A 288,358-nucleotide genomic window follows, 5' to 3' on the forward strand; every position below is an offset into this window, starting at 1 on the left:
ACAATAGATATCACTTCACACCCAATTAACAAGTTAGGAAATGACAGATACTGGCAAGGATGCAGAGAAAGGGGAACCCTCCTACACTGTTAGTGGGAATGGAATCTGGTGCAGCAATTTTGGAAAACAGTGTAGAGGTTCTTCAAAAAGTTGAAAATGGAGTTACCCCACGATCCAGCTTTTGCACTACTAGATATTTACCCCAAAGATAAAAGTGTGGTTGAAGAGGCACATACACCCCAATGTTTATAGCAGTAATGTCCATAAGAACCAAACTATGGAATGAGCCTAGATGTTCATCAACAGATGAAAGGATAAAGAAGATGTGGTATATATAATATATATACAATGGAATGAATATTTTACAGCCATCAAAACTGAAATCTTGCCATTTGCAACAATGTAGATGGAACTAGAGGGTATTATTTTAAGTGAACAAGTCAATCAGGGAAAGACAATTATCGTAAAATCTCACTGATATGTGGAACTTGAGAATCAAGGCAATGGGGGTAGAGAAGAAAAAATGAAACAGGATGAAAACAGAGAGGGAGACAAACCGTAAACCACTCTTAATCTCAGGAAACAAACTGAGGTTTGCTGGAGTAGAGGGGGTGTGGGAGGGATGGTGACTGGGTGATGGACTTTGGGAACTGTATTTGCGATGGTGAGTGCTGTAAATTATGTAAAACTGATGAATCACAGACCTGTACACCTGAAGTAAATAATACATGTTATGTTAATAAAAATATGCTGTGTAATGAAAAAAAATAATTGAAAGGAATTAAATAAGGAATAAATGAAAAGACACCCCATGTTCATGAATCAAAAGACTTCATATTGTTAAAATGGCAATATGCCCCAAATGATCCAAAGATTCAATATACTCTGTCAGAATTTCAGCTGCCCTTGTTGCAGAAATTGATACTAAAACTGATATGGAAGTTCAAGATCCAAATAGCCAAAACAATCTTGAAGAAGAAATATAAATTTGGAAGACTCACAATTCTAATTTCAAAACCTATTGTAAACTGCAGTAATTAAAAGAGTGTGGTGTTGGCATAAGCATAGACATTTTGATTAATGGAATAAAATCAGGAGTCCAGAAATAAACCTTTACACTTATAGCCAATTGCTTTTGACAAAGGTGCTGGGACAACTTAATGGAGAGAGAATAGTTTTTTTTTCCACAAACTATGTAGGGACAACAGGGTATCTATTTGTAAAGGAATGAATTTGGACTCCTGTGTTACACCATATACAAAATTTAACTCAGTTTGCTTCTTAGACCTAAATGTAAGAGCCACAATTAGGTGAAAAAACAGGCATAAATATATGTGGACTTGGATTGGCAACAGTGTTTTAGATATGATACTAAAAGCACAAGAAACAACAAAATAGATAAATTGAGCTTTATCATTTGTGAGTAGTATACAAAATATATAAAGAATTCTTATGGTTCAACACTACAAAGACATACAATTCAGTTAAAAAATATGAAAAGGGTTTTTTTTTTCCCAAAGGACATACAAAATGTTCAATAAGAACATAAAAAGGTGATCAAAGCCAGTAGTCATTTGTCAATGCAATTCAATACCACAGTAAGATACTACTTAGCATTCATAGATAGCTATAATTTTAAAAAATGGATCATAACAGGTGTTGATGGGATGTGGAGGAATTGGCATTTTCATAAATTGTTGGTGGCAATGTGAAATGATGAGGCTCCTTTGGTAGCAGTTTGATAGTTTAAAAAAAAATGAATATATTGATTCTTATGCCAGAATCCTTATCCCTTGCTTTCTCCATTTCTCAGTCCCTCCATCCTTTCCTCTGTTTCTCTTTTCTTTCTTCTTTCCCTTCTTTTCTCTTAGATTACCTTTAATTGGATTTTAGACTCAATGTGTCTACCTTAAAATAGATTTGAGAAATTTTCTTTCTCTGTAGAGTAGCTTAATAAACATGAAATATTTGTTTTTTTAAAACTGGGATAAAATACAGCCACAAAAACTATCTGAACTGTTAAAAACTATAATAGGCCTTTATATTTATAACATCTTCTATGATTTTTAGCTTAGTAAGATTTTCTAGTTCTTCTTGTCAGTTCCTTTTATCTTTTCTACTTCTTTTCTCTTTCAATAATTTATATTCTTTTTATTAATGCTGTTTCTTTCTTGTTTTGGTATATTATATACTATTTTTACCTTTTTCTCAAAGTATATATATATATATATATATAAGTTATTTTTATTTGACAATAAATACATTTCAGCTGTAATTGTCTGAGTTCTATTTTAGCTGTGTGCCATATGAGTTAATGTGATGTTTCTAATTAATTTTTGTAATAATTTGTAATTTCTGTTTTTCTCTTGGAGTCATGAAAATTTTTTTTAATTTATGAATTTATAATTCTTTAATATATATTTTTATTAGATTATATGAAAAGAAGGAGGCACATGAACTATGTACTTCTTTAAAATTTTACAGTTCTAGGGGCACCTGGGTGGCTCAATGGGTTATGCCTCTTCCTTCAGCTCAGGTCATGATCCCAGGGTCCTGGGATTGAGCCTCACATCAAGCTCTCTGCTTGGCAGGGAGCCTGCCTACCCCTCTCTCTCTCTGCCTGCCTCTCTGCCTACTTATGATCTCTGTAAAATAAATAAATAAAATATTTAAAAATTTTTTACAGTTCTAAAAATATGTTATAAAATTATATATATATTTTTAAAAGATTTTTAAAATTTATTTATTTGACAGACAGAGATCACAGAGAGAGAGAGGGGAGGAAGCAGGCTCCCCACTGAGCAGAGAGCCCGATGTGGGGCTCAATCCCAGGACCCTGGGATCATGATCTGAGTTGAAGGCAGAGGCTTTAACCCACTGAGCCACTCAGATGCCCCCAAATTGTATATTTTTAAATTCTATGAACATAAGAATGTATGTTCTCTATTTCTAATATACTGCTTTATATATGTATATATAGTCAATCAGTTAATTTAATTAATTGACTAACCTGTATTCTTTATATTTTGACGACTCACAATGAAAAAATCTGAAAAAGATATAATAAAGTCTTTTCCTGTAATTATATTTTAACCAAGTTAATCTTTTTATACTGACAGTTCTTTTTTTCATTTAATTGATCTTATTTTTAATTCAGTGATCCATAATTCATTATTTATGCACCATACCCAGTGCTCCACGCAATATGTTCTCTCCTTAATGCCCATCACTGAGCTAACCCAACCCCGCCTCCCTCCAAAATCCTCAGTTTCTCAGAGTACACAGTCTCTCATGGATTATCTCCCCCTCTAATTTCCCCAACTCACTTCTCCTCTCCATCTCCCAATGTCCTCCGTGGCCTTCCTTATGCTCCACAAGTTAGTGAAACCATATGATACTTGACTCTCTCTGCTTGACCTATTTCATTCAGCATAATCTCTTCCAGTCCCATCCATGTTGACACAGAAGTTGGGTACTCGTTCTTTCTGAAGGAGGCATAATACTCCATTGTATATATAGGCCATATCTTCTTTATCCATTCATCTGTTGAAAGGCATTTTGGTTCTTTCCACAGTTTGGTGACTATGGCCATTGCTGCTATGAACAATGGGGTACAGGTGGCCCTTCTTTTCACTACATCTGTATCTTTGGAGTAAATACCCAGCAGTGCAATTGCAGGGTCATAGGGTAGCTTTGTTTTCAATTTCTTAAGGAATCTCCACACTGTTTTCCAAAGTGGCTGCACCAACTTTCATTCCCATCAACAGTGTAAGAGTGTTCCCCTTTCTCTGCATCCTCTCCAATACTTGTTGTTTACTGTCTTGTTAATTTTGGCCATTCTAATTGGGGTAAGGTGGTATCTCAATGTGGTTTTGATTTGAATGTCCCTGATGTTTAATGATGATGAACATTTTTTCAGGTGTTTCTTAGCCATTTTATACTGGGATTTCTTAATTTTAAAAAATTTCATGTTGGGTCCCTGGGTGGCTCAGTTGGTTAAGCGACTGCCTTTGGCTCATGTCATTGTCTCAGAGTGCCCACTCTCTCATTCTATCTCAAATAAATAAATAAAATCTTTAAAAAGGTTTTATGTTGTTTATTGCTTAATGGTCTGTTGGGTTCTGTCTTCTTCTTCTTTTTTAAAAAAAGATTTTATTTATTTGTCAGAGAGAGAAGGAAAGAGAGCAGGGTGAGGGGCAGGCAGAGGGAGAAGCAGGCTCCTCCATGAGCAAGGAGCCTGATGTAGGACTTGATCCCAGGACCCTGGGACCATGACTTGAGCCAAAGGCAGATGCTTAATCGACTGAGCCATCCAGGTGGCCCCTTGTTCTGTCTTCTTGATGTATTGGATCATTTGCCAATGTGTTACAATGTCTCCCCTTTTCTATTTCAATGTCATTGGCATTGAATTTCACTTTAATATTAATTATTTTGTCATTATTATCTAAAAATAAATATCAAATTTATTTTTCATATTTACTCATTTTTAAATTTTCAGTCTTTCATTGTCACTGTTTTGGATGTAGTTTTTGAAAATAACAAAAAGCTGATTAAAAAAGTTTGATTATCTTTTTGTAGGAGAAAGCAACCTTTTTTTTCAGTTTTAATTAATTATTTTATTAATATATAATGTATTATTTGCCCCAGGGGTACAAGTCTGTGAGTCATCAGGCTTACACACTTCACAACACTCACCATATCACATACCCTCCACAATGTCCATAACCCAACCACCCTCTCCATAACTCCCCTTCCCCCAGCAACCCTCAGTTTGTTTTGTGAGATTGAGAGTCTGTTACGGTTTGTCTCTCTCCAGATCCCATCTTGTTTCATTTTTTCCTTCCCTACCCTTCAACCCCACCCCCCCTCATATCAGGGAGATCATATGATATTTGTCTTTCTCTGACTGACTTATTTCACTCAGCATAATACCCTCTAGTTCCATCCACATTGTTGCAAATGGCAAGATTTCATTTCTTTTGATGGCTGCATAGTATTCTGTTGTATATATATATATACCACATTTTCTTTCTCCATTCATCTGTTGATGGACATCTAGGTTCTTTCCATAGTTTAGCTGTTGTGGACACTGCTCCTATAAACATTCAGGTTCACATGCCCCTTCAGATCACTACATTTGCATCTTTAGCGTAAATACCCAGTAGCATGATTGCTTGGTCTTAGGGTAGGTCTGTTTTCAACTTTTTTAAAAAATTAATTTATTTATTTGACAGACAGAGATCACAAGTAGGCAGAGAAGCTGGCAGAGAGAGAGAGAGGGGGAAGCAGGCTCCCTGCTGAGCAGAGAGCCCGATGTGGGGGCTCGATCCCAGGACCCTGGGATCATGACCTGTGCTGAAGGCAGAAGCTTTAACCCACTGAGCCACCCAGACTCCCCTATTTTCAACTTTTTGAGGAAGCTCCATGATGTTTTCTAGAGTGGCTGCACCAGCTTGCATTCCCACCACAGTGTAGGAGGGTTCCCCTTTCTCTGCATTCTCTCCAGCATCTGTTGTTTCCTGACTGTTAATTTTAGCCATTCTGAGTAGTATGAAGGGGTATCTCATTATGGTTTTGATTTGTATTTCTCTGATGCTGATTGATGTGGAGCACTTCTTCATGTGTCTTTTGGCCATTTGTTTGTCTTCTTTGCAGAAATGTCTATTCATGTCCTCTGCCCATGTCTTTTTTTTTTTTTTTTTTTTATTTGACAGAGAGAGATCACAAGTAGACAGAGAGGCAGGCAGAGAGAGAGGAGGAAGCAGGCTCCCTGCTGAGCAGAGAGCCCGATGCGGGCCTCGATCCCAGGACCCTGAGATCATGACCTGAGCCGAAGGCAGCGGCTTAACCCACTGAGCCACCCAGGCGCCCCGTCCTCTGCCCATGTCTTGATTGGATTATTTGTTCTTTGGGTGTTGAGTTTGATTAGTTCTTTATAGATTTTGAATACTAGCTCTTTATTTGAAATTGCATTTGTGAATATCTTCTCCCATTCTGTAAGTTGTCTTTTGGTTTTCTTGACCTGTTTCTTTGCTGTGGAAAAGCTTTTTAGCTTGATGAAGTCCCAATAGTCCATTTTTGCCCTTGCTTCCCTTGCCTTTGGCGATGTTTCTAGGAAGAAGTTGCTGCGGCTGAGGTCAAAGAGGTTGCTGCCTGTGTTCTCCTCGAGGATTTTGATGGATTCCTGTCTCACATTGAAATCTTTCATCCACTTTGAGTCTACTTTTGTGTGTGGTGTAAGGAAATGGTACAGTTCCATTCTTTTGTACGTGACTGTCCAATTTTCCCAATACCATTTGTTGAAGAGACTGTCTTTTTTCCATTGGACATTCTTTCCTGCTCTGTCAAAGATTAGTTGACCCTAGAGTTGAGGGTCTATTTTTGGGCTCTCTATTCTGTTCCATTGATCTGTGTGTCTGTTTTTGTGCCAGTATTATACTGTCTTGATGATTACAACTTTGTAATAGAGCTTGAAGTCTGGAATTGGGATGCCACCAACTTTGGCTTTCTTTTTCAACATTCCTCTGGCTATTTGGGGTCTATTCTGGTTCCATATAAATTTTAGGATTGTTTGTTCCACTGCTTTGAAATAAAATTGATGGTATTTTGGTAGGGATTGCATTAAATGTTTAGATTGCTTTAGGTAGCATAGACATTTTCTTCCAATCCATGAACATGGAATGTTTTTCCATTTCTTTGTGTCTTTCTCAATTTCTTTCATGAGTACTTTATAGTTTTCTGAGCACAGATTCTTTGCCTTTTTGGTTAGATTTTTTTTTTTTTTTACTGGTTTATTGGTTAGGTTTATTTATTTATGGCTTTGGGTGCAGTTGTAAATGGGAGTGCCTCCTTAATTTCTTTCTTCTATCTTGATATTGGTGTATAGAAATGCAACTGATTTCTGTGCATTGATATTATATCCTGACACTTTACTGAATTCCTGTATGAGTTCTAACAGTTTTGGAGTGGGTTATTTTGGGTTTTCCACATAAAGTTTCATATCATCTGCAAAGAGTGAGAGATTGACTTCTTCTTTGCTGATTTGGATGCCTTTTTCTTTTTGTTGTCTGGTTGCTAAGGCTAGGACTTCTAGTACTACGTTGAATAGCAATGGTGATAATGGACATACCTGCCATGTTCCTGACCTTAGCAGAAAAGCTCCCAGTTTTTCCCCATTGAGAATGATATTCACTATGGGTTTTTCATAGACGGCTTTGATGAAATTGAGGTATATACCCTCTATCCCTACACTTTGAAGAGTTTTGATCAAGAAAGGATGCTGTACTTTATCAAACAGAAAGCAACCTTTTTATATTTAATGAAATAGCTAAAATGCTTGCTATATTATTTCTAGCTCATTTTATTTTTGCTGTTATATTTTGTTTGTTTGTTTCTTTTTTTTTTCTTTTTGGTGTGACCAAGGTTTAGTTTACTTCCTTTGCTTCTTACATATTTTAAGTTTTGTGAGTCTCAATTTTCTTGATAATTGGTATTACATTTACTCATTGCCAGATTAAAGGCCAATTATTTTCCATCGACTTGAGGATGATACATGATGAATAAGAGAGTTAATATGTTTGCTGTCATGAATTTAACATTCTCTGGAATCAGATAGAAATTGAGCAACCAACAAATCAGTAATAATTAAATAAACAAGGAAATATTGGATGAGTACTGTGTAGAGAATTCAAATATAAAAATACAATAGCAAGTGACTGACAGTCCTATTAGTGGTGTCATCTGAATTCTTCTTCCATGTTCTGGCTCTTGCCCCTTCATAAGGAAGACAGCAACGTGATCCCCATCTTCTTTGAATTCTCAATGTTTTTTTCTTTGCCTTTCTAGATAGGTTTACATGTGCACACAAATTCATAGACTTGCTTTTTCTTTTTTTCTCATACTAACTCAATGTACACATGGCACTTTCATTGGGGAAAAAGAGAACATGTATGTTTCAGTAAGAGTAAATTTTTTTTCTTTAGCAAAACTGAGTGTTTTTCCATTCTGACATTTTATTAATTTTGTTTCAAGCAAAAGAAATGAGTTCATTAAAAGTGGAAAAAAGACAGTAATAGCATTTTGTAGCAATATATTTATTTAATGTCAAATTAAATTAATAAAATATGTGGAGATTATATTTTAAAACTTTCATCATTTTATTGAGATTTTTTAAGATCTTTCTAAAGGAAATTGGCCAACATACTGATTTATACCATAATTGCAGAAAGCTAATTGATATCATAGTTTTTATGTGACAAAATATTGTTATAACTTAAAATGCATTAAGATCAAAGTAGCACTATTAATTTATTTTAAGTTCAAAATTTGTCCACTTAGCACAACAACATAATATAAGAACCTTGGGCAATTAAGTCCTCTTTAGAAAATTTTAATTTTTTGCAGTGTTTGCAGTAGAGCCTAAAACAGTACTTGCAAAGCCTTACTTAACTTTTAATTTTTCAGACAGTTATAATTAGTAATTCACTTTTTTATGGAAATCTGGTTTTCTTAACCCCTTTTAAAAAAATCACTTGGATGATTTTAAGAATTAAATAACATAAGAATAATTAAAAGCATCTTAAAATTTTTATATGGCTAGTGCTACTTTATACAAAGTTTTGTGTGTCTTGTAGCTCTAAGACAAAATCCAGATTTGGCTTTCTCATTACATTACATGATAGTTGGTTTGATGTTATTTAAAACTGTCTGAGATACTAACCATTTACTGGGGTTTTGATTAGTGACTGGCAAACTTCAAAAGGCCTGGATATTTGGTTTGGATAAGGCTTGATTAGTTTGGATGGCTAATCAGATTTCCCTGCAGATCTCCTAGGGCCTCTTTACATGTCTTCTCTGTCTGAATATTCGAGTTTTCATCCATCTCCCAAGAAAATGAGTTTTATATTTTTAAGGCTGTAATTCCTCACCAAATATTCTTGATTTCTCTCTTTATGAAGATTGAAAAGTAATATGGTCAATTATTTTTCAAGACCTTTATATCCATTATATGTATTTACACAGATACTTTTCTTTTCCTGTTTTCAGAATCATGGACTTTTAGAATTAAAAGGACTTTGACATCACCTAGTCAATCCTGTTAAGAAAATGAGTTCAGTAAGCTCATATAGTCATGCAAGCTTAGCTGCTAAGTAGAGATACAGGTAGTTCAAATTGGATTGTAGTACGGGATAAATCATACACTATACTAAAAATATCTAGCTGTATTAGGTTACACTTCCCTCCCCCCTTACTTTTCTTCCTTCTTTTCACGTGAGTGAGTTAGTAGATAAACATGGACTGGATTCTATTTCATGTATCCTCTTTGGACCACAATTCCTTAAATCCTTTTCCCTATCTCTTCTCTGGTCTAGAAGCATTTGCTTCTTTTTTCTTCTTGGCCTGTTCAATCTTTGCTTTTCCCATCATATGGATTTTTCACCTATACATTATTTTCTGGGGTCAATAGCCAGAATTTCAAGAATGTCATCAATATTATATGCCATGGTCCTTAATGATCTATCACAAAGTGATGAGAATAGTAGACACAAATTATATACTTGTGATTTTTACGTTCAAAGATGTCCCAAGTAGGAATTATGGTATAGAAATCATTGATAAATGCTTTTCCTTTTGGTTAGAGTTCCTGATAGATGTCTAATGAAATGCATATATCCTCTCTTTGGACCATTCTGTCCTCTGATCTTTGTGTAGGAGGGTTTTTCTCTTGTTTTACTTCAAATATTTCTTTCTCAGTGAGGTCTTTCATAATACTTCACCTAAAGAAGTTCCCAGGTTCTCTTTAACTCACCATTTACTTTTATTTCATACTTACCTACAATATAAATACATAAAATTTTCCTTCTAAATTGCTTACCTGTTATTTTTCTCCCTGCCCTGACAACTTAAATAGTTTATATCCATGATATCATGGATCTGTCTGTCTTGTTCATTGCTGAACTTCTAGCACTAGAATTGTGTTCTGTAGAGACAGATGTTCAATAATTATCAAATGATTTCATGTTACTTCCACTGAACCAAATCTAGTAAGGCTGACTAATTTATCCCAAAGCACAGAACTTGTGAGGGGTAGAACTGGCAATCAAATCCACATTTCCTCCATTTCAACATTCATGTTTCTTACCAAGACCTTTGATTACTCTCAGACTACTTTTGGATTCTATCTAAAAATGGAAAAGAAAACAAAAGCCACTCTATTCTTAGGTGTACCAATTCAGAGTCACACACTTTCCAACATTTTAGACAAAATTGTTATCTCTAAGACAGCCATTTATGTTTTCCAGATTCTCAGATTTATTACAGTTCTAACAATTTAATTAGTCATTAATGGGACATTCATTTCTTACCTTAGTTATTAGGAAACTTCAAGGAAATCCTTTGAACTCTTTTCATATTCTGATCTAAGAGTGCAAGCAGTTTTTGGAATCCTCTGTTGTTTATTCATTCAGTAATCTAAAGCCTGTATAATACATTATTAGTAGTTCATTGGTCCAAGAATTTTTGCACCTAGTTGTTTAAAACATACATTATCAGGTCTGACTATGACATTTTAATAATTTGTGAGGTACCCATGCTTCTAGTATTTTAAAAATAACTTCTGATTCAGAACAGATTCATTATTATGACAAGCTAGGAGCTGGAGTTTATTGGTATTGTTTTCAACATCACTAGTACCACCATTCTATTATCCAAAGAATTAAGATTTCAGTCCTTGAAGAAGAATGATGTTGGCATTTCCTTCCCTTTAAGTCATCCATGAATGAGCATCAACCGTTTATCAGGAGAAGGAAGAATTTAGAAGTGTGATGACTTTATCATTAATTGAGAAACCTATTTTACTGAGAAATGGAGAAAGATATATTTTTTAAAGCTTTCTTTTGTTTTGAAGATTTTATTTATTTATTTGACAGAGAGATCACAAGTAGGCAGAGAGACAGGCAGAGAGAGAGGGATCAGGTTCCCTGCGGAACAGAGAGCCCGATGCGGGGCTCAATCCCAGGACCCTGGGATCATGACCTGAACCAAAGGCAAAGGCTTTAACCCACTAAGCCACCTAGAAGCCCTGAGAAAGATATATTTTTAAAGGGATTTTAAGTAAGTACATTTGTTTTACATTTTACCAAGTTCCTTAAAAATAGAAGTTATGTTATAAAAATAATTTTATTTTGAAAGTCAATTTGATAGGTAAAGTAGAGGAGTTAATGCTTAGCTATAGATCTGTATAAAGAAATTAAACATAGCAATTGAAGCAGTTTTGTTTATTTATTTATTTTTAAAAAGATTATTTATTTATTTGAGAGGGAGAGAGAAGGAGAGTGCAAGTAGGGGGCAGAGGGGGAGGGAGAGGCAGAGGGGGAAAGAATCTGAAGTAGACTCTGCACTGAGTACTGGTACTAAAACTAAGGGTCTCATGCTCAATCAACTCAGTCACCCAGGCCCCTCTTAAAGCAGTTTTAAGCTATCTTACTCATAATATTGGGCTGAAACAAACTCAGAAAACATGTAATTCCAGCTATTCAACATTATATAAATGTTTCTAGTGGGGTAGGTAGAAAAAAATTTAAAATAATGTCTAGGAATTAAAAAATGAATTTTTATCTACTTTTCAGAACATTGGTTATATATAAAAGTTACATAGAAAATATTTTTGGATGCCAGGGTGGCTCAGTGGGTTATGCATTTGCCTTCTGCTCAGGTCATGATCCCTGGGATCAAGCCCAGCATCGCACTCAGTGGGGATCCTGCTTCTCCCATTCTCTCTGCCTCCCACTCCTCCGCTTGTGCTCTCTGTGTCAAATAAATAAATAAGATCTTTAAAAAAAAGAAAATATTTTGGTTATGTTATTAGCTCACTGTTTTAACATAACCTCTGGTTATTATAGGTAGACACTGTTAAGGAAGATGTGGGAAGTTTTTAAGCTGAGGGCTATCTACAGGAAGTAAAAGAGCAAGAAATTTCTACTCTAGCAAGACACTCATAATCCTGGAACTATAGAGCATTCTAAAAGGTTAATTGGTAGTGTGATTTTCCTGAAAACATTATTATTTTTTAGATTGATTGACTGACTTAGAGGGTAGGGGGAGGGGCAGAGGGAGAATATCTTCAAGCTGCCTCCCCACTGTGGAGGCTGGATCCTGATGCAGGGTGGGGGTTGAGGGCAAGAGATCTCAGGACCCATGAGATCATGACCTGAGCCAAAACTAGAGTCACATGCTCAACTGACTGAGCCATCTAGGTGCCCCATTAGCTCCAAATATTTTTTAAAAAATTCATATACATTTTAACTTTGTTAGATGAAAATAATGACCTATTGCCAAAAATGTATATAAATGAGAAGTATTTGAAATATACCTTTATGGTTGTGTATTGAAATATTAATATTAAATATTAATTAAAATATTCTGGGCTTATGTGGCTTTCTAAAATAATTTAAAATTCATTAACCTAATCTTACTGTGGAGATTTTTTACTTGAACTTATATTCTCTGATTTTTCAAAACAGATTGGAAAAGTCAATGTTACTACTTAGTGTCTGTAATTATATTTCAACATGGGGAAATTTGTCTCTTTGTGAGGTCAACAGTAATATTTTATGATTATTCCTCATGAAAATGTTATTTGGTTGTATTTTATTTGTTTTGTAGACTAGTAGCTTTTCCAGTGTTAAGATGGTTTTAATTTATTTAAGAACAAGATGACATAGTTTTTCCAGCATAAAAATGAAGAAATGCAAATCCAGCCATCTGGGGCTAGTTTTAATAGCAGTGTGCTCATAGAAGGTATGGAAGGCCCATTACCAACCAAAGGGTAATTCATTAGTTTTCTTGGTTCATCTGTATTTAAATAGTAGTCAAATAAACTTTGCGGATGTATTGAAAAAAAAATGCTGTGGCTTATATTGGTACCACCTCTTTCAAAACCTTCATTGATAATATAGGAGTTTCCAGGTTAATGGAACAAACTCGTTTAAGTTGCCCATCTTGAGAAACTTACCCTCTTTAAGCCAAAAGGCACATCTCTATGCCCATGACTGTCCGAATATCATGGTTTTTGCACTTACATTCTTAATATACAATATACAATGTTAAATGTGTATATATTGAATTATTTATCTATTGTGTCAGTAATATTTTGATATTAACTGTGAGTTTCTTTGAAGTTCTCTTAAATCGTAAAGGTGCTTGGGGGCAACACAGAACATAAGCTAGTTAGTTTTAATAAAAGTTTAAACACTATAAAGATTTGGTTCATTTTACTGATACATGAAGTGATACATAAAGTGTATTATTTACAGCTTTCATTGAATTAAATAAAGTTTTTCAGTGTTACTTGTACTTTTTACAGAACCACAAGACATACCTAAATAAGGTAGAACAATAATGATATTAACATGATTCTCTGAATTTATTTTGCCTTGAGTCTATATACAATATATGGGAAAAGTGAATAATTGAGCTAAAAATAAAAAAATAAGATAAAACTTTGATATTCAGGAAAATTCTGCTATCAGCAGTGATTTTTAAAAGGTAGGAGAAAATCAGAATCACTTATGGAAACTTTCAGTGTTTTTCTCTATACACAAAGAGACTTTACCAGGAACCGTAAATGTGAGTATGGCCTTTGGAGAGAAACAGATGTAGTTTTGATTTTAAACCTTGTGCCTTGTGAAATATAATCTTGACAATTTACTCAAAACCGGATCACAAATATAAATCTAAATGCCATGCCTACAGTGACCTGGCAAAACTGAAACGAGTGAAATTGTCTGGATGGGGATTTGGTGATCGGAGTGTCTGTGCCTCATCCAAACTGGGTATCACTTGTTTCCATGTTCAGTATTATTAGATATTTTGATGTCCCAGAGAAGGTGGATATATAGTTTCTGTGTTCAGTCCTCTTTTTTTTTTTTTTTTTTAAATTGGCAAGCAATTAAAGTATTCTAAATATACTTCTGGCCAAGATTCAGACTGTGGATACCAGATTGTGAGACTACCTTTGTAGTAAGCATATAAACATGTATTTCCTCATAAGAAAGGTTTTTTTTTTTTTAATGAAGATTAATGAGATAATGTCGGAGTACCTGGCATGTTGCAGATCTTTAATAAAGGTTTGTTCCCATTGACATTTCCTACTCAATATTCAACTTCCCTTCCCTTATCAGTAGAAACAGACAATAAAACCTGCATTTACTCTGCAGCTTTTAGTTTTTGTGCTTATCACAAGATTTTGATTTAGCTTTTATATTAATGCATTGTGTTTATTTAAAACTATCAAATAGAAAACATAGTTACCTTATCAACTTTTTAAAAAAGACTATGGACTCTGAAAAACAATCTGAGGGGTTTGAAGTGGTGGGGTGGTGGGAGGTTGGGGTACCAGGTGGTGGGTATTATAGAGGGCACGGCTTGCATGGAGCACTGGGTGTGGTGAAAAAATAATGAATAATGTTTTTCTGAAAATAAATAAATTAAAAAAAAAAAAGATTTTAGTTACTTATTTGAGAAAGAGAGAGAGAGCAAGTGGGGGAGGAGCAGAGGGAGAAGAACAAGCAGACTGTGCTAAGCATGGAGCCCTGCTCCAGGCTCTGTCCCATGACCTGAGATCATGACCCGAGCCAAAACCAAGAGTTGGGTGCTTAACTGACTGAGCCTCCAGGCACCTCCCTTATCAACTTTGAAATATATTTTTACAAGGTGTTTACATAGATGGAAAATATATACCATCTATGGTACCATATATACCATATATACCATCTATGGTACCATATTTACTTAAGTTTACTAGTACCATAGTTACTTAAGCTACTTTAAAGATCCGTTAAGTATTCCCTGGCAGATACATCCAGTCCATGCAGGTGATCAAAATAACCAGAATAGACATTTCTGACTCATATGTTACATCACCTGCAGTCTGCAGAGCTTTATCATAGGCTGTAGGAAGAGTTTCTAAGGTCTGATATATATATATTTTTTCTTATAGGAACTAAATGGAATAATGGAAATTTGAGATTTTATGTGAAATGGATCTGGGTTTGAATGTTTATTCTGTCATAATCTTAGTTGTGAGGCTGGCCGCATAATTTAATTTTTTAAAAAAGTGAGATAATACTTTTTTGGGAAAGGGTTTAGATGAGGGTTAGGTGAGATAATTTTTATTTAAAAGAGCCCAGTATATATCAATTAACCTTATTCTATCATTTCTACCTTTAATATAATATAGTTTTCATTTATTACACACTAATTGATTACTTCTTGGGTTATTTAATCCATGATTGGTAAATATGACATTGTACCAGATCCTGGCTTGTTAAATAGCCAACTTTTAAAGGTAGATGAACATTTGATTCTGGCTACTTCCTCAGGCTTTATTAATTTTTGAGTTACTTACTATTTTTTGAGGTTATTTCACCTATAAAACAATGAAGTTTTCCATGTTTTGTTTTGAATTTTGACTTTTAAATAGACATTAAGTGTTCATTGGATAAATGAATAGAGTATCTTGCTAGAATATAACGCTTAAAAAAATCTTGAGCATGTAAACAAGTAAATCATATAACTCAGTAAATTCAGTTCCATAAAATATATTATTATCTGACTCTTCCACTAGGAGATTCCTTTGCCTTTTCCACTCTCTATCAGTAAATCTAACCTGATTTGTAGCAGACAACCATTCCCTAGAACACCTAAATGATTATAGACATTAAGTATGCAGTAAGAAATGACTTTCATTTGCTATTATAGTTTCAGTCACATGAATGGATATAGGAGAAGTCACACTTAGACTAGTCTTATGTAAGGGTTAACTGAGTGATATGTACATTTTATTATATAACAATATAATAAACTCTACTATATATGTGTTATTTAATAAATAGATGAGAGTTATATAAATGACAACTAATGTTAAAGCCACTGTTAAAGAAATGTATAAATAATATACTCCATAATGTTTATAGTAGTTTTCCTGAATGGTGGGATTCAGATGACTTTTACTTTCTTTATGTTGTGTATATCTTTTGAAAGTTTTATTTTGGGTGAACATTATTTATAAAACTAGATAAACAATAATACTGCTTTCATTAAGATAAATATGATATGAAATGCTTTTAGGAAAATAGGACATTATATATTTTCTATTTTTAACCAAAGTTTAATTCATTGTTACTTAAACTCAGCTATAGTAAAAAGAATTGAAGTAAAACTTAAGAAATTGTCAGAGTAGGATAAATATACTTTTAAGCAATCTTAATTCAAAAAATATGTATCTAAAAGTTAAAATATGTATTATATATTAATTAAGCTATTTTTAGAAAGAAAAAAATAAGATTATGCTATATTCAGGGGAACAACTGGACAGCGATTAGGCTGTAATAGTGAATCACTATGTATGATAAATATAACTATGACTTAACTCTGCTGATCAATTACATGAACTTCTTTTCAAGTGGTCCTCTCTTCTTAAATTTTTCTCATGATTACTACCCATAATATAGTTTTTAGATCTAGTGCCATCCTTTGTTACTTTATTATTTTTGGTTTCTTTCTTGCACATTTATCTTTGCTCACCACTTACCTCTTGGTAATCCTGTCCTTTAACTTTCACCATGTAATAAGTCCTATTCCTTTTCCTTTTAACTCCATCTGTTCTTGTCAGGCTCTCTGTCCTATAGACACATTCAAGTTTATTTTTATTTTAGGTTAGAGTTACACTATTTTTAACCATAGGCTACGTAAGATTTACAAAACAGCAACAAAACAAAAAACCGAGACTGATAACTTTTAAATTAATTATAGAAATTGAAAGAAAACATTTCAGGCCAAAAGATGAGTTAACATTTTAGAAATTACATAGAAATGACTACATTAGTAGTTAATAAATTATTAATAGACACTTAATATTTGTTGAATAGATAAAAGGTTATATAAAAATGATGTTGTAAAAGTGAGAGATATTATCTGCTTTTATATTGTTTCATAATAAATACAATATAACATTTTCATCAGAGGGAATTTAGAATGATATCTCATACATAGGAAGGAATAAGAAGTAGAACAGAATGTTTCTCTTGTCTACCAGGCTTTGGAGTTCCTATGGTTTTCGTCTTTGATAACATTGACCATCTTTCAAAAACAAAAGGCTATAAAGCTTATCTGAGTTGGGGAAGGGTAAAATTGATCAGTTAGAGTGTTCTGGTTCCATAGCTTTAAATGGCCTTATACCACTCTAAAACTGTAAAGTGCTGAAAATATGTTCAACATTTAGTGTATAGTTGTTGAATTTTTCTTATATTGATAGACTAGATGAAAACAGAAGGTCAAGAATGGAAAAGTTGATCAGGACATTCAACTAGAGTTGAGCTTGTGAGTAAGAAAATTGTGAAATAGAGGTAGCTGTCATTTTAGAAGTGGATTCAGATTGAATTAATAGTAAGAGCAAAATCTTAATCATGTCAAATTTAATATTATTTACAAATACACTTTTAAATTCAAATTCTCCTCTAGCTCACATATTCCTTTTTGGTCTTTTCTTAGTTAATTTAATCATTATGCTTCTCTTTGCTGCTTCTTGCAGAATCCAGCTCTGATTTACAGTGCACACTGTGCCCTTTAGAAAGGTTGGATTAATGTATCTTGTATTTTTCTTTTTCCATCTTCTGGAGCTTACTATTTTAAAAGCTTTTACAACTTGAGAATCTGATGATAAATCATCTTGTTTACAAGCAAAGTTTAACAAATGTTGGCTGGTAATAATAACCCATTAGTTATTCATTATAATAAGTAGACTATGTGTATTTATATCACAGATGCTTACTACATGGAGAATGATACAGCCCTGCAATTCTTATGACTGTATTTATTAATGTGTCAAGTAATAAGAATCCCAGGATGGGGAATATATTACTTAATTCCATAAGAAGGTCAAATTGAAACACACAGTTTTGTATGGTCTAAAACATCTGTCATTAATAAAGGCTATAATAATTTTTAACCACTTGTAGTAATCTATTACTTTGAATTAAACAGAGGTTCTAAAAATTAATTAAAATGTCAAAAAGGAGATTTATATTGCCAGAAAAATTATGTTAATCAGTATCTAATGAAAATCTTTCATTCTTAAGTGCCAAAATATTTGAACCTAGAATAAGTGATTTTTAGCTGAGTAGATTATTTTCCAGTAATAAAATGTGTCAAGTAATAAGTTGTGTTTGTTAATATAGCTTTTACTTTTTATAAACCAGAATGAAGTCTATATATAATTGGCATATTTTAAAGACAAGTAATTTTAAAATCTAAAAATAACTCTATAAACTGTAATTTGGAATTTAAATTGGATATTATTTCTTAGAGCCAAGTGGGCTTCATAAATTTTAGAATTTATTAAATAACTTGTTTAAAGTTGGACAGCTCTTTGTTTCTCTTTGGAGGAGAATCCAATCTTAAAGTAATCTATGTGTGGGAAAAAAATGGAGTAGTTGAAACATTATGAAAGCTTTATGAAGGTTTATTTTCCAAGAGGAAGTAAGCAACTATAACCCTGTATATTTAGTTGGCTAGGGAATATTTAAAATAAATTTCCATCCCCATAAAGATGAGTCTTATTAGAAAGTCCAACTTTTTTGACAATTAGCTTTCATCATAAAAATCCTGTCAATTCTGTTTTGCATCTCAATGTTTTGATAATTTTAAGGAAATCCTGTGTTTGAGAATAAAGTAACTAATTTGAACCAAATTTCACATTTTATTACCATAGACTATATATATATATATATATATATATATATATATATATATATAAATGTTGCTTTACTATTTCTTTCTGCTTATTTTGGATATAATTTGGTCTTCTATTATAGTTTCTTCAGGTGGAAGTTTAAATATGGATTTGAGACCTTTATTCTTTTTTTTAAATTTAAGCATTTAATGCTAGAAACTACATTTTAGGTGTTGCTTTAGCTTTATTCCACAAATTTCGATATATTTTGTTTTCTTTTTTACTCAGTGCGAAATATTTTATAATTTCCTTTATGTTTTCTTCATTGGCCTGTGGTTATTTAGAAGTGTTGCTTAACTTACAAACATTTCGAGATTTTCCAGGCATTTTTCTCATACTGATTTCTAGGTTAGTTCCATTGTAATTATAAATCATACTCTGTATGATTTAAACTTTTTAAATTGTTGATGCTTGTTTTATGTTCCACTATATCTTTGTGGAGTTTCCATGAGCATTTGCAAAAACTATATATATCCCCACTTTTAGATGAAGAGTTGTACAAATGTCAGGTCAAGTTGCTTTATAGTATTGTTTCAGCCTTCTATATCTTTACTGATATGCTCTCTTACACTGTAATAGTGATTCAGAGAGAAGTGAAGTCTAACAATAAATTTGCCTATTTCTCCTTTTAATTTCATCAATTTTTGATTTTTATATTTTAGAGCTCTGTCATTTGGTATATATGCATTTAGATTAGTATGTCTTCTTGATACCACTTCTATATAATTATGTATATCTTTTTTTATCTACATGTTTTTTTATTATGTTCAATTAGCCAACATAAAGTTCATCATTAGTTTTTTTATTTTTTTAAATTTATTTTTTTCTTCAGCATAACAGTATTCATTGTTTTTGCACCACACCCAGTGCTCCATGCAATCCGTGCCCTCTATAATACCCACCACCTGGTTCCCCCAACCTCTCACCCCTCGCCCCTTCAAAACCCTCAGATTGTTTTTCAGAGTCCATAGTCTCTCATGGTTCACCTCCCCTTCCAATTTCCCTCAACTCCCTTCTCCTCTCCAGCTCCCCTTGTCCTCCATGTTATTTGGTATGCTCCACAAATAAGTGAAACCATATGATAATTGACTCTCTCTGCTTGACTGATTTCACTCAGCATAATCTCTTCCAGTCCCGTCCATGTTGCTACAAAAGTTGGGTATTCATCCTTTCTGATGGAGGCATAATACTCCATAGTGTATATGGACCACATCTTCCTTATCCATTTGTCCAATGAAGGGCATCTTGGTTCTTTCCACAGTTTGGCGACCGTGGCCATTGCTGCTATAAACATTGGGGTACAGATGGCTCTTCTTTTCACGACATCTGTATCTTTGGGGTAAATACCCAGGAGTGCAATTGCAGGGTCATAGGGAAGCTCTATTTTTCTTGACTGTTTCCTTTGCTGTGCAGAAGCTTTTGATTTTGATGAAGCCCCAAAAGTTCATTTTGGCTTTTGTTTCCTTTGCCTTTGGAGACATATCTTGAAAGAAGTTGCTGCGGCTGATATCAAAGAGATTACTGCCTATGTTCTCCTCTAGGATTCTGATGGATTCTTGTCTTACGTTGAGGTCTTTTATCCATTTTAAGTTTATCTTTGTGTACGGTGTAAGAGAATGGTCGAGTTTCATTCTTCTACATATAGCTGTCCAGTTTTCCCAGCACCATTTATTGAAGAGATTGTCCTTTTTCCACTGTATATTTTTTCCCATTTTGTCGAAGATTATTTGCCCATAGAGTTGAGGGTCCATATCTGGACTCTCTACTCTGTTCCATTGGTCTATGTGTCTGTTTTTATGCCAGTACCATGCTGTCTTGGTGATCACAGCTTTGTAGTAAAGCTTGAAATCAGGTAGTGTGATGCTCCCTGTTTTATTTTTGTTTTTCAACATTTCCTTAGCGATTCGGGGTCTCTTCTGATTCCATACAAATTTTTGGATTATTTGCTCCAGCTGTTTGAAAAATACCAGTGGAATTTTGATCGGAATTGCATTAAAAGTAGAGATTGCTCTAGGCAGTATAGACATTTTAACAATGTTTATTCTTCCGATCCAAGAGCATGGAATGGTCTTCCATCTTTTAGTGTCTTCTTCAATTTCTTTCATGAGTGTCCTGTAGTTCCTCGAATACAGATACTTTACCTCTTTGGTTAGGTTTATTCCCAGGTATCTTATGGTTTTTGATGCTATAGTAAATGGAATCAAGTCTCTAATTTCCCTTTCTGTATTTTCATTGTTAGTGTATAAGAAAGCCACTGTTTCCTGTACATTGACTTGGTATCCTGCCACTTTACTGAATTGCTGTATGAGTTCTAGTAGTTTGGGGGTGGAGTCTTTTGGGTTTTCCATAAAAAGAATCATGTCATCTGCGAAGAGAGAGAGTTTGACTTCTTCATTGCCAATTTGGATACCTTTTATTTCTCTTTGTTGTCTGATGGCTGTTGCTAGGACTTCTAATACTATGTTGAATAAGAGTGGTGAGAGTGGGCATCTTTGTCGTGTTCCTGATCTCAACAGGAAGGCTGCAAGCTTTTTCCCATTGAGGATGATATTTGCTGTGGATCTTTCATAGATAGTTTTGATGAGGTTCAGGAATGTTCCCTCTATCCCTATACTTTGAAGTGTTTTAATCAGGAACAGATGCTGGATTGTGTCAAATGCTTTTTCTGCATCAATTGAGAGGACCATGTGGTTCTTCTCTCTTCTCATATTAATTTGTTCTATCACATTGATTGATTTGCAAATGTTGAACCATCCTTGTAGCCCAGGAATGAATCCCACCTGGTCATGGTGGATAATTTTTTTTTTTTAAGATTTTATTTATTTATTTGACAGAGAGAGATCACAAGTAGGCAGAGAGGCAGGCAGAGAGAGAGAGAGAGGGAAGCAGGCTCCCTGCTGAGCAGAGAGCCCAATGCAGGATTCGATCCCAGGACCCTGAGATCATGACCTGAGCCGAAGGCAGCGGCTTAACCCACTGAGCCACCCAGGTGCCCCAATGGATAATCTTTTTTAATGTGCTGTTGGATCTTGTTTGCTAGGAACTTGTTGAGAATCTTAGCGTCCATAAGTGATATTAGTGAGAATCTTAGCGTTCGTCAGTGATATTGGTCTGAAATTCTCCTTTTTGGTAGGGTCTTTGCCTGGTTTGGGGATCAAGGTAATGCTGGCTTCATTGAATGGGTCTGGAAATTTTCCTTCTGCTTCAATTTTTTGTTATTTCTTCTTTTAAAGTTCTGTAGAATTCCCCAGGGAATCCATCAGGTCCTGGGCTCTTGTTTTTTGGGAGGTTTTTGATCACTTCTTCAATCTCGTTACTAGATATTGGTCTATTCAGGTTGTCAATTTCTTCCTGGTTCAATTTTGGGAGTTTATAGTTTTCCAGGAATGCATCCATTTCATCTAGATTGCTTAGATTATTGGCATATAAGTTGATAATAACTTCTGATGATTGTTTCTACTTCCTTGGTGTTAGTTGTGATCTCTCCCTTTTCATTCATAATTTTATGAATTCGGGCTTTCTCTCTTTTCTTTAGGATTAGTGTGGCCAATGTTTTATCGATTTTATTGATTCTTTCAAAAAACCAGCTTCTAGTTTCATTGATATGTTCTACTGTATCTCTGGTTTCTACCTCATTGATCTCAGCTCTAATCTTGATGATTTCCCTTCTTATGTGTGGAGTTGGTTTGATTTGTTGTTGATTCTCCAGTTCTTTAAGGTGTAGAGACATCTGGTGTGTTCTGGATTTTTCAATTTTTTTGAGGGATGCTTGGATGGCTATGTATTTCCCCCTTAGGACCGCCTTTGCTGTATCTCGTAGGTTTTGGACCAAAGTGTCTTCATTCTCATTGGTTTCCATGAATTGTTTCAGTTCTTCTTTGAACTGTTGGTTCATCCAAGCATTCTTAAGCAGGGTGGTCTTTAGCTTCCAGGTGTTTGAGTTCCTCCCGAACTTTTCCTTGTGATTGAGCTCCAGTTTCAAAACATTGTGATCTGAGAATGTGTAGGGAATAATCTCAGTCTTTTGGTATCGGTTGAGTCCTGATTTGTGGTCTATTCTGGAGAAGGTTCCATGTGCACTTGAGAAGAATGAGTATTCTGTTGTTTTAGGGTGGAATGTTCTGTATATATTTATGAGGTCTCATTATATATTTTTTCGCCCTGATTTTTACTTATTTTGATATGATTTTAATAATTACAAGTTTGTTTTGATCAGTGTTGAATAATACATACTTTTCCTTCCTTTTCCTCCTAACCTATTTGTTGCCGAAGAGGTTTCTTGTAGACAATATACAGTTGGCTATTTTCTTTTCATCCAATTTGATGATGGCTGCCATTTAGTCAAAGTGTTTAGGTTATTTGCATTTAATATAACTATTAGTTTAATAATAGGACTGCTATTTATGTACCATGTTGCTATTTGCTTTCTATTGTCCTATCAATTTATTTCTCTTCTTCTTTTTTTTTTGGACTATTTTATCTCCTTTATTGGCTTATTAACACTACCTTTTCTTCTTCTTTTTTTAAAGTATTCAATCTAGGTAAGGTTTGCCATTTACATCTTAATTTATCATAATTTACCTTCAAATATAGTTTATTCCATTCCTCTATTTTATCTTTTATGTTATTGTCATCATGTATTTTACTTCCACATATACAAAAAATCCCACAGTAAATTATTACTATTTCTGGTTTGGGCAGTCTTATATCTTTTTTTTTTTTTTAGAAAGATTATAGCAGTTTTTTTTTTTTTAAAGATTTTATTTATTTATTTGACAGACAGAGATCACAAGTAGGCAGAGAGGCAGGAAGAGAGAGAGGAGGAAGCAGGCCCCCCGCCAAGCAGAGAGCCCGATGTGGGACTCGATCCCAGGACCCTGAGATCATGACCTGAGCCAAAGGCAGTGGCTTAACCCACTGAGCCACCCAGGCACCCAGTCTTATATCTTTTAAAGTCATCAAAGGTAAGAAAAAAACCTTTATGTTTACCTTCATTTTTACTGTTCGCACCTACTTTTCTTTGTAAAAATTCACATTTTCATCTGATTTCAAACTCTTTCTGAATGAAGGATTTCCTTTAACATTTCTTGTAGTGAAGGTCTGCTGGGAATGACTTTTTTTTCCTAAAAATTTTTATCTTAAACTTAAAAAAGTAGATGTATTTTTACTGAATATGCTGTTTTGAGAAGAATTTTTTCTTTCTTTTTTAAAATTAACATATAATGTATTATTTGCCCCAGGTGTACACATCTTTGAATCGTCAGGCTTACACACTTCACAGTACTCACCATAGCACATACCTCCCCCAATGTCCATAACTCAACCACTCAAGAATTTTTTTTTCTATGAATTATGCTCAAAATGTCATTTCATTGTCTTTTGGTTTGTATCATCTGATGAGAACTCTGCTGTAATTTTTTTCTTTGTTCTTTGTAACTTTGGTTGTCTTCAAATATTTTTTTATACAGCTTTTATTCTTTTTCTGGGACTCACATTTATAGTATTGCATTTGAGTATTGTCCTTTATCTTTTGAATATTCTATTTGATTTCTCTCTTCTTTATTTCGGTTTGGATAATTTCTATTGACATATCTTCAAGTTCACTGTTTTTTTTTTTGTTTGTTTCTGCTTTTTATTTTCATAGCTGTGTCCAGTATGTTGATAAACATGTCAAAGGAATTCTCCGTCTCTGATACTGTTCTTTTAAAATTTACAGCATTTTTATTTTACTCTTATTTTATTGTTTCCATAGCACTATGGAAATTTTCCCATCTGTTTTTATATATAGTTCACCTTTTCTAGAAGATCTGCTAACATATTAATTATACTTATAATGTTGCTGTTTGATAGTGCCACCATATGGACATCTCAGTCTAATTTTATTGATTGGTTTATCTTTTGACTGAGATTTTTCCTTCATTTTTTTGCATGTCTCATAATTTTTGACCAAATGACAGTTTCTTATACTGAAGAATACTAATAAAGACTGGGGTAAAAATTATTTAATCTCAGAAATTAGCACATTTCTTCTGTCAGGTTGTTAGTAGGAGGGTTGAGTCAATATTGTTACTACTTGAACTGGATTTTGGTTTGATTGTTGGTATTTAATCTTCATTGCACCACAGGCTTTGAATTCCTATAGTGGTAGGTTGTTGTTATCTTGCACAAGGAGTGGAGCCTGGAGAGCTGGGGTTTCCTTCAGTGTTCCCCCTCTGCCTGCCTTCAACTTTCAGCAGTCCCTCCATGCCTGCACTATAGAGGGGATATCTGTGTATATTATTCCCCTGTCCCAGAAATAGCTTGCTATTGATTGCTGCTCATGTTAGGAGAGGAGGGTGTTCTATTATCCTAGTCTAGACTTATTTTTAAGTAAGCTCTCTGCTCCTGGGCCTTGGGGTTATAGTTCCCACAGACCTGGCTTTCTTCCTTGTGTCTGCCAAACTCTGCCTTGTATATTTTGAGAATCTCCGGTGGGAGAGTATTTCCTGCTTTTTTATCAGTAGCAGACCTCTGCTTTATATCAGTGTAGGATCTTAGTCCAAGAGACTTATCTGCTTCTCCTTCAGGAATAAAAAAATTTGCCTCTTCTCTTTCTATTCATGCCTCAGGAATAGTGAATGTGGTTATGTCTTGGAGACAGGAGGAGTTCTTATTTATTACTCAGAAGCAGATGGGATTGTGCAGCTACTATACTCCAAGAAACAGGATTTTTACCTGAATCCTAGGAGCAGTGGCACTTTTTGTCTTTATTTCAACAACTTAATATTTTCATCCTTGGATAAGAGAAGCATCGGAGAAAGTTTGTATAGGTTTTTTTTAATGTCTGTTCCTCAGAGATAGCTGATCACCCGTGTATCTGTGTTACTCAGGGAATTTCTCCACAGTTTCCTGCCCTGACCTTAAATTTGCATGGGATAGGCTCGTGGAAAAAAGATTGTGAGGGCAAAATATACTTCTTTCTAGGGATTTAAGTTTTTCCAAACTTATAGAACAGTCAATTCTCAGACTTTAAGGATTTATTAAAATTTAATGTAATTTATTCTTACCCACTTCTATGATAAGTGCTTCATCCTCTTATGCCTTGCCAAAGGTAAGATTTTATATGTACTGTTAATTCAGTGTATTTGCTTGACTGACAGCCTCAGGTCTCCTATAGACTAAAGAAATGTTTGATTTTGTAAATTATTTGACTTTTTCTTGTTGTTAAGATGGTAACAACATTCTCTTAGGTTTTCTGAATCCTAAGCAGACACAAGACCTCCTTCAGTTTACAGCTGTTTTAAAGCCACCAATTAGAACAAATATATTAACTTAGTAGACTTACTCTTAACAGAAAAACAATGCAATATGATTCACTTAATTTGAGATTTAAAGAGTATTAGGCCTGATTTTCAAAGAATTACAATATTGAAACATGACCAATGAAACTATCAAGAAGTTGTACATGAGGCAACTGGATATTGGTGTCTGGAATTGTGAATGCAAATAATGGATAATGTGGTATTTCATAGATTTCTGTGGTTATATTCATCACAAAAATATTAACTTTAATTTATGTTGGTCAGATGAATTTCTTGGAGGAAATAGAATGTAAATTTTGCCTTAAAGTATGTGTAGCTTAAATTAGCAAAGACAGAGGGATGGGCAGTCCAAGTCCAAGTCCAAGTGACAGAAACAGCAAATTCAACAATAAATTCAAAGTCATGAGGAGGAAAAAATGAGTAAAGATTATGGCATATTGGAAAACAATAAAGATAACAGCTTTGTTTTGTTCAGAGGTTGGCAAAGATAGCTATGAGCTTCATCTAAAATGTTGCTGTTTTTATATAGCAGTGAGCTAAGAATGATTTTTACATTTTTAAAAGGTTGCTAACAAAGAAAAACAAGGAGGAGGAAGAGGAGAATTAGGAGGAAGAACAGGAGCAAGAAAAGGGGAGGAGGAAAAGGAGGAGAAGAATAGGAGATAAAGGAAACAGAAAATTACTAGGAGACCAAGCCCAAATACGACTTGTAAAAAGCCTAAATTATTTACTATCTAAACCTTCACAGAAAAATTTTTCCATCCCGTGATCTGTAGTTTTCTTGTTGTTATTCTATGTTAGAGGAATAGAAATTCTCCGCAATTTTTCAAAATGTGTACTAAGATAAATGTAATTGTCATATAAATCTAATTTCTCTTTCATTTGCTTTCAATTGATTTATCAAATTAGACTTCATAATTATACTTTGAATTATGTATTTTTTTGCACAATCTATGATTTTTTTTTCAGTTATGATTCATTAATGTGGACTTATAATTTACTAGATCACACATATTGCCACGTGGGTTTTATGCTGCCATTTCCTTTGTTTATTGTAACCCAGATACAATCATAATTTTGTTTTTCAAATTGCCATAAATCCATGACATAGTTAAGGAAACTGTGATGAGTTTGAGGGTTTGGGGGCTGATCAAGGAATACACAGGACCAAAAATGACAATAATGTTAACAAACTCAGACAAACTCAGACCTTCCTGAGATAGCAGCATGGGGCCACCATCTGGAAAGGGAAGAGGGCAAGTGAGGACGCTGGGGAGTCTCTGGGTTAGAGAACTCAGAAAAACAATAGTAGTTTGTGGTGTTTTATAACCATGAAATTTGTTTTACCTTTGGGTCTCAGATGTTGAGTGCTGTTTCATGGGGGATGCAGAACAGCCTCTAAATTGCTAAAAATATGCTTACTTGGGCTATGTTGAAAACAATTGTCTGGATGCGTAAGAATTTGAGTTTGGGGCTGGTGCACTTGGCTTAATAGTCTTAACCTGCTGTGAAGAAATAAACATAGGGGCTAATACACAGGGATCATCTTTAACATATGTAGCTACCAGTAATAAAATAAAACCCACTAAAGAGACCTCATGGAAGAAATACTCAACCCATCAATGGTGAAACACCAGGTTGACATTTTTTTTTCCATGAAGATAGTTTTGACTTTCTGATTTCTTTTACGCCTTTCCCTCTTTACTATTCTTATTTGACATATTTTGTCAGATGGTGGAGATAGCCACATGAGATAGAAAGAACTGATTATCTAAACCCCTTTTCTTCTCTTTTTGCTTGACAGTGACAACATTTGGTATATCTTCAGAAGATGTATGACTTCAGGAAAACTAAAAAACTAAATCTGATATTCTGATTTTTTTTTTTTTCTTTCAGATTTTAAAATGTAGGTTAGGGGTGCCTGGCTAGCTCAGTCAGAAGAATGTGAGAGGAGTTTTGAGTTTGAGCCCCATATTGAGTATAGCGATTATTTAAAAATAAAAAGTCTTAAAAAATAAATACAAATAAATAAAACATAGCTTAAACCTTAAGAGTGCACTTATATTGATGAACATTGAGCAATATATGGAATTGTTGAATCACTATATCATACACCTAAAACTAATAGAAACTGTATGTTAACCACACTGGAATTAAAGTTAAAAAAATTAAAAAATATATTTTTATTTATTTTTTAAAAGATTTATTTATTTATTTGAGAGACAGTACACAGGAAGGAGGGGCAGATGGGGAGGGAGAAGCAGACCTCCTCACTGAGCAGGAAGCCTGATGCAGGGCTTGATCCCAGTACACTGGGATCATGGCCTGAGCTTGAGCAGAAGGCAGATGCTTAATCAACTAAGCCACACAGGCAGCCCTCAAAATTAAAAAAAAAAAAAAAAAAAAAAAAAAAAATTTAAAAAAGAATCAACCAAAAACAAAAGAAAAAAAGAGAATGTCATTGGCTAAATTTGGGATTTAGTTTAAGCATTTTATACTTGTTTCCCATTTTTCCGGATAATCAGTAACACCATTTAAAATAGCAATGTTTAAATTTAAACACAATTTAAAATGGTGTTTTCATAAATATTGTTTAAAATTTAATTTTTATCTGGTCAGGTCGTCAATCAAAAAAGTGTCATTAACTGGTAAAATATTTGATATCCTACAATGTGCTTTAAACTTTTTCATCTGCATCCTCAAATATGCGAAGGAAATAATTTTTGTCATGGGGAAATTCAGTTTGTTATGTAAATTTGTTCAGGGCTTGGCATGCAGAAGGCAGAAAGGCCAGGTACATATTTTCTGACATCTGTTGCTCTCAGCAAATAGATATCAAACCACAACAGGGAGATATCTGCTTTTTGTTTCAGATATCTTAGAAAACTGTTTATAAGTCCTAAAGTCAAATCTGATATTGTTTGGTCATAGATATAAGGATCAAAAGAAGAATGTAAAAGTCAAAGTAAGAATAAGGGCAAAAGAAACATGAATTCATTTTTATTGGTCTTGTTTTATTAGTGGATTTGACAAAAGAATTTCATAACATGCTTTCTGCCAGTTCATTGCTTGACTCTGGCTTTGATGATTGCTGGCACCTCCATAAGCCCAGTGGACTTTATGGTGAGGAAAACTGACTCCTGTTGTTAAGTAAAATGTCTAGATAAACTCAGTGAGGGTTTTTAAGAGATTTAAACCTTGGATTACAAACACAGCAGAAGTAAGGAAAACACATATTTTGACATTCAGCTTTCAGAGGTGAAGGCCTCACCATTTTACTAGCCATGACCTGTTAACTAACAATCTTGGTCTTGAATATTTGAGACCCTCCAGCTTAGTAAATAACTAATATTTGCTTCTCAACCTTGGAGTCCACAGCAATACTGCAGAATTCCAGGCTTCATCATTTTCAATCAAGACACTAATTTATTTATTTAATTTTTACTTTAATCAAGAAGTATTATTAGCAAATAATGTTGCATAATCCAAAAGAGGATTTCCAAGCAACTTGATTGACTAATGTTACCAACTAAATTGTGTCTCTTCACTGAAATTCATATGTGAAAACCCTAATCCCTAATGTGACCTATTATATGGAATAGGTTTATGGAATATGGAATCTTTAGGAGATAATTAAAGTTAAACCAGTTAGTAAGGATGGAGCCCTAATCTGATAGGACTGTGGCCTGAGAGGAGGAAGATTCTCTCTCTCTTACTGTCTCTCTGACTCTCTGTTTTTCTCCTGCCATGTGAGAACATAGTGAGAAGGCAGCCATCTGAAACCTGGGAGGGAACTCTCACCAGAAACTGAATTCTACTGGACCTCCATCTTGGAATTTCCAGGCTCTAGAGCTGTGAGAGAACAAGCTTCAGCTGTTTAAGTAAGCCATTCAGTCTAGGGTATTTTGTAAGGGCTGCCTTAGCTAAGGAAGATAATTAATTTGCATTATGTAACTGTCTTAATTTTATGCAGGATATATGAGAATTACTACCTCCTTGAAATACTTTAAAAGTCTTTCCCCAAAGGAAAAACAAAAAAAGCAGCAAACAAAATAATAGACTAGAGATGTTGATAATTGATCCTGAAGTCAAATCACCCTTCACTTGCCTTTTATAGTTAAGGATGAGCATAGCATGGCTTTCCTACTTTCAACAGACCAGAACTTCTTAGAAAACATATTCCATTATTCAAAGGTTAAGGCTTTCTTTCAAGTTGTGTGCTGTAGATGTTTAATTAGATAAAGACTCAGTATTATGTTGGTAAGATTATGTTAAGATACAAGCTCATAACTGAACTTTTCTTTATTCTTTCTCTCTGCCTTTCACCCATGTAAATCTTGTTTGCTTCAAATAAAGTTTCTAATTGTTTATCTGATCTTTGTATTTGACTTTATGATAAAAAAAACCCTCAATTTTCTATTTGTATTTTGCCCCCCTCCCCCCCTTTTTTTTAAAGATTTTATTTATTTATTTGACAGAGAGAGATCACAAGTAGGCAGAGAGGCAGGCAGAGAGAGAGGAGGAAGCAGGCTCCCCGCTGAGCAGAGAGCCCGATGCGGGACTCGATCCCAGGACCCTGAGATCATGACCTGAGCCGAAGGCAGCAGCTTAACCCACTGAGCCACCCAGGCACCCCCCCCTTTTTTTTTTGACTGTGAGAAGCCTCACCAAATTACCTGTGAAAAATAGTTATTCTTTGGCCAAAGAATTCATGTGCAGGGAAAAGAATGTTAGAAAATATTGGATTTAATGATATGAATAGAAAATAGCATACTGCTTTTTAGGCATATTGGGCTTTCTTCTAAGTCAATTTGAGTTTGTAATGATATCTGCATATGTTCAAATAATTTTTAGTTTTTAGTTATTAATTATGAAATTAGTGAGGTTATGTTTAAAATATACAACAAAAACTACCAGATGGAACTTATTTGTATAAAAAGTACATATGGAAGCTTCAGGCTGCATCAGAGTCAACTTGGGCGTAAAGATTTGATACTGTTTAATCATTTTATCCTGGATAGTGAAAGGAGGGATATCTCCCGTGTATGTGCTTATCACACAAGATCATGTTCTATGTGCCATAATGGAATGATGGTAGGAGTGGGGAGATCTGTCTCATTGTGTTTGTTTTTGTTTGCTAGGTTAGATTTTATTTAACTTTGACTGAACTTAAATGATTTTGATTACTGACAGGGGGCTAATGGCTAAAAATTCAGGCATTTATAGGAAAACTCCAAATAATGTCTTTCCTTTGTCTCTGAACACTAACCGGGTGGAGAAGTTGTCTTTTGAGAGTAGCACTAGCAGAATGTGGTCTTTCTCATTCCTGGACTCTACCTAGTGAGGCAACATATTAAAATGTTTGAATGTCTGTAATGGGCACACTAGATTTCTTTTTTTTTTTTTTTTAAAGATTTTATTTATTTATTTGTCAGAGAGAGAGGGAGCGAGAGCGAGCACAGGCAGACAGAGAGGCAGCCAGAGGCAGAGGGAGAAGCAGGCTCCCTGCCGAGCAAGGAGCCCGATGTGGGACTCGATCCCAGGACGCTGGGATCATGACCTGAGCCGAAGGCAGCTGCTTAACCAACTGAGCCACCCAGGCGTCCCGGGCACACTAGATTTCTTATGCCTGCATTGTGTACTCCTTTATTGGGTTTTCCCCCTGTGCTGGGTCCTGGGGTTGAATCATGAATCTGTAATTTGGGAAGGGATATGAGAGGGAAGTCCTGGCAAAAAAAGAAAAAAAAAGGATAGGGGAATAAAAGAGATGAAAGAGAGAGTGGTCCTTTTCTTTAGGCCCTCGTGGATTGAGGCGAGAGAAGGATGCAGAGTTGGCAAAGAGTTCATTTGTTGTGTACCTCTCCTGGCTGTTGGCCTCTTACCCTGCAAATCGACACTCAAGGGCAGAATAGGGGTTTGTAGAAGCATCCAGGCAGATATATGGGGTCTCTAAGAAGACTGGGGGGAGCTGTAGTCCCATAGAAGAATCTCTAATAGCCATATCTTAGTCACCCATTCAAGGAGCAGACTCAAGTGGCCTCACCTCTGCAGAAACCAGGTAGGAGTCCAGGGTCCATTCTTGCTACATCAGGACCTACCCCAGACTATTATGGGGATGGTACACATTCCCTCACTCAGTCAGATGACATTGGAAGAGAGGAGGGTGAGGGAACTCTCAAAGACCAAGCATTTCCCTAGGAACACTGAGCCATCCAAAAGAACTATTTAAACCAGAGCCAATATGGAGCCAAACTTTAAATAGAGTATTTGAACTGAAGGAGACTATTCAATGTAGAAGAGATAGATTTTCTTAATCAAGAATTCCAATATTTCTTAGTACCTAGAGGAGTCAGGAAGAGTGTTAGCTCCAAAAATTGAGGTAGTGTATTTGCAGATCTCAGTACAATATGAGTATAATTGTATTTCTGATATACATGATTTGATTTTCATAAAATTATGAATGTACCATGATGGTGGCATAGGTCACTTTTCTGGGTCATGTTTCATTTATATTTGTTAAACACATGGTTGACCTAGCTTAAAACATAAATTGGTCTTTGAAGCTCTCACAAATAGAGTTGTTTGCATTGACTGAATAATTTTTCATCTTTTCTTAACCCTAAATTTTTATGTGCTTGTATAATTGAGGTGATTCTGAAAAATGCCTTCATTTTGTCAGACATTAAGAAACAATATAGTAGAGAGAAGACTGGACAATGAGTCAAAATAAACTCTGATTCAGTTAGGGAGGAATTGTTTTTCTGAATGCCTGAATAAATCACTGTACTTCTTTGAGCCTCAGTGTTTTTATTGGTAAAAAATTCATTCCTTTGTCCCATTTACTCTTAGAAATTTATTATTATAAAAGACAAATTAATTCCCTCTATGGACTTAAAGAAGAAGAGGACTGAAACCTTCTCTTAAAGAACTCCAGTATTGGAAGCCTGGGCAAAAAAGAATGATTTGTTGATGGAAACGAATCATTTCCACGATGGAGACTGAAAACAGAGTGCAAAGAGGTGGGAGAAAAACCAAGAGCATACACTATCATGAAAGCCAAAGGAAAAGCGTTTCAAGGAGTGGCGAACTGTTTCGGCTTTTACTGCTAAAACTTAAGCACAATGAAAACTGAAAAGTAACTGCTGTGTTTAACAGTGTGGTGGACCCTGATGACTAGTCAAAGTGTGATGGGAGGGAGTGGTCGGAATAGGACCCAGACTGTAGAAAGCAAAGAAAGTGATGAGGAAAGGGAAATCATGAATATAAAGCCACACTTCTTAGAAAATTGGCTGTAAAGGGAAATAGGACAGTAGCTAGAGGAGAATTGAGGGAAGGTTTTAAAGGCAAGAGGGATTTGAGGCTGTTTATAACACTGATGGAAAAGTGGGGCAAATGGAGAACACAGTACCTAAGAGACAGTTCCTGGTAAAGCAGCAGAGGATGGGCTCTGGTGCACGGGTTAGAGAGTGACCTTAGAAGAGAAGAAAAGCACCTTCTTTGTATCAATAGTCCAAGAGGGAAAGGTAGGAAAATTATGAGCCTGTATATAGATTCCTTGTGGGGCGTTTGAGTCCCTTTCCAATGGTGTGCATTTTCTTTACTATGTAAGAGACACAATCATTTGCTTACAATGAAATGAGAGATCTGGGATAGGTTATGGGGGAAATGGAAGATTCAGTTAGAGTAGAGGTAATTAAAAATGGTTGTAAATGATTAGCTGAGTAGCAAAAGCAGGCCAGGCTAAAGGGCCAATTAGGGTTATTGGTTCATGCTTTATAGAAAATTCTGTCTTCCTTTTTAGAATACTCAGGTTTTAAAAGTTAAAAGTTTTTTTTCACACTTGTCTTATTCAGGCACCAATAAGCACATTTATATTTAACAATTTATCCCCTAGTTAATAAAATGTAACATTTTACTTATCATGGTAAGCTTCTCCAGACTCATATTTTAAACTATTGAAACTCTATCCTGTTTTACATTTTGTAGTAAAACAATTTAAGTACTAAAAGTGAGCTCTTAACTTTCAGGTGAAGGGATAGTTTCACAACTATCTTTAGGAACTTTAAAGCTAAGTGAGAAATAAAACATCTTGACCCTCCCCCTGACAAATTTGAATATTTTAAGCAACTGAAATTATACAAATCCTTTATTGTTTTCATGTCTCTTATTTTACACAAATGTTTTAGTTCCTTATGAAATTTGCTAAAATTTTTGGAGCTAAACTTAATCCTTGAATTTCTCTTTGTAAAATGAGAAAGTATAATTTTCTATACCTAGATTGGGGTCTAGCTCAATTAGTGGGATAATTTTAGATGTTATTGTGTTTGTTTATGTAGGCCAGGGACTAATGATTTCAGTTTTTCCTATAATAACAGAGGATACTTAAAGACAATTAGGAGGGGAGCTCTCTTAAATATTGTTTTTTTTTCCCACTTATTTCAAATGAAATTTTCTGTTTAACTGTCCAGAAAGTAAGAGTACGTTTCTCTTTTTCTTGCTTGTAATAGATTTTAAAAGACAATTGCTGATGTCTTTTTAGTGGGTTTCTGTTTGGCCTGCTGATCTCTTTCTGCTCTATTTCAATTTCATATTAAAGGAATTAATGTTCACTGGCTTATGTAACCAGTTTATTATAAAATTATCATCATCATTATCATCCTCATATCTTGCTCTTTTTTTTTCTCACATTCTTTTAACCAATTTCTAGTATCTTTAAATCATCATACCTTTAGGCTCCTGTTATACTGTTGCTGGACAAGATTTTTTTTCAGAGTGAACTAAAGTATTCTAATGATTAGGTGGCTCAAATTCAGGTTTGCTTTAAAAACAAAAAGGATTTTTGTCACCTGGTAAAGATCATTTCAGGAGCTGGATCTTAATTTTAATTATTTTTTGAAAACTTTTTTCTTTATTTTAGTCTCTTTTGACTTGATTTTCAAGATACCTCTGGGGGAATTTGACAATAGTGGCTCTTTTAGAGATGTGTCTTGGTTTCTAGCTTGGCTGATTGTGCTTTGATTTGAAGTTTCAAAGTGGTTTTCAAAGAATTTGGGGTTCCCTCAAACCCCAAATATGACTTGCATGTATCTTCTCTTTTTTATTTTTATTTTTTTTAAAGACACTTGTAATATGAGTGAAATAGGATATCTTGGAATGTATGCCCTCAGATAATTTAATAAGAACACATTTTGGTTTTCTTTAATGATACACATTTTCAAAATCTTTCATTTATTTTAGCCCCAATAGTATGCTATTTGCAGTGGGGTCAGAAGATGGATGCTTCTGGGATCAGATAGCTAATTTTCTCTCTCTCTGTCATTCAGTGGTTTTGGACTTCTTTTCACTTTCAAAGTAATTATGCAGGGCTGTTGATGTTGTTTATAATGAATCAGTTTCAGTCATGCACAGAAAATAAGGATGTGTGTGTGTGTGTGTGCGTGTGCGTGTGCTTGTGAGATAGCATTCTCACAATCACCAGTCATGTGTTACCAGGCTTCGATCTCCGGGGCCATAGTCTTCAACATTTGCCCAGTATTAAAGCTCTATCTTATTGTGTGGTCTTCCCTTCCTTTGAAAACTGGAGAAATTAGTTCTTTTATTTCTCTCAAATGATAAAGAAAGATTAAAAGTTATTAATACTATAGCTTCTCTATTGGAAGTGAACTTATTTATATTTATGTTTTTTTAAATCCTCCATCATTTCTAAAATGGCTGAGGATCCATGAATTGAATTTAAAGAAACTTGAAAAAACAGCTTTAATAGCAAGGTATGGAATGTAATTTATTATATTAAATAGAACCCTTACAGTGATAAAAGATTTGAGTGGATTTTTTTCCTTTTTAATCTGATTTGGAAGAGGGTGATAAAAAATTCAACATGCCTGAAGTCATTCAGTGATATTTTTATACTGATTGAGAAATATGATACTAATTACAGAGTTTAGGGCAAAAATCCCACAATGATTGAAGAACATGCCTCAGGGGCGCTTGTGTGGCCCAGTCCGTTGAGTCTGCGACTCCTGGTTTCAGCTGAGGTCATGATCTCAGAGTCGTGGGATGGAGCCTCATGTCAGGCTTTGTGCTTAGTGCAGAGTCTGTTTGTCCCTCTCCCCCAGTGCTCCCTCTCTCTCTCTCTTTCTCAAATAAATAAATATATATATATATATTTTTAAAGAAAGACAAAACTCATCATTATAAATATATTATAAATATATATCATTATAAATATATTATAAATATATATATATATTTTAAAGAAAGACAAAACTCATCATTATACAGATTGAAGATTCAGACAGATTCATCTCATAGGAGCAAAAGACCACTTGATGAAACAGACCTTGTCATTGAGAGACCAACAGTTCATCATAAGAGTAAAAAATTAACAGCTTTTCCATTCTAGAAGTAATACCTCTCTGAAATCAATGTTGAAAATTTATATTAGGTTTGATTTTTATCCTCAAATAAGAATTCACTTAAATGCTACTAAGTGAACTTAATTACTACTTTGTTGTGTTTCATTTATTATTCTCTGTTTCATATCTGTTAGTCTCCTCAGCTGTTGGGTTAAGTCTCTGGTGGCAAGAACCCTGTTGCATTCATCTTTCTATTTCTTAAAATACTTCAGAGAGACTAGATAGTAGTCAGTATGCAAAAAATTGATTTATTTGGGCACCTGTGTGGCTCAGTTGGTTGAGTGTCCCACTTTTGATTTTGCCTCAGGTCATGATCGCAGGGTCCTCGGATCAAGCCTTGTGTCGGGCTCCATGCTCCATGACTCCATGCGGAGTCTGTTAGAGGATTCTCTCTCTCCCTCTGCCGTTCCCCCACTCATGAGTGTGCTCTCTCTCTCTAAAATAAATAAAACTTAAAAAAATTGATTTATTTAATAAGTAAAATGAATTGAGGAGAATGAAGGACCTCCTCTAGTTTCTTGTTTTTCTGTTCTGGAGACAAAATTTTGCCAGTGATTCTGTGTGTACACTCAGAACTTGGAACCCCGTGTTTTGAGCGGAATGAAAATGTAAGCTATCAAGTGGTTAAGTAAAAACTCTGCTTTGATACCATAGAGGACCTCAGGTGAATGCAGGCAGTTTCAATCACGGTAAGGAGATCTAGATTTTCCATCAGTAAGTGTTTCCTTACTTATCAAAATACTCCCCACTGGATACTCTTAATAAATAATCGCTTGAGCTTTATTCTTACTGAAATTGGCTTGACATGCTTGCATTTAGTTTGTTGACTGATAGGGAGGAAATAGAAATGTGTAAGTTATCAGTGTATTGTATTCCTTGTCATAATACAAGCCATTCAAGTATAAAAGGCAAAACTCATTGAAACTTTGCATTGTTTTTTTTCATTTGTGTTTCATTTTCCTGTATGTTCATGTTTCAGCATATCACACCTATTGTTTTTTTTTTTTATACAGACATATAATAAGCATTAAGCATGAGAAAGGTTTAGGTAATGAATGATAATACTGTGAAATTTAAACTTTACAATTAAGAAAAAATGTTTAAAATTAAGGTATGTTTATTTTTTCACACTATAGAGTATCACTGTCAGTACACTCATAAAAATACTTTATGAAAATTCACAGGCTTATTTGATACTTTCTTTCCCTTAAAATATAGAGTGAAGACAAAACTTATCTTTAGAAGAGACCATCAAGGTTTCTTTCCTCAGGAGGGAGTCATTCTTGGGGTGCCTGGGTGGCTCAGTGGGTTAAAGCCTCTGCCTTCGACTCGGGTCATGATCCTGGGGTTCTGGGATAGAGCCCCACATAGGGCTCACCACTCAGTGGGAAGACTGTTTCCCCCTCTCTGTCTCTGCCTGCCTCTCTGGCTACTTGTGATATCTGTTAAATAAAAATCTTTAAAAAAAAAAAAAAAGGAGGGAGTCATTCTTAATTCCCAATTTCCTTTCTCATCCTACTACCCGCACCCTTCCTTAAGATGTATTCCAGTGTTAATGTTTTAAGATCATATTATGACTGTGGGATCATCTCACTTGATAGCAATTTACATATTGCCACTGGTCAGAAAAATTTATAAAGCATAATTATGATGCAACTGTATTTATGATTTCAAAAAAAATCCAGTAAGTTGAGAGAAAATATTTTAGTGGTGGAAAACTGGAAATTAAGAGTGAGTGCTTCAGAGTACAGAAATTACCTTCAAGAAAATAGTCTGAAATAAATTATCCCCACTCCACCTCATATAAAGTCATAAAGGGCCATTAGACTCTTCCCATCAAAGCTAGAGAACTTTTACCCTTACTTTGATAAAGATTTTATAGTAATGAATGAAACATTTTCACTTTTCAGCAGTGTACGTGTCTTCTCTGAATTTTCCACATTTCGTGTATTTATAGAGCAAAAATGAGGACAAGAATAGAGCATTGGAAATGTTTTTTGTATGGCTTATTTAAATTTTAATTACCAAACTTTGAGGTTTTTAACAGAGAAGCTAGAGAATAGCAAAGATTTAGAATATTCATTTTGTTATCAGGAAGTATTAAGGTCATTATATATCAGAATGAAATATTACTCAGTTCTGGAACAATGAAAGAAGGTGATATGGATGAGGACAAGATATTTCACTCAGTGTTTCTGATGCTAAAATTTTCAGAAGAAATGCCATTAGTTAATATCAGAATATTTTCATTGATTCCATATATTATTTCTAGTTGATGGTACATGTAAGGACTGTAAATGAACTGTTCATTATAAATATGGGTCCAGTAAGCAATATATACCTTTGCTATCTTTAAAAAGTCTTGGACCAAAGGAGCCCATTAAGTATTTTGAAAAAGAAGAGATTGAACAGGTGGCCTTCATGGATATTTATAGTCACTATTCTGCTGTCAAAAAAGTAGATGGCATAGGCAATTTCCCCTTAAACTATGCTAGATAGGAACAAGTCTCAAGGTTTTAATGCTTACAAATGGGTATAGTTAAAGAAAACGGCCTCACTTATTCATTTTTTAAAAAACCATTTTTCTTGTTTCAGATATATATAATATATCTATTACATTTGCTAATAATTACTTTATTAAGAAGCAAAATGCAAGACCTATAGACAGCTATTATGCAGTCTCTTTGCCAGTCTACAAAGCAATAAAATACTACTAAGTACCTCATTCAAGTAGTTTAGTGATTATTTTTATTCATATTTTTTATACCTTACATTGCTTTATTCATAATAGAAATATTATCAACTCTTATTTCCCAGTCCTTAAATTAATAAATATTTAATTCATAATTTTTCCAGACAAAAAACCCATCTCTTGCCTTGGAACATTTTTCTATTTTTAAGAATTGACAAGAAGGATTCCATTGCAAATGGTTTCACACATAAAGGATATATATATAAAACATTTTCAGTGTTAATGATCTTACTGTTCTATTTATGTATATATGTTTGTATATTTGTATTTATTTATTTATTTTGGAGTGAGGAGTTATAGATTGATAGGTTGTTTTTCTTTCTTTTAGTACTTTATGATGTTTCTCCACCATTTTCTAGATTGATTGCTTCCAGTGAGAATTATGCTATCATTTCTTACCTTTGTTCTTTTTATGTTAAGTGTATTTTTCTCTGGCTGTTTTTAACATTTTTCTCTTAGTCATTTAAAATAATTTGATGCTCTGATTTAGTGTAATTTTCTGCCATTTTTTGTGTTTGGGTTTTATTATGCTTCTTGGATGTGTATATTAAAAATTTTCATCATTTTTAAGTTTCTACTTTATTTCTTTAAACATTTTTTCTGTCCATGCCCACCCATTCTCTTTCAAACACTTCAATTACATAAAGAATAAAGCACTAAAAATTTCTTTCATAGGTCATTGGTGCTCTGTTTCTTTTTTTCCCCACTCTTATTTTGTATCTGTATGTCATTGTGAATATTTCCTGTTGCTATATCTTCAAGTTTACAGTTTCTTCTAAATTTCTTATTTGTTGTTTACTCTATCCAGTGTATTTTTTTCATTTTAGATATTATAATTTGCATCTTTCAGAAGTTCATCTTGTGGTTTTTAAAAATACCTCCTATTTCTACTTATTAGGCCTTATGAGAGTTTCTTATTTTTTTTTTCCTACTCCAGCTGGTATGAGCAGGGATGATTCCTGGTCCTGTGTGAGTTTCAAGGATTTCCCCACTAATCCTTCCTCATGGTTTTTTTCTTGACTTCGGGTAGTTTCTTAGAGTATATGTGCTGGTCTTACCTTCTTCTGTCAAGATGGCCTCTATACGTTGCTGGAGTTCTCTTTCAGTGCAACTCTCTCCTCTGTGGTGCTCTTTTCTGTGAATTCCAGTTGTTTAAGTTTCCCTCGACTCTCAGGTCCAGGTCGACTCTATGTGGAACCCTTTCTTGTACCACAGGTAGAAATTTCTTTGGACAGTCTGATGGATGTTCAGAAGTTTCACCTTATTTGTTTCTGGTGTCTCAGGAATTACTGACCTTCACTGCTTGAGTCCAATGTCTTTATAACTATTCTTTCACAAAGTCTATCCCTGTGGGGGGATGTTATTCCATTTCATACAAGTGGAAGTCCTATCCTTTTACCTTAAATCTAGCTGAGTTTATTTATTTAAAGTTTATTTGTTGTGTATAGTATTTATTTGGGTCTTTTTTTTTTTTCAGTTCAGTCTGATTATTTGTGCCTTTTGAGTAAGTATAACTGTGCTGTCAAATACTACATTAATTGGCCACATGTGGCTATTCACCATTTGAAATGTTTTTGGTCAGACATCATAGATGCTGACAGTATGAAATACAAACTAGACCTTAATTTCTTAGTACAAAAAAAATTAATGTACTCACTAATAAATTTTTCTGTTGATTTCACATTGAAATATTTTGAAATTTTGAGTTAAGTAAATATGTTATTAAAATTATTTTCACCTGTTTTTACTTTTAGAAATGTGTCTATTAGAAAATTTTAAAGTATATACATGGATTACCTTGTATTTCTATTAGTCAGCACTACTAAGATCTCCAGCTTAGGGAGATTTTAGGCTTTGTCTTTTGTTCTCTTCACCCTGAAGACCTACCAAAATTTAAGTTTATTTAGATCTTAAATAGGTTCTTGTTGAATGGAGGAATAACCAATAGTATGTCCTTCTCTTGCTCATAGTAGCTTCTATAAGAATTCTGTTGTGTCTCTTGCTCCTACTTATTATTCTTTGATTTCAGGACCAAACTATCCCATTTGATAAACCCTCCTTTTCCCCAACCCACTGCTTTGTCAAGTTATTGCCCAGCAAGTTTTAACAGCAAATAATCACTTAAGTGAAAAAATTCTCCTTCTCTACTTTCTTAACAGTTAATATTGTCAAAATAGTTTCACAATAAAGGTAGTTCCACTTACTTTTTATAAAGCGTAAGGGCAGTGTTATGGTGTGATTGATGATGCTTATTTACCAATGGGCATTATCATATATAAATTAGATTTAGTCTTAAAGGATCAATTTAAAAGATATTATACCTTATCAAACTCATTGAAAATACTTTGTCTTGGAAAAGTGAGAACTATAACTTTTCCAAGTTTTAGATAAAACTTAGATAAAAGGAGCACACACGCCTGCGCGCGCGCGCGCGCGCACACACACACACACACACACACACACACACACTCTTCTTTATGTATTTCTGGATTTTGTCCCGATATAAAATACATCAGCTTCATGATTTACAGTTTTACAATGTACTAAGTCAATTCGAGGTCACAGAAGAAACAAGTTTATTGAGTCTGGTGCCAGATAGTGAATAAAATGAATGAAAAACAAGAACAAAGGGTAAAAAAACCCCAAAACTAACTACCAAAGAATAAATGATAGCTTCATATTCTTGAGAAACTTTTCTTTTTTCAATATTTCTAAATAGGTCACATTTTCCTTCATGTAATAAAACTCCTAAACCAAGTTGCCATCTTTTAAACCTGTGATTTTAGGGGCACCTGGGTGGCTCAGTCCTTGGGCGTCTGCCTTCAGCTCAGCTCGTGATCCCAGGATCCTGGGATCCAGTATCCACATGATCCCAGGATCCACATGGAGCCCCGCATGAAGCCCCACATCACATCGGGCTCCCTGCTCAGCAGGAAGCCTGCTTCTCCCTCTCCCACTCTCCCTGCTTGTGTTCCCTCTCTCCCTGTATCTCTCTGTCAAATAACTATGTGTAATCTTTCAAAACAAACAAACAAAACCCTGTGATTTTACTTTTAAAGATCATTTTGCTTCCTCACTTCTATCTTTAGGGAGGGTATGATTTCTACTGGGTGTGGTAATGAAGTGCTATTATTTTTTGAATAACTAGTCATCTCATTACTCACATATGTAAAATATTATCAGATTAGGTAACTACTCTGTTGTGGAGGGGATATGTTCTTATTTTAAGATAAAAATTTCTATTATATTGTAATCAAAAAAAGTCCAACAAGTAAAACTTTCCTTGTGAGAAAGAATTTACATGGGTATTTTAAAGATTGAATATGGCATTAAAGATTGGAGGAGAATTAATCTTCCAAGGAGAGTAGTAGAAGCATATTTCTTTGTAATACGTGAAAAACAGGCAAGGCAGAACATTACAAAATCAGTGTTAGAAGATAATCTGGTATACTCAGGGATACGGAACGTAAAACCTAAGCTACCTATTTCAGCCTTCACCAAGTTTTACTGCTTATTATGCTTGTCGGAAAAAAGAGGAGAAAGAACTGTATCTCTTAAAATATTTTTCGGTATAAATTTTGTCTCTTATGGTGGAGCTAAGGCATATAGAGCCATTTTCTTATTGTATAGGTGTGTGTTTCTGACAATCACAAATGACATATGCTTATACAAGACAACATTTACTGGAGTAGATACATCATTTTAGAATAAATTTATAAATATATATCCAGTGGAGAACCCTACTAGTGAACTCTCCTACTTTATACCCACCATGAACTGCTGTATTCCAGTACTTACATTTCTTTGAGTCCAATTAAGACAGTTGTTCTGTAAACTGATCAGGGGATCTGTTAAGCAGTAATGACAAGATCTTCTATTGCTTCAGAGATGTACGTGGTCAGGACAGAATTAGTAGTTGAACAGTTGCTCAGGTCTTGGCAGTTTCATTTAACCTACAGTGCATTTTGCACATACATTTGTTGATACACTGAGGTATATATTAGAACAATGGTCTCAGAAGAGCTTGTTTGGATGCAACATTTTGGGATATGGGGTTAAGAAGGATTGTTATAACTATATTGTATCAGTTGAAAATGTTAGATAAAGGAAAATATAAACAAGACCTTATGTATCTTTAAGAGATGAAAACTATAATGACGAAAGGAAATGTACTGCAGTGCATTGAACTAGAAAATGCAGAGTAAAAAATTTTGATAGAATTGTATTCAATCTATAGATTCCTTTGGGTAGTATTGTCATATGAACTACGTTAAATCTTCCAATGCATAAAAAAAATGATTATTTGTCTCTCAAACTTTTTATCCTTTCTCCAAATACCTAATCATCAACAGATGATATTTGCCTTTTACTTTGTCTTTTAGGGAATAATTTGTCTTTTAGGAAAAGACAAATTATCAAGTAAGTACCTACTCAACTTCTCTCCCCTCCACTTCTTTTTTTCCCCCCTCTTACACTTCTGTATATATCTTTGATGTCACTCATCAGTTCCTTCTTTTTTATTTTAGAAGAATCTGTGTTTTAGGTTCTTTCCAAAGGCCTCAGAGGCAGTGGAACACAGTGGTTAAGAGAACAGTCTTTGATTCTCAGCTGTCTGGGCTATAATTTTCCCTCCCTGACTTGGACCAATTCAGTATTTCAGTTTTTCCATCTCTAAGCTGGATATGATGAAGACATGTATCTCATAAGGTTCTGAAGCTGATTGTATTAATTAACATTAAAAACGTGAAGGGCACTGCCTGGTAGGCAGCATGAACAATTACTATTACTATGAGTTATCACTTCCTGCCTCATGGGTCTCACTTCACAAATTCCTTCCTCCATCCCGAGTCTTTAGTCACTTTTCCTCCACTGGTCTTCCTTCTTAAACTACCTATGCAATCACAACCTAAGAAAACTTTCCCTCAATTTGTTCTATTATACTTTAACATCTGTTCTTTCACTGCTAAACTTTATCAAATCATTTTCTCATTCTATTCCCCAATTCTACTTCTCCAGCTAGTCTTCATTCTTCAGTCCAGTACCATCTGACCTGTATTCCCGCTGTTATACTACAACTTATCCACCCTGACCTTCTGATTTTCAAACCCAGTGGTAGGTATGTTTCCAGGCATCATCCCATGTAATCAAAACTCCTTACTGTTGATCATTGTGGAACTACTTTAGATGTTCTTTTTCAGTGTCAATGACATTACTCTTTCCTGTTCATTTGAACATTACTCTTCAATCTTTTCTGAATCTCCTATTTTACACACCATATATCATGATAATCTCCAGTATTTGACTATATGAATTTCTCTTATATCCTGTGCTGCCAAAATATATCCTCAAATGCATAATGCATATGTCTCCTTCTCGACATCCTAAGTTAGGCTGTATACATTTTCAATAAATGTCACTCTAACTTCTTTTGTAGTAGCCATATAATTATTGGCCTTTCAGCCTCTACTCCCTTAAATCTGTTGTCGAATCTATTTCTAGATTTTTTCCTTCTAAAATCTCAATCTAATTATTTCTCTATGTGAATGCATAATTCCATCATATATTACAAGGTAAAAAAGCTCAAAAAAGCTCAAGGTAAAAAAGTTCTATGTTAATTGTTTGACAAACATTTACTTGAACCCTAAGACTCAGTGCCAGTTTTATATCTTCTAACATTTATTTAATTCTCCAGGTAATTAGACACTACATATTTGCTTTCATAGAAATGTTTACTCTTATAGTCTTTTACAGACAGTGTAATTTATTCATTTACATGTCCATCTCTTGCCTAAATGATACATCATCCTTTTAGAATCTTTGGAATCTAACATCTCCAGAAAATAACATAAACCTAAGTATATTTGTTGAATAACTACCTTTCCATAAAAGTATATAGTACCTTGGAATGCGGGGGATTTTAATTATATTTGACATTTTATATATATATATATATACACATATATATGTATACATATATATAGATATAAATATATTTTAATTACATTTTCTCCAGTATTAAATAAGTAATATTATGTAACCTAAAAAATAATTTGTGAGATAGTATTTTTTCCATTTTGTTTGGTCTTATAAACCTCAAAACATAAAAGTAAACTATGTGTAGATAACTCATGTGTATACCAAAAACTTTGAGGAAATGGCCTGATTCATAAGATTCAGTGAACTTAACTATCTTCTTAGCATACTCTCTGGCTGTAAATGTAGTGTGTGCATTTAGTTTCATCTATTGTGTAGGTAGTATTGATTCTAGTGACTGACTCACTATTGAAAAATTTTATTTCTAAAATATCTAATACAAGCACATTTACTATTTTAAAAAGACCTAGTAATAGTGTATATGTAATAAAATTTTCATTTAATGATAAAATCTTAAGCTTTGCATATAAAATATTAATATTGAATCAAGATATTTTAACAATAGGGATGCTATTGAATTATATCATCAAAGAAACCTTAGGATTCTTAAAATATAACAAAAAAGTCATTTCATGTTGGTAAGATAGAAGCGAAGACAAAATCAATTCATGACTCCTGGTAAATTCTGAAGAGCTCAGAACTCTGTTAATGCACCCTTAAATTATGAGCCAAAAGCATGTAGAACATTTCTAATATAGGCAAAGAAGGATAGATTTCAGAAGTTTAAGCTCCTAAGACATTATTTTCCATTATTAAGATTCTTCTCTGATTATTTTAATCTATTCCAATGTTGCCTAGGCAGGTATATACTAATGCATTAAATATTACATTGCATTTTAAGTGAAGAGCTGCATGCCCATTGAAAAGCCTCCCTCAGTGACCAAAATGTATATTTCTGAATTATTATCCCAGTAGGGATATTGAAGTTTCTGATAGTATTTTGAATATAATGTAGTGATTCATCAATTCTATATATTATGTTATGCCCAGCACAAGTAAAGCTAATGTCTGTCACCATGAAATGCAATCCTTAAGCTGTACCTATTCTTCCTGTGATTTACTTATTCCATAACTGAAAGCCTGTGTCTCCTACTCCCTTTCACCCATTTTGCCTACTACCCCCCTCCTCTAGCAATCAGCTTGTTCTCTGTATTTATAGGTCTGATTCAGCTTTTTTTTGGTTTATTTATCTGCTTTTTAGATTCCACCTAAAAGTGCAATCATGTGCTATTACCCTCTTTCTGACTTATTTCACTTAGCATAGGTAATACTCTCTAGGTCTAGCCATGCTGTCACAAATAACAAGATCTCATCCATTTTTACAAAAATAATTTTGAGTGCTAAGTACTATTGCATCCTTTTTTAATGAGGAAACTGGGGCTCAGAAAAATTACTTCTCCAAGGTAAATTACTTACTTAGTAAGAGGCTGAACAAGGATTCATACGTAAGTCTCCCTGACTCTGAAAGCTGTGCTTTTTAACGACCATGGTATGGCCAGTAAAGAAGGAGGATAGCTGGCACTGCAGTAACAGAGCAAAGAAAATGTTTACAGGCAGAGGGAATGACCATTTGTGTTGCAAGCTGCTGAGGGACCAAGTTATTTAAGAACAGAAAGGCAGCCATTGGGTTTACCAACATGAAGGTAACTGCTCCCCAAGAGCAGTTCCAGTGATGTGGTGGGAGAAAATCTTGAGTGGATTTAAGAATTCGCAGAGACAACCTTTTGAGGAGTTTCCTCTAAAGGGAAGGACGTGTTTGGGGGTATACTAGAGGTGAGGAAATGAGAAATGAGATGATCAGAGGATTTTTTGTTTCAGATGAGGGAATAACATTTTTATATGCTGATGAAACAATTCAGAGTGTAGAAGACTTGAGGTTGAAGAAAAGAGAAGTGAGAATTGCTGAAGCCGTGTTCTTGTATTGGAGAAGACAGAAGAGATTAGAATCCAAGTGGAGAGGCTGGCCATTGCTGACAGTTCACCCATTTTCACCAGAGGGAAGACAGAGTAGTTGGGAACAGATCCAAGTGTATAGGGGATGTGGTGGTGATGGCTTGTGAATGTTGTCTTCTGCAGTTCTCAGTCATTGACTTATAGTGAGATGTTGGTATATAATGTTACATTGCATTACACAGTATCCAAATTAGGTAGGTGCGTTTCAGGTTTCTTGAACTGAAATTTATTTAATTTAAAATTATAGGCTAGAGTGTGGTATAAATTGAGAATAAAACATTTGAAGATTGTAGCAGATTCAAATTATGGCTTTTAGAAAGCTATTTTTGTTTATTTTTATCATAAAAAATATATATCTATTCATGAAAAGAGCTAATGTTCTCTTTTTAGGTCTTTTTTCTTCAGAAACAAGGAGATGGTAGTCATCACTATCAAACTTACCATTGAAGACTAAAGACAGCAATAAATAAAATATTCTTTAAGTGAGGGTTAAAATAATCATAGGGTGAATGCATAATTTTTAATTATGGTAAAATAAGTGACTTTTTCAGTGAAATGAGTTTGTTGGAAAAAGAATGAAATGCACATTTGCTCATTGAAATTCTGGATTCCAACCATCTGATAACATTTCTTGTCAAACTATTCTAACAGCTCTTATTGCCTTTGAGAATGTTCAAATAAAATCTTAACAAAAATGAAGTAAAAGTTCCCCTTTCTCTATACTTTGTGCCAGAAAAGGAAAAAAGGCTGTATTTTACCTTTCTGTTAGCAGGTACCAAAAGAACTTATAATGTGGGATGTATCCAAGAGGAATATTCTCAAAGTTTACTTAATAAAAAAAGGTAATTTAAAAATAGTCTACATTTAAGCTACATTTAGAATGTTCTGCAAGCTTAAAAGGATGTTTGGAGTTAAGTTTAAAAACAGTGGGATTTAGTGTAATAGGTTTGGCAACAAAATCAGGGTAGTTCATACAACTGGTGAATTGATGCAGACCCAGCTGACTAACACATACCATGTGTTTGCTTTGGCAAAGAATTTGGAAAAATAATTTAGAGAAAAAAATATTTTTTTTAACAGATTTCACTTTTGTTGTTGTTTTGTGGGATAAAAAAAGCTAATCAAACTTGCAAAGGTAGAGTTCACAAAGATCTTCTCATTGGCTGGAACCATATTTGGAAGTCTCATAGAAAAAACGAGATGGAAGAGGATAATTTCACTTATTTCATATCTTTCTCTTAATTACTCACTACTCAGAAATAGATTTATGACTAGTTATTTCTCAGTTGATACCATGTTTATGTATTTATTCTGTCTAAATACAATATTATAACATGCTGCTTATCAACATTTCTAATGTAAATCATAGCATATAGAATCTTCTATTTAAACTTTGATGACCAAGAACCATATTCTCTTTTGCAGTTATGATAAAGTATGCTATCCTAAGACTTTGTTGTTAACTCATAGATTTGCTTTTCTTGTTGTTCAAGCATAAGATTAAATAAAGCTTATTTCTTCTGTGAAGTATTTCATTATTGCTACAAGGTTTCAAAAGAGTTTGTTGGCCATTATTAAAGTCTTGGAATTCTCACTGTTTACTAAAATTCGGACACATTAATGATGTGATGGACCCAAGGCTGGAAGTAGCTCTATTTTATGGGTTTGAAAATTGCTTCATAGGCTATTTTCACCATTATAAGATAGATATGTTGAATATACTCTTAAATTTGTTTCAGGAACAAGACACACTATTTTCTACTATGGAGTAGCTTGACTTTATGGGCTGTGTTGCTAAACCATGAAATTCAGGAGATAATGGGATATTTTCCTTAGTGAAGTATGAAAAATTCTTAAAGCTGGGAGCAATTCAGTACAGCATGTATAAATGTGCAATGTTGTTACATAGGAAAGAGCTGCAGAATGATTAAATAGATAATTGATTTTCAAAAGTAACCAAAAAATTATTTGAAAATATTTCACCTCTATTTTTTGATGACCTTGGACAAGTTATTAACTACTATGAGACTCAGTTGGATTTGTATCTTAAATGGGGATACTGATAACTATTTGATTTCCAAGGCTGTTATAAAAATAAATTGTGTACTATGTATCACATTTGGAACATGATATGTTTCTTTTCCTCCCACTAGGTTATAACATTAAAAGTAAGATTTTGATCCATTTTGAGTGTATTTTTGTGTATGGTGAAAAACAGTGGTCCAGTTTCATTCTTTTGCATGTGGCTGTCCAGGTTTCCAACACTGTTTGTGGAAGAGACAGTCTTTTCCATCGTATATTCATTCTTCCTTTGTTGAAGATTATTTGACCAAATAATGATAGGTTTATTTCTGGATATTCTATTCTATTCCATTTCATTCTATTCTATTGATGTATAGAATATTTTTATGCCATTTTTATGTCATTTTTATGCCAGTACCATACTATTTAAATTACTACCACTTTGTAATGTAACATGAATTCTAGAATTGTGATACCTCTAGTTTGGTTTTCTTTTTCAAGATTACTTTGACTATTCAAGGTCTTTTGTGGCTCTAAAAAATTTTAGGATTGTTTGTTCTAGTTCTCTTAAAAATGTTTTTGATATTTTGATACACATTGCATTAAATCTGCTGATTTCTTTGGTTAGTATAGACATTTTAACAACATTTATTCTTCTAACCCATGAGCATGGAATATCTTCACATTGTCTTAAATTTTTTTCATCAGCATTTTGTAATTTTTGGAGTATAGGTCTTTCATCTTTTTTGTTAAGTTTATTTCTAGTTTTTTTTTTTTTTTGGTGCAGTTGTTAAGGGGATCATTTCCTTAATTTCGCTTTCTGCCGGCTTTACGCAAAAAATACAAAAGCATGAATCCAAAGAGATACATGCCTTCCTATGTTTATTGTGGCATTATTTATAATAGCTAAACAGCCCAGAGTACATCAATAGATGAATGGATAAAGAAAGTGTGTGTGTGTGTGTGTGTGTGTGTGTGTGTAATAATCTTCAGCCATAAAAAGAACAGACCCTCCCATTGCAACAACATGGATGAAGCTTGAAAGTATAACGCTAAGTGAATAAGCTGGTCAGATAAAGAAAAATACCATATGGCCTCACTCATATGTGGCATTTAAGAAACAAAACAAATGAGCAAAGGAAAAGAAAGAAAGAGAGAGACAAACCAAGAAAAGACTCTTAACTGTAGAGAACAAACTGGTGGTTACCAGAGGGGAGGTAATGGGGCAATAGGTGAAATAGCTGAAAATAGCTATTGGCTTCCTAGAAATGAAGTGTTGTGTGTGAGGTGAAAATGGTGACATAGTTACCAGTAATGAAGAGGTTGGTAAGCTTGGATGGAGAGGTTAAGTGCAGTTGTCAGTATATTCTCATAGATGTTGAGAGAATATTCAGGGGAGGAGAACCTACAACTTCCAGACAATGAAAGAAGTGAAGTTTATCTGATCCATACAACTTTCTATATTAGATTTATTATCTTTACTTTATTAATGAGGAAAGAGAAGATTGGAGAGTTAAGCCCATGGCTATATAGCTAGTAGTATATGAAGAAGCTGGAATTCACGCTAGGATAATCTGCTTTTGACCCCCCTTTTATTTGCCTTTCAAAAATGCCTTTTTCTAGAGGTTTCCCACAGTAGTGGAAGGGGAGAACTAGCTTCTTTAAAAATTTATATATGATTATATATATATGCCGTATATTCTCAAGAGGTATTCTCTCAATTAATTTTCAGAACAACACTATAATAATGACATTATCTTTTTCATTTTACATAGAAAGAAACTAAGACCCGGAGATTAAGTAACATTTTAAGGTCACACAGCTATTAATTTAGCAAGTAGTGATTCAAATCCATTTCTGTCCACTTTCAAACTCATGCTTTTGCTGGTACAACATACTGACTGGAAGTACAGGATCAACAAGAATGAGAAGTCAGCACTTTGGTATAAGGAATTGGGGAACGTGTTTGGAATGTATGTTGCATAAGAGAGGGTGGGAGCAGAGATAAGAATCCAAGATTGAGCTTTTGGTGTAGGGGCCAGGGAACTTGACTTACGTTTCATCTTCTCCCAAACTTCTAGACTCCTACTGCATTGCAAAACTGCTTTCTATTCCCTGAATTTCCCATGCTATTCCATGATTCTGTACCTTTGAACATGTATTTTCCTCTATCTAGAATATCTACTCACTCTTCTTTTCCTGGAAAACATCTTTTTAACTTTGAAAATGCAGTTCAAAATTTATTTCTTTTGTCAGTCTTTTCCTAGTCCAACCAATGTTGAATTGGATGTTCTTTTGAGATTCTTTAATCTAGTATACCTCAGAAGCATCTTTCTGTGACTCTGGAAGCACAAAATAGAGCTGCTAAGGACTGATGGTCCTGAAGATTTTCTAATCTTATATCTAACTCTGGATTTGATAATTTTGTAAGATTATTCTTTTTTTAAAAAAGGTTTTATTTATTTATCACAAATAAGCAGAGAGGCAGGGAGAGAGAGAGGACGAGAGAGAGAGGAGGAAGCAGGCTCCCTGCTGAGCAGAAATCCTGATGTAGAACTCAATCCCAAGACCCTGAGATCATGACCTGAGTCAAAGGCAGTGGCTTAACCCACTGAGCCACCCAGGTGCCCCTTGTAAGATTATTCTTAATGTATAAACTCCTTAGATCTCAATATGAAAGAATTAGACAAAAATATACATGGACACACATACTCACACACACATTTGTTTGTTAGCTGAAAATATTTTTAAAACTATTAGGGGATCATTGACATCCCCCTCTCCTTCATGCACACACAGGCACACACACATATGTACATGCACACACACACACAGAGGCATTTATCAATAATAGTGATATGTATCAATGAAACATTGCATAGGATTCCCAGAGATCCCCACCAATGACCTTATACCACATAGTCTGTATTCTGGACATACCTATCTGATGTCCCTCACCAGGCTTTGTAAATAATAATGTACAAATATGGTTTGTTCATAAAAACAACTGGATTTCAGAGGAATTAGCACAATTGTGTGAATTAAGGAGAGATATGATCAAAAGTAGGATGAAGTAGGCCCTTGAGGTGTGTGCACCCTTGTTGAGAAACAATGATTCTGTCACATTGATTTTCAAGTCCAACATCTTATTTTCAATGCATATATAATCAACACCTTCATTATCTTTTCTTAAATAATTACTATTGTATTGTATTGTACTATTGTAATTACTAATGTACTATTGACTATGTTTATAGTCAAACAGAGATTCCAGAAGGCCCTGTGGCATGAATTTGAGTTGTAGGAGAAGAACAATGGGGAGAGAGTCAATTGATTGTGTAGAAGTTGTGAAGAAAGCATAAGGTAGTTAGATGATGCAAGTAAATGTTCCCTTTTGGGTATAAAATTTTGATTCAGCAGTAAAGTTAGATTTACTGATGCAGACAGCAAGGACTACTTTTTTTCTCTGCTTGTACTAAGTCTATAGTGTGTGTGGTAGAGTAAGGCAGTAGATATGTATTGTTTGTTGAAGACAAGATTTTTCCAGTTAAGACCTTCAATGGAAATCATGAATTTTACAAGTAGGTTTATCACTTAGTCAAAAAATATGGTGATACATTCATTAAAGATTATTTTATTTTCTCTTCCATTCACTGAATTCCCATATGTACAGTCAGGGTCAGTTAAATAAAAAGAGAAAAAAGACTTATTAGTGTCAGAGAAGTAAAACATGAAATGCAGGGTTAGCAATTCGTTAGTAAATCTAAAATATTCTGGCAAAAATAAAAGTCTTGTTTGGCTATATTCACTGCCCATATTCTCAGATACTTGTTGGCCCCTTACTTTACTTTGGGCTCTATTGATTAAGGATAAGAGTGAACCAGAGATCTATGGTTTGATTTGATTATTGGAAATAAAAATGTTTGTCTTTGAAATATAACTTGGGTCATATTCTCATAGTTTTGTGGACTGCTGCTAATGCTGAAAATTCAAGACTATTGCTTTTGTAATTCTTGGGCAATGGTCAATGCTTGGCTTGGGCACTGAAGTACTAAAAAGTGGGCTCATTAAATAACAAATACCTCTAAGTTGGATGAACAGAACAGCTTCAAAATGTGTATTTGGTCTGGCATTTCTGCATTATTTGTTAAACCCACAAAATGTAGATTTTTATCTCTAACTTCTGTTCATTCAGTTGTGGGTACTTTAGGAAGTCGTTTTCTTATTCTTCCACAGTGAGAACTGCAAGATCGTTGTTGGTACAACTTGGCCACTGCTTAGCAGAAGCAGCTTGTTTATATTACTTTCTGTATTTTTTTAAAGACCAGTATTTATTATCCTTTAAGAAGTTCTTAACAGCTTTCTTTCTTAGGGAGTTTTTTCTTAAGGAATAAGTCATGGGCTCTGTTAGGTCAATAATTTCTTATCCATGACGCCATAATGGATTTTTCTCCACTCAATAGCCTCTGGAGAAAATTACTCAGTATTTAGAGGGGGAAAATCAGGTTATAAGAAATCTTTGCTGGGAGGGTATATTTCCCAGATTCTTGCCTTAAAAAACCCATTTGGGTACTTTTAAATAATCCTTCATGTAATAAATTGAGGTTCTTTAGTTGAATCTACCTAGTCTTTTAGGAATGGAAGGTACTGAAAATTCTATTTTGGCAGAGTAACGAAATGTTAATGACCTGTCTAGTAGTTGAATTTAAACATACCAGCTAGCAACTATGTTGCCAAAACAAATGAAAATTCATTGCCTGCTTTTGGAACCAATTTAGTTAGGTAACACTTCATTTTTCGGCATCATCAGGGGAATGAGTTATTCCAGTTAAGTGAATTTTCCACATAAATGCCTCAGAGTTATCTCTTGAAAACAGAAATCAGGGAAGGTTGGTTTCTTGCTGTAAACCTTCAGTGACTTCTCACTGTCTAAAGAACAATGCATTGCTTTATAATCTACCATTCCAGGTTCATCTCCATCCAATTCCCCTATCACCAATGATCCACCTCAATTTCCTTGCCATTTTCTAGATCTAGCATGCTCTTTTAACTCTTTGATTCCTAGGTCCCACTCCAAGGGGTCACAACTCCATATCAGTTTATTAGAACTCTTCTCTGTGTTTCTGTAGCCCCAATGCATGTTTTCAACATAGAAACCATAGTGTAAAGTGATTTTAAAATTTGTGTTGGCCTCCCTCACTACAGTGAGAGCTAATTGTGGTCAGGGAACATGCCTCCCTCTACTTTCATTTTTTTAAGCTTCATGTCTTTAGAATTGCATATGGTGCCTGACACATGGTGATATTATACTTGTTTCCTATGGGTGCTGTAACAAATTGCCCAAAACCAGGTGGCTTAAAATGGTAGAAATTTATTTTCTAATACTTTTGGCTCCAGAAACCTGAAATTGAGGTTTTATTAGGGCCATACGCCCTTTAGAGACTCTGGGGATGAATCTGTTCCATGCCTCTTCTAGCTTCTGGGTACCTGCCAACAATCTTTGGTATTCCTTGGTTTGTACCCACATCCTGCAATCTTTGCTATCATCTTTACATTGCTTTCTCCTCTTTCTGTTTACAAACTCTACCTACTTTCCCTAATGGAGATACTTGTGATTGCATTTAGGTCCCACCTTGATAATATGGGATAAATTTCAATTCTCAAGATCCTTAACTGAATCATATATTTTGGCTATAAGGTAACACCCACAGGTTCTAGGCCTCAGACCATGGAAATATCTTTGGGAGCCACTATCAGTCTATTGCAGATACTTAATGTATTTTTAAACTGAATTACCTGTTCAAATACTAAAACTTTCAAAATATTAAAACATATTTGAAGAAAATATTACTAAGGCATATCTCATACTTAATTGCTTCCTTAATTAGAGTATAGTATTCGGACCATAATTTCACATTTTCTTAATATCAGTGTTTTCTGATTTTCAAAATTAAACTATACTTTCAGTCAGATTAATCTTAGGCTCCTAGAGAGCTTAAGAGAGTTCTTTCACTGCTCTCTAAATATGTTTAGAGTGCAGTAGTTATTGAAAAGAGTTATACATACAAATAAGATTCAGTTTCTTTTTCAAAGAAATTACTGATTAGTGTGAAAAATAGATATGGATGCAGAACTAGACCAATAAAATATGCAACTGTTGTGTGGTTGAAGGGCTGACCAAACCTTTCTGTCTTATGTATGAGAAGTTGACATTTGGTTAACTTTCTAATTTTGTCCTACTGGAAACCTGGTAAAAATGACACATCAAATATATTTTTGACATTAGTTATGGCAAAAATGTCTTTTAATTAACAAATTGCATCTAGACTTGGAAGAAGTATGAATGAGCTTTATTAATAAGTGAACTATAAATAGTTGATAGGGATGCTGTAACAGATTGCCAGCCAATGCTAAGGGTCTAGTTGGCATTGGAGATGAGAATTTATGGTAGATCTAAGCGACAGGATCATGTGAGTTTTCTCTAGTCACCAAGGGTGTGTTACAACAAAGATGGGTTTGTAGTATTCTTCCAGGTTAGGGTTTTGTCTGATTAGTCTCAGTGGAATAATTTGGGTGTTAGGGACTTGGGGATGCTGGCTAGAGCAGTTCTAGTGATAAACCTTGGGCTCTTGAGATGAAAAGTGGATGGAAAGGGATTAATAGGTTGGAAGGGAATGGAAGACTCAAGGACCTTTGTCCTCGGTAGAAAAGATGTCAGTAAGGGCATGAGAAAACTGAAAGGAAAGGAAACAGTCGTTAAAGTAGAATTGTTTGAATGAAAGAAAACAAACATGGGACAATTCCTTGGGGTGAAAAGGACTTGCTCTGGGAGGGGGTGATTGATGCAGAGAGAAGGTTGAAAGTAGCTGAAGCAAAAATGTTCAGAAATTATAATGCTACCGTGTAGGATAGATCATCTGTCTGGGTGTTCAAATGACTGAAGATGACAAAAGCACCAGAGGGTGGAGACAATAGCATGAGACAAATAGAAACTCCCCAAAGAATTGGAGAAGTTACCCAGAGGTCAGCAGATGATAGCAGCCAGGGGATGGAGGAGAATCAAGAAACAATGAGTTGTTGCATAAAGTAGAAGATAGTTGGGGGACTGGAGGCAGGGGCACTATGTGAGAGGCCGGTTTGTTTATGACAGTAAAAAAAACAGTATCAGAAGAGGATGATGATGTTTATAGTCAAACAGAGATTCCAGAAGGCCCTGTGGCATGAATTTGAGTTGTAGGAGAAGAACAATGGGGAGAGAGTCAATTGATTGTGTAGAAGTTGTGAAGAAAGCATAAGGTAGTTAGATGATGCAAGTAAAAGAGAAAAAGTCCAAGTTCAGGAAAAAGTAGTAACAAAGAATTAGAGGTAAGATGCATGGCCAGAATTGATAGCCGAAATATACCAATTTTGAAGTTTGTCATTCCAGTTTAGGGCCCTCAGAGGTAACTCACTTGGTTTCAGCAGAGCAGATAAAAAGCATCACAAGGTGGTAAAGAACCCAGCTTCCAGTCACTTCTCACTGCTGTCAAGGGTAAAAGATGTTTCCTTATTGTTAATTGTCACCTTCAGACCTACTGCTTTTAATCTATTTTTAAAACTAGAATTGGATTTTTTTTCCCTAAAATTGGAGAGCTTCTGTTCAGCAACATTCATTTAAAAATAGTTCTTCACTTGTTCTGCTGTTCTACCTATGATTTTAGAATATTGGAAAGCTAGGATATTTTCATACCAAGATTTTAAATATAAAATCTAGTTCCTTTCATAACATGCTATATAACTTTCTTCTATATTGAATATAAGTGTTTTCTTTATTAACTTGGTGGATGAAATTATTTAATAATGTTTTAAAATGTTAAATATTAATGGTTATGGGCTCAAGGTAAAGTACTTAGTTTGTGGGAGGAGGTAGTAAGTCCAACATTCATTAGTTTTATAGCTAAAATCTAGTTAATTTATCCATGTTTTATTAACAATAAAATAGAAAGTTTGAATTTGAAGTTTTTCTTTTTCTTTTTCCCCCTCTACTTTTCTAATCTTTCCAGTGAGGAGAAGTCAAGCCCAGGAATCATCTCTCTGTGACCCAAGCTGTTCTAGTCTAACATTCCAACTCAGAGCCTCACAAGCACTTGTCTCCCCTTGACATGTTTATATTCTTACAATTTGGAAGGGCAGTAATAACTTCTAGGTACAACATTTCCAACATTTTGAGATTTGATGGTTTAGAACACTTGGTTTAGACTTAAGGACATTTTTATACTCACAGAGAAATTCTTTTTCTTATAGATCATTAAAGATATTTTTCTTTGACTTAAGTTAATTTTCCCAGGTAATTTCATTACATTCTTGGCACCATAAATTCATAATTTAAATTGTGTTAAAATGAAATCTGTGGCATATTAATATTTTTAAAGTAGATCTGCTTACTTTTGGCTTGTTTATCTCTTATATTAACTTTCTCACTTCAGTGATATTAAGCATAGATAATAAATATAATATTGAGATTATAAAATACTTTTTAATCTATCAAGATTTTCCAAGAAACAATCTTGAAAGCAAGGATCACATTACTTTAAGGAATTACAGAACTTTTGCCCCAAAATTTATTGAGGAATAATTGACAAATATAATTGTATATGTTTAAAGTATATAATGTGACAATTTGTGTATATATGTGTATATATAATATATACTTATATATAATTAATATATAATATAAAATTTTTATATAATATTTAACAACATAATATACAATACATGTATTATAATAATATTTAGTATTTTTATATATGTATATATATGTATGAATGATTACTAAGACCAAGATAATTAACACACCCATTACCTCACACTGATAACTATTCTTTTTTTCTGGTGAGAATGCTTAAGATCTACTCTCAGCAACTTTGAAATATTTAACATTATTATCTGCATTGTTATGGATGATATGTGATCTATTAACTGTAATGTTATTAACTATAGTCACCATACTGTACATTATACCTGATATTTTATAGGAAGCATTTTTAATTCCTCTAGAAGTTTGGAAACAAAATATATTTAAGTTTTAGATTCCATTCCAAACTATGTTAATGTATTTAAAATAATTTTGGTTCTTAGGCAATAAATCATAACTGAGAAAATGAACTAGGTTTCTCATTTTTACTTTTTTTATAAATGTTTTTCTATGCAAGCATGATTATTATACATGAGGAAGTTAAAGTTCCTTGAATCAAAAATTATCTTTTCTCATTTTCCTTATCAATTTTATGAAGTTAAATGAGAGTTATTCTTCATTCTACACAGAATTTGAAGATAAATGATTATTGCTCTTTCTCTCTCAGACCTAGGAAGTTTATTTTGATCGAAATTTTAAATTAAACTGAGAGAATACAGTGACTCGTAAGTAGATAAAAATAATGTCCCTTAGCTTATTCTTAGAGTTGTTCTCTGTTATTCTTAGATATTTGTTGGAATTTTATAAATATATATATAAATAAATGTGTATATATGTATATTTTATAACTATTACACCTTTCTTTTAATTAGTGATGTTATCAGCATTAACTATAACTTTTATTATGAAAATGACTGCAATAGAATATGGCAGATGATATTACCTTTTTATAAGAAATGAATGTAGGATTTGAATATAAGAGACTCTGAGATTGCTCACCAGAGTGAAAATTATGCAAGAAGGTTATATTCTCCCAAATAACACAGTGCCTTAAAGGAGCATTCCTCAAACCTTGCAAATGTTTAGTTATCTAATGACTGGGGATTTAACATGAGAAAAGTGATAGCTTGAAATTCAAACCAGTTTGGATCTAATTTAACTGAACTCTTTAATAACTTTTTCTTTAAATAACTAAGAGGGAACATTTTCTCTGCAAATGCTAATTCTGATTCTTTGGCTCTGCTATCAAGTAGGCTCTGCTTTTGAGTTGGCTTGACATTTCACTTCTAATTCCTGGGTAAAGATGTCTGCAGTTTAGCTTGTGTAGAAAGGCGCATGTTTGGTTTTTTGTTTTTTTTTTTGTTTTTTTCCCCCTGTTGACATTTCACTTGGTCATTTTCTTTTTGAAAAAGTGACCTCCCAACTTTGCTTTTTATCTCTTCTGTCAATTTCTGCCTCCCTCAGTCTCTTTCCCCTGGAAGTTCTTTTCTCAACAAACACAGCCCTGCCCAGCTAGCAAACTAATTGTAATCTAAGGGAGAAGAGTATTAAAGCTTTTAAGTCCACCAAGTCTGGAATTATTCTAGCTATTATCTGGTGTTGCAAGCTAAACCACACAATATTTGCCCCAGAGGAAGACATTATCTTTATTACTCTGGTCAGGAAACAAATCGCCCCTGCCCTGGAGTGAGATACTAACTTCCTGAGTGCTCAGTAAATTGAATGGGGCTTGTCCTTACAGATGGACTTAATTTATACAACTGATTTTCTGCTTAGATTTTCCTGTCTAGGATGAATTTCTGCCCCAAGCATAGTCTCCTTGTCTGAAGCCATTATATTTTACTTGGTTTTGCTAATCTTTTTCACCAGGATACATATCTTTTCCTTGTTCCACAATTATCTCTGCCTTGTGTCCTTTTGTGATTGAGCTAGGGACACAGACCCCAGACCCTATGGATCTGAATTTGAATCAGATTTAGATATTAATATATGCAAACATGAACAAAGCACAACTTGATCACGCCTCTCTGGGTCAGACTGTCCAGTGGCCCTCACAATCGACTTCATTTAGATGTTTCCTTAGACACTTTTGTGGAGGTGAGGGGTGGCAATTCTCCATGGCATTTTTATATGACTGTGACAGTTTTGGCCCCCAGCTGTCTTTTAAAGGTGTTTGTATATCATGCGGTCTTAGTATCCATACTCCCTATAGAGGTAAAGGGCAGATTTCATTCCTGACCAGGATAGTGCAAGTATTCTCTCTTTCTTGGACAACAAATGACAATGTTAGCTAGCTTCACCCTTTATAGATTGAGAGGTTTCTTAAACGAAGGCCTTATAAAATGTGACCAAACCCACTGTGTGCCCAGCATCTACTGGGCCTTTCTACATGGCCCCCATAAGGTTTAGGAGTTGGGGAGAGCAAATTTAAACATGAAGCTCATGCTCTTTGCTGTGCGATGAGTAATAAAGCCCTTTGTCTCTGACCCAGGAGTCTTGCGTCTTCTGCTAGCTTGTATGAAAGTGTGTGACAGGCTAAAATCTCAGATCCTTCACAGTTCTTACAACCAGTCCACTCTGTTTTCGTGAAACCTAAAGAATGCATATTTTAGAATAACTTGTATCAGAATTCTAATTCACTCACTTACTTGCTTTGTGATCTCATACAAATTAATAGCTTCTGTCTCAGTCTCCTCATTCATAGCTTGGCTAACTAAACAGAGTTAGAGTTTAGTCTAACTCTGCCCGTAACTCCTATAGCCTTTATCACTTCCTTACAGGCTCTTTTTTCAAATATATTCACCCTAGGAGTTAGAGCTCTGACATATGAATTTGGGTGAGCACAAACATTTAGTCCATAATAATTATAATGCTATTTCATATCATTCATATTTCATAGATTTCATAGGATTCCTATTTCATAGGATTGTTTTGTTTTTACAAAAGCCTTTAGTAGAAGCTGATGGCACTATCCCAAGTACATTTGGATAAAGGCATAACCTGCTCATTTCCATAATAGCTACATTTCAATTTGGAAACAATGTAAATATTTATAAGCAAAATGTTTATTAAAGAAATTTTGATATTTTCATATAATAAATTTTATGTAAGTATTAAAACTGTCTTCAAAGCATCCTGAATGAGTGGATAGTCATGAAATAAATTTTAGTGAAAGAGGATACAAACTCCCATGTTCCAATAGTAATAATGAGTCTATCGAGGAAATGCAAGAAGAAAAGATTAACGGCGTCTAACTCTGGGAAGAGTAATTTAAAGTGATTTTATTTTCTTATATTTTAAAAAGTTTCCACTTACAGTGATTACGCATAATGTTTATAATAATTGTTGATGGAAAACTCAGTGGATGTTAAAAATAAACTGGGCAGTTCATGGACTGGATGATCCAAGTGTGTGGAGGAGCAGGTGTTTCCCAGGATTACCCTCTGGCTAACACACATGCCCTAATGCGAACTCTGTGCCTAGCAGATGGGCCCAATGAAGCCCACCTGTCAGCAATCTCAGCCATGGAGCTGTGGGACCAAGCCCCAGGCATGAGCTCCAACGTAGAGAAGGTGGTGATTTCTCATCTGTAGACATACTATTGAGCTGCAGCATTTGCACTTCATTCTGGTTTTGCACCAGTTTAAGCATTGGATTAATTACTCACTTTCAGTCAAGATTTGAGCATCTGGGGGTGCCTGGGTGGCTCAGTGGGTTAAGCTCCTGCCTTCAGCTCGAGTCACGATCTCAAGGTCCTAGGATCAAGCTCCACATCCGGTTCTCTGCTCAGAGGGGAACCTGCTTCCCCCGCTCTCTCTGCCTCCCTCTCTGCCTATTTGTGATCTCTGTCTGTCAAATAAATAAAATCTTTAAAAAAAAATTATTTGAGCATCTGTTTTGATCAGTGGATTTTATAATTTTAAGGGTCACATGGGTTTAAGTTAAATAAGAATTCTACAGCTGTGATCAGTCTATTACCTAAGTGTTTAGCATTTATTTTTAAAACACTCAACTTGTAAAGAGATAATCAAGTAAATTGGAGAGCTAAGACATAGGTGTAAACATATTCTCACTTTTTGATTCTCAGGAATTTTTCCATTTAAATAAATATTCAAGAAGTCATTGCTCAGTAAACAAAACAAACAACTCAGACCACGGTGCAAATCATGACATTAGGGCTTCTAGAGGGTGCAGAAGAAAGGGTTGGAAGGTGCAACTACTCAAAGAATGACTAGTCAGACCATGAAAGAAATCCAGCTACTGGCACAACTCCATGACCTATTTCTTTTTTCTTTTTTTTTTTCCTTTTTCTTTGTTTTTTTTTTTAAATTTTTGTAATTTCAGAATTAATCCTGTGTATTAATTTAGTAATTTAGTGATTCATCAGTGGCATATGACACCCAGTGCTCATTCTATCAAGTGCCCTCCTTAGTGCCCGTTAGCCAGTTACCCCATCTCCATCCACCTCGCCTCCAGCAAACCTCAGTTACTTTCCTATAGTTAAGAGTCTCTTAGGGTATCTCCCTCTCTGTTTTTGTCATTTCTGGCTTTCCTCTATCTTCATAAAACCCACAGCCTGGCCAAACTAGACTTCTTGCTGTTAGGTGAGTAGGTATTCATGCTTCTTTACCTTTGCTCCTGCTGTTAGCTTTGCTTCCACCTGTTAACTCTAGCTTCCATCTCTAATTGCCAAATTCTGTCTAGTGATGTGCTCCTGATTCTCTACCAACTTAATGTAGTTGTTTTTACTTCCTCAAATTATGCCTTGAACACATCCTTCCTAAAGATTCCTAAATTACTATTGGCTTTTTGTGGCAGTAATCACCTTACAAGAAAACATTATTCACATAAATGAACTTTTTTCTCCCTTTCAACTCACAGTCCCTGAAAATCAATCTTTCCTATTCACTTTGTGTCCTTCACTGTGCCTAGCATAGACAGAGCCGATGTTTCTCTTATCTATTGCCTTACAACAGACCACCCTGAACCTAGTATCTTAACACAACAACTATTTCATTTTTTCTCTGGGACTTACCTGGGCACTCATTCTACTCCACGGGATGCTGGCTGGGATGGTAGTCACCTGAGGATTCAAACGGGGTGGAACAGACAATGTGACTCTATCAAAATCTTGGTTGTTCAACCTGGCAATTAGCCGGAAGCTCAGCAAGATTGGTGTACAAGAGTAGTCTGGACTCTTCACAGCCTGGTGGCTGGGTTGCAGGAGGAAGCATGCCAAAAATTAGGTTCTCAGGATCAGGGAGTAAAAACTGTCAATCTTCTTCTTCTTTTAAATTAATTAATTAATTAATTAATTAATTCATTTGAGAGAGGGAGACAAAGAGAGCATGAGCAAGAGAAAGGAGGAGGAGGGACACATGGAGAGGGAGAAAGAAAATTTTAAACAGACTCCTCACTATGCAGGGAGCCCCACACAGGGCTTGATTTCACACCCCTGATACCATGACCTGAGCTGAGATCATGACCTGAGCCGAAATCAAGAGTCAGACACTTAACCAACTGAGCCACCCAGGTGCCCCCAAAGTGTCAGTCTTCTTAAAGGCTAGGCCTGGAATTGTCATAGCACATTTCTGCTACATTCTGTTGGTCAAGGTAGTCAGAGAGCCAGCCTAGATTCAAGGAAAGGGGAGGTAAGTGCCACTTGTCAATGAGGTAAGTGAACAAGCATTTACAGCCATACTGAGTAATCACAGCAGATTAACATCCTCATTTATTCAACCCAAATTATGGATCACCTTTTATATGCATTATTTTAGGCACTGGGGTTATAACCATGAGGGAAAAAAAAAGCAACCGATAAAACTTCTGTGCATTGTGTAGCTTTCATTTTACTGGGAAAAGAAAAGAAATAAAAAGTAAAATATATAGGATATTAGAAGATAACAGGTGTTAACAGCAAGGTGACCTTGGGGGCACCTGGGTGGCTCAGTGGGTTAAGCCTCTGCCTTCGGCTCAGTTCATGATCCCGGGGTCCTGGGATCAAGCCCTGCATCGGGCTCTCTACTTAGCAGGGAGCCTGCTTCCCCCTCTCTCTCTCTCTGCCTGCCTCTCTGCCTACTTGTGATCTCTCACTCTCTCTGTCAAATAAATAAATAAAATCTTAAAATCAAGAAAGAGTTAGGTGACCCTGTTGCAGTATTCCCATTGCCTGCCTGTCCCACTGTGAATTCTAACAGCATCCCTTTTCATTCACAAAAAATGTCTTGGTTTCAACAAAAACTTATTTGGCCATTGTTAACTGGTAGAAGATGAAGCAGAGAAGGGCATAGGGAGTGTAGGGTGTTGGGGGCTATGTATATAAGTAAGATAATCAGTAAAAATATCACTGAGAAAGTGAACCAAGTAAAGATCTAAAAGAAGTAGAAAAGCAAGCTGTATGATTTTATTTATATGCTTCAGTAAAGTTTTGAAATTTAAACATAAACATGAGAAAAATTTTGTTGGTGTTTATTACCATGTATATAGAATTCACAGGCCTCTGCTTCTTCTAAGTAGTATGCTCCACAATTAAATTGATTAATCCAAAATACCCAGTCCTTTTTCTTATTTGTTTCTGTAAGTGGAATTTGCATGTTATATAGCACTCACTTTGGTGTTGGAACAGCTTCTGAGATGAAGCAAATCAATTTGGGCATATTCTTACGTACAAAAACGAAAAACAGAGGAACTACTTCCAAAAGCCACTTAGCATATTACCAATATTACTTTGGAGAACATTGTAAAATATAAAATATTCACCAGAGGGTGCTATAGCCATCTGAAACAAAGTACAGCAGCAGAGATGATCTTCAGGTACTCTCAAGGCTTAGACTTTTGCTTTGGGAAACAGTTTGGAAAATGTTCTTCTTGCTTTGATTTATCCTCCCCTTTCTATTCTCTTCATATTACCTTCACCCACTCCACCAAACTTGAATGATAGCTTATACCAACTAAAATTAAATCAGGTGATAGTCACCATGAATCATGAACACATAGGTAGTTCACAGAAATAATGCTGGTGTATGTAAGCCATGGTAGATATTACTGAAGTATATTTCCTGTCTAAAACTTAGTTTCATGTTTTGTCATGGAAACCACTAACATCTGGTTATTATACAATGCCCTCTGAATGAATAAATGCATGATTATATAAATAATAAGCTTATTTATAATGATATTATGCCTTTTGCCCATGGAATTAAAAGTCTATATTCAGATAGGGGAATAAAAAGATCTTGACACTATAAAGTATGATAAAGTAGAACTAATGAGCTACTTTTCCATATAAACCTGGTTTTACTGTTTGTTAATATAGGTAATAGTAATACCTATTTCAAGAGATGGATTATATAGGTAATTTATGTGAGACCCCCTAACACAGTTCTTGGTACTTCATAAGCTCTTTTTTATTGTTCGTTTTTGGAGATTTGGAGTTGGACTATCTGGGTTCAAATCCTGGCTATATCACTTATTATCTGAGTAACATTGGCTAAGTTATTTAATCACTCTGTGCCTTGGCTTTCTCATATTTAAAATGGAGATAACCATAACACTTACCTCACAGGTTTGTTGAACCAGTGAATTTAAATGAACCAATACACATAGAGCAGTGCCTTTCTCAGCAAACACTCCCTGATTGTTATTACCAAAGCGCTGTACATTTGATGAATTATAGCATCTTCTAGCTTTCCAAGATTTTCCTGTGTTCCGTTTTTTTTTAAATTAATTAATTTATTTGAGAGAGAGAGAGAGAGAGTGCAAATGAGCGCAACCGGGGGAATAGCAGAGGGAGAGAATCTCAGACTTCCTGCTGAGCACAGACCTGGGGCTCCACATGGGGCCAGGGTTGGGGTGGTAAGAGAGGCAGCTCCGAAGGCAGGGGTGGGTCTGGCTCTTCAGGGGCTCCGTCTCATGACCCTGGATCACGACCTGATCCAAAGTCAAGAATCAATCACTTACGGGACTGAGGTGTCATTTCTGTGCTTTTAAAAAATACTCAGCCATGTTCTGTGATGTTGACTTTTCTTTGCTGGGGTCTAAATTGTTCTTTCTTTGCTTTCCCACTGTTGGGCTTCCTTTCCAACCAAAAGATATGCTATCCACCACTTAAAATACAGGCAAAATGTTTCCCAAGTGTCCTTGGACAGCTTCTGAATGGTACTAAACCACGTGGGTACTAAAATATCTTCCCTTCAGTATTTACTGCTATTTTTCTTAATTATCAAATAACTATTTCTATTAGAGAATGATTCGGAAAACTCACTGATGGGCAACAGAGTAGAAAAAAAAGGGCAACCATTATTTTGAAAGTATAGATGTTGCTGTGCAACTTGCTTACTATGGGACCTTGGATCACATGCTGTTTTTAAAGCCTGGGCTCCTTCCCAAGCCTCATGGCCACTGCAGGCACCAGTTTACTGCCTTTAGCAAATTCTTTTTATTTATTTATTTATTTGACAGAGAGAAATCACAAGTAGACGGAAAGGCAGGCAGAGAGAGAGAGAGGGAGGCAGGCTCCCTGCTGAGCAGAGAGCCCGATGTGGGACTCGATCCCAGGACCCTGAGATCATGACCTGAGCTGAAGGCAGCGGCTTAACCCACTGAGCCACCCAGGCGCCCATGCCTTTAGCAAATTCTTATATGAATTTCTTTATATCTATCCAAGCATGCATCCATAGGTAAAACCAGCATCTGTTTACCCTTCTCTCATAAAGACTTCGCTTGTAAATCTAAGTGAGGTCTAAGAGGGCCAAAAAAGAGTTTACTTTGGCAAATGTAATTTTAAAATTGAATATTGGGAATTCCTTAAAGTTCCTGGGTGATTTCCTCATGTTATTTGTCTCTCTCCTACTTTCCTTCCTCCTCTCTCTTCTCAACTCCATTTCTCCCAGGAGAGAACAAAAATAAATCCCCCCACTTTCTCTGGTCTCATCAAACATATTGATTTTTCTATGTCACATTACTTTTTTTATTTAAGTTTATGTTATGGGTATTTTCTCATATAATCAAAAACTTTGTGGACAACGTTTTTTAATTATACATATTCTATTATATTGGAATACATAATTTTCTTAATCAACAATTCTCTGAACACTGAAATGTTTCTTGTTTTTTACTAGTACAAATTTGATCTGAAGTTAACAGTTCTTTTGAATACATTTTTGTGTATATCTCAGAGTATCTTAAGAATACTTAGTCTAGTGGCTACTCAAAAGCTTGATAAAAATGAATTTTTTTATTGAGGAAATGGTCTTTATTTAGTCATATAAAATACAATTATTAAAAACTTGGAAAAATTTTACACTTGGAGCATTTAACTTTTTTCCTTCCCTTTTATTTCAAAATTGGTTTCCACTTATGTTGGTATTTCCAGAAAAATTGGCTCAGGTTATATCTCACCTATGGAAGTTTGCATTACCTGTGATGCCTATAAACCAGCAGGTATTATTAGCAAATACAGAACATTGTATTTGTACTGTTTCCTTACCCTCTGTGTTATTATCATCCTTCCTCCTTTGAAGTTATACAGGTTGAAACCCACACATTGAAAAAATGCCCACAACCCATTTGGTTCCCCTCTCAAGCATTCCCCATCCATCAACTCTATCTCCAGTCAGAAGAAAGCCGTTCTCAGTATTCTCTACCAAGAGCTGCAGCAGCAGTGGACTTCCTGGACAGGATGCTTCTCTTTCCTTTTCCACAGGAGCAGTAAAGAACAGCATCTATATCCAGGGGGAGTAGTGGCTTATCATGGTGTGCCTGGAGCAGGCTGTTAGTGGAGGACACATGGGTCTCCTACCTACTCACACTGCTTTCCTGTTAGTGCTCAGGGGGATGGAAGATGGTGGCAAAATTCTATTTGAAGTGACTGCAAAGTTACTTATGCTCGTGTGTAAGAGTTAACAAATTTAAACAATTTTGCACTTTCTTTGAGGAATGATTTCTCCTGGTTGGTGACAGCTTGATGCCCGGACGATGATTCCTGTCAACTGTCACAGCGTAGGGTAAAAATGGTACTGAAATGGCAGGAGGTAAATTATACTAGTAGTGAAGGTGTGCTTCTATTGGCAAGTCACTTATTTGGCTTCTATTGCCCTTGCTTTCCACTCTGTACACTACATTCAAGGGAAAAAATAAGGAGGCAGAAAATAATTCTAATTTGCAATTCAAATGTAGTACACATAAGGGCTAATATGAATAAATGTTTTTTGCATTCTCCTTTGGGAACACAGAAAGAAAAAGTCATTCTTCCTGTACTCCATTTTGTCTATGTGGTACATAAAATGTTTAAAGGAACAAAATATACAAATCCCTGGAGATCTCCTACATTAAAATAATTGTGTTCACCTAAATGGGCATGTGAGAAGAATAACATGATTTTTTTCAGACCTTCACAGTGTTCGTGTAGATGGATAGTGTTAAATTTAATAGGCAACACTGTTAACTTCTCAACATCTCCCCTGAGGGTCTCTTCTGTGTTGCCTTCTATCAGAATCAATATGTTGCTAGACAAAGAACCATGGTTCATTTCGTGTATACTGGTCACTCTTTACACTGGCAATGGAGGCTTTGGCTAGAAAGTTATTAAATTCAGAGATTGATGATGGTTGAAAGTGGGAGTCCAAGTTTTACAAATGCTTTGTAGGTCTCAGTTCTAATGACTAAGGAGGGAATTATTCCTTCGACCCCTGCTGCTAGATGACACAGCATCTAGAAGAGACTCCTACTTAAAACAAACAAAAACCATTTTGATCTGTGTTCTAGGGATTGATTCAAACAGTTTGGGAATGGGCAGACTTTTTGTTTGAATCAAATCCAATAATTTTGTTTAGATTTGGAAAAGCCCTCCGAATTTCTCTTTTAATACTTAGTGGGCATGTTAGAAACACTAGTAGCGTTTATTAAAGGGAGCCTTTCACATTAGCTGGAATGTGGCTATTGTCGGAAGCTAACATTCAGCTAACCACAGGGGCTTTCTGGTACAGATCCGTGGTTGCCTGCCTCACCTAGCAGTGGCTGGCATTGTAACTGCTAAACGCTAATGATCAGAATTGTATCTCCAACACTTGTCTGAAAGCTTCCTGTGAGCTATCTTACTTATAAGAGTAGAAATAAAGGTAATGGAATTTTAGAGCAATGAGTAGCCACTCTGTGCCAAGCAATGCTCATTGCTTTACATGTATAAGCTTACTTAATCTTCACGATATTCCACAGAGTAACTCATCATATTATTCTCATTTTTTGAATAGAAGAAGAAACAGATTTAGACAGATTTAACAATTTATCCCAACTTACTAACACAAGGCAGAATGAGAATTCCATTTCAGGTCTCTGATTCCAAAGACTGTGCTTTTTAACCCTGTGTTCTATCACTTAAATTTACCTAAATTGATTTTACGATGAACTATAGTAATTGAAAGATTGAAATTCCTAAAACTTCATATTAATTATAGATTTAAATGTTTGCTGCTATGTGAATTTTCAAAACCTCTAAAACCTTTGGCTGTTTTCCATGTGTTACAATAGCCCAAATCTGAGAAGAGGGAAATAGCACAAGGCCAGTGCTATACACAGACTGGATAAACGTTGCTGGCATCTAGCGATAGGCTTGAGAGAAAACAGTATTAATAATTTTTGTTTCATAATGAGTTGAATTCATAAATATTTAAGATTTTATTTATTTATTTGACAGAGAGCACAAGCAGGGGGAGCAGCAGTCAGAGGGAGAGGGAGAAACAGGCTCCCTACAGAGCAGGGAGCAGGGAGCCTGATGTCAATGTCGGGCTTGATCCTAGGATCCTGGGATCGTGACCTGAGCCGAAGTTAGACACTTAACTGACTGAGCCACCCAGGCACCCTCAGTTAAATTATATTTTTAATAAACTAAAAGTGACCAAAATATCTTTCCTAATACTCGTATTACCATAATGCCTTTTGAGGACAGAAGATGTAAGAAGGATTTGGTTTTGGCACTGAGGCCAGTTTAACCAAGTCATTCTGAATATTCAGCCTATAAATTTGAAAGTATAAATTGAAAAGTGTCTGGTGTATTGTGAAACTGTAGTGTAGAGGTACATCTAGACTTTTTTTGCATTTGTTTTTTTTGTACCTAACTAATGAAGGAAGAGAGACTTATTCTTACGAGCTTCTGAGGGTGTCACTGAATTTCGCATTTGGATATTTAGCAAAGATGTCGGGAAAAGGTTGTCTAAAAGAAATGGTGGATTCTTACTGGATTGCATTATAACATTGCCTATCTTTTGGCATTGGTGGCTCTGTAAAGTTTAGAACCCTCCATTGCTTGGGTACAGATATTTTATTACTGAGGTTAGCAAACAAACTTTCAGAAATTTAAATTTAAGAGAGAGTCAGTTCCTAGGATGTGGAAGAGGAAAATCTTTATTACCCTCTTCTTTTTCCATCTACATATTTGTTCTCTTTAGAGATTGCCATGTATATTATTTTACAAGGAACAGACCACACCTAATGTCTTCTATCAATTAAAGTCAACAAATTAATCAGGAGCATGACTTTGTGCCAGACATTGAATTAGGTACAATGTCCTTGTTGGCTCCTGTCTCCATACACTCTGTCCCCAGAATTAATAATCCTTCTCTATAGTTTCAGCCCCACTTCGGGTTTATGTCTTGAAACAGGGAGGAATTAAGAGTTTGGTTTTCTTTGTTTTGTCTGCAACTAATACTTTTGTGCATGTATCTGCCCTACCCTCAGTGCCAGGTTTCCAAGTGCCAGGCTTCCTTCCCACAAGTTCCCTGTTTTCTTTGTGGGAAGCCCATTACTTATGCCCCCACCCCCATCAGTGTGATATCATGTACAAATCATCCAAACATGCGCAGGTCCCATAGAAAGTGTCTCATATTCCTCCGCTCCTCCTGCCCTGGCCTTAACTTTTGGGTATTGGCTGTATCTTTTGGGCTTGCAGTCTATAATAATGTCTATATTCTTTACCGAGTCTTTAGCCAGCAGCACAGAATACTTGGACTCCTAAGGTTTGTTGTCCAAAGTCTAAATTACACATCCCCTATGCCTTTACTATTTCACTACGCATTTGTAAAGATTAGTATTTTTTAAAAAAATCCAGAGAAAATGGTATAATTTGTTTTCAGTTAGATTGTAAATGTTTTTTTGGTAGGCTTCATTTTTTTTAGTTATTTTTTTTGCCACCTCTTGATGAAAGTTAAATGGAACACTGACTGTAAGCTATGTATTTATGTGTAATCATGATAAAATCCTTTGGTTTTGGTTATAATTATTTTATAGCACTCTTCCTCAACATGAGGTAAAATGAGGACTTTCATTTCTAATTAGGACTTTGGAAAAACTCTGTGCAAGAACCTAGGAATTATTTTGAATCTTAGACTCCTGCTTTCTAATCATCTTTCTCTTAATCATACTGTTGCTTCTGTGTTATTTTCTTATTGCTTTGAATTTTATGGAAAACAAAAATCACTTATGTGAAAGTATAACTGTTTGAAGGAAAGTTTGTCCAAAAATTTTTGGGTGGCATTGATAGCTTATATCTTTGGGATACAAAGGAAAGGACCTCTGCTTTTACTGGGCATGCTGGTGACAAGGCAGCTAACTACTTGAGGGTGACAGATTATCTTGCGGGTATGGAGATCTAAAAATTAATTTAAAAAATTTAAATAACACTATAGACATGTAGGAAAGGAAAAACTGGTTTCCTACTGTTAGAGGACTTATAAATCATGGAAGAATCAGGTATTTAGTATTCTCATGTGTAAAAATTTATTTTTTAAAAAAATCTACCATGTTTTTACACAAAAATTCATTTTATAAAAATTTAAGGAGAAATTTTATTCAACTATTTATTTATGTGACACAGAGATGATCTGATTTGGCATCTTCCTTTTTAAAACAAAAACAAAAACAAAAACAAACAAAAACAGGACTCAAGAGAAGTATTTCCAGGTGATATAAGAAGAAAAAAGTCCTGGGAGAAGATATGAATTTGAACTCAAGGTAAATTAATTTTGGCAAATTATATACCCCTCTAGCTTCAGGATTTCAGTTTCCTCATCTGCAAAACTAGAAAGACTGGGCCAGAGATTATTCTAGTTTATTTTTCTATATTTCTATGTAGATGTTTGAACTCATAATACACTTCTGCAAATGATGGATGATGAATGACATACATTTAGGTTAATATATAAATGTATTGGTCTAACACACTTGTAAAAATTGAGAATTGTTCATGTTTTAAATTGTGAGCTTTTTCTTAAATCACTAATTTGCCTGCTCCATTCTCACTGTCTTCAATGTTAGAAAACCAACAAGCATCCATAAACATAGAGGGAAGAAGACATGTTTTTTGTAATTGTTTCTCCTTTTCAGTAAGGAAAAGCAAAATTGTTCCTAGTATCTTCAGGGTATGCAATAAGAAATAGTTAAATATTCTCTGAAGAGAACTTTGAAGTTGGAAAGCACGATGCAATGCAGAATTTTATTATTATTCTTTGGCTGTCAACAATGCTTTTCCCAAGTGTTTCGCTGGACTTAAAAAAAAAAAAAAATTCATTGCACTTCTGTTGTCCAGTTCCCTCTCAGGAAACCCATTATTTTTAGCTGGCTAACAGCTTTTTGTCCTTTAGGATAAAATTGTTTAGCTCAACAAAGTATCAGCCAAAAAAACTGTGAAATAGAGAAATATTTCCAAGTGTGTGACTTGTCACTATCTTATCCACTACTTCTTCACAAATTTTAGAAAAAAAAAAGGATTTCATTATTGATATAATAACAGTATATGAAAAATATAAACAAAATAGAGATCAATGAAGGTAAAACACAATATCACCATAAATTTTATAGTCTCAAAAAAAAAAACCCATTAGCTTTAGATAAGTATTATTTCAGACTGGGGCGCTGGGGGTGGTTCAGTGGGTTAAGCTTCTGCCTTCAGCTCAGGTCATGATCTCAGGGTCCTGGGATCAAGCCTTGCATCGGTTTCTCTGCTCAGTGGGGAGCCTGCTTCCTCTTCTCTCTCTGCTTGCTGCTCTGCCTGCTTGTGATCTCTCTTTCTGTGTCAAATAAATAAATAAAATCTTTAAAAAATATTATTTCAGACAATTTGCTGTACTTCAGTTCCCATAGAGAGATGTATACTCATCAACACAAATATACACAGTGATAATTTTTATTAAATGAGGTTTTATAATAATTCTAGTTTAGTACTATTAACTAAAAATTAAATGGATTTTGTAGTTTGGAAAATAATTTTTACTACAGAAGTTCATAAAAATGCCACTAAAGTTAAGAAAAAAATTATAAAAACATCAATATATCAAAAGTTCTAAGTTTAATTTTATGTAGTATTATATGACTTATTTTTGTGAAAATAAGAAAGTGAGTCCTTATATTGCTTCCAACTTCCTTACTTGACCTTCAGTGTTTTTATTATTTATATGATTCCTTTTACTTTGTCAAATATTAGAGTAGCATTCTGTTTTCATAACATAAATGTCACTGATGTTTAGTTTTATTTTTCCTGCATGTAGGTGGATTCAGTAGCCTTCAGGCAGCACTTTTTTTTTTTTTTCCTGTTTTTTAACACTGTTTCTATTGAGACCTTTCTTTTGGTTTATTTTCTGGCTGATTGGACTTTTTGGTTCTCTGGGAAGTCTCATCCTTTTTATGTTTCAGAACTTGATAACGTTTCAGTCCGCCATTTTTGTTCTTTCATTACTTTAGGAAATTTTTATGTTATGTCTTTGGACATAATCTCTGTGCCATTTGTTGCATGTGGCACACCACATATACTTATTTCTTTGACTGAATCCTCTTTTCTTTCTACATGTACCACATTTTCTCTACTTGACTAAATTGTTAGTTTATGTCCTTTTTAGGCACTTAGTAATCTCATGCTTTTTGGTATGTCGTGGCTTGATGTTTGTAATTTATTTATTGGTTTGCAAATGGTATTTGAGATCTCTGTTTCTTTTGCTCTGGAGTTTCTCTTTCTCTCTTTCTCTCTCTCTCTCTCATTTTTTTTCATTTGGTTGTTTATCTTAGCTTTAAGCTTTTATGTTATTAAATTTTTTAAGTTCTTTTATAGAATGTGTTTGTAGGAATGATAATCTTTTCATTAGGTTTGTTTGATTATTTATTTTTCCCAAAATAAATTTTTTATCTGGCTGTTGCGTGCCATAATCTCCCTGAATTTTTTTTTCCTCTTTTTTCTTTTGGTGTAGTGTATGTGTATATGTGGTTACTTTCACTTTTTAAGGGTTCTTTTTGAGGTCTCTGTCTGTAGTGAGCATGATTTTATTTATTTGTTTTTATTGATTTTTAGTTATTTATTTATTTATTTTTAAAGATTTTTTAAATTTATTTGACAGAGAGAGATCACAAGTAGGCAGAGAGGCAGGCAGAGAGAGAGAGAGGAGGAGTTGCTACGGGTGATTTTCAAAGCTCCCCTCACCCCCTTGTGCATTCCAGCATTCCATCACTCTTTGGCAGATGATGAGTCCGCAGCCTGACTTCAGTTTCCCATCTCCACCTTGAAGTCTCCATTTTTTTACATTTCAACCATCGTTAGAGTTCTGAACACTCTGAGAAAAGCAATGACACTTGGCCTGTTTCTAGAGACAAAAGCTGACTGTAGACCTTTACACTAACCTCCAAAGCCCTGACTATTTTTTTTGCCTTTACCTGCCTGATACAACTTTTGTTCTCTTGGAACTGCTGGTTTTTGTTGTTATTGTTGTTGTTTTTCTGTTTGTTTGAATTATCAAATCTGGTGTTCTAGTTTGGAAACAGTTACATCAAATATCAGATTAGTATACCCATTGGCTTTTCATAAATATATAGCTGATTAATTTGGTTAATATTGTAACAAATTTCAATAATCTAGGACTTTATGGAGTCAAACCATTAAATATTTATGTATCTGTTGCACAAGAAAGTTGTTTCTGTGGTTGGAATGGGTGTTACTTTATTAAGTTCAGAATTCAAATTGAGATATAATTTGCTATTTTAGATTGCTATCCTTACTTATGTGGTAATTACCTATTTTAGTATTTAAGAATTAAGATTTTTTTTTTAAGGATCAGTTTAAGACAATGACAATGTTATCCTTTTCTTAGATGATATCTGGTTTTTATGATCTAGCAAGTTTGGAAGAGAGGATTTTTAGATTAAAATATGTTCTACTGCATTTAATAGAATGAGTGATTCACAGTATTATTGTTTAACTGGTGAGTTCTGGTTTGGGCTGAATCTGAATTTAAGAGTATGAAGTTCTGTCCTCATACTTATATTGCAGATGAAAACAAGAGTTGTAATAGGAATATAATTTGTACTTTTTGTTTGTTTACCTGAAGCGAAGAATTTCCAGGGCTTAGAGATACTCCAAAACTGTATATCCAAAAAAATATATTCCAAAGGTATATACAATTTTGGGTCTAATTTGCAGTATTTTAGAGAAACTGAGACTTATGATATAATAAAATAACAGCTTTGGGGAGGAGTATATATACATGTGTAATTTCCCCGTTTGTGTATGTTACAGATTTTGAGGAGACAAATAGCATGTAAGATGCCTTTATTTCATGATTTATTTACTCTTTAGAGGGTACATAACTCTCCTCCTTATTTCTGCTGTCACAGAACCTATCCATAAGGAACCTGACAAGACTGACACCGCATTCCCACCCACTTCTATCTGCCTTATGCTACATGGTGCCTCTTCCATTTTTCTCTTTATAATTAAAATCACTCACTCTCTGCCACCTTTCTAAATGACCCCATTTCTCTCCTTGCTCACGTTATGTTTAAGAACTCATTTTCTCTTTTGATTACCATAATACTATTTTCCCCCATCATCAGTATTTTTAAAAATTTTTCAATTTACATATAATGTATTACTAGTCCCAGGGGTACAGGTCTGTGAATCACCAGGTTTACACTTCACAGCATTAACCATAGCACATACCTTCCCCAATGTCCATAATCCCACCCCCCTCTCCCTACCCATCATCAGTATTTTTACACAGCAGTAGAATTCTTCCAAGTTCAGGTCTAAAAATGTCAAAAGTCACTATTTGCCCAGTTTACATATATCCTATATCGTATGCCATCTTAATATATAATTACTGACTTTTTATTTTCTTCCATGATATCTTTGAAAGCTTAAACAAATAAAAATGTTCCTCCTTTCAGCTCTATTGGGTCTGGATAAGATGTGTCCAAATATTTATAGTTAGAAACCTTGCAGTGAAACCACAGCTTCTTTTTCTTAATCTTTCCCAATACCTAGTAGTGATATTTCAACAGTGAAGTCATTCACTGTGTTCTCTCTTTAACTTTTATGTTTCTTAACACTCTTATGCAACAAAACGGGAAAGAAAATAGCAGCAGTTATGTTGTGAGAGAAATAAAAATACCTATGGATGAAGGAATTGAAGTAGTGTTTATATTTTCTATTCTTATTTTATTTTGTTTTAAAGATTTTATTTATTTATTTGACAGAGAGAAATCACAAGTAGATGGAGAGGCAGGCAGGGAGAGAGAGAGTGGGAAGCAGGCTCCCCGCTGAGCAGAGAGCCCGATGTGGGACTCGATCCCAGGACCTTGAGATCATGACCTGAGCCGAAGGCAGCGGCTTAACCCACTGAGCCACCCAGGTGCCCAATATTTTCTATTCTTATTTTAAAGGTAAACACAGTATTAGCACAATTTTAAATATCCAAATAAACAAAGTCAGTTCTTTTCTAAGTTTAGTTGAAGCCCTTCCTGATGCAGGATTGTTACAGTGACCACCTTATACACTGGATTATATGTTGAAGTTAACATTTATATTTGACTTTGACATCTCATCGATATTAACATGTTGATACTATTAGTAACAAGAATCGTTTTAGGGTTCTGAAATTCTTTATATCAAATCAAAGACTACTGGTCTCTCCTGAGGAGAAGGGATACAGTAGGAAAGAAATAGTCAATTTTCTCTTGAAATTCTAAGTGTGGAGCTGCTTAATAGAACATAGTATATCTAGCAGTAAAATAAATGGATAGCCAAGAATTTACTGATTATTTTCTACAAAGAATTCAAGAAAGGATGGTCAGGAGATTGAAAGCAGTTGCCTTAATTAAAAGGCTTGATCCCTGGCCTTCAAACAGTTTCACAGTGGGATTCCATTGACTGAAAGAGAGGCCGGATGCCAGATCCTCAAGAGGAAGGACGCTGTAGCACCATGACGATGTACTGAGTAATATGTCCTCAGTTGTTTAGTAAGGTAACTATAGAACATGGAAAGAGGAATGCCCAAACATTTTGAAAGCTCATAGGTATAGGGTCCAGGTTGCCATCACCATGCCCTGTTAGATTGGGGACATAATAAGAGTTTAGGCCTGGCTCCAAAGTGGTCATTTGCCCAGTTTCTGATTGTATAATTTGAATAGACATGCTTTATATTTGGCACATTCCCCAGTCTTTGGTCTTTGGGATAAGAACTATTATAGTAGGAAAGATTAAATAGAATTATCTAACTCTACCTGCCAGCCCCTGACCAAATAATAAGTCGCAATATTGTTTCTGAGGAGGAATGATAGTGATTAACACCAACCTTACACACATAAAAAAATCCAAGATGGTGGTTGCCATTGTATTTCTATTTACTAGTCTGGCCCCTGCAAAAACCCGATGGATCCTGGAAGATGATAGCAAATTGCCACAAACTCAACCAAGAAGTAGCCAGGTTTAGCTTCTGTGTTGGATAGGATCTTGTTGCTAGAAAAGATTAACACAAACTTGGACGCATTGTTTAAGATTATTAATCTGGGAAAGTGTTCTTTCCATTCTGATCAGAAAAGAGGATTAGAAATAGTTTGTATTCACATGGAACAGATTATAGAATATTTTTACATTTTGCCCAAGGATATATAAACTCTCATACTGTCTGCTAACCACACTTAGCCTACATAGCACTTCTCATTGCCCATTATCAGCCCCTTTATTCTCAAAATTTTAGCACCTCAACTTCTGTTACTTATTAGCACTGTGACCTTCTGTATGATAGACATATAACTTCTCTAGGCTTCATTTCTTAGTTTATAAATGGGAATAATAATTATGCCCCAGTATTAGTATGAGGAATAAATGGGATACATTTTGTATTAAAAGTTAGGTGAAGATAGATAAGAGGAATAGATTCTGAATTTGTGAAATATAATCAGGGTTTGTCTTAGCTTGGGCTGCTATACCAAAATGCCATACATTAAGTGACTTATCAACAATAGAGATTTATTTTTCATAGTTCTGGAGGCTAGAAGTTCAAGATCATGGTGCCAGCATGGTTGGGTTTTGGTGAGGGCCCTCTTTTGGATTGCAGATTGCTAACTTCTTGTATCCTCACATGGATAAAGAACATACTAGCTCTCTTCTTCTTCTTGGGGCACTAATTCCATTCATGACGGTTCTACCCTCATGATCAAATTATCTCCCAAAGGCCCACCTTCAACTACCATCCCATTGGGATTAGGGCTTCAACATATGAATTTTGGAGGCCACAAATATTCAGTTCACAGCAGGATCTAACCAGAAAAACAAATACACTTCAAGTAGCCTACAGCAGAGGAAATGTAATGCAGAGAGTTGGTTATGTAGGTGATGGTAGAGATGAGAACCAAGCAAAGAACATTGGACATCCAGAAACTGGCAGCAGCAAAAGTGCCTAGGCTTGAAAGACAAAGGAATTACTATTAGGCTTGAAAGACAAAGGAATGAAACAAATTGATGTTATTAGAGCCCAGGGTTGGGTTGACTTGATGGAAACTAGAACTATGGTGGACTTGTATGATCAGAGCTGAAGTCAAAGAGGAAATGGAGCCTTTTTTAAAAGAGCTGACAAAAAGAAACAGTGGAGAGAGAAATACTAGGCTTATTCTATTTTTCCTACTCTCCAATATTTTGCCTTTCATTGGCCAGAAGTCAGTTGAAATTAAGCCAAGGAAACACCACTTGCAGTCATTCCAGAGCACAGGAAGTATTTGAAGCCAACAGTATTTTCATTTGTAGGAGATTATGACATCAGGCCATATCATTGTGGGCAGGAGTAGGGTTTTCCATAGTTGGGTAACTACTTCCGCTACCAGCTCTTCTGGAATTAAGTTAATCCTGATTTTGGAAGTGAAGAACTAAAAAAGCAAACTAATAGAATACTAATCAGTGCTCAGGAACAAACGCTTGACACTTGCAGAAACATGGATGGAATCTCAATGTAGTATGCTGAGTGAAAGCTGCTAGGCACGAAGAATATACACTGTTTGATTTCATTTATATAAAATTCTAGACAAGACAAAGCAATAGTGATAGAAAGTGGATTAGTGGGGTCCCTGGGTGGCTCAGTGGGTTAAAGCCTCTGCTTTCGGCTCAGATCATGATCTCAGGGTCCTGGGATCGAGCCCCACATCGGGCTCTCTGCTCAGCAGGGAGCCCGCTTCTGCCTCTCTGCCTAGTTGTGATCTCTGTCAAATAAATAAAATCTTAAAAAAAAATAAGTGGATTAGTGATTTCCAGTGGCTGGGGTTTTGGGGAAGAGGATTACTGCAAATGGGTACAAAGAAAATTTTTTAGGGTGATGAAATTATTCTATATCACAATTGTGGTGGTTGCATAACTGCATATATATATGATAACTTAATAGCACATTTAAACTTGATGAATTATACTTAATGTAAATTACAACTCAGTAATATTTACCAAATCAAATCAAATAGTTATGCACAAATGTTCATATATGTTTTTAAGTGGAGGCTGATTGATTATTCAAGCATGAACACTCCTCCAAATTTACTATCATTTTCAGGTTTTACAAATTCAGCAGATGGATTACTATTGTATAGGAGACTAATTCTCTAACTCATCATTTGATGTTAGGGAAATCAAAGCCCAATTTCTCTAAAATTACATTTAAAACTTTGATTCTAACAATAGACACTTATTTGAATGATTGAGCAGATTTTCCACTTTTCATTCAGCTTTTTATTATGAAAGCACAGAGTATATGGTTCACATGAGGCACATGTTTAACATTGACATTAGGTGCTTAAATGATTAATTTTCTATAATATCTAAACAATAAGGGAAGTTAGATGGAAAATGACTCTATCAAGAACTGTGGATTCCACATGAAAGGCTGGTTTGGGGAAATTATTTCCAGAATCAAGAAACTATATAACTCCATGACCTTCCTGGGAGGGAGGGGGACTTGAAGTACTCTTGCCTAAAATAGCAAAATTGGATTTCTAAATTATGGAAAATGACAAACACATTGAAAATCTGGAAGAAACTTCTTGGGAGATTAAAACAAACATCACAAAGTGCAGTTCATAGAAGAGAGCTGATTAAGCTTAATATCATTATGAAAAAGATGGGTGGTACAATTTGAAAACCTAATAATGTCATGGACTGACTGGAATTTTGGAAACATGACTTAATGGAATTTTGGCAATACTGATGGAGGAGTTGATTGTAATATAATGTCATATGGAATTTACTTTCAAATACCAATACTGTAGATAAAATCCATAATGCTGGACAAAAAACTCTGTGACTAGAGAAAATCATTGTAGGGAGAGACTTGAACTCCTGATGTGGGAAAGGCTCTCTTGTCAGAGGGAAAAATCCTTGTCTGTTTGGAGCTAAGCCTGGAGATGCAGTCTCAGAGGGGGAGCTGCCTGAAATACCAAACAGGGCATAGTTATTGCTTCCTGTCTAATTGTCAGGAACACAAGATCTCCTTATCTCTTTGGACATATTGAAGGCACACAAAGACTGCTGGGGAGGAGGCCTGTTGACATCACACAGACTCTAATTTTGCCTCTGAAATAAATTCAAAGGAACTTTTCTGTTTCTTAGAACTGAAGCATTGGTACGAAGATGTGTGCTAACCTTACTTTCACTATTTAGTATTGTTATAATCTTTCAGGAATCTTCATGCTCTTCATAACTTATCTCAGTCTTAATGGATAGAATTAGCAATTTGTATCATAGAGTTTTAGCTATTTAAAATATATAACTAAATGCATTAATGAATATGAAGGATGAGCTTTATGCATTAATAATGCTCAATAGTATATTTTTAATTGCACCTGAGTATCTAGCATTATGAAAATATTTTCCAGTGTCATTTTTTTTAAAGATTTTATTTATTTATTTGACAGAGAGAGATCACAAGTAGGCAGAGAGGCAGGCAGAGAGAGAGGAGGAAGCAGGGTCCCTGCGGAGCAGAGAGCCCGATGTGGAGCTCAATCCCAGGATGCTGGGATCATGACCTGAGCCGAAGGCAGAGGCTTTAACCTACTGAGCCACCCAGGCACCCCTTTCCAGTGTCATTTTGGGTCTTAAAGCTGTACTCACTCAGGAGCGTTGGACTTTGCTAATGGAGTTTATAGAACTTTGTTATAACATTGGGGTAGTAATACAATGGAGAGGTAAAATGTCATTTCTCAAGCTGTAATACAGAAACTTAATAGGTATGAAATTTTATCATCCAGAAATATGTCTTTGTTTAATCAGACTATAACTTTAATTTCAGTGCCACGATAATAGAATTTTAAATCAGTAAGTTATTCATCACTCATAGTAGGTCGCATTTATTAGGGAAGACATAGGAAACCTTGCTCACTGTATTCTTATTTCAAAGACATCTGTCATTAGATTGTGATTTTAAGTGCATTATGTTTTATGTCATCATATTCTATATAGCTCTGGGTTTTTTTTTTTTTTTTGAACACAAATATTATACAGCAGGCTGTCAGACTAAAAGACAGAATGAAACTTGGGAGGTATTGGGGGAAAACCTATGCTGGGAAGTTGAACAGATATACAGACTGCATTTCAATCCCTCAAGGCTCTTCAGATGTCAGTTGGCTTATGTTTCTGGCCACTAGCTGTCAGATCACATTGAGCTATCTCACTTTTATATTCCCAGGGATTGATTTTATTAATGAAGAATGTGCCAGAAGGCAGGGTTATCTGCAATGAAAGGCGACTTCTTCAGGCCTTGTGAGCTGAAAGATGACTGGATGACCATTTCTCTCAAATGGAAGAAATTAAAGCTCGGGGCTGTGGTGTGAAGGTTCTTAACAGCAAGCTGAAAAAACAGCTGGACACACTTCAGAACTTGCTGGCAAGTGTTTACAATCAACTGGAACCTTTTCAGGGTACATTAGGAAGAGGAGGAGGAGGCCTGGACCACTGCTGTGAGAACGTAGTCCACAGAGTTCTCATCTTACAGCAAGTAAATGCCAAACATTCTCCTGCCTATAAGGAGAATGATGTTGGGTTGAGTAAATGCTTAGAGTCAAAGCTATGTATTACAGAAATAACAAATAGGAGATATGAGAGATATGACTAGGAAGTAATATCATATTCTGGTCTGGCTTGTGAACTTTATGTTCAAACCTCTTACTGTTTTGTGTGCTTAAGGAAGTCAGACTTTAAATCCACCTATTCTATTAGAATTTCATTTCCAAGTTATCACTCAAAAACAAGGCTCATGCACAGTCAAAATGGGAATCATGGCTTACTTAAATAGAGACCTAGAATAAACTATGTTGCCTGAAATTTTGTTCTGTTTAAATTAATTAGCCAGACTAGTCTGGCTAATACATGCAATAATAATGTCCTCCCCACCCCTCAAATAATGTACACACACACATACACACACACAGTAACTACGTGAGGCGATGGGTATGTTAATTAATTTGATGATGGTAATCCCATTTCAAGGTTCCCTGATGTGAAGGACTAAGTCTAATTTGATTTCTTCCTAATCATTTCTCAGAGTTTGTTCCTGAATATTTACTGCAGAGTCTCTTTTGACATACCTAACTGGCCATCTTGGGCTTGGAACAGGAAACCCTATGGGATACCATGGGGTCCACTTCACTTACTTCCTTTCTGTTCCTCATAGTGGTAGTTTAGACTTTCCCCACCTTTCTCTTCTATCCTCTTTTTTCCCCCATTCTATTTTCCTCTTGTTCAAAACAATACTGAAGAAGATTAGCAAGTCTACTTCCTAAACTAAAGTCCAAGTGATGTGGAGAACAAAGGCAAAAGAAATGTAGATAAATTCAATTTCCTTATAATCTGCAGCCCTTTGGTAAATATTTGAGATAGGCCCATGATGACATTCCTTCAGTAACTCCCAACTGTTTCAATGCTTTGCTAGAGGGAAAAAACCTTCTTAGTTTGACAATAGCTAGGCCTACAGGATCCTCTTAGTCTTCTTTAACAAACGAAAATCCTTTTGGAAACTTTCTTTGTCTTTACCTTCCCCAATGCCAAAATATATAATCAATTGCTCCTCACAATCCCAGTGCAGCTCTTTCTGTCCAGGGGTCTGTCCCTGTGCTTTGATAAAAACATCTTTTTGCACTGAGAGCATCTCAAAAATTCTTTTTTGACTGTTGGCTCAGGACCGTACTTCAAAGCACCTCACAAGTAGGAATGAAATACCAGTTTCTTCCTTCCTTCTTTCCATTCCTTTCTTCCTTCCTCCCTCTCCCTTGCTTTTCTTTCTTCTTTCTCTTTCTCTGGTCTTTTTTCAGGGTCCTCTCTGAGTAATTGTCTTGACTCCCACCATTTCCCCAAATTGGCACTGGGGAAGGGAGGGAACCACAATAATCCTTTCCTACAACTCCAACAATTCTCTTCCCCTTCTCTCTCCATCTCTGCCCATGTAGGTAAAGGGAGGGTCTTGTGGTATTTGCTAAGGAGAGTAGTGGGTCAGCCGCCACTTAATAACCCCATGCAGGAAGGATCCCAATTATTTGAAGTTCTCTTTAGATTGGTTAGGATAGGATATCTCTTTGTACCTTAGATTTGGATCTTAGCCACCAATTCCAAGGCAACAAAGACATCCCATTCATCATGTTGCTGCACTTAATAGTCCAGTCACTTTTAAAGTATAGCTTTATATACATAAAGCACTATAAGTATACCTATGAGTGGCTATGCTTATGATCATTTGTACTTCCATGTTGTTAGTGAAAAAATGATTGTAAACTTTGAGAAATTATCCAGGGATGTGTTGTCTGCCCTCCCTCCCTTCCTTCCTTCCTTCTTTTTCTTTTTTCATGGCTCTGACTTCTTTCTCCATCAGCCCACAATCTCCTCCACATCTAACACTAATGGTGATTAACCACATTCTCCATGAAACTTACTTTGATTATTTTGAGGACCCAGATGTAATACCTTCCAAACTCTCTTTAAATTTTTCTCATATGCCCACTCTTTAATGAAAAATGGATATCCCTTCTTCCTGACTGTCATGGTTTACCATTCTAGGCTAATCCCTGCAAACCTAAATTGCAACAGCACCCTCCAGTTTGACTCCAATACACATTGCATGTATTAGCTAGACTAGTCTGTCCAATTTAATTTAAACAGAACTTTCTCAAGAGTTTTTACCTACTTCATTGTCATCTTTCAATATTTACCTCATAGACAAACTGCAACAACACTTTCAAGGCTTCAGTGGTGCTGTCTTGGAGTCAGATGCACTATTATTGCACCACAAGTCTTCAATGGTGCTGACTTACCCTACCTATCCACACTTATTTTTTCAGCCTTCTTCAATGCACAATCTTTACTTGAGGCATACCTATGTCTCAGTGCCTCAGAAACATATACCTCGTCCTATTTCTGTGGTTTAGCAAATACTTCCTCTCTCTTCAATCACAGAAAGACAATTATCATATGATCTCCCTGATATGAGGAAGCTGAGAAGCAATGTGGGGGATTTGGGGTGTAGGAAAGGAATACATGAAACAAGATGGGATCGGAAGGGACACAAACCATAAGAGACTCTTACTTTCACAAAACAAACTGAGAGTTGCCAGGGAGAGGCAGGTAGGGAGAGGGGGGTGGGGTTATGGACATTGGGGAAGGTATGTGCTATCTTGAGTGCTGTGAAGTGTGTAAACCTGGCGATTCACAGACCTGTACCCCTGGGGCTAATAATATATTATATTTTAATAAAAAAAATTTTTAAAAAGTCTCCTAACTTCACTTGCCTGCCCAAATAATGAGTTTTAAATATTACCTTCTTCCATGAAATATTTCTGGAATGCACCAGCTCATATATAGCCTTTCTCAATTTCTATATATAGTAGGTAACTTTATTTTGTGTAGTTTTTCATTCAAAAGCTTCCTGCTGAGTTTAAAACCCAAAACCTTGGGTTTACATGTTTTGACTCAATAATACATTAATACTTATTAAGGTTGGTGACCATATCTTAGATTTCTTCATATGCCCTAAAAGAGCTAGCATAGTATTTGATGGGTAGATGACATTTAAAAAATACGGTTTATCAGTAAATATATAATGCAGCAGAATGAGCTCTGGGCCAATCAGAATAGTGCTGTGGTTTTAGGAAATATTGCTTAACTTAATTCTCAGTCCTTTTGTCTGTAAAATACAAAATTAATGTCCTTTCCATCCACATTAAAAGATTGTTGGGCGTTACAAGTAGGAACAATCTGAAATCTGAAAATAATGCTTTATCTAATATTTTAGATATAATTAGAAAGTCCATTTACTCTTTAAGTTCTATATAAAGAAAACCACAGGAGTTGGATCAAAAGGAGATTTTTGATTTTCCACACTCAGAAGGAAAAGTTCCTTACACATTTTTCAATGGAAAATTTTTTTCAGATTTGTTTGGGGAAATAAATTTATTTCATCTGTTTAGTAGGTAAGGGTGTTGAGGCACAGAAAAATTTTGTATCTGATATAAGACCAATGGCAGAACTAGAAATATAATATAAATCTTCCAGTTTTTGGAGTCTAAATATCTCCATAAGTATTCTATATCATTGTAAAATTAAGAAAACAATTAAAATTTGAAGAAAAGTTAGTCTTGAAATGTGGGGTTTTATACTTTATGAAGTCTAAAATCTGTGATTTTTCTGCATATAAAAATAATGTGCTCTAGAGGTTTCCTCCCCATGATTGGAAGACAAAGAGGAAGTTGATGGATAGTAAAAAAGGAATGCAGGACATTCTACCATGATATTTCTCTATGGATTCTCTTTTACATGGAATTGTTCAAGAATGTTTCAAAGTCTACATTTAGGGAGATCAAATCCCATTGTATCTTCCAGGTTTATGACTTTATGAAAATTAACCGAAACATTTGGAGGGAATTATGTATACTTTCTTCTCCTGTGACTAATAATTCAACTTACAATGTAGAGAGAAGTGCACACCCAGAAGTGTAACTACATAAATTAGATCAATTAGAATTTTTATTTGCTCAACATTCCTCCTTGTTCTGTTGAGGCTTGTCATGCAATTCTCTGCGGAGAAACAAAAAAGTGCCAGCATATCCACATAGCATCATAGCAAAAGGGAAAAGAATGCACTTTATTTCACAACCTCTCCATCATGTAAAGCAACACTGTTACCAAGGTAAGGAAATGCTGACTCAGGTATCCCCATTCTAGAATTTTAATAGCAGCATCATAGTTCTTCCTACACCCTTGCAAGAGAAAATTACCTTTATTTGGCATAAATAATTTAAGTACATCTTATTGCTAAATTAGTATTCACTTCTAGATTCTTCAAGATATTTACCATAAACACTTTGCTCCTTCCAGATTAAATAATATATTACTTTAGGGACTAATTCTGTGGCTTTTACTGAGGCAATACAGTTCCAGAAGTCAATTCTAGGCTTTAAATTTGCTCCAATCTCATCATTTTTCCAAATTTTAGTGGTATTTTCAGACCAAGTTAATAAAGAAAATTTGTTGGAAGGTCCCTAGAGGTAATTTTCTTCTTAAATGAAATTTGGAATTTAGTTTGTTAACTATAATTTCTGGATTAGTTTCCTAAATATGTTTTTCTCAACACATTTTTAGGCAGAATTTTTAAAATTTATTTTAATTTTTTTACAATAGCTGATTTTTTATATTGAGGAAAGAAATTGATGGACCACTTTCTGAATAAATTACTTACTTATTTTTGCTGTAATCTGAGTCCTTTGAAAAAATGCAGATTATACCCATTAGAAAGTTAGTTAAAACCACTTTCTATTTTGAAAAAAAATGCTTTATCAAAACTTTAGGTGTATAGATAATCTTTGAATTTTGTGTTTTAATTTTTCCCATCTATATCTATAAAATTTCCATGTCCTATAGCTTATTGCTTTAACTTTTATTGCTTTTATCCCCATCATGTCTGACTTCAAATCTCATCATTTCTTTCATTTTGAACACCGTTTGTTGAAGATTATCTTTTTCCCATTGTGTATTCATTCTTCCTCTGTTGAAGATTGATTGACCATATAACTTTGAGTTTATTTCAGAGTTTTCTGTTTATTCTACTAATCTATGTGTCTATTTTTATGCCAGTGCCATACTGTTTTAATTACTACCATTCTATAATATAACTTAAAATCTGGAATTGTGATACCTCCAATTTTGTTTTTTCTTTTTCAAGATTGCTTTGGTTATTCGTGGTCTTTATGGTTCCATAACATTTAAGGATTGTTTGTTCTAGTTCTGTGGAAAATTGTTGTTGGTATTTTGATAGGTATTGCATTAAATCTGTAGATTGCTCTGGGTAGTACAGACATGTTAACAATATTTGTTGATTCAACTCATGGATGTGGAATGTCTTTCCTTTCTTTGGGTTGGCTTGAATTTCTTTCATCAGTATTTTATAGTGTTCAGAGTTCAGGTCTTTCACCTGAATGGTTACGTTTTTTCCTAGATATTTTGTTGTCTTTGGTGCAATTGTAAATAAGATCGTTTTCTTAATTTCACTTTCTTTTTGGTGTAGTCTTTTGGGTTTCCTATATGTAGTGTCATGTCATCTGCAAATATGAGACTTTTACTTCTTTCTTACCTAGATGCCTTTTATTTCTTTATATTGTCTAATTGCTGTGGCTAGGACTTCCAGGACTATGTTGAATAAAAGTGGTGAGAGTGGACATCCTTCTTATTCCTGACCTTACAGGAAAAGCTCTCAGTTTTTCCCCATTGAGGATGATGTTAGCTGTGGATTTGTCATAGATTCTCTTTATTATCTTGGGGTATGTTCCCTAACCTGCTTTGTTGAGGGTTTTCATCACGAATTAATGATTTATTTTAGCAAATAATTTTTCTGCATCCATTAAAGTGATCACATGGTTTTTATCCTTCCTCTTATTGATGTAATATATCACATTGATTGTTTTGTAAATATTGAACCATCCTTGCATCCCAGGAATAAATTCCACTTGAGCATGTGTTGGTTTTTCTTTTTCTTTTTGTTTTTTAATATGTTGTTGGATTTTGTTTGCTCATATTTTGATGAGGGTTTTGGATCTATATTGATGCAAAATATTGATTAGTTCTCTTTTTTGGTGATGTCTTTATCTGGCTTTGCTATCAGGGCAATACTGGTTTCATAGAATGAATTTGGAAATTTTCCTTTCCCTTGTATTTTTTGGAATTGTTTGAGAATAGGTGTTAACTCTTCTTCTTTTTTTTTTTTTAAATTTTTTGAAAGATTTTTTCATATATTTATTTGAAAGAGAAAAAGACACAGTGAGAGAGGGAATGCAAGCAGAGGTAAGGGGAGAGGGAGAAGCAGGCTTCCCGCCAAGCAGGGAGCCTGATGTAGGGCTCTATCCCAGGACCCTGGAATCATGACCTGAGCAGAAGGCAGCTGCTTAACTGACTGAGCCACCCAGGTGCCCCCATATTAACTCTTCTTTAAATGTTTGATAGTATTTACCTGTGTAGCCATCTAGTCCTGAACTTTGTTTTTTGGGAGTTTTTTGTTTTTGTTTTTGTTTTTTAAATTAGATTCAATTTCATTGCTGGTAATTAGTTTGTTCAAATTTCCTATTTCTTTTCTAGGAATTTATCTATTTCACTATGTTGTCCAAGTTGTTGGCATATAGGTTTTCACAATATCCTGTTACAATTGTTTGTATTTCTGTGGTGTTGGTTGTTATTTTTCTTCATTCATTAGCGCTTGTATTTATTTGATTCCTTTCTCATTCTATCTCTCTTTTTTAAAATGAGTCATGCTAGAGGTTTATCAGTTTTGTTGGTCTTTTAAAAAAAATAGCTCTTGATTTCATAGATCTGTTCTATTGTTTATTTTGGTTTCTATATTACTTATTTGAGCTCTAATCTTTATTATTTCCTTCCTTTTGCTGGTTTTAGGTTTTGTTTGTTCTTCTTTCTCTAGCTCCTTTAGGTGTAAGGTTATGCTGTTTATTTGAGAATTTTCTTGCTTCTTGGGATAGGCCTGTATTGCTATAGATGCAAGACTCGTCTATATGATGCCTACAAAATACTCTTCTCAGACTGGATGACACTTACAGACTGAAAGCGAGGTATAGAGAAACATTTGTCATGCAAATGGGTGTCAAATGAAAGGTGGGATGACTATACTTATATTGGAGAAAAATACACTTTAAAACAAAGAGTGTAACAAGAGATAAAAAAGGAAGCTATATAACAATAAAGGAAACAATCTAACAGGAGGATATAACAATTGTAAATATTTATGATGAACTCAACATGGCAACAGCCAAATACATAAAATAGTTAATAACAAACATAAAGGATATTTCCTATAGTAAAACAGTAATAGTAAGGGACTCCAACACCTACTTGTATCAGCAGATAGATCATCCAAACAGAAAATCAGCAAGGAAGCAGTGGCTATGAATGATACACTAGACCAGACGAATTTAACAAACATATTCAGAACTTCTATCCTAACACAGATGAATACGCATTCTTTTCAGGAGTATTCTTCTCCAGAATAGATTACATATTGGTCTACAAAACAAATCTCAACAAATTCAAAAGAATCAAAATCATACCATGCATCTTTCCTGACCACAACATTATGAAATTGGAAAGCAGACCAAATACATGGAGGTTAAATAACATGCTATGTAGTAATGAATGGCTCAACCAAGAAATCAAAGAAGAAATTAAATATTTTCTATTTTTTAATTTACCGTATTTTCTACAATTTCTACAATGAACCACATATTTTTTGTCGTAAATGTCATTATTCATATATATATGTGTATATATATGAAATATATCTGTTTTGTGTATTTCTGAAGTTAGTCACCATTATTGAACTCTTATTAGTTCTTTTTTTAAAGATATTTGTTTATTTAGATTTTATTTATTTATTTGACAGAGGGAGACACAGCAATAGAGGGAACACAAGCAGGGGGAATGGGAGAGGAAGAAGCAGGCTTCCCACTGAGTAGGGAGCCTGAAACAGGGCTTGATCCCAGGAGTCTTCACCTTCTGAATCATGTTATTACAAGGAAGCAGCTGGCTTTCTATTCTCTTTTCCCTTTTTGCTGACTGCGATTGGGCAGTGTGGTCTGCTGCCTCAGGTCCATGACAGAAGCCACTTCTGAGGATGTAGCGACAACTAAACCACCGTGTCCTCTGTGTCCAAAGCTGCACATTTCACATCTTAATCTGTACTTCCCTTTCCCTTGCATCTTCTCTTCTCTGGAGCTCCCCATTGTTATGACATGACTTGACTTATCACACATAATCCATCCAGCAAATCTGTCCTCATATTTTCATAATACATAGCCAACCCAGTCAGTTTTTAACATCTCTCTTTCTAGACTGAACTTATCTGATATCCTCCTAACTGTTCTCCTATTTTTTTTTCTTATGGTTTTAATATGTTTCCCACAGACCAGAGTGCCTTTTTAAAAATGGAAAATAAATTACATCACTTCTGCTTAAAAATCTCCAGTTAGCATCCTTTAACAGTTAAAATAAAATCCTGGCACAAAAGTTCCTGAGAGATCTGGCCTCTGTCTTCTTCTCTGGCTGCAGAGCAAATCATTTTCTTTCTACCCCATTCCTGTTTATCAATACTGGCTTTCCTACTGCCACCAGGAAACCCCATCCTCATTTTCACTCTGGGGATTTTGCATTTGTTGTTTGCCTGCAGAGTTATTCTTTCAGATACTCTCTTAACAACCTCTCTAAGAAGTTTTTTCTCACTTGCCTTCTAAAACAACTGCTTCTTTATTTGACACTTTCTCCTCATCCTGTTACACTTTTGATCATAGCACTTAGTATTACTTGAAACTATAGTATATGTTCTTTTAATTAATATTTAGTACCATTCTCTTTCACTAAAATATAAGTTAAATGATGGCATGGATGTTGTATTGCTCATCTTGTATCTCCAGAACTTAAACAGTGCCTGACACATAATATATGCTAAAAAAATATTTGTTTAATAAATCAATATTAATATTACATGAAATTGCCAATTTTATATTTTATCTCTTGGCATAATTAGTTTATTAATAGATTTGTTATTATCCACTTATTCCTTGACTAAACCCTTCTTGATCATGCTTCAATTAGTTTGGTGTTTGATAATTTTTTCTAGTATTTTTATTGAAAAGATGAGACTAATCTATAGATTTTTGTGTTATTCCTAAAAACTTTTTAAAATGAATTGCAACCTTTCACCTTTTCTTATGCCTCAGCATTCTATAGAAGGAATATTATTTCTTCCTTATAAATATGAAAAAAATCATCCATGAAATTGTTAAAACAAGATTAGTTACTTAGTTACTTGAATAATTGTTTTATGGCTTTTAAAAATCTTTTCATTATTAAGAGAGCAGACAGGTAGTTGATTTCTTATTTTCAATAACATTTCATTTTTTTCCTAGAAAAATATGAATTCCATTGGAAGTTTCAAGTTTAATAGCAAAGACATATAATTTTATGATGGTTTTAATATATATCTTCTGTAGTCTTACTCCCTTCTTATTCCCAGTTGTGTATGTATGTGTTTGATAGTTTAATCAAAAGTTAATTCTGCCTGGAAAAACCAGTTTTTCTCATATTACCTCTCTTTTTCTTGACTGGATACCTCCTTTTTGACTCAGTTTAAATAGAACTTCCTGCAGGAGGTCACTCTGATTGTCTCAGTTCAATGAGATTTCAACTGCATTCCACTGTGCTTATCTTTATTGTTAACTTTAGTTAACTATAAACACTTATTGAAAAAAAAACCAAACAAGAAACAAGATAAAACATAGTATCTACATATATATGTGGTTTGGAAGAGGCCTGTGTGGGATTTCTGGGGAGAAGGCAAATTTTTATTTCTTAATTTGGTGATGTTAAATGAATTTTTTATTTATTTATTTATTTATTTATTTATTTATTTATTTGACAGGCACAGATCACAAGTAGGCAGAGAGGCAGGCAGAGAGAGAGGGGGAAGCAGGGACTCCCCTGAGCAGAGAGCCTGATACGGGGCTTGATCCCAGGACCCTGGGATCACAATCTGAGCTGAAGGTGGAGGCTTTAACCAACTGAGTCACCCAGGCACTCCTAAATGGATTTTTGCTTAGAGATAATTTGTTGAAGTGTAAATTATTTTTACACAAACTAATTATTGTGATGCTATATTTCACAGTTAAATTATATTTAAAGCTCAATATACCATTCTTATTTTTCTCATTTTTTTGGTGAGAACTTTACCACAGACCACTGTCTAAAGACAACCATTTAGGCACTATTGCTGCATTAATTTAGAGTTACCAAAATATCTTAAGTAAGAAAGTGAGAGTAAAATTTAAGAAGAGTGAATCTGGAAGTGGGAAACTTCTAGTTATGGAGCTATTTCAATAGTTCCCTTGAGATTTTGCTTCTGGAAAAGATGGAATTATTGGGGCCATAATTAGTTTCATGGCGATTCAACCAAATCACAGGCACAATATACAAAATCATGTTTTTTTAAGTCATTGTATAACAGGTGATACATAACAGTGATTCCTGAGAGATGGGAGACAAATGAGGTGAGAGCTAGAATGTCACAAATGAACTCCTTGACAGCTAGTCCAAGCCCTGTGTAGGCAAGAAGAACTCAGGCAGAGCACTGCAGACTCCTTAAGTTGCCAAGATGGAGCTGACCATTTGGGGACACCAAGATAGGTAGAGTTTACAGGACAAAGCACTGGAGAGAAAGTAGCTACATGGAGAGAAAACTTCAGAGTTACGCAGAAAGTCACCTTTTAGTATTCAGACAAGAACTTACCAGCTTGTGCATCTAAGGAAACTGTCTGAACAATCCATAAGGATTAGAGAGAACAGTGTCTAATGTTCATACAGAACCCTGAATAGTTCCTGTGCCTGCTGGCCCCACTAGAAATCTTACCATATATGAGGCTCTGGGTAGGGCATCCAAGAGTTTTGATTTATTAGTGGAAATAATTAGCCACAAACTAAAAGCTGCTCTAGTCCTTTCTAACAAAGCTTAAAAGCAAGGCACAATAGGATCTGTTTCTAAATAACTTGTATCTCAGAAAAAAAAAATTCAAGAATATTTATCATAACACAAAAATTTTTGGCACTCAATAAGGTAAAATTTGTAATATCTAGCACCCAACTGAAAATTAACAGATGTTCAAAGAAGCTGAAAAATGTGACCCATAACTAGAAAAAAGAATCAATTAAAATACACCTAAAATCTAAGCAGACATTAGAATCAGCAGACAAGGATATCAAAAGGTATACCTGTATTCTGTATGTTCAAAATGTTATGTAGAAATGTAAAAGGTTTAAAGAGATTCAAATAAATCTCCCCCAAATGAAAATTACAGTGTCTTAGATAAGAACACACTGGATGAACTGTTCATAACAGCAATGTCCACAATAGCCAAACTGTGGAAGGAGATGAGATGTCCTTGAACAGATGAATGGATAAAGAAGATGTGGTTCATATACACAATAGAATATTACTTAGCCATCAGAAAGGATGAATATCCACTATATCCACTATTTGCATCAACATCAATGGAATTGGAGGAGATTATGCTAAGATCAAAGCAGAGAAAATCAAGCAGAGAAAGACAATTATTACATGATTTCACTCACATGTGGAACATAAGGATTAGCACAGAGGAACACAGGAGAAGGGAAGGAAAACTGAATGGGAAGAAATCAGAAAGGGAGACAAACCATGAGAGACTCTGGATTCCAGAAACCAAACTGAGGGTGAGAGAAGGGGGTGTGGGGTCAGGGTTGGGTAACCGGGTGATGGGTATTAAGGAGGGCTCGTGTGGTGATGAGCACTAAGTATTATACACAACTAACGAATCATTGAACACTACATCAAAAACTAATGATGTACTGTATGATGGCTAATCAAACAAAATAATAAAATAAATAATAAATAAATAAGTAAATAAATATAAAATAAAAACAAAAAAGAATACACTGGGTAGGATTAATAGCAAATTAGATTTTGAAGAAATAAAAATTAAGAAAAGAATGAATTTGAATATATAATAGTAAAAAAGATCTGGAAAGAAAAAGGAAAGACATTCAGAATATCAGTGATTATTAGGACAACTTCAAGAGACCCACTATATACGTAATGGAGACCCCAAAGGAGAGAAAAGAGAGGAGAAACAAACAACAATTTTTTTAAGTCATGTCTGAAAATTTTCCAAATTTTAAGAAAAACTATAAATCCACAGTTCCAAAAAGCTCAACAAACCCCAAGTACAGGAAATATGAATAAATGTAAGCAATACATACAACAATTAAAGTGCTAAACATCTGTGATATAGAGAAAAATCTTAAAAGAATCTGAAGAAAAAAGATACATTACATAGAGAGGAAAAAAGTCAAATATGTAAGGACATTTTTCTTCAAAAAGAATGTAAGAAGACAATAGAACATCTTCAAAGTACTAAGAGAGAGAGAGAGAGAGAGAAAAAAAAACCTCTAAAACTAGAATACTGTACCAAATGAACTATCTTTCAAAAAAGGTGACTTTTTTTTATATGTATAAGATCTGAGAGAATTTAATATCAGTGGACTCACACTAAGAACATATCTTTAGAAGTTCTTCATGTAGAAGGAAAATTATAACTCTCCATTTATTTAAGTACTCTTTAATTTCTTAATCAGTTTAATTCTTTAATTTCTAGTCCATATCTTTCACATATTTATACGTAATTATTCATGTGCCTGGTGCTGTTATAAATGACATTTGTTTTAAACACTTTAATTTCTAATTTTTTGATGAAATATAATTAATTTGTGTATATTGCTCTTATATCCCACAATCTTGCAGTAACCTATGGGTATGGGGAATTACATTAGCTAATTTTCAAATTGGACTAGAGCTTTTATTTTATTATTTTTTAAAGATTTATTTATTTATTTTAGAGAGGGAGAGAGTTCAGGAGGAGCAGCAAAGGGAAAGAGAATCTCAAACAGACCCCCTGCTGAGCACAGAGGCCCATGAGGAGCTAGATCCCACAGTCCTGAAATCATGATCTGAGCCAAAACAAAGAGGCAGACACTTAACAGACTGTGACTCCCAGGTTCTCAATGGTTTTGGAAGTCATTGCACCACAATGATAATGGGCCAAGTAGGCCAGACCACAAAGTCTGATGTAAGGATGTCAGTCTGAGCTGAGGTTGCTCTAATTTAATTTTTTTATAAAATCGAGAAATAAACCACTTGAAAGATAGGCCAGATTTCAAGGACAACGACAGCCCAAGGAAGTACACTTCCCACAAACTTACTTGCATAAAAAAGCATACTCAGAGTTCAGTGGTCCCAGCAGCCAGGGTAGATAGAGAATCCATAATCATGGGGTGATTCCTGTCTTTTATTATTTTTTATCTTGGGGGTTGTCTGAGAGGGTACTATTTCAATTCACTTCATGTCATCTGGTCCTGATGTCTACATCTGGGTTATTTTAATTGCTTCAGTACGGTACATATCTTAATTTATTCTGTGGTTCACGTTGTGCTGCACCACTGAGCCTACCATTCAAGGTCTAGCTATGATTTACCATAATAAGCGGATACTCAGTACGTGCAGAGAAGTTCTGGTAATCATGCAAAGTTAAATAACATATCAGAAACATACATTTTCTTCAGGGATAAAAGAAGTACTTAAGTAATCACAAAAAATGTTATATGCAATGAAAATGATAAAAGTGAAAGGAGAAAATGTTGGAAAAACTGGGTCTTTTTTCCTAGTGATTGTTTTTAAATATTGAGAGGATTGCTGCATAGGATAAAGAGTACATTAGTTTTGTAATATTCGAATGGCAAAACTAAGAGTAATGGGCAGAAATATTAAGAAAGGAAGATTTAAATAGCCAGTGTGAGGAAGAACTTTAGAACAATTAGAGCTGTACAAAAGTAGAATAACCCGTTTTTTAAATTTAAAAAAATTTTTTATTAATATATAATGTATTACTAGCCCCAAGCATACATGTCTGTGAATCGCCAGGTTTACACACTTCATAGCACATACCTTCCCCAATGCCCATAACCTCACTAGTCCCCAACCCCGGCAACCCTCAGTTTGTTTTGTGAGATTAAGAGTCTCTTATGGTTTGTCTCCCTCTGGATCCCATCTTGTTTCATTTGTAGGATAACCTATTTTTTAAGGTAATGAACTCCCTCTTATTGATAGTATCAGGCAGAGTTAGAAAGGACATATATCAGGGATACTTTCAGTAAAATTTCTGAACTGGTGGGAGTTTGTGAAAAAGTGATTTCTAAGGTTCCCCACCCCCAAAAGAGCCTATTGAAGTAGGTCACCAAAAATATTTTTAGAAGGGAGAAAACACTACCTTGGAGACAGAAAACTTTAAATCTCTGTCAGACTAAAGAGGCACAAGGACTTTGTGTCCAAACGAGCATTTTGAGAAATCTCAGTCCTGTCAATGAAGTAAAATTTCCGTAGAACCTTATTTAATTAGAGTATTAGGATCAGGTTATTTTGTTTCTCTGAGAATAATGGAGATGTACTCCCTTTTCTTGTCCTTTCGTAGTATTCCAGAATGTTTGTCCAAAGAATAGCTGTTTACAAAAATTAGCATATTGCTTTTTTGTCCCTTGTAAATTAGCATCCCTAAGTGGCTAAAAGATTTTTCCAGGCTTCCAAGGGCCTCTATAGCATTCATCGGAGTAACTCAAGCTGAATACATTTTTTTGCTTACACAAATTTGTTGCTAAGCAGAAAATTTGGTACATCTAATTATGTAATGCCACTTATCCTTCTCCCTAGGAAACGCCCCAATTTTCACCACGTTAGAGAGCCCCAAACTCAGCCAAAGCATGCTTTGTGCTTCTTCCTGGATACTGGGCAACAGGGTAGTCTATGGGATGAAAGGAAAAAAAAAAAAAATGAAAGGATTCATTACCTCTGTTATGAGAACACTGAACTTAAATAAAAGTCCCCTAAAAATAAGCAGTTTCTGTCAATCATGAAGTATTTAATGGCATCAGTTTTAAATGTCTTTATTTTAAAGAACATGTAATATATTTTCTGCTAATTAAGGATGCTGATAAAACTTATATTAAAGAATTCAGAATACTTAGAAATGGATCTCAAAAAAGATTCTTAAACTGCCACTCTATCAACTTTGCTACAAATGTATGTCCTTCATATTCTCTGGCAGTCTTAATAGAATATGTATTTATGATCTGCTTTGCCATCCTATTTGATCTTGCGTCTACAAAGGATGCCTCCAGGTAGAGGTACTTCACCCATGAGAACCACAAGTCATTGCTTAGCTCACCCCTGCCTTCTTTCGGCATAATAATGATAGCATTATATACATCCTTCAACTCTTTCTGTTGGTGCTCTCCTCTTACTCAGGAGTCTAATTCTTAACCAGCTAGTTGGATTAGAATAATCTTTTGTCTTTCTTATCCATCATAACAGCAGATTCTCATTCTCTTACAATAAGACAGCATGGTCTTATTGTAGAAGGATCTATGTAAGTTTCTTGGAGACACCCTGAGCTCCCTGCTTTGTATTTCTCAGCTTGAACCATGTATTTAATATCTTCTTTCATTAAAGATTATTTTAATATTGTCATTTGTCTGTACTTTTCACAGTGATACATGTGAAATATAGTTTTCACATTTTACGAATGTTATTAAGAATTTTTGAAGAATGTTATTAAGATTAGTATCAAATTAATTTGTATGTCCATGAACTCAAGTTTGTCAACAAGTTGTTATCTGTGGTTATTGCCTTATTACATTCATAAATTTGAACAAAAACATTAGGCTGGTTAACTTAGTAAGTAATATATATTTATGTGTGTTGGGGGTTGTAGGGGATTGGTATTTTATGCCTAATCTAGCAGTTATTACTTTGCCATCAATTCCAGTATCAGAGAACATTAATTAAGTGTGACATCCAAGGGGAGCAAATCCTGGATTTTCCCAATATATAGTCATACAAACTAGATAGGAATCTGTATGCTATAATAAAGAGACTGAAAAGAATTTATGATCTCGTTTAAGAAAAGTTAAGAAAAATCCTTTAGTTATTTCTGAATTCAGAGGATAAAATTAGTACCACCAAAAAGTTGATGTCAGAGTTGTGTTTTCTCTCATTTGGCATGTCCAAAGACCTTTATTGGTTCCAGGATGGATGGAAGTATACAAGACAATTCCTCTATGAGACAAGTCAATTTATACTGGAATGAATGTTGGAAAAGGTTAATTTGCATGCAAAATGTATAAACTTTATGGAAGTAAACTTACTCTTCTTGTCATTCCTGATGTTCTTTGGGTGCTGAACTTGAAACTTGACTGAGTTTGAACTTGACAATCAAATGGTTGAACTTTGATTTGTCAAATTCTTCTCCATCAAAGTGGATCTCTTCAGGTTTAGACTTCACTTTGAAGAATCCATCTTCAATAGGGAAGCTGGTGAGATCAATAAAGTGTCTTCCAATGATGAAATTATTATTTGACTCTTTACAGCAATATTCTTGTCCAAGTAAAATAAGAAATATCAGGGAGAATCAGCTCTTTTTTGATTCAAGCTCTTTTTAAAGAAAGGACACTTCTTTTATCTATAGAGAAAAAAGAACAATTTTATATAAATCATAAATAACAAGGAGACACGATTGAATATTTAAAATAGAATGAATGATACAAAATTTTAAATTGTGAAGCATTAGTATATTCTTTTTTATGGTCTATTTTCAAGCCTACCAGTGTTTAATGCCATACAATTAAATAATTTTTCAGGCTTTCACTTCTTTATCCACATTTGGATTAATGAGGATAATCCAAATCAGTATTTACGTTTGGATACTGATCTAGTTCTTTGTTTTCTAGTTCTGAATTTTCCTATATACAGATCCAATGTCTTAGTAATAAGTAGTAAAATGTTTAGTGGGAACTCAATTGAAGGTCATTTTGTCTTGTTCCATTATAGCAGAACCACAAAATACCACACTTGGTGAGATTTGACTTTCCATATAATTTTCTACCCAATGATATAATTTCTTTATAATTTCCTTCTTTTCTGAGCCAGTTTCCTTATTAGCAAAATGTCTCTTTGGCAGTAATATATTTGTCCTTTTAAAAATGTGGGAAAAAACTTTACCCACATTTTAATTATCAGCGGATTTAGTACATAATGAATGGCAAATGGCTGATGAATTTGCAGTTTTGGTTTTGTTTGACTCACCTACTATTTGTCCAACTAAGAGACCTTAGCAGATGTGGGGAAATGTACTAGGTGTTGAAGGATATGCAGAAAGAGAAAGGAAAAAATATCAAAAGCAAGGACAATAGGTGATAATCACTTAAATTCTTCATGGTGTTGATTTAGCACATCCTGAAAGCTGGGCACTTCAATATTTCCCCTTTCTTTGTGGAAATTATGAGGAGAGAAAAAATATAATATGCCAAAAGTATGTAAAAAAATGGGATGAAAACAAAGTATTGAAACAAACTCATTTCATTTTCTATATGAAACAACAAAGGAAGAGGAGTCTTCCCATTTTGTCCAAATGTCATTTTCTGTTATTTCCTTTTGGGTGTTTTTTTCAAGGAAATCTAGATTTTTTTTGCTTTGGATTTCTTTGTGGCTATGACTATTATAGTTAAAATTTTTGATACTTACTAGGAATTATCAATGGCAACAAGATTTGAGTGCCAGAAATTATAGGTAGTAAACATGAACTGATATGAGAAAAGTTACGAAAAATATGTTTCACAGAAATGTAAATTATTGCACCTTAAGTATTTAATAATAATGTTAAATATATTTTGTCATTTATTTGAACCTTATTTTACTTGTCATTTACTTGAACCTTATTTTTTTAAGTTAAAGCTTTATAATTAAATGAATTTCTAAGATCTTCAGTCTTTCTTGAATTTTACTATATATTAAAATTACCCTTTTTAAGATGCAACTTTATTTACTCCTTAGCTGATGCAATGCTTAAACCTGAATTTTATTCACCAAGGTAGAAGTGAGGAGAAAATAATTTTTCCTCATGTTTAACTGGTTTTTGTCCTGTCTTTAAGTATGCATACTACATTTCCAGCATTTAATAATTGCTACATATTTTGATAACTATTTTTTACAGAAATCTGATTTATTTCTTCTCAAAGAAGATTGTGTTTTTTAAATATTATGAACATTTGAAACCTTGAGATAAGATTACACATGAATAGAAATAATAATAAAATACAGAGAAGCAATGACACAGTAATATAGAAAAAATTACATTAAAAAAGAAAAAAATGCATTTAGTTTTGGATTATGTTCTATGCTTAGAGTTAACAACATCATAATTGATATTCTATGAACTAAAGTAATTTCAACAAAATAATGGGTGAGACAGAGAAGGTTTGTCTCAAGATGTATTAGGAAACAGCTTAATTTTCAATTCAGTATCTTATTATCTATAATTTTATGAGGAATACTCAAATTGGTTGCCTTTGTCACCTTAATTAATATAAAACATTGGCTATTTGCCCATCTTATCTCATCGTATTGTGTTTCTCTGGGACTGCAGAAATAAATGAATAAGTGAGACATTATAATTTTTAAGACATATAGTTTAGCAACTAAACAGCTGTCTAAATGTAGACAAGTAAATATAGTTGAGGATAATGATTCAATAAGAACCATTACAAAGAAAAGAGGTAATAACCTAGCAGGAAAAATTTGGAATATATAGTGAAGAGACCTGGATTTACCCATGGATTTACAACTAAGATCTTTTTTCAATTTGCCTCTCTGACTCTTAGTTTTCCTACCTACAAAATCAAGCTTAGATTTCTATTACTTCAAGTGTTATTAAAAAGAGGCAGTACATAAGCTATAGTGCAACAGCCATAATAGGAAGATTACCTTTCCATAGATAGCTTACTGGCTTGTTGAATGAATCAAATCTAACAGTATAGATCTTTATGAACTGTAAAGCACTAAACAAATGTTGAGTGACAAACTATAGGTTTGGTCTGTAACCTCTGGTAAAGAGAATCATGACTCTAAAGCTTGTTATACTGTGAAGAGGGTATGGTGAAAGAATGGGACCTGTTCAAATCAGACAGGATTGGTTATAATAGGATACCTGTAGGGTTAGTCCTTGATTTATACCAGTGTAGTCATGTACCTTAAATATTGCAAAGTGCTTGCATAAACATGATTTAATTTAATTTGCTCAGTCTTTGCAAGGTGGATATGTTATAACCCTAAAAAAAGGTGAAGAGACTGAGAGACCTAGTGGTTAAATGGCTTAGTCAAGGTTACAAAGCTAAGAAATGTCAGGGCTAGCATTAGAACCTTAGACTTGATCTTCTAAGGTAGTGTGGTTTTTGCCACATTGTCAGTAATGGTTTGGATTTTAGATGATAAATTAATGAATATGGAAAAAACTTTAAAATGCCTAGACCAAATATGTCTTTTTTGAATATATCATTTCCTGCCAAGAGAGCTCTGAAGCGAGGAAACTCCTCCCACAGTGGGAATTAGAGGAAGAAACCACTTGAATCACATCTTAAACATTCAGCCCAGTGAAAGCGACCTTCAAGAGCTAACAAGTAACCACAGTTTTGAGAGTCCATGCAAGTAAGCCAATATATCATGGTATTTATTAAATGTCCCATTAAAACAACATTAAGATCTAGCTCTTTGCTGAAATGATTCCAAAGTTGCCAAACTTAAAGATGATAAATAAGGTAACAAATAGCAAAATACCCAGAACATCTAGGAAGAACAAAAAAAGGGGTGGACCATCTTTTCCCTGAGAAACTGTGCTTTATTTATACTGTTAAATCCTATTAGGGAAATATTATGAAGAAAATCTTTAGATAATGACAAATTTCAAGTTTTCTATTTTACGAAATGTTTAATGCCATAAAATCATGGTTTAACAGAATAATTTGGATGCCTCTGGAGAGTGTTGTATGTGCGTTGACTTGCATATTAAAATGCTTGTTTTCAAGGGGCACCTGTATTTGAGGGGAGCCTGAGTAACTAAGTCGGTTAAGTGATTTTTGGTCTAGGCTCAGATCATGATCTCAGGGTCATGAGATCGAGCCCTGAATCAGGCTCTGCACAGAACATGGAACATGCTTAAGATTCTCTCTCTCTGCCCCCCCCCACTGCTAGAGATCTCACTCTTTCAAAAATAAATAAAATAAATTAAAACACTTGTATTTGAAAAGTTTAGATTTATTTTATACATTTTATCCTTTCCCTTTTCCATGCTCTGTGCCATGTTTTAGTAACTATTAAGTACATCAGTGTATCACATTGAAAATTTGTATTTGATGTTTATATAAAATTATAAACTAATAAATAATAATAATAATAAATTATAAACTAATTTCAGTTAAATAAGTTCGTGAAATAAATGATGGCAGCTAGAAGATGAGCCATGTCTATAGACTCTGTTTCATATGCTAGCATTTGGAAGACAGTATAATCTTAATAAATATTAGTTGAATGATTAAAAAACAAATGGGGATTATCTCTGAATCATAGCTTTCTCTTATATAGAAGGAAGGTAAAAAATATCTATGATAGTGTTGTTTTTAATGAGGAAATTTATGCATAATTCCTGTAGTAGTACCTGGAATATAACAGCTGCTTAAAAATGGTAGGGGTTATATGAATATCAGTTACTTCTTATACTTCCTGCTTTTTTTCTTTTAGATTCATTTTAGATGGAAATCTTTCTAGAGTGTTATGCACACTTTTCTTAAAGTGAAAGTATCTAAAGTAATTTTGATGTTATGGTAATAACATTTACTGAGTTTTACAGTTTTATAAGACTCATATTATTATTATTCTGTTTTTAAATATGGGGAAACAAAAGCTCAAATAGGAAAAACAGGATCTGCAAAGCCATGTGGTGATTAAATGGAGGAATGGGGGTTTGAACTTGAGCATTTGGACCCCCTAATTCCCATACTTAGTCCTGATGCCATAATGCCACGGTTATGTATTTTAAGTCTCAAATTGCTTGTTTGTCCTACACTGAATATTCTAATTACATGCATACGATTGTGCATTTACAAGTTCAGGCTGCTGTTCTTGACTATTTTTCAGTCTTACTATTTTACTGCTGTCTCCTTAAGTCATTTCCCCCTTCATAGTCCAGGAGAGTGCTTTCATTTCACTACACTTATATTCTGTGGTTGAGAAATCATATAACCACATTTTTTAAGAATTTTAGTAAAACAAAGGTAAATATACCTGAGGAATTCTTCTCTCATCAAAGGTATAATATTTAGGTCCTGAGGTTTTGAGACAAACTTAGTAATCCAACAAATACTTATTAAATGTTGGATATGAGGTGACTTATAAAAATGGGAAACCTAAAAAAAAATTTTTTAAAAAAATGGGAAACTTTACTTCATAGACCTTACAATCAAGTCATAGAATATATTATTATATGTTATAATATTATAATATTATAAGCACATAAAAAACTTCAAAATGGGTTGTGTTTAAATCAGGGAATAATATATTTTTGAGTGGAAGAAGAGATAATATAAAATTTATGAGCACATTTGAAACAGAGTCAGTTTCAGTAAATATTCTTTAGGTTGAATTGAATAGAGGAGCCAACATTGTTTTCCAAGATCTTAAATGTCTTAATGAATATAAAGATCAGATAATAAAGGATAGCACATACATGGACAAAAATTAAATATTAGGAAAGCTTATGTTCTGAATAAATGTCTTCTGAATAATGTTTTAACTCAATTCTTGAGTTGGGAATATAGAGGTAAAATGAATTGTTTCTGTCTGTACCTCCCACCTTACTTAACACCTACCCCATTTCATGCTCTGCTGAAATTGACTAGTAGCTATTTCTTTAGTATTTACTAGTTTGGCAGATTGTGTTTTCCAAAGATGGCTGCAACAGTATTTCCCATCACATATGCTCTTCAGCAAGGCAACAATGGAACACATTTCTGGGCAGCAGAAGGCAGATGGATGTGAAGGGCTGATTAAACAAACAAAAGAAAATATGGTCCAGCACACTCTGTGTCAGGGCTATAAGGGAGGAAGAAGCTAATATTCTAGTGAAAAACTTGGGGGGTGAGGAGTGGAGTTGAAATCAGAACCATTAAGGTTACTTTCCTTCTGGTCCTTCCTCTTCCACCTGTCCATGCCTATAATGCTAATGACAATAAGTTGGGATTTACTCACATGCAAAAATCACAGCAAAAGTCTTTCTCTAGAGCAACTGAACAAATTTTCTGAGGAGCCACTGAGATTGCCTGAGGTAGATTTTGGTGTCTATTTTAAAACCCTCTTTATGTAGATATTAGGGAACCCAAACCTCCAGGCAGACTTCTCATCTGTCCTCTCCAATTTCAAGTGTGCTCTTTGACAGGCTCTGCCTAGTGACTGAAAGCTCTTTCTTCCTTCCTTTTCAAAAATAGATGTATAAGTTCAGCAGCAGAGGAAGCCACCCAGCTACTTTGAATCATCAGCGTAGTCACTCATTATTAAAAATAAAGAGACATGTAGTGATCATTAGGCATGTGAGTAAAACCAGCAGCATGTAAGAGAAAGGTTATAATTAACAAAACAAAACCCAGAGGAAGCAGAAATAATTTGGGGAACAGAAGAGAATATTAAAATTTATATTAATTTTTATTTTTAGAGAAATCCAAAAGATACTCATATAACCAGAAGAAGAATAAAAAAGAATGATTAGAGAAAACAAAAAGAGCCTGTGGAAATTTAAAGAACAGAAAGATTGCCAAAATATGGTACAATGAAGAGCATGAAGACAAAATTGGTGAAGTCTTCCAATATATAAGAAATCAAAGAGGACAAAAAAAAAAAAAGAGAGAGAAATAGAGGATTACTGAACATCTCACTAATAGGAGTCCCAAAAGAGAACAAAAAATGTAAAAGGGAGCAAATAATCTAAAAATAATATAATGAAATTTCCCAGAGCTGAAGAAACAAAATCTCTTGTGACTAAAAATGCTAACCTTAGCCTGGCCAGGATACATTAAAATCACATCATCATGAACTTTCCACACAAAAAGAATAAATACAAAATTCTGAAATTTACCAGATAGATGATGAGGATAGAAAGAATAGAAGGAGAAAATAGAGGTCCAAAAAAGGAAAATGACGAACTCTGCTTTGAGTCAGTGAGAGTGGTGGAGGGATGCTTCTGAAGTTCTGAGAAGAAAAGATTTTGAGTTTCTGATTCTATACTCAGCCAAAATTGTCAACTCAGTGTGAAACCTAAAGAAGATTGAGAAGGCCTACTGTCTATGCACTTCTTGAAAAATTGTTTAAGGTGTTATTTTAGTAAATTGTGGGAGAAAAACATGAAAGTAGAAGATCTAAGATCCAAGAGAATTGAACTTAGAAACCAGGGAAAGGGTAGTGTTTGCATATAAGCTAGGAAGCCAATCTAGTTTGGGCTGGAGAAGGGGACTGGTGGAGTCAGGGACAGTCTGTCTCCAGGAAAAATAAAATGAAATTAAAAGAGTTTCCATGCAATGTATTACCAGATTAAAATGATAGAAAACTCCAGAATATTGTGAAGACAGATTATTCTTTCACCAAGTGGGAAAAGAGCTAAAACTTTGGGAGAAAAAAAATTGTATGAGTCTGTCATGGTTAAAATACAAAATAAACTAGAATGTGCAGAGTATTAGAAAAGAAAATACACTTGATTTTGGTGCTAACAACAGATATCTTTGAATGGCACAGGGGTTAGGGTACTGGACCTATAAAGAAGTAGTATAATTCTAGTATGCTATTTGGTTTTGAAATTTAAATAACTTTACAGATATAGCAAAAGAGCAACACATTGAGGTGTTCAACAATTAGAATAAGCTACTAGACAAACATAGAATAAGCTACTAGACAAACATATTTCTCTCATCTTTACACCACCTATGTATAAGTGACACATGACATATTACATGACAGAAGTACAATATATATTTATCAAACTGACTCTGAACAATGTCATTATTTCCAAAATGAAAAAGAATCAAATTTATCAAAAAAGGCATTTTTGTTTAAATAAGGTTTTATATAGAGAAAATCTTAGAGTGATCTTAAAACATAAATAAAATCACTCCAAATATAAAACATTTCAATGATATCTGTTTACACTTAGAATAAATTCTAAAACTTCTACACAAGATTCTGTATGACTAACCCTTTTTTCAACTCTAAAGTAGAGGTTTCATACCCCATTCTCAATACTTTTCCTACCTGAAGGCGGTTCCTTACCATTATCATTCATCCCCACCACCCTTCAACATTATTCTCCATTTCAGCTCAATGTTTGTTACATCATTCATTTTACTCATTATAGGTACCACAATTTTGCTTTTATAAGCTGGTTTGGTTTTCTGTTACTGCTAGAACATAGGTTCAAGAAGCAAGAATGATCTCTGTCTTTTTCATTGTTGTGTTCTTGCTCTTGGTTTATTCTGGCTTTCATATACTTGTTGATTTGCTGAATAAATGGCCTAGTCCTTCCAGGTCCCTGTGTGACTTTGGAAGGTAGAATGATATATTTGAATAGAAGAACTGAATGGAATTCCCTCAGTTATTGATCATTTAGTCTTTCAATCAGGTTAGGAACCCAAAATAGATGATCACATTTGAAGCTAAGCGCTAAACATAGTACAAGTTTTAGTACATAAGGAACTACATTCTCAGTGACATCTTAATGAATATCTTACCCATGTCTAAAATAACAACTTTGGTAAAGATCATAGATTTTGAAAGGACCTTGTTGTCTTCTGAAAAAACTTTCCAAATTTGGGCTGTCTTGTATGTATAGGCATAATATTTCAGCTCGGACAAGCTTGGGCCCGTGAAAAAGTTTCTTGGTTGTGACAGAGCATTGAATAAGCAAGGTTTTCTCATACTTGAAAAGCCAAAACAGGTTATTAAGAATGATTTATAAAATCATTAAGGAAAGGTTGTGGGGTTCTTATAGCTGGACTCATTTTAATGAATATGAAAATCATCAGGAGGCCACTCTGACAGTATATTTCTCCTTTTATTATATCCGAAATTACTGAGAAAAAGAGTTTTAAAGAGGATAACAGCAATGATATCATTAAGTATGATACATAAATGAATAATTAATAAAACAATAAAAACTGTTATTGAGTGTATAAGGGATGCCAGGAACTATGCTGAGCCATCAACATACATGACTTCATTTAATTTTCCTAAAGAACCTTTGATCTCATCCCCATTATACAGATGATACCCATGTTCAGGGACATTAAATAAGTTAACCAAAGTTACCAATTTAGTAAGTAACAGAGCCAAGCTTCAAAATCACGACAGTGGAAAATCAAGGCAATTCAAATGAAGAAAGGGATAATCTTTTCCTAAAATATTTATTGTCTGGTCAAAATAATCGGAATTCACAAAGATTACAGTGTTTTTCATGGTTTCAAGAGTAAAGTAGCAAATTGTATACTAAATACATTAAAAAACAAACTGACATAGAATTCAACAGATTTGATAATGAATTTTATGATGTAAGATCCAAGAGTTTTAATAAATCCCTTTCCCTAATAGAACAAAGTTTTTTTTAAAAAATCAAACTTGTAAAACATGTCTTTGCTGAACTGGAGTGTCATTATTAGAATAGGACTTCATGACATTAAATGCCTTGGTAAAACCTATAAAGAGGTAACATTTGTATATGATGTACTAAAATTCAAAGACTAATAAGGCAACCACATTTTTAGTGATCAAATATTATTTTTAATGTTTACCTCATAGTAAAATCAAAAGAGTGTTTTAAGTTTCATTGTTACTTTTACAATTCAATGTAATTTGGATCATTCTGCAGTGAGTAAAGTCAGGTTCTCAAGACTCCAGTTATTTCTGGCTGTATAGTATATATATGGAAATAACCTACAATTTTTAGCTACTTTTTCCCATGTTCCTTAGTGATGCTTTTAGGTGTCTAAAATGGCCATTTAGTATAACAGATCTCTGAACAATTAGTTATTTCAATTTTTCAATAAATAAAAGATAAGTTTTTGATGTTATAAAATCTAGCTTCATGATAATATGCTATGTATGGGAAAGATTTGAGGGGCACATAAACATATTTTTAACAAGAATTTCCTAAAAAAGATATACCTCCCACCACACACACACCTCTGTCTCAACTATTAATCACACAACCTGGAAATCAGATTATCATTCTCAATGTCAAAACTTTCTCAAATAATATCAACTATGATTTGAAATAATGTCAGCCATGCCTACATAGGGTTTTCCGAAATAAAAAAATAAACATATTAAAAATGCTAAGAGCTCAGCATTGATGGGGGTCAACTTTTCCTTTGGTATTCAGTTAATTGTCATATTGAGATAGATAGTATAGTATAACAGATCTCTGAACAACTATCTAAAAATATTTGGACTAAAAAAATGTAATGAATTATCACTACATTTCTGCAATGAAATTAGTTTAGTAAATAACTTTCCTCTATGACTGCTAAGAGCTTGGCATTGATGCGGTCAACTTTCCCTTTGGTATTCAGTTAATTGTCATATTTGAGATAGAAACTGGATGGTTTTAGATGCATTGGGTTCCTTATATAGGAGTAAAGACTAAAAGGGGAAATGAGGGGCACCTGGGTGGCTCAGTGGGTTAAGCCTCTGCCTTCGGCTCAGGTCATGATCCCGCGTCCTGGGATCAAGCCCCACATCGGGCTCTCTGCTCAGCAGGGTGCCTTCTTCCCTCTCTTTCTCTCTGCCTGCCTTTCTGCCTACTTGTGATTTCTGTCTGTCAAGTAAATAAATAAAATCTTAAAATATATATATATATAAAAGGAGCGATGACAGTTAATTGCAAATGATATAAATCTGAAGGAGGAAGAGCTGATTTGTAATATGCTGCTCAAGGCTACAGAATGAGTGCTATCAGGTTAATATTAAAGAGAAAAGAAGGTTTGGCTCAATATAAGAAGAGGTGTGATCTATTAATCTGAGTTGACCAGCAGTAGATTGTTATGCATTGACAGAATTTAAGTTTCATCCTATGTGTTTAAGAAGAGACTAGTTGGTAATTTCTCAAAAGTGTTCTGAGAGAAATTTCTTAACTGCAGAGATTTGATTGTGTGAGATGATTGTTAATAATCCTACTGTTGTCCCAGAAAGGACCAGAACATCGTACAAGGAAGATTTAAATAGTGTGGGCACACAGTTGTCTTCCAGTCAAGAGGAGAGATCGCACTTATTTTCCAGGGGAATTGTTCCTGATAGGGAGCAACTCGATCAGATTTATATAGATCACAAAAAAAGTTAAAACGTGACTTTGAACGCATTCCATTTATTTATTCACTTATTCACCACTTCATCAATATAACAGTATTTTTAGAGTGTCCATTATGTGAAAACACTGTGATGACAGTAAGCTTGGAAGGAGTCGAGATGTAGCTTGTGTACTCATGGTATCTAGAAGGAGGCCACAGCGATAAGTCAATAGAAACAAGAACAATAATGTGTTGAGGTAGGTGGATGAGAAGGCCGGGTGATTTGGGAGGGATTTGATAAGAAAGAAATGTCACAAAAACATTAGCCAATTTATTCTTTCCTCTCTCTCCCTTCCTCCTTCTCTCTCTCTCTCTCTCTCTTCTCTTTTTTTTTTTCCCCCTTTGCCTGTCACCGCCCCCCCCATTCTAACCTATGTCCAGTTGGGACAATAATAGTTTTCATTAGTCTTTTCTTATATACCAGCAGTAATGAGCTATTTTCCATAAACCCCATCAGAGGGTAGGTTGGCCCTTCATTTAAGCATCGCCCCTCTTTTCCATATTATTAAAGACATTTGTAGTAATATACCCTCAAGAGAGAATGTGGGTAAAGTTCATTGCTCTCTTACTCAAAAAAACCCACCATAGTAGAGCTTTACATAGAATACTCAATATTTATTGACTATATTAATTAATGAATAAAGGATACCAAATATTTAGTATTTATGTTATGTAATATTTTGTGCTCTAATGTATAGTGTCCCATTTAATGTCCTAAATAACTGAATTATTATTCTTTATATTTAATCTTTGTATAAAGTAATTTTACTATTTAAAATAGAGTTTTGGGGGTGCCTGGTGGCTTAGTCAGTTAAGCATCTGCCTTTGGCCCAGGTCATGATCCCAGAATCCTGGGATCAAGCCCCATGTTGGGCTCCCTGCTCTCTGGGGAGTCTGCTTCTCCCTCTGCCCTTCACCCTGATCATGCTCTCTCTCTCTTTTGCTCTCTCTCTCAAATGAATAAATAAAAATCTTAAAGAAACAAAAAACAAAAAACATAGAATCCCAGGCTTAGCCAAGACCCACAGAGTCAGAATCTGCATTAAAAAATAAAATAAAATGAAATAAAATTTGACCAAAATAAAGTAAATGTGTGCAGTCTTAAATTGGGAATAATTCAGTTCAAGACTTAACTTTGGTCTCAAAGGACTTTGGAACAGGTCAGAAAGTATTAAATATATTTTATAATGTAGCAAAGTGGGGCTTAGGCAGAATTGTACCCCATAACAAACAGCTTAACTGTTTGTAATCTAATTCTTTTAGCCTCAAAATCACTTATTTTTCCATAATAAAATGCCTTAATGTCTATCGTTTTGTTGAGAGCTTTGTTAATTGGGATATCTGAAGAAGGAGACATAAAGGATAAATATATTCTCTCTTTTCCTAAGAATAACAGAAACCTCACTGGTTTCCGAGTATGAAACAAAGCTGGTAGTCTTCAATTTTCAGTCAATCTTTAGTAGCTCAGACATTCTGTAATCTTGTCAGAAACAAAATTAAAAAAAAAAATTTGCAAAGGAAAGTTGAAGGTTATACTGAGTTTTAATAAAATTCTTTTTAAAAATACATATTGCTTAGCTTTTCTGGGCTTAGTTTCCTTATTTGTAAAGAGAAGACAATTGGATTATACGGTATCTAAATTCCTGCCAAGAGCAGGATTATTTCTCTATTATGAAGAAAGTTCTTATATATCCACCCCCCGCAAGCTATTAGTAGCTTGTTTTCTTCTTTCTTTTCATCACTCTTATTATAGACAACTTTCCAGCATGGTACATTGATATGTGATGGCTAATTGAGGTGGCTTCCAAAATACTTATAAGATTATACATCTTCTTATCTAATGGCAGTCAGTTTGTTAGCTGTTTTTAGAAATTTGGGGGGAGGAGATTTTAAAACCAAGAGTCATCATTTATTCTACAGTGTGCTTTATATTGATGTGTCATTTTTAGGTGTTCATACTTATCTCTTTCTGAAGTGGCAAGAAATTATATTCTCTTATTTGTATCTCTGAAACATATCACCTCACAGTGAAAGACATGTTGGTGATATCTTGTTGACAGGAAGAATGGTCTATGTCAGCAGTAACAACCATGTTCTTCTTCCCTGACCCCACTATTTATCTTCTGGGTGCCACCTCTCATACCCTCATACTTTCTGCAGGCTTGCTGTGGAAATTTAAAAATGACCATTGTGTCAATTTTCTCATGTGGTGAGGATATCCAGACTGCTACACTTGTCAAGTATAGAAAATGGCACTTGCAAAAGCCCAGAAGTCACCTCTGTTCTGATTTAGTAGTGGCCAATGACACGGACTAAAACACGTGAGAACTGCTGCTTGTCCTGGGAGATATGCATTTTCTAAAGAAAGAAAACTATTTTGGAACTTCTGGATATGACATCCTTTCTTGTTCACACTCAGTAAACACATTAGCTGGGTTCGTCTGATTGTCAATTAGCAGTGCCTCTGCCAGGAAAACTGGCATCAACGCTGTTTTTAGCATTGAAAGATCCTGTGGGAGAAATGAGGAATTTAGCACATTGTAGTTATTATGATTTCTGAGCATGTGATAGTAGTATTCTCAGAATCATTATAATTAATTTTTTAATCAGAAAAAGTGATTTTTGCTCTTGGATTTCAAGAGGAGGTTCTTTGAAAAAACAGTAAAATAATAAAAGCTTAGATTGAATCTACTTTCTGAGGCAAATCACATCTCACATTACTGGGCACTAGGACTGAGGAACTCACAGGGCAAATGAGGCCAAGGTCAGCAGGCTTTAGACATCATGGGCCAAGTGCCATTTTGTAAGAAATTATTCTCTCCCTCAGTTACAATCCATGCCTCCGGCCCTGACTTGCTCTCTCACCAAGAAATAGTGTTTATTCCCAACAGAAGGGAGGCCATAAAAGAGATTATGAATGACAGTGAAAATCATCATAGTACTGAAATAAAGCAGAGAGTTAGACTAAATATGGACTTGTAGCTTCCCCATTATATTAAATTGAGCCACACAAAGTTGCCATTTTTTTTTAGTTGAAAAGGTTAAATGGTAGCAATTTCATATGGATTAAACTTACATTTTTTTTCTGACTATAATACAGGAAGGAGGATTTAGAGAATTCCATTATTCAGGCTGTTGGATTCTTTTTCATGCAAGCATAACTTCCTCAAGCTAAATGATCATATCTATAACATTTTTAATATAGGGTAATCTAAAATAAAATTTTAGGTGAAACAGGATGAAAAATCTATTAAAAAATATCTCTTTTACTTAAACCCAGTTAATTATTGGGGCAAAATCATGTTATTACTAGCATTTAGAGCCAGGATGGAAGGGTTCAAAGAATTCAGCTCTGATGCACATTACTTTCACCTTGAGCAGGTTACTTACTCCATCTGTGACTCAGTTGCCTTACCTTTAAAACAGGAATGATAATAGTATTCATCTCATAAAAATGCTGGGAGGATTAAATGAGTTAATCCACACAATACATTTTGAATTACACTCAACCAATCAACCAATGTTAGCTATTATAAATACAGTTACTTATAATGATTAATACCAAATGACACTGTGAAAGAAATGAATTAGATATGCAGATCTGTGGTTTGTTTGTTGTTTTTTTTTTTTTTTAAAGTAGATTTTCTGTCTAGAGTAACAGAGCCCAGTACTATATTTTAGGACAGACCAGTAGTGTTGAGTAAGCTCATGTGCTTGTTGGATGATAACATTGTCAAAGATGCTGAAACATTTCACATGATGAACTTTAGAAGAGCCAAGAACTTTAACAAGCTCTAAAGATAGATCATCAGCCTGTGTAGAATTGATCTCTTGCTGGCTTACAGATCAAAAGTGTAATGGCCCTACAGTGAGCCTTTTGAGGATAAGTAAGATTGCATGAGGACAATGTTACTGACTTTGTTGGAAATGATGTTCTAACTTCTATCAAATCTTTGGTGTCTGAAATTTTGTCACACTGATTCCTGTCACCAGGAACAAGAGGCCTACTCTCATGTAAAGAACCTTGTGGAGGCTCAAGACATACATAATAACCAAGTTTTCATTTGAACAGGGTGAGAGAGAAGTTTTCAATATCCCACTAAGGATGAGATACCTGAACTAGGAGCATTCATGGTTGAATGACTGCTGAAAATACAGGGAGGCAGAAGCTGAAAGCTGGGCAGATATAAAGTGATATCTCATTGTAACTTTAAATTGCATTTCTATGATGATTATTGATGTTGAGTATGTTTTCATGTGTCTGTTTTTCATCTGTATGTTTGCTTTGAAAAATGTCTTTTCAGGCCCTCTGCTCATTTTTAAATGGATTACTTATTTTATTGTTATTGAGCTGTAGAAGTATTTTTTATATATATTTTCAATATTAACTCCTTTCAGATATATCATTTGCAAGTATCTTCGTTTATTCAGTAGATTTTCTTGATGGTTTCCTTCATTGTGCAAAAGATTTTTATTTTGGTGTAGTCCCAGTAGTTTAATTTTGCTTAAATACAGAGAACAAACTGGTGGTTACCAGAAGGGAGAGAGGTATGGGAGTGGGTGAAATAGGTGAAGGAGATTAAAGGAGTATACATTTCTTGATGAGCACTGAGAAATGTATGGAATTGTTAAATATTGTACACCTGAAGCTAATCTAAGACTGTCTGTTAATTATACTTGAATAAAATCATAAATTAAAAAAAATGCTAGGTAGAGTTATCAGAGCAGTGGGCCTCTACCATTTCCTTCTTCCACTGAACACCATGGAGGTCATGAACAAATGGCCAGGACTGCTAGAAAAATGAGTCCTCTTCATATGATGTTCAGCAGCAGATTTGAAGGGAAAGGTCCCTGGGAATTGTTTCACTCTGATTATGTTTTTAGGGAGAGTGGATGGTTTTACAAACCCTTGTAACCCCCCTGCTCTCTCTCACGGTCTCAAATTTGTTTGTTCTGACACTTCCACAACCCTGATTAACTATCCAATTACTCCTAGGTAAGTTAAAGTAATTGAACATTACTGGTAAAGAAATACACAAATTAGGTAACTGGTTTCACTTTAAATTCACAGTATCTTTCAGGTGGGCATTCAATTCTACCTTACGGATCTACAAATTTTCCCTTTCTTATAGGATTTGTAGAATCTGTTGTGATGAATCCCTTTCATCCTTGATTCTGGTAATTTATGTTCTTCCACCTTTTTTGTTGATCAGTCAAGCTAGGGACTTATTAATTCTGTTGACCTTTACAAAGAACTATCTTTCGGCCTTATTAAATTTCCCAGCTTTTGTTTTTTTGTTTTTTGTTTGTTTTTTCTTATCTATATTATTGCCTTATGTTAACCTATTTGGGGTTTACCTTGTTCTTTCTTTTTTTTTTTTTCCTGACTTCTTTTTTTTTTTTTCCAATTTATTTATTTTCAGAAAAACAGTGTTCATTATTTTTTCACCACACCCAGTGCTCCATGCAATCCGTGCCCTCTATAATACCTACCACCTGGTACCCCAACCTCCCAACCTCCCACCACTTCCAACCCCTCAGATTGTTTTTCAGAGTCCATAGTCTCTCGTGGTTCACCTCCCCTTCCAATTTACCCCAACTCCCTTCTCCTCTCTAACACCCCTTGTCCTCCATGCTATTTGTTATGCTCCACAAATAAGTGAAAGCATATGATAATTGACTCTCTCTGCTTGGCTTATTTCACTCAGCATAATCTCTTCCAGTCCGGTCCATGTTGCTACAAAAGTTGGGTATTCATCCTTTCTGATGGAGGCATAATACTCCATAGTGTATATGGACCACATCTTCTGTATCCATTCGTCCGTTGAAGGGCATCTTGTTTCTTTCCATAGTTTGGCGACTGTGGCCATTGCTGCTATAAACATTGGGGTACAGATGGCCCTTCTTTTCACGACATCTGTATCTTTGGGGTAAATACCCAGGAGTGCAATTGCAGGGTCATAGGGAAGCTCTGTTTTTAATTTCTTGAGGAATCTCCACACTGTTCTCCAAAGAGGCTGCACCAACTTGCATTCCCACCAACAGTGTAAGAGGGTTCCCCTTTCTCCACATCCTCTCCAACACATGTTGTTTCCTGTTCTGTTAATTTTGGCCATTCTAACTGGTGTAAGGTGATATCTCAATGTGCTTTTAATTTGAATCTCCCTCAGGGCTAATGATGATGAACATTTTTTCATGTGTCTGATAGCCATTTGTATGTCTTGATTGGAGAAGTGTCTGTTCATATCTTCTGCCCATTTTTTGATATGTTTGCCTGTTTCGTGTGTGTTGAGTTTGAGGAGTTCATTATAGATCCTGGATATCAACCTTTTGTCTGTACTGTCATTTGCAAATATCTTCTCCCATTCCGTTGGTTGCCTCTTTGTTTTTTTGACTGTTTCCTTTGCTGTGCAGAAGCTTTTGATTTTGATGAAGTCCCAAAAGTTTATTTCCGCTTTTGTTTCCTTTGCCTTTGGAGACATATCTTGAAAGAAGTTGCTGTGGCTGATATCAAAGAGATTACTGCCTATGTTCTCCTCTAGGATTCTGATGGATTCCTGTCTCACATTGAGGTCTTTTATCCATTTTGAGTTTATCTTTGTGTACGGTATAAGAGAATGGTCGAGTTTCATTCTTCTACATATAACTGCCCAGTTTTCCCAGCACCATTTATTGAAGAGACTGTCTTTTTTCCACTGTATAATTTTTCCTGTTTTGTCGAAGATTAATTAACCATAGAGTTGAGGGTCCATATCTGGGCTCTCTACTCTGTTCCACTGGTCTATGTGTCTGTTTTTATGCCAGTACCATGCTGTCTTGGTGATCACAGCTTTGTAATAAAGCTTGAAATCAGGTAACGTGATGCCGCCAGCTTTATTTTTGTTTTTCAACATTTCCTTAGCTATTCGGGGTCTCTTCTGATTCCATACAAATTTTAGGATTATTTGCTCCAGCTCTTTGAAGAATGCTGGTGGAATTTTGATCGGAATGGCATTAAAAGTATAGATTGCTCTAGGCAGTATAGACATTTTAACAATGTTTATTCTTCTGATCCAAGAGCATGGTATGGTCTTCCATCTATTTGTGTCTTCTTCAATTTCTTTCATGAGTGTTCTGTAGTTCCTTGAGTACAGATCCTTTACCTCTTTGGTTAGGTTTATTCCCAGGTATCTTATGGTTCTTGGTGCTATAGTAAATGGAATCAATTCTCCAATTTCCCTTTCTGTATTTTCATTGTTAGTGTATAAGAAAGCCACTGATTTCTGCACATTGACTTTGTATCCTGCCACATTGCTGAATTGCTGTATGAGTTCTAGTAGTTTGGGGATGGAGTCTTTTGGGTTTTCCATATAAAGAATCATGTCATCTGTGAAGAGAGAGTTTGACTTCTTCATTACAAATTTGGATACATTTTATTTCTCTTTGTTGTCTGATGGCTGTTGCTAGGACTTCTAATAGTATGTTGAACAAGAGTGGTGAAAGTGGGCATCCTTGTCGTGTTCCTGATCTCAACGGGAAGGCTGCAAGCTTTCTCCCATTGAGGATGATATTTGCTGTGGGTCTTTCATAGATTTGATGAGGTTCAGGAATGTTCCCTCTATCCCTATACTTTGAAGCATTTTAATCAGGAACGGATGCTGGATTTTGTCAAATGCTTTTTTTGCATCAATTGAGAGGACCATGTAGTTCTTCTCTCTTCTCATATTAATTTGTTGTATCATATTGATTGATTTGCGAATGTTGAACCATCCTTGTAGCCCAGGGATGAATCCTACCTGATCATGGTGGATAATCTTTTTAATGTGCTGTTGGATCCTGTTGGCTAGGATCTTGTTGAGAATCTTAGCATCCATATTCATCAGTGATATTGGTCTAAAATTCTCCTTTTTGGTAGGATTTTTGCCTGGTTTGGGGATCAGGGTAATGCTGGCTTCATAGAAAGAGTCTGGAAGTTTTCCTTCTGCTTCAATTTTTTGAAACAGCTTCAGGAGAATAGGTGTTATTTCTTCTTTGAAGGTTTGGTAGAATTCCCCAGGGAATCCGTCAGATCCTGGGCTCTTGTTTTTTGGGAGGTTTTTGATCACTGCTTCAATCTCGTTATTAGATATCGGTCTATTCAGGTTGTTGATTTCTTCCTGGTTCAATTTTGGTAGTTTATATTTTTCCAGGAATGCATCCATTTCATCTAGGTTGCTTAGCTTATTGGCATATAACTGTTGATAATAACTTCTGATGATTGTTTCTACTTCCTTGGTATTAGTTGTGATCTCTCCCTTTTCATTCATAATTTTATGAATTTGGGCTTTCTCTCTTTTCTTTTGGATTAGTGTGGCCAATGGTTTATCGATCTTATTGATTCTTTCAAAAAACCAGCTTCTAGTTTCATTGATACGTTCTACTGTATCTCTGGTTTCTACCTCATTGATCTCAGCTCTAATCTTGATGATTTCCTTTCTTATGTGTGGAGTTGGTTTGATTTGTTGTTGATTCTCCAGTTCTTTAAGGTGTAGAGACAGCTGGTGTGTTCTAGATTTTTCAATTTTTTTGAGGGAGGCTTGGATGGCTATGTATTTTCCCCTTAGGACCGCCTTTTCTGTATCCCATAGGTTTTGGACCGAAGTGTTTTCATTCTCATTGGTTTCCATGAATTGTTTCAGTTCTTCTTTGATCTCCTTTTTCCTGACTTCTTAAGGAATCTCAGATTATTGTTTTTTAGAGAGTCTTAAACCTTTTGGTCTTGAGACTAATTTGCATTTTTTAAAAACTATGGAAATCCCCAAAGAGTTTTTGTGAATTATAACTATTAATGTTATATATCATATAAAAGTTAAAGCAAATGTTTTATGTAAAATGGCAATAATAAACTTATTACATGTTAACAAGGTAACATTTATGAAAAATAACTTTTGAATCAAAAATATTAATGAGAAGTGGCATTGTCTTAAATTTCTACAAAACTCTTACATACAGTGTCTAGCTTTATAGAAGACAACTGGATTCTCATTCCTGTTTTTGTACTCAATCTATTGAAATATACTGTTTTTGTTGGAATTTATGAAGAAAATTCAGCCTCACACAAATGTATAGTTGGAAAAAAAAGGATTTATTTTAAAAGCTTCTTCAGATAAATGTGGTCATTTTCCTTTAATACTACCCCAAAACTCAACAAGTGGAGTTTTCCAAAAGCTAGTTGTGTAGATTCTGAAGCCATGTCTATTAACTTTTCATATTCTCTCATATTAAAATCTACTGACCTACCTTGAATTTGAATGGATATTTAGATCTTTTGCATATGTGTGTGTGTGTCTCTGTGTGTGTGTGTGTACATATATAGTATATACATGTATATAGTGGTAACATCATGATTTGGTAATCAGAAGACTCAATTCATGGAGTTATACAAATCTTCCAAAGATTAATACATTTCATTATATAATGTAAAAAACCCACTTATTAATATTATCAGTGATTTCAGATAAGTCTTTCAGCATCTGCTATTTGAAATTCATGAAATTCACTGTGGCACACAACTGGTTTCCCAACATTCTCAATTTTATATGAAAGCTTAAGTTTTTTATTACTGGTAATACATAGTGTCACTTGTTTTCCTTAAAATGACAAGCTCATTTCATTTATATTTGACAACATGCCTTCCAAATACCCAAGTTTGATTAACCATCCCTTGTCTGTCAGTCATTATTTCAAATATGAATAGTCCCATGAAAAATGGCTAGGTCTTCTTACAACTCAAACAACTGCACAGGTGTTTTTCCTCTAGACTACCCTTATACTTTGGTATGTAGCTGAACTGCCTTATCTGTCTCACAGAACAGTGAAAAGCTGTGTGTACCTGGGTTTAGATTTAATAAAATTAATATTTCTACTGCTTTATTGATAATATTCTTAAATGACACTGGTTTTTTTTTTTTTCTCCTTGGTGTTAGTGATGATGCAGAATATGATGGCCACTACTGGCATTTGGTCATGGTAAGACACCAGCAATTTTCCCCACTCTTTCCTTTGGACCATTGGTACAAATGTCAACAAACTGAAAAAGACAAATAATATCATAGCATTATTATGGAAGTAGTTTTCTTAAAGTGTCTTGGATGATCCCAGGTTTCCATGGACCATACTTTGACAATCTCTGGCCTACAGCAATAAGAATATTGAATATTCACATACAATAATTCTTTTTCTACTAAAAATTAACTCTTTAATAAATAGCATATTGTTTTATTTGTTAGATATTACTTTGGGGGACACAATATGAGCAAGTAACAAATATCTAGAGATGATTTAAGAAGCTTTTCTTATAAACCTTAAAGGCTAATCTCTGTGTAAACTAACTTTTTGTCTATTGTTATTTACATATGTACTTTTGGACAATAGATCCCTGAAGGTAAGCTCCTTATTAGTTATTTTACACTTATTATAATGACAGTCACTGCCCTACATTATGCTATTAATGTATACCTGCACTCTGCTAAGTATTTTATATTCACTAGTTCATTTGACCCTCACAATAATGTTATGATGTGGGAATTGTTCTCTCTCTCAGATAGATGAATGCTTGGTAACTCCTCAGCAAAAATATGCTGAATGCATGAACTCACTTGTCTAAGTTTCCTCTCTCCTACATTCACCTCCCTACCACCACTCAATAAACAGAGCCAAGACTCAAATCTGGCTCTCTATGAAACCTACTCTTGTTACTTATGGAATTCTCTTAGGTATCCTGATTGAACAAATGTTCTATATTTACATCCTCAACTTAGCTAATTAGTTCTGGAATTTAATTCTTATTTCATTTTGGTTAGGTTTGTGTGTGTGTATGTGTGTTGTTGTGAAGTTTTGTTGTTATTGTTTGTTTTTTGTTTGTCTGTTTTTGAGGTAAAGAAGCTATCTGAGTAGTTGTCATTTGAAAAAATCCTTTCTTCTGTAAGGGTCCCAAACCAAGGTAAGCCAATGTATACATGACATAACCCCAGATAGAAAGAAACTTCCTTTAGTAACTATATCGGCTCACCTTCCAGCTTATTTCTCTAATCATCCCAACTGATTATGTGGCTTAGTAAATATGTTTAATAAAAATGATTAAGGATTTTTAAATTTTTATTTTTATAACTAGAAGTTCATTGCAAAAATATTTATTCATCTTTCCCCTTTTTCCCCCTTTTATTAGCTTATCGATACTTTGTGCTGGGCATTTTGAAACTTTCCCAGATTCTGTCAACACCACTGAAGGATGTTTGGAAAATGTTTTTGTCAGAGGCCTAAACATACTTGCTAGTGTTGGGGGGAAATGCCATTAAAATTTTTTTTTAAGATTTTATTTATATATTTGACAGAGAGAGTGCGAGAGAACACAAGTAGGCAGAGAGGCAGGCAGAGAGAGAGAGGAGGAAGCAGGCTCCCTGCTGAACAGAGAGCCCAATGTGGGGCTGGATCCCAGGACTCTGAGATCATGACCTATGCCGAAGGCAGAGGTTTAATTAACCCACTGAGTCACCCATGTGCCCCTAAAACTGTTTTGACAAAACCCCTGGGTGGCTCAGTGGGTTAAAGCCTCTGCCTTTGACTCAGGTCATGATCTCAGAGTCCTGGGATGGAGCCCACATCAGGCTCCCTGTTCAGTAGGGAGCATGCTTGCTCTCATCCCCCACCCCACCTGCCTCACTGCCTAATTGTGATCTCTGTCTGTTAAATAAATAAATAAAATCTTTGAAAAAATAGAAAAAAAATGTTTTGACTTTTGGAGTGCTTAAGGTTCATAGGGAGAAATTACTCAAAACATGTTGATAAAAATAAGGTTTTATCTTAAAAACCTGAAGACCCTTTAGTAATATATACATATTTTCCTCTTCTCCTTTTCCATATGGGGGAAAAAAAAACCCACACTGTAATAAGTACTTTATCTTTTCTTCTTTCTTCTGATCAAAGTCCAAGACAGTTACAAAAAAATATTCCTCCCCAAATAAAAGAGCACAATTCTCAAAGAAGAGAGCATAAAGCTTGAAATCCTTATATCTCTCAGTAGACTGAAATTTATTTGAGATATAATATGATAATGTGATTGAAAATTCAAACCACTAAAACTAGTGATACTCCAACATTCCTGAATACCTAACTTTGGCATTTGGTTGGTTTCTATTTCAATTTAAAAAATATATACTAGTTCAACTTCCTTGATCGAGGCTTCACAGAGACTTAAGGTTTAAGTGTTTTTTCCAGCACATCTTTAATATGATATTTAACAAGCTAAAAATATAGTGCATTGTTGGGAAATAAACTAGGAAGAAGTCACATAAAAGTTGTTTGAAGTCTGAAAAATGTGGTACTTTTGAGCCCATCAGAGAAAAAGTGACATTTTTTTTACTGCCCCATGAAAGCTTCTGGTAGCTTAAGTCTGTTTCTTGTTATTTTGACCCCATTATTTTTTAAGGTATTTTCCTTTACTTTTCTTTCCCTTTCTGAAATGGATTACTACAGACATTACCTGTCTTAAAACAGTTTTACAGTCTTCATGCAGTGGGGGTATTAAAGGCTGACAAAATTCTGAAGTTTATGGCATGGCTTATTCCAAATATTCTTCACCGAGAAGGCATTAAAATCCTTAGCACTTTGAATATAAAGAATTGTATTTCCTTCCTTGTGATTGATCACATTCCTATTTGCCATTGAAGAGGTATATTGTTTTCATGTGTCAGCCCAAAAAAAAAAAAAAAAAAAATCCCTGATGTATATAAGATTTATCTTACAGTTGTCATCCTTTTGGAAAATTTAAAGCTTATAAGTAAAAGCAATGTGAACATAAATCAAACCCAAGCATTTTAAACAGGTTTGCTTCTTCAGCATTATTAGTTTTTTAAAGGAAAATTGGCTTAATGATGAATTAAAACAACTCTAATTTACAGATTTTCAATCTATTTGTCAAAGTTGCTCATGCTGATCCTACACTCCCTATTGGTCACTATTTAATTTCTTCTAAGTTCATCAGTGGGCCTTTGTGGGAGAGGCTCTATTTTTATAATTTATAATATGTTTTTATTTTCTACAGGAACTGTTTTCTCAAAAGATTTCCATGTTTGACACATATACTTTCCTAGAGTTTTATAATTGTGTTAAGATTTTTTCCTTTATGTGCTTCAGTATATATATTTTTTAATCAGAAGGTTAAAATACATGGCCAGAATTTAAAAGTCTATAACCTTTAATTGGCCCTACACAAGTCAACTTTTCTCTACTGTGTAAATAAAGTAAACACCCTCATTCTGCATTTCACTTTGATATTAGGCATAAGGAGTCAGTATGGCTAGTGTAGTGTGAAAGCAAGTATGTTCAAAATAAATGAAAAAAATTCTTAGTTAGCCTGGAGAATATTTGTTTATCAACATTCATCAAGATATGCAATGCAACTCAACTTAAATATAACCCAAGTTATTTTAGTAGCATCTTTTTGTCTGAACTTAAACAGCCATCAGGGCACAGATAGTCCTCTGATCTCCAGTTAGTGAATCAGAATCATTAAGATACAGAGCTTTCACTTGCCTTAGAAAATGCATCAAAGATTCATTCCACCATACAGGAAGACCGCTGGACTTTTACCAAAAATATAATATGTATCTCTGTTCTAAACAGGAATTAAATTAATCCAAAATGGAAGAAATATTTTAATTTTACGTTTTAAAGTTACATGAGGACTAAGGAAATAAATGGGAAAAGAAGAGTTCTTCTTTATTCTGATTTCTGTACCTTACTTACTATTGCCAGTAAAACTACACCAAAAACATACTTACTTGGAATCTGGGACTATATAAATGAAATTAGTTTTGTATTAGTTAGAGATCAGACTAATCTGATATAACAAATATGTAAATAATATAGTGGCTCAGACACAAGGGAGATTTAGCTCATACTCACTTAATCATTCAAAGCTAGGTGGAAGAAATAACAGGTAGTTGGTTCTGCCCCAGTGGATCATCCAGGAACCCAGTTTTGTTTTGTTTTGTTTTTTATCTTGCTCTGTCACTTTCTATCATGTTGGCCTTATTCACGTGGTAGAAGCTGGCTCATGTCTCAGTGTGTTCTAGACAGAATGTGTTGTCTAAGAGAACAAACACTTGGAGGTGAGAATAGGAATAAAGACTGGGCCAATATGATATAGGAGTATATGGATATAAAGGGGTGTATGAATAGGAAGAGAAAGGGAAGTGAGAGATTATGAACCACTGTAGAAAAAGGTTTTAGAGCAGAATTCTAAAAATAGGGTGATCTCATTAAATAATGGACAAAGAAGACACTTTGGCACTTATCTTGAAGATTGAGTCAGAATGTAATAGTATGGAAGGTGAGATGTCTAGAAAGGAAGATAGTGATATTTTAATGGTAGCTTTGTACACCATGAATCACTAACTCAGTATTAATGATGTGCAGTGACATAAGGATGAATAGCTACTTTCTAATCACCAGAGTGCCATGTGGAATTCCACTGAGAAGAAAAGAGCAGTGTGGACATGGATATAGTTACATTGCTTATTGTGGAATTTCTGAGGGGCATGTTATTTTCTAGGGATCTAGAAGAAGAAAGAGCTGGGAAAGGAGGTACTCAGGCCCTCACAATTAATAAGAATGAGTAGACAATGATCCTATAGAGCAGAGATTACCAAACTTTTTTTCTGTGAAGGGCCAGATAATGAATATTTTAGGATTTGTGTGCCACACAGTTTCTGTCACAACCACTTAGTTCTGCCAGTCAGAGCAAAAGTAGCCATGGGCAAAACAGAAAGAAATGAGCATAGTTGTGTTCCAATAAAACTTTATTTACAAATAAAAAGTGGAGGGCTGGATTAGACCCCCAGGCAATACTTTATTGGCTTCTGTTATAAAGCAATAAAATGGGAGTAATTAGGTAAATTAGGCAAAGTTCTTTTGAATTGTAAGTTTGTAAAAGGTTATAAATGTTATACTCTATTAGATACAAACTAAAGAGATGGAAATAATGTAGGAATAGAATGAACAATAATATTTACCAGGCAAAGAAGATATGATGCCCTTAGAAGGTGCAGATATTTTGGAGTAAAAGATCATAAATGTTATTTTCATTATATATAAATATTACTTCCTCTCCAAATATTTTAATTCTCAAACAGTACTGATAAACCACTGTAGGTTGTATCCAAAAAACTACAAAATATTAAAAGTGTATTTAAAATAACTTTAAAAGACATGAACAAATGAACAGCTATTGAATATTTCTTTCCTTTTTAAAAAGATTTTATTTATTCATTTGACACAGAGAGAGAGAGAAAGACAGATCGCAAGCAGGGGGAGAGACAGGGGAGAGAGAAGAGACTCCCCACCAAGCAGGGAGCCAGACTGGGGACTTGATCCCAGGACCCTGGGATCATGACCTGAGCCAAAGGTAGACACTTAACCATATAAGCCACCTAGGTGCCCCTGAAAACTTCATTCTAAGAGTTTCTTGTCTTCTTCCTTCCTTCCTTCCTTCTTTTCTTTCTTTCTATAATTAATTTAATCTGTCACTCCAGAAAGAACTCATCTGGCATAGAAAAACTTAATCTAAGTCTCATACCAGACTTTGAAAATACCTTCATTAATATAAAAAGTTTATCAAGAAAAGGTATAGAATTTGAAGTAGAATAACAACTGAAAATTATTATTCCTTTCAAAGGATTTTAAACACTAAATATTATCATTCTTTAAACAACATTATAGAGCTTGTAGAGTATAAAATAAATGCTATTTTAAAATACTGCATTAGGGGCGCCTGGGTGGCTCAGTCGTTAAGTGTCTGCCTTAGGCTCAGGTCATGATCCCAGGGTCCTGGGATCCAGCCCTGCATCTGGTTCCCTGCTGGAGGAGGGGAGCCTGCTTCTCCCTCTCCCACTCCCCCTGCTTGTGTTCTCTCTCTCACTATGTCTCTCTCTGTCAAATAAATAAATAAAATCTTAAAAAAAAATAAAATATTACATTAGAAAAATGTTACTCTTTTGGGCTTGAGGCCCAAATAATATTTTATCGTATAAGATGTAACACCACCTCTTTTACTTTCAGGTAATGAAGGTCGCCAGAAATAATGCCTTCATTATTTTGGAAATTGATGGTCAAGTGAATAGTAGCAGTTATCTCAATCAACTCTTCACTTTAGGCTGAAAAGGGTAAAGAGTTCTCCATTTGTAAAAGAATTTGCTTCCTTGAAGTTCCTGCTGGGTGTGTTAACAATTTGGATTCTGCAGCTCCTGGGCAGTACAGCACTTCAGATCAAATTTGCTTCTTCTAACTAGTGGCTTCATGGTAAGCCTCTCTCTATCTAGTGTTATTATATCTAATCAATTAAGAGCCAGTTTGGAGATCTTCAAAAAGCTAAATGGCATTCTGTGATGATGCCCTATACTCGAGGCACTTTATAGTTTACAAATGTTTTAATTGAAATGATTGATTTTCAGGTTTCTGACCACCCATTAAGGTAGACAAGGCAAAGATTGTGGTTCTTACTTTTAAAACGAGAAAATAGACTCTAAGAGGTGAAGCAAACTGCAGTCCACAACTATTAAGAAAGAGCTGAAACAAGGACAAAATCTCCAAGTTTTCTGAGACTGCTTAGTCAGTCCACTTCTGTTTTTTTTTTTAATTTACTTTTTATTTTCAGCATAACGGTATTCATTATTTTTGCACCACACCCAGTGCTCCATGCAATCCGTGCCCTCTATAATACCCACCACCTGGTACCCCGACCCCAACCCCCGCCCCTTCAAACCCCTCAGGTTGTTTTTCAGAGTCCATAGTCTCTCATGGTTCACCTCCCCTTCCAATTTCCCTCAACTCCCTTCTCCTCTCCAGCTCCCCTTGTCCTCCATGTTATTGCTCCACAAATAAGTGAAACCATATGATAATTGACTCTCTCTGCTTGACTTATTTCACTCAGCATAATCTCTTCCAGTCCGGTCCATGTTGCTACAAAAGTTGGGTATTCGTCCTTTCTGATGGAGGCATAATACTCCATAGTGTATATGGACCACATCTTCCTTATCCATTCGTACATTGAAGGGCATCTTGGTTCTTTCCACAGTTTGATGTCAGCTCTAATCTTGATTATTTCCCTTCTTATGTGTGGAGTTGGTTTGATTTGTTGTTGATTCTCCAGTTCTTTAAGGTGTAGAGACAGCTGCTGTGTTCTGGATTTTTTCAATTTTTTTGAGAGAGGCTTGGATGGCTATGTATTTCCCCCTTAGGACGGCTTTTTCTGTATCCCATAGGTTTTGAACCGAAGTGTCTTCGACTGTGGCCATTGCTGCTATAAACATTGGGGTACAGATGGCCCTTCTTTTCACTATATCTGTATCTTTGGGGTATATACCCACTAGTGCAATGGCAGGGTCATAGGGAAGTTCTATTTTTAATTTCTTGAGGAAAATCCACCCTGTTCTCCAAAGAGGCTGCACCAACTTGCATTCCCACCAACAGTGTAAGAGGGTTCCCCTTTCTCCACATCCCCTCCAACACATGTTGTTTCCTGTCTTGCTAATTTTGTCCATTCTAACTGGTGTAAGGTGATATCTCAATGTAGTTTTTTTTTTTTAAAGCCTGTCAACATTTGCACTCTAATATTTCCAAAGCCCATGTCCTCTTTTTACTTCCCACCAAGAACACTGAGATGAACTTTATGTAGTTACCAGGGAAAGGATATCACAACTAAACACATCAAAAAGCAAGACAACAACTACGCAAAGGCTACCATTACAAACACCTATTAGCTAAGAAACCAAATTGGCCCTCTAACTCTGCATGTTAACTATGTGTCTTTGGACAAATCAGACAATCCATTGGCACACAGCTCCCTTATCATGTGAAATGATTGAGTAAGATCCTTCCTACACATATATAACTCTGAACTATTAGTAAAGGAATCCACATTCTTAAAAAAAATCTTGCTATGTTGCTCTCTCTCAAAATTGCTGGAATGAACTTCAGACTGCAGTATTATAGCTGCCAATTTTTTTTTTTAACAGTTTGGACTGCGTAGCACTAACTTAAATTCACCTGTGGGAATAGAGTTGGAGGCAATACCCCATCTCAGCTTGCTCTGTTTGCATTTTCAAAACCACTAAGGGAAGTGAGGCTGAAACTGGTTTTGGAAAAATATAGAAACTCTATATCAAACTTGACAAGAAAGATAACTATATGCCATATTAATGAGTTTTGATCATATTAGTAATTTCCTATTGCATTGTTTTGAGATTCAGTTATGTTGGCACAAAATAAAAAACAATATGGTTACAATTTAATCTATTAAGATTCTCCAACATGGGACACAGGTGCATGCTATTTGAATGTATTTAACTAATACACTTTAAAATTTACATACTTGACAAATTACAGGCTTGATTAGACTGACATCAATAGGAGTGTCTGGCTAATCTGCATTTGTGAATCTCTCCTGAGAGCCATCTTGCCTCTCTTCTCTTCATTTATTACCAGGCCCTCATTGTAGCTTGATGAATTTCCAAAGATAAAATCGTCATTCTCACAATCGACAACATCAATCCATGCCTTTTATTTCTTCTCTCCTCTTCTCCTATTTTCAGAACTTTAAAAAGATGATTATAAAGGACACATATTTCTCAAGAGTATCCAGCACTGTTGCCCACAAACATATCTTTGGACCCAGCAGACAGGCTTGTGGTCAGTGCCTTTTTTGCCTTCCCTTTATAAGGTAAGGTCATCCAGTTCAATTTAGAGGCTACATGCTGAACTGCTATTTCTCTAATTCCAGAAAGTAGCTTGCCATCCAAACACATAATTAAAGAGGGCAAAAGCATGTGTTCCAGAATGGTGATGCAATGTTTCAGGGAAGAGTCTGTTGGTAAAATCAGTAGCACATCCACCTAGCCACTACCATATTTGTCTAACAGAGGCTATTTTTCTTACTTTGTGAACATTTAAGGTCAAGTCTATTAATTGTTTCTATAAATATAGTTTGAGTCCAAGATTTGTCCATATCGAAATTAATCATACATACTCTAATGAAAACAAAATGTGTCAGTTTCCATGGTGTAAAGAACTTGCCAACGACCTTTATCAGTTTATTAAATCTCTCTTTGCTTTAGAATTCTGGACTGTAACCTGTAAAATAGAATGCACAACTCCTACTTTCTTTATAGGGAATCATAATTTTAAATTTTTTTAAAAATCTTAAGCCTCTTAGGAAAAGTTCTCTACAAATGTATGGTATCTTCCCACTAAATCATTGTAGCTTGTCAATTCTAGCAGTTAACTTTTTTCTGTTTAAATAGATCTTTAGAAACTTAGGTTTCTAAAATGCTTCATTTAAAAAAAAGTGTTGACGATTTCCACCTCTAATCACTTTTCTTCTTAAAGTATATCTGTTGAAATTATAAAAGAACAATAGAGATCATTAATAAGAAATGTGCAAGAAAATTTTGTCTTCTTTGTAGTTTAATAGGGAGTGTATTTTAATTCCTTAGCATAATTTTATTTATTGTGAAAACCAAAAACAACTTTTTACCAAGGAACTTTTAAAACCAATTACTGATGCACACATGAAATGCTGTCTTTCCTTTGCCCCCACATACAAATGCTATGTCTCTTTCCTGGAAAGTATAGCATAAAGAGAGAAAATAGAAATATAGGAAAAAAATGGAAATGGAAATATTTAATGCACTTCATAATTACAGGGTTACATTAGTTTTACTAGTAAACTCTTTTTCAGTTCTGACCCTAAAGGAAAGCAAACTCAGGACCAGATGAGTAATAATTAAGGTCCAATTGGAAACTTCTGTGTTTGTTCCTTTTTTTTTTTTTTTTAAGAAAGTTTGAAATATTTTTCTTAACTGGTAGAGACCTGAGAGAAGACAGGAATGTGATGTACTGATTTCTCATACCATCTGTAGTTATACACACCCTCACCCTTCGAGAATATAACTCTGAGAAGCACAGTTTGAATCATACCACCTCCTTCTGTGTCTGTAGTGATTCAAGAAATTAAAGTCATTTTTAAACAAATCTTGGGAGAATTAAGACCATCTAAGCTTATTTTTCTAGAATTTTCTAACAAAAACAAAGATGAACTCCAGACAGACTAATCTTTTCTGAAAAGGATAGAACTTGTCATCTGCTGACAGAAGCTGAAGGACAGGGTTTCACACCCTTTCTCTGAGCCTGTATAGAGAAATTATGGTTGGGAATTAATAACATTCACGTGATTCTGTTCAAGTTTCTTTGGAAACTGTAAAAATGGATATTGGGCATTTCTGCATGAAAATCACCTTTGACATGTCACTGATATGAAAGAGATGACTATAAAGGAAAAAAGGACCCTGGGGGTAGGGTGGAGAGGGAGGAAGGAATTGCATGGCTGCTGTACCATTTCAGAGAAACCAGTTTCCCCAGAGAGTATTTTAACTTTCTAATTTATTTTGCCTTTGGAAATATAGCCTCAGCAAGCTTTTCTTCTTCTCCTTTCTCCTCTTTCTCCCCTCTGGAATGAAATGGAATAGAATGAAATTTTCATTTTTCTGCAGCTGCATTTCTGAATGCAGCAATTTGAAATTTTATTTTTTTTGAAGATTTTATTTATTTATTTTTAAAGAGAGAGAGAGAGAGAGAGAGATTACAAGTAGGCAGAGAGGCAGGCAGAGAGAGAGGGAGGCAGGCTCCCTGCTGAGCAGAGAACCCGATGTGGGGCTCAATCCCAGGACCCTGGACATCATGACCTGAGTCGAAGGCAGAGGCTTTAACCTGAAATGCCCAAATTCCGAGACCTCCCCAAAATGACCACCAGAGTCCAGAGTCAAAGCCAAACAGCAAAGATCGTTTATTAGGAGTTCGAACCTGGACCTCCACGCACTCGTTACCGGTGATGCTAAGAGGTCCCGTGCTCGGGATCACAACACCTTTTATACACTATTTTTGGGGAGGCAGGGACTTAGCATACATCACAGTATCTTGTAACAAATCACTACGTACCACGGGAAAATCATAAAGCAACTCTATAATATGACTAGCCCGCTACAGAGCGGGAAAAGGCTGGGAACAGATTATTGGTTAGGTCAAAGGGCTGTCGTTCTTCAAACTGCTTGGTTGGCGCCGCTAGGGTATGTGTCACCTCAGGATTGGCCGGGGTCTCCCTGTCAAGACGCAGGGCGCCAGATGGTTATTTTCTCTTGCACCCAGAGCTGGGTGGGGAGGTCCGGGAGCGGCCATTCTGTCAGGTTCAATTCTGGGCGGGGGATGTGTGGCTACAGAGTGTCTATAGAAAGTATGCTGGTATTTTTCCATCTCCTCATGGGTTAGCAAGTGAAGGTACAGAAGCAGAAATAGCGGTAATGGTCATGATTTTATTCCCTAAGCTTCTCAAACCCACTGAGCCACCCAGGTGCCTCTGAAATTTTATTTTATGTTGAATTTACTCAACTTATTACATAGGTTTTATATTTTTTAAAGATTTTATTTATTTATTTGAGAGAGAGAGAGAGAGCATGAGCAAGGGTGGGGCGGATAGAAAGAGGGAGAAGCAGACCCCTGCTGAAGAAGGAACCTTATGCAAAGACTAATCCCAGCATCCTGGGATCATGACCTGAGCCAAATGCAGTTGCTTGACCAACTAAGCCACCCAGGCACCCTACAGTAAGTCTTATTTACCTCTATTTTCATTTCGATAAGTGTGGAGTAAACCATATTAAGATTCAAAGACAGGTATTATAATGCAAGTTATCAACATTTAACTATCTTCAAAAAAGAGAACTTCCTAAAAGCATTCCTTTCATGGCCCTTATCTGGCATGTTTCTTTTTGTCAGGAACAAAGATATGACAGAGATGAAAGACCCCCAGCTTTACACAGAAATATATATCAACTAGGAAGAACTCTTTAAGTGGAAACATTCTTACAACAGCTTCTTCTATTTCCATTTTTTTTTTTTTTTGGTCTAATAAATTCTCAGACACCTTAAAAATGGAATGGAAGAAAGGAAATATTCTTTGTAGGATGGCTACATTCAACAAACAGATTGAGAAAATCTAATCAACCCAGCTTCTTTTTAAAAATCTGCAAGTTTGTGTCATCTAGACCAAAGATTCAGATGGCTAAGAAATACTCCATTATTATTAATATATTTGGCATCATATTGAAATAAAATTGGGACATAACTTATTATTCAGACAATTGGGTAGAAAGGTAAAATTGAAAGATCCTTTAGGTTTCTTTCATATTCCCAGAGAAATTTCTATACCACTGAGGACAAGCCATGTCTATATTCCAATTCTTATCCAAACAGAAAATACATCTTTTATTTCTTTCAGACATATGGGTGGTTTTGTGTCATATAGAGTAAAACATGCATATTATTTGTATCTTATTTGCAGGGAATACTTATAAATTCGTATTTGCTTTGTCTTTCTTATAATTATAAAAATTCAGCACATAGAGAAGAAGAATGTAAAAATCACTTATAAGCCCCCTTTTTCCACTATTCAGAGATAGTCACATGCTATTGCTCTGGAGTGGTGGGAGATTCCACTGATATGGGGATTGTATTAAATGTCCATGGGAGGATTGGAGATCAGGCTTTGAATCTTCCTAGGAAACAAGATATTTGAATAAAAATCTACTAAAGCATAGATTATATACATCAAACTAAAAAAAATATCTGCACAGCAAAGGAAACAATGAACAAAATAAAAAGGCAAACCATAGAATGGGAGAAAATATTTGCAAATGACATATCTAATAAGGGATTAATATCCAAATATATAAGGGACTCATTCAACTCAGTAGTAAAAAACCAAATGACCTGATTAAAAAGTGGGCAAAAGACTTGAATAGATATTTTTTCCAAAGAAGACATAGTGAAAAGGTGCTCAACAAAGCAAATCATGAGGGAAATGCAAATCAAAGCCACCATGAAATATCACCTCAAGTGTGTTAGGATGGCTGTTATCAAAAAGTCAAAAAACAGCAGGTGTTGGCAAAGATATGAAGAAAAGGGAATTTTTTTATGCTGTTGATGGGAATGTAAATGAGTACAGTCATTACAGAAAATAGCATAGAGCTTCTTCAAGAAAGTAAAACTATCATATGATCCAGTAAGTCCATTTCTGGGTATATATGGAAAGGAAATAAAATCATTATCTCAGAGTTCATTGAAGCATTATTCATCTTAGCCAAGATTCAGAAACAACCTAAATGTTGATGGATGAGTGGTTAAAGATAATGGTCAGTGTGTGTGTGCGTGTGTGTGTGTGTGTGTAATGAAATATCATTCAGCCTTTAAAAATATATATCATGTCTGGGTGGCTCAGTGGGTTAAGCCACTGCCTTCGGCTCAGGTCATGATCTCAGGGTCCTGGGATCGAGTCCCACATCGGGCTCTCTGCTCAGCAGGGAGCCTGCTTCCCTCTCTCTCTCTCTGCCTGCCTCTCCATCTACTTGTGATTTCTCTCTGTCAAATAAATAAATAAAATCTTTAAAAATATATATATATATATATCATGTCATTTACAAGAACATGGACGAACTTGGAGGAAATACATCAAGTGAAAAAAGCTAGACAAGAAAGACATATACCATAAGATTTCACTTACATCTAGAATCTAAAAAAAGCCAAACTCAACCAGAGTAGAATTCTAGTTACAGGGGTTGGGGGTGGGCCAATTGGAGAGATGTTGGTCAGAGAGTACATACTTTTAATATAAAATGAGTAAGTTCTGCAGACCTAACAGACAGCATGTTAGCTATAATTAATAGTAGTATGTTGTACACTTGAAATTTGCTAAGAGAGTTCCTATCATGGGGGTGGGGTAGAGGGAAGCTTAACTGTGTGAGGAGATGGGTATATGACTATGTTAATTACATTGATTGTGGTAATCATTTTGCAATGTATACACATACCAGAACTTTATGTTGTTCACCTTAAATGTATATAACTTATGTCAATCATGCCTCAATAAAACTGAGGAGAAAAGCCTAGTTTCTCCAAAGGTTTTATGTAACAGATAAAATTCAAAAATAAAATTCAAAAATAAAATTAAAAATAAAATGTAACAGATAAAATCCGAAAAAATTTCATAGGAGACTTGTATGTTTCTGTCTGGGCTCAGGAGCCTTCCCTGAGGAAAATAAAAATCCTGGACTATTTTACTCATGAATTTGAGGTTTGAGATCCCCCAAAAGAGAAATCAACTAAAAAACATATTCGTTTGGGCCATTTGGCAGAAGCAAATATCCCATTCATTTTGGAAGGACTCTGCCATTGTAGAGCTGCTTAGCTCTACTGTTTTCAGTAACTTTTGATATTAGGAAAATGAGGAACAAGATAATATAAAAATATACATTTAGAGTGACTAAATATCAGAATATAAGGATCAAAATATAAAGAGTGAACAATAGCAAGCATGAAGAATAGACTCATTTGACAAAGAGTAAAATAGCAATTCTAGAAATGTTTCCTTTGTTTCCCAGAGATGTCTTAATATTAGAGACCCTCAAGGCTTAGCCCTCAGTTCTCTTCTGTATTCCCTCATGCTCTTTTTAAGAAATTATTATTATAGTTTACATGCAATGTTATATTAGTTTCAGGTGTACAACAGAGTGATTCAACAATTCTATACATTAAAAAGTATTTATCACAATAAGTGTCTGTCACCATATAATGTTATTAAAGTATTATTGGCTATATTCCCTATGCTGTACTTTTTATCTCCATGACTTATTTGTTTTATAACTGGAATTTTATATCTTTCTAGCCCCTTTACCAATTTTGCTCATCCTCCATTTGCCATCCTCTGGTAACCACCAGTCTGTTCTCTCTATTTATGACTTTCTGGTTTTGTTTGCTCATTTGAATTTTTTAAAATTCTACATATGAATGAAATCATATGGTAATTGTCTTTCTCCAACTTATCTCACTTAGTACATAACCCTCTAGGTACATCCATGTTGTCGTAAATGACAAAACTACATTCTTTTTTTATGGCCGAGTAATATCCTATTGTACATGTTATATACCATATCTTTATTCATTTGTATATTGATACACACTTAGGTTGCTTCTATATCTTGACTACTGTAAGTAATGTTGAAGTAAACATAGGGTCCATGTATCTTTTCAAATTAGAGTTTTCATTTTCTTTAGCGAAATACCTAGTGGTGGAATTACTAGCTCATATGGTATTTCTATTTTTTATTTTTTGAGGAAACTCCATATATTTTCCCAGTTTACATTCTCACCAACAGAGCACAAGTGTTCCCTTTTCTCCACATCCTCTCCAACATATGTTGTTTCATGTCTTTTTGATACTAGCCACCCTGACAGATGTGAGGTGATATCTCACTATAGTTTTGATTTGCATTTCCCTGATGATGAGTGATGCTGAACACCTTTCCATTTGTTTTGTTTTTCATCTGCATGTCTTTGGAAAAATGTCTGTTCAGGTCCTCTGCCCATATTTAATCAGATTATTTAGTTTTTTTGTTTGTTTGTTTGCTTTGTGTTGTGTTGTTTGGTGTTGAGTTGTGTAAGTTCTTTATATACTTTGGATATTGACTCCTTATTATATATGTGGCTTGAAAATATCTTCTCCCATTCAGTAGATTGACTTTTTGCTTGTTGATGATTTCCTTTGCTTTGGAAACTTTTTTTATTTTGGTGTATTTTCAATTTGTTTTTGTTTCTTTTTATTTTTTTATTTTTCCCAGTTTTATTGAAAAAATAGTTGATATGTATAACTGTATAAGTTAAAAGAGTACAGCATGATTGTTTGATTTACATATATTGTGAAATGAATATCATAATAGGTTTAGCTAACATCCATCCTCTCATGTAGTTACAATAAAAAGAAAAGAAATAAAAAAAAAATTATTTTTCTCCTGGTAATGAGAACCCTTAAGATTGTCTTAACAACTTTCCTATACATTATACAGCACTGTTAGCTATAGTCACCATGTTGACCATTACATTCCTAGTACTTAGTTATTTTTTTTTAAATTTTATTTATTTTATTTATTTATTTATTTATTTTAAATAATTTTTTATTTTTTATAAACATATATTTTTATCCCCAGGGGTAGAGGTCTGTGAATCGCCAGGTTTACACACTTTACAGCACTCACCAAAGCACATACCCTCCCCAATGTCCATAACCCCACCCCCCTTCTGCCAACCCCCCTCTCCCCAGAAACCCTCAGTTTGTTTTGTGAGATTAAGAGTCACTTATGGTTTGTCTCCCTCCCAATCCCATCTTTTTTTTTTTTTCAATTTATTTATTTTCAGAAAAACAGTATTCATTATTTTTTCACCACACCCAGAGCTCCATGCAAGCCGTGCCCTCTATAATACCCACCACCTGGTACCCCAACCTCCCACCCCCCTGCCACTTCAAACCCCTCAGATTGTTTTTCAGAGTCCATAGTCTCTCGTGGTTCACCTCCCCTTCCAATTTACCCCAACTCCCTTCTCCTCTCTAACACCCCTTGGAAGAGATTATGCTGAGTGAAATAAGTCAAGCAGAGAGAGTCAATTATCATATGGTTTCACTTATTTGTGGAGCATAACAAATAGCATGGAGGACAAGGGGTGTTTTTGTTTCTCTTGCCTGAGGAGACATATCTAGGAAAATTTTGTTAAGCTCAATGTCCAAGAGTTTACTGCCTGTGTTTTGTGTTAGGAGTTTTACTGTTTCAGATCTGAAATCTCATGGTCTTAATGACCTCTCTAACCTAAACCTCAGATTCCTTCAACACCTGAATTTAAATAATTAATAGAAATCTCAAATTTAATATGTCCACATCTGAACCAGATCTTATTCCTTTCTGTTGTACTCTCAAACGTCCCCATTTCAGTTAATGGTTCTACCCTTCCTCTTTTTGTCACATCCATGTCATCTATTAGTGTTAAATCCTATTGGCTCTACTCTCAGGATGGATCTAAAATTGCTCCACTTCTCACCACCTTTATTGCTCTCATTATATTCTGGGCCCTTATCATCATACCTCTCCTAGATTACTGGTCTCCTGGCTTGCATCCTTGAGCCATATTCAACATAGTGGCCAGAAGTAAACCAGATCTTGTCAATTTGGTGAGAATCTTACATGCCTGTCCATCTCCCTCAGAGTAAAATCTAAAATTCTTAAAAGTTCCCAGAAGGTTTGGCTAGTTCTGCACCCTGACCCCTTCCCCATGGCCCATTACTTTCTCCTCTCATCTGTATTTCCTTACTCACTCTGCTTGTAGCCATACTGGTCTCTTCTCTGTTGTTCAGAACTCTGGGTCTTTGGATTAGCTGTTTCTTTTATATGGAATCTCCTCCCCCGCAGGTATCCTCACAGCTTCTCTCTCACCTTTTTCAGACCTTAACTGACATATCAAACTCTCTGAGAGCCACCCTGTTTAAAATTGCTTCCCCTCCCCAACACTCAGTAGCCCTTGCTCTTTCTTTTTCTTCAGAAGTTAGTACTTCTACTATAATTTTCTGAGGTGTTTCTGGTCTCTCCAAACAGAATACAAGCTTCATGTAGGTGTGGCTTCACATGTTTTGTTCACTGCTAATAGGATTAAAAAAAAAGAAAAAAATTAACAAGCTTGTCCACTGGTATTAATGATATGGTTCTCTAGGACTCTTGAAAAGAAAACACAGTATTTTATTTATTTTTTTATAGTTTATTTCTTTGAGTGAGAGAGAGCATGAAGGGGAGACAGTCAGAGAGAGAAGCAGATTCCATGCTGAGCTGGGAGCCTGATGTGGAGTAGATTCTGGGACTCTAGGATCATGACCTGAGCCAAAGGCAGTTGCCTGACCAACTCAGCTACCCAGGCTCTGGAAAAGGCAGTATTTTAAATAAAGTTTCGTATGCAGAGTTACACTGTGAAAAAATATTTTCAAATATAGGCTCAGGTCATGATCTCGGGGTCCTGGGATCGAGGCCCGCATCGGGCTCTCTGCTCAGCAGGGAGCCTGCTTCCTCCTCTCTCTCTGCCTGCCTCTCTGCCTGCTTGTGATCTCTCTCTGTCAAATAAATAAATAAAACCTTTAAAAAAATATATATATATATATACTGTTTTCTAAGATAAAGGATGATGAAAAAAGTTTGACTATTTTAATAAATATTTTAAACTAGAGTCTGGAGCAGAGGAGTTTATTGATAAAGCTGGAAATATGGCAATAGTTGTCACTCTGAGGTAGAAGATGGCAAATTTGTTCTTTATTGTGGAAAAATTGTCTTTTTACATATTCAAAACAAAATGTCTTGTAAGCAATTAGATTTTAGAGATGCAGTTTGGTCTTAGATTAAAAAACTTTTCTCTTTTGGTTATTCTCAGATTAGCTATAAAAAATTCTGAAGTTTAATGGTAGCAATTAATTTTTTTTAATTCTATGCATCTTATAAAAACCTTTGGACACTAGTGACTTGAGGAAAAATGAGTCTCTCCCAATTTCTTCAAAACTAAGTTTTAAACACTTTCAGTTTGGCTTTTCTCTTGTCTGTTGTGAAATATTTTCTATCACAGGACAAAGTAATAAAAATCTGGTAGATTTTTAGTAGGAGTAATATTTATTCTTAATTGTAAAAGAGGAAAAGTTAAAGAAAAAATGAAATTTCTTTTGAGGGAGATTTTAAGTTGGAAATTTAAAATGCAAAGACTTTATCATTCTTCTGTTGATCTTTTTTATTTCAAAATATGGTCTTTGATTTTGTGCCAAAAGATTTCTACTTTTGCTTTACCAAGAAGCTGCGTGATGGATGATGACACTGTCTATACTCTGGCTAGTAATCCATCTTGACATTGTCCTGGTGAATTTTATATAAATAATTTTACAAAGGTTTACTTTGTTTCTTACCACCTCCCATGGGAACTTGGTTTTGGCAGCCCTCTATTAGTGATTATAATATTTAGCTTGAGTTGAGTCAGCACACAGGCTGGGATGTATTCTATTTAAAAATTCATTTGTGAGGCATTAGCAGAAAGTTTATGAGAGTATTGTAATACTGTTTAATGGAAGGTAGGAGTTCCTTTAGCTGTGTGAGTAAATAAAATTTGATTAGATTTCAAAAAGTGGTTTAAGATTTACCATTTTCTTCTGTATTTGAGAAATCAACCAATATTTTACTGTTAAAAAAAAAAAGAACTCAACTGTTAACGTTTAAAAATAATTTTAAATATATTCTTATGAGTTAAACCTATATAAGGCAGAAATTTTTCCTGAAACAAGTCAAAGTTCTTCCTGCATTCTTTATTTCTTGGCTCATCTCCATGCTTCTGTCTTCTAAATATCAGTGGCTCAAGACTCAGTCCAGTGGTCTCTTCTCTTACCTAGTCTCAAGACATAAAATGGTATTAATGTGCTGATGACACCAACATTTTTATCTCCTATCCAGATCTCTCTTCTGAACCCAGAAACATATGTCTAGTGACCTATATACATTTGCTCCTTACGCTATCTCATAGGTCTATTAAACTCAGTATATCCAGAACTTAGTTCCTAATATTCAACACTCCTCATCCCTAATTCAGCTCCTCCTATAGCCTTCCAATTCATTATATCCAGATACCCCTGTTTTCCTTTTCTCAGAGTAATTATTAATAGCATCCTCTTTAACTTTCAAAATACCTTCTTCATGTCTCCAAGGGATGTCTATACTGCCTTTCTTTCTTCCAAATCTCACCTGTAGTTTATCAGCAAATCCCATGGGCCTCACTGTAAAAAATATGCAGAATTAAACCACTCTTCACATATCCGTTGTTACCATACTGATTCAAGACAGCATCATCTGTTATCTGGGTGATTGTAATAGCCTCCTAACTGACCTTGTCAGCATCTGGAGTTCCCTCTTAAAATATGTGTCAGATGATATTACTACTTTGCTCTAGAACCTCAGCTAAGTGGACTAACTTCTTATTACCATTTGTCAGACTTCCTGATGTCACCGTTTTACATCCTGCTTGGATTTAGGAGATGTAATCCTCTGTCTCAATTAAGTTCCCTATTGTTATTACCTCTTATCTGTTTAGAACAACTAAACTTCTATCTTGCCCATTTGCCAAAACAAAACCTATTAATTAATTCCTGGTCACCAACACTATCATATTGGACTTTGGTTCCTTACATTGTATCTGTAGCTTTGTCTACCTCTTCCTTTGCTCTTGCTTGCCCCAGCCATGTTAAGTAGGTCTTGAACAGCCCTGATAGTTCCCAGTATGTTCCATCTTATGTTAAGTAACTGGGCCAGATCCATCTTGTTGCTTAATTAAGAACATCAACACATTAAAGTAAAGGAAGAAGCCAAATTCATTAGAAGGGTGAATTAGTTTGATTACCAGTAGTAGGAATGTTAATGATATTTTTCTCAAATGTATCTATTGCTAAATTACTTGTCCTTTGAAGAAAATATTTATACTTAAATTTAGAATTTGCATTAAAATTTTACTATTCCAAACACCAAGATTCCCTTTTAGGTAAATATTTCTTGAGATGGTTGAATTTCCAGACTTTAAAGAAATTTAAGAAGTTAACTTGAGAAGAAATACACAAATATTTCATTAGAATAGTCCAAGAGACATATAGTCCTTTAAAGATGATAAAAAGTATATTAACACCTGAAATTTATTCAAGCCCCTTACTCAGTAAAACTTTTATGATGGCTTTTGCAAGAGTTGATATCACATGCCTTTCTTCTTAACCATGTCCAATTCTTGTTCTAATACTTAAAATGAAACAAGAAGTGGAAAAATTTTGATATGCCTTTGTTTCTAAACAATTACTAGAAAGCAATTGCCTCAGTCACTGACATTTTTGTTTTATATCTTGCTGAATATCTTCAAATAAATTGCATATTAAAATCTACTTGATAGATTATTTACACGTAAGGTTTAAATATGAGTTCATGGAGAGATCTGACTAAACTTAGATTTCTTCAAAATCACAGTGCCAAAACACTTTTTTACTCTCCTTTGGTAAGTACTGAAGTGAATATTTTGTACTATCATATGAATTAACATGCATGGAAATACAAAATTACACTAAATGACTTTAAATTTAGCTGAAATAATAATCATTCTCTTAATCTTTTGTTAAAATGAGCAATTTGTAAAGGTTTAAAAGTTTATTTAAAAGATATTTGCAAATGAAACTACAAAGGGCTGATATCCAATTTCTAAAGAGCTCCTCAAACTCAACACACACAAAACAGATAATCATGTCAAAAAATGGGCAGAAGATGTAAACAGACAGTTCTCCAACGAATACATACAAATGACTAACAGACACATGAAAAAATGTTCATCATGATTAGCAATCAGGGAGATTCAAATTAAAGCCACATTGAGATACCACTTTATGCCAGTTAGAATGGACAAAATTAACAAGACAGTAGACAACATGAGTTGGAGAAGATGTGGAGAAAGGGCAACCCTCTTACATTGTTGGTGGGAATGCAAGCTGGTGCAGCCACTCTGGAAAACAGTATGGAGATTCCTCAAAATGTTAAAAATAGAGCATCCCTATGACCCTGCAATTGTGCTACTAGGTATATAGCCCAAAGATACAGATGTATGGAAAAGAAGGGCCATCTGTACCCCCGTTTCATAGCAGCAATGGCCACAGTCACCAAACTGGAAAGAACCAAGATGCCCTTCAATGGATGAATGTATAAAGAAGATATGGTCCATATATACAATGGAGTATTATGCCTCCATCAGAAATGATGAATACCCAACTTGTGTATCAACATGGACAAGACTGAAGGAGATTATGCTGAGTGAAATAAGTCAAGCAGAGAGAGTCAATTATCATATGGTTTCACTTACTAATGGAGCATGAGGACATTAGGAGAAGGAAAGGAAAAGTGAATTGGGGGAAATTGGAGGGGAGATGAAACATGAGAGACTATGGACTCTGAGAAACAAACAGGGTTTTGAATGGGAGGGGGTGAGGGGGTAGGTGAGCCTCATGGTGGATACTAAGGAAGACATGTATTTCATGGAGCACTGGGTGTGGTGTATAAACAATGAATCTTGGAACACTGAAAAAATAAAAGAAAATTTAAAAATACATATATACAATAAAAAAAAGTGTATCTAGAAAATCTCACAATGCAATGACAGGTCATCATCATCATTCTTGCATTATTTCAAACTGAAATTTAAACTCTCTATGCTTCTGTTTAAGTATAGAATCCTCCCTTGGAAACATTGAGTCACTACTCAAGATCTTTTGTTTTTAACCCAAGTAGTTTAGTGCAATTCAGCTTTCTCTTTTTCATTTATTTTTCAGTTTTAAAATTCTATTTTTAGTTTACTTTTGGGTAAAAAATTGATATTTCCCACATCACTTCTTGTCACAAACACTTCTTTGTGGACTAGATTTTTAAAAATATGTATATAATACATATATATTATAGATAATAAAATAATATATATAATATATAACATATAAAATACATATTTATAGATATGTATTATATTTTATATTTAATATATAATAAAATAATATATATAATATATAACATATAAAATACATATTTATAGATATGTATTATATTTTATATTTAATATATATTTTGTATTAAATATATACTTAATATAGTAAATGTGTATGTGCACCATTATGTGATCCCTTTTAAACTCTGAAATTAAGTCATTTTGATTTTGGTTATTACCCTATTAGATTTTAGTTTTAATTTGTTTGCATATAAACTCCTAAAGTCTTTCCCACACAAAGCCTATGGACCCTGAACAGTCTACATGTTACCCCTAAAAATGTTATGCTTGTGTTTTAATATTTGAACATTTTGAATTTTCATATGTATATTAGGCACATTCTGGATCATCAGGATCATCTGGTCTGATTAAAACCAGGCACTGCCAAATTTCAGTACTTATTTTATTGATAAAAGAGATCTATAACAATGCAAACCTAATCTGTAGTTATGTGTTTGTATACAACAAAGTAGTATTAGATATTTTAAGTCAATGTTTAAGGTCCATGAAAAATCACATAATCAATGAAGTACACAATTGTATGTGTTTTGAAAAGGACAGTGTTCCTAAAGTTCATAGTTAATATTTGAAAATATTCAGTTGAATAAATAAATGAAGACAAGAATGAATGACACTTCCTTAAATGCTTTTAATAAATTAATGAAAAAATAATTTTAAATTGTTTCTGGTCCAGTTTCTTTAAGGATGAATTTATACTTTATTTTATTTAATTGTTTCTCTCTGTAGTTCATTAAGTTTACTTCAATCTTCAAATATTTTTAACTTAACTGTTGGTTTTGAGATAATTATAGTTGCATATACAGTTATAAGAAATTATACAAAGAGATCCCATGGGGGCGCCTAGTGGCTCAGTCAGTTAAGCTTGATTTTGGTTCAGGTCATAACCTCAGGGTCCTGGGATGGAGCCCCATGTCAGGCTTCCTGCTCAGTGGAGAGTCTGCTTTTCCTTCTCCCTTCCCCCTGCTCTCTCTTTCTCCATTTCTCTCTCTCTCTTACATACATCAGTAAATCTTAAAATTAAAGAGAGATCCCATGTACTCTTTGCTGTTTTTTCCAGTAGTAACATACTACAAAACTGTAGTACTATTTCATAACCAAGATATTGATACTAATACAGTCAAGATACAAAACGTGGCATCAAAAAGATTCCTTATGTTGCCCTTTTATAGCCACACTCACTTCTCTCTTTGTTCCTTAATCCCTGTACCCACTAATCCCTCTCCAAATCTACAATTTTGTCATCTTATGACTGTCACATTTTTGAAATTGGCTTTTGCTATTCATTAAGTTCTCTGAATATTCATCTAGGTTCTTGTGTTTATGAAAAGTTCTTTTTCTGCAAATCAAAACTGCAATGAGATATCACTTACACCTTTTGGAATGGCTAAAATCCAAAACAAAAGAAACAGTATGTGTTGGTGAGGATGTGGATAAAAAGGAACACTCATGCACTGTTGGTAGGAATGCAAACTGGTGTAGGCACTGTGGAAAATGGTATAAAGTTTCCTCAAAGAATTAAAAATAGAACTACCATATGATCCAGTAATTCCACTACTAGACATTTACCCAAAGAATATGAAAGCACTAATTCAAAAAATATATGCACTCCTATGGTTATTGCAGCATTATTACAGTAGCCAAATTATGGAAGTAGCTCAAATGTTTATCAATATATCAATGGGTAAAGAAGATGTGGTATATATGTATAATGGAATGTTACTCAACCATTTAAAAAAAAGAATGAAGTCTTGTCATTTGCAACAACATGGATGGATTTAGAAAGTATAATGCTATGTGAAATAAATCAGAGAAATACCATATTATTTCACTCATACATGAAATTTAAGAAACAAAACAGAAAAAAATACATAAAACAAAAAAACAGCCTCTTAACTGTAGAGAACAAACTGTTACCAGAGGTGATGGGTGAAATAGGTGAAGGGTATTAAGGAGTACACCTATTTTGATGAGCACTGAGTAATGTATGTAAATGCTGAATCAGTATATTGTACACATGAAACTAATATAACACTCTATGTTAATTCTTCTGGCATTTTAAAGAAAGTTCTTTTTATAGCTGAGTAGTAGTCTATGTTTCATGTACCATAACTCCTTTAACCATTAATCTTTAACCATTAACCCTTAATTTAACCAAACCATATTTGGACAATTTCTAGTTGTTGGTTATTACATATTAAGCTTCTAGGAACATTCTAGGAACATGAGCTTGAGTTTTCACTTTTCTAAGATAAGTAACAGGAGTACAATTGCTAAGTTGACTGGTAGTTGCATATTTAGTTCTTAAAACCTTTTCAAAAAAACCTTTCAAGCTTCTTTTCAGAGTAGTTGTACTGTTTTACATTTCTAACAGCAATGTACAGTAATTCAGTTTCTCTACATATTTGTCAACATTTGGTATTACCACTATTTTAAAATTTTGGCCATTTTGATAAGCGTGTAGTGATATCTCTTTTTGGTTTTAATTTGCATTTCCCTAATGGGTAATGATACTGAACATCTTTTAATGTATTTATTCACTAAGTATACTTTTTTAGTGAAATGTTTGTTTAATTTTTTTGGTCCAGTTTCTATTTTGATTATATTTTATCCACTGGATTTTGAAGGTTCTTTGTGTATTACAGATACTAGTCTTGTTAGATATGTGGTTTGCAAATATTTTGTCCCACTCTATAGCTAGCTTTTTATAATATTAACAGGGTATTTCACAGATCAAATATCTTTGAATTTGATGAAGGCCAATTTATCACTTTTTGCTTTTTGGAATTAGTGTGACACTTAGGTAGAGGATTTTGGTTTTGTTTCTGCTTGTTTGGCACCATTTATTGAAAAAGTTATCCTTGGGGCACCTGGGTGGCTCAGTGGGTTAAGCCTCTGCCTTTGGCTCAGGTCATGATCTGAGGGTCCTGGGATCAAGCCCCGCATAGGGCTCTCTGCTCAGCGGGGAGCCTGCTCCCCCCCCGCCTCCCCCCCCTTCTACCTCTCTGCCTACTTGTGATCTCTGTCTGTCAAATAAAAAAATAAAATCTTTAAAAAAGAAAGAAAGAAAAAGTTATCCTTTTATTGATGGGTGAAATGGATGACGGTGATCAATCAAAAGATAGAAACTTCTTTGATTTTATTTCATCATTGGTTTTAGTTTTCAGCATATACATCCTGTATTTTTTGTTACATTTATACTTAAGCATTTAAATTTTTGAATGATTATTAGTGGTATTGCATTTAAAATTTTAGTGTCCGTATGTTTATTACTACTATGTAGAAATTTCTACTATGTGGAAATACAATTGATTTTTGTGTGTTTATCTTGTATCTCGAAATCTTATACAACTCATTTGTTAGTTCTAGAAGGTGTTTTGTGTGTTCTTGGAATTTTCTGTTTAAACAGTGATATCATCAGCCTATGTGGTCTATTTTATTTCTTTCTTTCCAAGTTGTCTTATTTTTATTTCCTTTTCTGTGTTATTGAATAGCTAGAACTTCCAGCACTATGTAGAATAAAAACCATGAGAGCAGATATATTTTATTAAATTTAATCTATTTTTCTTTTTAGTTTACTGAGTTCACCTCAAACTTTGAATTGTTTTTAATCTACAAGAGTTCTGAGCAGTGATCTCTATTACATTTGTGTTAACATGCATACAAGGCTGCCCACTTTTAAAGTGAACAAACATGTCTTCTGTTCCTATCTTTGAGTTCCTAAAGATAATATTAAGCATTATTAGAACAATATGACTTGAGAATCACCAATTGTAAATATCTTTGCATTGGCATAGACAATACTAAATCTTCTGTTGATACATCTGTAATTAAATAGTCAAATAAGAAAATTCCATTGGAACTACAAGCAATTGTTTGTACCTCAACTACTTTATAAGAGGCAGGAGAAGAGACTAGGAAGAAATGTGATAGTACAAAGCAGAGAATAACCACAGGGCAAAGGTCTTGCTAGTATGACAGGAATTATTTTTAGGTTCCCTGGAGTCTAGAAACATAATATAAAACAGACTGAGGCCCAGAGATTATTCATATTTGGGTTTATCAGTAACTAGTATATGACCTGGGCATGTATCTTTGGCTCCTGAAGTCTTTATTGATGTCTTTAATTTTAATTTAAGTATAAAAATATCTACCTTAAGGAGTTAAGAATTAGATCAGAGAAGGTATACTATTTATATGGTATAACAAACAGTCTGGCGTGTGGTGGATATTCAATAATGGTTTTATTTTCCTTTTTCTCCATTGTTTTGCTTACCCAAAGTGTTCCACAAAACCTATTCTCATACTAAGGAACAGAGAAGACAGCATTTTATAAAAAGTGAAAAGAGGACAATAATACTACATGATGCTTCTATAACTAATGATCATTTGTTCAGTGGAAAGTACAAACACTAACAGCTACTGATGTGGATATGTTTGTTTGAGACATTGTATTGTATTTTAAAGTATATATACCTAACATCTGCAGAGGCTGGTATGTCTCACAGAGTGTGGAAACAATCTAACATGGAGGTTGAAGAACCATGGGACAAGAGAAGGACCTACTGGTGACTAAATGAGCAAAAACAGGAGACAACAAGAACAACAAGGCATATTTCCTGGTTACTTCTATCAAAGGTTTACACTAATGAAGAAAAGTTGGTACTTTAGAACTGTAGAAATTATGCCTAATTAAATCTGTAGGTGCCTATTCTTTGTGAGGGTGTAGCCTTATCATTTATGGATCTTGCTAAATTGCAGTTACTGATAAAGGAGATATGCTTTGTTTATTTTATTTTTATTTTGAGAACTTTATTAGTTGTTATTTCTGTGAAAAGGACCTTTTGGGTGTGCCACTGATTATACAATGGTGTAAGAGTTGGGTTTATTAAAAACTATGCCATACAAGAAAAGACTCAGAATTATTGCAAATGTCAAAGAAGATTATAGCTGAAGTTTACCCTTGAGTAGTAACAGTTTGTCATAAAAAATTTTTTCATATTTGATGGCTGAAGTTACTGCTCCAAAAACAAGGCTGAAAGAGTACATTTTTCGGAGTGGTTTAAAAACTGATCCTTGATGCTTACCTCTTTTAAATTTAATAAAATATTTTTGAACATTCCTGTTAAAGAACTGCATGGCAAATCAAGATGCTCCACCTGGCTGTTGCCCTTTTAGCTGGCAAGAGCTGATGAACTGTGTAATTAGATAAGCATTCCCACCAACACCAGTGATGCAGTAATGTTTTTCATCTTTTCCATTATCGTACACTTAACTATGAAGCACACACTCATTGGTATTCTAAGCACTTTTGATTGATACACAGTGTCAGTAAAATTTACAGATTATGCATTCCAAAAAAATAAGATGGAATTAATGTCTTAGGAAAAGTTTTTAGCATAACTCCTCTTGCCAGCATTTTTTTTTTTTTAGTGTTAGTGTGTCTAAGTGTACAGAAGCAAGTAAATAAGGATAAATGTAATCCAAATTAAATTGCTGAGAATATTATTTTCCATTTCATTTGCTTTGGTTTATGAGTAGTAGTTCTTGATGTATACTTTGAAGTATGTCCTAATTTTTATTAGAGATGTCAAAATAATGTTCAAACTGCTGCATTGCATGTTGTTGTATATTCCTTTGGACAAACTGTTTTCTTCCCCTCAGAAACATATGTACATTTAAACCAAATGTAAATCCATACAAACAATAAAAGAAGTATAAAATGAATTTTGAAGGTGGGATATTAAAGCACCTCTTGGTATTTCATAAATTTTACATTGTTTATGAAGAAATAATCTAATATTTTTCATAATCTATTTTACCTTTACTTACAAATTTTATGTACCTCTATAAATTATAGGTTATTCAAACAACTGAGAAAGTGTATCTAAAATCTAGTTGACTGAGAGCTTTGACAGCTATGTAAAATTCATCCTACTGTTATTTAAATCACAATGTGGATATACCATTAGAGAAAATAAGTATTATTTAGAATGGTTATATATTATTAAAAATAAAAAAAAATCAGTATTTTAAAGTCTGGGTTTAAATAAGTACCACAACACTTTGTTTTACAAAATAATTACATTTAGGTTTTAGACCATTCTTTAATTTATGATTTATAAAAGGCAAATCTACTATTTTAGAGATTAGGTGACTTTTTAAAATAAATATTTAGACTCTCCAAAAGTCTAACTGCATTTTAGCAGTTAGGAAAGGAATCAGATTTTTAACTAACAGATGAATCTATTTATAATCAAGTCCTGAATACTTTCTTGTTCAGGTCACATTCTGAGTAAACGCAGACAGAATTGCTTCATGGAAATTTAGTGTGAAGTATGGGTGTGTGTCTGATTCAGAGACACATAACTTGGCTTCTGAAGAAAAAGAATATCCACATGGAATTATGATACAAACATTCCTAGTGATACAGTCAGTGAGCAGAGATTATTAGGGGACATGTGATTATGCCAATCAAAGGTGATTTTTCTCTTTGGGTATATAGCCGGTTATTTACATGACTCCTAAGAAATCTGGATGAAAAGAGAATTTTCTTGGTTTTATTTGATGTTTTGATTTTGATTCATTTTGATCATGCTGAGTGCATTTTTCATCACATCTTGAGAAATCTTTTTGTGTTATCTATCATATGGCTTCTGATTTTTGAATCTATAAATTGAATTATTCAAATTTTTCCTTTATAAAAGCCCAAAGAGAAGGGCCATTAAAGCATTGGTTAATTAAGAAGCCACAAAGACTTCCATTTACAAAGAATTATTCAGGTACGAAATGAGACTAAACTCAAGTTTAAGTGTTCCGATAAACCTCAGGGCGTTCATAGAACTTCTCCAGTGATTGTTGTGACGGAGGGGGATTTGGGTTAAGAGGTGGAGACACAGTGGGCATTCATGATATGGATCCTCTGCTTCATTTGAAACAATTCCACCTTTATCCCTTACCTATTAGTTTTTCATGTAAGCTTTCATTTAAAATTTAACTACTACTGACCAAACTCAAATTTGCATGCTTTTTAAGAGACATTATCTAGAATTTAATTCAGTGCAACTCATTAACAAATCTATCAATTTTTTTGTGTCTTCTATGTGTTTAGCATTTTTTGTGTATATTTTAAATTATTCAAAGAAATAGAATCATACAGTATCTTCTATGGTTTAATTTTGAATTGAAATATGATTAACATGTAATATGACATTAATTTCAGGTGTACAACACAACTTAATATTTGTATATATTTAGAAAAGCTTATCACAGTAAGTCTAGTTAACATTGTTCACCATATTAATTTTTTTCTTGTGATGAGAACATTTAAGAACCACTCACTTAGCAACTCTCAAATGTATAATATAGCATTATTAACTATATACACCATACTATACATTTCATCCCCATGACATTTATTTTATAGCTGGAAGTTTGTACGTTTTGCACCTCATGCATCTGGCCCACTCCCTACTCCATGCTTCTGATAACCACCAGTCTGTTCTTTGTATCTATGAGCTTCATAGTTTGTTTGTTTTCAGGTTTTACATGTGCTTTACATACTTTTCAAAATACCATATGAAATCATATGATAGTTGTCTTTCTCTGTCTGACTTATTTCACTTCATATAATGCCTTCAAAGTCCATCCATGTCACAAATGACAAATTTTCTTCTTTCTGTGGCTGAATATTCCATTGTATTTACATACCACGTTGTCTTTATCCATTCAAGTATTATAGACACTTGCTTTTTCCATGTCTTGGTTATTGTTAAAAATGCTGCATAGAAAATGAGAGTGCATATATCTTTTTGAGTTAGTGTTTTTGTCTTCCTTTGGATTTGGATAAATATCTAGAAGTGAAATTGCTGAATCATATGACAGCTCTATTTTAATTTTTTAAGGAATCTCCATAACTGTTTTCCATACTGGCTGCACCAGTTTACAGCCCTTACCTTGCATGGCAGGAGAGCACAAAGTTTTCCTTGTCTTTACTTCTTTGCCAACACTAGTTATTTCTTTCTTTTTTTCCCCCCTTGTCTTTTGATAATAACTATTCTAACAGCTGTGAAGTGATATTTCGTAACGGTTTTGATTTACGTTCTGCGGTGATTAGTGATGTCGAGCAACTTTTTGTGTACCTGTTTGCCATTTGTATATCTTCTTTGGAAAAATACCTATTCGAATCCTCTGCCCATCTCTTAACGGAATTGCTTATTTTTTTGTTTTTTAGTTTTTGTTAAAAATAAAAACTCACAAATTACATAAGTTCTTTGAATATTATGGATATTAACCCCTTATTGTATATATGATTTGCAAATATTTTCTCCTACTCAGAATGTTGCATTTTCATTTTGTTGATGTTTGCTGTGCAGAAGCCTTTTAGTTTGATGTAGTCTCACTTGTTTACTTTTGCTTTTATTTCATTTGATTTTGGAGTCAGATCCAAAAAATCATCACCAACAATGATGTCAAGAAACTCACTTCCTGATTTATGCTATGAGTTTTATGATTCTAGGTCCTATGTTCAAGTCTTTAATCCATTTGAGTTAGTTTTTGTGTATGATGTAAGATCTGCTTTCTTTCTTATTTCTTTCTTTTCGTTTTGCATAGGCTGTCCAGTTTTCCCAGCACCATTTATAAAGAGATTGTTTTAACCTCCCTTGTATATTCTTGGCTTTTTTGTCATAAATTAATTGATCATATATGCATGGCTTTATTTCAGGGTTCTGTTCTGTTCCATTCATCTACATGTCTGTTTTTATGCAATAAAATAATGTTTTAATTTTTAAATTAATTAATTTAATTTTAATTACTATAGCTTTGTAATATAGCTTGAAGTCAGGAAGCATGATGCCTCCAGCTTTGTTCTTTCTCAAGATTGCTTTGGCTGTTTGTGGTCTTTAATAATTTTTCTTTAAAAGAAATGAAACAAGGAAAAAAGATAATTGTAGAGTTGTCCAATGAATTCTCCTCAAATAGAGAAAAACCTTTGTTTAGAAATGAACTCAAATGGGCACATATGTTAAATAATATAAAGCTGTGGTTCATTTGCCTCTTATATGGTATGGGACAAATAAATAGCTAAACTACCCTAAGAAATAAACCGGGATTTAGAATTAGATGGGTAGGTAGATTGGGGGATAAGGGAAGTACCCTAGGTTATAATCCAGCAAAAGGAAAAAATATAATCCAGCAAACAAATCTAAAAGAGAAAAATATGGAAGAAATAAGGAGCTGTGCTAAGCAGAAGGATCAGTAGAATGTGTCAAGTTAAAATGAGTAAAGGTGGTTTCTTCCTTTCTGCTGTAGACTCTAGTGGCTGATGTTGAGATGGGCAAGTTCACAGAACCTGGGAGGTGGTGCTGGTCCTGGCCAGACACTGCTCCAGATGCAAAGTGGTCATTGTGAAGAACATTGATGATGGCATTTCAGATCATCCTTACAGCTATGCTGTGGTGGCTGGAATTGACCACTATCCCTGCAAAGTGACAGCTGCCATGGGCAAGAAGAAAATTGCCAACAGGTCAAAGATCAAGTTTTTTGTGAAAATTTTTAACTATAATCACCTCATGCCCACAAGGTACTCTGTGAATATCCTTTTGGACAAAACTGTCATCAACAAGGATGTCTTTAGAGACCTTGCTCTTAAATCCAAGGCCTGACAAGAAAAGTTCAAGTTCAAGGAGAGTACAAGACTGGCAAGAGCAAGTGGTTCTTCCAGAAGCTGTGGTGTTAGCTCTCCTTTGTTTCAGTCATTAAAAAATACCGAAAATATAAAAATTAAAAAAAATAAAATGAATAATGGTACATAATAAAAAAGTTACTGTGTAAATTTAAAGAGAAAATTAATATATAAGATCACAGGGAGGGTGGTAGGAAACAATTTTGAAGAAGTAAGTTCTCCTTTTGGAAAAAAAACAAAATCTTAGATTGGATTTAAAAATATTCAACAAAGGGGACTCCTGCATGGCTCAGGTGGTTAAGCTTCTGACTCTTGATTTCAGCTCAAGTATTGATCTCAGGGTTGTGAGTTCATGCCCCATATTGGGAGAACATTAAAAAAAAAAATCCAATAAAGACACCCTAAAGAGACTAAACAATAAATAAAAAACAAAACTAGAAAATACTGCATACTACACTTACGGCGCTTGATGTAATATACTGCATATATGTAAATATATACATAAGTAGTAAACATACTTTTTTTTCCAAAGACACATAGAATAGTCTTTGAGAGTATTAGACTAAAAAGATAATTTAAGAAGTTTTAAAGAGGAAAAGTAAGATTTTATACAGATCACGTCCTCTGACAACAATGCAATAAAAAATGATATATAAAAGTAGGGAAGTTTTTCTAGATATGGCCTCTAAGGTAAGGGAAATCTGTGTCTGCTGACTGAGTCTTAGGAAACTGGACTACCTTCTAACACCATACACAGAAATAAACTCAAAATGGATTAAACACCTATACATGAGACCTGAAACCATAAAAACCCTAGAAGACAACACAGGCAGGATTTCTCTGACATCAGCTATAGCAGTATTGTTCTAGATATGGCTCCTAAGCCAAAGGAAATGAAAGCAAAAATAAACTATTGGGACTACCTCAAAATAAAATGCTTTTGCACATCAAAGGAAATCATCAACAAAACAAAACCAAAAAAACGACTAAATGGGAGAAGATATTTGCAAACAATACATCCAATAAGGGGTTAATATAAAAATATGTTAAAAACTTATACAACACCAAAAAACCCATAAGAATTCATAGACATTTGCCAAAGACATCCAGATGGCCAGCAGACACATGAAAAGATGCTCAACATCACTCATCATCAGGGAAATGCAAATCAAAACCACAGTGATAAATCATCTTACACCAGTTAGAAACACTAAATTCAAAATGACAAGAACTAACAAGTGTTGACAAGGATGTGGAGAAAAGGGAACCCTCTTTCACTGTTGGTGGGAATGAAAATTGTTATAGACACTGTGGAAAACAATATGGAGTTTCCTCAAAAAGTTAAAAAACAGAAATACATTAATAATTCCACTACTGGGTATTTTCATTAAAGAAGATGTAATATGTATACATACCTACCTAACAGAGTATTATGCAGCCATAAACAGGATGAGATTCTGACATTTGAGAACACCATGGAGGGTAGAGAGTATTATGCTAAGCAAAATAAGTGAGACTGAGAAAGACAAATACCATATGATTCCACTCATAAGTGGAATCTAAAAAAATGAATAAACAAAAAGCAGAATCAAACCTATAAATACAGAGAACAAACTGGTGGTTGCCATTGGGGAGAGAAGTAGGGTCTTGAGCAAAACAAGTAAAGGAGGGAGGGAGAAAGAAGTCTTCAGTTATGGAATGAGTAAGTCATGGGAATAAAAGGTACAGCATAAGCAATACAGTGAATGATACTGAGGTGGCAGATGGTAGCTACCTTTGTGGTGAACATAGCATAATGTATAAACCTGTCAAATCACCAAGCTGGTCACTGAAACTAATGTAACATTTCATGTCAACTATACTCATAGAAAAATAAAAGTTCAAACCTGCTATAAGCAATTTAAAAATAAAAAGAAACTATTTACAAACTTTAAAAATAAGTAAAAATGAATGTGCCAAAATTATTCTCAATTGAAATGTTATAACTCTAACTGCTCAAAGGTAAAGAATTTAATTGACTAGAAAAATAACAATTAAATATATATAATAGTAAATTGAAAGTAAAATGGTCATTAATAAATAAGTAAATATTCATTATAACTTAGAAAATCTGGGAAATTACTTTTGCTCAATAACCAGTATGTGCTTTCAAAAGGACGAATGAAATAGAAAAAAGGAATCACTTTTGTATGCCTATTTAATCAAAGAAAGGAGACTATGGAAATTAACATAAATGGGAATATCATAGTAATAGGAGGAATATTAAAAGTATCATCTGACTCCTTGCTTTCCCTAATAAAAAGCTAGATGGACAGAAAATAAATGTAACAAACACACAATTTAATAAAAAGGTGCCAAATTCTTGTAAATTAAAAGAAAAATTAAAACTGGTTTCTTTTTCTCAGCGTCTTCAGATAGTGAATGATTCCAAAATTAGGAAATGGGCTTCTGTTCAAAGATCAAATTCAAAGCACCAAACAGAAAACATTTTGTAAAGACAACGAGATTTGAGATACCATCTCACAGATCCTTCCAAATAAGTACAAGTTCCTGTAAGTGTCTTAAGGAAACACCTTGCACACCCTCGCTGGTAAACATTAGGGCTTCTGAGCGTGTTAGAGATGTTCTTCCTGCAAGCTCACAGAGATCTCTGAAAGAGATTATTTCGAAGAGACTGTGAGATTGTGAGTGGATTATAATGGAGTCCATTACAAATGCACGCAAAAAAAATTGTGAAGTGTTTTTTTTTGTTTTTAAGAATTATGCCAGCTTAGACTGAAAGAACAGGGAGAGTACAAAAGGGGAAAGCTTTGGGTTCCTTAACTTCCATGGGCAGGAAATGGACCTAAAACCCTAAAACCCAAAATCTTATTCTACTGCATATATGGGCTAAATTTAAAATTAAAATTAAAAAATTTAATTTAATTTAATTTAATTTAAAATTAAATTTAAATTTAAATTTAGAAAAGAAAGGGTAAATACAAAAGCCTTGATGGCAAAGCCAAGAGCCACAGTAAATACCTCCCAGACAGTGGACTGAGCTCCAGTCAGGGAACTGGCAATATGTGCAGGCTCAATTTCAGAATTGCTGTGGATCATTGATTCCTGTGAGTCTCAGGCTTCTATCCTTCTGATGGGAAATGTGACCAATGATTATCCTATGCCTATCTAACCATTACACGTTGGATATGAGGGTAGGGTAGATAATTCTTCTCTTTATTTCAAAAATCCTTATTTGAGTGGAAGTGTATTCAAGGAGTTGTATAAGGAAGTGTATTCAAGGAGGAATTGTATCTGATATCCTTCATACTTCAGCTTGATTTACTTTGACAAGACCCCGGATTTTGAGCTTGTTGTAATGAGATGAGGTTTCTGGGTCTTGGGAAAAGGGATGAGTATTTTTCCATGTGGGAGAGATGTAGACTGTTGCTAGAGAGTGTACTGTGGCAAGTTGTAGTTTCTCCAAATGGACAGATTTTGTATTATATGTCATGTATTGTATTATATTATAATGCACTACATTGTGATGAGATGTGATATTACATTATATTGTGCTATACTGTGATGTGATGTTATATCCTAATACACAAGACCTTCTCATGGAGTGATATTGATATTCTTCTCATCAATATTGAGGAGGAAGCATCTATATTATTATCCCTTTAATCTGGGTAGGTCTGTGACTATGGTTGAAATGACACTTTGCAGGGACGCCTGGGTGGGTCAGTTGGTTGATGACTGCCTTCGGCTCAGGGCGTGATCCTGGAGTCCCGGGATCGAGTCCCACATCAGGCTCCCAGCTCCATGGGGAGCCTGCTTCGCTCTCTGACCTTCTCCTCGCTCACGCTCTCTCTCTCTGTCTCTCTCTCTCAAATAAATAAATAAAATCTTAAAAAAAAAAAAAGAAAGGACACTTTGCAACTTCCATGGTTATGTCATAAAGTCTGATAAGGCTTCTTCATAGTTCCTGTTGAAATACTTATTCTTGTATTACCATGCTGTGAGCAAGCCCAGACCACAGGGAGAGAAAGGAGAAAGAATGCCCTAATGATTTGAAAAATGAATTATTTTTGTGAAGAAAGTTTAGAAAGTAGACCAAGCATAGAATATTTAGGGGACAATGTCATAAAGAGAGAATATATAGTACATGATATTTCAAATGTATGTGAATGCTTTATTATAAGAGTCGTATAGGATTTTAGTATCAGGAATAGGAATAAATAGGAATAGGGTCAATAAATATACTTGAAATCAATTATTCAATGGTAATTCAAATTACACAGCCCAAGATCAGAGGCTTACAGTTTTCTTCCAGGGTAGGTAATAGAATAATTTTCCTCTCCCTCTAAACTGAGCCTCTATTTTGAGCCTCCTCAGCACCTTTTTTCCCAGTTTATATCATTTATTTTTTCCTTAGCGCTGACACAACCTCCCAATAAGCACACAAATAAACAAAGGTTGATGGAAGGATGAATGAACCTCTCTAGAATATTGACAGGTGCTCTCCTAGGTGCTAGGATAATACCCTTGAATAGCCAATGATTATTCTCCATGAGAAACTGTATTTCAGTTGGCTATGTCAAAATATCCTACTCTTTTCCTTGAATCTCTTTTGAGTATTTTGTCTTTTTCTGGACTGATTCTTTTTATCTCTTTCAACACTTTTCTTAACATTATTTCAACAATTCATGACAACACAGTTTTATTACAAACAAAACAAAACAAAACAAAACCCCCCAAAACCCCACAACCCTCATAAGAGGGACAGGCAAAGATTTCTTCTAAATCAATTTTGTAAATTTATGCACAGATTATTCACTTCCCTACACAAATATACTTAACTGTTGGATGATAAATACTTTATGTACATAAATGAAATCTCTTTTTAAAAATATCTATTTCAATAAATAAATCTTGGGAAAAATAGGGGGGGAGGACTGCTCCCTGCATGGCTGTCAGTTAAGTGACAGACTGGTGATTTGGTTCAGGTTATGATCTCATGGGTCCTGGGGTCAAGCCCCACCTCAGGCTTCATGCTCAGCAGGGAGTCTGCTTGGCATTCTCTCTCTCCCTCTCTCCCATCTTCCACATGCACACACATTCTCTCTCTTTCTCAGTCTAAAATAAACAAATAAATAAATAAATTCATATTAAAAATAAAGTATTTCATTTTATAGCTAAAAATAAGTAAATGAATGACATAATCATTAAGGCTTATTAAAAATAATCCTTTATGACATAGCATAAGAAGTGAAAATGTCACCACAAAAAACTTCGATTATGAGATTTTAGCCTTATGCTAATTAAGCTCTGCATATTAGTGAAATACTTTTATTTTAATCCATACCATGTTAAAAGTGTCAAGAAGTGGAAAATCTAAATATAAGGGAAATGCTTTATTTTTATGGCTTTTGAAGCTTTCTTTGAAGCAATTCTAGAATATAATAATTTATCTTCATATGAAGCATGATTTAGAAAGTTATGGAAGTGAAAACTTTTTTCAAAATAACAAGATAAATGGGCTCTGTATAACTATAATATGGACATAATCTCCTGAGTGGGTGGGCTTGAAGCATGTACTTTCCTCATGGCAAAATACCATGGCTTTGTTTTTTGCAGAAAACACAAAATAAAAAATTTTCAATAAAATGTTTTAAAATGTATTTTCGTGTTGCAGAATGACAAAACAGATTAATACTTTCACTAGAATAGAGTAATAGCCTGTGTGATTAATTTAATCACAGAGTCAGTACAGTCTAGTGGCTAAGGCCCAGGTGCTGGAGCCAGCCTTCTTGGATTCTAGTTCTGATTCTGTCAGGTATCAGCTGAGGATTTGGGACAGTTATTAAACCTCTCTATACATGAGATAACCACCTGGCTTACACTAGAAGGTAGTCATGAAGATTACGTGAGTTAATACATGTAAAACCCTTAAAACAGTATGTAACATACTGGAAGTGCTATTAAGAATAGAATTTGTTTTTGCTTATGCTTATTATAATACATTGAAACAAAATATAAGTACCATTCATTTGGCACATAGAAATCTCATTTATATATATCCTCCAGAAAGATGTTAAGAGTTTTGTATATAAGGGTTTTTCTTTTTAAATTTGTAATGCTTTTCCCCAGCCATAGCTACAGCTATCCCTGTCTTTGTCTCTCTCTCTCTCTCTCTATCTCTTTCTGTCTCTGTCTTTGTCTCTGTATTTCTTTCTCTCTGTCTCTATCAACAGGAAGATGTGCTATAATATCCATTTCATCTTTTAATTTATTATGATGCTTTATAGTCTAACATCTCGATATTAGTAGATGACCTTTAACTTGGTCTACAATATTTTTGGAAATGTTTTTTTAATTTGTTTTTTTACTACTTTATAATACTTTTGACATACTGATATTTTACAACTATGAGTTTCCTCTCCCTACAGCCCCTAACAACAATGAACTTGCTTTCTGTCTTCATAATTTCGACTATTTTAGGTAACTCATATAAGTGGAATCATACAGTATTCATCTTTTTATAACCAGTTTATTTCAATTTCCTTTCTTTCTAAGGCTAAAGAATATTCCCTTGTGTGTATATATCACATTTTGCTTACCCATTCTGTCAATGGACACTTGGCATTGCTTCTATGTTTTAGTTATTGTGAATAATGCCGCTATGAACACAGGATTACAAATATCTCTTTAAGATTCTGCTTGTAGTTCTTTTGGATATATATACTCAGAAGTAGAATTGCTGGATCATATGGTTATTCTGTTTTTAATTTTTTGAAGAACCACCATACTCTTTTCCACAGTGGCTGTATCATTTTACATTCCCACAACAGTGCACCAGATACTTGAAAATATACTGCTCAAAGATCATTTCTCATTGTTCCTTGAAACCTTACTCCCACAAACCTGTTCTTTCTCCTGTTTTGTATATTGTCCTTGACACACAAATAAGAAGTCTAAGAACTGGGGCACCTGGGTGGCTCAGTGGGTTAAAGCCTCTGGTTTCAGCTCAGGTCATGATCCCAGGATCCTGGGATTGAGCTCCACATCGGGTTCTCCACTCAGTTGGGGAGACTGCTTCCCCCTGCCCCCGCCTGCCTACTTGTGATCTCTGTCTGTCAAATAAATAAATAAAATCTTAAAAAAATAATAAATCTAAGGACCACATATATAACTTCTTAACTTTTCATCATACTCGCCAAAACTTCCTCCATTTCTCCATTTCCATTTCTTCTCCTGCCTTGGTTCAGGACCTCATTATCTCTCATTTGAATTTCTTCAGTGGACTCCTTACAGGTCTCCTACCTTTAGTTTCTTCTTTATTTAATCCCTCTATGGTAGAGTAAGCAACAGGATATATCAACTTAATGCCCTCCCTTTCTAATACTACAATATAATTTCCCAATTATAACATCTATAACATCATGTTCTTAGAGCACCTAGAATGGAAGCAGCAACTCCGTGATGAACTGAGTCTCTATTACCTGGCTCATGTTGTATAAGAATTCAGTACAAGATTGTGTCAGCCATGAAATGGTGGATAAAAAGCATTCATATTCGTTATTTCAATCTTGAAGACAATTTATGATGACTAAAATTTTTTCAGTGCAAAAGAATGTGAAGGAAAATGATATTTAAAAATCAGTCCCATGGATATGATTGGAATACATTTCAGATAATTTGGGGGAGCGAGGGGTATTTGTAACCTGGAATGTTCACAATGGTTCCCTTCCTGTCTGCATGCTAGGGGAAACCCTGCTAAGCTTTTAAAGTGGTCTTTCCAATATGCACATTTAATAATGCTACTCATTTGCTTTGAAATCTTTCAATGGCTTCCCACTGTCCATAGGACAAGATTACAACTGCTTATGCCAACAAGGAAAGCTCTTCAGGACCAGGTCCCCACTTCTCACTACACTCCCATTTTTTTCATTTTACTGTGTTCAGTGAGCGCTAAGTCCTTTACACCTTTTTGCAAATCTTTGAATGAGTCACATACGTATATTTAACTCTGCTCTGCTCTGCCTTATCACTTGTAGTAGTTTTTCTTGATTACTTGTCTTTTAATCTTACCCAGAGAGTCCCTTCTTCTACAAGTACCTCCTGAGTGTCCCACAGGCTGGGATTTGTGTCGTAGAAGAGCACAGTCAGTTTGGGGATTGAATACCATTTCAACTATTAACACAGGATGTTAGCTCTCTGATCTCTTAAAGTTGTATGTAATTGTCCAATTCAGGTCACTGGAACCCTGGGCAAAGACATGCTTTTGGCAAATAATAGGTCCTTTTGTGAAGAATGTGTGAATCAAGAGGTTCCGTGTAAAGTTGGAGATTTTGGGGTATTCTTTTAGCATTTATTTCATTCTCCCCCTCAAGGTTTTGAAAATTTGTGAAAAATCCTATAGACTCCCAAGAAAGGTATTGACATCATAGGTATTGACATCAAAGGTATTGACAAATCCTCTTTGCTTATATGGAAACAATCTCCTCCTGACCTCTTTATGTACTGAAACCTAATAAGGCTACATCAAATCTGAGGCTGCTCTTTGTAAACAGGCTGATGATAACCCATTTGGCTGCGCAGTACAAGCTAAAGTGTTTTTATGGCTCACAGTGAGAATGTTTTAACTGAGTTTTTATGCAGCACAAACTATATAATAGGTACTATCAGGTTATCAGGTGGTTGCTGCTACATTCATGTTCTTGTTGTTATTATCATTATTATTGTTATTTTAGTACACGCCATGGATGAGTTGGTGTTTTTTTTTTAAAGATTTTTATTTATTTATTTGACAGAGACCACAAATAGGCAGAGAGGCAGGCAGAGAGAGAGAGGAAAGCAGGCTCCCCGCTGAGCAGAGAGCCCAATGCGGGGCTCGATCCTAGGACCCTGGGATCATGACCCGAGCTGAAGGCAGAGGCTTTAACCCACTGAGCCACCCAGGTGCCCCCATGGATGCGTTCTATATATGAACTGTAATTCTTTACTCCTGGACATTTAAAAAAATAATGCTTAGTGTGATGGAGTTTGGACTCTACTTCAGGCTGCAGAGAGTCAAAATTAGTTCTGCCACTTACTACCTTTTGACTTTACACAAATCGGTTGTATTTTCCAAGAATCCTTTTCCCTATAAAGTAGAGATCATAATAGGATGGTTGGGAAGATTAAATAGTATGGTTTGTATTAAATATTTAGTGCATATTATAGAAAAATCAGAAATTAATATCGTTATTGTTTTATTATTAAATATAAAGTCATTTCCCTCCACTTAGCTTACCTTTACATAATTAATGAACAACATCAAAAGTGAGAATTCAGTGACAGGGTTATCTCCATTTTTCTTACAATCCAGACATCACCATCAAAATAAAGGTTATTTTGATTATTATTGTTATTTTTTATATATACTTTGTTTATTTGACAGAGAGAGAGTACATGAGCGCAAGCCTCCTTCCTGTCTTCTGATTCTGCTTTCATGCCCTTGTTTCCAACCACCTCTGGGACCTACACATCATTCACCTGCACTTTTGCCTCCATGGTATAGATTATCTCAGGCATAGTCCTCACTAGATCTGTGAATGTACTAACATCTCTCACATTTCTTCACTTTGCCTTCTGCTTAATTACCTTCATCATTCTCTTCCATTTTGATTTAAATACCTTGGTAAAGTAGTACATAAACTCTTGTCTCCGCTTTTTTACTTCTTATTTATTCCTCATGCCATTAGAAATGTAATATCTTTTCTCATCTTCTTACTGAAATTGTTCTCGCAGAGGTCAGTAAGATATCCTACATATAATAATTAGTTAACTCATTATAATATAGTTAGTAGGCTCATTCATCTCAGTGGACAGTTGTGAACTACTTGAGTCCAGGAACTATGTCTTTTCTTAGTTTTACAGCTCGGACACCTAGAACAGTATTTGGTAAGTGATAAACACTTAATAAATATTTATTGAATTAAATATTCAAACTTCTTGGTAAAAAGTTTCTAACACTCTGGAAAGTAAAACAAAACTGAAATGATCTTTTTAAAATCCTCAATAGGTCCTGTGGAGTAAGGACCATTATTTCCATTAGTTAGGAAGTGAAGAAACTTATTAAGAATAAATTAATATTTCTTGAGTGCATTTTTGCAGGTATTACATTAGGGGATTAACATGCACTGTTTCATTTATCCTCTGAACAATCCTAGGTATTCGGAATTATGATATTCATTTTTACCATTAGAAACTCAAGACATAGTCTAATGTGCTTAAGATTGTACAAGTTGTGAGCAGCCACAGTAAGATTCAAGTCCACATTTGACTGATTCTAAAGTCAGTGTTCTTTTTACTCCTTTTTAAATCATGTTTAATATCATATGTCAGCAGCCTTCCAACTTGGGAATGAGTACGCCTAAGGTCTCCAAAGACTTTCCAAGGAATTCACGGCATAGAGAGTTTTACGTACTCATTTTCTTGTTGAAGTGTTATATGGGTTCTACTTTCTACCTTTCACATCTACCATTCTTCCACTTTAAAAAGAAAGAAATCCTAATCCCTAATGTTGCCATGGAAGATTGTCCCAGAGAGCTAAAGAAGAAAAACAAAAAAGGCAACTTTATGGTGACCAAAAAATAGTTCAAAATATCAGTGTCTGGGAAGTGTTCTTTACCAGGGTACCATCTGGATCTCAGTTAAATATATTTCATGGAAGAGAATTTAAAAGTTTCAAATTTAAGGTGACTGGGTGGCTCAGTGGGTTAAAGCCCTGCCTTCGGTTCAGGTCATGATCTCAGGGTCCTGGGATCGAGCCCCACATTGGGCTCTCTGTCAGCGGAGAGCCAGCTTCCTCCTCTCTCTCTCTGCCTGCCTTTCTGCCTACTTGTGATCTCCGTCTGTCAAATAAATAAAATCTTTTTTTTTTTAAGATTTTTAAAATTTATTTGACAGATGGAGATCACAAGTAGGCAGAGAGAGAGGAGGAAGCAGGCTCCCCACTGAGCAGAGAGCCCGATGCAGGGCTCGATCCCAGGACTGATTCCAGCACCCTCGGATCATGACCTGAGCCGAAGGCAGAGGCTTTAACCCACGGAGCCACTCAGGCGCCCCAAATAAATAAAATCTTTAAAAAAGTTTCAAATTTAATTCTGATGAACCAGTGTTGAATCTATAAGTAAAAGAAAAACTAGTTAAATTAATAACTTACATAAGTTAAAATTTGTAACATAGAATAATATTCTATATTTTCTTTAATATTTTTTCCACTTATAGGCAAAATTGTTTCTTTACCATTTTTTTCTTAACAGGGCGAAATTCTGTCACTATCACTCCTCACCACTTTTTTTGTTTGTTCATATTACATTTTGATTGATTTAATACAGTGTGTGCACCTTGTAAGGCTCAGTAATAGTGACTAACACCTTTGGTAAGCCACACTCTGAGGTGGTTGAATACTTTCTCTTCTTTTTGCTATTTTCACAAAGTCTTTACCCATTCTTCCACCAAGTATTATCTATGCATAAGTGCATCAACCAGTTGGGAAAAAGCTCCATCCACATTATTAAACAATGTATTCCTCAAAATATAGTTTTATTGTAATAAGAATCAGCATTTGGATTACATTTATGTTGTTTTGGTCAATTATATACAAAAACTGTTTGAAGAAACTGTTTTTATGCTTAGACCCTACAGTGACAGAAAGTTAAATAGAAAGCATTCAAATAGACATAGATATTTGATGTAGCTAAGTACATTAGGGTCATATTAAGGATAACAATTTATCAAAATAGGACATAATTATGTAGGGAAAATAGAATGGAAATATAAATTCAAAGAGGAAAGGAAAGAAGTCTAACTGAAAACAATTTGCTCACATATTTTATTTATTTATTTATTTTAGAGAAAGGGAGAGAGAGACAGTATATGAATGAGCTGGGGGGAGGGGCAAAGGGAGCTGGAGAGGCAGAAGATCTCAAGCTGACTCCACACTGAGCAGAGCCCAACACCGAACTCCATCTCACAACCCTCAGATCACGACTAGAGCCAACACCAAGGCACTTAACCCCCTGAACCACCCAGACACTCCTGCTCATGGTTTTTAAAAAATGTATAAAGATGAGTATTAAAACACTACAATATATGTTACATTAGATAAATTAAAGTGACGGTGTTTTATTTTCAAATCTCTAATTTAAACTGCATCAGAAATCACCACATTTATGACCACTTAAACTTTGGAAACTTTGTTCACTTATAAATGTTCCCGGAGGTAGAAGCATTTTCAGAATTCCTTTAGGAGCAATGCGAGCCAACATTTTGAAGACGGCTTTGTAAAAGTAGTAGGATGTGGTAGGAAGTGCCCTAAATATAAACAGAAAACTTCGATGTCCCTGGCAGTTTCTACCTTCCTGGGACTCACTCATCCTGTGAATTTGGGCAACTTAACTTTTCTGGGTCTCCCTTTCCTCACCTATAAAGTGGGTATGATCACATCCACCATACAGGAGGCTGGAAGAAGAAGGGAGTGTATGTAATGCAGTCAACACAGTCTTGGCTCTCAGAAACCTTGCAATAAAAAGATGATAGCTAGTATTTTTTGTTGATATTATTGCTATTGTTGTGTTTTAATGACCAGGCATTAATGGCCCTGATATCAGTTTGCTGTGGATTTGCCAGCACTTAGGAAGGGTGGACCTGTGTCAGCTCTCATATCTAAATTTCCTTCACTTAGGGAGGGCACAAATGTTCACATTTTGCTTTAATGTGAATCTGTTTCTTGTTTAAAAATTTTCTGGCCTTTCCTGTAACTGCTTCTGCAGTGCTCTTCCTTCCCTTCCCCAAATATTGGCCCCAGGCCCACTCAAAGATTTCTCTCTTCACTTTTGTCCAAAACTGCTGGTCTCAGCATGAACTCCTCTACCTTGTTGACTTCCTTCACCCCGCCCCATGCCCTGTCCGCTGCCCACCAACACAATTTAGCCTTCTTCCAACTCTCCCCCTGGGGCCATTAGAGCCCCCATTCCATCTTAAGCAAACTCTTAACTCTTCTAGAGAAACTCTATGCAAAATTATTTTGAGACTAGATGTTATGCATAACATCATTTTAATTAGTTAACGTGTTAAAATTATCAAAAGGAAATGCTGATAGGCCGAGTTTAAGTTGTTTCCCAACAAAAATGCATGTGAAACAGCAGGAAACCAGAAGAGAGTATTGTGCATTGAAGTAACTTTCTCGGCAACTTTAGTTGTGAATTACATGTTACACTCAGTCATGTGGTAAAGAATATATCCAGAAATATGCTAAGAAGTTGGTTAAGAGGGAATCTTGAATTTCTAAGATGAAGGAAATTATAGAAAATATAGCAATACCCTTCTTTTGCAGCTTTATTCATAACCTATTTGAAAATAAATGTATGCTACTTTTTAAGTCCACAAAGACAGTTGCAAAATATTATTAGAGAAATAGAGGAGATAGCAAAATCAGAAACATGAGATAAGAATTCTTTCTTCAAAGCAAACATAAATTTAAACATCTTCTATATGGCAGATTTACAGTCTTTCTTTCCTCTCCAGCCCTTAACCACTTATATTAATATTTAATATATAGAAATGGGGTCTCTTGGATGGCTCAATCGGCTAAGCATCTGGGTCTTTGTTTTGGCTCAGGTTATGAACTCTGGGTTGTGAGATTGAGCCGTGTATCAGGAACTGTGCTCAGTGTGGAGTCTGCTTGAGATTCTCTCTCTCCCTCTTCCTCTGCCCTCCCCTTGAGTCACATGCGCATGGGTTCTCTCTCAAATAAATAAATTTTTCAAAAAATATTTAATATAAAAAAATAAATACACACACCATAATGTAAGTATAAAGCATAATAATAATGATAATGATAAAAATACACTGAATCTACCACCTAACTTTAAATTATAGAGTATTGTTAATTCTGTATTAGGTCCCAGTACTCCACACAAGCTTTCCTACATTTTCCACCTTATTTCTTGGCACTCTCCATTTGTTTGAGACACAAATGATTTGTGTAGTTTCATCCAAATGCTTCTACTCATCCTATTTTTTTAATCCCTTCTCTTTCTTGTTCTTTATCTGTTTAAGTTGATCCCATTCTCAAGGGCCACATCAAATCCTAGCTCTTCCACTACAATATCCCATCCCACACTTACTCAGAGCAGTAGCCCTTCCCTTTAGCAAATGTAAAACTTACGTCTGTACCATTTACCTGCTACTCTCCTTCCTAAAATAGTAGCTTATCTTAGCTAATTGTTGGATGATTTTTGTTCTTCGTTCAGTAACTCATGGCGAACCACAAGGTCTGACATGGGTCTAACCAGTGAGGTAAGAGCTGAGCCGCACTCCTTACAGGCATCATCTCAAACATTCCTCCCAGTCATCTGTGTGCTAACACTGGTGTTATCCACAGCTTCCCACTGAGGACACTGTGGCCTGGAGATGCTAAGCAACTTGCTTAAGGTCACATTCTGACTGGCTTCAGAGCCCAAGCACTGCTAATCTGCTGTCCTGTTGCCAAACTCTTCATTGCCGCGGTGACCCCACTGGCTAAGTAGAGAGTCACATGCTTAGTACACATAGGTGACCCTTGGTCTGTAGATAATTCCTAAGCCTCCTAGGTACAATCTGTTCTTGGTCAGAGTTCTCTTGAATCTTTTTTTTTTCTTTTCTTCTTTATAGGCAGTACTTTTCTTCCCATTTTGCTAGTTCCAATCTTTTGCTGAATGACTGTTTTAAAACTCTCACATTTTCTTTGATCCCTGTGGTCCAAATGGCTGCATTTTATAGACTCAGGCATTTAATGTCTGTTAAGGAAAAGGGGAATAATCTCCAAATCCCTATTGCCTTTCTCAAATTATTTACAGATTTCAGTTACTAACTGAACAGAGGCCTTCATTCAAATATGAATAAAGGGAGCAATATGGCATTTACTCAACATTTCATTTTTTTCTTCTTGGTTCTTTTTGCTTCCCAGCTGTTCAGTGTCCTTTCTCTTATATCCAGACCATGCCCGCCTTATCAATCTTGGCAGAGAAGGGATGTCTGTCCCAAGAGGAAAACTGAGCTCTCTCTTGTCATTTGTTTTAAATATGCCTATCCTAGGCTTTGTTTCCTGGAATATTGGCCCTTCCATACTGAATTGATGGTGTTAGAGGGTTCAGGCATTTTCTTTTTGAGATGCATCTGTATATTAAAACATGTTACATTTATAACTTAATTCTAATTATAAGAATAATGTTAACTAAAGAAAGTTCGGAAAATTGGGCAAGTATAATTTCCTTACATCTTATCTTTCTGCTTATTTTATTTTTATAAAATTGAGATCCAAATTGTATATATAGTGTTAAACTTAATATTTGCTACTTAATATTTTTATTAAACATGTTAAAAGAATATAAAAGGAAGAGACCTATAGGAAAATATTAATAAGCTTGGTCGTGTAAAATTAAAATTCTTCAAATAGTAAAAATGTTATATAAAAACAAACACCAGAAAACATCTGAAATCTATGATAGATAAAAGACCTGTAAACCAAATAGATAAAGAGCTCCCACAAAAAAAGATGAATGACCTAATTAAAAACCATCAGAGAACATAAGCAATCAATTCATAATCAAACAACACTCTAACAACATTACATATTTTCGATCTTTTAAATCACTGTGTATCAGGCTTTTAAAAAGATGCATTATTATTTCATTTATAATTCTCTAATAATTAGTATTAATTCACTTTTAATATAACCTTTACAATAAGGGTTGTAGTAATGACTGGAATTCCAGAGTAAATTCAGAGAAACTATGTTTTGGTGATAATTTTCAGTTATACCGTGTGAGTAGTTTATGCTGTCTCCTAGTCTGCAAGTTTCTTGATGTCAGGGACCATTTCTTTTGTCTTCAGCATCTGGTTCAGAGCATGGGGATAATATATGTCTCATGCATATTTTTGAAAGAAAACCTAATGTCATCAAGGCTTTTAGAATCTCTCTTTTTATTGGAATTATGTCAATTAAAATGTGCATTTGGTAAAATTATTATGTAATGGTATCACCACGGAAATAGTTGTTGTTTTGCTCTTTGCTCAAGGGAATTTAGTATCTCAGCTCCAGCTTATGAGATAGGAGTGGGATTAGCAATATGTGGGACTAAAGCACAGTCAACATGATGCTGTGTAAATTTATCAGATTAAATTTTTTGGCAGGTCATTATAAAGACCTGTAGAAGGAGATTTGGCAAGAAGACAATTATGAAATAAGGCAGAGTAAGAAAAGAATGGTGGAAAGAGGGAGAAAGACCAGAACTTAATTTAAAAGTGGGGGGAAATTTAGCAAACTAAGCAAAAGGAAAGAACTGAAGCTGGGAGAGTGTGACTAACGAGTCGTACGGTTTTGGCATCTATTAGGTTTTATGGACTCATTCAGCACATTCATGTCTCTTTGGACCCAGATCCTGAGGTCACAGCTGTTCTTGGAAGCCATGTGGGGGGGAGCTGGGAGAGTACTCAAATATGACAGTGTTGGCTGACATGTTGTTACCTCTGTGTCAAAGGTCATGGCTAGTGCTGAGGTGCTACCATTTTGCTGCTACAGCTTCCTGGGAAATTTGTGATGAGGTTTTTAAGATGATTTGGACAACAAAGCACAACTCCTCACTCCATTAAGCGTGGGTTGCACACAGCGACGTCTTTTCAAAACAATATAAGGAGAGAGGGGAAGAGTAACTTTACAGTGGATAAACTTGACAGACTATCTCAGCTATATAATTAAGGTGAACATCAAAGGTGGAAAGTCATGTTGATAGTAATACCCTTGATACAGTATGGTAAAAATTGCACTTTACCTCTGTGTTCTTCATCCTAACCTTGATCTAACCATGGGAAAAAAACACCTCAGTTGAAGGATTCTCTAAAAATACCTGATTAGTACCTCCTCAAAATGGTCAAAGTCATCAAAAACAAGGAAACAGGTGGTGGGATCTCCCATGGTTAGGGCCTGGCAGTCTTGCTGCTGAACAGAGGGCTACCAGGGCACTGTTAAAAATCAAATTTTGAAAAATAAATAAAAATGAAATTTAAATAAAAAAATCAAACTTGGAGTCATTCCTATAAATAGGAAATTCCTAGCAATTTCAGAGTTGTGTTTGCCTTTTTTTGATAACTAATATGATCTGATCTTTTTATTTGTCCATAGAAGATGTCTCTAAATATCACAAGTGTTGTCAGTAACACTTTTATTTTCTAGCAAAATTGTATTTTCTGGTGCTGTATGATTCTGGAAGACAATACAAATTTTAAGCTGGCAATTTTTTCTTTATAAATAAAACACAAGTAGAAGTCTAGTTTTCTTAGTGTATGTTTTCTGTTAGTAAATATTAAATCCAATGTAGTCAAGTTTTTTTAAAGAAAAAAACTTCTCAAACATGTTCTTCCTCTGACTGTGCCTCTGGGTATACTAAAGGCACTCCCCAATGAAAACTTGCAGTTTTCTTTTCATGCTGCAATGTTATGTGGAGGAGCCATTAATTAGGCTATGTTGATTTAGTTACATGCACTGGCCGCAGTGTAATTTATCACTACAAGCCTGTGCTGTGGTCCCCTTTCCTGTTGTTTCCTGGATGTTTCCTTTCCTGTGTCAGCATGGTGATTGATTTTTTTTTTTTTTTACTTTCTCTAGTGTAAAAGTAGTAGACACATGTTTTCATTGTCTGTGCTTTGGTATTTTATGAACCATATTGAGAATGAATGTAAAACTAACATTTGAAGAAAACATTGTTTTGTTAAAAATGTTAAGAAATCAGAATAACAATTTGTGATATAAACTATTAATATATGTCATCATTGTCCTTGAAATTAAAGTCATCAATTAGAAAGCCAAATCACCATTTCTTTACTTGTACTGTTATTTGTGTGTTTAACATAGAAGAAATATGAGATACAGATTTATCCCAAAGCACATATACTTGTAGTTAATAATCTTTATCTTCTGGGATTTCTATTTTAAGATGAAAATTCTGGAACTCATTTTAAATTTGGTAAGATATGTTATTGGAACTAAAAATAAAATCAATGTGATCTGATCAAAACATGTAATGATAATGTATTTAAATAAAATAATGGGACAAAAGCAGTTAGAAAAACTCCTCCATATGGTCTTGTCACAGAAGAATAGTAAAAAGTTTCAAAAGTACATAGTGGTGGTATTTTTTAGACAATAGAAAGAACAGAAATGAAGCTAACAAAATATAGAAATGATTTGCCCATCATATTAAATAATCAGTGTATTGATATGTCATTAAAGAATAGGCTTCCAAGATCTCTAGGACTGGGAAGAAACCCCAAGGTCAATCACTGTGTCAGCTCATGCAGGGCTTTAAGATATGGTCATCCAGTTTTTGCTTGAATTCTTCCAGTGATAAAGTTGGTTACTTGCTTAGAGCAGTTCTTTCATCTTGAACAACATGATGGATGGAAATCCATTATGCCAAATAAAAAAATCTATCTTCTTGCAATTTCCATCAGTTTTTCCTGATTCTGCCTCAAGTGACTAAATCTCACAGCCACAACACAGTGAGGATCTCATGGACCAATGCACAAATTCTTGGGTGTTTGTTTCTCTTTTCTCTCTTTCCTGAAGCATAGCTTTGATTACATCATTCTCCAGTACAAACATTTCCAATGGCTGCCACACTGCCAACAGAATAAAGTCCAACTTCTTTGATTTCTCCAAGTGATAGTGACCAATATTTATCCCAAACATCTGCATTATCTTTTATTGCTATCTTCACTGAGGCATTTATCTCTTTTTCCCTTGTATGTTAGTTATTTATATATATGTCAGCTTCCTCCTACTCCACTGTGACATCCTTAAGAGTAGGATCTCTGTTTGATATAATTTTGTATTCCTGCAATCTCAATCTTACATGACACATTGTAGCTCTTCAGTAATAAAAGAATAAATCATGTCCTCAAAAAATGGACATACTCCAGATGGTTTTGATAGAACACAATAGAACTATCCCTTCTCTTGTCCTTGACACTCAACTTCTATTAATGTAGCCTAAAGTTTCCTCTACTATTTTAACAGCTAAGTCATGCTACAAGTTCATTCTGACCTTGCAGTCAACTCCGAATGCCAAATCCTCTCACAAGAATTGCTGCTAATCCTGTAAATATGAGGTTAATTTCTTTTTCCAGAAATGTAGAACTTCATGTTTTTAGCTCTTAAATTTCATCTTGTTTTTTCTGGCTGATGCTGTCAGCCTGTTAAGAATATTTTGAGCCCTAATTCCGACATCACTCCTATTAACTCTCTCGTCTAGTCTTAAATTATCTAAAACATTGATAATCATGCCTTCTCTTTCTTCATCCAACTGTTAACCAAATGTTGAACACTTGCCTGTCCAGGGTGGAAGCATGGGCATGCTAGCAGACAGAGATATCCTTCCAGATGGCAGCTTTCCAGTAATCAGTCCTTGTTTGGTAGAGTCAGTCAATCAGATAGGACCACATTTAATTACTATCACCAGGTTTAGGAATTTTTCACTCTTTCACCAAATATCAGAAGAGAGTTTATTAAATGTCTTACAGAAGTCACAGTGCACTCCATAATATATTATGGAGTTTTCTGAATCCTATTTATTAAAGTTCTTGAAAGTAATATATTTATTAAACACCTGTTAAGTTTGAAGCTCTCTCCTAGACATGGAACAAAACTTAACCTTTTCTAATACTATCAGTACAAGACATTATTATTCTGATTTCAAAGATGAGAAACAAAGTCTCAGAATGGTAAAATACTTACAAAAGACTTCACGACTGGCAAGTGTCAGGACCAGGCTTCTAACCTAGGATCTAGCTCATGCAATATCAAGTCTATCCTTAGTTCTTCTCTTTGCTTTAGCTTTTACATCCAGTTCATTAGCAGCAAATCATGCCAGTCCCATCTCCAATATCTATTTCCCAAATTCAATCTTTCCTTTTGTCTCCATAATATTCTGGTCCTGGGGACCAGATCCTATAGTAGTAGTATCTCTTCCCTGATCCTATAGTAGTAGTATCCTATCTGATCTTTCTGTTTGCACCATTGCTCCTTAGAGTCAATTATTTACAGAACAACCAGAAAGGTCTTTTAATCCTAAGTGAGATTATGCCATGTTCCCCCTTAAATACTGTCCAATAGCCTCTCATTGCACTAACAAAAATTTTAAATGCAAGCTATGGCCTATAAGCCCTTAAAAGATTAGGAGTCTGTTTATCCCTCAGTTGTTCACTACATGGTTTTCCATTTCTCATATTGTGGCTACAGTGGGTTTTCTTGACATCCCCTATGTATCACCAAGCTTACTTCTTCTTCCTAGGAAGTTCTTCTAGCTTATCTGTATACATCTAGTTCTATCTTAGATCAAAGGCTCAGTTCAAATATTCTCTCTTCAGAGAGGAGTTCTTTCCCTCCCACCTAACTTATTTGTCTTTTCCTAGTTCTTTGCTATTTTATTTACTTCTCATGTATTTAGTTAAAATTATTATAATTTATTGATTTTTTTTTATAGAAAACATTTTCCCCTCTTAAATGGAAGCTCCATGAGGGCAGAGACTTCTACTGTATTATTCAGTATTATATCCACCAAATCAAGCTGATAGGAGACTTGGGAAATACTGGTTGAATCATACATCAAAAAGGCTTAAGTGTATGTAAATATACATAAATCTTAAACATAATTTTATAGCAAATTATTTGTTAAGCCTCTACACATTACTCAATATAATATTGCATCTAGGAATTTATGTTGATAAAATAATTTTATTTTCTTTGGAAGAATTTTAGGGGAAAATTTGAACACTTTCTCTCAAATAGGTATTTCATTATTCAAAATCAAGCATAACTATGTTTTCTTCCCAACATTTGCTTAGGGTATTGTCTTTTTTTGGTGGGGGTAAGGGGGGAATGTCCTACCCCTTTTGGCAAAACTACATAAATATCCCAAGATCCAATTCTGTTGTCACCTTCTCTATGGAGATTTTTCTGATTCTCCTCCACAAATATATGTAAGTGATGATTATTTGTTCCATCTCTAATGCTTCCAGAGTCCTTTCTTATATCTCTATTATAGTACTTAATTTTCATTTTCACAGGTTTTGTAATCTAATGTGAGATGACAAATACACAGATTATATTACTCATGGACTCTTCAGGGCCTCTAACAGTCTCTGGAACAAAGATTTTCAAGATTCCTTCCTTCTTTTCTTCCTTCTTTCATTCCTTCCTTTCTTCATTCCTTTTTCCTTCCTTCTTTCTTCATATATTTATCCAACAAATAATTATCAATTGTCTACTATTTACTAGGTACTATTTTGAGTGATCAAAACATAGCTGTGATTAAGACAAACCCCCCTACATTCTAGTGAAGGAAAGACTACAAATGTTAAAAACCAATGTCAGCGTGCCTGGGTGGCTCAGTGGGTTAAGCCGCTGCCTTCGGCTCAGGTCATGATCTCAGGGTCCTGGGATCGAGTCCCATATCGGGCTCTCTGCTCAGCGGGGAGCCTGTTTCCTCCTCTCTCTCTGCCTGCCTCTCTGCCTACTTGTGATCTCTCTCTGTCAAATAAATAAATAAATAAATCTAAAAAAAAAAAAAACCAATGTCAGCTAGTGATAAGTGTTGAGCACAAATGAATAAATAAAATGGGCTAAAGGAGGGGGGCAAAAATGACTGGGACAGAGGTTTCCAGCTTTAGGGTCAAGGAAACCTCTCTGGGCAGGTGCCCTTTGAGCTTAAACCTCAAGGGCAAGAAGAAACCAATTATATCAACTTCCTGGAGAAAAGTCTTTCAGCCAGAGGACCAACAAGTGAAAAATCCTAATGGGAGAATAAACTTGATTTGTTTTAGGGATAAAAGGAAAAATGAAGGGTTTCTTTTCTTTCTTTCTTTCTTTCTTTTTTTTTTTTTTTAAAGTAGGCTCCACAGCCAATGTGGGGTTTGAACTCATAACCCTGAGATCAAGAGTCACATGCTCTATCAACTGAGCCAGCTCGGCACTGCTGAAGGGATTCTTTTGATATCAGTCAATATAGATTTCTGAGCAAAAAATATTTATAAGATAAAGTCATTTCACAGTTACAAAGAGTCATTCATCAAGAGGAAATCAACAATTCTAAATGTGTGGGCACCTAATAGGAAACATTCAAAATAAAGTTAAAAAAATAATACTACAACTAAAAGGAGAAAAAGGTAAATCCATAGTTGCAGTGTGGAATTCTAATTCCTCCTTCTTACTAACAGATGAACACATAGAAAATCAGCAAGGTTAGAGAACATGTGAAAAACACTATTAATTTTGCCTACTTGATATAATCCACTCAACAACAGCAGAATATACTTTATTTTTTTCAATGCAGTTGGGGCATTTACCAAGGTAAACCATAATCTGGACCATAAAACAGGTCTCAATAGACTCTAAAGGATTCAAGTCATATAAACAGCATTTGCTGACCACCACTGACTTAAATAAAAAAATCAATAACAAGTATATATGGTAAATTCCTTAATATTTGTAAATTAAACAACATATTTCTAAATAATCCATAAGTCAAGGCATATATCACAAAGGAAATCTGAAAACATTCTGAATTAAATGAAAAATTCTAAAAATATTGTGAGTTGTATCTAAGTGTTTGGGAAAGAATTTTATAGCTTTAAACTTTATATTTGAGATTAAGGATGACTAAAATCAATGACCTTAGCTTCTTCCTAAAGAAACTAGAAAAATGAGAAAATTCAACCCAAATTAAACAGAAAGGAGGAGATAGAAAGATAATAGCAGAGATCAATGAAATAAAAATTAAGGGACAGTAAAACATTAAAAATTAATGAGACAAAATGTGGTTTTTTGAGATGATCAATGAAATTGATACATCTCAGGCCAAACTAATCAGAAAAGAGAGAGAGAGAGAAAGAAGATAATGAAATACCAATATCAGGAATCAGAGATTGAACATAATTTCAGATTTACAGACATTAAGAGGTTAGTAAGGCAATATTATTGCAAAGTTTATGACCACAGATGTGACAAATTAGATGAAATAGGAAATTTCCATAAAAGTCAGCTACCAAAGCTGACTCAAATGTACTCTTTGGTTCTGGCTCTATTTTCTCTTATTGTAGAAGGACATCCATCACAGGGTGATGAGGCTGAGTATTTGTGTTTCTCTCTTCTCCCTTCCCTAAAGTGAAATGCAGCTTTCTTTGTATATCTATACCAAAAGAAAAGAAAAGAAAGAATTCCTAGAAAAAAATTTCTGCTTAAATATTCTCAGGTCAGGTACCTAACTTTTGGCAATTACAGTGGCCATTCCTCAGCTGCATGTTCACTCTTTTGGCCAGCAGGCTATATATAGTGACTGGCAGGCTCTCAGAGGCACAAGGAGTAGGGGAGTGCATCCCCCCACCCATCCCACCCTCCCTACAAAAGGACTGGTGTTATCGAAGAAAAGGGGTGAGCCATATTTGGTTGGCCAAACTGACAAGCCAACATATGGAGTAGTAAAAATGGTGGAGAACTAGCTGGCTAGGAATACATCAGGTAACAGGAGATCAGCTAGATAGCTTATCAAACCATTCCAAACACCTACAAATCCAATAGATCGAAGAGAAGATCTAGAAGCAGAATTCTAGAAATTCTAGAAACAGAAAATCGACCACTTTCTGAAAGGTAAGACCAGCGGAGAAGTGAATCCAATGTGACGGGAAGATAGACTGGGGGGGAGGAGGGGACAGCTCCCAGCAAGCGGCAGAACAGTGGAGCACAAAATCAGAACTTTTAAAAGTCTGCTCCACTTAGACTCCAGAGGCTAAACAGGGGTGAAACCCATGGGGGACAGCATGGTCTCAGGTCCCGCGGGGTCACAGAAGGATTGGGGGGGGGTCTGAGTGTCACAGAGCTCACAGGTAGAGCAGGGAAGCCAGCCATAGAGATGGAGCTGAGGAGTGAGGTATCAACTCAGGGTTACTTAAATTGTGATCCGTGGCTCAGGCCACTGCTCTATGAGCAGGGAGAACAAGATCGGGGGAGAACCCCCGTGGAAGAACACAGGGATCTGCAGGGTTTGGAGACTCCAGGCAGGGCTATGTGCCAGAGACAGAAATGCTTGGTCACAGGCTGGGTGAGCTTGGAGGGCAACCAGAGGTCAGGGAGACGGGAGTGATTGAGTGCTTTTCTCCAAGAGTGCACTGAGGAGTGGGGCCCTGAGCTCTTGGCTCCTCCAGCCCAGAGATTGGGAGGCCTCCATTTTCATTCCCATCCTCCAGAACTCTACAGAAAGCATTCTGGGAACAAAAGCTCCTGAAAGTGAACCCGAGCGGATTACTTAGCTTGGCCCCTGGTAAGCGTGGTGCAATTCCGCTTTGGGCAAAGATACTTGAGAATCACTACAACAGGCCCCTCCCCAAGCAGATCAGCAAGAAATCCAGCCACGACCAAGTTCACTTACCAAGGAGAACAGCAGAATTCCAGAGGAGGAGAAAGCATAGCATGGAATTCATGGCTTTCTCCCCATGGTTCTTTAGTCTTACAGAGTTAATTAATTTTTTTAATTTTATTTTTTCTTCTGCTATTTTTTTTAAACTTTTACCCTGCACTCTTTTAACTTTTTAAACTAGTTTATCTTAACAATACCTTTAAAAAAAAATCTTTTTTGAAACTTCATTATTATAGTCATATTTTATCCTTCATTCTATCTAAGTTTATTTTTTGTATACATTTAGGGTTTTTTCCTCTAAAAAAATTTGGGATACAACTTCTTCTAAAAATCAAAATATACCCTAAATCTAGCACAGGGCTTTGTTCTAATCTCCAGCCTGAGAAAATTCTCTCCACTTTCTTTTTCTTTATTCTCCCAACCAACTTATCTTATCGATTCCTTTTTTAGAAATTAAAAAAAAATTTTTTTCATCCTTAAATACATATTCTGTCCCTTCATCGTGTTTACTCTTATATATGTTTTTCATTCTTTAAAATTTTGGGAGGTAGTTTCTTCTAAGAGACCAAAAAACTTCCAAAATTAAGTGGGTGACCCTGTTCTATATGCCAGTCTAATATATATATATATTTTTTTTTCTTTTTCTTTTTTGTATTTTTTCTTTTTTTTTTAAACTTTTTTTCCTGAACTTCTTTTTACTCCCTTTTTCCCCCCACAACTTGGGGTCTCTTATGATTTGGTTAAAGCACATTTTCTTGGGGTATTTGCCACAATTTTAATATTTTATTCGCTCCTTCATATATTCTTATCTGGATAAAATGACAAGGTAGAAAAACTCACCCCCCAAAAAAGAACAAGAGACAGTATCAAAGTCTAGGGACCTAATCAATACACACATTGGTAATATGTCAGATCTAGAGTTCAGAATGATGATTCTCAAGGTGAAAGCCAGGCTTGAAAAAGGCATGGAAGATATTAGAGAAACCCTGTCTGGAGAAATAAAAGCCCTTTCTAGAGAAATAAAGGAACTAAAATCTAACCAAGTTGAAATTAAAAAAAGCTCTTAATGAGGTACAATAAAAAATGGAGGTTCTTACTGCTAGGATAAATGAGGCAGAAGAGACAATTAATGATATAGAAGACCAAATGACAAAGAATAAAGAAGCTGAGCAAAAGAGAGACAAACAACTACTGGACCACGAGGGGAGAATTCAAGAGATAAGTGATACCATAAGATGAAACAACATTAGAATAATTGAGATTCCAGAAAAAAAAGAAAGAGAGAGAGGAGCAGAAGGTATTTTGGAGAGAATTATTGTAGAGTATTTCCCTAATATGGCAAAGGGAACAAGCATCAAAATCCAGAAGGTGCAGAGAACCCTCCTCAAAATCAACAAGAATAGGCCCACACCCCGTCACCTAATAATAAAATCTACAAGTCTTAGCAACAAAGAGAAAATCCTGAAAGCAGCCTGGGACAAGAACTGTGTAATATACAATGGTAAAAATATTAGATTGGCAGCAGACTTATCCACAGAGACCTGGCAGGCCAGAAAGAACTGGGCATGATATATTCAGAGCACTAAATGAGAAAAACATGCAGCCAAGAATACTATATCCAGCTAGGCTATCATTGAAAATAGAAGAAGAGATAAAAAGCTTCCAGGACAAACATAAACTAAAAGAATTTGTAAACACCAAACCATCTCTACAGGAAATATTGAAAGGGGTCCTCTAAGCAAAGAGAGAGCCTAAAAGTAGTAGACCAGAAAGGAACAGAGATAATATATAGTAATAGTCACCTTACAGGCAATACAATGGCACTAAATTCATATCTCTCAATAGTTACCCTGAATATTAATGGGCTAAATGCCCCAATCAAAAGACGCAGGGTATTAGAATGGACAAAAGGACAAAATCCATCAATATGCTGCCTATAAGAAACTCATTTTAGACCCAAAGACACAGATTTAAAGTGAGGGGGTGGAATACAATTTACCCTGATAATGAAGATCAAAAGAAAGCTGGGGTGGCAATCCCTATATCAGATCAATTAGATTAGCATGGTAAGATACAAAGAAATGGAAAAATGTTCCATGCTCATGGATTGGAAGAGCAAATATTGTGAAAATGTCTATGCTACCTAAAGCAATCTACACATTTAATGCAATCCCTATCAAAATCCCATCGATTTTTTTCAAAGAAATGGAACAAATAATCCTAAAATTTATATGGAACCAGAAGAAACTTCAAATAGCCAGAGGAATATTGAAAAAGAAAACCAAAGTTGGTGGCATCCCAATTCCAGACTTCAAGCTCTATTACAAAGCTGTCATCATCAAGACAGTATGGTACTGGCACAAAAACAGACACATAGATCAATGGAACAAAGTAGAAAGCCCGGAAATAGACCCTCAACTCTATGGTCAACTAATGTTTGACAAAGCAGGAAAGAATATCCAATGGAATAACAACAGTCTCTTTTAACAAATGGTGTTGAGAAAGTTGGAGAGCCACACACAGAAAAATGAAACTGGACCATTTCCTTATACCACACACAAAAATAGACTCAAAATGGATGAAGGACCTCCATGTGAGAAAGGAATCCATCAAAATCCTTGAGGAGAACACAGGCAGCAACCTCTTCGACCTCAGCTGCAACAACTTCTTCCTAGGAACATCGCCAAAGGCAAGGGAAGTAAGGGCAAAAATGAACTATTGGGACTTCGTCAAGATCAAAAGTTTTCGCACAGCAAAGGAAACAGTTAACAAAATCAAAAGACAACTGACAGAATGGGAGAAGATATTTGCAAATGACATATCAGATAAAGGGCTACTATCCAAAATCTATAAACAACTTATCAAGCTCAACACCCAAAGAACAAATAATCCAATCAAGAAATGGGCAGAGGACATGAACAGACATTTCTGCAAAGAAGACATCCAGATGGCCAACAGACACATGAAAAAGTGCTCCACATCACTCAGCATCAGGGAAATACAAATCAAAATCACAATGAGATACCACTTCACGCCAGTCAGAATGGCTAAAATTAACTAGTCGAGAAATGACAGATGCTGGGGAGGATGCGGAGAAAGGGGAACCCTCCTACACTGTTGGTGGGAATGAAAGCTGATGCAACAACTCTGGAAAACAACATGGAGGTTCCTCAAAAAGTTGAAAATAGAACTACCCTATGACCCAGCAATTGCGCTACTGGGTATTTACCCTAAAGATACAAACGTAGTGATCCAAAGGGACACGTGCACCCGAATGTTTATAGCAGCAATGTCCACAATAGCCAAAATATGGCAAGAACCTAAATGTCCATCAACAGATGAATAGATAAAGAAGATGTGGTACATATATACAATGGAATACTATGCAGCCATCAAAAGAAATGAAATCTTGCCATTTACGACGACGTGGATGGAAATAGAGGGTATTATGCTTAGCCAAATAAGTCAGTTGGAGAAAGACAAGTATCATATGATCTCCCTGATATGAGGAAGTGGAGATGCAATGTGGGGGGCTTCGAGGGTAGGAGAAGAATAAATGAAACAAGATGGGATCTGGAGGGAGACAAACCATAAGAGACTCTTAATCTCACAAAACAAACTGAGGGTTGCAGGGAGGAGGGGGATAAGGAGAGGGAGGTGGGGTTATGGACGCTGGAGAAGGTATGTGCTATGGTAAGTGCTGTGAAGTGTGTAAACCTGTCGATTCACAGACCTGTACCCCTGGGGCTAATAATACATTTTATGTTAATAATAATAATTTAAAAAAATATGGTCCAAGATCTATAATTAAGGAACTTCTGTGGGAAAGTATAGAAGACTAAAAACATCAAGTTTGAACTGTATCAGTTTGAAATTGAGTGGTTTATTCAGGAGTCAGAAAAAAAAGCATCTTGTTTCTCTAGGGAATAGAACTGAAAAAAGAAGCTTACTTCCCTTATCCATTACTGAAGTAGGTGAGGGTGAACCATAATAAAATAAATCTCTGTTTTATTTATCATAGTATATGACTAGGGATACAAACACACAAGCAAGCAAATTTACATGAACCTCAAAATAGATAAATGGCTATTAAGACATAATGATTTTACTGTATATAAGTAGAATAATGATTATAATACCACCGCCCTTAATCATTTGCACCATCTGCTAATGCCTGGATTAGTTGCCATTGGTTTTTAGTCCTTGATTCATTGTTACTTTCCCTAAATACTATTACTATCTTATTTTGACTTTTTAAATTTCATTTATTTATTTGGGAGAGAGAGAGAGAGAGCAAGCACTAGTGGTGAGGTGGAGGACAGAGGGAGAAGCAGACTTCCCTGTGAGCAGGGAGCCTGATGCGGGACTCAGTCCCAGAACCCAGGGATCATGACCTGAGCCAAAGGCAGATGCTTAACTAACTGAGCCACCAAAGTGTCCCACAATTACTATTTTAATTCTTGGTCATTTTAACAAATATGACAATAATCCCATCAGCACTTCACCTTGTGGATCTGAGCCAGGATTTGATGCATGTGAACTGCAGCGTCCACAAAATGTGTTTCCTCAACGTCACTTTAGAAAAACTCTCCTGCATCCACATAGGGGATAAATTGCTCTGCTAACAACCCAATGAAAGCAATGTTGCGGTATCTGTGAGATGGCTTTCTGTGTTTCTGAGGTCTCAAAAGTTGTGCTTCTTTAAAGATGTTGAGGAATTTCCAATGTAATCTATAGTCCACAAGTCTTAACATAGGGAAAAAAATACACATGCATTTATGTGGCATGAAGACTTTATAAGAAATTTTCATAACAATCTATTTCAGAAGTGATGACATGGAGGCAGGTGACTGTCTAGAAGAGCTCTTCTCTTTTTTTTTTTTTTTTTAATTTGACAGAGAGAGATCACAAGTAGACAGAGAGGCAGGCAGAGAGAGAGGTAGAGGGAAGCAGGCTCCCTGCTGAGCAAAGAGCCCGATGTGGGACTCGATCCCAGGACCCTGAGATCATGACCTGAGCCGAAGGCAGCGGCTTAACCCACTGAGCCACCCAGGCGCCCCTCAATTTCAGCACTATTGACATTTGGTGCCAGATGATTTTTTGTTTGAGGGAGCTTTCCAGTGCACTGCAGGCTGTTTAGAGATTCCCTGGCCTGTGTCCACTACTGGAACCCTGTCTTCCATCTGTGACAAGCAAAAATGTGTTGGCCATTGCTAAATATCTTCTGGGGGGTTAAATTGCCCTCAGTTGAGAGCCACTGGCCCAGAAGCTGATACAGCAATAACTAAAACGATCTTTATTTATTAGTAGGAAAAGTGTCTTAGAAAAATTATTTCCTGGGGCACCTTGGTGGCTCAGTGGGTTAAAGCCTCTGCCTTCAGCTCAGGTCATGATCCCAGGGTCCTAGGATCGAGCCCCACATCGGGATCTCTGCTCAGCAGGGAGCCTGCTTCTCTCTCTCTCTTTCTCTCTCTCTCTCTCTCTCTCTCTCTCTGCCTACTCTGATCTCTGTCAAATAAATGAATAAAATCTTAAACAAAAATTCCCTTAAAATGAAAGAAACTTGATGTACGTAAACATATGGATACAGAGACTGAGTATTTCTTAGCAACATTCCAGTGAGATAGGCCTCTGAAAATAATGGCATGGTTCTATGACCCGAAGGCCAATGCTCAATAACTTTGCTGAAGTCCTGGTTCCAAAAACGTGTGTGTTGACTAAACAACAGAATGGCATCTTTAAACAAATTATTTAAAGCTTTGTACACTCAACCCAATGACAAGTTAGATTCTCCCCAAGAATTAAAAACGTATTTCCTGTCTGCAGTGAAGTGTAAAATGAAGAATCACCAGAGAAAATGTAATGGCCGAACCATTTAGCCCAGCCCAAATAAACACTTTTATTTCCTCTCCTTTTCTAAAACAAACAGAACTCAACCAAAAGTTTATCTTTTCTTTATTTGGAATTCTGTTGTGCTGCTCACATCACACAGAAAAAGTGACATGTTAGTGAACAAGCCTCAGTAGATCAACATAAGGCATTTATTACAAATGAATTCCAAATAATTAGTGGAGGAGATCATGAAATGTTCAGAGGGAAAAAAGGGACTGAATTTCAAACAGGAGGGGGTCTGAGCTATTAATGGGTAATCTGCACGACTTTTGTTAATCCCCTGGGGCTCCTGTTACAGGTGGTTCATATTTCTAAGCAGTGAAGTATGTGAGATGAATGGAAAATTTCTCCTTAACATTTTCCACTACCCAACCTTCGCATGAAAAGCCCTCTACCAGATCAGGCAGCTGGTTTATTATAACTTCTTATTCAGAAACATATCACTATTCAGTACTCCTACCCTTTGCTCCTCACCAGAGATTTTCCTTTCTACATTTTCCTGGTATAGAATTTCTTTTCGAGAAAGTCTGCAGTTAACTTATAATATAGATGAGAAGTATTATTTAGTTTTAAAAAGACTGGAGCACTTGAGTCAATGTTCATATTTATTAGGTCTGAGAAGGGAAAGGCATGTTTTAGAAAAGTTTCATATATTGTACATATGAAATGGCTCTAACCTCTACCAATAGTTGCAGGAGAGATGAATTAGAAAAATATAGATTACTTTTCTTATATATATCATTTGAGTTTAAAAAGTACTGAAAAAGTATGTCGTGAAATGAGTCCTTAATTTTATCCAAAAGAAATGTAAAAAACTTATTTAGATGAGATAAATGTGCGAATACACAGAGAACCAAAAACTAAAATGCACCCAAACAAGTGGGGCATTGCCTGCCCCTGAACTAAGAAAAGAAAACATTACACTGACACTTTTACTTTTTATATTTAAATTATTCTTGTATTTATTCCTGTGAGCCCGTCATAGTCTCTGATTCTAGTGAAGTTGTTCTTCTTTCATTAAAATGCCAGGTTTCTCTCTGCATGCCTTCTTACTTTTTCTTTCCAGAGGCATTCCACTTACCCTCTGCAACTTGTCATATACAACTCTTCTGATATTAATTAATCAAAAGCTATTTCTGTCAGTTTCTAAATATATTTAGATCTACAGCTTTGCTCAGTTCTCTGCAGATTTTAATGAGGTACAGCCCTGGCCTTAGGCCTGGAACCATTAGAAGGGACCTCAAGGAGGTGGGATGCAAATAGAATTTTAAAGATATGTGGGTTATTTTATAGGAGAGGAAGACTGTAAAAGGCATTGATGTGTCTGTTTCTTAGGTTGTTTGTCCTCTCCTCTCCCACGTGTATTGGTGACATCAATATTGAACCTCTTAAGCTTTTCATTAAAAACTTGGAAAGTGCAGGGGCACCAGGGTGGCTCTGTTGTTTAAGCGTCCTACCTACCCCAGATTTAGGCTCAGGTCATGATCTCAGGGTTGTGAAATTGAGCCCCATTTCAGGCTCCATGCTCAGCACAGAGCCCTTTCCATTTGCTCCTCCCCTGTTCCCTTTCTCTTTCTTTCTTTTTCAAGTGAATAATGGAATTTAAAAAAAATCCTTGGAAAATGGGGTCAGGACTTTCTAAGTGCTGTTCATATATGACTGTTATAGCAATTTGTTTGTGAACTATTATCCCCACTGCCGGTTTCTTTCCTTCAAATGGTTCATTCACCATTGCTACTGAAATTCTTTTGCTGATATGCAGATTATATTACATCACTCCTCTACCTTACAGATTTTATTGGCTCTCCTTTGCCTATAGCACAAAGTCGAAATGCCTTATCATGGCATATAATTAAGCTTGTTCATGATTTTACCTCCACTCTCTTTATAGCCACATTTTCTGCATCTCCCCCTGCTCTTTCTCTGCACTCAAGGACCCAGCTACTTGCAGGACCTCAAATACATCCTGAAATGGTATACCTTAGATATATTGCAGGTTTGTTTCCAGACCCCTTCAATAACGTGAGTACCACAAGAAAGCTAGTCCAATAAATTTGTTGGTTTTTCATGCACATAAAAGTTATGGTTATACTATATTGTAGTCTATTAAGTTTGTAATAGCATTATGTCTTTTAAAAAGTACATACTTTAATAAAAAACATGTTATTGCTAAAGAATTCTATCATATGAGCTCTCAGTGAGTTATAATCACTGATCACAGATCACTGTAACAAATGTAATAACAATAAAAAAGTTTGAACTATTGCAAGAATGTATAATAATTTTGTGTTGCTTGAACTATTGTGAGAATTACCTAAATGTGACACAGAGACATGAAATGAGCAATGGTGTTGGAAAAATGATGCCAGTGGGTTTGCTTGATGCAAACTTTGAATTCGTAAGAAACACAATGTCCACAAAGTGCAGTGAAGTGAAGCACAACAAAATACAACAAGATACATTTCCTGTATCTTTATAAAATTAGCTTTCTAAGCACTACATGCAGATCAGTCATTTTAATCCCCAAGCAACTCTTTGAAGTCAATACTGTTATTTCCATTTTGTAGAAATGAGAAAACCGAGGCACAGAGTACTGAGTACTTAATTGATGGCCACTCAATATGTGTCAAGCTAGAGTCAGGATTTGAACCCAGCCATTCCAGTCGCAAAGTTAGTGTTTTTTCCTCTTCTTTCCACCCACATTTGCCTGACACAGTTCAATTCATTCTCCAAGGTCTAGCTTTTAGTTTCATTGCTTTCTTGAATTGTATTTGACCCCTCTACCCCAGAGTGATTATTATCCTCTGGGCCACCACTGTTCTTTAAATATTCTTCAAAAATACAGTTATAAGGCTATAATACATATGCTATAATTAATTATTTACATGATTCCTCTTAATTCAGATAGGGTTATAAATCTTATGGTTTTTTTTTTAACTCAGTGTGAAACACTGTGTTTTATTTGTGAATAAATGAATGAATAAGTAGTTAAATGAACATCTTTTTTGAAGTTTGTTTACTTAAGCAATCTCTACATCCAACTTGGGGCTCAAACTCATGACTTTGAGATTAAGAGCTGCATGCTCTCTCAACTGAGATCGCCAGGAACCCAGAACATCTTTTAATTTAATCAATGGTAGGTACATAGCCCTTTGCTGAATTCAGTATCGTTATAAATATTTTAGGATAACTGGGTGATAGAATGAGAGGCAATTTCTTTCTTTCTTTCTCTCTTTCCCTTTCTTTCTTCTTTCTCTTTCCCTTTCTCTCTCTCTCTCTCTCTCTCTCTTTTTTTTTTTAAGATTTTATCTATTTATTTGACAGACAGAGATCACAAGTAGGCAGAGAGGCAGGCAGAGAGAGAAAGAAAAGGAAGCAGACTCCCTGCTAAGCAGAGATCCCGATGTGGGGCTTGATCCCAGGACCCTGAGACCATGACCTGAGACGAAGGCAGAGACTTTAACCCACTGAGCCACCCAGGTGCCCCTCTTTCTTTTCCCTTCCTTCCTTCCTCCCTTTCTTCCTCTCTTTCTTTGTTTCTCTTATCTGCATGCAATCACACTTTTTCTGAATAGAAAGAAAACATGGATTATTTAGATTAATTTTTAAAATCTGGATGAGCTAAGACAACAACAATAAAACCTTGCATGTATAAAAACAATATCCTGAATTAAGAAAGATGTTCTGTTTCCACTTTAAAAAATGACATACCTTCATCAAGATATGTAAGATATTAAAATACACAGTAAAAATACCAAATATCTCACTTTATTTTAGTATATATGAAGTGTTAGGGAAGAGTTATGCCTTTATTTTCTACATTAGGCCACATAGTTTAGAGTGGACTAAAGTTCAGCTGCATTTCTCAGGTAGAGGCGATGTGGTGGACTTGACCCGGAAAGGTGCTGGCTTGAGTTATAATGGAGCTTCCACAGTGGTTCCCCATTTCATCTTGCCCACTAGGGGTGATTTTAGGATAAGCAGTTTCTGGTTTAGAATGTATAGCTTCATAGATCAAAGGCAACCCCTTTGAGCTGCGTCCAGAAACACCCTGGTAGCCAGTGCGAGCTGTGGTGCATGGATGTTAATACAATCCATCTGGCTGAGACCCTTAAGCGAACAAGCTGCTGCTGCATTTTATTTTATAGTACCAGAAACGATCCCGGGGCTTTCACGGCAGCCTCTGCTCTATCACACTCCTGTAATAGGCTGGAAAACACAAAAATTATGGGGAGACATTCTGCATAAAAAGGGAAGTTGTAAATCAGTTAAAAAAAAAAAGAGAGACAGTCTGGGTTTTTGTTATTGTATTGATTTGCAGGTATCACAGGATTTAACTTTTAGCAGAGTGATGCATGCTGGGTATGTGTTAATGCACCAAGAATGGTTCATAGTCCAAGGAGGAAACTGCTTTTTTTTTTTTCTTGAGGTTCATTTTTGACATTTGGTATATTAAAGGCAAACAATATGTTCCAGAGGTAGTTGATATTCACCAGAGACATTTAGTTGCACAGTTTAAATATTATGGCATTTCTAAGCTAATACAAAATAAATTATCACTCTTTTAGTAGATTCTGCCAGCACACTGTGTGGGTGCTCAGAAATCAATTAAAAATAAAATGCAACCTATTTTAGGAATTTAGTGCCTCACTGCACAATACATTGTTTTCATGAGAACAGAAGTGTCAAGTTTTTCTAAGTTAAAGCACGGTGTTTTTAAATGGGAAAGGCAGTATGTAAGTAAATACTTTCAAAATACGTTCTTTATTTTTTGTAGAATTTTGTCAAGTAAAAGTTCCTAGAAGGATATTTGTTTCTTGTTCAGGTGGGATCATGTTTACTGAATAGGAGCTTTTCTCTCATTCTGTTGCTACTGTCTAGAATGTTACTCCTTTTCTTTTTATCCTATTAAATTTCTGTTTATTCTTTCAAACTTGTCTCACCTAAAGGTACCCTCTTTCTGAAATATTCCTTATTTTCCAAGGCCTACATAACCATTTCCTCCATTGACTTCATATTCATAGATGTGGAAACTCTTAACATTCTGAGATAGTTGTATAGATGTATACCTGTTCTTCTAAAGTACGAACAACTTGAAAGTAGAACCTGTCTTCAGTACCTGTCTGGGTCAGAGTAGAAGCTCACTTGATAACTTGTAGTTGTATTTATCCATACAGAACAAATGTGCCGACCTGCTCTAATTATCTATGTTTATATACAAATTCTTACTATTTTTCAGAACTGAATAATCTGGAGGAAGAAGGAGCATTTGTATCATGGGCAGTATGGTTCCACTGTGGTGTTGAGTGGATAAACTTGACCCTAGCACTATGTTGTGCCATTTTTAAACCACGTAAATTTCATAGATACATATATGGTTCATATAGAGTACATATGGGAGACCTACATTTTCATTTCTTCTCTGCCTCTCCTTAGAGCTGTGTATTATAAACCAGCTCCCTGAAGGTAGAAGGACGTTTTCTGTTTCAAACAACGCACGAGGACGTTTCCTCCAAGGAAGAGAGTTATATTGTCAGCTGGAAAAAAACAAGAAAGCCAGTAAAGTAACAAATAGTGCACATTCTTCCTAGACAGAAGCTGTAGAAAAACAGGAGATTAAAAGGAGGCAGGACTTGGTCCTACCCTTAGATGGCTTTTGGTTTCCTTTCCAGACACAAGCCAAGGGTCTTACCTAGAAAGAAATTCCTGTTCTGGTGGTGGTCATGCTGGCGGCGGTGGTGATCTTTTGATCTTTGGCTGCAGACTGCCTTCGGACCAGTTGCCTAAGCTGTTCTTTTCCAGGGGTATTTTAGTCCCTGCTCACTCTTCCCTTTGTCATGCAAACGGCACAAGGGTTTCTGGCTCAGAGTCATGCAGTGAAAACGCAGGCAGAAAATCTCATTAGGTTCATATCACCTTCCCTTTTAAACAGTAAAATGATTATATAGGCTTAAAGATAGGACGAGATTGTTGGGAGGGGGCTATCCAGGGATTTTATTCATCCTATCCTGGATTTCACATGAGTGAAACGTAAAGGGAATAGTGAAGTCAGAACGACTCTAAATCTAAGGCTTTTATTTATCAAATGTGAAAGAGACAAAATGTTCTGTTTAAAGACAAGTGGCTCTGGCTGATAGGTAATCCAAATATCCAATCTAAAGTATGAAAAAAGTCGCCCTTCTGGTTCATTGCAGCTGTCTTGATGTGGTACCGTCTCACCCCTCTGTTCCCGACCTTGCCACCAATGCACTCCATTGACTGTGACAGCCCTAGGATCTGAGGCAGGTGGAAGAGGGAACTCATCTTTCTGGGCCATCGTATCGTATAGTTAATTATATGAAATGTTGCTGTGACAGCCTGTAACACATCTATTTGGGGGGTTAGATTTGTTCTTAAATATTTGAACATTTTTATTTAGAGAACAGAGTTTTATGAATGGAAATAGTTAACAACAGCATCTAGGTCTCTGTATCTGTACCTAGAGGAACGAGAACGAGCTCTTTTGACTGTCACTGATAAAACACTCTGTGTCTCTTCTGTGGGAACTTGCAAACACCCTGTCCAGGGTCAGACGCATAGCTCAGAAAGAGTTCTCATACCTGGTCCTCCTTCAGGGAGGAGCTGACGTGACACAGTGGACTGGATGAGTGATAGGATCTGTCCCTCAATAATGTCCTGTGCTGCTGGGCCCTAAAGAATTTATTCTGAACTAGGATTTAAGCTATTCAATTTAGACTTGGTCTAGAAAAAGAAGGAGGAAGATGATGATAGTGAGGTGGAGAAGAAGAGAGGAGGAAGGGGGAAGGGAGAAAGAGAGGAGCAAAAGGAGGAGGATTCTAAAAATTGGTGCTATGCAACAAGACCAAGTTCAGGACTTCTCAAGGTGAACCCCCATCCTCTGTGTCCTGACGACTGTTGAGGTAAGCATCTTAGAGTTATGTTCTATTAGAAGGCAAGCACAGGTTCAACCTTGGGGTATGGAGTGCCTCCAAAATCCTTTGCCATTACCCCCTCATTACCTGATTAAGGCAAGTCCATTCATCTTCTTGAACCTCAGTTTTATTTTAAACCCACAAAGTAGGATAACTACAGAATTGTTGCGATGATCAAGTGCTGTATTATTTATAACAAAGGTTCACAACCCAAAAAGCATTGATTACATGTAATTATAATAATAACATATTAGGAAGAATTCACATTGATGACTTTAATGCATTTGGTTCAAGTACTTTGAGGATATGTCTCAACACCTCAGAAAAATGCAATGACATAATATTGCCTTTCTGTGATGTGCAAACTAAGGGACTTGGAGGCATTGTTCAAAAGAAAAAATAATTTTGCTTTGCCGTGAGATTGGATCCCCAGGACAGAAATATAAAGGAACTTCTCCCAAATTGCAACTGATAGGCACTGGAAAGAGAAATTAATCCCATTATAGATTTATAGCCCCATAACAACAATATTAGGACTGAAGTACCAAAAGTTTTGAAGGTTAAAATGTCTATGTTCTGAAATGCTTAATGATATTTCCTGCATAAACTGGAAAGGATATCAGTTCAGAGGAAAATAACAAAATATACAAAAAGGAATATGTGAAATATTTCTTGCAGGTGCAAGATTCATGATGTTTCCTGTTGTTCATTCAAATATTTCTTATGGAGAAATACTCAGAGAACAATAGATGACAGTGAAGAAAAATCAATGACAATGAGATTCCCAGTCACGGCTGCTTCACTTTAGTCTGGATTGGGAGGGACTTGAGTCTTTATTATTTAAAATTTAAGGATTAAGAAAATAGTATAGGAAATTTTTGAAAGGTGAAACTGGCACTTCTTTCTTGCAGGACTTCTTGAACAAGCTCAAGACCCAGCGACATTCATGCAGTCCGAAAGTGTTACACTTTTTTTATGCAAATGGCTCGAAAGTATTGTCAATACTCTCATTTCCTATTGATGATACTTTTCCAAAGATATCTTAAGAGCATCTGCTAAACTCTTTTCTTGAGAATTTTCTCTTGCCCTGAAAAAAATCGGTGTGGCCCACTGAAAGCTCCAGCAGTCACCCCATCATTGGTCAGGAGGTCAGGGAGCAGTAGGAACTTGAAGCGCTCTTCTGTCAGTGTGGACGCAGAATGAGGCAAGCTAGTCTCACCTGTCTTTGTAGCTTTCCTTGGTCTTTCCAGGAAAGGTTTTGGTTGATAGTTAATCCAAATATCCAAACTAAAATATGAAAAAAAAAATCCCCTGGCTGGTGCTGCAATAGCTCTGCCCGCTCTGCTCCCTACCTTGCTGCCAACACACTTCATCCACTCTTATACTCTGGGGATCTTAGGGCATTAAGGATGCAGGTGGAAGAGAGAGCTCATCTTTCTGGGCTATCTTCTCCCACACCTTCCAGAACTAATAACCATGTTACTCTGGCTGTCTATCCATCCTACTCTTCCTATTTTTATCTACCCTGGGAACTGGACTTGCCCTGTCCTCCCCACCAAGTGTTACCCAGATCACCTTCCACCCTTATGTGCTCCCCAGCTCAGTAAACAGAAAAGCACTCATTGCTTTTTGGCAATTACCGAAAAAAAAAAAATCGGATAATTTTTTTTTACAGTTGAACAAAGGAAATGTTTGGCAAATTCTCCTTAATATGTAGGAATAAATCTTGCTCAGAAGAATAGCAGGCAGTGTGAGAGTTAAGAGATATTGAGTCCTTGATGTGACACTTTTGGGTGCCCATGAAGGCAGAAAGGACTGCCAGAGCAGGGGACTGGAGGTTTGGCCATGCATGTTGGCTTTTGGATTGTGCGTGTTCTGGCCTGTGCCACCTAGGAGCTCTCTCGTGTGGGAAACACTAAATATGGGGAAGGAAAAAAATCAAATTTAACTTCCTAATTTGTAATACTAGCTCATATATGATGTGAGAAATAGTGGCTGATACAAAGACGTCCCACACAGAGGTGTCATGCTCAGAAAACAACCCTCCAGAGGATGGGCTATAATGGTCAAAGGTGGTCCCAGACTAGCAGGAGGAGCATCACCTGGGAAGGTGAGAAACGCAAGTTCGTGGGCCTTGACTCAGACCTCTTGTATTGGAAACTCTGGGGATGGGGCCCAGCAATCTGTGTTTTGACAAGACTTCCGGGTTAGTTTGGTACAGGCTAAAGTATGAGAACCAGTGATGGAGAGGGAAGTACCTGCACTTTGCATAGGAAGATATGATGAAACTCACAGCTGCACTACAATTTATACCCTAAGTTGTTTTAGAAACATTTTAGGTAGCTATCCTCATTTTGAATTACTTTAAGTCACAATCTGAATCTCTTTATTTAGCTCTACAGTAGACTCATGGTATCAGTTGCAGAGTTGTGAGGAAATGTCAGGTAATATACATGAAGAGACTAACACTGAAAAGAAATATGACAATATCAGATAAATATTTCCTCCCCAGTTTCTCTCTTTTCTTCCTTTCTTTCCCTGCTTCTTTCTTCCACTTCTCTCTTTTCCTTCCTTTCTCCATTCTTTCATTCCATATTCCCGTTTTCCCTTTCTTCCTTCCTTCTGTGCTTTTGCTATACATGTGTGCTGCCTGTAGTTCCTTGGTTTTAAATTAAACCTAAATGCTCCAAGTATTGAATTAATTTATACTCCATTAATTATTGTATTTATGAAAAAAATAAGAAAAATTATTTGGTCTTCCAAATATGTTTATTCACTATAACCCTTACTAAAGAATTTTTTTTATGAGTCTGAGTGTGAGTCAGCACTATTTGGGTTAAACTACACTATTATCTTTTAAACAAAACATGGTTTTTAAACGATGTGAAAAATTTCTTGGGAAAAATAAATTTCCAATTTGGGGAAAAAACGTTGGATGTTCTAATTCCAAACACTGCTGAGTTTATATCACTGTTGATATGAAATAGTTGGTGCTTCATCAATTTCAGGTTACAGATAATAATAAAGGAATATCCATGAACTGCTTTTTTTGATTTATGAAATAGATAATGCCATTTGATATTATAAAATCTAATGTTATGTCTGACCTGAAAGGAATAGACAGAACACCAATAATAAATGAATCCCAGAAATAATTTATATATATATGTGTGTGTGTTTGTGTATATATATATATGATATATATATATCATATATATGTATATGAAACAGAATTAGTGTCTCATTTCACAAGTCTGTCTTTTCTTTGAAAGACACTGTAATATAATGGAAAGAATATGTGGTTTGGAATTTAATAGGCTTGCACTTGAATAGCAGCCATACCTGTGGGCAACTAGCTTGTGGGCAAATTACTTTACTTTAATGATCATCAGTTTTTTCATTAATAATAAGATAAGTAATATGAATCTATGAAACTATAGTAAAAATTAAATTAAAAATCTGGAAATTATTGCAGCAGCCCCATATTAATTTATGGGTTCGTTTTATAGTGATGAAAGTCATTCATCCTCCAGATATATTTAAGAGCAGAGGAGTCACACATATGAAATACTATATGAAATAATATAAAGTATTAATAAATACTACAGAGTAGTTTTGATTCCTAGTTAATGACAGATGGTGATAGAAAAATGAAAATGCTGATGAGAAAATTGGGATTTGGGGTCTAGAACAAGCCAAGAAATTTACCTCTGATTAAAAAAATTGTTTAGTAGAGTAGAGACATAACATGTGCATTTCATGAATGAAGCAGTAATGACCCATTGGAATATTGCTTGCTCAGTTAGGTTACATTTTAAATTATTGAATATATAGAAAAGAAAGTATTCAGTTTCAAAAATATATAAAGCAATAAAATCAGTACTAAGTAAGGCCATTAAGTTATATTGATGTTGAATGCTTCATTGAACTAAGTTAAGGAGCTGTATCCAGTCATGTGAAAGGGATTTTCATTTTTAATTGTTAATGAGCAGCTCTACCATGACAAAGCAAGGCTGCTCCTCGTTTAATTGGCTCATGTCTTGCTTGAGAAATCAAAGTACAACAAGTTTCTAATCCTGTTCCTTATCCCTAGCTTACCATTAAATTCTCAGCCCTTACCTCTTCTTCCTGAGTTTCCTGCCTCTTTACTCCTCTTGTACTATCTTCACACTTGAATTTCTCTATATTCCTTAGGTACTCCTCTAAGAAACCCTTTTCTATTATCATCTCACCCCCTTAAATTGGGCAGACTATCTCTGATCTTTGGATCCCCATGGATTTCATAAATGCTACTTTGTTTGGTAACTACTTAAGCCTGTGGCCCTGTGAGCCCTCTAGAGAATCTTTCTTTGGCATTATCACCTGCAGTTTCTAGAACAGAGCCTAGCACGGTACCTGCTACATGTAAATGTGCAGAGTTAAATTGTTCTAGCAAAGTTGGGAGGTGTTGTGGGCAACATGACATAGCTTGGGATAATTTCTAGAGCAAGAGCCAGAGTCAGCTCGCATGTTTGACTGAGTAAGCCATTTTGGCTATAAAGATAAAGCCACACATGCAAACAATTTGCTTCATCACAGAACTGTTTCATTTGTTCCATGTATATTTATGCAAAACCTACGCACTTCCTCCCCTATTCTATTTTTTTTTTTAAATTAGGGCCAAGTATACACTGGCCTGGGAAATACAGCTTTCATGTGATTTTGTTTTTTTCTGGAATGGACACACTGACACAAAACAATACAATATAAAAAGTCAATTGATAAGATGTAAACCTGAAATGTAGCATTTTTAAAATGCTGGAATAGAACAATACCACTTTTAATGTGCACACTTATCATTATTTTAGTTTTTTGTTTTAATTTCTATACTCATGAGACAGTTCTATAATGAAATACTCACTATATTAATCTAATATTTTTCATGGAGTACACATAGATGTTACTTCATTAGAAGCAAAGATTAAAAAGTTTGATGAACAACGGTCTTCTTCACAGAACAAATGTTGATTTGAATTGATTCCAATTTATTACTTGAAAAACTAACTTTTAATTGTTTTTAACCATGAAAGTCTAAATAAAATTTTTATCTAATGGCTATAAATTCCTCAAAAACATCGTAAGAGAAATTCTCAAATTTGATGCAAGTACGTAGTTGAGTAAGTGATATTACTTAACTACTCATGAATGCAACTGAAGAATAAAGAAAAAAAAATCTTTTGAGCTATTGTTTTCATTTTCCTTGGGTAAATACTCAGGGAGAGGATTATTGGATCATATGGTATTTCTATTTTTTTTTTTAAGATTTTATTTATTTATTTGACAGAGAGAAATCACAAGTAGATGGAGAGGCAGGCAGAGAGAGAGAGGGAAGCAGGCTCCCTGCTGAGCAGAAAGCCCGATGCGGGACTTGATCCCAGGACCCTGAGATCATGACCTGAGCCGAAGGCAGCGACTTAACCCACTGAGCCACCCAGGCGCCCCTGGTATTTCTATTTTTAATTTTTTGAGGAACCTCTACAATGTTTTCCACAGTAGCTGTACTGATTTACATTCCCACCAACAGTGCACAAGGGTTCATTTCTCTCTACATCCTCACCAACACTTGTTATATCTTGTCTTTTTTATTTTAGCCATTCTGACAGGCATGAGGTCATATCCCATTGTGGTTTTAATTTGCATTTCCCTGGTGATGAGTGACATTGAGCATCTTTTCATATGTCTGTTGGCCATCTGTATGTCTTCTTTGGAAAATTGTCTACTCAGGTCCTTTGCTCATTTAAAAAAAAATTTTGGTGTTTCTTTTTTTTTTGCTGTTGAGTTATGTAAGTTATTTATATATTTTGGTACTAACTCCTTACCAGATATATCATTTATCATCATATATCAGCAAAGATATTTGTGCATGTATCTTCTCCCTTTCCATAGGTTTTCTGTTTTGTTGATGGTTTCCTTTGATATGCAAAACTTTTCATTTTCAGATAGTCCCAATTATTTATTTTTACTTTCATTTTCCTTGGCTTAGGAGCCATATCTAGGACAATATTTCTATAGCTAATGTCAGAGAAATCACTGCCTGTGTTGTCTTCTAGGATTTTTATGGTTTCAGGTCTCATGTTTAGTTAGGTGTTTTATCTATTTTGAGTTTATTTCTGTGTATGGTGTTAGAAAGTAGTCCAGTTTCCTAAGTGTCCAACAGCAGACAAATGGAGAAGGAAAATGCAGTGTAGGTATGTATGTGTATATATATATATACATATATGTATATATATATATATATATATATTTCACAGTTATAAAGAAAGATGAGATCATGCCATTTGAGACAACATGGATGGATTTAGAGGATATTATGCCAAGTAAAATAAGTGAGATGAAAAAGTTAAACACAATATGATTCCTTTCATAAATGGAATATTAAAAAATGAATAAACAAAGAGCAGAATTAGAACTATAAATACAGAGAACAAATTGATGGTGTGAGGCAGTGGATAAATTGGGTGAAGGGGAGTGAAGCCTCCACGTATGGAAGGAGTAAGTCATGGGAATAAAAATCAGAGAATAAGTAATACAATCAATAATATTGTAACAAGGTAATGGAAGAGATAGTAGCTATATTTGTGGTGAACATAACATAATGTATAAACTTGTCAAAAAATTTGATTTCTTATATCCAGTTAACTTTTCAAAAGTAATGAGACAAATTAAAGTAGACACATATTAAACATGATTCTTGCGCTATGGTCCTCCCTCCCTCAATGTATTTCATTTGCTCTATTAACTCTGGACAGCCGTGGTGCACCAGGGAGTTCTGTCATGGGTCTCTCGGTTTAGAGGAAGATAAATGGACAGAGTTGTCCAAAAGACAAAAGAGCCAAAAGAAAAAAAGTAATACAGATCGTACTGTTTTTATATATATAACCTAGACTACAGAATTTGTTTTGTTTTTGTTTTGCTTTTCTTCAAAATTATCAGGAAATACTGAGGTGATCTTTAAATGTATTTCACCATGTTGGCAAAGAAAAACCTAGATTCATGGCAGATAAAGATGTGATAAAAATTAGCTGATCCTTCATACAATCTCAAAAAAAATTACAAAGATGAATAAAAATTATTTTTATTTATGAATTGAATTTAATAAATAAAATTACAAAAACGGCCTCTTAAAATATCATTTTCCTTTTTTTTAAGTTTTTCTTTTATTTTTCCATTCTTTCTTATCCTACATATCAAAGCATTATGATAATTAACTCCAGGAAGATATTGTGGGGTTTTAGATGAGATGCTCTTTTAAAACGGTCTAACATAGAGAAAATTATCTGAACAGTAAAGGGGAGAGTTGTGACCTGATTTTATGTTACTAAAATATGGTTTGTTCCTGAGAGATTTACAAGAGCAAAGAAGAGATCAAAGATTCCTTCTGAATATTTGAGGTTCAGTAAACACCAAATTATTACTTTCCAAACAAATTTCTATTTTTTAAAAAGCCCTTAAGATTAGAAAGTGAAATTTAATCTGTGTTTGAATTATTGTCATTTGTGTCAGCAAAAAATTATTTTCCAAAGCTAGTTTATGTTCTTGAAGCCATTTGGGTTACAGTATGGGGAAAGGAAAGAAGGAAGAAAGGAGAGAAAACATTGAAATTTTTAAAATAATGTTTAATCTCAGCTTAACAAATGAATTCAGCACTATGCTTAATGTAATTCCTTTATTAAATAAATGCAAATACATTAACTACATTTTGCACAAAGAATATATTTATTAACTGGTGAAAAATTTTAAAATACATACTCCCTTTCTGTAAACTAATTATAAAATGCTAAATATTTAGAATATAAAAGAATCAGCTTTTATGTGTTTCTTAACTACTTTGGAATCAGTGATAAAGACATATTGACTTGGGATAATAAACTTTAATATTTGGTTATTTGGGCTATATTGATGACTCTTATTTTCATTCCTCATTTTTATTTACCAGGTGAAGAGCAATGTCTATGCATTTAACAACATCAGAGATATGATAGTGACCTATCAACATACATAGTTATGTTTTTATACTACTGAAAAATCAAGAACATTATTTTCAAGATCTAATTTTTAAAAAAACCTACTGAAACTAAATAGGACACAGCAGTTAAAAACACTCAGACTTCTCAATTAATCAGTACTTCAGTTAAAGTAAGACTTTTGGATATCTTGATGTGTCATGCACTGTTTTATAACTGTTCTTGTCATATAATGTCAGCCACAAATATTCTACCTTTCTGTTTTAATATGCATCTGGAGTAGAATTTTTGCTTAATAAGAGAAGATTTCTTTTCCTTTATTGACAAGAAGACTGGATAGTTCTTTTGAAATAGCTGTTCTTCAAGTTGCCATTGCCATTTTGGATTTATAGTACCCAAAGTAAACACATATGATCATTCCTATGTGATCGTCATATTTTTGCATTTCATTTCTCAAAGTGTTACCAGGACTGCTATCTAATTTGACTCACTTTGTAGGTACAAATCTTAGAATTATTTATTTTCAAGGAGTTAACCGTAGAGCTGGGATTAGAACTATGGCATATCTCGGCTCCAGGTGTGGCCCTCAGACCACATTATCTTCCGTGTAAATTAAGGAATATGAAAGAATTTCATGAAAGGTCAGACTGAAACTAATGAAAGCAAGGAAATGCCAATTGCATCAGTGAGTAATGTAGTGAATGTGTCGTAGAACACATACTGTTTCCAGAAGACACTTTGCACATGATACGCTGCAGCTTTCATCTCATTATAATGCTTTTGATTAATACTTAAATATTCAGAATTTATAGAGATATTTCAAGGTACCAGGTTAGGGTGAGTGGCATATGAATTATAATGATATTATATTTTGCTAATGAAATATTTATGTGCAGAATCAGTGGGGAGCCTTTAAACAAAAGTGATGCTTGGGGCCCATTCTTTTATTAATTGAATGAGAATCTCTTGCTAAAAAGATTCTAAGGTGATTCTGGGAATTTGAAAGGATTGTGAATACCTGACTTGCCGCAGTCGCTTGTTAAGACTATTGAGCAATATTTGTTATTTATATTCAAAGCACTGATTGTAGTGTCCAGCTCATGGTAGTTGCTCAGGAAGAGTTCTGTATTGAATTTTATTTTATGTTTGTTGAGAATACCTGTATTATCTCAATGAATACTGTAACCAAGTTTCTGGAATACAAGACAAAATTACTATACAAATAGGTAGAACTCAATTTGAGTATTGACCCTTAGAGCACTGCCTGCACGTTAATCATGGCAGTATACCCATATCCAATGCTAGAGGGGCCAAACAGTTGGAATTATAGACTTGACCTTTGGCTTTTAAAAACTTGTTATCAATTGGGAAGACACAACAGTGCATTTTGATTAGAGTGAACTTGAATTAAGTAAGGATTTGTAGTAATGAAGATAACTATTCACGTTGTTTTCACTAGGTTTTATTTTTTTTAAGATTTTATTTATTTGAGAGAGAGGGAGCAAGCAGGGGGAGGGGTATAGGGAAAGGAAGAAACAGAGAATCTCAAGCAGACACCCCGCTGCGCATGGGACCTGACACGGGGCTTGATCTCACAACCCTGTCATGACCTAGACGAAATCAAGAACTCAACTTATTGAGCCACCCAAGTGCCCCTGTTTTTCACTAGTTATTTTTTTTAACCCTTTAATTTTAAAATTTATTTTTAATTGTGTTAGTAATATATTTCCATTACCAGTCAAATAATACCAAAAAGTAATTGTATAATTTTCCCTAGGTCCAATCTAGTTTCCTCCCCAGATGCATACCCTTCTTACTTCTAGACCCTCTTCACTGCACTTATACATATATGTATGTAATTTTCATTTTGTTTAATTTTTATATAAGTTACAGAATATCTGGTATATTGTGAAACTTGCTTTTTGCATTGTGCCATTGACAGTACAGGTGGAGCTACACTATTCTTTTTAACTTTGACGTAGTATTCCATATATGCATAAGCTATAGCTTATTTAATCAGTGTCTTATTGATGAACATTTGTGCTGTTACCATATTGTAATACTGTAGGAAAAGATAGCAACAAGGCTGGTCAAAGTGTTAACATATTTTGCATGTAAAAATAGGAACATGGAAAAAGTTAAATGAAAACATAAAATTAGGTTTAACAATTTTTTCTTAAAATAACATAAATCAACTCTTCTAATAAAGTTTTATGAGTCCCTTATTTTAACTGGCACCAAGCAAATAAAAACAGAACTTTTATAAAAGTTCTGGGTCAGGGTGGAGTGACTAATGGGACTTGAGTTCAGTAGAGGCTTTCCGTGAGGAGCTTGCAAAAGTATCCCATGTGCTATTTGACTTTGAGGGGAGCTAAAGATGAGCCCTTTCAATTTACTCTGATGTGAAGAAAAATCTTCTCTAAGTGACCTCATCTTTATTTTTGCCATTAACTCACTTTAAGGATTAAGTTTGGATTATAAACCATGTAAACGGGGAAAAATAGATACAAACTACATAATGAAAGAGAGTTACGAAAATAAGTTTCAAGAGAATTTTCCAAGACACAAAGTCATACTCAATGTTTTCTTTCAAAGAACAATAGATGCATTATTTGTTATTTTCTTTGTTTCAAATACTTGTGTGCCAGGAATTTGCAGTAGTGCCTTGAGCTACAAACCAGCATCTTTTGAACTTCCTGACATTTCGAATGATTCATTTTTTCTCCCTTTCTTCCTCCCCCTGCTTCACAACCTCCCTTTTTCGTTGCCCTTCTTTTGTTACCATCATAGAAAACATGAGCACTGTCAGTTCACAATTTATAACGTGTTCATCTGGTTTTAATCTTCTTGGTATCCTTCTTTGGATGTATATCTGACCCTCTCCCATTCCACACGATTTTGCTGAGATGGCAATCAGAGGACCCCCTCCCCCTTCCTTCCCATCCTTCATCCTACGCTACAGTGGTTGATGTGTTCTTCAGACTAGAATAATCATATTTTTACCATGGAAATTTGTATCCTTGGGAGAGATGAAGTAGAAAAATGATTGGATCAGAGTCTTCCCATTGCAGCACTCTAAAGAGATGGTCCCTGAGATCTTGAAATTAGATCCAAAGATTCAGGTTCCTACGTTTCCCAAAGTTTGTTCATCTGTCCCTATGCCTCTCTTATTCCTCAGTATCTTTCTAATAAATCTTGATCTTTACTTAATAGAACCATTTCAGTTGTTTATAAAGAACACTTGATGATGCATGATGCTTACCTTTTATAGACCAGGGACTGAAAGAAGATTCTCTTTTGTTTCTCCACGCCCACAAAAACTTTTAGCGTAAGAACTCCTCATCTCAAAGCAGGAGAAGATGACTGGACTTACCAGTTAGGACTAAGGAGAGGAGTTACAATGCAACCATGTTGAAAATAGAAAAATATATAAAATAGTTATTATCCACACCAAGGTTTCTTGCTTCTGCCCTAGACCACCTAAACCTTTTCCTCTTTCATTGTATTTCTAACCCCCACCACACACACATTGTTTCCCAGCAAAAACTATTTAGTGTGTACTGCATGTTCTTGTTCTTCCAGTTGTCACATTGACTCTCTTTCCATCTATCAAATTTACATCATCTTTGGGTACTACATTCCAGTAAAAGTTCTTCCTAACACAACAGGCCATGTAATTGTCCCATTTATTTGTACTAACCTGATAGCATCTTGGTTAACACAGAAGACCATAGGCAAGTAAAAATTTAGGAGGAAGATGCAAGTGTAAAATCAAATAAGATAAGAACATATGGAAAGCTAGAGAAATAGAAATTTACTATTTTTGAGACCCCATTATACTGTTGTCTTGTTTATATGCTATGAACTTTTAGTTCCATCTGAGAGCCTTGCAGGGCTCTTTTGGCCCCAGTCATTAATTTCTTGGCTGTGGATGGATGGAGTGTCATTCTAAGCCCTATATTCTTCACCCTCAAAGAAGAACAAAAATAAGATGTCAAATGTCAGCAGCTGGAGACTATTTACAGGGCATCTGCTGAAGACTGCCTTTACGTGAACCCCAACTATTCTCCAGCTCATATCAGGGCCCGTGAGAGTATATCAAAGAATACTTACTCTGCCTTCAAAGAAAATATGTTTTCTGTTCTTCCCTTAATGAAAGAGAGCTGGGGAGAGAACAGTGTTCCAGTTATCCAACTTTCAGGATGAAGAATATATTGTTTGCTAAGAAATTACTTTCCAGTTTTTAATTCAGTTCAACATCATGTAATATGTCCCCTCATTTTCTTTTGCTTTCCTCATCTCTGGTTAAAGGAGAGTAATCCTAAGCTTCCATTGGCATTGGTGTAAATTCTGAAAGCAAAGCATGAGGAGTGCTCATCCTTCTGGGGTCTATCAGGAGAATTAAATACTCATTTGTGAACTCAGATGCTGAAGAAGCTGTTCCAATTGAGGCTGGCTCGTGTTTGTTCTTATTGTGCTGCCATAGCTATCGGGGGCTAGGTGTTTGACTCTGCAACTCTGGGTTTCTCTGGGCCCAGATCTACCTGATCTGGGATCTACCTGATCCCACCCTGTCTTCTATCTTAGCTTCCAACAAATTTGATCTTGTTTGCCTGTCTCTTTTGTGATGCATGATGACTTACATATGTTCAAGTAGAATAATTATCAATATAAAGCCACCTGGTTTCTCTAAGAATACTGGGAGGAATGCCTCATTCCCTGCTCCCCACCCCCATGAAAGTACAGGGCATAGCCTTTTCTGTTTTAATTTCATTTAGCCATAGTTCTGCTATTGTGACAAAACTTATGGGGTATTGTGTACCGGGTTAGATGGTACACCTATTTCAAACAACCAGTACTAAGGATATAAAGAAAAGTAATTACAAATTAAAAAAAAAACTCTCAAAAGAACAGAAATCGTCCAAGGAAAGGAAAATGATATGTAAAATATTAATTCAGCAAGCAGATGCATCCAAAACCTCTTTCAGGAAAGTGAAAAACAGCAAACATCTGGGAGACTTCAGCTGTTGAAGTAAAATTACAATCATTGGTTACAGAGACTTTTCTAGTCCCTTGCTTGTAAACAGCCAAATAAGTCCATGGAACAACATATAAATGGGAGAATTTGTTAAATCCCAAACTAAATATCCCTTGTCGGGATAAAAGGCTAACTTTTGGCCAGAGAGTCAGGAAAATACTGAAAAAAAAAAAAAACCTCTAAGTTTCCAAAATTTGAACTTCAGAATACAACTCATAAATCAACCCTCACCACCTCACTGATCTTTTCCTACAACCCTCCCATGTGGGCCCTGCCTGCTGTTGTATGAATACACCAGTGCTTCCCATTTGATGCTTTTTCTCCTGGTATGCTCTTTCTCCAAGTATAAACGTGACTTTCTCCCTGACTTCCTTCAGATGTCAGCTAAAATACCACTTCTTGCCTTCACCTGAAGTATTTTTCTTTATAACACTTAAAATTTCCCAATTTATATGTGTGTTTATCTTCCCTTTCTAGAATGATGGCCCCTTGAGGTTAAGAGCTCTGTTTTGTTCCTTGTTAAATTCCCAGAACTTGAGAGTGTGTCTGGCCACATAGAAAACACACAGTAAAGTTTTTGAGAGATAGAGTGAATAGCCTAAAAGAAAGGAAAAAAAAAAAAGAAGAAAGAAAAGAGAAAAAAAAGAAAAGAAAAGTGGTTTACACCTAACCTTTCCCCGCTACGTAACAGCAGGAAAAAAAAAAAAGTACGGAATGAGCAGTGGAAGTAAAGATGCACCATCCAAATTTCCCTTTCATCCTTGAGCCTGTCCAGGATACCCACAGCTGCAGACAGCTCCCCTTGCCAAGGTCATGCCCTTTTGTGCGTGACGCACAGATGATGGCTGATTGAGACGGATGTATCAAGTCATGGCTGTTTCAATAGGACGCAGGAAAGCGGATGAGACATTTCAGTTCCAAAGCTAACCTGACGCTTTGGCTGGGGGTGCCGTCCCACATCACAGCTACATTTCTCCCTTGGTCAATTCTATGTCTCCCTTCCACCCCCATAGGTATTGATTCCAAAGATACTCTCTGAAAAACATCTCAAACACAAAATCTACCTCCTGGAAAACCCACAATGCAACAAGATGGGAAGATGGGAAATATCTCCTCTTTACATGTTACTGTCTTATTTCACAAAACTTCATTTTTACCCCAAAATAAATTCCTTCATTTGGCAGGTATTTGTGGAGAAACTAGCATGTCTTTGCACTGTTCTGTGATGATACTGCAAATAAAATGTATACTAGTTTCGTGAGTTCCAGGAACATTGTGTTCTAGTGGGAAGAATAGAAAATAGTAAATAAGTAAACAAAGGAAAAGATAATTTGCAATGTTGATAAGAGATGTGAGGAAAGTAAGGTAGATACTGAGGGGAGAGTGGTAAGTGAGGAATTGCTTTTACCTGGGTAGTAAGGAGGGGTCTCTGGGGCAAGGATTTAAGCTGAGATTGGATGGTGAGAAGAATCAGGTATGCCCAAGCCTTGGGGAGGATCGTTCCACACATGTTCATCACGTGCGGACTATATGCCAAGCACTAGTATAGATAAAGGGGTTACAAAGTCTGATGTGGTGCAGCCCCTGCCTCTGAGAAGGTCATTTTCTACTTCATCATCATAAATAGATATCATGGTTTCAGGAAAGGAAATCTAGATATTTATTGCCCTCTTGATCTGACTAATTATTAAGTAATTATTAACTGATAACAGCTTTATTGAGCTTTGATACTCCAAGTCTTCTTCTAAACAGTTTTCACTTGCAGAAGCCCTAGTAGCCTGGTTTATTATTATCATTATTATTATTATTATTATATTATTATTTATTTAAAACCAAGGTAAAAAATTTCCCCAATTTACAGCTCGCAGGCAGGAGAGGCAGAAATAAAACCTCAATAATCTGACGTCATATCTAACATTCTTGATCTTTTATATTATATTGAAATTGTCCCATACTGTGTTGGTAGATATTACTTACTATACAAAGTTCAAAACATGTGTATGTTAAAAAAAAAAGGGGGACATTTTCATTTTGTACCAACAAATATTTTTCTATGCAATATTCAGTTCAACTGTTTTGCAAAATGGAAAGCAGTATAGTCATTATTAAAATAATTTATAACTCAATGACACCATTTTTTTGCACATTATTTCTATTAATAATTTCAGAAATTTGAAATCATCATGACCAGTTATGAGGGGACAATAAAGATTTTCCTAGATTTTCTTCCAACATTAAAACTTGAGGATGAAAAAATTTACCAGTATTTGCCAAGATAAAACCAAAGGACAAGAAAATGTAAGAGGAACCATTTTAAAATTTAAAGGTAGATTACACAACAAATAATGAAATAGATGTTCAAATATTCACTTAAGCCATAGAGAAGTGAAATGTTTTCATGGCCTTGGTTCATGGTTCTCCAGTGTCCAAGTGACTGGTATAATTTTCCATTGGATGAGATACTGCATCATTTGCAATTTAAAGAGCGTTTTTTAGATTTTCATCCTCATTTATCACTGATTAGACACCAAAGTTTCAGTCTCATTAGCAGACATTTACTTGCTTCCCAATGCCTGCCTGAAATCTGTTGCCAGAGGAAAGATACATCAAGCTATGACAGTCTGCATCTGATGTAGGGGTCATAAAAACAGCAAATTTGGTGCTTATTATATGCCCAAAGCATTTCTGTTTATTTTACAACAACTTATAAAGTACATATTATTTTAGAGATGACGACACTGGAGCTTGGAGAGATGAAGTACATTGCCTCGGGTAACACAGCTATTAAATTACAGAAGATTCAAACCCACGCTGCTCTAAATCCCATATCTTCCACTCATAAGCACTAACTTAAATTGAGGTAAAAATTAAGTGCATGTGTGAATACTCATTAGTATTTTTTATATTTTTCAACATTATTTCTACCTTTTGGCTTAATGGACAAATCTTCTGTCAAAAATAAATCCAGTAGGGTTTGTCCAGTTAATAATCCATCAGAGTTCTGGCAATTTTTCTCTATATCACTACTCAAGTGGTATTTTAAATTCTAAGAACTGAACCATTCTTTCTGTATGTGGGCTTTTAGTTGTATGTTTCATGATTTAATTAGAAATTGGCCTGTTTATGCACTTCTATTTTAATTTTATGCATTTTTGGTACATGTCTCTTAATTGTGAATGTGGCCTTGAGATACAATTCTGCAAGACAAAATATTTTAGCTACCTTATTTTAAAACAACTTTATTGAGATATAATTCACATATCATACAAACCCTTGGCTTTTAGTATATAATTTACTGGTTTTTAAGGTATACAATTCACTGGGTCTTAGTATCTCCCAGAGTCATGCATCTATCACCACAATCAACTTTAGAACATTTTCTTTACCCCAAAAAGTAATCTGTACTCCTTAACAGTCATTCCCTAATCTTCCCTCAAGGCAACCATGAATCTGCTTTTTGTTTGTATATATTTGCTTATGCTGGACATTTCACATAAATGGTATTATACAATATGTGTTTTTTGGTGACTGACTTCTTTCACTTAGCCCAGTGCTTTCAAGTTTCTTCAATGTTGTAGTGTATATCAGTACTTTGTTTTCTTCTATTGCCAGATAATATTCTGTTCTACATATATACCACATTTTATTTATCCATTCATTAGGCAATGGGCTTTTGGGTTGTGTTTACTTTTTGGTTCTTAGAAATAACGCTTCTGTGAACATTTGTGTACAAGTTTTTGTGTATCTATTTGGTTTCATTTGCCTTAGTTATATACCTAGGAGTGGAATTTCTAGATCAAATAGTAACTCGATGTGTGACTTTTTAGGTAACTACCAGACTGTTTTCCAAAGTGGACGCAACGTTTTACTTTCCCACCAGCAGTATATGAGGTTTTTAATTTCTACACACTCTTTTCAATACCTGTTATTACCTGTCTTTTTTAATGATATCTGTCTTCTGGGTGTGAAGTCATATCTCATTGTGGTTTTGATTTTTATTTCTTATTTTTAAACATAACATCCTAAAATGGTAAATGCACTTATTAAAAGAAGTTCAAAATACTGCCAAAGGATATGTGGCCACTAAATACTGTAAACTAAAGAAAAAATTGCACAGTGGAAAATGTAGCAATATTTTCAAACCTACCTCATAAAAAATTAGAATGGAAAATATTAGAGTAGAAAATTTGACATACACTCAATCCCAAAGAAACAAATCCCACAGAGTAAACTGGGGGTGATAATGATGGTGATTTTCTGAAGGACCAATATACTAATCATTCATTAGTTTGTATGAGACACTTGGCCGGAAAGATTACAAGGGACACTGTCAACTAAATATGGTAATACTCCCAGGGAAACTTTAGATAATCTATTTCTGAAGATCTTGGTCAATGTATGAATTTATATTACTCTAGTAAATCAGCAATATCACTTGATTATCCGTTTATTCCTACTATGTCTTCCCACTCTGTGTGAAAGAGTGTATGTGTAATAAATGTAAGATAGATCAATTGCAAAGCTGAGAACTGGATAGAGCAGATGATCTCTTTGCCAGGGAGCATCTGAAGTGAAAGACAAGGAACAATCATAAAGTAATGAGCTCTGAGGATTGGTAAGGTGTCTGCTAAGTAGCATGGAAACCAACCATAGACCTTTCTTTCTTTCCTAAAACCCTAGAGGTTTTTAGTAGGATGCTCATATATCTTGATTTTCTCAAACAGTCCTTCTGTAGGCCTATTATCCTGGTGTTACCATTAATATCTTTCCTTTTCATTCTCAAAATGTTCAAAAGAAAGATACTAAGTTATATTATCACCCTGCTTATAAAAGACTTCCTATTGTGATGGGAGATACATGAAGGATACACAGCCTCTGGGCACAGAAAATGTAAAGAATTAGGCAAATCTTCAAACAGGGCCCTATTTTACATGGGAAAACTAAAGAACTAAGGAGAGAAAAACTTCAGCTAATGCCCTGCTCTGAACGGTGTCAGATTCTCCCTAAATGGGCTTCCCTTATGTGTCTCTGACTCATTATTCCAGGTGTGCTTGGAAACACAGGTGTTACCACCTGAAGGATAGCAAGGAAGTGATACATGGGAGCACAACCATCCTGACTGGGTCACTGAATTTTATATATTGAAACTTATTTCCTATTCTACTTGCCAAAATTGGAAGAGGTTGTTAATATCTACCTGTCTTTATCAAGATCTGCTCAAAACTATGGCTGGACCTGGATATGTGGATAGTTCAGTGGATTGAGCTCTAAAGAACTAGAATGGTTAAAATAGTAGCTGACTTTGTTCTTTCTTCCTCGGGACACTTTAGAAAAGTGCTTAATAAAAGGGGGGGAGTGGGCGGCACATTGATTTTGCTTTGCCTATATCAGTTGGGATTAGAACTAATGAATCCACAGCCCTGGCTTTTGATTACATTTATTGGCAAGTTCCTGGTTGTAATTTTGTAGGGAGGGGGATTTTATTTTATTTTGTTTTTTATTGTGTTACATGCAGTACATATTGATTTTTGAAGTAGTGTTCCATGATTCATTGTGCATAATAGCCAAAGCTAGAGGAGAACAGAGGCAGTAACCTCTTTGACATCAGCCACAGCAACTTCTTTCAAGACACATCTCCAAAGGCAAGGGAAACAAAAGCAAAAATGAACTTTTGGGAATTCATCAAGATAAAGAGCTTCTGCACAGCAAAGTAAATAGTCAACAAAACAGAGGCAACCCATGGAATGGGAGAAGGTATTTGTAAATAACACCACAGATAAAGAGTTGATATCCATGATCTATAAAGAACTTCTCAAACTCAACATCCAAAAAACAATAATCAAGTCAAAAAATGGGCAGAAGACATGAATAGTTACATCTCCAAAGAAGACATACAAATGGCTAATAGACACTTGATTGTAATTTTTAATAATTTCAATATTTCTTCAATATTTCTCAAGTGGAGAATTTATGCTTTAGAGCTTTGCTGTTTGTTGCTTAGATAATTGGCTAGATCCTATTATATGTCACAGATTTGGTCACTTGGTATACAAGCAGGAAATAATTGTTGTACATATCTTATCTTCACTTTGAATTACCTTCATGAATTACATTTGCTAACTTGAGTCATGACCTTGAATGATTACAGAGAATTTGCCTAGGAAAGAAGTTATCCCATAAGGAAAAACAAGCATATTAAGAATTCCAATCTCTCAGAATTTTCACCTGTGTGAAGTTAAAGAGAATCCTCATATATTTGACTTTAGATTTAGTAAAAATCACCTTTTAGGAGTAGTATGAAATAGGAAAAAAAAGTGACTTCTTTCCCTCAGTCAATGTGATTTTAAAACCATGAGTGATTGTGACCTGCATGAAATGGGCAGTTTGTATTACTACTCTCTCTGGAAAGACATAGGCATACTCTTTGATGAGATTTTTCACTAAAGGGCAGATTTTCCAAATACATACTAAAATTTCACTTGTTATTAAAAACAAAAGCCGGAGCATTAATGGTGAAAAAACTCTTCTGCCTATTTTTTAGGGAGCTGTTGTCTGAATGCGAAAATGGTCTTCTACCACTCTGGTGTCGTATCCTAGAGAATGGCAAATACTCTGCTTCTAGGAAAAATTGTATATTGCATTCTAAATTTTAAAATACATTGAAAACCCATTTGTGCTTAAAAATAAAACAGCAAGCTAAGAGGTGGAATGTCTTACCTTCTCAGAGTGAATATTTTGCACTGGTTGTTACTATTTTCTATAAATGTATACATGAGTCAATCTCTCTCTTCTTTTTCCCTTTTACTCTTCCTTTCTCTCTCTCTCCCCTTCAATTTAGAACTGATCAAATCCAAAGTCAATTTGTTAACCACCAAACTTAAATGGATCGGCTTATAAGTAGCTCACAGATATTGGTTAATCACATAGTAAATGTCTCAGTTTGGGATTCCTGAGGATTGGAGAAGTTCATAACACAGACAAATCAGGACGAAGCAGGAGCATGTTCATATAGTGGATTATTCTGATTTCATCTGTCACTTGAAAATGAACATCATCTAAATGGGTCTAAAACTTCTGGCAGTATGTGGTTAAAAAAAAAAAAGCCACAGAACATAAATGCAACCACATAGATGGCAAATAGAGTATTAAACTCAATTCTGAGGTGACTAGAAAAATGAAGCAGAAAGAGTCATGCTTTCCAAGTCTTCTCATCAAATAATGGAAAGAGAAGGGGTCATCAAATAAGATCTTGGAAACAGAAGATGCTGAGTGTGAACTATTCTGAAATCCTATCCAAACCCCAATATACATGTACAGAGAGCAAGTATCTGTGTGTTCTGTTGAATGGTCATGTGGTTTTGGAATTTGCTCCAGTTGCTGCAATCAGCATTTCTGAGATCTGTCCTGACTCTGTGCCAACAGGGCATCTTTGTGAAGACTCACACCATGTCCTCAGCATGGGTCTCTGTCTTTGGTCCCAAAATAACTTCCAGTGCCATGCACATCCATCAGTGCAACACAAGACTTATGAAAGCACTTTTCTCTGGTGTTTTTGTTATGCTATTACAACTGACATCTTAGTTCTGGTGGGTTCTGGTTCCTTAGAAAACTCCAGTTTGACTCATGGAAAAGTGTTTGGAGTATGACTAGCAGAGAAAAAAAGATGTGTTCTGAAACCCTGTATGCTTGCATGGTCTCAAAGTCAGAACTGGGTTTTCATTTCTTCTAGTTTTTTTCATGTTTAGAAGGTGGGAGGTATCAGGATAAAATCTGACTATGATGATTGGAAATATTTTCTAAAATGATTAATGTTGCTCCTGGTAACATTAAGGTTCTTAAATTGGTACGTATTTTCTAATATCCTCATACATTTTTATACATTTTATGAACATAAAAACAGTAACAATGAAACACTTGGGTCTATTGTAATAATCAAAATAATCAGCCTGTCAACTTACCACCTTAAATAAGAAGGTAGAATATTCTTCCATCATATTCCATTCCATAAATACTTAAATACCTGGCTTGAGTAAGACACACTGCACTAAAATGCCACAAAGAATACAATTCTGAGTCCATTTGAAAGTAATATTTAGATGTGGTCTAATAGTTGTAGGTATAACTTATTTTTAGGGCACAAGTACAAATCAAGCATGGCTTAATTCTTAATAATGAAAACATGGGCTCAGGTCATTGGACTGGCTCTACTTCATCCTAATTGTTGTAAATTTAAAGATTACACATAATATGGCTATCCTTATTTTAGTTCTTAGACCAAAAGTTTGTATTAATGGGAAACATCTTAAAGCAATTGGGTTGATTTTGTGTATCATACATCTGTGGGGACAAATCAAGCTTCTGTAACAATCAGCCCTCTGTTGTTAAAGAGAGAGGAACAAAGTAATCATGACTTACTATTTCCTCATTCATTTTTTAAAACTTAAACCTGCACGTGAACATTTCCTTATCCTAAAACTTTGCATCAGCAGTTTCTCAATTTGCCTTGCTGTGTGGATTTCATACTTCTGTCATTAATCATATTTGTCAGATTTTTTTCCCCAGTGAATGGACAACTTTGTAGATTGATTTACATCCTCAAAGTGTTAAATTTCCTTCTGTTCCCAGGGTTCTGTTCACAGTGGTGCTTACTGAAAAATACAATGTCAAAATTTTGGGCAAATTGATTGATCTTTTTGGATCTCAGTCTTTTCATCTGTAAAACAAAAACAAAAACAAAAATAAGATCACAATAGACAATATATACATTTCTTGTAGCTTTAAATAAGTATGATATAACATGTGACTCTTGTAAACATACATAATAACAAACATGAATATTTACATTATTAAACGAGGTAGTCAATTATAGAATTTAGTCAGTAGATGGCACTGTTTATTGTGTATCAGCATTAAGAAAGCAATCACAGAATGCCAATTACCTCACCTGATCAGGATAGAGGTAAGAATGAGGCTCTGTTCTTATAGAAGAGAATACATAGATTCCTTAGAGAATAGAATGACCTTGAGAAGGAATCCAGCCCATCATCCTTGCTCATGAGATCTTTAAAAAGAAAATTCTATTTCAGATATTTTTCTGAGTGGTGGATATTTTTAACACACTCCATCTATTCCTTTCAAATTTGAAACATTCAAGAACTCTCCTATCCAAATAGGATATTTTCTTTCATGTCCCTGTATTCAGTCCTGAGTAGAATTAGGAACAATTCTTCCCATTCTCTCTCTGTAAAATCCCTCTAGGTCCATAAAGAGTACTATTACTTTATGCATGTACTTTTTTCTTTCTTGGGGTCTTCAATCTGAGAAACACATCAAATTTATGGGAAATGACTATTCACATTCTAATACATGAATTATAATATTAGAGGACTATTTCACATTCTAATATGTGATATATTAGCTCACATGTATAATCTAGAATTTATATAGTATTTAGTTATTAAATAATTGAAATATGTAAATATTTATTGTACATACATAATATATACCATTTCCATTAGCCAGAACCAAATCAAATCTTTTAGAGAAATTAATAGAGCAAAACAAACAGAATATGATTCATAACTATTAGAAATAGAATGTTGCTGTCAACTACCATCTCTTTTCACTTTTCTCTCATTTTGATATGTATTTTCCATGAATTTAAAATTTCTAAATAAAAATAAATTAGAAATTAAAGTGCTAAAAAGTAAAGTCTATCAAATAAATACTTAGTGTAGTTTTATTGTAAGTTTAGAGCGTTAACTATCTTGGACTATCTTATGGTAGTCTTAAGGGATCTTATAGATCCCATTCCTTTTTTTTTTTTAATATTTCAAGGAAATGTTAGTGCACTTAAACTTTTACAAATCTGTTTCTCTCTACTGTATTTTAGGTCTCTTAAAATCAGGGAATATTTTATTTGTCTATGAATTCCAAGAGCCTTACACAGTACTTGCTTAATAAAGATAGATGGTAGGTGCTTAATAAATATTGGTTGAATGAATATTTTCACCCAAGTAAATTCAATTTTTCAGGAGAATTATTAAATGTATTCAAAATATAGCTTCAATAACTCTCATGTCAACATTTGGTAAGCCTTTGGTAGACTTTGGTAAGTCTACTTTTCATACTATTTCAAGACTTTTCAGAAGCTTTCCTTGTGTTGTTAATAAAACATAAAAATAAGTATAAAGAAAGCTACTTGAAAAAAAAAGAAAAAAAAGAAAGCTACTTGAAAAATAATCCTATTTAGAAATATAATTAGGTTAAATAATAATTTTTTTCTCACCTCTGATTGTTATGAATATATTCATTCTATCATATTATTCTGTACAAATGCTTTTTTCAGAGAAATCATTATAAGCCTTTCTCTTGTCCCCTTATAAGCTTATATACTGTTTTTAAGTTATTTGGAAAACATTGAAGGTTTGATTCTTTTCTTTGATTCATTTTATTTGGGGATTTTATATTATTTGTACTTTTTTACTGTTTTGAAAGTATTTCTTAAACTGTAATTAATGGTTATTAATTATAGCACAGTATTGCACTGTAATTTTATTCCATGCAGTCCTTGGAGTTATGCACAAAGGAGTCTCAGTCAGAAAATTAACATATTTGATTAATAAAACGTTTACTACTTGAAGAAATCACTTGGTATCCTGTGATATCATTTAGGATCCTATGAATATACTAAAATAAATAGACTTGGCCTTTTTGAGAAAATATACAGATAGCTATAAAAGCATGAAAAGGTGTTAAAAATCATTAACATTAGGAAAATGCAATTTAAGATTTTGATGAAATATAACCTACATCTATTAATACAGTTAAAATACAAAATAGTGACAATAACAAATGCAGGCTGGGATACAGAGAAACTGGGTCTCCCACACATCACTGGTGAGAATATTCAGCTAATCTGGAAAACAGCTTAGTTTTCTTAAAAACTAAACATACACTTATCATACAACCCAGCACTGACAGTTCGGGACTGTTTATTCTAATAAAAAGGAATGAATTATTTATAATGTAATAATTTGGATGAATCTCAAGGGCACCAAGATGAGGGAAAGGGGGGTGGGAAACAAACTCAGTCTCTAAGCATCACATACTCTATGATTCCATTTATATAACATTCTTGAGATGACAAAATTATAGAGGTGGAACACAAATTAGTGGTTGTCAGAGATTATGGACGGTGGCAGGAGGGTGCAATAAAAGGGTAGCAAAAGGAAAGAGGTCTTTGTGGTGATGGCATACTTCTGCATCTTGATTATGGTGGTCATTACACAAATCCACACATGTGATTAAATGCCATAGAACTGCACACACATCGTACTCATGTCAATTTTTCTGGTTTTCATATTATACTGTAGTTATTTAAGTTATAACCATTGGGGAAACTGAGTGAAGGATACATGGTACTTCTCTCTACTATCTTTGCAACTTCTTATGACTCTATAATTTTTTTAAATAAAAAGCTTTAAAAACTCATTTGCCATCTTGTCTTAAATTTCAGAGAGGAGAGTATAATATTTTCCTTTATTCAATATAATCTTTAATCATCTTATACCTTATAGTTGTTCTCTTCTCATGGATTTGTTTCAAACTTGTTAGATTAAGCTGTCTCCACATCCTCTTCTGCTTTTTTTTTTTTTTTTTTTTTTAGGTTTTATGTATTTACTTGACACAGAGAGAGAGAGCAAGCCTACGAGTGTTCGAAGTGGGGGAGAGGGACAGAGGAAGAGTGAGAAACTCCCTGTTGAGCAGGGAACCCAACATGGGGCTTGATCCTGGGACTCTGGGATCATGACTTGAGCTGAAGGCCGATGCTTGACAAACTGAGGCACCCAGGTCCCCTCTCTTCACTTTTTAAATAGTGGTAAAGATTAAGGGTAGACAGAAGAAGGTTTGCAATATTTCTACTCAATAGCAAGGATGATCAATATACAGAGTAAGTCAAAGTTAGTTGGAAAAGAAACATAGTCATGTAGGAGGTGCTTATTTTTAAGATAAAAATTTTAAATGTTTTTTCTACTATTAGCTGAAGAAGTGATGAATGTTCTTTTTTTTTTTTTTTAATATAGATCATTGCTTTTGGCAATTGTAATGAAGACACTACCAAACCAGAATTTCCTTTCCATTTTATCTTATATATTTAAATGCAAACAGTAAAAGAAACTATTAGGAATAACTCTCCCATTTATTCCCCAGTCAAATGATGTACTAGGGAATGAAATGTTTTGCATTTTCATTTGGTGCACAGATGTGTCTGGAAAGAACCTGACTTGAAAATCAGAATGTCTAGCCATAAGTTATTTTCTGTCTTTTAGTGTGACACAGAGGGTATGAATTTTAACTACTGAGGCTATGGCTGTAGGATCCTTGAAAGTACTACTATGAAGGACTTTTGAAATTTATCTATCACTCATAGATACATAGCTTAGATTATAAGTTTGGAAAACACTACTAATTATATGTCATAAAATCTGTAATTATTTGTGATTATTCCTTACTATCATCCCCTGGCTTGTCAAAGTTGTCATTGAAATTGTGCACAAAAATCAAAATAACATGAATACCTCCAGTCCAAATTCTAATACTAATACCTGATTTATTAAACATTTATGTCCATGAGCATTTTGCCTATGAGTATTTTTATATTTCTCTGTAAATATGTATAAAATAACTTCATGAGCCAAGATGTATAAAACTATATCTTATAAGGCTTTTGCAAAACCTGTTGATACCCTTTTCTGTATATTGAAGTAACTCTGTATATTTTCCAGTTTTATCTTCTAATTACCAATATATAATTCTATAAGTATGTACATTTTTCAAAAAATATTCCTTCTTCCAACTTCAGGTGTGTTATTGTATTTTGCATGGGACCAAAGGTATATTTAATTTGTACATGTCTAGACCTTAGTCTTTATTTCCATTATATTCTGTGTTTTTCAGTAAGCTCCATGAGGACAAAGCTCAGGACATAGCCCTGAGTATGAAGTGGCCTGCATGGTGGGTACTCAATATGAATTTTATAGTTATAATTCTGCACTTAAGATTTGAATTTGTTTCAATGCTTGTAAAGGATTGAATTTATTTTCATTAAACTCTTTTTGGGGTGTCTGGCTGGTTCAGTTGGTGGAGCATGGGACTCTTGATCTTAAGGTTGTGAGTTTGAGCCCCATGTTGGGAGTAGGGTTTACTGAAAAAAAATTCTTTTAGAAGTGTTAGCCCCATACATGAAAGGAGAAGTGTGATAGTGTCCAAGAATACTCTACTGGTGAGCAAGATGACCTAAGAAGCACAACCAAGAGACTAGCGTGGCTCAGCCTTCCTCAGTGTGGTTCAGCCTTCCTCACTGTAACTCCCAGATACCAGCTCTGTACAATTCAACAATCTGTGTTCCAACTTCACTCACCCTTGTAGGTTAGGAAATAACTGCATTGGCACTATGGCTATAGAAAAGAGGAGACATGTTCCTCAATTTTTCAGCTCATGTCCCCTTTCAATAGATATGAAAAATCTCATCCCCCTTTTTGAAGTTAATTGAAATAGCCGAATAAACTAAGTATAATCATACACACACACACTTTCTCTCTATAGTCATTAAACTACTGAACATGATATTTCAGACTTGTCTTTCCCTACTGCTCTTTGATTCTCATATACATACATTGATACAAAGACTCTTAGCTCACATCTCCATAAAACCAACCTTCACTGTCATCAGAGACTGTAAGTACGTTTTGGGTTGGGGTGTTGGTTTGAAGTCCAGTTGCTTTGGTGTTTTCCAGAATTTCTTAAAATGCCAATGGTAAATATACATTCAAGTACCGTTATTTGGCAATTGCTCCAGGGCTCCAAAAAAGAGAAGAATGTGTCAAGGAACTTTGATTTGTGAGTATGAAAGTAAAACCTGTTTGGTTCTTGAGTCCCATCAGTCAAAAAGAGATCCAACTGGTTTTGCAAGTAGTCCACTGTCTCATTGCCATCTCCTAGGCTATATACTAATACCCACAGGGTTTACCAACACCATGGACCAAAGAATTTAATAAAATACTCCTTTATTAGCTTGTTGGGAGAAACTTCTCCAGAGTGCTCCTCTCTCCCTCCCACAGCCTAACTTCCTACCACCAGCACTCCAGGATTACTTTTGATTTTTCTGACTTGTCTTACCCTGTCTGCAGTGTAGAGCTTAATTTTGTTCTGTTCACCTATGAATGATTTGGCAGTTCCCAGCATGACCTCTAGTGAAGTAAGTCAGAAGCCATCCCATCCCTAAATCCCATCTAGGTGCCTACCATAGCAACTACTGAACCCCTTTCTCTTGTTCAACCAGGGAAAAAAAAACACAGTCATTTCCAAACAGTCACTTAACTGAATTCTCTGCAGAGTTGCTTAGTCCTTTTAGCTTATTCTTATAAATTTTTAGTATCTAAAGCCATTTTACACTAGCCTGAAAATAAAGTTGGTCACAGTGTCAGAAATTAACTAGTGTTATTTTTAGTACTTACACTACAACAAAATATTAGCACATTTGAGATTGGATTATAGTGGAATAAGCACAGGAAGTTATTGAAATTCTTTACAAATTGGAAGATATACAATCTTAAGCACATACACAAACACATATATAAATATAAACATGCATACACCCTTCATTAGGACAGTCAGATCATGCATGATGCATAAGTTTGTGTTTAAAATTCTAGTTGAAACTCATTATGAAACTGAGTTACTGGGGTCTGAATATAGTGGCTACATGGCAAATTTCAATTACTTAGGTTAAAAAAACACCAGATGATTTACAAGATTTTTCAAAAGAAATAAGTATATTCATAAAAAGAAATCTTGATTAGAGAAAGGTAAATTACAGTAAGTAGGCATAAACTTATCTGAAGATTTGGTTACTGTGCAGTTGTGAAAATGATTTATTTCAGGATGACCCCTGAAGTGGGAGGAAAGAAAGAAAATGCTGGGTGACATGCTTGAACTGCAGGGAACATCTATATAGCACCACTCCTGTTTTGTTCTTTTTGTAGACTCTGGTTAATTGTTGATGTCTTTGGTCAGTTTGACGAATTTTGGTCTCAATGAATTCTGTCTGTTCTAAATAAAAGTTTCTCAATTAATTAATTAATTAATTAATTTTCTACATTTTTAAAAGTTGTGTTATTTTAGTCACTATACAGTAGGTCAAATAGAGAAACAAATAGCAATGTTTCAGTACTCTGCTTACTTTTGTTCAGTCTAGTATTTTTCCCCCAATTCTTGATTTATTTATTTACTTTTTTTGCTTTTTAAAATTTTATTTTATTTTTATTTATTTTATTTTTTAAAATTTAAAAAAAATTTTCATAAACATATAATGTATTTTTATCTCCAGGGGTACCGGTCTGTGAATCATCAGATTTACACACTTCACAGCACTCACCATAGCACTTACCCTCCCCAATGTCCATACCCCCACCCCCCTCTCCCCCCCCTCCCCCCAGGAACCCTCAGTTTGTTTTGTGAGATTAAGAGTCATTTATGGTTTGTCTCCCTCCCAATCCCATCTTGTTTCATTCATTCTTCTCCTACCCCCTTAACCTCCCATGTTGCATCTCCACTTCCTCATATCAGAGAGATCATATGATAGTTGTCTTTCTCCGATTGACTTATTTCGCTAAGCATGATACCCTCTAGTTCCATCCACGTCGTCGTAAATGGCAAGATTTCATTTCTTTTGATGGTTGCATAGTAATCCATTGGGTATATATACCACATCTTCTTTATCCATTCATCTGCTGATGGACATCTAGGTTCTTTCCATAGTTTGGCTATTGTAGACATTGCTGCTATAAACATTTGGGTGTACGTGCCCCTTTGGATCACTACGTTTGTATCTTTAGGGTAAAGACCCAGGAGTGTAATTGCTGGGTCATAGGGTAGTTCTATTTTCAACTTTTTGAGTAACCTCCATGATGTTTTCCAGAGTGGTTGCATCAGCTTGCATTCCCACCAACAGTGTAGGAGGCTTCCTTTTTCTCCGCATCCTCACCAGCATCTGTCATTTCCCGACTAGTTAAGTTTAGCCATTCTGACTGGCGTGAGGTGGTATCTCATTGTGATTTTGATTTGTATTTCCCTGATGCTGAGTGATGCGGAACACTTTTTCATGTGTCTGTTAGCCATCTGGATGTCTTCTTTGCAGAAATGTCTGTTCATGTCCTCTGCCCATTTCTTGATTGGATTATTTGTTCTTTGGGTGTTGAGTTTGCTAAGTTCTTTATAGATTTTGGACACTAGTCCTTTATCTGATATGTCATTTGCAAATATCCTCTCCCAATCTGTCAGTTGTCTTTTGGTTTTGTTAACTGTTTCCTTTGTTGTTAAAAAGCTTTTGATCTTGATGAAATCCCAATAGTTCATTTTTGTCCTTGCTTCCCCTGCCTTTGGCGATTTTCCTAGGAAGATGTTTCTGTGGCTGAGGTCGAAGAGGTTGCTGCCTGTGTTCTCCAGTCTAGTATTCTTTACCCTAAGCATGTCATCCTCATTTTTCTCCTCAAACTCAAGGAATAAATGTGTTATTATAGGCATGAATGAGTGCTCCACTTCTGTTATCATTTGATGGCCTCTCCATTCTCATAAATTCGTAAAGATTTTATCTTAAATGATATTTCAATGATGTAGACTACCAATGTCAGATCAAAGAAAACATGATAGACATTACCAGCACCTGTCAAATAAAGATTTAGTATAAAAGGCTAAAAAACTCAAATCCATGATATGTCAATGAAAGATAATTTAAAAGTCAAGGGAACTGAAAGTGGAATACTTCTTTAGGAGCTGTTTGTTTGCAATACACCATTTGTGTAAAAATCATGGAAGTATAAAGTCTTCAGTGGCCATTTTGATCTTTTTTACATTAAACCTCTTATTTTAACATGTATCTTGATTGTATTAATATATGTAATTTTCTGAGCATTTGTATAACATGGTTTTCTCAAGAATACAATGATATATCCAACATATTCCAAAGTAAGTCATATGATAGGTCTTAATAACACTTAGTAAATTTAAGAGGATTGAAATCATCTCAAGAATCTTTTCCACCCACAATGGTACACAACTGGAAATAAATTACATGAAGAAAACTGGAAAATTCAGAAATATGGAGGGATTAAACAACATTCTACTGAATAATCAATGGGTCAAATAAGAAATCAAAAGAGAAATTAAAAAATACCTTGAGACAAATGAAAATGGAAATGTAACATATCAAAATTTATGGATGAAGAAAAGACAATTTTTTTTTAAAGATTTTATTTGTTTATTTGAAAAAGAGAGGGTACAAGCATCAGGAGAGGCAGGGAGAGGGAGAAGCAGACTGCCTGCTGAGCTGGGAGCCTGACACGGGGCTCAACCCCAGGACCTGGAGATCATGACCTGAGCTAAAGGCAGATGCCCAACCAGCTGAACCACCCAGGCACCCCATAGAAAAGATAATTCTAAGAGGAAAGTTCATAGTGATAAATGCCTACCTCAAAAAACAAGAAAAGTCTTAAATAATCTAACTTTACAAATCAAGAGACTAGAAGAATAAGAACAAATGAAGCTCAAAGTTAGTAGAAGGAAGGAAATAATAAAAACTAGAGCAGAAATAAATGAAATAGATACAAAAAAGATAATTGAAAAGATCAATGAAACTCAGAACTGTTTCTTTGAAAAGAGAAGGAAAACTGATAAACCTTTAGCTAGGCTAAGAAAGAAAGAGAGAGGATTCACACAAATAAAATGAGTAGAGGAGATGTTATAAATGATACAACAGAAATACAAAGGATTATAAAAGACTACTATAAACAATTATAGGCCAATAAATTGAACAACCTAGAAAAAATGAATTATAGAAACATACAGCCTACCAAGCCTGAATCATAATGAAATTAAAAATCTGAACAAATTATTAGCGAGGAGATTGAATCAGTAATCAAAAATCTTTCAACAAACAAAAATCCAGGACCAGATAGCTTTATTAGTGAACTCCACCAAACATTCAAACAAAAATTAATACCAATCCTTCTCAAATTTTTCTGAAAGTAGAAGAGAAGGGAACTCTTCCATACACATTTTATGGGGCCAACATTACCCTGATACCAAAACCAGACAAGGATGTCACACAAAAAAAGAAAAATTACAGGCCAAACCTTAATAAACATTGATGTAAAAATTCTAAACAAAATAGCAGAAAACTAAATTTAACATAACATTAAAAAGATCATACTGATGCAGAAATGGTTCAATGTCTACAAATCAGTCAATATAATATATTACATTAACAAAATGAAGGATCAAAATTACGTGATCATCTCAATAGATGCAGAAAAAGTATTTGACAAAATTCAACATCCATGTATGTAACAACTCACAATTAAATGGATATGATGTACCTCAACATAATAAATGTCATATACAACAAGCCCAAAGCTAACATTATAGTTAATGATGAAGAGTTGAAAGCTTTTTCTCTAAGATCATAAACAAGAAAATGATGTTCACTTTTCCTACTTTTTTTACAACATAGTATTGGAAGTTCTAGCCAATGCAGTTAGTCAAGAAAAAGAATTAAAATGCATTCAGATTGCAAAAGAAGGAATAGTAGTATCACTATTTACAGATGACATGATATTATTTTAAAAACCCTATAACTCCATCAAAAAGCTGTTGGAACTAATAAATTCAGTAAAGTTGCAGGATATAAAATCAATGCACAAAAATTTATAGCATTTATAATAACATTTCTGTAACATTTCTATAACATTCCTATAACATTTCTGTAACATTTCTAAAACAAACCACCAGGAGAAGAAACTAAGAGAACAATTTCATGTACAATTGCTTTAAGAAGAATAAAGTACCTGTAAATAAGGTTAACTAGTAAAGTGAAAAACCTGTATACTGAAAGTTACAAGGCATATACTGAAAGACAATGATAAATACTCAAATAAAGGGAAAGATATTCCATGGACATGGATTAGAAGAATTAATATTATTAAAATGCCCATGCCACCCTAAGCAATCTACAGATTTAATGCAAATCTTATCAGAATTCCAATGTTATTTTTCACATAAATAGAACAAATAATCCTAAAATTTGTATGAGACCACAGAAGATCCTTAATAGCCAAAACAATCTTCAGAGAGGGGGCGCCTGGGTGGCTCAGTGGGTTAAGCCGCTGCCTTCGGCTCAGATCATGATCTCGGGGTCCTGGGATCGAGTCCCACATCGGGATCTCTGCTCAGCAGGGACCCTGCTTCCTCCTCTCTCTCTCTTTGCCTGCCTCTCTGCCTATTTGTGATCTCTCTCTGTCAAATAAATAAATAAAATCTTAAAAAAAAAAAAAATCTTCAGAGAAAAGAGCAAAGCAGGAGGCATCATGCTCCCTGATTTCAAAGTATATTACAACCCATAATAATTTTAAGGAGCCCAATATTGGCATAAAAACAGGCACATAGATCAATGGGACAGAAGAGAAAGCCCAGGCATAAATTAATGTATCTACAGTCAAATAATTTATGACAACAGAGGCAAGAATGTACAATGGTGAAAGGACAGTCTCCTCAAAAATGATGTTGGGGAAATTGGAAAGCCGTATGCAAAAATATGAAACTGGACTATCATCTATTTCAAAAAATAGTTCAAAATGTATTAAAAATGTGAATGTAAGTCCTGAAACCATAAGAGTCCCAGAAGAAAATATAGGTAGTAAGCTCTTTTGACAATGACAAATGACAATGCCAAATGACAAAAATTTGGCAATGATATTTTTGATCTGATGCCAAAAACAAAAGCTAGTAAAAGTAAAAATAAACAAGTGGGCCTACATCAAACTAAGACTTCTGAGCAGCAAAGGGAACCATCAACAAAATAAAAAGGCAACCTAATGAATGAGAAAAAATAACTGCAAATCATTTATTTGATAAGAGATTAATATCTACAAATATAAAAAGAACTAATACAACTCAATAGCCAAAAAACAAACAATAATCTGATTTAAAAATAGATATAAAATCTAAATAAACAGTGTTCCTAAGAAGATCTACCGATGACCAGTAGGCACATGAAAAGATGCTCAACATTAGTAATCATCAGGGTAATTCTATTGAAACCACAATGGAATATCACAACACACCTGTTAGAATGGCTATCATCAAAAGACAAGAAATGGCAAGTATTGGTGAGAATATGGAGAAAAGGGAACCCTTGTGCCCTGTTGGTGGGAATGTAAATTGGTGCAACATTATGGAAAAAAGTATGACACTCTCTCAAGATATGAAAAATAAGACACCATATTATCCAGCAATTCTACTTCTTGAGTAATTATTCAAAGATAACAAAAACAGTAACTTAAAAAAAATAAAAGCACCCATGTTCAATGAAGTATTATTTGCAATAGCCAAGATATAGAAACAATGTCAGCGGATGAATGGATAAAGAAGATGTTGTGTGTATTCATACAATTGAATATTATTTAGCCATTAAAAGAATGAAATCTTGACATTTGTGACAATATGGATGGACCTCAAGGGCATTATGCTACGTGAAATAAGTCTGATGAAGACAATACTGTATGGTATCTCCTATATGTGGAGTCTAAAAACACCGACAACAAAACACAAAAGAAACCTACCAAACTTACAGATACATAAAACAGATTGGTGGTTGCAAAAGGTAGGATGAAGGTTGGAAGAAATGGGTGAGTTATTATATTTTTTTTAGTTTAAATAAATTGCATAAAATCTTAAAATAAAAAATCTTGGAAAATCTATATAATTTTCTAAGGGTTTGTGTAAAATAGTCTTTCAAGAATTCAATGAGGTTGCTTTTCAAAAAGCTCTTAAACTCTGAAATATAAGAAGAGTATTTAGCTTTGCAACCCAGAGACCACCTAGATACAGTGTGATGAGTATACATATGATAATCTCTATGTTAAATCTGAAATATGCTTTTCCCAGCCATATTAAGTCTGTCGGAAAAAAATTTCAAGTGATCTGGAAGTTTAAAGTGAAACATATGCTCTGATATTATGCTATTTCTCTTAGGAGTAAGTCATGCCATGTTGCAAGAAGGTAGGTTTTCATACTACATTTCTAATTATACTCCTGAAAAGTTATTCCATACGTATTATGCAAGAATCTAACCTCAAAAGAAAAAAATTTCTAACTTAAGAAAGCTGGATAACATTTACATGTTTATGCATTTCACAACACTCCATACCTTCTTATTTCCTCCTTCCTCTAATTTAGAGCATGTGCTTTCTTTATCCATTTTTGGCTTAAAATTTTATGACTTAATAATAATTTGATAAATTTACTTAGAAGAAGAAATTTATCTAATGACTCATGTCTAATGGATGCTTACAAACTAAAAGTGTGCATTTTATACTTTCTAAGTGTTTCCAAAATTACTTAGTCTTGTCCCAGCTGATGCTGTAAGCTCTGAAATAAAGCAGAAGGCAGAAGTTCTGTGGTTTGTGACCCTTTCCAAAATATGTCAGCTTATAGTCATTGCATGTGAATAACTAACTACACATCATCATCATTTTTTCTTGTAATAAAATTCTGAATGAGCCCAAACACAGAATTGAGTCCATTTCTCGATAATACGAGAAAAATAAGAATTTTTAGAGAATTAAGTTTTATATATTTTTTTCCCTTCCTCCTTCTCTCCCTGTCTCTCCTTGCCCTAGCCCCCTCCTCTAGTCCTCTCTTCTCCCTCTTCCTCTCCCTCTCTCCTTCTCTCTCTCCTTCTTTCCTGATTCAGCTGTGCTAGGACCAAGGCCTGGAGCGGGGGACTAGCCATGTGTATAATTTCTGATTGTGAATCTCAGTGCTCCAAAGATTCTTGCTTTCAAGTCAGTTGGAAATGCCTCTTCCTATTGTAGGAATTTGGGGTTTACAGATTTGATTTCAGAGCTCATCAATTTTAAGATACCTATATATTTTTAATATTAACAAATCTAAAATTAGGATGTATGTTACAGTGATGCTACTTCGCATTTTGTCATAGTTTAATTTGTAGGGTTTTTTTTCCCCAAGCCTTACAACTGATGGCATCCTAATTTTGTGAGATATTGCAGTTAAGATAGACCAGTTAATCTGACTTACTAATCCATTTACATTTATGTTTCTAGTTATCTTCTTTTATAGTCTTCTCTGTATCTTCCCTTGGTCTCAGCCCATTGTACCTCACCTCAGGACCACAGTTTTCCTGCCTATAAATTAAAAGAGAAGCATCAAGTGGTTTTCAAGGTCCCTCCCATCTTGAATGTGTTCTGATTTACTTCTTACTGCCTAGCTGATTATCTTTGCCTTTCCTGAAGAGGAAATCACTCAAGGGTACAGTGGATCCCTCCACTTCCTTAACTGGATAAAAACAAAGGTAAGGATACAAATTGTAATGGGGGTTTGTGGGAATAATTAAAGAGAAAGCTCTCACTCAAGTGAAAGAAAGCTTAGGTCAGGATGCAAAATAAAACTGCCTAAAGTTAGGTCAGATAATTGTGAAGTCTTTACATGATCCAGAATTCTGGGAACATCAGTGGGACTTGGTGAAGGAAGTGAAAGTTGTTTCATTCATTTTTTTTTTTTTAATCAGTGGAGGAAATGTCAAATAACTGATAGTCTTGGGGCACCTGGATGACTCATTCGGTTAAAAGTCTACCTTTGGGATTGAGCTCCGTGTTGGACTCCCTTCTTAACAGGGAGTCTGCTTCTTCCACTCCCTCTGTTCCTCTTCCTAGTTCATGTTCTCTCTCTTTCAAGTCATTAAACAAAAACCAAACAAACAAACAAACAAAACAATACAAAACAAACCTGCTAGTATTTTTGTGTTCCTTAGACTCTTTGAGAATAAGACCTGAGGGCCACCATCAAGCACTGAGGATGAAGAGGGCAAGGACTAGCATGAATGTAGTTCTACACGATGTTCAGATAACAGTGCTCTTTGTAGGGACTGTTGCCAATTTGTAGTATTCAACCCAGAGACCTTAATTACCCTTCTTACTTCATGAATCCTCATATCAAGCAATCAAAAGTTTTATTAATTCTAATTAATAAAAATAAACCAAAGCTTCCTGGTTTTCTCTATCACCAAGGTCACTATCTTTATTCAGACTGCATCATCTCTCACCTGGATTATTGCAACAATCTTCCACAGAGTCTCCACCTATCTAGTGTTGCCTATTCTTGTTCATTGCAATGAGGCAATTGTATCTGGAAGCTTTTGAAGTATAAAACATATCTGAAGCACTTCCTGCTATGAAATACAAAGCCACCCATGTACAGTGTGTTGAGCAAAATTATATGTAAATTTCTAATGTTCTTTTGGTTCTGTAAAGTTCAATGATTCACTAATTTTATTAGAAAAGAACAGTTTTTTTTTCTTTTCAACAGTGCTCCCAACCTTTTTCATATTATGACACATTATAATTCATAATATTTATGTGACTTACAGGGATAAATTGGGATGGAAGTGTTTAGAAAGTCTACATTGATCCTGGTTTTTTAAAAAATTACATTTTATTTAGGTCATGTAATTAAAATAGATGATAAAAAATACAAAGTTATGAAAGAAACTAAACACTTGTGTATGAATTTCAAGTAATACATTTTCAATTATTTTTCTACTAAGAAAGCTGTATTTGTAAATGTGGCTATAACTTCTATTTTAGAATGTATGTTTGAAGTACCTTCACCAAATTTCTAATCAAGATATTTTAATGATCACCTCTCTGAAATCTTGTGTCACCAATCTATGAAAAACTTTGTTCTCACAAAAAGTAGCAAATGGCAGAAGCGTATTAATCACTCTTTTTATATTTGATGGAAACTTTTTTTTTAACCATTAACCAGAATTTGACTAACTTGAATGGTCCTTAACCAGTAGTCCTTTGACTACTTAAATGGTCCTTTAAAAAATGCAATTCTTCCTAAATCTAACAGCTCTCTTTCTCTTTTTGTTCTTTCATTGACCAGTATCATCTCAACATTTTGACGGTAATGCAAAGAGATTTCAAAATTTTAAAATAGTGATGAAAGTTTTCTTCAAGTATAAATGATATTACTTTAGCAGAAGGTACTAGTCAGTGTTCTTCAGAGAAACAGAAACAATAAGGAGGAGGGAAGGAGGAATGAAAGGATGGAGAGAGAGAAAGAGAGAATTTTAAGAAACTGGTTCATATAACTGGAGATTTGGTGAGTCTAAAGTTAATCCTAAAAAAATAAATTGTCAATCACCTCCTAAGAGCTTCTTACCAAGGTAAGAATGGGTGGAGACATTTCCCTAGATTGCTGTAAAAACATAATGGTAGCATTTGTATTCACAGTGCCAGAAAAGGGAAATCTTCTTTCTCTTGTCTACTTTCTTGTATTTATCTCTAAAACTATGTGTGTGGGAGAAGGAAATATTAGTGGATCCCTTCTTGAAAGGCTGACATGAGTATTTAAGCCCCTTTCCGCACGAACTGCCATTCAGAATCCCCCACCTTCTATCTGCTGCTGAAAAACTTATCAGCAGCACTAAGTGACTCTTTTCTCCTCTCTGACCATTTCCTTTATTGGTATGCTTAGATTTTTTTTTTTTTTCCAGTCACAAGGGCTGAGCTTTTTGAGTGTAAGTCCTATCATATTTTGCTCAAATCTGGTTGTGGTTACAGTGGTTCTTATTCCTGTTGCTGAAATTCCATTTCTGATAACTCAGATTAGGCTTCTGGAAATGGCTCATTCTGACCATGCTAGTTGTCATTTCATATTTCAGTCTGTGAGATTTAACAATATGTTCTATTCAAAACCAACAATCAAAATGAAGTTAAAAGTATTTCCCTTCTTAAGGTGTTTTTGGGATATTCTGGGAACTGTTGAGAAATGAAACATGAAATATAGGACAAAGCCCCTTCTCTCAAAGCCTCTTCTCTCAAAGCCCCTTCTCTCAAAGAGCTTTATTCTAGAGCACATAGCGATAATGCAAGTGTATGCCTAAAGACGTATATCTGTACATTCATTAAATATGTTTTACTTACCAGATGCAGGGCATTATCGTAGAGGCTGTGAACAACAAAAACCTGTGTTACATATGTTTCCTGCTATCTAAGCCTGAGAACTGAATTCTCACTTAAGAAAATGGTACATACTCTGAGTCTTAAATTATAAGCTCAGTGCCAATCAGCAATGATTATGAGGGGAAAATCACATATGGAGAAACACAAAATAAGAAAGAACACAGCAGAAGAAAGAAACTTTTAATCATGTAGCTTTGTTATAACAGTAAAAATTAAAATTAGAGAAAAGTCTACAAACATAAGTTGATGAATACTACAAAATATATTGAGTTTGTATTTGGGAGAATGTTTAAATGTTTGGTTTTTTGAATTTTTTAAAAAATATTTTGTTTATTTATTTGTCAGAGAGAGAGAGAGCACAAGGGGTGGGCAGCAGGCAGAGGGAGAAGCAGGCTCCCACTGAGCAAGGAGCCTGATGCAAGACTGAATCCCTGTATCCTGAGATCATGATCTGAGCTGAAGGCAGATGCTTAAATGACTGAGCTACTCAGGCATCCCCAAAATGTTTTTTTAAAAAAACTGGCATAATCAAAGAAATGCTCCAAGCACATTTATAGAAAGATTAATGTAGCACAAGTGACAACCATATATTGAAAGCATAGATTTGGAATGAGATGTTCTTCAGTTTATGTTGCATTGCCCAAGTTTGAATGCTTAGTCTTTAATTAGTAAGATGATGTTGAGAATTTAAAGGAGTACACGATTGTAATGGATATTCAATTGTGAAGGTAGATCCTCTAAGACCTATTGACTTTTAAAGGTGAGAATAAAGAAAGTCTTCTCTGATATTTTGAGAATGATCAAAATAAATTACCAACACCATAAAAAGTTGAAGGACTTGCACAGAAGTTGGAGGTAGTGGTATGGGGACAAGAGCAGGGAAAGGAAGGATTGAGGTTAACAACTGCTCATCTAGTAGACAGGCATCATGGAAGGATAAAGAAGAGTGGGATAAAGGAAAAAACCCGTTCATTGTCATACCCTCTAAGCAAAAGGAATGAAGAGAGTTGGTGGTAGAACTATTTTGTCCAATACCAAATGGGAGGCAAGGGGAGGGGAACACTGAAATCAGAGAAAAGGTTGAATTGTAATGATATTTGAGTTTCATGATATAAAGTAGGGGACAGAAACTATCAAGAAACTAAGAACAAGTTTGTGAAATATTCAGGGTAATGTCTTTTCCTTTATAACCCTTTAGCACTATAGAAAACATATAGTTTTCCCTGTACTTTATTCCTTTCATCTCCTTCCTTGTGGTCTTTTTTGTGTCTAATTTTCTTCCATTCTTGTTTCTGTGAAAAAGTTGACCCTAGGTACACTGGTTCTTCTATTAAATATTCAGAGAACATCATTTACAAAACTGATACTAAATACACCAGTAAATGTTTTTCCTTCCTAATGGTTTTGAGCATTTTCTCAGTGTCAGATCCTATTGCTTTGTGTATACTACCTAACTAATGTAATTTCAAGGTGAATTTATTGAGTTATTATTAGATTGGTATTTTCATTTGTCAGTGAGGCACACAAAGGTACAGATAGATTAACTAACTTTTCTGATAGAAACTCTTCAAATATAAATTAAAGGCAATCTTTTATACCTGGATTATATGTCTTTTGTGTGTGTGATTTAAATGGGTAAGTAGTATAGCTGCAGACCCAGGATCTTAATGGCCATTTAATGCTTGTTTCTATTTGTTTACAACAAACCCAGTGAATGCTTTTCATGTACACCCCATACAGGAAAGATATGATGGACTGCTTTATACAGTCCATCATATATTTATATTTACATAATATATTTATGATTATTTATATACATTATATTATTTATATGTATATATTTATTATTAAATAATATGTTTATTATAACATTTATATATTTATATTTATACAGGGAATGAACATCTTCAAAAGTGAATAAAAATTTTAAAAAGTAAATGAAATTAACATACAAAAGCAGTAATCTGGAAAAACAAAAATTATTTTAATCAGCATGAGGAAAATCAAGTTCAAGAAAACTGCTAATTCTTATATTGTGAGTTTTTGGTGTCTATTAGTGTAGTAATTGAATTGTTGGGTTTTATGTGAGACACTCCTTAAAAGGTATTATACTCAGTTTCTCTTTTTATGTGTTTATTTCATGGGCTTGGTCGTCTCACATTTTTTAATGTGGGTATATTTTATATTGATATTTTAAATACTACTGAAGTTTTTCTTCTTCAATTTTTACCACTTATTAGGTTCTAGATTTTTATACCTTCTCTTTATTGTTTCTATTGCAAAATTATTTAGAAAACTGGCTAAATAAAAATAATGCCGTAATTAGGGTGGAGTGAATCTATTGTTTTTATAAAAATCTTTCCAAGTTGTTCTCTTCATTTTTGTTTTAATATTCAGCCACAAAAACTAAATAAACAAAACCCCTCTAGGGATGCTAGGAATGTAAAACATGCTCATACAAACACACACACACACACACACAGTTCATCTCCTTATGAGACACGTTTAGAATATTAGACAGGTGAAGAAAGGTCTTAAAGACAACTATATATTTTCTCATGCATGTCTTAGAAAATCAGACAAGACATCTTTTAGGTTGTTTTTAAGATGCTCAAGTGTTCCATCAGGCTAATCATAGATGTCATCAGTCATCCAGATATTTGATCAATTGTCCAGATGCTTGTCAATTTTATGTGACATTACCGAATGACTGAAATTGACTTGAGTTGTTATTTTAATGCATGGCAGGGTGAGACTGAGGGAAGTATTAAATGGAGCCCATACACATGGCCTTAATGGAGAAATAAAAACTGGTATTTCTATGTTCCCATTAAATCCTGTGGTCATGCCTATTCACTTTGGTAAATCGAACTCAATAAAATTTGTTAGAGAGGTTCTGCCACAAGAATCTGAAGACCTAGTCTGAAGGGATATCTTTGAGTGTTTATTTAGCTGTTTAAAATTTGAAAAGAAAATCTAAATTAATAATTACATTTTGTATTTTCCTTACGGTGGATCAAGTTCAAATCTGAAAGTATCACTTGAGTTTCCTTAAAATAAATTGCTTTCAAAACAAAATTAATTGTATTTCTTAGACTACCAAATGTTACCTAATGGTGCATAGAATTGTAGTGGAGAGAAAGGACAAGTTTTAGAAATAAACACATCTGGTTTTGAATTCCAGCTCTGCTATTATAGATCTTGATCTTGAATAAGTTACTTAATTTCCCTAATCTTCAATTTACTCCTCTGTAAATGTCAGTGTTATTATAAAGATTAGCTATAATGAATATAAAATGCTTGGCACTATTACTTGAAGCTATTATGATTCTCTTAATTTCTCAGAATACGTACATCTCTTTAAGATGGGATGTGTCATGTCTATGTGGGTTTAACCTTATGCAGTGCTTGTGATTCTTCCTCAATCTTAAATGTGCAGCTATTGGAGTCTAATAGGCACTCATTCATTCAACAAATGTTCTTCTGATACCTACCATGTTGCTAGTCCTATCTTGGCATGGGAATATAGAAAGGAGCAAATAGATATAGTCCCCATACAATTAGGGTTTGAAACTAATTGATAAGAAGGAATAAACAAGTAAATAATTATATTTTTAAAAATACATTATTTTGAAGAGTGCTACCAAAAAACGTATAGGTACTGCAAGAAAGTAGAACTGATTTATATTAGATTATCCAACAAGTGTCTGAGTAAGTGCTATTTAGCCTAATTTCTGAAGGATAAGGATGGTTAATAGGTAAATTATAGAGAAAATGGCAATTCCAGGCAGAGAACACTAATGTGTAAAAGTCATGTGTTAGGAAAGAACTTTCTGCATTGAGAAACTGAAACGAAATTGGTGGGGTTGGAAAGTTGGGGCAAGTGGTGGCAGGATCAGAGGGGAGGCTGGGGTAATGGAAGAGAAAGGCCATCAGAGGAGATACAGAGTAACTCTTGAACTTAATCTTGAAAGGACTGAAATGAACAAATGCTTTATTTAGCCTTTCCTCCCACCTTTTTCACTTTTTACACACTTAATGCTCAAAACTAAGAAAGACTTCTCAGGGCACTGGAACACGTAAAGAAATCCTGAAAGCAGAAGAATGCAAAATGTGCAAGAGAAATTCTGTCCCTGGATGCAAGAAATCGCAAACCTGTTTCATCATCTCAGTAATAGACACTGGGGGGCGGGGATGGGGGGTTGGCCACAGGGCCATGGGCAACCAACAAGTTGGCTAGCTGGAGTACCACAGAGGGGAATATATAAAGCAAACACTATAGTCCTACAGAGTAAAATGGGCAAATTCATAATCACAGTGAGAGCCTGCACATCCCTCTCTCAGAAACCAAGAAACCACCCACTAATAAGGAGGGGTATGGAGGAGTTACGTAATGCCCTTAACCAGCCTGACTGAGTAACTATACAAAGAGGGCTGTACCATGTACATGAAACTACATATCATTTTCAAGCACACAGACTACAGCCACAAAAATTTATCATTCTCTAGACCACAATGAAAATGTCAGCAAATTCCATAAAGGTGATATTATACAGGCTGCATTTACTTATTCATCAACAACTTTTAAGAAATTCCACTACTCAAAAAATCTCCATGTATAAGGAAATTAAACACATACATGTGTACACACATACACACACAAATAATTATTAGGTTAAAGTGAAAGTCAGTATGGAACTTGTAAGCTATTCAGAACCAAATAAACATATGAAAAGTGTTATATAACAAAACTAGGGGAATATGAAGCAAAACTGAGAAGAAACTGTATGAATGTAAGTATATCTATTTAAAAAGATAATTAAAGGGGAACATGGATGGCTCATTACCTGCCTTCAAATCAGGCGATGATCTCAGGGTCCTGGGATAGATAGGCTTCCTGCTCAGTGGGGAGTCTGCTTCCCCTCTTCTTCTGTTCCTCTCCCTCACTGTGTTCACTTTCTGTTTCTCTCTAATAAATAAATAAAATCTTTAGGAAGAGAGAAAGAGAGAATTAAAAATAAATAATCTATGCTTTTAAGAAAAGAATCCACAGAAACAAAACAAAATGAACATAAAATAGGAAAAGGGGATTAATGTAAATGAAAGCATAAACTAACTAACTAGAAAACAGAAAATGAAAAATTGATGAATAAAAACAAGAAAAATACCCCCATATTCACAGACCTGTACCCCGGGGCTAATAATACATTATATGTTTATAAAAATTAAAAAACATATTTTGAAAAAATTAATATGATACGTTAGTAAATATGACCAAGATAAAAAGGCAACAAATAAATTGTCAGACATGCAAAGAGAAACAAGGATAATACAGACTTTGAAAAATTATAAGAAAAAAATTTAACCTCAGAACAGTAAATTTGTAAATCTAGATTAAATAATTAACTGTAAAAAATAAAATTTGAATGTATGTGCTTTTGTGGTCTATTATAGTTCAAAAAAGCTTATAATTAATAATAATTAAAAATATATTCTCAGGAGAATAAAGAAAAGGGGGAAAAGGAGAGCTGAAACGTTTCAGGTGAATAAAATCATTTGCATGTATACACAAGCACTAGTGTGCACGCACGCACATGCAGAGGATTTCCTTTAGGGTATGTTTTGGAAGTATAGTATTTTTGCCATGCAAGTTTTCAGGGAGAGATGGCAGGAATTAGAATCCCTGCCAAGGAAGAGGCAAGAGAAGCAGTAGTTGTTGATAGAAGGGAGTGCTTGAAACAGAAAAATAAGTAATTTAATATTATTTATTAATCATATTTGTCATCACTGAAACCTCTGAATTCTAAGTAGACATATTTTGTATTTTCTGTTCAGGCCAAGTCTCAGAATATAGGCTATGAGAATATTTAATTGGAAGACCTCTGAGTCCAAAGAAAATAAGAGTGACTTTCAATCGCTCCCTCCTACCTCAGGAAGTGCTCCAAATTTAAAAAAAAAAAAAAAAAATCTAATAATAATTTATACAATTTTTGATTCTATACACCCTTTCTTAAAATATTTATTTTCTGGCCCAGATCACTCTCACAACTAATATCAATGTCTTAGAAAAATGTGTAGAATCTAACAAATCATATGAACTATCACTTAGGAAGAAGAGCTAGAAAAGGACAAGAAACCATCTGATTTCTTTTCCCAGCTCTTAAATAAATGCCTTCTTGTGATATGTGAATTTTATCTATTTGTTATTTAAACTTTTTAAAGGACAAATTAAAAGGGATTTAAATCATCAGGGCTATCATCTGGGCTGGGAATGTACAATGGCCCTTTCCATATAAGTGGGTTAAGTTCTCTCAGTGTGTTGGTGTCCTGGTAATGATTATGGGGTATGATTTTTCCCTTTAAATCTTTATTTTTAAATATTGTGTCCTTTTTATGAAGGATTATTTTAAAAATACAAGACATAAATAAAATAGAAGTAAGTATGATGAAAATTCTTATAGGAAACATACAATTTAGGGTGGATTACTCCACTCAGGCTGTCATAACAAAATACCACCATAGATTGGGTGGCTTAAACAATAGGAATTTATTTTCTCACGGTTCCGGAGGCTGCAAGGCCTGGATTGAGGTGTCAGCAGGGCTAGTTTCATCTGAGATCTCTCTCCTTGGCTTGTGTCTCAAATCTGTATCTCTCATGGACTTTCCTCTGTACCCATCTGTGTCTAAATATTCTCTTCTTACAAGGACATCTGTCATACTAGATTAGGGCCCACTCTAATGACCTCAGATTAAGTTAATTACTTCTTTAAAGACTCTATCTCTAAATAGAATTACACTCTCAGACACTCCGGGTTAGGATTTCCATATGAATATTTGGTTGGGGGGAGTACCTATTTAGCCCACAGCAGGGGTCTTCTGAACTATAAATTTAAATGAGGGAAATAAGAAAAAATATGACATAAAAGTAGCTGATAAGACCACTGTATGGGGCAATGAAAGAAAAAATTATTTGAGAAGTATTTGAAATGCTCACAAACTTGTCCAAATATTAGACAAGCAGTTGAAATTAATACTATCCCCCCTACCATAAATCCATAGTACTTTTTGTTGTTTCCTGTAGTTTGTTGTACTAACTGAGTTAATTGCATTGAAGAGCTTTTAGAAAATGTCTTGCACACAGTAAGGACTTGGGAAGTATTAGTGTTTCATGCCATCATTGTTAGCTAGAACTCATCTGTCTGCCTAAAATGAAATGAGGTATTCAAGTACCTGTATTCCCAACAATCATGTGTTCCTAAAAGGTAGAGATTCACTGCCTTTTTTTTTCTTTTTTTTTTTTGTTAAAATACACTGCAGCCACAAAATGCTTGACACATAGAATGTGGTAAACCAATGTTAAGCTTCACAGGAAAAGTAAAAACAAAAATTCACATTTCTTATTTTTTGTCCTTAAAAGCCTGGACTATATAAATGCTTTAATACATGATGGATGACATACAAATAATATTTACTTAAATATGGAAACAAATTTTTTTAAACAGAAGAAAAACCGTTTACTAAGGCATGTTAGAGGCTCATAAGAAAAATAAGAAGGAGCTAATTTTAAACCACTAAAGAATTCCAATTTGGTAGTGTTAGTAAAATGCTTTGAAGATGCAGAGTGGTGCATGTGCTTTTTTTTTTTTAAACTTGGCAAAAAGAAAAAGGAAATTGGCTGCATTAAACCAGATGGAGTGTGAAAAACACAAAGAAAAAAAAAGAAAACTAAATCATTAAAAATACAGTTTTTTGGAAATAATTGATATTTTTGTTGTCATCTGGAATATCAAAAGCTTCAAGTTTAATAAAAAAATAACTTTCAAAATATGCAATTTGTAAATGCATTTTTATTTTGAAGATGTTTAATTGGAAAGATACTAATAGTTTTATCATTATACTTTCTCCTAGAAAATAAAAATGACGTGTCTCCAATCACGGGCTACATAGAAAAACCCGAAGTGAAGTCGAGTGCTGTGTGCTTCATACCTGTGTGAGAGACTTGGGTTTTGGTGTGGGCTGCAAGCAGTGCAGGTGGCTTCTTCATCACATGTTGTTTCTATGGTGTGTGTTTTGTTTTCCTACTTCATAGAACTCTACAGCAAAACACCTACCTTTATTGGTAAAATTCAATAGTCTTATTTGTACTGCCCTCCATCACTTTACATTTATATTGCAGTTTTTTTAATTCAAAGTGTGTATTTTGGAAGAAGACTGGCATGGTTTGAAGAACTCTGAATTAAAACATGGCATTAATGTTTTGCTCATCTAGGCATGAGATGCGGGACAATGGGCAAGTTATTTAATTTCTCTAATTGTCTCTTTCCTTGAAAGATGAAGGAAATATCTATTCTTGCTATCCATTGTAGTTGTATTGCGGGTTATCTGTGAAAATGTATATAAAAATACTTCTTAAATGAAAATGTGACTTATTTTTATTTGTTTAGCAGGACTCCCAGTTGACTTTCCTCAGATATCAGCGCCCACATGTTAGGTCATACCAGTGGCAAGAGATACCAGTCCTCTACCTGTATTGATCAGAGAAATTTTAGCAAAGAAATTCTATTCTTCTTAAGTTTGGTTGCATGATAGAAGGGTATATGATAAGATATAAACAAAATTCAAAGTTGGAAAAGCACTAAAGAATATTTAATTAGGCTTTCATAAGACTTTGTCAATAAGGGAACTGAAGTTCAGAGAGAGTTAATAGTTTCCTTAAGAACAGTCTGCTCTGGGGTGCCTGGGTGGCTCAGTGGGTTAAGCCAATGCCTTCGGCTCAGGTCATGATCTCAGGGTCCTGGGATCGAGTCCCACATTGGGCTCTCTGCTCGGCAGGGAGCCTGCTTCCCTCTCTCTCTCTCTCTCTGCCTGCTTGTGATCTCTCTCTGTCAAATAAATAAATAAAACCTTAAAAAAAAAAAAAAAAAGAACAGTCTGCTCTCATACTTAATTTAGGGCTTACTATGTCTCATACATAATGCTATTGGAAAAAATCGCTGGGTTATGTTTCCCTGGAACCCAGAGCCTTGTTTCAGTCTTTTAGATCAGGGGTCAGCAAACTATAGCATGAACCAGATCTGAGCTGTCACCTGCTTTTGTAAATAAAGTTTTATTAGAACATAGCCACACCTGTTTGTTTAGGTATTGTCTATGGCTGCTCTCACACTTCAGGAGCAGAGTTGAGTAGCTCCACCAGAGACCATATGGTCCACAAAACCTAAAATATTTACTCCGTGGCCCTTTAAAGAAAAAATTTTGTCAGATTCTGTTTTAGGATAACATGATTACTTTTTATAAAAGTTCTTTTAGAATATCTTAAAAAATGATACATATTTGTTGGGAGAATCTTCAAATATTTTAGGAGTGTATAAAGTGAGATGTAAAAGAAAATTCTCCTTCATTTTATATTCTTTTTCTCTCACCTCTGGAGCCTAGCACAACTGCCTGGCACAGAGTAAGTAGTCACCAATAAATGTTTGCCAAGGGAAGGAAGGAAGGAAGGAGGGAGATTAGAAGGGAGAGGCAGGAATAGGAAGGTTAGGTGACAGAAGGTCAAATTGATTGAATTCAAGGTCAATTCAGTCATGACAAGGAAAAAAAAAAAAGATTTTTTTTCAGACTTTCACCTGGTTCCAAAACCTGATAATTCATTTCTACACAGTGTGAGTATTCTGAACAAGAGATTTAATCCTCAAACACTATTTTTTCTGTCATTCTAATTATGGAGACACGCTAGAGAAGAAGCAGATTTGGTGAGGTGTGTGGTTTTGGGCTACTACCTATACTTAAGAAAATAAATCTCATAAATTCTAATTTGCTTTGGCAAAAGAGAGATTTTATTTCCTGCTTTGTAGAGCAAGGAGTTAAGAACCTCATGATTTGCATGTAAAGTGAGGCTTCTGAGACAAAGAACAAAAATTCACATTAAGTAATAGATTTCCCCATAATAAACAAGAGAACGCAATGGACACTTCTGGAATACTCTCCACCCTTATTTTAGTGGATTATAGACCAGGGGTTGCCTTGGCAGGCACTTAACCACACTCTTTTACTGAGAGATTGTTCTCAGGTCACTAAACACAAATTACACATGCTTCTGTCATGCTATTTTAAAAGCAGGTTATTATAAAACAGTGCTGACCTATGAATTCTCAAGTGAAGTGTGTCATGAGAAAGTAACCCTAGGAAATTTACCTATTTTCTTCTTATATTCCATTTCTTCTCCTCACTTTTGCCTGGTGAGGTAATCTAATACAGAACCTTCAGTTTATTGTTTTAAACAGAGTTCATCTAGTTCGTTTTGGTTCCTGGGTGGTGAATTGCTCAAAGACCTCCCATGGGTAGCCAACATTGCATTGTAATCTCATTACACAACAGTGAAGGTCTGTGGAATGAGTCTCCCCCCCACCCCGCCCCCCTCGCTGCAGTTTGTTTCTACCACATAACAATGTGATACAGAATGAAGCTGGTGCAAGTCTTTGTATGTAATATTAGCTTGGAACTGCTTTTTGGCTGTCATCATTGACTATGTCACCACTTTGTCACCTGCCTCCTAGATTTTGTCAACTTTAGCTGGGTGTCTCAGATCACTTTCATCCCTGTGGAATGTGCCTGCTGTGTTGGCGTGAGCACCAGTCCACTCAGACCCCCACACAAGGCTATCACAGTTGATGGGGTTGTTTTACTTGAATTCTCTGGATTTGTGAGATTAATCGAAAGCCCTCCAATGGGATGGAGGAATGAGGAAGACTCCACTACGTCAGAGAAGGAAGCACTCGCTCTAGCTATTTGATTGTGAGACTGATTGGATGAAATAAAATGTCTGGTGACCCCTTTACTCACAGCCTTTTCTCTCCCCAGTATGGTGACTGAGCTTCCCTCATCCTGGTTTTTTGTTTTTGTTTTTTTTTCTTTTATTCAAAAAAGAAAAAAAGTTATCAAACCCCAGACCTCCAGTTCCCAGCATCTGTTTACACTTCATAGAATGACTGAGTATGTGTGAAAAGAAAATGGCAGAAACCAGGAGGATAAGTAAGGAAAGGCCCCATTCCTAAACTCTTTTGAGGATATTAGATTTCTTCTCTCCTTCGTTTCCCTCTTCCCCAGTTTCCCCCAACAACTTTAGTCTTTGTGTGCAGAAGGTTGCCATTTGGTGCTCAAGTATTAACTTTAATACTTAAGTGTTTCAGCTGTTAGTTCTTTAACAGCCTGGTATTCTCTCTGCACTTTTAATGCATAATAGGCACAGTGTAAACAATAAGATTTGTTTTCATCTACACTCATAGTCACAGATTTTTGTATTTGTTTTAAAGTAATAACACTCAAAAATGGAGACTTTCAAAACATTTTATTCATTTAGTTAAAACCATTGGATCGCACCACAAAATGTGGCTGAATAAAGAAATACGGAGAGGCGATACGGGGAAGAAAGGACTAAGAGTCCTGATGGAGGATTGACAGAATAAAAACGATCATTTTAATATCTTATACATTTTCCTTCACTATTTGAAAGAAAATCTCAATAAGCAAGCCAGCCTGTAAGATCATTCCTGCAGGCTTCTTGCTCTGTTCCTGTTTAGCTACATTAAAACCTGTCTGTAAGACCCCCACTGGGAGAGGGAAAACATTCCCTTTGCTGGCAGGTGGTCTTCTTGCAAGCACTTTTCAATTGAAAACATATGTTCTTGGGTGTGAGGAGGTTTCTGGTAAGTAGGGGGGAGCTCATGCCAGGGAATGATTGAATTATATAGGCAAATTCAAGGTAAACATTCTTAGTCTTCCCTTTCTTCCAAAATAAAGGTGGATGCTTTTGATATCAGAGAGTAGAAGCTCTCTGTTGTATTCACCTTCACCTCTGTATTGAAAGTCTTCCTAAACTGTCCTACAACGTAACTCACTTAAATCCTCATTCCTTTTAGTCTTAAATTAAGAACTCCCCACCCCCACCCCCCCCACACTTCTCCTCCCTTTTCCAGGTCTTTGTCACCAAAACCAGTTAGGCTACCCGTAACATTGGATTGGTACTCTTTGGGCTAAGAACCCTTCTTCGAATTTGAGAAACAAGATAGAGGATCACAGGGGAAGGGAGGGAAAAATGAAGATGAAACCAGAGAGGGAGACAAACTATAAGAGACTTTTAATCTCAGGAAAACAAACAAACAAACAAACAAAGAGTTGTTAGAAGGGAGGGTGGAAGGAGGACTGAGGTGGTTAGGTGATGGACATTGGGTAATGGAGGGTATGTGCTATGGTGAGAAAAAAAATAATTAATTTAAAAAATGATAAGAAAAAGAACCCTTCCTAAGACCTCAGATTTCTTCACAGTTCATTGAAGAGCAGAGAGTTGGAAAAAAAAAAAAAGAAAAAAACTTTTTGATCAAGAACCATAAGAAGATCCTTTTTCTATTTTCAAAGAGAGGCAAAAAGTCTTTTGGCAAAGATATATTTAAGATGATAAATTTGATTCAGGAAGAACAATATGCAAATGACCATTAGATAAGGAGTCAAGGGGAAAAGTTCAAGAAAATCATAATGAAATATATCTTAATACAACATCTTATACTAACTTCAAACTTTTATTACATGTTCTCCCTTGTCTAGACACATTGTTTTCTTTATTTAGGTTTTTTTCAAGATTTTTATTTATTATGTAAGAGAGAGAGAGTGTGAGCAGGGGTGGAGGGAACACGCAGTGGAGAAGGGAGAGCGACAAGCAGACTCACCCAGGGCCCAACAAGAGGCTTGATACCAGGACCTTGATGTCATGACATGAGCCAAACCAAGAGTCCAAAGCTCAACTGACTGAGCCAACCAAGCACCCCGGACACTTTTTGATAAAAACTCATTATAGCTAAAACCCTGACAACATTCTGTTCAACTGCCTAGCATGAAGAAAAAGTGAGTTTGCTTCATGAAAATTAGAATTTAATTGAATTTTATAGAGTACACACTCATAAAATCGTTTTCTGCAATATCCTAAACTCTAAATATAATTGAGGACTGAACAGAGGTAGTGAATAACTACATAATGTGGAGAAATGTTTTTTAATGCAATCTGAAAGCACTATTAATTGTACCATATCTCACAGTGAAGACAGAAGGTCAGATTGGTACTATTGTAAGCAATTGGCTATTTAGTTAAGATTTGCTACCTAAATATACAAGTGATTCCCCAATGCCAATGCTCTATATGATATTTCTATTGCTTGAAAGTTCAGAGATTTCATTATCTAAGAAAAAGTAATATCATGCTTTTGTTCTTCCCCGATAAGTGATATTTGAATATTTACTACAGAAAGTGAATCTAAACATGCTAAAGGGGCAAGTCACTTTGCTTAACTTGGAAAATATTGAAGGTGAAGCATATCCTTCTCATTTTCTTTTTAACAGAAATCTCTTCTGTCGTACTTAAAAAACTAATGGATTATGCATGAACTAGTTTACTATATATAGTATTATGTGTGCACATTATCATTCCTAGGAGCTGCTTGAGTAACCCGGTAAAAGGGGTCAAGAAAATATTGGACTGTTCTTCAGTTATCACAGACTAGTTAGAAACTGAAAAACAAGCTAATTTTGATTTAAAAAAAAACATAATAATACTTTGTTTTTATAGTGCTTCTCAGACATGACTTCATTATTTAACAGAACATTCTTCTGAGTGTAGGTAGCAAGAGTTCCCTACAGTTTATAGAGGCATAAACTTGGGCATAAAAAGATTAATTGATTTCTCTGCTGGGCAGAGAAAATCTATGCTGAAGGGAAAGAGAGACTAAGTTTCTACAAAGGACTCCAGAGCCTGCTATTTCTCCAGTAAATAGAAATCACATCATCATTAACCTTTGTAACTAGTTCTTAGAGTCTTTGCCACAACACCAGTATTAACCACCTTCATGCCCTTGATTAAAAAGGTTTCCAGGTTTTGTTTATTGTTTCAGGCTGACACAGTACACTCACATACCATATAGTCATGGGTTGAATGAGTTTCTTACATGGCAATAGAGAAAAGATGAAAATCAGTAATGACATTCAAATCTTAATTCAAGAGTGCACAAAGGGTACAGCTAAGAAGTGTCATTACTTAGTCCCAGCAAGTACTACTTAACATCAGAAAAATCACATAATTAGAGGAACTTTAGAAGCTCACAATTTCAAGAAAAAAATCCAAACATAATTCTAAAATACTTTTACTAAAATCTCTTAGAAACTGTTTAACTTATGTAGTTTTCCCAGTCTGAATGTACTTTCTCCAATCTCACCAATCTCTGCTCAGCTCATTCACTCACTCATTCATTCATCCAATAAATATTTTTCCAGGGCCTGTATTTTGCCTGGATATTTTGCTTGATATTGGAAATCTGGAGGTAAATAATAAAAGCCCAATCTTTAGTCCCAAGGACTTTATAAACCATAATCACAAGCATTAATTCTTACAGTGACTAAACAGATATCATGATGAAGCAAACAATTTCTATCAGGGAGAAAAACAAAAAGTATAGATAATAGAAAACATGGGCCCCTGTGCAGAAGAATCTATGAATTTTTCAAGAGGAGCTCAAGTTTTTGGGTTTTATTGTTGTTTTGCTTTAATTGTGAAATAATTTATAATTAAAGCAAAGTTTTTGTTAAATGAATATCTACACTGCCATGTTCTCTCACAGACACCATAGTACTTAAGAGCAGAGTTTCTGGCCTAAAACACTTATTTTCCAATTCTGGGATTTGTAATCTTGCATAAATTATTTTACTTCTTTGTGCTTTAGTTTCCTCAACTATAAACCAAGATGCAAGTAACACCTACCTCATCCAGTTTTGTGAGCATTGATTGAATTAATTTGTGTATCAGGCTTAGAGCAGAGCCTGGTCCATAGTAATCACTCAGTTAACGTTTTCTATTATTAGAGTTTGTGGGAAAGATTTGTTAAACAACTACAGGAAAGTGTTATAAGTACTTGGATAGAGGAGTTGCAGAGGGACGTGGAAATGCAAAGCAGGAATATCTGACTTCACATGAAGAGTAGGATATTTATTTGGTAGAAGGTTGTAATATGGAAGTCAGGGTTAACATCCCTGCGGAAATTATAGTGGAAAAACAAGAGAATTCAGCCTGGAATATTGCAGATTCTAAAAGCAATTCAGTCTAATACTCCAGATTGCAAGGGAGAGAATAGGGAGAGTTAAGGCCTGGACCATAAGCAGGTGCCAGGTTACAGATGGCCTTTTACATGTAAAGAGGTTTGAGCTTTATGTTGAGAATAATGAGCAATCACTGAAGAGGAAGAGCAACACAATTCATTCATACTTTTCTAAGTTCAGTTTTGCTGAAACTTGGAAAACATGGGTTGAGAAGGACATGGGTGATCATTTAGGTTTTGGTGAGAATCCAGGTAAAAAATAACATTGCCATTCATCCAGATGGCCAACAGACACATGAAAAATTGCTCCATATCACTCGGCATCAGGGAAATACGAATCAAAACGACAATGTGATATCACCTCACACCAGTCAGAATGGCTAAAATTAACAAGTCAGGAAACGACAGATGCTGGCGAGGATGTGGAGAAAGGGGAACACTCCGACACTGTTGGTGGGAATACAAGCTGGTGCAACCACTCTGGAAAACAGCATGGAGGTTCCTCAAAAAGTTGAAAATAGAACTACCCTATGACCCAGCAATTGCACTACTGGGTATTTACCCTAAAGATACAAATGTAGTGATCTGAAGGAGCACGTGCACCCAAATGTTTATAGCAGCAATGTCTACAATAGCCAAACTATGAAAAGAACCTAGATGTCCATCAGCAGATGAATGGATAAAGAAGATGTGGTATATATACACAATGGAATACTATGCAGCCTTCAAAAGAAATGAAATCTTGCCATTTGTGATGACATGGATGGAACTAGAGGGTATCATGCTTAGCGAAATAAGTCAATCTGAGAAAGACAACTATCATATGATCTCCCTGATATGAAGAAGTGGAGATGCAACATGGGGGGTTAAGGGGGTAGGAGAAGAATAAATGAAACAAGATGGGATTGGGAGAGAGACAAACCATAAGTGACTCTTAATCTCACAAAACAAACTGAGGGTTGCTGTGGGGAGAGGGTTTGGGAGAGGGTGGTGGGGTTATGGACATTGGGGAGGGTATGTGCTATGGTGAGTGCTGTGAAGTGTGTAAACCTGGCGATTCACAGACCTGTACCCTTGGGGATAAAAATATATTATATGTCTATAAAAATTTTTTAAAAAAATAAAAAAATAACATAGTCATTAATTAGAGCAGTGTTAGTGGTGACGGAAAGGAGTCGGTGGATATACAAATGTGTACTGGGTAAAACTTATGTTTGGTTGCTTTCTGGGACTGATGGAAAGAAGAGTTAAAGAAGCAGAATTTGAAGTTTTGTTTTATTTCAGTTAGTGATGCTATCGCCATTTATTGAGATTAGGATTGGCACAAGGTCGCAAATTTGGTCTGGGGGAGATAAAGTGTCAGCTTTTGACATGATGGGTGTGAGGTGCATGAGAGAGAGAAACATGGACAGTTGGAAGTGTGGCTCCAGAATTCAACTTCAGTGTATATCTTTTATGAAATCTATTATCACTTCAGTGGGAAGCCATGTCTAGAAATTTGAGCAGTGATCTTGATTTATCTCATAGTGTCTTGATTTATAGTTTAATAACAACAAAAATTACTCAGTTTTTCAGTGGCTTATAGTTTGAGAGCTCAAATTTATAAATTTAGGAGCAAAGATCTTTTTGGGATTTGTAAGGTATTTTCCTTAATTCTGCTCCAGGCAGATATTATTCATTTACATGTACCCAACACACTTCTTAGAATTCAGCATTTCTAGGGTGCCTAGGTAGCTCAATTGGTTAAGGGATCAACTCTAGGTTTCTGCTCAGGCCATGATCTCACAGGCACGAGACTGAACTCCACATTGGACTCCACAGCTCAGTGGGGAATCTTGAGATTCTCTCCTTCTCCGTCTTCCCTTGCCCCTCCACTCACTTGTTCATTCTCTCTCTCAAAAATTAAATAACTTTAAAAAAAGAATGCAGCATTTTCTTTGTATTATGAAATACAACTTCTGTTTTTATAAACAGCTGGTGTTTAACTGGGAAGATGATTCCTGTGTTTTTTTTTTTTTTTTGATTCCTGTGCTTTTAAGTCCAGAGTTCTCATGAGTGTTCTAGGTTTTTCAGATATGAATTTATAACCCACCATTCATTCATTCAACAGGCATTACTCTAGGTGCTGGAGATTCAGCAGTGAACAAAACAAATAAACATCTTTTTTTTTTTTTTTTACCCCCTTGGAGAGATTATAATCAGTGGAGAAGACAGTAAAGAAAAGATAATAAAATATATTGGATGATTATGTATGGTATATTAGATGGTTATGAGTTATTTAGAGAAAAATTAAAGCTGAGAAGATGGAAAGGAGGGGCACCTGGCTGGCTCAGTGGGTTAAAGCCTCTGCCTTCGGCTCAGGTCATGATCCCAGGGTTCTGGGATCAAACCCTGCATCGGGCTCTCTGCTCAGCAGGGAGCCTGCTTCCTCCTCTCTCTCTGCCTGCTTCTCTGCCTACTTGTGATCTCTGGCTGTCAAATAAATAAATAAAATCTTTAAAAAAAAAAGATGGAGGGGCGCCTGGGTGGCTCGGTGGGTTGGGCCGCTGCCTTCAGCTTGGGTCGTGATCTCGGGGTCCTGGGATCGAGTCCCGCATCGGGCTCTCTGCTCAGCGGGGAGCCTGCTTCCCTCTCGCTCTCTCTCTGCCTGCCTCTCCATCTACTTGTGATCTCTCTCTGTCAAATAAATAAATAAATAAATAAATAAAATCTTAAAAAAAAAAGAAAGATGGAAAGGAAATAACTGAAGAGGCGTGTTTTCAATTATCTGTGAGGTAATCAGAGGAAGTTTCACTAGTAAGGTGACATTTGAGAATGAGGGAGATGAGGGTAAAAACCAAGCCACTATTTGGGGAAATAATGGGTCGGCAGAGGATACAGAAAGTGCAGAAGTCCTGTGCAGTCATAGTCTCCATTGCAAGGAGGCCAAAGTGAGTGGAATAGAGTAAGCAAGAGCGAAAGCTGTAGTAGATGAATCTGGAAAGGGAAGGAGGTAGAGGTTCCAGATTATTTGAGCCTTTTGGCCATGACAGGAAGGAACTCATGGAGAATTGCAGGCACAGAAGTAAAATGTTCTGATTTATATTTTTAAATGATCACTCTGGTTATATTAAAAATAGGTGGTCAAGGGTTGAAATGGAAGCAGGGGAAATTGCAACAATGCAGGATAAAATTAATGTGGGATATGCTATGATGGTTAATTCTAGCAGGTCTGGAATTGGCCTGAGCTGTATTGTTAAAGTAAGAGATGTATCTGGATGGCACTAAGCTCTAGTCAAAGCATGAAATATAGCTGCCCCTTGAACAACATGGGTTTGAACTATGTGGGTTCATTTATGCATTAGTCCACTTACACATGGATCTTATTCAGTATAAATACAGTGCTGTAAAAATATTTTCTCTTCCTTACAATTTTCTTAATAACCTTTTCTTTTCTCTAGCTTAATTTATTGTAAGAATATAGTATAGAATTCATATAACATGCAAAATATATGTTAGTCAACTGTTTTTTTTTGTTGTTGTTGTTGTTGTTTGTTTGTTTTCTGGTCAACAGTAGGTTTTTTTGTAGTTAAGTTTTGGAGAAGTCAAAAGTTATACATAGATTTTTGATGGCCCAGGGGGTGGTATCCCTAACTTTCATATCATCCAAGAGTCAACTGTATATTGAATAATAGTGTTGTTTTGTAACCATGAGTTTAAGTCAAGTTTCAGGATGTTTTTTAAAAGTTTGTTTGCATTATTTATTTTGCTCATTGACAACAGTGAATTTGATGACTATATTTGGGTATTGGTGAGACACCCCCCCCCCCAGAGGGCTCCGGCACCTAGCAAAACATATGCCTGCATGAGCAACAAGATATAAAAAGTAATGGTCAAGGGGGTGCCTGGGTGGTTCAGTGGGTTAGGCCTCTGCCTTCGGCTCAGGTCATGATCTCAGAGTCCTGGGATCGAGTCCCACATCGAGTCCTGCATCAAGCCCTGCATCGGGCTCTGTGTTCAACAGGGAGTTTGCTTTCCTTCCTCTCTCTCTCTGCCTGCCTCTTTGCCTACTTGTGATCTCTGTCAAGTAAATAAATAAAATCTTTAAAAAAAATGTAATAGTCAAAAATCCATTTTGGGTTTCTCCTGGTTTCACTGTGTTCCCTGCCATGCACACATCTGTGGTCCCTGATCTTTGAGAGAAGACAACAGAACCCTGCAGAGGGAGAGAGCAATTGGATTCTGGGCTCAACCTTTCTAGACCCTTGTTATGAGACAGCTAGAATTCTTTGATTAGAATGCCTCCTTATGCTAATGATTTTGCTTTATCACATTCTTTTCCAACAATTTACCTTAGAAGTATAAGTACCCATTTTGTGTTCTGAGAATCTTCTTTAACAGCTGAACCCTGACTCCCACCATTAGTGTAGGAACTTAGGCAAGGGTGGTAGATTGGAGGTGAAGAGTCAGTCAGTTGGACCCGGGGAATAATATTTAAAAGAAGAATTGACATAATTTACTGATGGATTGCATGTGGCATGCGAGAATTAGAGTAGACTCAAAGATTGCTCCCAATATTCTCATTGTAGGCAAATAGGAATGATGACTGAGGAGCCAAATTAGTGTTCATTTAATAGAAAAAAGAAGATGAAAACTAATTGAAGACAATGAACATAGCAACTCTTGTGGGAAAACAGATACATACAAACCAGAGAAAAGCAGTCTTTGTTGAAAAAAGAACAGAATTACAAATATTTAAAAGAGCTAGGGATATAGGCATAAAAGGGAAATTATTTTGTTTTAAAATGTTTTGAAAGCTTCTTCAGAGAAATTCTTCTTTTCCTCTACACTAACGAATTAAATTTTATCTAACACAAAGATCATGGGAGTAAACATCAATGCAGCATTTGATTCTATCATAGGACTTGTCTTATAAATCACACCATTTTATCTCTAAGATATTTTCATTCCACAATGATATTTCACTTAACTTTAACTTAACTAATACAAAAATAAAATAAAATCAGAATTTGGAATATACAGAAAATGTAGAATATTAATTCAGTTTGCCATTTGGAATATTATATTGAAGCAAAATATTATTTATTATTTCCTGTGATTCTGGGCCCAATATTAATCTTAGAATTATGTGGATTTTATTTAAGTCCAAGAAAAAAAATCATTATTTATAAGCTAAAATTAATTAAACCTGCCATTAATGTTGCTATTGGCCTTTAATATTTATTTTGCTCTGTATTTACATTGCATCTAGAAGTCTTTTGAAGAAAATCTGGGATGATTTTTACTTGGAGTGAGAAACTTTGGAAACACCCTTAACATCTATATAGTAGGTGCTAAATATTAAGTGGATGAGTACATACATGAAAAAATATATACACAAATGAAGAGTCACATGAATGGTTTATGAATGAATATATGAATTTGTAGTGGCACGTATATGCAAAAAATGTTTTCTATTCTGTATCAGAGAGGAAGTCATGAATCTTTTGTTATTCTCTTCATTTGTTGATAGTAACCACACTGAGGCCTACTTGTAGAGTAAGGGTGGTGGATGAGAGCATCACTGTTGACCATTCGAGAATAAACTGGGGTCTGGAATACAAGGACAGAGTGAGGGGGCAAGACACACAGCTAATCCAAGTGATTTTGGTCATTAAGAGCTGTGGGATTGGGTGGCATCCTATGCCCTGAAATGGAGATTGAAGCTGGAGTTAGAGCAAAAAGAAGCTACTCAAGAGAAAATGTATAATTCCTGGGGTAGAACTGACTCATCAGAGAAAAAGGTGGAGGTTATTTCTTTCCTCTTCTGTGTCATGAACTCATGACCTCCCTCCCTTTCCTGATGCACACACACACACACACACACACACACACGTGCACACATCTCCCAAGGCATCTGTGAATTGAAGGATTTATATGAGCTCTCACAAAGGATGTGACTGTTTTCATGGGCGGTTTCAGACAAGCAGTTTCTCCACCCACTCATCTCCCAAGGTTGTTCCTTAACCAGGTAGCTAACTGAGGCGTGGGATTGAGCCAAATACTATACAGTCATTTTAGAAAGGTTAACCTCAGAATGGCTTAATAAAGAAAAAGCAAATGACTCCAAATTCCTGTGTCCTTCTTGTATGCATAGAGATAATAGATAGACGATAGATGATAAGTAGATGGATAGATAGATAGATGATAGATAGGACAAACTATTATAGACAAGGCTTCCAATACTATTTTTATTTTCAAGCTATTTTAAAATGTCTTTTTAAAGTATTTTTATTTTTTTTCAGTGTTCCAAAATTCATTGTTTATGCACCACACCCAGTGCTCCATGCTATACTTGCCCACCTTAATACCCACCACCAGGCTTACCCAACCCTCCACTCTTCTCCCCTCCAAAACCCTCGGTTTTTTTCTCAGAATCCACAGTTTCTCATTGTTTGTCTCCCCCTCCAATTTCCCCCAACTCACTTCTCCTCTCCATCTCCCAATGTCCTCCATGTTATTCCTTATGCTCCACAAGTAAGTAAAACCATATGATAATTGACTTCTTTGCTTGACTTATTTCACTCAGCATAATCTCCTCTAGTCCCGTCCATGTTGAAACAAAAGTTGGGTATTCATCTTTTCTGATGGAGGCATACTACTCCATTATATATATGGACCACATCTTCTTTACCCAAAATGTCTTTCTACTTTCTCTTTTCCTAGCTTAGGAAATATGTGCCAAATCTCACAGGATTTTTTTTTTTAAGATAAAATGTATATAGTAGTGCAGTTTGGTAGAAATTAATCAAAGAAACTAGTGTGTCTAAAGCCAAATTGCCATACTATGGAGCAACAGTTCAATGAATGGGGATTTCCATTCAAATAGTTGCAAAATATTCTTTGATACTTCAGACTGTATACTGCGGATGGTAGGGTCATCCCTTCTTTTCTTTTCTTTTTTTAAGATTTTATTTATTTATTTGACAGAGATCACAAGTAGACAGAGGGGCAGGTGGGGGGGTGGGGGGTGGGGAGGGTGGGGAAGCAGCCTCCCTGCAAGCAGCGAGCCGAATGGGGGGCTTCAATCCCAGGACCTTGAGATCATGATCTGAGTGGAAGACAGAGGCTTAACCCACTGAGCCACCCAGGCGTCCCTTGTCCCTTCTTTTCTAATGAAAAGAAAATTAAATTTAAAAAGAAGACAGTTTGTTGTTTGTCTTTAGACAATAGACACTAGACACCAGGAAAGTAATAAAATAAATGCAAAGAGGAAAGATGTGGGTCAGAATTTCCCAAGATTTTCCCACATATCTCTCAGTCCAACCAGATGCTCTGAGCAGTGTGTTCCATGGCAGAACACATTTCTGCAGTGCCCCATGTGCTATCCTCTCTAGGGGATGCACAATACTTATTAAAATATTAAAGACACCAAAATCCTGATGTAAAGAAATCTATTTAGCTTCCCTTAACCCAGCGTTTCTAAAATTTATGAGTCCATGAAGACTTCTTAAATATGACACACATCAAGATCCTGCAGAGCTAGTGATATGGAATATACTTGGTGCCTGCCTGTATAATGCAAACATACTCAAGTGTACAGAAAGCCAGACCCCTGGGAAATGGAATCACTTAGAGGTAATCAAAGCCTTTGTAGAAAAACATAACATTTTGATGCTCAGAGCATGGAAAAAAGAAATTATACAGACTGGGAACCATGCATCACACCACTTAGGGATAGTGGCGTTTAGAAAGAATTAAGAAGAAGCCAAGAAACGAAGAACAAAAGCCTAATAATTAAATCCACTAGACTGTATTTTTAATTAATTCCTCTGCTGGTACTAGACAAAACTTTTCTAAGATGAATAATATTAAGAGCACAGTATTTTTTACTAAACCAATGCCTTCTAAACTCTGAGATCCATTTGCTTTTGGAAAACCTCTGTTCCCAAGGGTTCTGATGGGTTGTGGAGGATTTCAAATGCTCATAAAAGGACTCTTGGGCTTCTTGGACATCAAATACTCTTACAAAACAGTAATTTGTCAAATTAAGTGCCAATGAAACAGATGGATTACATTTTCCTCACAATGTGTACAAATTAAGAAATTAAAGAGAAAAAGTACTTGGTAAAACCAGCTTTGTATTTTTCTGGACCTAAAGCATTTAGAAAAATAGTTTGAGATATTTGGCTAATGCCCAGTGCCACCAGGCCTGCCTGGCTCCAGAAACCAGTCTCATTGACTGAAATACTCTATTAAGCAAACATATGGGTGAATGGTTTGTCACTGACTTCTCTGAAAAAGTGAAACATGAAATGAAATATTCCTGGAAGAATACAATACACATGCTTCATACTTTTGGAGAGGTAGTCTGAGATCCATCCCTAGGAGGATTCAGACTTAATGTAAGCTGAGGGAATTGAGTTTTTAAAAAGATTTGTTGTATTATTATGAGATAACTGAGAAAGGAAGAGAGAAATACCTAAAGAAGACAGGTAAACTAGAAAAATTGGGAGTATAACTTTTGTAAATAGCTAGAATTTCTGCCATTTTGAATATGGTTTTTGCGATGTTTTCAGAATGGCATGTAAATTTGTAAGACATATTTATGTTTATGCTTTTAAATAATTTTTATAATTTTAAAATTAATAAACTTTATTTTTAAATAATTTTAGGTTTATAGCAAAATTGAGTGGAAAATAGAAAGTTCTTATATACTTTGTGTCTCCACGACACACACACTACCCCCCACTATCAACATCCCACATCAGATTTACAATCAATGAACCTTTGATGACACATCATTATCAACCAAATCCATAGTTTACATTAGGGTTCAGTTTCTATGTGTTTTTAGTAAGGAAAAATATTGACATTACGAATAATTCACTTGTCAAATAACCAATAGTGCTGCTTAAAATATATTATTAGTGCATGCTTGGGGGTAAAGAACTCTGGAGCTAAGGCTTTTGATTGTTTTAAAAGAAATAATTTATAACCACACATTAGTTTATTTGGTTGCAAGAAGAAATAAATTGTAGGAAAATGTAAGTTTTGTATACTTAATTCTTATGTTCAACACAAGACACAGACAAGCCTCATTAATTAGCAAATATTATTTCTAATTTGCAATGTAGAAATAATAATTTTTCCTTGCTATGCTCCCTCCCTTCTTAATGCAGCTATCTTTGGAAAGACATATAACAGAATATCAACTTTATGGCAATACTCTGCATAGAAAATTACTATGGTAGCAAAATCAAATGCATATTTATTTCTCATAAACCTATTTTGTGCTTCCTTTTCAATATCATGTTGAAAACTTGAATGCACCAACCATGGTTCTCCACTTTTATAGAGACTCTGAGATATACTCATGGAATGAATTTGATGTTGATGTTCTGACTCCAAAGACTGAATTTGTTTCTTGAACTAGCAACACCTCTTGATCCATTTCCTGAACAGATTTAAATACCCAAGGGGGAGATTAAAAACCCCAAGATCAATCCTGATTCTGAGAGTGTTCTTGCCTAAGGCCTGATGTATGCATTTCTGACGTTAACTCTCAACCAGATTTATTCCTTTTTTTTTTTTTTTTCAGATATATTCCTGGAGGAAGACCAGTGTCTGACCTTACCTCCAACCCAAAGAAACCCTATTTCATTCAACGATACCCAGAAACTCTGGAGGTAATTTCTTTTAAAGAGTTGATTGAGCTGGGAAATCACTCACATGGAGCATCTTATCTGGAGTCCATGTTTTCTGTACCTGACAGTACAGATAGACTCCAGATAAGATGTTCCATGTGAGTGAACTGGATTTTATTACTAACTGAATTCTCAATTTGATTTTTTTGAGTTTTATTACTAATTGAATTCTTTATTTGAGCTTTATGGTAAGAATAACTGCAAATATTTTAGTTTATTTTTCACATCAGGGAATATATGTTTTTAAAAAAAGAACAAAATTAAATTGACCTCAGTCCCCTCTATTCAGTAAAAATTGCCTTTTTCCCCCCTTTTTAAAAAGATTTTAATTATTTATTTGACAGAGAGATCACAAGTAGGCAGAGAGGCAGACAGAGAGAGAGGGGGAAGCAGGCTCCCCGCTGAGCAGAGAGTCCAGTGCGAGACTCGATCCCAGGCCCCTGAGATCATGACCTGAGCTGAAGGCAGAGGCTTTAACTCACTGAGCCACCCAGGTGCCCTGCCTTTTCTTTTTTTTTTCTATTCCTTTTTTTTTTTTTCCCTTTGGCTTTTCTCTCTCTTTTTGTTCATGCTTTCCCCAATTATTTTTTCCTTATCCTGAAGCAAACTTCATTCTCCAAGTTTGGCTCAGATATCCACATCTTTCTTCCTTTGGTCTGAGGTTCCTGCGGTAGAGCACTTGTTCCAGACTTGGCCAGTTAAGCACCTTAATGTCTCCCCCTACCTGTTTATTCACCCACACCCCACCCATGCCATCTATCTACAGAGATGAGTTGAGAATTAATCTGTGAACAAACCTCTTTCAAACTAGATTTTCAGTTGCACAAACCAATACATTATTTTCTGCTTAAGTTGATTTATTTCTTCTCATTTGAATCAAGAAAAAGTAGTCTCAGTACACCCATTCAGACATTTTGTTGGTGCTACTCATACATACATTTTTTATTCAATCGAGTTATTTCTATGAATTAAGTTTTTCAACAAATTAATGAGAAAACTTCTGTTTGGTGATTTTAATTCTGTAATAAAATTCAGAGACTCAGAATGAAATTTAATTAGCATTGCATTAAGCATTTAGGAATAACTTTGTAGCTTTCTTAGCGTAATTCATTTTTCTAGATTGGGTTTTCTAATTAATTGAATTATTGATTAATTGATTTATCTGCTGTAAAATTTTTTACTTTCAATAGATTTTCTGTTTTGATGTATAACATTGTAATACAGAGAAGATATTTAGCTTTTTTGTTTTTTAATCCCGTTCTTTCTATGTCCTCTTAACTGCTTCTTATATTTGAGTGGCATTTATTTAGAATATAACTCACCAATCTTAGCCTCGGTTTCTCATTAAAATTATCTTAGCATGTGGACTGCAAAAAGCACACATCCTCTTTTGAAAAGCTTTGGTATATAAATTCATAATTTCTCTTTGATTTTGTGTAGAGCCATAGTCTTCTACTTTGTGCTTCAACTAGAGTAGTGAGCAATAATTTCTAAACAAGTCATTGTAGGTGTGGAATATGATAATATTCAGAGAGTGGCTTTCTAGAGATTAAGTTTAAATAAACATGAATTTGAAGAATGTCCAAACTAGTTCCTTATTCCTCTCCTGTAACCCACCTCACCCATGCTGGAATGAGGTAGTGATAGAGCCTGGGAAAAAGTGAGATATCATTTTCTGGGATTTCTTTTATCTTCATGTTACTGTACTGAATATTTATTATTTGACAACTTTTAAACTTTAATGGGGGAAAAAAGGAGTTCTTGCTCATTCAGGAAATAGGAATGACTTAATCAGGAGAATCCACATGGTTGTCATGAAAGAAAGCTTAGCAAGAACTAGAGCCTTCTATAAGAATTTTATCTTGATTGAAATGTTTTCAAAGGTCACCATTTTAAAATTTACTTAATGTAGAAACTACATTGATTACAATGTAAGACCATATGTGTAAATGTTAATTGTACATGAGTAGGTAAAAAAAAAAAAAATCAGTAACAAAATACTTTCTCAGATTACATCAGTTTTAAAATATTTTCTAAAGAGAAAAACTGCCTTCACCATTTAACAGTCACAAATAGTATTTATGATATACTACTTAAGCTTGTTTTTGGTAGACTCGAGGGCTACATGGGAGGCTGGTGGGCTGGGCTAAACATTCTAGAAAACAGAACGACATTTCCTAAAATCTTTTAGTGGTTGGAAAACAAAGTTTTACTAATGGGAAGGAGCCTGCCTCAGATGCACAGTCAGTATCTTCATAAGACTTTTCCCAGAATTTGAAACTTGCATGGAGTAGAATTATAAAGAGCTAAGCTCAAAACCTCTAATGAAGAGAATTCAATCTCCTGCAGTCTTAGAAGGCTGAATAAACAAAGACTGCACAAAAGTCTCAATTAAAATCTGGGAAGGACCATTCCTAAAGAGCACTGACAAAGCCCAGAATAATAGAAAAAGTGGACCAACAGATCCAGACACTGTAGATAGCTGAAAAGGAGGGTTTTTTTTTTTTTAAAGATTTATTTGTTTATTTAATTTTAGGAGAGAGGTGTGGGGAGGGAGGACAAAGGGAAAGGGAGAGAGAGAGAGTTACAAGCAGACTCCCTACTGAGCACAGAGCCTGTCCTTGAAATCAGCACCTAAGCCACCCAGGCACCCAAAAAGTTTAAAAGAAGTACAAATAGTGCTCATATAGAAGTAAACAAATCCAAAAATAGTAACGAGAGGGTAATTTCAACAGAGAAATGCAATCACTCTATGTAAAAACAATGAATATCCTACAACTAAAATTTTCAATATCAGACATTAATATTTCATTAGATGAATTCAGTGGAAGGTGGACCATAGAAGAAGATAGGGTTGGTGAATTTGAAGAGAGATTAATAGAATGTAGTCAAATAGAAGCACAGAAAAAAAAAAAGAAGAAAAAAAAGAAAAAATAGAAAAAGTAAGCAGAGTATATGAGAATTTGGGGTACCTGGTTTAATGAACATCTTATTTGTGTCTCAGAAGGAGAAGAAAATGGGAAAAAAGAAATGAGGGCCAGTATCACCTAAAAGTAATGAAAGAAACTAATCTCTGGGCTTCAGAAGGTCAGCAGATCACAAGCAGGATACATACAAAGAAAACTACATTTAGATATTGACATCAGTAAGATGGTGCTGTACCATCAGCACCTGTCCACTTGCAGAAACATCAATTTGAACAACTGTCCATGCATGAAAATACCTTCACAAGAGTTAAAGATTCTGGGTAAAAGATTGTAGCACCTGGGTGGAACACTGAGACAAGAAAAGATGCACTGAAGAGGGTAGAAAGGACAGTTTTACACTATACCTGTCACCACTCCTTTAAGCCTGGACAGACCAGCACAGAGGGAGATATCCTTTCCATTGGGAAGGAGAGTTAACTGAGCATGTGACTTCACCAGAGACTCTGGCTCCAGGCCCACCTCCGTGAACCCTGGTGCTAGGCTGGCCTTTTTAGCCCTATGGATTCTACCTTTAGGTTCACCCCAGCACTAAGTAACTCAGTCCCTGAAGACCCAGCCTCCAAGCCAGCTTCTGTGGACCCATGCTCTCCACTCACCCTGGCTTTGAATATGGATTATATACAATAGCGAATGGACTGAAGCAAAGATGTCATTTTAAAATTTGTTAGGTATTGCATATAGGGCAGTTATTATTACTGAAGTATAGTTGACCAAATCTGTTTTTTTTTTAAGATTAATAGAACTGATAAACTCTTAATAAATATTGTAACTATCCCTCAGAACAATGTATTACTTAAAATATAACCTATGAGAAATTATACTAGTTACCAAGCTTGTTTAGATGTAGCCTTAAAAAAAACATATATTGGCAGCAGGTCTCTGGGGGAGAGGACGATAAATGTCTTTGAAGCCAAGCAGCTGGGACGCCTGGGTGGCGCAGTTGGTTGGACGACTGCCTTTGGCTCAGGGCGTGATCCTGGAGTCCCGGGATCGAGTCCCACATCAGGCTCCCAGCTCCATGGGGAGTCTGCTTCGCTCTCTGACCTTCTCCTCACTCATGCTCTCTCTCACTGTCTCTCTCTCAAATAAATAAATAAAATCTTTAAAAAAAAAAAAAAAAAAAAGAATAGAACTTCTCTTGAAGCCAAGCAGCTGGGGATGCCCAGCTCGGTCAAGGCAGAACTCTGCCTGCTTAATTTTTCCGTTATCTCCCCTTCCCCTGAGAGCACCTGTGGCTAATTAGATGAGCCCTTTTAATGTGCTTGCTAAACTATAAACTATAAAATATATAAACTCAACTATATACTCAACCAGGTATATTTTGCCTTGTTTCTTGTTTACCTACAAGGCATATGATTAATGTGTAGCCTTCTTCAGCTCCTTTGTTGATTACTGTCTATAGCTAATAAAAACAGGACTGAGGAGTTGTTTTGGGCAACAGTCTTTTCTACTGTTTTCCCCTGCTCCCTCTCTCTTGCAGCTGAGTTGTTTGTGACTCATTCTTCTGCAGTGCACTGTCAGGAACCAGCAAGAATGATGCAAAAAAATGAGAGAGAAAACACAAATTACCAATATCAAAAATAAGGACATCAGTAAAGATTTTAGAGACATTAAAAAGACAAGAAAAACTTTATGGATCACTTTGTACTGATAATCTTGACAATTTAAATGAAATGAGAAAATTTCTTCTAAAAATTTTATCTTAATAGAACTGACACAAAAGGAAATAGAAATTCTGAATTTGGTTCTGTAATTAAAATCTTTCTGACAAAAATGTTCTGGCCCAGATGGCCAGATGGCCTTCCAAACACTTAAGGAAGAAAAAAATATATCAGTCTTACACACATTTTTCAGAGAACAAGAAAAGAGGAAATATTTTCTACCACATTTTATGAAACCAGAATGACTTCAAAAGTAAAAACTAATAAACACATTATAAGAAAAAGAAAATTTACAAGGTAATGATTCTCATAAACACATATGCAAAAATATAGGAGACTATAGTAATTGGACCCAGTTATTTATCAAAAGGATCACACATGATGAACATGCAGAATTTATTCTAGGAATTAATGTTGGTTTAGTATTTGCAGATTAATTTATATAATTTACTACATTAACAGAACCTAGAAGAAAATGTCTATGACATAAATAGATGTTGAAAGACATTTGATAAAACAATGCAGACAATATTCAATTTTAAATGAAGGCTAAGAAAAGTCACAAAATTTTCCTAAAGTGATTTACAAAATAAACTATTTAAATGGTTTTAAGTAGCAGTATGCTTTGAACAATTTTGATGAGTGAAAAATAATATTTATTGTTCTTTTCCAAGATTGTTCAGTTCCTTGTTTCACATCTACATACAAGCTATGAACAGTTGTTCAAATATGAGATTCTGGAAAAGAGCACAAGCTATAGTTTCTCTGATATCAGTCCTAGCAACTTTTTTCTAGATAGTGACTACATAAAAATAAAAAGCTTCTGCACAGGGGAAGAAACAATCAGTGAAACTAAAAGGCAATCTACCGAGTGGGAGAAGATATTTGCAAATGACATATCAGATATGTCATTTCAACACTAAAAAAAAAAAAAGTATCCAATTTAAAAACATGGGCAAAAGATATGAGCAGACATTTATCTAAAGAAGACATACAGATGGCCAACAGACGTATGAAAATATGCTCATTATCACTTATAATCAAGGAAATGTAAACTAAAACTATAATGGGATATTACCTTACATCTGTCAGAATGGCTAAAATCAACAACACAAGAAACAACAGGTGTTACCGAGGATGTGGAGAAAAAAGAACCCTCATGTACTATGAGTGGGAATGCAAACTGGCCCAGCCATTGTGGAAAACAGTATGGAGGTTACCCACAAACACACACACACACACACACACACACACACACAAAACAAACAAACAAAAAACTCTATGATCCAGCAATCACACTACTGGGTATTTACCCAAACAATACAAAAACACTAATTCAAAGGGATACATGCACCCCTAGGATTATAGCAGCATTATTTACAATAGCCAAGACATGGAAGCAGATCAAATGTCCAACCATTTATGAATGTATAAAGAAGAGGTGCTATATATATATATATATATTATTATTTAGCCATAAAAGAATAAAATCTTGCCATTTGCAATGACATTGATAGAGCTAGAGAGTATAATCCTAAGTGAAATCAGTCAAAGAAAGACAAACATATGATTTCCCTCATATATGGAATTTAGGAAATGAAACAAAAGAGAAAAGGGTGGGGGGAGAGAATAAGAGAGACAAATTAAGAAACAGATTCCTAACTATAAAGAACAAACTGATGGTTACCAGCAGAGAGGTGGTGGGGAGGAAATGGGTGAAATAAGTGATGGGGATTAAAGAATGCAATGGTAATAAGCACCAGGTGATGAAAATAAAAACTTAAAAAGAAACAAAAACAAAAGGGACCAGATATGAGATAAAAACTGCAAAAGGACAAATTTAAACACATAATATGAAACTACTAAAATGTATTCCTATTTATGGAGAAGAGTTACTCAATTTTCTTCCTTTCCTTGCCTAAGTACTATCGATCAATATACATGGGATATGTATTATAAGTCAGATTCTTTTTTTAATGTTCTCAGTTGGATAGGGTGATAGGCTGAAATTTGAGAGAATAGAACTTTATAATATCCTTACCATGTACTGGTCATCTGAGGGCAAGTTTCTAAATCTATGTTAGTGAGGTAATAAATTTGTTAGTTTTTAAAATCTATACATTTCCATGTAATTCTACATATTTGTCATATGTTAATTTTAAACTACCTGACTCAAATAACATAGATATTGGTAAACCCCAATAATTGAGAAACTTAGTTTTTTTTCTTTTTAAGTGTGTTTTGTTTTGTTTTCTTTTAAGCATCTGACCCAAAATTTTGTTCTTTGCTACTTAATGCTAGAGAGTTGGATGTGCATAAGTCTCTTGGCTTTTTTAAGTAAATTATTATTATAATTAAATAATTGCTAGTAATGAGGAAACCTCCTATTAAAAGTAATTTCTTTGTATAGAAAGGGAAGTGGAAATACTAGTAACAGTTTTTCCACTAGATGATGTAAATAAACCTCAATAAACCAAAGAAAATGTCCTTGTGTCATGAACATATTTCAAAGGTTAAAATGAGTTAAATATAATGAGAGACTGCTTTCAGAAAAACAAGTTTTTGGTTTTTTTTTTTGCTTAGAAAGGTTTGGAGTGCTCTGTACACATTGCCTGTAAGCTGTTTCGCCATTTTATAATACTATAAACATATACAGACACACACAGACAAACACAACCAATATTATTTTTAATTGATACCAAGTGCCCTAGTATGGGCGGAACATAATTAATTTGCTGAGTCTGTATTTTAGGAAATGTATATTTTTCTAATGTGTTATATTTTAATTTGTTAAATGATAAATCATACTTAATTAATGCTTTTAGAATGAAATATTTTCCTAGATCCATAGTGATTTTAGGGCAAATTACTTAGTTTTGGGTACATGCATTTAATAAGTTCTTTTAAACATGCTTTGATTAAACAAAGATTATTATACTATGTTATGTTATAACCAGCAGAATATTAAGCTCCTTTCACATACATGTATAAATATTTTTTCTTAGCTTATCATTTGATTTTTAATTTTTGTTGTTTTTAATTTACAAAGATTTGTTTTATTTATGAGAAGGTAGGGGTTGAGAATCAAATTTTTTCATCTTTCCTTGATGATTTCTGCCTTGGATATTATGCTTAGAAAGGTCTGTCTTACTGCAGTATGTATATTCACCTAAACTTTATTTTTATACTTATATTGTATTAAATGAATCATATTTAAGAACATGGTATATATGTACCTATGTGTTAAATATTCTCTTTTGCCCTCCATAAGAATTTGCATTAAGAACTTTCTCAATAAATCTATTATGTGATCAGTTATATTTTCTTATTGTTAAAACAGTTTCTCAGTTGCTGCTCCTGGGATTCTCTTAGACTCTCTCATTGAAAAAAATCATCACTTGCATTAAATACATAGATTTAACCAAGTGTATAAAATGCCTGCTGTTATGCACCATCCTAAGTGCAACCAGAAAGCAACTAAAATATAGTAAATATGGCTATTGTCCAAAGTTGAGGAATACTAAATATCATTCAGCAGGGAACAATCAAATGTCATTTCCGAAGTACCATATTAGTTAGGCAGACTTCCATATAGTATAGGTATCAATGGAGTTCTGAAGTACTGAAAAAGATGAACAATTCCTGGTGGGTACAATGGGTGAGGTGAATTATTAGAATGTTTATACAAGGAGATCATGTTTTGGGTAAGATTTATAGAGTAATGAGAGAATAGTAGGGCCAGAGGAATTCTGGGAAGATGGCAATGACATAGTTTATTTTTTAAATCTTTTCAAATTTCCATATAGAAATAGAGAAACTGAATACAAATTGAAAAGTGATAAACAACATTAGTACTAGATAAATGTCAAGTCCTTCTCATGCTTCAGATATCTCTGAAACAGGTAATTTCCTACTGTTGCATCTTTTCTGACTCAGTCTGAGAAATTTCTCTGCTTTCAAGTGCTTACATGTAATTGGGTTTTGTTCTGCCTTGATAACCCAGGATAATCTATTTTTAAAGTTAGCTGATTAGTAATCATTATATCCACAAAGTTCCTTCAGGGGAGAACTCAGATTAGTGTCTAATTGAATAATCAGGAGCAGAAATCATTGGTCTTTAGAATTCCACCTATCATGAGATACTTGGTAATATCAGAAAGATTTAAAACAAAAAAGTGGGGTAAGAGACCACAAGTATTAGAAAGCAAGTCATCAAATGTTTGTACATTTTACAAAAACAATAGAATAGGTTAAGTTAAATCCATTACCTAGAGACACAATGAATGAAATAAAGGCATTGAAGTGGAAAACCACAAAGATTAAAGAAAAAGAAGGTAAAGAGTAAAATAATATCCCTACAGACAAAGAAATCATGGCAGAAAGATATGCTCACAAAATAACTTACATAAATTAACAATACAACATTAGAAAAGATTACAAAACAAAAAAAAGAATAACATAAATTAGAATAACTCAGAAATAAGGTAACTGTTTTCAGAAATGAATTAAAGATAATTACTTCAGGAATTAAGAATAAACTGGAAGAAACACAAAAAGTAAATAAGCAGATAGTTTTAGAGAAATAGAAGGTTTAAGTAAGGACTTCTTAAAAATTGAAAACAAATAAGGGGATAAAAAGTTTTTAAGACACTGAAAAATATTGAAGTTAGACAAAAAAAAAAGATCCAGGATATGGATTAAAAAAAAGTACCTTAAAAAGTGTAGGGTAAAGAAACAAGGGAACAGAATTTATACACACAAAAATTTAATTCCTGAAAAAAAAAATGATAGTCACAAATTGAAAGAGCACACTGTGTATCTGAGAATATTGACCAAGAGTAACAAATATCAATATATATTCTAGTAAAATACTGGAACTTATTTTTATTCAATTTACTTAAACTATAAAAAGAGCAGTTCATTGTCCTAATCCCCAAAGCCTCTTGTAATCAACAGTCTATTCTCTGTATCTGTAAGCTTGTTTTGTTTTGTTTTGTTTTATTTTTAGACTCCACATATAAGAAAGATCATACTATATTTTTCTTTTTTTTGGACTTATTCCACTTAGCATAATGCTATCAAGTTCCATCCATTTTATGCTTGACTAATATTCTATTTCTTTATCCATTCATTCATCAATGGACACAAGTTTTTTCCATATCTTGGTTATTATAAATAATATTACAATGAATGGGGGTTATGCATATCTTTTTGATTGGGGGTTTTCTTTTCTCTTCAGGTAAATATCCCAGACTGAAGATGTTGGATCATATGGTAGTTCTATTTTTTTATTTTTGAGGAAGCTCCATTTGTTTTGCATAGGGGTTGCACCAATTTACATTTCTGCCAATAATAGTACATAAGGGTTCCCTTTTCTCCAGTTCTGAGTCAACACTTGTTCTCTCTTTTCTTTTTGATTTTAGCCCTTCTGATAGGTGTGAAATGGTATCTCATTGTGGTTTTTCTTTGCATTTACCTGATGATTAATGATGTTGAGCATCTTTCCATGTGCCTGTTGGTGAGCTGTATGTCTTCTTTGGAAAAATGTCCAACTTTAATCAGGTAATCTGTTTGTTTTGCTATTGATTTTTTTTTTTAGTTTTTCATATATTTTGGGTATTAATGCCTTATCAGTTAAATGATTTGCAATTAACTTCTCCCATTCAGCAGGTTGCCTGATAGTTTCCTTTGCTGTGTAGATTTTAGTTTGATTTTTTAAGTTCATTTTTGCTGTTGTTCTTGCTTTTGGTGTCAGATTTTAAAAGTCATCATCAAGATCTACATCAAGGAACTTACTACCTATCTTTTCTTTTAAAAGTTTTCTGGTTTCAGGTCTTACATTCAAGTCTTTTTTGTTTTTGTAATTTTATTTTTTTTTTCAGTGTCCCAAGATTTATTGTTTATGCACCACACCCAGTGCTCCATGCAATACATGCCCTCCTCAATACCCACCACGAGGCCCACCCAACCCCTCACCCTCCTCCCTTTTAAAACCCTCAGTTGTTTCTAAGAGTCCACAGCCTCTCATGGTTTGTCTCCCCCTCTGGTTTTCCCCAACTCACTTCTCCAAGTGTTTAATCAATTTTGTGTTCATTTTTGTGTATAATATAAGATGCTTATCCATTTTTTTCTTTCACATGTGGCTATTTAATTTTTCCAACACCAATTACTGAAGAAACTATCCTTTCCCCATTGTATAAACTTGTCTTCTTCATGAATTAATTAACCATAGATGGTGGATTTATTCCTGGGCTCTTTATTCTGTAGTATTGATCTAAGTATCTGTTTTTATGTTGGTATGACACTGTTTAAATTACCATAGCTTTGCAATATACTTTGGAATCAGGGAGTATGATGCTTCTTGTTTTGTTCCTTTTTTCTCACAATTACTTTGGTTATTTGAGGTCTTTTGTGATTCTACACAAGTTTTAGGATTGTTTATTCTATTTCTGTGGAAAGTACAATTGGAATGAGATGGGTATTGCATTAAATCTGCAGATTATTTTGGGTGGTGAAACTATTTTAGTGATATTAATTCTTCTAATACATAAGCATGAAATATATTCCTATTTATATATGCCTCCAATTTCTTTCATTAATGTTTTATAATTTTCAACATTTGGTAGTTCTTCCTTATCTGCAAGGGATATATTCCAAGACTCCCAGTGGATGCTTGAAACCATGGATAGACCAAACCCTTTATATATTATGTTTTCCCCATACATACTTTTGATAAAGTTTAATTTAAAATTATACATGATAAGAGATTAATAATTATAATTAATAATAAGAAAGAATAATTATAAAATATACTGGAATAAAAATTATGTGAATGTGGTTCTTTTTTTCCCTCAAAATACCTTATTGTACCATACTACCCTTCCTGTGATTTGAGACAATAAAACACTATGGGATGAGATGAAGTGAGGTCAATGATGTAGGGACTGTGAAGTAGTATTAAGCTACTCTTGACCTTCTGATGATATATCAGAAGGGAGATCATCTGCTTTGGATAGCAGTTGATTGTGAGTAACTGAAACTGTGGAAAATAAAGCCACTGATAAGAGGTGACTACTATGCAGTTCTTTCACATGCTTTGTGAAGTTTATTCCTATATATTTTCTTCTTGATGCAATTACAATTGGGATTGTTTTTCTTAATTTCTCTTTTTGATAGTTTGTTATTACTGTAAAGAAATGCAGCATATTTTTTGTGTACTAATTTTGCATCTTACCTTTACTGAATTTGTTAATTAATTATAACAGTTGTTTTGATAGAGACTTTAAGGTTTTCTGTTTATAATATCATGTCCTCAACAAATAGTGACAATTTTACTTCTCCCCTCCCCTATCTAAAAAAAAAAACTTTTAACTTTTTTTTCTTGCCTAATTGCTCTGGATGAGACTTCTACTACTAAATTGAATAAAAGTGGTAAGTGAACATCCTTGTCTTGCTCCTGACCTTAGGGGAAAATATCTCAGTTTTTCAGCATTCAGTATGAATGTTAGCCTTGGGCTTTTCATGTATGGCCTATGTTATGTTGACATATGACCCTCCGTAGCTACTTTGTTGAGATTTTTTATTATAATAGATGTTGAATTTTTTCAAATGCTTTTTCTGCATATTAAGATGATCATATGATTTGTATCCTTTATTTTGTTAATGTGGCATATCCCATTGATTAATTTGTGGATGTTAAACCATCCTTGCATTCCTGTAATAAATCCCACTTGAGTATGGTGCATTATCTTTTTAATGTATTGTTGAATTTTTTTATTAATATTTTGTTGATGAATTTTACAACAATTTTTATTAAGAATATTGGCTTCTGATTTTATTCTTTGTGGCACCCTTCCCTAGTCTTGGTATTTATGGTAATGTTAACCTCATAAAATGTGTTTTGAAGTTTCCCCCCCTTTTTTATTTTTTTGAAGTTTGAGAAGAATTGGTATTCTTCTTTGAATGTTTGGTAGAATTCACCAGTAAAGCCATCTAGTTCTGGACTTGTATTTTTGGGGAGGTTTAATTACTGATTCAATCTCCCTGCTAGTAATCTGTCTGTTAAGATTTTATATTTTGTCATAATTCCATCTTGGAAGGTAAATTTGGTATGTTCCATTTCCACTTTCATTTGTCTTGTTAAGAAATTTTTTATTTATCTTTTGATTTCTTCTCAACCCATTGTATGTTCAATAGCATGTTTAATCTCCACCTATTTGTGACTTTTCTATTTTTTTATGTAATTAATCTCTAGTTTTATAGCATTGTAGTCAGAAAAAAAAACACATGTGATTTCAGTCCTCTTAAATTTATTAAGACTTGTTTTGTGGCCTAAAAAAAAAAAATCTATCTTTGGAAATGTTTCATGTGCAGTTAAGAAGAATATATATATTCCATTACTTTTGTATGGAATATTCTGTAATATCTCTTAAGTCCATCTCGTATAACATGTTGTTTATTACTTTATTGATCTTCTGTCTGGATGACATATCCATTAATGTAAGTAGGGTATTAAAACATGCTACTATTACTGTGTTGCTGTCTATTCCTCCCTTCAGGTTTGCTAATATTTGCTTTGTATATTTAGGTGCTCCTATGTTGGGTGCATAAATATTTACAAATATTATATCCTCTTGTTTGATTAACCACTTTATAATTATGTAACACCTTTCTCTGTCTCTTATTATAGTCTCTGTTTTAAAGAACATTTTGTCTGCTATAGTTATACATATACCAGCTTTCTTTTGGTTTCCTTTGCATAGAATAAATTTTTCCACCCCTTCACTTTCAGCCTGTGTGTGTCCATACATATAAAGAGAGTCCCTCTCAGGCAGCATATAAATGGGTCTTTTTTTTTTAATCCCTTCAGTCACTGTATATCTTTTGATTAGAGAATATAGTCCATTTATATTTAAGGTAATTATTGAGAGGTATGAACTTACTGTCATTTTGTTAATTGCTTTCTAGTGGTTTTTGTAGCTACTCTGTTCTCTTCTCTACTCTTGTTCTTTTCCTATGTGAGTTGATGATTTTCTTTAGTGATATGCTTATATTCTTTTATCTTTTGTGTATTTTCTACAGGCTTTTCCTTTATGATTGCTGTGAGGATTACATTTAACAACTTATATCTATAATAGTCTAAGTGGATCAATTTTAAGATTGATCTCATTCTAAAACTCAACATTTTTACTCTCCCTTCATGTTTTATGTTTCTAATGTCACATTTTACATCATTTTATCTTGCATATCCCTTACCTATTATAAACATAGCTATTATTACTACTTTTGTCTTTTAACCTTTATACTAGCTTTATAGTAATTGATCCACTATCTTTAGTACATATTTGTTTTTCCAGTGAGATTTATTCTGGGCTTTATATGAAAGAAAAAAATGAAGGACATATAAGCAAAAATAACTTATAAATTATATGGAAAAAATAGATTTTCATCTGACTCTAACAGTTATGCTTTATGCCATAAAGAAATAGAACAATATATCTAAGGAAATTAAGGAATGAAAAAATACCTTTAAATAAATATTTAGTTGGAGACCAAAATTAAAAAAGAGTTAAAAAAGAAAGAATATTTGTAATAGCTAGATGTTCTGACAATGTAAATATACTACAACTATTTTTAAAAAGTAGAGATGAAATTTACATATTAAAAAAATAGAGAGGGGCGCCTGGGTGGCTCAGTGGGTTGAGCCGCTGCCTTCGGCTCGGGTCATGATCTCAGGGTCCTGGGATCGAGTCCCACATCCGGCTCTCTGCTCGGCGGGGAGCCTGCTTCCTCCTCTCTCTCTCTGCCTGCCTCTCTGCCTACTTGTGATCTCTCTCTGTCAAATAAATAATAAATAAAAAAAAATCTAAAAAAAAAATAGAGATGACTAGGAAGAATATGTAGGAAATAATTAGCTCTTCTCAGTAATCATATGGAGTATTATTCTTCTGAGGATATCATTGTGTAATGTGAAATCAAACAATTTAGTTTAATGGGATATCCTAATGCTATTATTGTCCATGTCTTTGAAAACAAGGACCCTTCATGTGGAAGAACATGAAATAGGTATACTTCAATAGAAATTAAGTAAAAACTCAGTAGTGCTAAATGTGAATTGAAAGTATTGATATAAATTCATGAGAAATTTTATATACATACAATTAAATTTATGTGTTAACATGTAAAAAATATATTTGCCAGTCCTGTCCACTGAAAAGGCCTAGAAAAAAGTCATAATCTCTTAACACCCAGATTGGGTTTTTGAAATATTGTTTCCTCCTTAAAAACACACACACACACAAAAACGGGATTTCAGAGAAAAATGGATAATTCCAGGCCCAAAAGAGGAAATGTAGAAGATAAATCTGAAACTATCAAACACTACTAAGATCATATCAAAAGATTTAAGAAGCAACTGGTTAAGGCTACAAAGATTTAGAAACCAACTAGTAAAGGCTAGAAGGAACAATTTGTGATTCATCAACAAGGATAGTACTTGCAGTTCATTTTCTTAAAAATTGGTAGTAAACAGTCAAATCTTATTTGTATAAATGATACCACTGGGTGAACAAAGAGTTTATGAGGGGAACAATAGCTTGATAAAAATACTTCAACTAATACATAAAAATGAAATTATAGAATTTGAATAAATACCATTTTCCAATGTCTTGTGTGTAGGCATTGAACATCAATGACTAACATCCAAAAAAAGAAACAACCAGACACTGATGAGTAAACCCAATGCATAGTCTTGCCAAAAGGATAAACATTCTGATCAAGCATCTGGAACCAGCTGTCAATTTGCAGGAAACACAGGGGAAAGGAAACTTTCTGATTACACCACAAGTGTGCAATCAATGAAATTTAGACTGTGGGAAATGTCCAATATAAATTACTTGGATTCTTCAACAGGAGGGAAGAGAAAGGAATACAGGAGGGAACTGGTAGATTTGTAGAGGCTGAAAAGACATATTGCTTTAAAAATAAATGGATACAATGCAAGTACAGAGACTAATGATGGACACTTGTGGGTGAAAATACTATAAAGAAAATCAAGCAAATGATCACTATAAAAATTAAAGTACTGGTTATTCTCAGGAGTAGGACACGAAAGTTTATTATTGGTATTAAGCACATAGAGTAGCTTCTGAGGTATCTGGTAAAGTTCTATTTCTTGATATGCATGGTATTCACAGGGGTGTTCCCTTCATAATAATACAATAAGTTATACATTTATTTTATGAGGTTTTCTTTAAAAAATTATTAAGAGAGCATAGTAGGGCATGAAAGGGACTTAATTTCTGTCTGAATATGAGTACCTTGCATTTTACGGTAGTTAATAGATTATAAATGACCAGCACAAACTTGTGCTATTTATCACAAACATGTGATATTTATAATTACCTAGTGACATTTAGAAAGAAATTATTATTACCTACTTTTGAATACCAGGAGACCACAACTAAGAGTCTAGATCATAAAACAAGTGACTGTTGGGGCTGAGGCCTCCTGAATCCTAGGAGGATTTCACCTACACATCATCGCCATCTTCACATACCAATGTTGTCACACACACACTCGCCAATCAATATATATAAGCAGATGGAAGATTCAGTAACCACACCCACCCCACCACTCAGCCCCAAAGTTGCACTAATAGTAAAGGAAATAACATCTGCTGTTTCCTACCTTACAGACATTACAAGTTATCCTACATAAGAGAGAGGGTTACTGTTTCCAAAGGATGTTTTCATGAGGTCTTTAATGACACAGATTATGTGCATTTTCATTGTTGCTCTAAGTGCTTTTGCTCAGCAACTTACAACTCAGCCTCATTTAAATAGTCTGAGGTAAAGACACAAGATACCTATAATTTAGTGAGCCACTGCTCTTTGCCTAATTTCATACATGAGGAAACTGTGGCTAACAAGGTTTAAGAAACTAGTCCTCACAACAAAAATATTTCAAAAAAAATAGAGTTTTTCACCTGGGATTTTATGATGACAAATCCACTTGTACCTTGCTGACTCCTGTGAGCTTTTAGTACTTGGTAAATAATAGAAAAGGTAGAACTGTGAATGTTAACAATATAAGAATGCCATTACCATCTTTTTATGACAGAAGGTATCAACATTACAACAGTGTTGTGGAGAGGTAGGTAGCCATCAAAAATCTAATTCTAGGAATAAAGAAGTATTCAAAGAATTAATGTGAATTATTTTCCAGGAGCTCCAAATTTAAGTCCTACTTTAACTTTGAAAACAAAATTGTTTTGTAGTTACTAGTTATGAGAGCTACACAAAACTCTCAGGAGTCATACAGTGGCTCTTGACCAGCCCGTTTCAGCAAACTCACCTAATACAACATATCTGTAAGAGCATTGCTAATTCAAGCAATGAAGACAACCTTCACTTCTAAGCCTCTACTACAGTACAAAATATGAGGAGGAGCCTTTCCATTGCAATAGCTTTTTTATAATTCATCAGAAGTAAACAAATACAAAATGCAAGCAAAGGTTTATAACAATATGTATAATGTCATTCCATTGGAAGCTTTTTTCTAGATAATAGTCAATGAGTTACAACATAATGGGCAAAATCTTTTTAGGATGCCATTTATTATGCTAAGATTTTTTTTTTCTAAAATCTATTTCTGCTGTAATCCTTTTGAAGAAAATGTTATACTGGAACCAAACACTACTTTGTTGATTTTCTATTTTACAAAGAATTCCTAATTAACAATGAAGCAAAAAATCATCTTATCTTTAATAATATCGATTAAACTTTTAAAATTCTACATATAAACAAATGAAGAAACAATACTCTTTTTTTTTCAAAGCCACAAACTATTATCGTTGGAAAGGCAAATCTTAGATATTCTCTCACCAAGACTGTATTTACGTGAGGCAAGTGTATTTCAACCACACTCTATTATTTGGCCCCAGATATCTTTTCTACACCTCATTGAGACTTGTCTTGGCAAACAAGGAGGTAAAACAGGAGGCTAAATGATATATCAGGATACCCTCAAAAGTGAAAATTGTCAGGAATTGTAAAGAATAGTACCCTTGAAATTTGGCACTGCATTTTGACCCCAATAAATTCAGAAGACAACTTTCATATTTCATTATTGTCTGAGTTTTTAAACTCCAAATTAAGTCCTCTTAGTTGAAAAAACAATGATAATTTCGCCTTTGAAGAAGTTAGATGAGAGTATACAACTAGGGCCTCAACATAAGTTTGGTCACATATAGAAACACAAGTAATTAGAAAAGAAAGTCAACCTATTTTTTCTCATGAAAAGAATTCATGTCATGCAAACTTTCTTTAATGTCCATATATATTAAAAATTATATCATATTGGTAACATTAATTGATGACAAATACACAAAATCTACAATAAAATTAAAATTATTACAAGGCCACTAAGTCACTAAAAGGAAACACAAGGATGGTTATAAGTGGATTTAACAATACCAAATTTGTTTTGAAGTAAATAAAGGATACTGTATCACATAATCTCCTTTTTCCCTTTGATTATTGATTTGTAATTTTATCTAAGAATTTTCCTGAAAATTATGGAGAAACAAATAATGTATTTTGACATTCAAATTCAGATTTGGACACCCTAACAAAGAAATATGCTATTATTCAATATATTTGAGAAATATTCCTTTTCTATAATGATTCTGAAATTTTTCATGATGAATTAAAAAGCGAAATGTCCTTTTTCTCTTTTCTGTTGTGACATTCTATTAAAATGTGACTGCATATATGTTCGATACATTATGTGTGGTATTTAAAAAGGAAACTGGAAACCTAAAAGTATTAAAGAAAGTAATAAAATCACATTAATATTACCTGCAACACTCTTAATGTTCTGAGGAAGTCAAGGTAACGACATTGGGGAATGTGAATGCTGCCTTTTTCATCAAAAATTAGAGAAAACAGTGACCTGGAAAGGCAGAGAAATAGTCATGTCATATAGACTCCTCAGGATGACAGCTATGACTAAAAGAAGGCTCATGTAACCAAGACACAGGAAAAGAGTTCATGTAAGTTCAGCCACCTACACTGAATACAGCAGCTGGCATTGGATTATCAGAATGATGTTCCTTGGGGCACCTTGGTGGCTCAGTTGGTTAAGTGTCTGACTCTTGATTTCAGCTCAGGTCATGATCTCGGGGTTGTGAGACCAAGCCCTGTGTTGGGGTCTGCATTGGATGTGGAACTTGCTAAAGATTCTCTCTCCCTCTCCCTCTGCCCCTTTCACTATCCCTCCCCCGTGATGTTTCTTAACCTGTTAACTAGAAAAATTATATTTTCCTGTATTAATAGCAGAAAATTTTATTGCTAGAACTTGTGATAGTTTGAAGCATGCATTTGTGAAATGAGTATTTATTTCTATTTCTTGTTTTTATTAAAATCTAAGAATGTCACCATAGAAAACAAATCAAAAGGGTTATGTTTATTAATAATGCAGCTCTTACAATGAGAAAATTCCTAATGTTTATTAAAATGACTGTACATATTTATATTCCATCTCAAACTATATACTTTTTTATGTGACTTAGAAAAGGTTGCAAATTACTGGAGCCTCAATGATCTATAGCATAATCTTCAATCCTTTACTCAAAATAGATAATATGTGTGAAGAAATTCACCACTTAAAGCTACTATCTCCTTGGCAATCAAGAAAAGTCACTGATTTCATAAAGTACAAACTGAAGCTGTTTACATAAATTAGGACTTCATTGTAACTAGAAATACTCTCATGATTTCACTGCCATTATAAAATACTTTACAAAATACTGGAAGATAATAATGCAAAATTAGAATATAGTATGACAAAGCTTAGTATCCCTTCCCTTCTTGTTTTCTTTTTTAAAAGCAAATCAACCCCCTGCTACAATGTAAGCATAAATTAAAATATGATGCATAGAGTCCTTAAAGGGATTCTGGATTTCCTTGGACATGGAGAGGTGTGGAAAGTTTCCCACAATTACCCTGATCACTCTGGCTCTCCCCTCTGAACTTTCTATTGTGTGCCCCTTTTCATTTAGTGGAAGATGATACTTTACCTGTATTACTTGTCCAGAGTACTGAGTGACACATCAATTTATAAATATAAAGTATAACATGTTACAAAGGTAAACAAAAAATTTACTGTAAGTCATAATAAATGACATACTGGGGAAGCAATTCAAGCAGGACTATTTTAAAGAAGGACCAGTTTAAAGATTTATTTACTTATTTGACAGAGAGGTAGAGAGAGCCAGAGATCACAAGCAGGGAGGAGGATGGGAATGACAGAGGGGAAGGAGAAGCGGGAGAAGAAGGTGTCCTTCTGAGCAGGGAGCCTGATGCAGGGCTTGATCCCAGAACCCTGGGATCATGACCTGAACAAAGGCAGATGCTTACTCAGCTAAGCCAACCAGGTGCCCCAAAGATGGACCAGTTTAACTAATAAGTACGAACAGTAGTAATAAAAATAACCTTATTTTTGGAATATGCTGTCAATTTTATGTAGTGTCTTGATGAACAAAAGACTCTGAAGAGACACTATTTTAAGTAGTTTGAAACAGCACATAAGAAAGTTTAATTCAGGGGTTCCTGGGTTGCTCAGTGGATTAAGCCTCTGCTTTAGGCTCAGGTCATGATCTCAGGGTCTTGGGATCAAGCTTCGCAGTGGGGCTTTCTGCTCAGCAGGGAGCTTGCTTCCCCCCACCCCCACTCTCTCTGCCTACTGGTGATCTCTCTCTGTCATATAAATAAATAAAATCTTTAAAAAAAAAGTTTAATTCCATTGATATTTGTACCCTTTCATGAAAAACAAAACAATAAGCCAAAACCAAAACCTAAAAGCAACAAGTTAGTGAATAGTAGTACAAAAGTAATCATAGAATATCCTTTGAAATCTATGAATTATTCTATAAACTTTTGTGAATAATTAATGTGCCATTAACATTATGGGGATTTAGTTTCTAAATTCTGTAACCAATACATAAGTGCTGAAAATAGCCTTTAATTTCCTGTTCTTGTAATCTCCTTCTTTAATGAAATTAAAAAAATAATAATCATTATACATAATCTCATAAAAATAAGGTAACAAATGGCAGGATTTCAGTTTTCACAACTACATAGAAAATAAAAGCTTAAATTTAAAAAAGCATAGAAAGATGGGTGAAGGATCAGTCAACAAAGGGTGAAAAGTATCTGAATTTAATGTTAGAGTAGCAACGACTGTGGTTTCTAAAAATATGCTGAAGTCACACCCAGAAATGGAATTGTCTGTAGAACACAAATCTAAGCAAATCTTAATATGGAACTTATTGTATCTTAGTCTTTGTCATTTTCCTTTGATTAAATGAAATTCAAAACATTTTTATTTCATAAACTAAACCTGGATTTATTAATTTCTTAGATTTCCACACACAGAAATTGCTGGGTGAACAATAGGTAGTGTACTCAGACACACTTTATCTAGTGGCAGATACATTAGCAAAACTAAAGTTCAATAATAAGACTTCATAGGAAAAACAATTTTCAGGATAGGTTATTACCCAGTGACATGGGTGTTTTGACATATCCTAATCATTTTTAGAGGTGTACTTTTATAATTAATACAAATAAAAGTCTGTAAATAAGCTATGCATTGTTTTCTTTAATTCTAATAAGATAACAACTTCATGTGCCAAATAGGTGAATTGAAATTTAGCCCTAACACAAAATTGGGTTATGTTAGAAGACATCTATTCTACTTCTATGTATTTACACAACTCAGCTCAAGTATAAACTGAAAATGAGAGGACTCTCCAAATCTTTTCCTATAAATAAAGATTAGGGAAAAACTACTAAACTAGCTAATATGAAAAGAAGGATTTATTTTAGGTTCACTGACATTTTCCTACATGATTTATTGCAATTATGGTAATTAGGCTAAATGTCAAGCATGCCATATTGACTCTTTTCAGAGTCCAAGGTGAATGGAAACAGTCAGATATTCAGATCTTGACATTTTCACTCATATTTTTGAATTGTCTGACTAAAGGAAAGAGAGATCTAGCCCTGGAGTTCATACAGACTGTGCAAAAGGAATGTATTAGCTAATAATTAGATAATGGTTGTTTCACTTAAATTTTAAAAATGCTCTTCTTAAACTAGCAATATTGATACAACAGCAAAATAAAAATTAAAAGGAAGAAAATCTTTATTATGTGGTCCCAGAGGAAGAAAGGTATAGTAGAAAATTAAAATGTTGTCAAGCCTCTCTGGGTTCTATAGCACCAGCTTTTAAGACTGTACCTGGTGCTTAAGTTATATGCCACCAATAATAATTTTGAAAGATATCGCTGATTATTTTTATGTTGAGTATTTCTTTTGGTATTGTTCCTTTCTGGAGGCTCTAGAGGAGAATCAGTTTCTTTGATTTTTCCTTCTTGTGGCACACTATCTTCCCTGGCTTATGGCCCCCTTCCTCATTCTTCAAAACCAAGACTGATGGGTCAAGTCCCTCTCACACTGCATTCCTCTGCCCCTTCTATTACTGTATCCCTTTGACTCAGCTGGGGAAAATTCTGTTTTTAAGGACTCATGTGATTAGAGTGGGCTCATCCAAATAATCCAAAATAATCTTCCCATCTGAAGGTCATTACATCAGCAAAGTCCCTTTTGGTTTGTGAGGTAACATATTCATAGGTTGCAGGGATTGGGCTGTGAACATTTTTTTATTCTTGCATACATTTTGTATACAATTTCTAGAAAAAAAGCACAACTATAGAGACAGAAACTGTATCAGTGGTTGCAGGGACTGGGAGTGGAAGCATGTTTCACTGAAAACAGACAGGAGAGATCATCTTAGAATGAGAGAAGTTATCTAAAACTGCATTATGATGGGGATGCCTGTCTGGTTCAGTTGGAAGAGAATGAAACTCTTGAACTTGGAGTTTTAGGTTTGAGCCCCATGCTGGGTGTAAAGATTACTAAAAAATAAAATCTTAAAAAAAACTAGATTATGATGATAATTGCACCATTCAAAGTTTACTAAAAATCATCAAGCTACATACTTCCAATGGGTAGTTTTTATGGTATGTGTATTATAGTTCAATAAAGCTGTTAAATATTTTTAAAATCAATAGAAAAAACAAAAGAATAATTTACTGGAGTAGTTAATTTGTTTAAATAAGCACTGATCAATATAGAGGTCTTATTTGGGATTTTGAGTCCTAATAAATGTCTGTGTTCTCCCTATCAGTTGAATGGGTATTTTGGCTTCTGTCACTAATACACTGTATTTACATCTAATGTCTCATCTGCTGATCTTAAAATATTCTTATCATTATATTAACTGGTGGGAGTGAAAAGTATTGTGCACAGTGTGAGAATTCTGAATTCAAAGATTTCTTTGAACTGAACAAAGAGCTTTCTTTGAATATCTCCTTGGATGAATTAAAAACATGTAGACAGAAATGTCAGGATCAGATCTCTGACTACTTCATCCCACCACACACATAAAACTATGATTCATTATCATAACAAAGTCTGTTTGTCAGTTAATTTTTTCTTCATAAATATATGGCAAATCATTTTTTCCCAGTTTCCCTTGCCTGACAAGTAATCACTCACAGCTCTAAAAATTTAATGTCTTCCTTAAATATGTAAATTATTATAGATAGTAATTCAAAAAACTACATAGTTGAAACACATTTACTCCAAAAGTACTCAGGATGGTTATTTTACTCCTATGAGGAATAAAGTGACATACTTTGCTTATTTATTAATGATGACTCATTAATTTATTCTGATTAGCCTTAAGGTTTTGAATGAGTCAGCTGGCTGAATTGTGTGAAATGGTGGGTGGGTGGTACATCAGGAAGTCTGATGCTGATATACTTAACTGTAAATGTTAACGCCTGGCTACAGGTATTCCCATGATCACATCCATTCCGGTTTTCCTTTGTACCTCAAGCTCTCCCAGAACTGGAGGTGTAATGTTTATATATTACTTTGGAATGAAAAGTATATCCAGAGAAAGGGTATTAGTCTATTACAAAAACATTCACCTAAAGCTTGCCAAACAATGTGGAGTGAAGAGTGAGGGCCATAAATGGCCATGCCAATATTATCGCACCTTGAAGTACAAGAATGTAAAAATCAACACCTAATCTTCTAAATGCTTCCTTCCTTAAATCAAGAAAGCTTGACAGTTTAGCTGATTTATTTTCTTTCATTATTTCTTTACTCTAATTTTTCCTATTCCATTTTTACTATGTTGGATTTATCAAAATCCTTTTGCAGTGGCTTTTCATTTGGAAGGTGCCAATATATTTTCTTTTATGTATCAATTGCGCTGACAAAAATGTCAGGAGCTAAATAGATTGGGGAATGCAATTTTAGGGATATATATCAATGTCTGTATTTTACTAATTCTTTGTTAAGTAGGGTTTAGAGGAATAATTTTTTTTCATTAATTTCATTTCATTCTATCTATAACCATAAAACATTAAAAATATATTCACTTTGTTTTTTTTTTATATATTTCATTTATTTGTTAAAGAGAGAGAAAAAAAAAAACAACAACACTGAGCTGGGAGAAGAAGGAGAAGCTGGTTCCCCTCAAACAAGGAGCTTGATGCAGGGCTCAATCCCAGATCCCTGAGATCATGACCTAAGCTGAAGGCAGATGCTTAAGCCACCCAGGCGCCTCTAAAATATATTCACTTTGAATTAAGTTGGAATAATTCTTGGATCATGAATAAAGATACAGATTCTTCGTTTTACTAGGTTTTGTTGGTCTGATTCATTAATCAATTTCTTAATTTTTAAGTTCTTATCAAAGCAACTTAAAAAATGCTGTTTAGCAACAGGTTAGAGCAATTTCTGTTACCAAAATGATTTTGGAGTTCCACATAATTAGAATTAAACAAAATGTATGCTCTGTAACCAATTTTCACCAGTGCTATTAAAATATACGAGTTTTTCTATCTATAAGCCAGCATTTGAAACAATCCCATAAGGTAGCTCTGGTATTCAGAAGAGACAAACCTAGGTAGAGGAGAATTCTTTTCTTGAGACATGACTAGGATCAGGGGAGACAGAGAGGACTCTTGCTTTCTTCTTCTCATGGTCTCAATTTGTTAGGGATTACAGTTCCTCACTAAAATTCATTCTCTGTGTCCCACTGTTTCATTTTGCTGGCAATTAGCAGAATTTTTTTTTAAAAACTCATGTATTATTTATAGGTATTATTGTATCTTAAAAGCCAAATAAGTAAATGTCGCAGAAAGAACACTGATGGGAATCTGGAAACCTGGCCTTTCATTTTATTTCCACTGAAACAAACTGTGAGATTCAGAAAAAAAGATCTTTACATTCTTAGCATAAATTAATGGAATTGACTCCATGAATGCCAATATAACTAAGCCATAAAACCCTATTCAGATTCATAATGAATTCATAGATTCATAGATTCATAATGAATCAATAAGCAAATGTGAAGAGACATCATCATTGAATTTTAGAAACTGGATTTCAAATTACAGGGCTCTTGAAATCACAAGTGTCCTCGAGTGGATAAAGAAAGAATGTGAACATTTCTGAAGAGTAAAACCTGTCAGAAATGTGCTTAATTCTTGCATTTTCCACACATATTTTTTGGTGAATTAAAAAGACTATGGTTAATAGTAATTCCACTATTGGGTATTTACTCAAAGACTATAAAACCACTAATTTGAAGGGATATATTCACCCCTATATTTATTGCAACATTATTTACAATAGCCAAACTATGGAAGCAGCCCGTGTCCATCCATAGGCAAATGTATAAAGAAGAGGTGATATATATCATAATATATATGGTATATACTATATATTTATAATGGAATATTATTTAGGAATAAATAAGAATGAAATCTTGCTATTTGCAACAAGATAGCTGGAACTAGAATACGATGTTAAGTGAAATGTCAGAGAAAGACAAATACCATAAAACTTACACTTGCGGAATTTTAGAAACAAAACAAGTTAAAAAAAAAAACAAGCAAGAAACAGACTTTTAACTATAGAGAACAGCTTAGAGAACTACAGGAAATAACTATAACCATCTGGTTATAGATGTTGCCAGAGAGGTGGTAGGTGGGAGATGGGTGAAATGAGTGAAGGGGATTAAGAGTACACTTATCACAATGAGCACTAATGTATACAATTGTTGAATCACTGTATTGTACTCCTGAAACTAATATAACACTGTATGTTTACTGGAATTAAAAAAAAAAAAGATTATGGTCAGAAAGGGCAAGTAGCTAGCTTAGGTGCTAGCACTCATTTAATGCAATGGAGAAATGGGAAAGAACTGAACTTTCTCCTGGCTTCCCAACCCCCAGTGAAACCATATCGATTTTTTTCTTCCAGTCAGAAATAAATAGCTGTAGCTATTTCAGTTTAGGTAAGTGTCACTGAGGAGGATTTCATAGGACAAATTCAGTAGACAAAGTCCTAAAGATTCTGCACTCTACTAGCATTTTATCCTGGTCTACCTTGATGTTCTCCTAACCTTGTTTCAGTTGCCTTTGTTTGAAGCATCTAAATGGCAGAAATATAAGGAATTACGAGGAATGGTAATTGGATAAAAACTAGAGGAGACGCTTTAGATTGGTGGCTCCTTAACAGTCATCTCCAGATCCTATGCCTGGCATGCTTATTGGTTAAGTGGAAAGGCCTAATAGATGTTGGATTGGCAATACTGAGGCAGGCTTAATTTGGGTTAGTTCTGGCTCTGCTCTCTGGGCAAGGGGTCACTCATGTAAGGGACAAACAGAAGTTATGGGAATTGGTTATTTAATCTCTTGCTGTATCTCTCTTTCTAGCCTTTCATCTAGCTCTGATAAAAACATTGTTCTCTTCACCTTTTGTGACCATATTTTCCTGGAATTTCTATATCACCAATATTACTCAGGAGATAGAGCATCTCAAAATAATAAGTCCTCTGACCAGAATATCTCTTACAGGACCCACAACTTGAGTTAAATCATCAAACCTCAAAGCCCATAGAATTTTAAAATTAGGGGGTATTGGTGCTGAATATTTCATTTCATTTTTTTTTCCTTTCTTGTACTTAAAAAAAATTCTGGGTATTTGTACAATATTCCATAGACACTGATTAGATAAGTGACTTTGGACACTGTAGACTATTTGAGGAAAGATTTTATGGTGAAATTTGGTTGGTTTTCACAAAGTTTAAATCTTTTTTTTAGCTCTTTTAAACTTATCTGTGTTCTCAGATTGACACTGCTTTACCTCATGCCACATCAGATAAAGTTTCGTGAGTTTATCTCTAGAAGGAAGAGCTTCTTGTCCAACTCAAAAATAGGGAGCAGAAAGAGGTGGAGTTTCCGCATGAAGTCAGCCACCAGCATGCTGTGTCTGTTATGAACCCTCATGCTCAATAAAATTGAGAATGCTAGGTTACTGTAGCAAACAATTTTATTGAAGATCAAAGCAAAACAAGCTACTTTGACTTTATGTTCTGTCTTTTCATTTCCTGTAGGTGGTGAGCTCCTGAATTGCACTAATTACCAAAGTCTCTGATTAGAGTCAACTGGTTTCCTTCCTGCTACTGAAAATGTTAAAAAGCAAAGCTGCCTCTGGGTGGACCTCATTTGTGATGATGCCAGCTGGTTCTGAGGTGGTAAGACGTAGAATACATTCGTTGTTGGAGCTTATTTTTAAATACCTCCAGTAGTTGGTGTCATATTTATAAGCAAATTGATCACTCCTAATTCTATCTTACCAATTTTTAATTAGAGTTAGCAATTAACAGGAAAATTGTACCTGATCTAGTAATAATTTTGAAAATGAAAACATTTATTTCATAATTCTGTGATCTCCTAATTCAATTACGAAATTTAAATTGGGCATAAAGTGTTTTTTTTTATGTTGAAGAAGTTTAAAAAGCATGTATGAAGAAAATATTTATATTTTTCCTTTTCAGATAGAGTGATCATCTATATACAATTTTTACTTATGCAATTCCAAAGATAAAATTCCTAGGATGTATAGAGAGTTGGGAAGAAATTTTTAATAGTACCTAAAACTTATGATCCCTTAAGATTTAACTAAATCACATTTCAGCAAATGTTCTAAGTAAAATGCAATAATAATAATTAATATTATTAGCATGTGAGATAGTGCCTGAATTAGATAGGGCTTGAATAAAGAACTATAAGCTCAGCATCATAGAACTTTAGACTAGAAGGTTACCTAAAAAACCTTCCAGTCCAAATTCCCGAGTTTTACAGGTGAGAAGAATCAGTTTCAAAGCAATAAAGTTAGTGGCTGTACTAAGCCAACAATCCATGTCTTTAATTTCAAATTCACTGTTTTATTCTCTTTTTTTTTCTAGATATACTCATGTGACTATATGTATTGAATGGTCCATATAATTATTAACTTAAATAGTACCAAGTCAAATCTCAATACACAGAATTATATACCTAAGCATATTTTGTAGAGTGCTGTATATTTTGTAGTTAAATGTTCAGTTACGTATTGCTTACTCAGTACTTATTTCCATTGTACAAAGAGAATGAGGACAATACAGAAAATCTAAAAAGAGAGGAAGAAAATACACAATTTCCACCATCGCAGTACACAATTTACATTTTTTGCTTCTAGTACTTATCCATGCTTACATATTTTCTGAAGTTGTAATGATGAAGTAATATGATCTTGTTCTGTTTATTTAATTAACATATTATATCATGACATTTTCATGTTATTACATAATGTTCAAAATTATTACTTTGACAACTACATAATATTTCATTGACTTGCCTTGGTATTTTTTCAGCCATTTCCCCCTTGTTGAGCAATTAGATAATCTTTAATGTTACCATAAATAACATGGCAGTGGATTTCTTCATGCACATTGCTTTTAGTACACTTGAATTATTTTTCTGTGAACAAATTATCAATTACTGAATTTAACAGGATACGAATATTTAAATATCAACAGGGCTCATAGTTCAATTTGCTAAATTGTTTTCCAAAGAGGTTACACCCCATAACTAAAGAAGAAAGTCATATAGGCTGCTTTGGTTAAATAGCGCAGCCCCACTTTTACCCAAAGTGGACCATGGAAACAGAGAAGCCACAGGTAGGACTGGCCTTGTCTGCAGAGGTACAACCAGAAGTCAAAAAATAACTTACAGGACATTCCCTAAAGATGATCCCCTAGTAGTCTTTCCTGAAATTTCCAACAGTACAATTGCTTAGTACTTTCCTTAGGGGCTAGGTTTTTAATAAAATTAAAATATTTCTAGACTGAAGAAGGGTAAACATTAGCTTACCCATGTATACAGTCTAGCTTATATGATCAACTCCCATTACCAGTCATATATGCTTAGACAAGACAGACTTAATGTTTCAGAAAAACATTAAGAAGAAAAAGATTGAGTGGTACCTAGGTGGCTCAGTGGGTTAAACTTCTGCCTTCTGCTCAGGTCAGAATCCCAGGGTCCTGGGATCAAGCCCCTCGTCAGGCTCCCTGTTCTTCGGGGAGCCTGCATCTCCCTCTCCTCCCTGCTCACGCTCTGTCTCGCAATCTCTGTCACCACCTCTCTCTTTCTCTCAAATAAATAAATAAATAAATAAATAAAATCTTAAAAAAAAAAAAAAAAGAAGAAGAAGAAAGAGATTGAGCACATGAGACTCTGGCCTGTTGAGTAAAACAAAACAGAGAACCAGACTTAAATTTCTCACACATCCTAAACAGGTATTCCCCAAAACACACACACACATGCACACGCACACGCACACACACACAGGTCAATGAAAATGCCATACTTTTTTTTTTTTAATTTCACAAGTTCTTTAGGACTCAGTGAGGGCCTGTCAGATTCAGACAGCTGTGGTGATTTATTTGCTCATTAGTGCTCAGCATTTCTTTTCCTGGCTATCACTATACAGCTACCTTTTATTGAAAAGCAGCTTTGTCCTAGCCACTTACTTTCCTTTTTTTTTTTTCTTAAAGATTTGTTTGTTTATTTTAGCGAGAGAGAGAGTGAGCCTGAGTGGGAGGGGCAGAGGGATAGGGAGAGAGAATCTCAAGCAGACTCTGCACTGAGCATGGAGCCTGACACAGAGATCCAACTCATGACCGTGAGATCATGATCTAAGTGGAAACCAAGACTTGGCTGTCCAGCTGACTGGGCCCCCAAGGTACCCACCCCCAGCCACTTTCTGGGTGCTTTTTGTTCAGGATCTCATTTAATCCTTGCAACAGTTCTCTATACTACTTTGTATTTTTCTCTTTTACTTTTGTGGCACCAAAGTCCCAGAATATTTACATAATTTGTATAGATTTATACAACCTGAGTTATGAAGTGCAGAGCTAAAATTTACCCTTCTCTGAATGATGTTAATCTAGAAAGTACCTCTAAGTGTGGCGTGGTTGTGGGGGCTCTTTCTATCTCAATATGTTAACAGTATTTCTGGGATATTTTGATCCTTTTGGGACTTTTCTATTCATAAAACTTGAAAAACCTTTCTGTTCTTTTCTCAAAATGTCAGTGGTACTAGATATTTATTCTGCTGCTAAATGTATATCCAGAAAAATACAAATGGAAACCATAAGTGACCCTAAATGAACTCTATAATATTTTGTGAAATGTTATATAACATTTTATAATCAACCTTATGACTAAATACACCAAAGTCACAACAGATATTTCAAATCAGCAGTTTTGTTGCCAGAGATATCTGACAATTTTAATTCAGATATTAATACTCTGATTTATCTTTATAGATTCGGGTCCCATAAAAACTAAGGATGGAGTTCATAACTGAAATGTCTCTAAATATAATTCCTAAAAAATAATTAAATCTGCTGAAATATTTAGGTATGAGAAATTTTTGGAGAAAAAAATGTAGCAAAAATGTGCCTGTGTCATAGCACAGCAACCTCATATTTAGCAATATTTCTCCTCAGTTAAGCTGATCTCTTAGCAAATTATTTTAAATTACTCCCAAGAATTTGAGTATGTGCTATTAGTTGGAATGATATTGGTGCAAAGTTGAGAAAATCATTCCTGTCACTGTTTTGAAAACTTTACCTAAGGAAGAATTAGATAAATTCTAAATTTTTAAGGTTTGAAAATGAATTCTACCACAAGTTCAAACTCAAGAGGGAAACACTTTAAGTGTATAATTAATATGTTATTAGCAAATATTTAGTATAAAAACATCATACTTAAAAAAACCAAACACCAAAAAAACTCACTTTGTGTCTATTATAGGTGGAAAAATATTGGCTATAAGTATACCTTGAAACTTTTACTGTGAATAAGGAAATTTTACTACATATTCGGCTTGCCTTTATATAAGTAGTTAAACTCTAAATAATTATGTAGTTATAAATAAAGTTACATGACATATTAAGTTCTGTAAAGGGAAAAAACATGATTCTGTGTAGGTACATATAGCCCCCCAAATTTGCTTGTAAATGGTTTGGCTCTTAAACATAATTTCTCACAGAAAAATATTTCAAATTATAGCCTCCTCCCACCTGAAACCACTGAATGTATAATTAAGTTGAATCGTGGTTATTATATTTGACACAGTGCTCTGAGTACATGGAGGAAGAAGGCAGAGAACACACATTTACTTCTTTCCTGTCTATAGGGCTGACTGTGGATGAAATTTGGGCATAGGCAATGTACACTGGGACTCTTTGACTTTGTATTTGTTCCTCTTCATCTGAATATTGCTTGTTGATCAGTTTTTTGAATATGCTATACTCATTTGCTTTTTTAAACTATGCTCGTTGTCACACTACCCTACATCCACCTACCTCCCAAAGTACTCGGCTCAAAATTATCTCCCTCCCCAATTGTCCCTACTGCAGCGCCTAGCACATAGAAGAAAGACACTGAATAATCATTCATGGAAAGAATAAATGAAATAAGAGACAGAGAAAGTAAAGAAGTAAAGAGATAGCTTTAGCTCTAGCTGATCCTTTTATCTTATAGCCTCCACTTTCCCTACATTTATGTTCTCAGCTAGTTTCCAAGTTTCATAGAGTAGCTCTGCCAAATGGCTCGCTGGGAGGCAGGGGCTGGCATTTCAACGTGAAGGCGGGGTGGGAGGACAGCAGTGTGGATATGTAGATTTTTAGATTCGGTGTCAATGAATTTTAAATAGTGAGGTTGTAGGACTCAAAAGGCCATTATGAATCAGAACAAAACAAAGTAAACACAGAGTTGTCACGTGGCACAACAATTCTAGACTTGCTCCATATATGTTCCTGTGCCGGGTCTGAAAGCTGTCACAGTTCCCTCCTACCCAACACGGAGAGAGGCCCAATCAAACAGTCTATCTACAGTGTTCCCGCTGTGTAACTGCAGTTTAGAGTCAACAAAGCTCAGTGCTAAGTGTGGCTGCTGCGGTAATTCATGGGCGAGGTGCCTCCTTAGGCCTTTCCTGTGCTGCATACCTATCTTATTGCTAAGCTGCTTCTGGTTAAAAATTCATGCACATGCTCTTGTATGGTCAAAAGGAGACTTCCTGTGAACAGAACTCACTCAAGTCCTGACTTGGGCACATGGCCGGCTCCTGGCCAAAATGTGCCTACCAAGCCCCTAACAAATGAATCATGAATCTGGGTGACTGCAGAGACAAATGTTTACCATGGAACGATAACAAAAAAGTCTGGGCTTTTTGCCATTTAGGGGGAAAAAACATAAAAACTTTCTTATCCTTTCCTGGATAGAGCTCTAAGAAGGTACAGTGCTCTCAATTCAGTCTTTGGATGGCATATTGACAAAAAATGAGACTTCTTATAGGTTCACAATGAAATTATATATACATATATGAAGAAGTGATTTTTCTGTCTTGTGGTGACTCATTTGCTTTACCATTGAAACAGAGTAGGATAATGTTTTATAATTTTATTCTTTCCTATTATATCCCCTCATTGTCTAAGGCTATAGAGCAAACAGCCTGTGTTATTACTCACTGAGCACCAAGAATGAAGTCAGAGTTAGATAATTTTTAAGAACACGGGCCTTTGTAGTCAGGCAGAGTGGTTTTCAATTCCAGCTGTGCCACTGTCTGGTTGTGTGACTTCTAGCAGAGTTATTTAAACATCTTTCTCTGTGTTACAATCATTGCAATTAGACAACATGTGTTAAGCACTTAGAACAGTGCCTGGAACGGATTAAGTGCTCAATAAATGTTATTCGATGATTATTTGTTTACTGGTATTATTCCTAAAATTACTAATAGGAAAAATTTCCCCTACAAGCATTATAGCCAAAGAGCCAAAAATACATAGCAATAGCATTATGCCCTGCTAAACTAGATTTATTTGTTCATCTAAGAGAAGCCTTGAGAAGAAGTCTTTTAAGTTAACTATTTGTTTATTACTTACTTTTTCTTGGCTTAGGATCTTATTCTACTCTGTGCTTTTATCAACCCTTCTCACTATGCCTGGTGCATAAAATAATACTTTATAAAATGGAGTTAAGGCAAATAAGAGCTCCAAGACAATAGAATATCTAGTGTGATTATATATTCTATTCCAGAGAGAGAAAATTAAGAAAAAAAGCTTTGGAATTTTTATGAATAGTTTATTATTGATATTCTATGTTATGTATGTACATACATATATAGACGACCCTTGTCTTTGGGACTGGAATGTGTAACTTAGATATGCTCATCTTTCCTTCTGGCTAGCAGAATACTTTTCCTTCAACTGCAGTTTGCTTTTATTTGGCTCTCTGGGAAGCTGACAAGCTGTGTGATGTTCCCATGTTCAGCATACAGAGACTTTGCAGGTTCTCTAATATCCTCATTCAGATATTCAGGGAGAAGCCGAAAACACCAAACTAGTTTCAGTGATGCTGGAAGTGTACCAGGAAATTTCCCACTGTGTAACAGAGTGGAAGTGATTTATTAAATGGGAAAATGAACTGTTGGTCAATGGAAAGTTGACAACGGATAAAAAATGTACAGTTGGAACTCATCTCTTCATGCAAAAAAAAAAAAAAAAATTTGAAAAAGGCCAGGAGAATTAAGGTGATGTGGACTACTTCTGACACAAACTTCTGACAGTCACTCTGTAAGACTATTAATATAAAATATGGTTTTCCAAATTCAAGGTTGAGTGATGAAGGAAAAGAACGACATGAAATTTTAGAAACTTAAGAGGAGATTTATTTCAGATCCTCTAAAAATATCAGTAGGGCCTCATGTAAAATTTCCTTGTAAGGTCCTCTTCTTACAGAACTTCACTTTGCAATCCAAACCTCAAGTTCAATCACAGTGTGAACTTGAGAAGAGAAAGGTAGGAAAGGAGAGATGGAAGTTGACAGTACCAAAAACACCTTTTAATTACACACTTGTATGCTCTAATAACTGCTTAACATTTTAGATAACTTTTTATCATTTATAAAATTAATTATCCTTTAAATGAGAACATCAGCAAGACGGCAGAATAGGAAATCTTAAACCTCTTTCCCCCATGTAGATACCAATTCTATAACACACAGACCAATGCCTTTTATGTAAAATCCAGACACCACTTAAGGAGTTCCTCTATCCAAACAAGCGTAAAACCAGCTGTATCAAAGCTGATAGAAAATTTATGGCACTCACTAGCCAGAGTCCTCCCTCCTGGTTCAGTGCTGCACAGTACAGCATGATTGGGAAGAAATCCTCAACCCCCAGCTTCCCCTAGAGAGGGAAAGATAAGACTGAAAGATCCATCTAACATTCAAGAGTTTTCAAGGATGCGGCTGGGGTGGGGGACACTGCCAGAGGGACTGGTTTCTGTCTTGCTCTGATCTAAACACCGACAGGAAAGGATGCCAGGTTGAGTGTCACTAAGAACAAAGGTGAAAGTTTTGTTCACCTCACTCACTCATGATTGCCTGTTCCCCAGCTCAGCTTAGAGAAGGTGAGAGAAAACCTCCAACTTCCTACTTCTCCCTGGAGAGAGAAAGAGTTGGATCATGTGTCCAATGCTCTGCTTTCTGTGGGGTAGATGTCTTTCTCAAAGGATTGGTTTTTGTCTCATTTGAGTTGGAGTGTTGATAGAACCTAGGATATATGCTAGATTCCTGCGGATCTTGAGAACAAAAAAGAGCTCAAGAGTTTATGCCAGTTCCAAAGAACCTGCAATACCACAGATAGACACCAGAGGGAAAAAGAGATAATGAATTCCTGAAGAAAAAGCCTACAAAACTTCTCTAATTGGAAATTTACCACTATAAACTTCCCTCTTGGTACCGCTTTTACTATATTTCATAAGTGATGACAAATAAGTCCAAGGAAGATATAGCCATAGGAAAGGCTGAGACACCCCCAGAATCTTTAGCCAGTGAAGGTATTTCCTGTACAAAACCAATCTATAAAGACTGGGAGAGGAGGCTGTTGTTTTGAGTGTGAAGAGCACAACACAAAGTAAAAAGCCACACAGAGAAACAGGGAAACATGACCCAGCCAAAGAAACAAAATCAATCTCCAGAAACTGACCAAAAGAAATAAAGGTATGTGAATTCCTTGACAAATAATTCAAAAATAATCCTAATAAAAATGTGACCGGGGGCGCCTGGGTGGCTCAGTGGGTTAAGCCGCTGCCTCCGGCTCAGGTCATGATCTCAGGGTCCTGGGATCGAGTCCCGCATCGGGCTCTCTGCTCTGCGGGGAGCCTGCTTCCTCCTCTCCCTCTCTCTGCCTACCTGTCTGCCTGCTTGTGATCTCTGTCTGTCAAATAAATAAATAAAATCTTAAAAAAAAAAAATGTGACCGAATTCAAGATATGAGACATGCACACAGTGGTAATAACTACAAAGAAATAGAAAAATAGACTTACATCTAAAACTTTCACAAGAAATGAAGTAGGACATTATATAATGATAAAAGAATAAATTTACCAGGAAGATATAACATTATGATTATATATATACCCAATATCAGAGCACCCAAATACAAGAAGAAAACAGTGACAAAGCTGAAAAGAGAAATAGAAACACAATAATAATCATAGGAGATTTCAATACTCCACTTTTAGTACAGAATAGAATCAGGCAGATACCAATATGGAAACATAGGACTTGAATAACAAAATAGACCAAGTGGAACTAACAGAAATAGAGAAAACATTCTACCCAACAGAAGTAGAAAACTCATTCTTCCCCAGGAACATGATCCAGGATAGGTCAGATGTTATATTACAAAAAAAGTTTTAACAAATTTAAGAAGATTGAAATCGTACCAACTATTTTTTTTTCTGACTACAAGTGAATAAAACTAGAAATAAAGTGAATAAAACTAGAATAAAACTAGAAAAGCAGAAGGGAAACTGAAAAAAATCTAAAAATATGTGGAAATTAAACAACATGTTCCTGATAACCAATAAATTAGTAAAGAAATCAAAATAGAAATTAGAAAATATCTGGAGACAAACCAATCTAAAGAATAAAAAAGTAGGGACACCTGGGTGACTCAGTCAGTTAAGTGTCTGTCTTTGTCTCAGGTCATGATTCCAGGGTTTTGGGATTGTATCTCCCAGGCAACTTGCTCAACGTGTAACCTGCTTCTTCCTCTGCCTGCCACTCCCCCTGTTTGTGCTCTTTCTCTTTCTTTCCGACAAATAAATAAATAAAATCTTTTAAAAAAGGATAAAAAGTAAAAAATAGTATACCAGAACTTATAAGATGCAACAAA

The 288,358-nt window shown here is 34.8% G+C and overlaps 1 pseudogene; it reads left to right on the forward strand.

Moving 5' to 3' along the window:
* Window positions 1–151,370: 151,370 nt before the first annotated feature.
* On the forward strand, window positions 151,371–151,776 carry LOC122900335 (annotated as a pseudogene).
* Window positions 151,777–288,358: the final 136,582 nt, after the last annotated feature.

Source organism: Neovison vison, chromosome 1, assembly GCF_020171115.1.
Source record: "Neovison vison isolate M4711 chromosome 1, ASM_NN_V1, whole genome shotgun sequence".
NCBI lineage: Eukaryota > Metazoa > Chordata > Mammalia > Carnivora > Mustelidae > Neogale > Neogale vison.